Source organism: Zootermopsis nevadensis, unplaced genomic scaffold (genome assembly GCF_977971745.1).
Source record: "Zootermopsis nevadensis isolate Lab colony 2312 unplaced genomic scaffold, Znev_1.0 Znev_ptg000046l, whole genome shotgun sequence".
NCBI lineage: Eukaryota > Metazoa > Arthropoda > Insecta > Blattodea > Termopsidae > Zootermopsis > Zootermopsis nevadensis.
In genome coordinates this window covers 1043361-1331718 of record NW_028259178.1, presented here as the reverse complement: position 1 = coordinate 1331718, position 288358 = coordinate 1043361, and the positions used below count along the sequence as shown (strand labels likewise).

At 40.6% G+C, this 288358-nt stretch overlaps 3 protein-coding genes, 1 long non-coding RNA gene and 1 other non-coding gene across 24 annotated transcripts in view; 1 reads left to right on the top strand and 4 right to left on the bottom strand.

Moving 5' to 3' along the window:
• Positions 1 to 97369, bottom strand: part of LOC147871577 (uncharacterized) — a 106394-nt gene extending 9025 nt beyond the window's left edge. Inside the window, exons 1-3 of the long non-coding RNA XR_015538670.1 lie at positions 97309 to 97369; positions 96344 to 96872; positions 96068 to 96238 (exon numbers count right to left, since the gene is read on the bottom strand). This is a non-coding gene — a long non-coding RNA (uncharacterized LOC147871577). The remainder of the gene's footprint in view (positions 1 to 96067; positions 96239 to 96343; positions 96873 to 97308) is intronic.
• Positions 97370 to 100580: 3211 nt separating this feature from the next.
• Positions 100581 to 130636, bottom strand: LOC110840304 (putative polypeptide N-acetylgalactosaminyltransferase 10). 3 transcript variants are annotated; one of them, XM_022085246.2, is made up of 12 exons: positions 130509 to 130636; positions 120000 to 120206; positions 117572 to 117795; positions 115651 to 115817; positions 113948 to 114136; positions 111803 to 111980; positions 110573 to 110690; positions 108275 to 108385; positions 106923 to 107144; positions 104738 to 104851; positions 104136 to 104279; positions 100581 to 102205 (listed from the first exon to the last, which is right to left on the bottom strand). In XM_022085246.2, exons 2-12 carry the CDS (start codon positions 120189 to 120191, stop codon positions 102035 to 102037), a joined length of 1830 nt encoding a protein of 609 aa, XP_021940938.1. In that variant the 5' UTR covers positions 120192 to 120206; positions 130509 to 130636; the 3' UTR covers positions 100581 to 102034. The 3 variants fall into 3 exon arrangements, with proteins under 3 accessions (XP_021940938.1, XP_021940937.1, XP_021940936.1); XM_022085245.2 differs by lacking the exon at positions 130509 to 130636 and adding an exon at positions 125328 to 125891; XM_022085244.2 differs by lacking the exon at positions 130509 to 130636 and adding an exon at positions 125689 to 125891.
• LOC110840305 (IQ calmodulin-binding motif-containing protein 1) lies at positions 129568 to 132744 on the bottom strand. Of its 2 annotated transcripts, none has more exons than XM_087360757.1 (5): positions 132523 to 132744; positions 132322 to 132442; positions 131792 to 131925; positions 131541 to 131716; positions 129568 to 130673 (listed from the first exon to the last, which is right to left on the bottom strand). In XM_087360757.1, the coding sequence occupies exons 2-5, from the start codon at positions 132409 to 132411 to the stop codon at positions 130528 to 130530; spliced, it is 546 nt and encodes a 181-aa protein (XP_087216883.1). In that variant the 5' UTR covers positions 132412 to 132442; positions 132523 to 132744; the 3' UTR covers positions 129568 to 130527. The 2 variants fall into 2 exon arrangements, with proteins under 2 accessions (XP_087216883.1, XP_021940939.2); XM_022085247.2 differs by having other exon boundaries at positions 132322 to 132446; positions 132523 to 132742.
• Positions 132745 to 137400: 4656 nt separating this feature from the next.
• Positions 137401 to 281531, bottom strand: kmr (pleckstrin homology domain-containing family A member kramer). 17 transcript variants are annotated; one of them, XM_087360747.1, is made up of 25 exons: positions 281259 to 281531; positions 278737 to 278791; positions 231330 to 231395; positions 226292 to 226352; positions 211930 to 212149; positions 209866 to 210076; positions 207404 to 209228; positions 205658 to 205994; positions 196466 to 201577; positions 175903 to 176156; positions 174542 to 174709; positions 169787 to 169879; positions 168822 to 169046; positions 167953 to 168033; positions 167287 to 167436; positions 165969 to 166272; positions 164157 to 164366; positions 160563 to 160763; positions 157303 to 157493; positions 156085 to 156345; positions 153868 to 154248; positions 151361 to 151543; positions 149817 to 149922; positions 149210 to 149341; positions 137401 to 142760 (listed from the first exon to the last, which is right to left on the bottom strand). In XM_087360747.1, exons 4-25 carry the CDS (start codon positions 226304 to 226306, stop codon positions 142648 to 142650), a joined length of 10773 nt encoding a protein of 3590 aa, XP_087216873.1. In that variant the 5' UTR covers positions 226307 to 226352; positions 231330 to 231395; positions 278737 to 278791; positions 281259 to 281531; the 3' UTR covers positions 137401 to 142647. The 17 variants fall into 17 exon arrangements, with proteins under 17 accessions (XP_087216873.1, XP_087216863.1, XP_087216868.1 ...); XM_087360737.1 differs by lacking the exons at positions 278737 to 278791; positions 281259 to 281531 and adding exons at positions 146100 to 146167; positions 267450 to 267925; XM_087360742.1 differs by lacking the exons at positions 278737 to 278791; positions 281259 to 281531 and adding an exon at positions 267450 to 267928 and having other exon boundaries at positions 154084 to 154248.
• On the top strand, positions 274930 to 275001 carry TRNAT-UGU (transfer RNA threonine (anticodon UGU)). Its single transcript has one exon. It is a non-coding gene; the product is annotated as a tRNA-Thr (tRNA).
• Positions 281532 to 288358: the final 6827 nt, after the last annotated feature.

Here is a 288358-nt window from a genome sequence, read left to right as displayed (position 1 = left end):
ATCACGTAAATCATATACAGATATCGCGTATCTTCTGAAGCTGGACCTATGTATTTTGAGAACATTTATTCTTTATAACGATGACTGGGGTCACTGTAGTAATTACATGTAGTGTAATATAAAATTTAATAAATATTTTAATAAATTATTCTTCGTGTGACAAAATATATACTTCCACAATAAAATATTCAATAACATCATATTTAAGTGATAAGTGATTGGTGTACTTGCAATTACTGAAAGTATGTGTCCAATAAAATATCCTTGTAAAAAAATTAAATCAGGTATGAAAGTGAAGCCCAGAATATAATATACTTTTTAAAGTGACGGAATCGAATTTTTGAGTTTTTAATAATATACAATTAATCATAACGAGCTCAAGGTGCCCTCACATGCGCAAGTCATTCGACTGCACTGCGCAAAAACGTCTGCGCAGGTGCCCCACTAACCTAAACTAACCTAACCAAACCTAACCCAAACCAACCAAAACGGGGTAATCTGCATCAGTGCAAAATGGTTTCCTGCGCACGAATTTTGGAAAAACCGAATGGATGCTCAGAAATTATTGAAATTTTGTATGGACGTCATGCCACAGGTAAGTTAATGATATTCATACTCTATTATGTCTTATCGCTTTTTAGAAATTTGCACGAAGGCATCAAAGTCGTGAGGTGGAGGATGCGCAAAGTCGGCCACGACCACTTTTCAATAACGATATTAATCGCTCACACAATACTCATATAACACAATTAGTGCTAATATGCGTGTAATACGTCATAACACGTCTACAATTACATAATGTTTCCACAAGAAATATTTCTTCCAAAATTGATGTAGTGTAGATGTTGACGCAAATACGTAGCAGATTCATGCGTAACGATGAACCAATCTAACTCACCATAAATAAGTATCATGTAACGAAAGAATCGGAATAAACATACGTGAATGATAGTACGTCATTTATTAATATAAATGGCCTCACAAAAAAACTGAATATAAATCTCTGGTACATCAATTGCAATGTTTGGTGGACGCGGAATTCATGGCGCACGTCAAACGTGTGGTAACATATTGGTGTCCTATGTCAAATTTCTACAAAATATATCGAAAATATTGCCTCACATTTAGTCGAGGACACGAAGTACAAACACAAAGACGCAGTCTATCGGAAAAATACGGAACCAAAGATAAGACGTTCCACCTGTGACGACCTAAATGGAAAGAAATCAATACTTTCGAATGGCATCGAGGACCAATCAGAAGACAGTCAGTACTGATTCTGTCTTGGAACAGTCGGCTGGTCCCATTGGAATAGTCGCCATTAAACTACGGTTGGGATTATTTGATACCGGTCGGTCAGTATCAACGCAACTTTGTGTTTTAGGAATAGAGTTCTTCGGGACCATTAAGAAGATTAATTACCACCGTTCAATCAAGTATTAACGGGTGCTACCTACACTGAATCTCAGTGTAAGGATGTCTTCTCGGTGACGTGTGAGAATAGAAACAATTTAAACAACAATCCAACATAACACGCAAGAATGTGTGCGGTTCGCCACATTGAGACATACGACTTCAGTGAATGGACATTTCCATGCCATGTGTGCTCAGTAAAGACGTTTGTACGAATTAGTAACACGTAAATTATATACAGACATCGCGTAACTGCAGAAGCTGGACCTATGTAATTTGAGAACATTTATTCCCTATAACGATGACTGGGGTCACTGTAGTAATTACATGTAGTGTAATATAAAATTAAATAAATATTTTAATAAATTAATCTTCGTGTAACATATATACTTCCACAATGAAATATTCAATAACATCATATTTAAGTGATAAGTGATTGGTGTACTTGCAATTACTGAATGTATGTGTCCAATAAAATATCCTTGTAAAAAAATTAAATCAGGTATGAAAGTGAAGCCCAGAATATAATATACTTTTTAAAGTGACGGACTCGAATTTTTGAGAGTTTAATAATATACAATTAATCATAACGAGCTCAAGGTGCCCTCACATGCGCAAGTCATACGACTGCACTGCGCAACAACGTCTGCGCAGGTGCCCCACTAACCTAACCTAACCTAACCGAACCTAACCCAAACCAAACAAAACAGGGTAATAAGCATCAGTGCAAAATGGTTTCCTGTGCACGAATTTTGGAAAAAGCGAATGGATGCTCAGAAATTATTGAAATTTTGTATGGACGTCATGCCACAGGTAAGTTAATGATATTCATACTCTATTATGTCTTATCGCTTTTTAGAAATTCGCACGAAGGCATCAAAGTCGTGAGGTGGAGGATGCGCAGAGTCGGCCACGACCAATTATGAATAACGATATTAAGCGCTCACACAATCCCCATATAACACAATTAGTGCTTATATGCGTGTATTACATCATAACACGTCTAAAATTACATAATGTTTCCACAAGAAATATTTCTTCCAAAATTGATGCAGTGTAGGTGTTGACGCAAATACGTAGCAGATTCATGCGTAACGATGACCCAATCTAACTCACTATAAATAAGTATCATGTAACGAAAGAATCGGAATAAACATAGTGAATGATAGTACGTCATTTATTAATATAAATGGCCTCACAAAGAAACTGAATATAAATCTCTGTTACATCAATTGCAATGTTTGGTGGACGCGGAATTCGTGGCGCACGTCAAACTTGTGGTAACATATTGGTGTCCTATGTCAAACTTCTACAAAATATATCGAAAATATTGCCTCACATTTACTCGAGGACACGACACTCAAACAAAATGAGGCAGTCTATCGGAAAAATAAGGAACCAAAGATAAGACGTCCCACCTGTGACGACCTAAATGGAAAGAAATCAATACTTTCGAATGGCATCGAGGACCAATCAGAAGACAGACCGTACTGATTCTGTCTTGGAACAGTCGGCTGGTCCCATTGGAATAGTGGCCATTAAACTACGGTTGGCATTATATGATACCGGTCGGTCAGTATCAAAGCAACTTTGTGTTCTAGGAATAGAGTTCTTCGGGATCATTAACAAGATTAATTACCACCGTTCAATCAAGTATTAACGCGTGCTACCTACACTGAATCTCAGTGTAAGGATGTCTTCTCGGTGACGTGTGAGAATAGAAACAATTGAAAAAACAATCCAACATAACATGCAAGAATATATGCGTTTCGCCACATTGAGATATACGACTTCAGTGAAAGGACATTTCCATGCCATGTGTGCTCAGTAAAGACGTTTGTACGAGTTAGTAACACGTAAATTATATACAGACATCGCGTAACTGCAGAAGCTGGACCTATGTAATTTGAGAACATTTATTCTTTATAACGATGACTGGGGTCACTGTAGTAATTACATGTAGTGTAATATAATATTAAATAAATATTTTAATAAATTATTCTTCGTGTAACAACATATATACTTCCACAATGAAATATTCAATAACATCATATTTAAGTGATAAGTGATTGGTGTACTTGCAAATACTGAAATTATGTGTCCAATAAAATATCCTTGTAAAAAAATTAAATCAGGTATGAAATTGAAGCCCAGAATATAATATACTTTTTAAAGTGACGGAATCGAATTTTTGAGTTTTTAATAATATAAAATTAACCATAACGAGCTCAAGGTGCCCTCACATGCGCAAGTCATACGACTGCACTGCGCAACAACGTCTGCGCAGGTGCCCCACTAACCTAACCTAACCTAACCTAACCTAACCCAAACCAACCAAAACGGGGTAATCTGCATCAGTGCAAAATGGTTTCCTGCGCACGAATTTTGGAAAAAGCGAATGGATGCTCAGAAATTATTGAAATTTTGTATGGACGTCATGCCACAGGTAAGTTAATAATATTCATACTCTATTATGACTTATCGCTTTTTAGAAATTCGCACGAAAGCATCAAAGTCGTGAGGTGGAGGATGAGCAAAGTCGGCCACGACCACTTATCAATAACGATATTAAGCGCTCACACAATCCCCATATAACACAATTAGTGCTTATATGCAAGTAATATGTCATAAGACGTCTAAAATTACATAATATTTCCACAAGAAATATTTCTTCCAAAATTGATGCAGTGTAGATGTTGACGCAAATACGTAGCAGATTCATGCGTAACAATGACCCAATCTAACTCACTATAATTAAGTATCATGTAACGAAAGAATCGGAATAAACATAGTGAATGATAGTACGTCATTTATTTTTATAAATCGCCTCACAAAGAAACTGAATATAATTTTCTGGTACATCAATTGGAATGTTTGGTGGGCGCGGAATTCGTGGCGCACGTCAAACGTGTGGTAACATATTGGTGTCCTATGTCAAACTTCTACAAAATATATCGAAAATATTGCCTCACATTTACTCGAGGACACGACGTACAAACACAAGGACGCAGTCTATCGCAGAAAATACGGAACCAAAGATAAGACGTGCAATCTGTGACGACCTAAATGGAAAGAAATCGATATTTCGAATGGCATCGAGGACCAATCAGAAGCCAGTCACTACTGGTTCTGTCTTGGAACAGTCGGCTGGTCCCATTGGAATAGTCGCCATTAAACTACGGTTGGAATTATTCGACGTCCGTCGGTCAGTATCAACCTAAATTTGTGTTCTAGAAATAGAGTTCTTCGGGACCATTAAGAAGATTAATTACCACCGTTCAATCAAGTATTAACGGGTGCTACCTACACTGAATCTCAGTGTAAAGATGTCTTCTCGGTGACGTGTGAGAATAGAAACAATTGAAACAACAATCCAACATAACACGCAAGAATATGTGCGGTTCGTCACATTGAGACATACGACTTCAGTGAATGGACATTTCCATGCCATGTGTGCCCAGTAAAGACGTTTGTACGAGTTAGTATCACGTAAATCATATACAGATATCGCGTATCTTCTGAAGCTGGACCTATGTATTTTGAGAACATTTATTCTTTATAACGATGACTGGGGTCACTGTAGTAATTACATGTAGTGTAATATAAAATTAAAAAAATTTTAATAAATTATTCTTCGTGTGACAACATGTATACTTCCACAATGAAATATTCAATAACATCATATTTAAGTGATAAGTGATTGGTGTACATGTAATTACTGAAAGTATGTGTCCAATAAAATATCTTTGTAAAAAAATTAAATCAGGTATGAAAGTGAAGCCCAGAATATAATATACTTTTTAAAGTGACGGAATCGAATTTTTGAGTGTTTAATAATATACAATTAACCATAACGAGCTCAAGGTGCCCTCACATGCGCAAGTCATACGACTGCACTGCGCAACAACGTCTGCGCAGGTGCCCCACTAACCTAACCTAACCTAACCTAACCCAAACCAACCAAAACGGTGTAATCTGCATCAGTGCAAAATGGTTTCCTGCGCACGAATTTTGGAAAAAGCGAATGGATGCTCAGAAATTATTGAAATTTTGTATGGACGTCATGCCACAGGTAAGTTAATGATATTCATACTCTATTATGTCTTATCGCTTTTTAGAAATTCGCAGGAAGGCATCAAAGCCGTGAGGTGGAGGATGCGCAAAGTCGGCCACGACCACTTATCAATAACGATATTAAGCGCTCACACAATCCCCATATAACACAATTAGTGCTTATATGCGTGTAATACATCTTAACACGTCTAAAATTACATAATGTTTCCACAAGAAATAATTCTTCCAAAATTGATGCAGTGGAGATATTGACGCAAATACGTAGCAGATTCATGCTTAACGATGACCAAATCTAAGTCACTATAAATAAGTATCATGTAACGAAATAATCGGAATAAACATACGTGAATGATAGTACGTCATTTATTAATATAAATCGCCTCACAAAGAAACTGAATATAAATCTCTGGTACAATAATTGCAATGTTTGGTGGGTGCGGATGTCGTGACGCACGTCAAACTTGTGGTAACATATTGGTGTCCTATGTCAAACTTCTACAAAATATATCGAAAATATTGCCTCACATATACTTGAGGACACGACGTTCAAACACAATGACGCAGTCTATCGGAAAAATACGAAACCAAACATAAGACGAGCCATCTGTGACGAACTCAATGGAAAGAAATCAATACTTTCGAATTGCATCGAGGACCAATCAGAAGACAGTCAGTACTGATTCTGTCTTGGAACAGTCGGCAGGTCCCATTGGAATAGTCGCCATTAAACTACGGTTCGGATTATTTGATACCGGTCGGTCAGTATCAACGTAACTTTGTGTTTTAGGAATAGAGTCTTTAGGGACCATTAACAAGATTAATTACCACCGTTCAATCAAGTATTAACGGGTGCTACCTAAATTGAATCTCAGTGTAAGGATGTCTTCTCGGTGACGTGTGAAAATAGAAACAATTGAAACAACAATCCAACATAACACGCAAGAATATGTGCGGTTCGTCACATTGAGACATACGACTTCAGTGAATGGACATTTCCATGCCATGTGTGCTCAGTAAAGGCGTTTGTACGAGTTAGCATCACGTAAATCATATACAGATATCGCGTATCTTCTGAAGCTGGACCTATGTATTTTGAGAACATTTATTCTTTATAACGATGACTGGGGTCACTGTAGTAATTACATGTAGTGTAATATAAAATTTAATAAATATTTTAATAAATTATTCTTCGTGTGACAAAATATATACTTCCACAATAAAATATTCAATAACATCATATTTAAGTGATAAGTGATTGGTGTACTTGCAATTACTGAAAGTATGTGTCCAATAAAATATCCTTGTAAAAAAATTAAATCAGGTATGAAAGTGAAGCCCAGAATATAATATACTTTTTAAAGTGACGGAATCGAATTTTTGAGTTTTTAATAATATACAATTAATCATAACGAGCTCAAGGTGCCCTCACATGCGCAAGTCATTCGACTGCACTGCGCAAAAACGTCTGCGCAGGTGCCCCACTAACCTAAACTAACCTAACCAAACCTAACCCAAACCAACCAAAACGGGGTAATCTGCATCAGTGCAAAATGGTTTCCTGCGCACGAATTTTGGAAAAACCGAATGGATGCTCAGAAATTATTGAAATTTTGTATGGACGTCATGCCACAGGTAAGTTAATGATATTCATACTCTATTATGTCTTATCGCTTTTTAGAAATTTGCACGAAGGCATCAAAGTCGTGAGGTGGAGGATGCGCAAAGTCGGCCACGACCACTTTTCAATAACGATATTAATCGCTCACACAATACTCATATAACACAATTAGTGCTAATATGCGTGTAATACGTCATAACACGTCTACAATTACATAATGTTTCCACAAGAAATATTTCTTCCAAAATTGATGTAGTGTAGATGTTGACGCAAATACGTAGCAGATTCATGCGTAACGATGAACCAATCTAACTCACCATAAATAAGTATCATGTAACGAAAGAATCGGAATAAACATACGTGAATGATAGTACGTCATTTATTAATATAAATGGCCTCACAAAAAAACTGAATATAAATCTCTGGTACATCAATTGCAATGTTTGGTGGACGCGGAATTCATGGCGCACGTCAAACGTGTGGTAACATATTGGTGTCCTATGTCAAATTTCTACAAAATATATCGAAAATATTGCCTCACATTTAGTCGAGGACACGAAGTACAAACACAAAGACGCAGTCTATCGGAAAAATACGGAACCAAAGATAAGACGTTCCACCTGTGACGACCTAAATGGAAAGAAATCAATACTTTCGAATGGCATCGAGGACCAATCAGAAGACAGTCAGTACTGATTCTGTCTTGGAACAGTCGGCTGGTCCCATTGGAATAGTCGCCATTAAACTACGGTTGGGATTATTTGATACCGGTCGGTCAGTATCAACGCAACTTTGTGTTTTAGGAATAGAGTTCTTCGGGACCATTAAGAAGATTAATTACCACCGTTCAATCAAGTATTAACGGGTGCTACCTACACTGAATCTCAGTGTAAGGATGTCTTCTCGGTGACGTGTGAGAATAGAAACAATTTAAACAACAATCCAACATAACACGCAAGAATGTGTGCGGTTCGCCACATTGAGACATACGACTTCAGTGAATGGACATTTCCATGCCATGTGTGCTCAGTAAAGACGTTTGTACGAATTAGTAACACGTAAATTATATACAGACATCGCGTAACTGCAGAAGCTGGACCTATGTAATTTGAGAACATTTATTCCCTATAACGATGACTGGGGTCACTGTAGTAATTACATGTAGTGTAATATAAAATTAAATAAATATTTTAATAAATTAATCTTCGTGTAACATATATACTTCCACAATGAAATATTCAATAACATCATATTTAAGTGATAAGTGATTGGTGTACTTGCAATTACTGAATGTATGTGTCCAATAAAATATCCTTGTAAAAAAATTAAATCAGGTATGAAAGTGAAGCCCAGAATATAATATACTTTTTAAAGTGACGGACTCGAATTTTTGAGAGTTTAATAATATACAATTAATCATAACGAGCTCAAGGTGCCCTCACATGCGCAAGTCATACGACTGCACTGCGCAACAACGTCTGCGCAGGTGCCCCACTAACCTAACCTAACCTAACCGAACCTAACCCAAACCAACCAAAACGGGGTAATCTGCATCAGTGCAAAATGGTCTCCTGCGCACGAATTTTGGAAAAAGCGAATGAATGCTCAGAAATTATTGAAATTTTGTATGGACGTCATGCCACAGGTAAGTTAATGATATTCATACTCTATTATGTCTTATCGCTTTTTAGAAATTCGCACGAAGGCATCAAAGTCGTGAGGTGGAGGATGCGCAAAGTCGGCCACGACCACTTATCAATAACGATATTAAGCTCTCACACAATCCCCATATAACACAATTAGTGCTTATATTCGTGTAATACCTCATAACACGTCTAAAATTACATAATGTTTCCACAAGAAATATTTCTTCCAAAATTGATGCAGTGTAGATGTTGACGCAAATACGTAGCAGATTCATGCTTAACGATGACCCAATCTAACTCACTATAAATAAGTATCATGTAACGAAAGAATCGGAATAAACATACGTGAATGATAGTACGCCATTTATTTATATAAATCGCCTCACAAAGAAACAGAATATACATTTCTGGTACATCAATTGCAATGTTTGGTGGGCGCGTAATTCGTGGAGCACGTCAAACTTGTGGTAACATATTGGTGTCCTATGTCAAACTTCTACAAAATATATCGAAAATATTGCCTCACATTTACTCGAGGACACGACGTACAAACACAAGGACGCAGTCTATCGGAAAAATACGGAACCAAAGGTAAGACGTGCCATCTGTGACTACCTAAATGGTAAGAAATCAATACTTTCGAATTTCACGGAGGACCAATCAGATGACAGTCAGTACTGATTCTCTCTTGGAAAAGTCGGCTGGTCCCATTGGAATAGTCGCCATTAAACTACGGTTGGGATTATTTGATACCGGTCGGTCAGTATCAAAGTAACTTTGTGTTCTAGAAATAGAGTTCTTCGGGACCATTAATAAGATTAATTACCATCGTTCAATCAAGTATTAACGGGTGCTACCTACACTGAATCTCAGTGTAAGGATGTCTTCTCGGTGACGTGTGAGAATAGAAACAATTGAAACAACAATCCAACATAACACGCAAGAATGTGTGCGGTTCGCCACATTGAGACATACGACTTCAGTGAATGGACATTTCCATGCCATGTGTGCTCAGTAAAGACGTTTGTACGAGTTAGTAACACGTAAATCATATACAGACATCGCGTATCTGCGGAAGTCGGACCTATGTAATTTGAGAAAATTTATTCTTTATAACGATGACTGGGGTCACTGTAGTAATTACATGTAGTGTAATATAAAATTAAAAAAAATATTTTAATAAATTATTCTTCGTGTGACAACATATATACTTCCACAATGAAATATTCAATAACATCATATTTAAGTGATAAGTGATTGGTGTACTAGCAATCACTGAAAGTATGTGTCCAATAAAATACCTTTGTAAAAAAATTAAATCAGGTATGAAAGTGAAGCCCAGAATATAATATACTTTTTAAAGTGACGGAATCGAATTTTTGAGTGTTTAATAATATACAATTAACCATAACGAGCTCAAGGTGCCCTCACATGCTCAAGTCATACGACTGCACTGCGCAACAACGTCTGCGCAGGTTGCCCCACTAACCTAACCTAACCTAACCCAAACCAACCAAAACGGGGTAATCTGCATCAGTGCAAAATGGTTTCCTGCGCACGAATTTTGGAAAAACCGAATGGATGCTCAGAAATTATTGAAATTTTGTATGGACGTCATGCCACAGGTAAGTTAATGATATTCATACTCTATTATGTCTTATCGACTTTTAGAAATTCGCACGAAGGCATCAAAGTCGTGAGGTGGAGGATGCGCAAAGTCGGCCACGACCACTTATCAATAACGATATTAAGCGCTAACAAAATACCTATATAACACAATTAGTGCTTATATGCGTGTAATACATCATAAATCGTCTAAAATTACATTGTTTCCACAAGAAATATTTCTTCCAAAATTGATGCAGTGTAGATGTTGACGCAAATACGTAGCAGATTCATGCGTAACGATGACCCAATCTAACTCACTATAAATAAGTATCATGTAACGAAAGAATCGGAATAAACATAGTGAATGATAGTACGTCATTTATTAATATAAATTGCCTACAAAGAAACTGAATATAAATCTCTGGTACATGAATTGCAATGTTTGTTGGGCGCGGAATTCGTGGCGCACGTCAAACTTGTGGTAACATATTGGTGTCCTATGTCAAACTTCTACAAAATATATCGAAAATATTGCCTCACATTTACTCGAGGACACGACGTACAAACACAAAAGACGCAGTCTATCGCAGGAAATACGGAACCAAAGATAAGACGTGCCATCTGTGACGACCTAAATGGAAAGAAATCAATACTTTCGAATGGCATCGAGGCCCAATCAGAAGCCAGTCAGTACTGGTTCTGTCTTGGAACAGTTGGCTGGTTCCATTTGACTAGTCGCCATTAAACTACGGTTGGAATTATTCGATTTCCGTCGGTCAGTATCAACCTACATTTGTGTTCTAGAAATAGAGTTCTTCGGGACCATTAACAAGATTAATTACCACCGTTCAATCACGTATTAACGGGTGCTACCTATAATGAATCTCAATGTAAGGATGTCTTATCGGTGACGTGTTAGAATAGACACAAGTGAAACATCAATCCAACATAACATGCAAGAATATTTGCGGTTCGCCACATTGAGACATACGACTTCAGTGAATGGACATTTCCATGCCCTGTGTGCTCAGTAAAGACGTTTGTAGGAGTTAGTAACACGTAAATCATATACAGTTATCGCGTATCTGCAGAAGCTGGACTTATGTAATTTGAAAATATTTATTCCTTATAACGATGACTGGGGTCACTGTAGTAATTACATGTAGTGTAACATAAAATTAAATAAATATTTTAATAAATTATTCTTCGTGTGACAACATATATACTTCCACAATGAAATATTCAATAACATCATATTTAAGTGATAAGTGATTGGTGTACTTCCAATTACTGAAAGTATGTGTCCAATAAAATATCCTTGTAAAAATATTAAATCAGGTATGAAAGTGAAGCCCAGAATATAATATACTTTTTAAAGTGACGGAATCGAATTTTTGAGTGTTTAATAATATACAAATAACCATAACGAGCTCAAGGTGCCCTCACATGCGCAAGTCATACGACTGCACTGCGCAAAAACGTCTGCGCAAATGCCCCACTAACCTAACCTAACCCAAACCAACCAAAACGGGGTAATCTGCATCAGTGCAAAATGGTGTCCTGCGCACGAATTTTGGAAAAAGCGAATGGATGCTCAGAAATTATTGAAATTTTGTATGGACGTCATGCCACAGGTAAGTTAATGATATTCATACTCTATTATGTCTTATCGCTTTTTAGAAATTAGCACGAAGGCATCAAATTCGTGAGGTGGAGGATGCGCAAAGTCTGCCACGACTACTTATCAATAACGATATTAAGCGCTCACACAATCCCCATATAACACAATTAGTGCTTATATGCGTGTAATACGTCATAACACGTCTACAATTACATAATGTTTCCACAAGAAATATTTCTTCCAAAATTGATGCAGTGTAGATGTTGACGCAAATACGTAGCAGATTCATGCGTAACGATGACCCAATCTAACTCACTATAAATAAGTATCATGTAACGAAAGAATCGGAATAAACATAGTGAATGATAGTACGTCATTTATTAATATAAATTGCCTCACAAAGAAACTGAATATAAATCTCTGTTACATCAATTGCAATGTTTGGTGGACGCGGAATTCGTGACGCACGTCAAACTTGTGGTAACATATTGGTGTCCTATGTCAAACTTCTACAAAATATATCGAAAATATTGCCTCACATTTACTCGAGGACACGACACTCAAACAAAATGAGGCAGTCTATCGGAAAAATACGGAACCAAAGATAAGACGAGCCATCTGTGACGACCTAAATGGAAAGAAATCAATACTTTCGAATGGCATTGAGGACCAATCAGAAGACAGTCAGTACTGATTCCGTCTTGGAACAGTCGGCTGGTCCCATTGGAATAGTCGCCATTAAACTACGGTTCGGATTATTTGATACCGGTCGGTCAGTATCAACGTAACTTTGTGTTCTAGGAATAGAGTTCTTCGGGACCATTAACAAGATTAATTACCACCGTTCAATCAAGTATTAACGGGTGCTACCTACACTGAATCTCAGTGTAAGGATGTCTTCTCGGTGACGTGTGAGAATAGAAACAATTGAAACAACAATCCAACATAACACGCAAGAATGTGTGCGGTTCGCCACATTGAGACATACGACTTCAGTGAATGGACATTTCCATGCCATGTGTGCTCAGTAAAGACGTTTGTACGAGTTAGTAACACGTAAATCATATACAGACATCGCGTATCTGCAGAAGCTGGACCTATGTAATTTGAGAAAATTTATTCTTTATAACGATGACTGGGGTCACTGTAGTAATTACATGTAGTGTAATATAAAATTAAAAAAATATTTTAATAAATTATTCTTCGTGTGACAACATATATACTTCCACAATGAAATATTCAATAACATCATATTTAAGTGATAAGTGATTGGTGTACTAGCAATCACTGAAAGTATGTGTCCAATAAAATACCTTTGTAAAAAAATTAAATCAGGTATCAAAGTGAAGCCCAGAATATAATATACTTTTTAAAGTGACGGAATCGAATTTTTTAGTGTTTAATAATATACAATAAACCATAACGAGCTTAAGGTGCCCTCACATGCGCAAGTCATACGACTGCACTGCGCAACAACGTCTGCGCAGGTGCCCCACTAACCTAACCTAACCTAACCTAACCTAACCTAACCCAAACCAACCAAAACGGGGTAATCTGCATCAGTGCAAAATGGTCTCCTGCGCACGAATTTTGGAAAAAGCGAATGGATGCTCAGAAATTATTTAAATTTTGTATGGACGTCATGCCACAGGTAAGTTAATGATATTCATACTCCTTTATGTCTTATCGCTTTTTAGAAATTAGCACGAAGGCATCAAATTCGTGAGGTGGAGGATGCGCAAAGTCTGCCACGACTACTTATCAATAACGATATTAAGCGCTCACACAATCCCCATATAACACAATTAGTGCTTATATGCGTGTAATACGTCATAACACGTCTACAATTACATAATGTTTCCACAAGAAATATTTCTTCCAAAATTGATGCAGTGTAGATGTTGACGCAAATACGTAGCAGATTCATGCGTAACGATGACCCAATCTAACTCACTATAAATAAGTATCATGTAACGAAAGAATAGGAATAAACATAGTGAATGATAGTACGTCATTCATTAATATAAATTGCCTCACAAAGAAACTGAATATAAATCTCTGTTACATCAATTGCAATGTTTGGTGGACGCGGAATTCGTGACGCACGTCAAACTTGTGGTAACATATTGGTGTCCTATGTCAAACTTCTACAAAATATATCGAAAATATTGCCTCACATTTACTCGAGGACACGACACTCAAACAAAATGAGGCAGTCTATCGGAAAAATAAGGAACCAAAGATAAGACGAGCCATCTGTGACGACCTAAATGGAAAGAAATCAATACTTTCGAATGGCATTGAGGACCAATCAGAAGACAGTCAGTACTGATTCCGTCTTGGAACAGTCGGCTGGTCCCATTGGAATAGTCGCCATTAAACTACGGTTCGGATTATTTGATACCGGTCGGTCAGTATCAACGTAACTTTGTGTTCTAGGAATAGAGTTCTTCGGGACCATTAACAAGATTAATTACCACCGTTCAATCAAGTATTAACTGGTGCTACCTACACTGATTCTCAGTGTAAGGATGTCTTCTCGGTGAGGTGTGAGAATAGAAACAATTGAAAAAACAATCCAACATAACATGCAAGAATATATGCGTTTCGCCACATTGAGATATACGACTTCAGTGAAAGGACATTTCCATGCCATGTGCGCTCAGTAAAGACGTTTGTACGAGTTAGTAAAACGTAAATTATATACAGACATCGCATAACTGCAGAAGCTGGACCTATGTAATTTGAGAACATTTATTCTTTATAACGATGACTGGGGTCACTGTAGTAATTACATGTAGTGTAATATAAAATTAAATAAATATTTTAATAAATTATACTTCGTGTAACATCATATATACTTCCACAATGAAATATTCAATAACATCATATTTAAGTGATAAGTGATTGGTGTACTAGCAATCACTGAAAGTATGTGTCCAATAAAATATCTTTGTAAAAAAATTAAATCAGGTATGAAAGTGAAGCCCAGAATATAATATACTTTTTAAAGTGACGGAATCGAATTTTTGAGTGTTTAATAATATACAATTAACCATAACGAGCTCAAGGTGCCCCCACATGCTCAAGTCATACGACTGCACTGCGCAACAACGTCTGCGCAGGTGCCCCACTAACCTAACCTAACCTAACCCAAACCAACCAAAACGGGGTAATCTGCATCAGTGCAAAATGGTTTCCTGCGCACGAATTTTGGAAAAACCGAATGGATGCTCAGAAATTATTGAAATTTTGTATGGACGTCATGCCACAGGTAAGTTAATGATATTCATACTCTATTATGTCTTATCGCTTTTTAGAAATTCGCACGAAGGCATCAAAGTCGTGAAGTGGAGGATGCGCAAAGTCGGCCACGACCACTTATCAATAACGATATTAAGCGCTCACAAAATACCTATATAACACAATTAGTGCTTATATGCGTGTAATACATCATAACTCGTCTAAAATTACATTGTTTCCACAAGAAATATTTCTTTCAAAATTGATGCAGTGTAGATGTTGACGCAAATACGTAGCAGATTCATGCGTAACGATGACCCAATCTAACTCACTATAAATAAGTATCATGTAACGAAAGAATCGGTATAAACATGGTGAATGATAGTACGTCATTTATTAATATAAATTGCCTGACAAAGAAACTGAATATAAATCTCTGGTACATGAATTGCAATATTTGGTGGGCGCGGAATTCGTGGCGCACGTCAAACTTGTGGTAACATATTGGTGTCCTATGTCAAACTTCTACAAAATATATCGAAAATATTGCCTCACATTTACTCGAGGACACGACGTACAAACACAAAGACGCAGTCTATCGCAGAAAATACTGAACCAAAGATAAGACGTGCCATCTGTGACGACCTAAATGGAAAGAAATCAATACTTTCGAATTGCATCGAGGACCAATCAGAAGCCAGTCAGTACTGGTTCTGTCTTGGAACAGCTGGCTGGTTCCATTTGACTAGTCGCCATTAAACTACGGTTGGAATTATTCGATTTCCGTCGGTCAGTATCAACCTAAATTTGTGTTCTAGAAATAGAGTTCTTCGGGACCATTAACAAGATTAATTACCACCGTTCAATCACGTATTAACGGGTGCTACCTATAATGAATCTCATTGTAAGGATGTCTTATCGGTGACGTGTTAGAATAGAAACAAGTGAAACATCAATCCAACATAACATGCAAGAATATGTGCGGTTCGCCACATTGAGACATACGACTTCAGTGAATGGACATTTCCATGCCCTGTGTGCTCAGTAAAGACGTTTGTAGGAGTTAGTAACACGTAAATCATATACAGATATCGCGTATCTGCAGAAGCTGGACTTATGTAATTTGAGAACATATATTCTTTTTAACGATGACTGGGGTCACTGTAGTAATTACATGTAATGTAATATAAAATTAAAAAATATTTTAATAAATCATTCTTCGTGTGACAACATATATACTTCCACAATGAAATTTTCAATAACATCATATTTAAGTGATAAGTGATTGGTGTACTTGCAATTACTGAAAGTATGTGTCCAATAAAATATCTTTGTAAAAAAATTAAATCAGGTATGAAAGTGAAGCCCAGAATATATTATACTTTTTAAAGTGACTGAATCGAATTTTTGAATGTGTTTAATAATATACAATAAACCATAACGAGCTCAAGGTGCCCTCACATGCGCAAGTCATAAGACTGCACTGCGCAACAACGTCTGCGCAGGTGCCCCACTAACCTAACCTAACCTAAACCAACCAAAACGGGGTAATCTGCATCAGTGCAAAATGGTTTCCTGCGCACGAATTTTGGAAAAACCGAATGGATGCTCAGAAATTATTGAAATTTTGTATGGACGTCATGCCACAGGTAAGTTAATGATATTCATTCTCTCTTATGTCTTATCGCTTTTTAGAAATTCGCACGAAGGCATCAAAGTCGTGAGGTGGAGGATGCGCAAAGTCGGCCACGACCACTTATCAATATCGATATTAAGCGCTCACAAAATACCTATATAACACAATTAGTGCTTATATGCGTGTAATACATCATAAATCGTCTAAAATTACATTGTTTCCACAAGAAATATTTCTTCCAAAATTGATGCAGTGTAGATGTTGACGCAAATACGTAGCAGATTCATGCGTAACGATGACCCAATCTAACTCACTATAAATAAGTATCATGTAACGAAAGAATCGGAATAAACATAGTGAATGATAGTACGTCATTTATTAATATAAATTGCCTCACAAAGAAACTGAATATAAATCTCTGGTACAATAATTGCAATGTTTGGTGGGTGCGGATGTCGTGGCGCACGTCAAACTTGTGGTAACATATTGGTGTCCTATGTCAAACTTCTACAAAATATATCGAAAATATTGCATCACATTTACTCGAGGACACGACGGACAAACATAAGGACGCAGTCTATCGGAAAAATACGGAACCAAAGATAAGACGAGCCATCTGTGACGACCTAAATGGAAAGAAATCAATACTTTCGAATGGCATCGAGGACCAATCAGAAGCCAGTCAGTACTGATTCCGTCTTGGAACAGTCGGCTGGTCCCATTGGAAAAGTCGCCATTAAACTACGGTTCGGATTATTTGATACCGGTCGGTCAGTATCAACGTAACTTTGTGTTTTAGGAATAGAGTTCTTCGGGACCATTAACAAGATTAATTACCACCGTTCAATCAAGTATTAACGGGTGCTACCTACACTGAATCTCAGTGTAGGGATGTCTTCTCGGTGACGTGTGAGAATAGAAACAATTGAAACAACAATCAAACATAACACGCAAGTATATGTGCGGTTCGCCACATTGAGACATACGACTTCAGTGAATGGGCATTTCCATGCCATGTGTGCTCAGTAAAGACGTTTGTACGAGTTAGTAACACGTAAATCATATACATACATCGTCTATCTGCAGAAGCTGGACCTATGAATTTTGAGAACATTTATTCTTTATAACGATGACTGGGGTCACTGTAGTAATTACATGTAGTGTAATATAAAATTAAATAAATATTTTAATAAATTATTCTTCGTGTACCAACATATATACTTCCACAATGAAATATTCAATAACATCATATTTAAGTGATAAGTGATTGGTGTACTTGCAAATACTTAAAGTATGTGTCCAATAAAATATCCTTGTAAAAAAATTAAATCAGGTATGAAAGTGAAGCCCAGAATATATTATACTTTTTAAAGTGACGGAATCGAATTTTTGAGTTTTTAATAATATACAATTAATCATAACGAGCTCAAGGTGCCCTCACATGCGCAAGTCATACGACTGCACTGCGCAACAACGTCTGCGCAGGTGCACCACTAACCTAACCTAACCTAACCCAAACCAACCAAAACGGGGTAATCTGCATCAGTGCAAAATGGTTTCCTGCGCACGAATTTTGGAAAAACCGAATGGATGCTCAGAAATTATTGAAATTTTGTATGGACATCATGCCACAGGTACGTTAATGATATTCATACTCTCTTATGTCTTATCGCCTTTTAGAAATTCGCACGAAGGCATCAAAGTCGTGAGGTGGAGGATGCGCAAAGTCGGCCACGACCACTTATCAATAACGATATTAAGCGCTCACACAATCCCCATATAACACAATTAGTGCTTATATGCGTGTAATACATCATAACACGTCTAAAATTACATAATGTTTCCACAAGAAATATTTCTTCCAAAATTGATGCAATGTAGATGTTGACGCAAATACGTAGCAGATTCATGCGTAACGATGACCCAATCTAACTCACTATAAATAAGTATCATGTAACGAAAGAATCGGAATAAACATACGTGAATGATAGTACGTCATTTATTCATATAAATTGCCTCACAAAGAAACTGAATATAAATCTCTGGTACATCAATTGCAATGTTTGGTGGACGCGGAATTCATGGCGCACGTCAAACTTGTGGTAACATATTGGTGTCCTATGTCAAATGTCTACAAAATATATCGAAAATATTGCCTCACATTTACTCGAGGACACGAAGTACAAACACAAAGACGCAGTCTATCGGAAAAATACGGAACCAAAGATAAGACGTTCCACCTGTGACGACCTAAATGGAAAGAAATCAATACTTTCGAATGGCATCGAGGACCAATCAGAAGACAGACAGTACTGATTCTGTCTTGGAACAGTCGGCTGGTCCCATTGGAATAGTCGCCATTAAACTACGGTTGGCATTATTTGATACCGGTCGGTCAGTATCAACGCAACTTTGTGTTCTAGGAATAGAGTTCTTCGGGATCATTAACAAGATTAATTATCACCGTTCAATCAAGTATTAACGGGTGCTACCTACACTGATTCTCAGTGTAAGGATGTCTTCTCGGTGACGTGTGAGAATAGAAACAATTGAAAAAACAATCCAACATAACATGCAAGAATATATGCGTTTCGCCACATTGAGATATACGACTTCAGTGAAAGGACATTTCCATGCCATGTGTGCTCAGTAAAGACGTTTGTACGAGTTAGTAACACGTAAATTATATACAGATATCGCATAACTGCAGAAGCTGGACCTATGTAATTTGAGAACATTTATTCTTTATAACGATGACTGGGGTCACTGTAGTAATTACATGTAGTGTAATATAAAATTAAATAAATATTTTAATAAATTATACTTCGTGTAACATCATATATACTTCCACAATGAAATATTCAATAACATCATATTTAAGTGATAAGAGATTGGTGTACTTGCAATTACTGAAAGTATGTGTCCAATAAAATATCTTTGTACAAAAATTAAATCAGGTATGAAAGTGAAGCCCAGAATATAATATACATTTTAAAGTGACGGAATCGAATTTTTGAGTGTTTAATAATATACAATTAACCATAACGAGCTCAAGGTGACCTCACATGCGCAAGTCATACGACTGCACTGCGCAACAACGTCTGCGCAGGTGCCCCACTAACCTAACCTAACCTAACCCAAACCAACCAAAACGGGGTAATCTGCATCAGTGCAAAATGGTTTCCTGCGCACGAATTTTGGAAAAACCGAATGGATGCTCAGAAATTATTGAAATTTTGTATGGACATCATGCCACAGGTAAGTTAATGATATTCATACTCTATTATGTCTTATCGACATTTAGAAATTCGAACGAAGGCATCAAAGTCGTGAGGTGGAGGATGCGCAAGGTCGGCCACGACCAATTATCAATAACGATATTAAGCGCTCACAAAATACCTATATAACACAATTAGTGCTTATATGCGTGTAATAAATCATAAATCGTCTAAAACTACATTGTTTCCACAAGAAATATTTCTTCCAAAATTGATGCAGTGTAGATATTGACGCAAATACGTAGCAGATTCATGCGTAACGATGACCCAATCTAACTCACTATAAATAAGTATCATGTAACGAAAGAATCGTAATAAACATAGTGAATGATAGTACGTTATTTATTAATATAAATTGCCTCACAAAGAAACTGAATATAAATCTCTGGTACATGAATTGCAATGTTTGGTGGGCGCGGAATTCGTGGCGCACGTCAAACTTGTGGTAACATATTGGTGTCCTATGTCAAACTTCTACAAAATATATCGAAAATATTGCCTCACATTTACTCGAGGACACGACGTACAAACACAAAGACGCAGTCTATCGCAGGAAATACGGAACCAAAGATAAGACGTGCCATCTTTGACGACCTAAATGGAAAGAAATCAATACTTTCGAATGGCATCGAGGACCAATCAGAAGCCAGTCAGTACTGGTTCTGTCTTGGAACAGTTGGCTGGTTCCATTTGACTAGTCGCCATTAAACTACGGTTGGAATTATTCGATTTCCGTCGGTCAGTATCAACCTAAATTTGTGTTCTAGAAATAGATTTCTTCGGGACCATTAACAAGATTAATTACCACCGTTCAATCACGTATTAACGGGTGCTACCTATAATGAATCTCAATGTAAGGATGTCTTATCGGTGACGTGTTAGAATAGAAACAAGTGAAACATCAATCCAACATAACATGCAAGAATATGTGCGGTTCGCCACATTGAGACATACGACTTCAGTGAATGGACATTTCCATGCCCTGTGTGCTCAGTAAAGACGTTTGTAGGAGTTAGTAACACGTAAATCATATACAGATATCGCGTATCTTCAGAAACTGGACTTATGTAATTTGAAAATATTTATTCCTTATAACGATGACTGGGGTCACTGTAGTAATTACATGTAGTGTAACATAAAAATAATAAATATTTTAATAAATTATTCTTCGTGTGACAACATATATACTTCCACAATGAAATATTCAATAACATCATATTTAAGTGATAAGTGATTGGTGTACTTCCAATTACTGAAAGTATGTGTCCAATAAAATATCCTTGTAAAAATATTAAATCAGGTATGAAAGTGAAGCCCAGAATATAATATACTTTTTAAAGTGACGGAATCGAATTTTTGAGTGTTTAATAATATACAAATAACCATAACGAGCTCAAGGTGCCCTAACATGCTCAAGTCATACGACTGCACTGCGCAACAACGTCTGCGCAGGTGCCCCACTAACCTAACCTAACCTAACCAAACCTAACCCAAACCAACCAAAACGGGGTAATCTGCATCAGTGCAAAATGGTTTCCTACGCACGAATTTTGGAAAAAGCGAATGGATGCTCAGAAATTATTGAAATTTTGTATGGACGTCATGCCACAGGTAAGTTAATGGTATTCATACTCTATTATATCTTATCGCTTTTTAGAAATTTGCACGAAGGCATCAAAGTCGTGAGGTGGATGATGCGCAAAGTCGGCCACGACCACTTTTCAATAACGATATTAATCGCTCACACAATACCCATATAACACAATTAGTGCTTATATGCGTGTAATACGTTATAACACGTCTAAAATTACATAATGTTTCCACAAGAAATATTTCTTCCAAAATTGATGCAGTGTAGATGTTGACGAAAATACGTAGCAGATTCATGCGTAACGATGAACCAATCTAACTCACTATAAATAATTATCATGTAACGAAAGAATCGGAATAAACATACGTGAATGATAGTACGTCATTTATTAATATAAATGGCCACACAAAAAAACTGAATATAAATCTCTGGTACATCAATTGCAATGTTTGGTGGACGCGGAATTCAACATATTGGTGTCCTATGTCAAATGTCTACAAAACATATCGAAAATATTGCCTCCCATTTACTCGAGGACACGAAGTACAAACACAAACACGAAGTCTAACGGAAAAATACGGAACCAAAGATAAGACGTTCCACCTGTGACGACCTAAATGGAAAGAAATCAATACTTTCGAATGGCATCGAGGACCAATCAGAAGACAGTCAGTACTGATTCTGTCTTGGAACACTCGACTGGTCCCATTGGAATAGTCGCCATTAAACTACGGTTGGAATTATTTGATACCGGTCGGTCAGTATCAACGTAACTTTGTGTTCTAGGAATAGAGTTCTTCGGGACCATTAACAAGATTAATTACCACCGTTCAATCAAGTATTAACGGGTGCTACCTACACTGAATCTCAGTGTAAGGATGTCTTCTCGGTGACGTGTGAGAATAGAAACAATTTAAACAACAATCCAACATAACACGCAAGAATGTGTGCGGTTCGCCACATTGAGACATACGACTTCAGTGAATGGACATTTCCATGCCATGTGTGCTCAGTAAAGACGTTTGTACGAATTAGTAACACGTAAATTATATACAGACATCGCGTAACTGCAGAAGCTGGACCTATGTAATTTGAGAACATTTATTCTCTATAACGATGACTGGGGTCACTGTAGTAATTACATGTAGTGTAATATAAAATTAAATAAATATTTTAAAATATTAATCTTCGTGTAACATATATACTTCCACAATGAAATAATCAATAACATCATATTTAAGTGATAAGTGATTGGTGTACTTGCAATTACTAAATGTATGTGTCCAATAAAATATCCTTGTAAAAAAATTAAATCAGGTATGAAAGTCAAGCCCAGAATATAATATCCTTTTTAAAGTGACGGAATCGAATTTTTGAGTGTTTAATAATATACAATTAATCATAACGAGCTCAAGGTGCCCTCACATGCGCAAGTCATACGACTGCACTGCGCAACAACGTCTGCGCAGGTGCCCCAATAAACTAACCTAACCCAAACCAACCAAAACGGGGTAATCTGCATCAGTGCAAAATGGTCTCCTGCGCACGAATTTTGGAAAAAGCGAATGGATGCTCAGAAATTATTGAAATTTTGTATGGACGTCATGCCACAGTTAAGTTAATGATATTCATAATCTATTATGTCTTATCGCTTTTTAGAAATTAGCACGAAGGCATCAAATTCGTGAGGTGGAGGATGTGCAAAGTCTGCCACGACTACTTATCAATAACGATATTAAGCGCTCACACAATCCCCATATAACACAATTAGTGCTTATATCCATGTAATACATCATAACACGTCTAAAATTACATAATGTTTCCACAAGAAATATTTCTTCCAAAATTGATGCAGTGTTGATGTTGACGCAAATACGTAGCAGATCCATGCTAAACGATGACCCAATCTAACTCATTATAAATAAGTATCATGTAACGAAAGAATCGGAATAAACATAGTGAATGATAGTACGTCATTTATTAATATAAATTGCCTCACAAAGAAACTGAATATAAATCTCTGTTACATCAATTGCAATGTTTGGTGGACGCGGAATTCGTGGCGCACGTCAAACTTGTGGTAACATATTGGTGTCCTATGTCAAACTTCTACAAAATATATCGAAAATATTGCCTCACATTTACTCGAGGACACGACACCCAAACACAATGAGGCAGTCTATCGGAAAAATACGGAACCAAAGATAAGACGAGCCATCTGTGACGACCTAAATGGAAAGAAATCAATACTTTCGAATGGCATCGAGGACCAATCAGAAGACAGTCAGTACTGATTCCGTCTTGGAACAGTCGGCTGGTCCCATTGGAATAGTCGCCATTAAACTACGGTTCGGATTATTTGATACCGGTCGGTCAGTATCAACGTAACTTTGTGTTTTAGGAATAGAGTTCTTCGGGACCATTAACAAGATTAATTACCACCGTTCAATCAAGTATTAACGGGTGCTACCTACACTGAATCTCAGTGTAGGGATGTCTTCTCGGTGACGTGTGAGAATAGAAACAATTGAAACAACAATCAAACATAACACGCAAGTATATGTGCGGTTCGCCACATTGAGACATACGACTTCAGTGAATGGACATTTCCATGCGATGTGTGCTCAGTGAAGACGTTTGTACGAGTTAGTAACACGTAAATCATATACATACATCGTCTATCTGCAGAAGATGGACCTATGTAATTTGAGAACATTTATTCTTTATAACGATGACTGGGGTCAATGTAGTAATTACATGTAGTGTAATATAAAATTAAATAAATAATTTAAGAAATTATTCTTCGTGTAACAACATATATACTTCCACAATGAAATATTCAATAACATCATATTTAAGTGATAAGTGATTGGTGTACTTGCAATTAATGAAAGTATGTGTCCAATAAAATATCCTTGTAAAAAAATTAAATCAGGTATGAAAGTGAAGCCCAGAATATAATATACTTTTTAAAGTGACGGAATCGAATTTTTGAGTGTTTAATAATATACAATTAACCATAACGAGCTCAAGGTGCCCTCACATGCGCAAGTCATACGACTGCACTGCGCAACAACGTCTGCGCAGGTGCCCCACTAACCTAACCTAACCCAACCTAACCTAACCCAAACAAACCAAAACGGAGTAATCTGCATCAGTGCAAAATGGTTTCCTGCGCACGAATTTTGGAAAAAGCGAATGGATGCTCAGAAATTATTGAAATTTTGTATGGACGTCATGCCACAGGTAAGTTAATGATATTTATACTCTCTTATGTCTTATCGCCTTTTAGAAATTCGCACGAAGGCATCAAAGTCGTGAGGTGGAGGATGCGCAAAGTCGGCCACGACCACTTATCAATAACGATATTAAGAGCTCACACAATCCCCATATAACACAATTAGTGCTTATATGAGTGTAATACATCATAACACGTCTAAAATTACATAATGTTTCCACAAGAAATATTTCTTCCAAAATTGATGCAGTGTAGATGTTGACGCAAATACGTAGCAGATTCATGCGTAACGATGACCCAATCTAACTCACTATAAATAAGTATCATGTAACGAAAGAATCGGAATAAACATACGTGAATGATAGTACGTCATTTATTAATATAAATTGCCTCACAAAGAAACTGAATATAAATCTCTGGTACATCAATTGCAATGTTTGGTGGACGCGGAATTCATGGCGCACGTCAAACTTGTGGTAACATATTGGTGTCCTATGTCAAATGTCTACAAAATATATCGAAAATATTGCCTCACATTTAGTCGAGGACACGAAGTACAAACACAAAGACGCAGTCTATCGGAAAAATACGGAACCAAAGATAAGATGTTCCACCTGTGACGACCTAAATGGAAAGAAATCAATACTTTCGAATGGCATCGAGGACCAATCAGAAGACAGTCAGTACTGATTCTGTCTTGGAACAGTCGGCTGGTCCCATTGGAATAGTCGCCATTAAACTACGGTTGGGATTATTTGATACCGGTCGGTCAGTATCAACGCCCTTTTGTGTTTTAGGAATAGAGTTCTTCGGGACCATTAACAAGATTAATTACCACCGTTCAATCAAGTATTAACGGGTGCTACCTACACTGAATCTCAGTGTAAGGATGTCTTCTCGGTGACGTGTGAGAATAGAAACAATTGAAACAACAATCCAACATAACACGCAACAATGTGTGCGGTTCGCCACATTGAGACATACGACTTCAGTGAATGGACATTTCCATGCCATGTGTGCTCAGTAAAGACGTTTGTACGAGTTAGTAACACGTAAATTATATACAGACATTGCGTAACTGCAGAAGCTGGACCTATGTAATTTGAGAACATTTATTCTTTTTAACGATGACTGGGGTCACTGTAGTAATTACATGTAGTGTAATATAAAATTAAATAAATATTTTAATAAATTATTCTTCGTGTAACAACATATATACTTCCACAATAAAATATCCAATAACATCATATTTAAGTGATAAGTGATTGGTGTACTTGCAATTACTGAAAGTATGTGTCCAATAAAATATCCTTGTAAAAAAATTAAATCAGGTATGAAAGTGAAGCCCAGAATATATTATACTTTTTAAAGTGACTGAATCGAATTTTTGAATGTGTTTAATAATATACAATAAACCATAACGAGCTCAAGGTGCCCTCACATGCGCAAGTCATAAGACTGCACTGCGCAACAACGTCTGCGCAGGTGCCCCACTAACCTAACCTAACCTAAACCAACCAAAACGGGGTAATCTGCATCAGTGCAAAATGGTTTCCTGCGCACGAATTTTGGAAAAAGCGAATGGATGCTCAGAAATTATTGAAATTTTGTATGAACGTCATGCCACAGGTAAGTTATTGATATTCATTCTCTCTTATGTCTTATCGCTTTTTAGAAATTCGCACGAAGGCATCAAAGTCGTGAGGTGGAGGATGCGCAAAGTCGGCCACGACCACTTATCAATATCGATATTAAGCGCTCACAAAATACCTATATAACACAATTAGTGCTTATATGCGTGTAATACATCATAAATCGTCTAAAATTACATTGTTTCCACAAGAAATATTTCTTCCAAAATTGATGCAGTGTAGATGTTGACGCAAATACGTAGCAGATTCATGCGTAACGATGACACAATCTAACTCACTATAAATAAGTATCATGTAACGAAAGAATCGGAATAAACATAATGAATGATAGTACGTCATTTATTAATATAAATTGCCTCACAAAGAAACTGAATATAAATCTCTGGTACAACAATTGCAATGTTTGGTGGGCGCGGAATTCGTGGCGCACGTCAAACTTGTGGTAACATATTGGTGTCCTATGTCAAACGTCTACAAATTATATCGAAAATATTGCCTCACATTTACTCGAGAACACGACGTACAAACACAAAGACGCAGTCTATCGCAGAAAATACGGAACCAAAGATAAGACGTTCCACCTGTGACGACCTAAATGGAAAGAAATCAATACTTTCGAACGGCATCGAGGACCAATCAGAAGCCAGTCAGTACTGGTTCTGTCTTGGAACAGTTGGCTGGTTCCATTTGACTAGTCGCCATTAAACTACGGTTGGAATTATTCCATTTCCGTCGGTCAGTATCAACCTAAATTTGTGTTCTAGAAATAGAGTTCTTCGGGACCATTAACAAGATTAATTACCACCGTTCAATCACGTATTAACGGGTGCTACCTATAATGAATCTCAATGTAAGGATGTCTTATCGGTGACGTGTTAGAATAGAAACAAGTGAAACATCAATCCAACATAACATGCAAGAATATGTGCGGTTCTCCCACATTGAGACATACGACTTCAGTGAAAAGACATTTCCATGCCATGTGTGCTCAGTAAAGACGTTTGTACGAGTTAGTAACACGTAAATCATATACAGACATCGCGTAACTGCAGAAGCTGGAAATATGTAATCTGAAAATATTTATTCTTTATAACGATGACTGGGGTCACTGTAGCAATTACATGTAGTGTAATATAAAATTAAATAAATATTTTAATAAATTATTCTTCGTGTGACAACATATATACTTCCACAATGAAATATTCAATAACATCATATTTAAGTGATACGTGGTTGGTGTACTTCCAATTACTGAAAGTATGTGTCCAATAAAATATTCTTGTAAAAATATTAAATCAGGTATGAAAGTGAAGCCCAGAATATAATATACTTTTTAAAGTGACGGAATCGAATTTTTGAGTGTTTAATAATATACAATTAACCATAACGAGCTCAAGGTGCCCTCCCATGCGCAAGTCATATGACTGCACTGCGCAACAACGTCTGCGCAGGTGCCCCAAAAACCTAACCTAACCTAACCTAACCTAACCCAAACCAACCAAAACGGGGTAATCTGCATCAGTGCAAAATGGTTTCCTGCGCACCAATTTTGGAAAAAGCGAATGGATGTTCAGAAATTATTGAAATTTTGTATGGACGTCATGCCACAGGTAAGTTAATGATATTCATACTCTATTATGTCTTATCGCTTTTTAGAAATTCGCACCAAGGCATCAAAGTCGTGAGGTGGAGGATGCGCAAAGTCGGCGAAAAACCACTTATCAATAACGATATTAAGCGCTCACACAATCCCCATATAACACAATTAAAGCTTATATTCGTGTAATACATCATAACACGTCTAAAATTACATAATGTTTCCACAAGAAATATTTCTTCCAAAATTGATGCAGTGTAGATGTTGACGCAAATACGTAGCAGATTCATGCGTAACGATGACCCAATCTAACTCACTATAAATAAGTATCATGTAACGAAAGAATCGGAATAAACATAGTGAATGATAGTACGTCATTTATTAATATAAATTGCCTCACAAAGAAACTGAATATAAATCTCTGGTACAATAATTGCAATGTTTGGTGGGAGCGGATGTCGTGGCGCACGTCAAACTTGTGGTAACATATTGGTGTCCTATGTCAAACTTCTACAAAATATATCGAAAATATTGCCTCACATTTACTCGAGAACACGACGTACAAACACAAAGACGCAGTCTATCGCAGAAAATACGGAACCAAAGATAAGACGTGCCATCTGTGACGACCTAAATGGAAAGAAATCAATACTTTCGAATGGTATCGAGGACCAACCAGAAGCCAGTCAGTACTGGTTCTGTCTTGGAACAGTTGGCTGGTTCCATTTGACTAGTCGCCATTAAACTACGCTTGGAATTATTCGATTTCCGTCGGTCAGTATCAACCTAAATTTGTGTTCTAGAAATAGAGTTCTTCGGGACCATTAACAAGATTAATTACCACCGTTCAATCACGTATTAACGGGTGCTACCTATAATGAATCTCAATGTAAGGATGTCTTATCGGTGACGTGTTAGAATAGAAACAAGAGAAACATCAATCCAACATAACATGCAAGAATATGTGCGGTTCGCCACATTGAGACATACGACTTCAGTGAAAAGACAATTCCATGCCATGTGTGCTCAGTAAAGACGTTTGTACGAGTTAGTAACACGTAAATCATATACAGACATCGCGTAACTGCAGAAGATGGACCTATGTAATTTGAAAATATTTATTCTTTATAACGATGACTGGGGTCACTGGAGTAATTACATGTAGTGTAATATAAAATTAAATAAATATTTTAATAAATTATTCTTCGTGTGACAACATATATACTTCCACAATGAAATATTCAATAACATCATATTTAAGTGATAAGTGATTGGTGTACTTCCAATTACTGAAAGTATGTGTCCAATAAAATATTCTTGTAAAAATATTAAATCAGGTACGAAAGTGAAGCCCAGAATATAATATACTTTTTAAAGTGACGGAATCGACATTTGAGTGTTTAATAATATACAATTAACCATAACGAGCTCAAGGTGCCCTCACATGCGCAAGTCATATGACTGCACTGCGCAACAACGTCTGCGCAGGTGCACCAATAACCTAACCTAACCTAACCTAACCTAACCCAAACCAACCAAAACGGGGTAATCTGCATCAGTGCAAAATGGTCTCCTGCGCACGAATTTTGGAAAAAGCAAATGGATGCTCAGAAATTATTGAAATTTTGTATGGACGTCATGCCACAGGTAAGTTAATGATATTCATACTCTATTATGTCTTATCGCTTTTTAGAAATTCGCACCAAGGCATCAAAATCGTGAGGTGGAGGATGCGCAAAGTCGGCCACGACCACTTATCAATAACGATATTAAGCGCTCACACAATCCCCATATAACACAATTAGTGCTTATATTCGTGTAATACATCATAACACGTCTAAAATTACATAATGTTTCCACAAAAAATATTTCTTCCAAAATTGATGCAGTGTAGATGTTGACGCAAATACGTAGCAGATTCATGCTTAACGATGACCCAATCTAACTCACTATAAATAATTATCATGTAACGAAAGAATCGGAATAAACATACGTGAATGTTAGTACGTCATTTATTAATATAAATTGCCTCACAAAGAAACTGAATATAAATCTCTGGTACATCAATTGCAATGTTTGGTGGGCGCGGAATTCGTGGCGCACGTCAAACTTGTGGTAACATATTGGTGTCCTATGTCAAACTTCTACAAAATATATCGAAAATATTGCCTCGCATTTACTCGAGGACACGACGTACAAACACAAAGACGCAGTCTATCGCAGGAAATACGGAACCAAAGATAAGACGTGCCATCTGTGACGACCTAAATGGAAAGAAATCAATACTTTCGAATGGCATCGAGGACCAATCAGAAGCCAGTCAGTACTGGTTCTGTCTTGGAACAGTTGGCTGGTTCCATTTGACTAGTCGCCATTAAACTACGGTTGGAATTATTCGATTTCCGTCGGTCAGTATCAACCTACATTTGTGTTCTAGAAATAGAGTTCTTCGGGACCATTAACAAGATTAATTACCACCGTTCAATCACGTATTAACGGGTGCTACCTATAATGAATCTCAATGTAAGGATGTCTTATCGGTGACGTGTTAGAATAGAAACAAGTGAAACATCAATCCAACATAACATGCAAGAATATGTGCGGTTCGCCACATTGAGACATACGACTTCAGTGAATGGACATTTCCATGCCCTGTGTGCTCAGTAAAGACGTTTGTAGGAGTTAGTAACACGTAAATCATATACAGATATCGCGTATCTGCAGAAGCTGGACTTATGTAATTTGAAAATATTTATTCCTTATAACGATGACTGGGGTCACTGTAGTAATTACATGTAGTGTAACATAAAATTAAATAAATATTTTAATAAATTATTCTTCGTGTGACAACATATATACTTCCACAATGAAATATTCAATAACATCATATTTAAGTGATAAGTGATTGGTGTACTTCCAATTACTGAAAGTATGTGTCCAATAAAATATCCTTGTAAAAATATTAAATCAGATATGAAGTTGAAGCCCAGAATATAATATACTTTTTAAGGTGACGGAATCGAATTTTTGAGTGTTTAATAATATACAAATAACCATAACGAGCTCAAGGTGCCCTCACATGCGCAAGTCATACGACTGCACTGCGCAAAAACGTCTGCGCAAATGCCCCACTAACCTAACCTAACCCAAACCAACCAAAACGGGGTAATCTGCATCAGTGCAAAATGGTCTCCTGCGCACGAATTTTGGAAAAAGCGAATGGATGCTCAGATATTATTGAAATTTTGTATGGACGTCATGCCACAGGTAAGTTAATGATATTCATACTCTATTATGTCTTATCGCTTTTTAGAAATTAGCACGAAGGCATCAAATTCGTGAGGTGGAGGATGCGCAAAGTCTGCCACGACTACTTATCAATAACGATATTAAGCGCTCACACAATCCCCATATAACACAATTAGTGCTTATATGCGTGTAATACGTCATAACACGTCTACAATTACATAATGTTTCCACAAGAAATATTTCTTCCAAAATTGATGCAGTGTAGATGTTGACGCATATACGTAGCAGATCCATGCTTAACGATGACCCAATCTAACTCACTATAAATAAGTATCATGTAACGAAAGAATCGGAATAAACATAGTGAATGATAGTACGTCATTTATTAATATAAATTGCCTCACAAAGAAACTGAATATAAATCTCTGTTACATCAATTGCAATGTTTGGTGGACGCGGAATTCGTGGCGCACGTCAAACTTGTGGTAACATATTGGTGTCCTATGTCAAACTTCTACAAAATATATCGAAAATATTGCCTCACATTTACTCGAGGACACGACACTCAAACAAAATGAGGCAGTCTATCGGAAAAATAAGGAACCAAAGATAAGACGAGCCATCTGTGACGACCTAAATGGAAAGAAATCAATACTTTCGAATGGCATTGAGGACCAATCAGAAGACAGTCAGTACTGATTCCGTCTTGGAACAGTCGGCTGGTCCCATTGGAATAGTCGCCATTAAACTACGGTTCGGATTATTTGATACCGGTCGGTCAGTATCAACGTAACTTTGTGTTTTAGGAATAGAGTTCTTCGGGACCATTAACAAGATTAATTACCACCGTTCAATCAAGTATTAACGGGTGCTACCTACACTGAATCTCAGTGTAGGGATGTCTTCTCGGTGACGTGTGAGAATAGAAACAATTGAAACAACAATCAAACATAACACGCAAGTATATGTGCGGTTCGCCACATTGAGACATACGACTTCAGTGAATGGGCATTTCCATGCCATGTGTGCTCAGTAAAGACGTTTGTACGAGTTAGTAACACGTAAATCATATACATACATCGTCTATCTGCAGAAGCTGGACCTATGTAATTTTAGAACATTTATTCTTTATAACGATGACTGGGGACACTGTAGTAATTACATGTAGTGTAATATAAAATTAAATAAATATTTTAATAAATTATTCTTCGTGTAACAACATATATACTTCCAAATGAAATATTCAATAACATCATATTTAAGTGATAAGTGATTGGTGTACTTGCAATTACTGAAAGTATGTGTCCAATAAAATATCCTTGTAAAAAAATTAAATCAGGTATGAAAGTGAAGCCCAGAATATAATATACTTTTTAAAGTGACGGAATCGAATTTTTGAGTGTTTAATAATATACAATTAACCATAACGAGCTCAAGGTGCCCTCACATGCGCAAGTCATACGAGTGCACTGCGCAACAACGTCTGCGCAGGTGCCCTACTAACCTAACCTAACCTAACCCAAACCAACCAAAACGGGGTAATCTGCATCAGTGCAAAATGGTTTCCTGCGCACGAATTTTGGAAAAACCGAATGGAAGCTCAGAAATTATTGAAATTTTGTATGGACGTCATGCCACAGGTAAGTTAATGATATTCATACTCTCTTATGTCTTATCGCCTTTTAGAAATTCGCACGAAGGCATCAAAGCCGTGAGGTGGAGGATGCGCAAAGTCGGCCACGACCACTTATCAATAACGATATTAAGCGCTCACACAATCCCCATATAACACAATTAGTGCTTATATGCGTGTAATACATCATAACACGTCTAAAATTACATAATGTTTCCACAAGAAATATTTCTTCCAAAATTGATGCAGTGTAGATGTTGACGCAAATACGTAGCAGATTCATGCGTAACGATGAACCAATCTAACTCACTATAAATAAGTATCATGTAACGAAAGAATCGGAATAAACATACGTGAATGATAGTACGTCATTTATTAATATAAATTGCCTCACAAAGAAACTGAATATAAATCTCTGGTACATCAATTGCAATGTTTGGTGGACGCGGAATTCATGGCGCACGTCAAACTTGTGGTAACATATTGGTGTCCTATGTCAAATGTCTACAAAATATATCGAAAATATTGCATCACATTTACTCGAGAACACGAAGTACAAACACAAAGACGCAGTCTATCGCAGGAAATACGGAACCAAAGATAAGACGTGCCACCTGTGACGACCTAAATGGAAAGAAATCAATACTTTCGAATGGCATCGAGGACCAATCAGAAGACAGACAGTACTGATTCTGTCTTGGAACAGTCGGTTGGTCCCATTGGAATAGTCGCCATTAAACTACGGTTGGCATTATTTGATACCGGTCGGTCAGTATCAACGCAACTTTGTGTTTTAGGAATAGAGTTCTTCGGGATCATTAACAAGATTAATTACCACCGTTCAATCAAGTATTAACGCGTGCTACCTACACTGAATCTCAGTGTAAGGATGTCTTCTGGGTGACGTGTGAGAATATAAACAATTGAAAAAACAAAACAACATAACATGCAAGAATATATGCGTTTTGCCACATTGAGATATACGACTTCAGTGAAAGGACATTTCCATGCCATGTGTGCTCAGTAAAGACGTTTGTACGAATTAGTAACACGTAAATTATATACAGACATCGCGTAACTGGAGAAGCTGGACCTATGCAATTTGAGATCATTTATTCTTTATAACGATGACTGGGGTCACTGTAGTAATTACATGTAGTGTAACATAAAATTAAATAAATATTTTAATAAATTATTCTTCGTGTGACAACATATATACTTCCACAATGAAATATTCAATAACATCATATTTAAGTGATAAGTGATTGGTGTACTTCCTATTACTGAAAGTATGTGTCCAATAAAATATCTTTGTAAAAAAATTAAATCAGGTATGAAAGTGAAGCCCAGAATATAATATACTTTTTAAAGTGACGGAATCGAATTTTTGAGTTTTTAATAATATACAATTAACCATAACGAGCTCAAGGTGCCCTCACATGCGCAAGTCATACGACTGCACTGCGCAACAACGTCTGCGCAGGTGCCCCACTAACCTAACCTAACCTAACCCAAACCAACCAAAACGGGGTAATCTGCATCAGTGCAAAATGGTTTCCTGCGCACGAATTTTGGAAAAACCGAATGGATGCTCAGAAATTATTGAAATTTTGTATGGACGTCATGCCACAGGTAAGTTAATGATATTCATACTCTATTATGTCTTATCGACTTTTAGAAATTCGCACGAAGGCATCAAAGTCGTGAGGTGGAGGATGCGCAAAGTCGGCCACGACCACTTTTCAATAACGATATTAAGCGCTCACAAAATACCTATATAACACAATTAGTGCTTATATGCGTGTAATACATCATAAATCGTCTAAAATTACATAATGTTTCCACAAGAAATATTTCTTCCAAAATTGATGCAGTGTAGATGTTGACGCAAATACGTAGCAGATTCATGCGTAACGATGACACAATCTAACTCACTATAAATAAGTATCATGTAACGAAAGAATCGGAATAAACATAGTGAATGATAGTACGTCATTTATTAATATAAATTGCCTCACAAAGAAACTGAATATAAATCTCTGGTACATGAATTGCAATGTTTGGTGGGCGCGGAATTCGTGGCGCACGTCAAACTTGTGGTAACATATTGGTGTCCTATGTCAAACTTCTACAAAATATATCGAAAATATTGCCTCGCATTTACTCGAGGACACGACGTACAAACACAAAGACGCAGTCTATCGCAGGAAATACGGAACCAAAGATAAGACGTGCCATCTGTGACGACCTAAATGGAAAGAAATCAATACTTTCGAATGGCATCGAGGACCAATCAGAAGCCAGTCAGTACTGGTTCTGTCTTGGAACAGTTGGCTGGTTCCATTTGACTAGTCGCCATTAAACTACGGTTGGAATTATTCGATTTCCGTCGGTCAGTATCAACGCAACTTTGTGTTTTAGGAATAGAGTTCTTCGGGACCATTAAGAAGATTAATTACCACCGTTCAATCACGTATTAACGGGTGCTACCTATAATGAATCTCAATGTAAGGATGTCTTATCGGTGACGTGTTAGAATAGAAACAAGTGAAACATCAATCCAACATAACATGCAAGAATATGTGCGGTTCGCCACATTGAGACATACGACTTCAGTGAATGGACATTTCCATGCCCTGTGTGCTCAGTAAAGACGTTTGTAGGAGTTAGTAACACGTAAATCATATACAGATATCGCGTATCTGCAGAAGCTGGACTTATGTAATTTGAAAATATTTATTCCTTATAACGATGACTGGGGTCACTGTAGTAATTACATGTAGTGTAACATAAAATTAAATAAATATTTTAATAAATTATTCTTCGTGTGACAACATATATACTTCCACAATGAAATATTCAATAACATCATATTTAAGTGATAAGTGATTGGTGTACTTCCAATTACTGAAAGTATGTGTCCAATAAAATATCCTTGTAAAAATATTAAATCAGATATGAAGTTGAAGCCCAGAATATAATATACTTTTTAAGGTGACGGAATCGAATTTTTGAGTGTTTAATAATATACAAATAACCATAACGAGCTCAAGGTGACCTCACATGCGCAAGTCATACGACTGCACTGCGCAAAAACGTCTGCGCAAATGCCCCACTAACCTAACCTAACCCAAACCAACCAAAACGGGGTAATCTGCATCAGTGCAAAATGGTCTCCTGCGCACGAATTTTGGAAAAAGCGAATGGATGCTCAGATATTATTGAAATTTTGTATGGACGTCATGCCACAGGTAAGTTAATGATATTCATACTCTATTATGTCTTATCGCTTTTTAGAAATTAGCACGAAGGCATCAAATTCGTGAGGTGGAGGATGCGCAAAGTCTGCCACGACTACTTATCAATAACGATATTAAGCGCTCACACAATCCCCATATAACACAATTAGTGCTTATATGCGTGTAATACGTCATAACACGTCTACAATTACATAATGTTTCCACAAGAAATATTTCTTCCAAAATTGATGCAGTGTAGATGTTGACGCAAATACGTAGCAGATCCATGCTTAACGATGACCCAATCTAACTCACTATAAATAAGTATCATGTAACGAAAGAATCGGAATAAACATAGTGAATGATAGTACGTCATTTATTAATATAAATTGCCTCACAAAGAAACTGAATATAAATCTCTGTTACATCAATTGCAATGTTTGGTGGACGCGGAATTCGTGGCGCACGTCAAACTTGTGGTAACATATTGGTGTCCTATGTCAAACTTCTACAAAATATATCGAAAATATTGCCTCACATTTACTCGAGGACACGACACTCAAACAAAATGAGGCAGTCTATCGGAAAAATAAGGAACCAAAGATAAGACGAGCCATCTGTGACGACCTAAATGGAAAGAAATCAATACTTTCGAATGGCATTGAGGACCAATCAGAAGACAGTCAGTACTGATTCCGTCTTGGAACAGTCGGCTGGTCCCATTGGAATAGTCGCCATTAAACTACGGTTCGGATTATTTGATACCGGTCGGTCAGTATCAACGTAACTTTGTGTTTTAGGAATAGAGTTCTTCGGGACCATTAACAAGATTAATTACCACCGTTCAATCAAGTATTAACGGGTGCTACCTACACTGAATCTCAGTGTAGGGATGTCTTCTCGGTGACGTGTGAGAATAGAAACAATTGAAACAACAATCAAACATAACACGCAAGTATATGTGCGGTTCGCCACATTGAGACATACGACTTCAGTGAATGGGCATTTCCATGCCATGTGTGCTCAGTAAAGACGTTTGTACGAGTTAGTAACACGTAAATCATATACATACATCGTCTATCTGCAGAAGCTGGACCTATGTAATTTGAGAACATTTATTCTTTATAACGATGACTGGGGACACTGTAGTAATTACATGTAGTGTAATATAAAATTAAATAAATATTTTAATAAATTATTCTTCGTGTAACAACATATATACTTCCACAATGAAATATTCAATAACATCATATTTAAGTGATAAGTGATTGGTGTACTTCCTATTACTGAAAGTATGTGTCCAATAAAATATCTTTGTAAAAAAATTAAATCAGGTATGAAAGTGAAGCCCAGAATATAATATACTTTTTAAAGTGACGGAATCGAATTTTTGAGTTTTTAATAATATACAATTAACCATAACGAGCTCAAGGTGCCCTCACATGCGCAAGTCATACGACTGCACTGCGCAACAACGTCTGCGCAGGTGCCCCACTAACCTAACCTAACCTAACCCAAACCAACCAAAACGGGGTAATCTGCATCAGTGCAAAATGGTTTCCTGCGCACGAATTTTGGAAAAACCGAATGGATGCTCAGAAATTATTGAAATTTTGTATGGACGTCATGCCACAGGTAAGTTAATGATATTCATACTCTATTATGTCTTATCGACTTTTAGAAATTCGCACGAAGGCATCAAAGTCGTGAGGTGGAGGATGCGCAAAGTCGGCCACGACCACTTTTCAATAACGATATTAAGCGCTCACAAAATACCTATATAACACAATTAGTGCTTATATGCGTGTAATACATCATAAATCGTCTAAAATTACATAATGTTTCCACAAGAAATATTTCTTCCAAAATTGATGCAGTGTAGATGTTGACGCAAATACGTAGCAGATTCATGCGTAACGATGACACAATCTAACTCACTATAAATAAGTATCATGTAACGAAAGAATCGGAATAAACATAGTGAATGATAGTACGTCATTTATTAATATAAATTGCCTCACAAAGAAACTGAATATAAATCTCTGGTACATGAATTGCAATGTTTGGTGGGCGCGGAATTCGTGGCGCACGTCAAACTTGTGGTAACATATTGGTGTCCTATGTCAAACTTCTACAAAATATATCGAAAATATTGCCTAGCATTTACTCGAGGACACGACGTACAAACACAAAGACGCAGTCTATCGCAGGAAATACGGAACCAAAGATAAGACGTGCCATCTGTGACGACCTAAATGGAAAGAAATCAATACTTTCGAATGGCATCGAGGACCAATCAGAAGCCAGTCAGTACTGGTTCTGTCTTGGAACAGTTGGCTGGTTCCATTTGACTAGTCGCCATTAAACTACGGTTGGAATTATTCGATTTCCGTCGGTCAGTATCAACCTACATTTGTGTTCTAGAAATAGAGTTCTTCGGGACCATTAACAAGATTAATTACCACCGTTCAATCACGTATTAACGGGTGCTACCTATAATGAATCTCAATGTAAGGATGTCTTATCGGTGACGTGTTAGAATAGAAACAAGTGAAACATCAATCCAACATAACATGCAAGAATATGTGCGGTTCGCCACATTGAGACATACGACTTCAGTGAATGGACATTTCCATGCCCTGTGTGCTCAGTAAAGATGTTTGTAGGAGTTAGTAACACGTAAATCATATACAGATATCGCGTATCTGCAGAAGCTGGACTTATGTAATTTGAAAATATTTATTCCTTATAACGATGACTGGGGTCACTGTAGTAATTACATGTAGTGTAACATAAAATTAAATAAATATTTTAATAAATTATTCTTCGTGTGACAACATATATACTTCCACAATGAAATATTCAATAACATCATATTTAAGTGATAAGTGATTGGTGTACTTCCAATTACTGAAAGTATGTGTCCAATAAAATATCCTTGTAAAAATATTAAATCAGATATGAAGTTGAAGCCCAGAATATAATATACTTTTTAAGGTGACGGAATCGAATTTTTGAGTGTTTAATAATATACAAATAACCATAACGAGCTCAAGGTGCCCTCACATGCGCAAGTCATACGACTGCACTGCGCAAAAACGTCTGCGCAAATGCCCCACTAACCTAACCTAACCCAAACCAACCAAAACGGGGTAATCTGCATCAGTGCAAAATGGTCTCCTGCGCACGAATTTTGGAAAAAGCGAATGGATGCTCAGATATTATTGAAATTTTGTATGGACGTCATGCCACAGGTAAGTTAATGATATTCATACTCTATTATGTCTTATCGCTTTTTAGAAATTAGCACGAAGGCATCAAATTCGTGAGGTGGAGGATGCGCAAAGTCTGCCACGACTACTTATCAATAACGATATTAAGCGCTCACACAATCCCCATATAACACAATTAGTGCTTATATGCGTGTAATACGTCATAACACGTCTACAATTACATAATGTTTCCACAAGAAATATTTCTTCCAAAATTGATGCAGTGTAGATGTTGACGCAAATACGTAGCAGATCCATGCTTAACGATGACCCAATCTAACTCACTATAAATAAGTATCATGTAACGAAAGAATCGGAATAAACATAGTGAATGATAGTACGTCATTTATTAATATAAATTGCCTCACAAAGAAACTGAATATAAATCTCTGTTACATCAATTGCAATGTTTGGTGGACGCGGAATTCGTGGCGCACGTCAAACTTGTGGTAACATATTGGTGTCCTATGTCAAACTTCTACAAAATATATCGAAAATATTGCCTCACATTTACTCGAGGACACGACACTCAAACAAAATGAGGCAGTCTATCGGAAAAATAAGGAACCAAAGATAAGACGAGCCATCTGTGACGACCTAAATGGAAAGAAATCAATACTTTCGAATGGCATTGAGGACCAATCAGAAGACAGTCAGTACTGATTCCGTCTTGGAACAGTCGGCTGGTCCCATTGGAATAGTCGCCATTAAACTACGGTTCGGATTATTTGATACCGGTCGGTCAGTATCAACGTAACTTTGTGTTTTAGGAATAGAGTTCTTCGGGACCATTAACAAGATTAATTACCACCGTTCAATCAAGTATTAACGGGTGCTACCTACACTGAATCTCAGTGTAGGGATGTCTTCTCGGTGACGTGTGAGAATAGAAACAATTGAAACAACAATCAAACATAACACGCAAGTATATGTGCGGTTCGCCACATTGAGACATACGACTTCAGTGAATGGGCATTTCCATGCCATGTGTGCTCAGTAAAGACGTTTGTACGAGTTAGTAACACGTAAATCATATACATACATCGTCTATCTGCAGAAGCTGGACCTATGTAATTTTAGAACATTTATTCTTTATAACGATGACTGGGGACACTGTAGTAATTACATGTAGTGTAATATAAAATTAAATAAATATTTTAATAAATTATTCTTCGTGTAACAACATATATACTTCCACAATGAAATATTCAATAACATCATATTTAAGTGATAAGTGATTGGTGTACTTCCTATTACTGAAAGTATGTGTCCAATAAAATATCTTTGTAAAAAAATTAAATCAGGTATGAAAGTGAAGCCCAGAATATAATATACTTTTTAAAGTGACGGAATCGAATTTTTGAGTTTTTAATAATATACAATTAACCATAACGAGCTCAAGGTGCCCTCACATGCGCAAGTCATACGACTGCACTGCGCAACAACGTCTGCGCAGGTGCCCCACTAACCTAACCTAACCTAACCCAAACCAACCAAAACGGGGTAATCTGCATCAGTGCAAAATGGTTTCCTGCGCACGAATTTTGGAAAAACCGAATGGATGCTCAGAAATTATTGAAATTTTGTATGGACGTCATGCCACAGGTAAGTTAATGATATTCATACTCTATTATGTCTTATCGACTTTTAGAAATTCGCACGAAGGCATCAAAGTCGTGAGGTGGAGGATGCGCAAAGTCGGCCACGACCACTTTTCAATAACGATATTAAGCGCTCACAAAATACCTATATAACACAATTAGTGCTTATATGCGTGTAATACATCATAAATCGTCTAAAATTACATAATGTTTCCACAAGAAATATTTCTTCCAAAATTGATGCAGTGTAGATGTTGACGCAAATACGTAGCAGATTCATGCGTAACGATGACACAATCTAACTCACTATAAATAAGTATCATGTAACGAAAGAATCGGAATAAACATAGTGAATGATAGTACGTCATTTATTAATATAAATTGCCTCACAAAGAAACTGAATATAAATCTCTGGTACATGAATTGCAATGTTTGGTGGGCGCGGAATTCGTGGCGCACGTCAAACTTGTGGTAACATATTGGTGTCCTATGTCAAACTTCTACAAAATATATCGAAAATATTGCCTCGCATTTACTCGAGGACACGACGTACAAACACAAAGACGCAGTCTATCGCAGGAAATACGGAACCAAAGATAAGACGTGCCATCTGTGACGACCTAAATGGAAAGAAATCAATACTTTCGAATGGCATCGAGGACCAATCAGAAGCCAGTCAGTACTGGTTCTGTCTTGGAACAGTTGGCTGGTTCCATTTGACTAGTCGCCATTAAACTACGGTTGGAATTATTCGATTTCCGTCGGTCAGTATCAACCTACATTTGTGTTCTAGAAATAGAGTTCTTCGGGACCATTAACAAGATTAATTACCACCGTTCAATCACGTATTAACGGGTGCTACCTATAATGAATCTCAATGTAAGGATGTCTTATCGGTGACGTGTTAGAATAGAAACAAGTGAAACATCAATCCAACATAACATGCAAGAATATGTGCGGTTCGCCACATTGAGACATACGACTTCAGTGAATGGACATTTCCATGCCCTGTGTGCTCAGTAAAGATGTTTGTAGGAGTTAGTAACACGTAAATCATATACAGATATCGCGTATCTGCAGAAGCTGGACTTATGTAATTTGAAAATATTTATTCCTTATAACGATGACTGGGGTCACTGTAGTAATTACATGTAGTGTAACATAAAATTAAATAAATATTTTAATAAATTATTCTTCGTGTGACAACATATATACTTCCACAATGAAATATTCAATAACATCATATTTAAGTGATAAGTGATTGGTGTACTTCCAATTACTGAAAGTATGTGTCCAATAAAATATCCTTGTAAAAATATTAAATCAGATATGAAGTTGAAGCCCAGAATATAATATACTTTTTAAGGTGACGGAATCGAATTTTTGAGTGTTTAATAATATACAAATAACCATAACGAGCTCAAGGTGCCCTCACATGCGCAAGTCATACGACTGCACTGCGCAAAAACGTCTGCGCAAATGCCCCACTAACCTAACCTAACCCAAACCAACCAAAACGGGGTAATCTGCATCAGTGCAAAATGGTCTCCTGCGCACGAATTTTGGAAAAAGCGAATGGATGCTCAGATATTATTGAAATTTTGTATGGACGTCATGCCACAGGTAAGTTAATGATATTCATACTCTATTATGTCTTATCGCTTTTTAGAAATTAGCACGAAGGCATCAAATTCGTGAGGTGGAGGATGCGCAAAGTCTGCCACGACTACTTATCAATAACGATATTAAGCGCTCACACAATCCCCATATAACACAATTAGTGCTTATATGCGTGTAATACGTCATAACACGTCTACAATTACATAATGTTTCCACAAGAAATATTTCTTCCAAAATTGATGCAGTGTAGATGTTGACGCAAATACGTAGCAGATCCATGCTTAACGATGACCCAATCTAACTCACTATAAATAAGTATCATGTAACGAAAGAATCGGAATAAACATAGTGAATGATAGTACGTCATTTATTAATATAAATTGCCTCACAAAGAAACTGAATATAAATCTCTGTTACATCAATTGCAATGTTTGGTGGACGCGGAATTCGTGGCGCACGTCAAACTTGTGGTAACATATTGGTGTCCTATGTCAAACTTCTACAAAATATATCGAAAATATTGCCTCACATTTACTCGAGGACACGACACTCAAACAAAATGAGGCAGTCTATCGGAAAAATAAGGAACCAAAGATAAGACGAGCCATCTGTGACGACCTAAATGGAAAGAAATCAATACTTTCGAATGGCATTGAGGACCAATCAGAAGACAGTCAGTACTGATTCCGTCTTGGAACAGTCGGCTGGTCCCATTGGAATAGTCGCCATTAAACTACGGTTCGGATTATTTGATACCGGTCGGTCAGTATCAACGTAACTTTGTGTTTTAGGAATAGAGTTCTTCGGGACCATTAACAAGATTAATTACCACCGTTCAATCAAGTATTAACGGGTGCTACCTACACTGAATCTCAGTGTAGGGATGTCTTCTCGGTGACGTGTGAGAATAGAAACAATTGAAACAACAATCAAACATAACACGCAAGTATATGTGCGGTTCGCCACATTGAGACATACGACTTCAGTGAATGGGCATTTCCATGCCATGTGTGCTCAGTAAAGACGTTTGTACGAGTTAGTAACACGTAAATCATATACATACATCGTCTATCTGCAGAAGCTGGACCTATGTAATTTTAGAACATTTATTCTTTATAACGATGACTGGGGACACTGTAGTAATTACATGTAGTGTAATATAAAATTAAATAAATATTTTAATAAATTATTCTTCGTGTAACAACATATATACTTCCAAATGAAATATTCAATAACATCATATTTAAGTGATAAGTGATTGGTGTACTTGCAATTACTGAAAGTATGTGTCCAATAAAATATCCTTGTAAAAAAATTAAATCAGGTATGAAAGTGAAGCCCAGAATATAATATACTTTTTAAAGTGACGGAATCGAATTTTTGAGTGTTTAATAATATACAATTAACCATAACGAGCTCAAGGTGCCCTCACATGCGCAAGTCATACGAGTGCACTGCGCAACAACGTCTGCGCAGGTGCCCTACTAACCTAACCTAACCTAACCCAAACCAACCAAAACGGGGTAATCTGCATCAGTGCAAAATGGTTTCCTGCGCACGAATTTTGGAAAAACCGAATGGAAGCTCAGAAATTATTGAAATTTTGTATGGACGTCATGCCACAGGTAAGTTAATGATATTCATACTCTCTTATGTCTTATCGCCTTTTAGAAATTCGCACGAAGGCATCAAAGTCGTGAGGTGGAGGATGCGCAAAGTCGGCCACGACCACTTATCAATAACGATATTAAGCGCTCACACAATCCCCATATAACACAATTAGTGCTTATATGCGTGTAATACATCATAACACGTCTAAAATTACATAATGTTTCCACAAGAAATATTTCTTCCAAAATTGATGCAGTGTAGATGTTGACGCAAATACGTAGCAGATTCATGCGTAACGATGAACCAATCTAACTCACTATAAATAAGTATCATGTAACGAAAGAATCGGAATAAACATAGTGAATGATAGTACGTCATTTATTATATAAATTGCCTCACAAAGAAATTGAATATAAATCTCTGGTACATCAATTGCAATGTTTGGTGGACGCGGAATTCATGGCGCACGTCAAACTTGTGGTAACATATTGGTGTCCTATGTCAAATGTCTACAAAATATATCGAAAATATTGCATCACATTTACTCGAGAACACGAAGTACAAACACAAAGACGCAGTCTATCGGAAAAATACGGAACCAAAGATAAGACGTCCCACCTGTGACGACCTAAATGGAAAGAAATCAATACTTTCGAATGGCATCGAGGACCAATCAGAAGACAGACAGTACTGATTCTGTCTTGGAACAGTCGGTTGGTCCCATTGGAATAGTCGCCATTAAACTACGGTTGGCATTATTTGATACCGGTCGGTCAGTATCAACGCAACTTTGTGTTCTAGGAATAGAGTTCTTCGGGATCATTAACAAGATTAATTACCACCGTTCAATCAAGTATTAACGCGTGCTACCTACACTGAATCTCAGTGTAAGGATGTCTTCTGGGTGACGTGTGAGAATATAAACAATTGAAAAAACAAAACAACATAACATGCAAGAATATATGCGTTTTGCCACATTGAGATATACGACTTCAGTGAAAGGACATTTCCATGCCATGTGTGCTCAGTAAAGACGTTTGTAGGAGTTAGTAACACGTAAATCATATACAGATATCGCGTAACTGCAGAAGCTGGACTTATGTAATTTGAAAATATTTATTCCTTATAACGATGACTGGGGTCACTGTAGTAATTACATGTAGTGTAACATAAAATTAAATAAATATTTTAATAAATTATTCTTCGTGTGACAACATATATACTTCCACAATGAAATATTCAATAACATCATATTTAAGTGATAAGTGATTGGTGTACTTCCAATTACTGAAAGTATGTGTCCAATAAAATATCCTTGTAAAAATATTAAATCAGATATGAAGTTGAAGCCCAGAATATAATATACTTGTTAAGGTGACGGAATCGAATTTTTGAGTGTTTAATAATATACAAATAACCATAACGAGCTCAAGGTGCCCTCACATGCGCAAGTCATACGACTGCACTGCGCAAAAACGTCTGCGCAAATGCCCCACTAACCTAACCTAACCCAAACCAACCAAAACGGGGTAATCTGCATCAGTGCAAAATGGTCTCCTGCGCACGAATTTTGGAAAAAGCGAATGGATGCTCAGATATTATTGAAATTTTGTATGGACGTCATGCCACAGGTAAGTTAATGATATTCATACTCTATTATGTCTTATCGCTTTTTAGAAATTAGCACGAAGGCATCAAATTCGTGAGGTGGAGGATGCGCAAAGTCTGCCACGACTACTTATCAATAACGATATTAAGCGCTCACACAATCCCCATATAACACAATTAGTGCTTATATGCGTGTAATACGTCATAACACGTCTACAATTACATAATGTTTCCACAAGAAATATTTCTTCCAAAATTGATGCAGTGTAGATGTTGACGCAAATACGTAGCAGATCCATGCTTAACGATGACCCAATCTAACTCACTATAAATAAGTATCATGTAACGAAAGAATCGGAATAAACATAGTGAATGATAGTACGTCATTTATTAATATAAATTGCCTCACAAAGAAACTGAATATAAATCTCTGTTACATCAATTGCAATGTTTGGTGGACGCGGAATTCGTGGCGCACGTCAAACTTGTGGTAACATATTGGTGTCCTATGTCAAACTTCTACAAAATATATCGAAAATATTGCCTCACATTTACTCGAGGACACGACACTCAAACAAAATGAGGCAGTCTATCGGAAAAATACGGAACCAAAGATAAGACGAGCCATCTGTGACGACCTAAATGGAAAGAAATCAATACTTTCGAATGGCATTGAGGACCAATCAGAAGACAGTCAGTACTGATTCCGTCTTGGAACAGTCGGCTGGTCCCATTGGAATAGTCGCCATTAAACTACGGTTCGGATTATTTGATACCGGTCGGTCAGTATCAACGTAACTTTGTGTTTTAGGAATAGAGTTCTTCGGGACCATTAACAAGATTAATTACCACCGTTCAATCAAGTATTAACGGGTGCAACCTACACTGAATCTCAGTGTAGGGATGTCTTCTCGGTGACGTGTGAGAATAGAAACAATTGAAACAACAATCAAACATAACACGCAAGTATATGTGCGGTTCGCCACATTGAGACATACGACTTCAGTGAATGGGCATTTCCATGCCATGTGTGCTCAGTAAAGACGTTTGTACGAGTTAGAAACACGTAAATCATATACATACATCGTCTATCTGCAGAAGCTGGACCTATGTAATTTGAGAACATTTATTCTTTATAACGATGACTGGGGTCACTGTAGTAATTACATGTAGTGTAACATAAAATTAAATAAATATTTTAATAAATTCTTCTTCGTGTGACAACATATATACTTCCACAATGAAATATTCAATAACATCATATGTAAGTGATAAGTGATTGGTGTACTTCCTATTACTGAAAGTATGTGTCCAATAAAATATCTTTGTAAAAAAATTAAATCAGGTATGAAAGTGAAGCCCAGAATATAATATACTTTTTAAAGTGACGGAATCGAATTTTTGAGTGTTTAATAATATACAATTAACCATAACGAGCTCAAGGTGCCCCCACATGCTCAAGTCATACGACTGCACTGCGCAACAACGTCTGCGCAGGTGCCCCACTAACCTAACCTAACCTAACCCAAACCAACCAACACGGGGTAATCTGCATCAGTGCAAAATGGTTTCCTGCGCACGAATTTTGGAATAACCGAATGGATGCTCAGAAATTATTGAAATTTTGTATGGACGTCATGCCACAGGTAAGTTAATGATATTCATACTCTATTATGTCTTATCGCTTTTTAGAAATTCGCTCGAAGGCATCAAAGTCGTGAGGTGGAGGATGCGCAAAGTCGGCCATGACCACTTATCAATAACGATATTAAGCGCTCACAAAATACCTATATAACACAATTAGTGCTTATATGCGTGTAATACATCATAAATCGTCTAAAATTACATTGTTTCCACAAGAAATATTTCTTCCAAAATTGATGCAGTGTAGATGTTGACGCAAATACGTAGCAGATTCATGCGTAACGATGACCCAATCTAACTCACTATAAATAAGTATCATGTAACGAAAGAATCGGAATAAACATAGTGAATGATAGTACGTCATTTATTAATATAAATTGCCTCACAAAGAAACTGAATATAAATCTCTGGTACATCAATTACAATGTTTGGTGGGCGCGGAATTCGTGGCGCACGTCAAACTTGTGGTAACATATTGGTGTCCTATGTCAAACTTCTACAAAACATATCGAAAATATTGCCTCACATTTACTCGAGGACACGACGTACAAACACAAAAACGCAGTCTATCGCAGAAAATACGTAACCAAAGATAAGACGTGCCATCTGTGACGACCTAAATGGAAAGAAATCAATACTTTCGAATTGCATCGAGGACCAATCAGAAGACAGACAGTACTGATTCTGTCTTGGAACAGTCGGCTGGTCCCATTGGAATAGTCGCCATTAAACTACGGTTGGCATTATTTGATACCGGTCGGTCAGTATCAACGCAACTTTGTGTTCTAGGAATAGAGTTCTTCGGGATCATTAACAAGATTAATTATCACCGTTCAATCAAGTATTAACGGGTGCTACCTACACTGATTCTCAGTGTAGGTAGCACCCACAATGAAATATTCAATAACATCATATTTAAGTGATAAGTGATTGGTGTACTTGCAATTACTGAAAGTATGTGTCCAATAAAATATCTTTGTAAAAAAATTAAATCAGGTATGAAAGTGAAGCCCAGAATATAATATACTTTTTAAAGTGACGGAATCGAATTTTTGAGTGTTTAATAATATACAATTAACCATAACGAGCTCAAGGTGACCTCACATGCGCAAGTCATACGACTGCACTGCGCAACAACGTCTGCGCAGGTGCCCCACTAACCTAACCTAACCTAACCTAACCCAAACCAACCAAAACGGGGTAATCTGCATCAGTGCAAAATGGTTTCCTGCGCACGAATTTTGGAAAAAGCGAATGGTTGGTCAGAAATTATTGAAATTTTGTATGGACATCATGCCACAGGTAAGTTAATGATATTCATTCTCTCTTATGTCTTATCGCCTTTTAGAAATTCGCACGAAGGCATCAAAATCGTGAGGTGGAGGATGCGCAAAGTCGGCCACGACCACTTATCAATAAAGATAATAAGCGCTCACACAATCCCCATATAACACAATTAGTGCTTATATGCGTGTAATACATCATAACACGTCTAAAATTACATAATGTTTCCACAAGAAATATTTCTTCCAAAATTGATGCAGTGTAGATGTTGACGCAAATGCGTAGCAGATTCATGCGTAACGATGACCCAATCTAACTCACTATAAATAAGTATCATGTAACGAAAGAATCGTAATAAACATAGTGAATGATAGTACGTTATTTATTAATATAAATTGCCTCACAAAGAAACTGAATATAAATCTCTGGTACATGAATTGCAATGTTTGGTGGGCGCGGAATTCGTGGCGCACGTCAAACTTGTGGTAATATATTGGTGTCCTATGTCAAACTTCTACAAAATATATCGAAAATATTGCCTCACATTTACTCGAGGACACGACGTACAAACACAAAGACGCAGTCTATCGCAGGAAATACGGAACCAAAGATAAGACGTGCCATCTTTGACGACCTAAATGGAAAGAAATCAATACTTTCGAATGGCATCGAGGACCAATCAGAAGCCAGTCAGTACTGGTTCTGTCTTGGAACAGTTGGCTGGTTCCATTTGACTAGTCGCCATTAAACTACGGTTGGAATTATTCGATTTCCGTCGGTCAGTATCAACCTAAATTTGTGTTCTAGAAATAGATTTCTTCGGGACCATTAACAAGATTAATTACCACCGTTCAATCACGTATTAACGGGTGCTACCTATAATGAATCTCAATGTAAGGATGTCTTATCGGTGACGTGTTAGAATAGAAACAAGTGAAACATCAATCCAACATAACATGCAAGAATATGTGCGGTTCGCCACATTGAGACATACGACTTCAGTGAATGGACATTTCCATGCCCTGTGTGCTCAGTAAAGACGTTTGTAGGAGTTAGTAACACGTAAATCATATACAGATATCGCGTATCTTCAGAAGCTGGACTTATGTAATTTGAAAATATTTATTCCTTATAACGATGACTGGGGTCACTGTAGTAATTACATGTAGTGTAACATAAAAATAATAAATATTTTAATAAATTATTCTTCGTGTGACAACATATATACTTCCACAATGAAATATTCAATAACATCATATTTAAGTGATAAGTGATTGGTGTACTTCCAATTACTGAAAGTATGTGTCCAATAAAATATCCTTGTAAAAATATTAAATCAGGTATGAAAGTGAAGCCCAGAATATAATATACTTTTTAAAGTGACGGAATCGAATTTTTGAGTGTTTAATAATATACAAATAACCATAACGAGCTCAAGGTGCCCTAACATGCTCAAGTCATACGACTGCACTGCGCAACAACGTCTGCGCAGGTGCCCCACTAACCTAACCTAACCTAACCAAACCTAACCCAAATCAACCAAAACGGGGTAATCTGCATCAGTGCAAAATGGTTTCCTACGCACGAATTTTGGAAAAAGCGAATGGATGCTCAGAAATTATTGAAATTTTGTATGGACGTCATGCCACAGGTAAGTTAATGGTATTCATACTCTATTATATCTTATCGCTTTTTAGAAATTTGCACGAAGGCATCAAAGTCGTGAGGTGGATGATGCGCAAAGTCGGCCACGACCACTTTTCAATAACGATATTAATCGCTCACACAATACCCATATAACACAATTAGTGCTTATATGCGTGTAATACGTTATAACACGTCTAAAATTACATAATGTTTCCACAAGAAATATTTCTTCCAAAATTGATGCAGTGTAGATGTTGACGAAAATACGTAGCAGATTCATGCGTAACGATGAACCAATCTAACTCACTATAAATAATTATCATGTAACGAAAGAATCGGAATAAACATACGTGAATGATAGTACGTCATTTATTAATATAAATGGCCACACAAAAAAACTGAATATAAATCTCTGGTACATCAATTGCAATGTTTGGTGGACGCGGAATTCAACATATTGGTGTCCTATGTCAAATGTCTACAAAACATATCGAAAATATTGCCTCCCATTTACTCGAGGACACGAAGTACAAACACAAACACGAAGTCTATCGGAAAAATACGGAACCAAAGATAAGACGTTCCACCTGTGACGACCTAAATGGAAAGAAATCAATACTTTCGAATGGCATCGAGGACCAATCAGAAGACAGTCAGTACTGATTCTGTCTTGGAACACTCGACTGGTCCCATTGGAATAGTCGCCATTAAACTACGGTTGGAATTATTTGATACCGGTCGGTCAGTATCAACGTAACTTTGTGTTTTAGGAATAGAGTTCTTCGGGACCATTAACAAGATTAATTACCACCGTTCAATCAAGTATTAACGGGTGCTACCTACACTGAATCTCAGTGTAGGGATGTCTTCTCGGTGACGTGTGAGAATAGAAACAATTGAAACAACAATCAAACATAACACGCAAGTATATGTGCGGTTCGCCACATTGAGACATACGACTTCAGTGAATGGACATTTCCATGCCATGTGTGCTCAGTGAAGACGTTTGTACGAGTTAGTAACACGTAAATCATATACATACATCGTCTATCTGCAGAAGATGGACCTATGTAATTTGAGAACATTTATTCTTTATAACGATGACTGGGGTCAATGTAGTAATTACATGTAGTGTAATATAAAATTAAATAAATAATTTAAGAAATTATTCTTCGTGTAACAACATATATACTTCCACAATGAAATATTCAATAACATCATATTTAAGTGATAAGTGATTGGTGTACTTGCAATTAATGAAAGTATGTGTCCAATAAAATATCCTTGTAAAAAAATTAAATCAGGTATGAAAGTGAAGCCCAGAATATAATATACTTTTTAAAGTGACGGAATCGAATTTTTGAGTGTTTAATAATATACAATTAACCATAACGAGCTCAAGGTGCCCTCACATGCGCAAGTCATACGACTGCACTGCGCAACAACGTCTGCGCAGGTGCCCCACTAACCTAACCTAACCCAACCTAACCTAACCCAAACAAACCAAAACGGAGTAATCTGCATCAGTGCAAAATGGTTTCCTGCGCACGAATTTTGGAAAAAGCGAATGGATGCTCAGAAATTATTGAAATTTTGTATGGACGTCATGCCACAGGTAAGTTAATGATATTTATACTCTCTTATGTCTTATCGCCTTTTAGAAATTCGCACGAAGGCATCAAAGTCGTGAGGTGGAGGATGCGCAAAGTCGGCCACGACCACTTATCAATAACGATATTAAGAGCTCACACAATCCCCATATAACACAATTAGTGCTTATATGCGTGTAATACATCATAACACGTCTAAAATTACATAATGTTTCCACAAGAAATATTTCTTCCAAAATTGATGCAGTGTAGATGTTGACGCAAATACGTAGCAGATTCATGCGTAACGATGACCCAATCTAACTCACTATAAATAAGTATCATGTAACGAAAGAATCGGAATAAACATACGTGAATGATAGTACGTCATTTATTAATATAAATTGCCTCACAAAGAAACTGAATATAAATCTCTGGTACATCAATTGCAATGTTTGGTGGACGCGGAATTCATGGCGCACGTCAAACTTGTGGTAACATATTGGTGTCCTATGTCAAATGTCTACAAAATATATCGAAAATATTGCCTCACATTTAGTCGAGGACACGAAGTACAAACACAAAGACGCAGTCTATCGGAAAAATACGGAACCAAAGATAAGATGTTCCACCTGTGACGACCTAAATGGAAAGAAATCAATACTTTCGAATGGCATCGAGGACCAATCAGAAGACAGTCAGTACTGATTCTGTCTTGGAACAGTCGGCTGGTCCCATTGGAATAGTCGCCATTAAACTACGGTTGGGATTATTTGATACCGGTCGGTCAGTATCAACGCAATTTTGTGTTTTAGGAATAGAGTTCTTCGGGACCATTAACAAGATTAATTACCACCGTTCAATCAAGTATTAACGGGTGCTACCTACACTGAATCTCAGTGTAAGGATGTCTTCTCGGTGACGTGTGAGAATAGAAACAATTGAAACAACAATCAAACATAACACGCAACAATGTGTGCGGTTCGCCACATTGAGACATACGACTTCAGTGAAAGGACATTTCCATGCCATGTGTGCTCAGTAAAGACGTTTGTACGAGTTAGTAACACGTAAATTATATACAGACATTGCGTAACTGCAGAAGCTGGACCTATGTAATTTGAGAACATTTATTCTTTTTAACGATGACTGGGGTCACTGTAGTAATTACATGTAGTGTAATATAAAATTAAATAAATATTTTAATAAATTATTCTTCGTGTAACAACATATATACTTCCACAATAAAATATCCAATAACATCATATTTAAGTGATAAGTGATTGGTGTACTTGCAATTACTGAAAGTATGTGTCCAATAAAATATCCTTGTAAAAAAATTAAATCAGGTATGAAAGTGAAGCCCAGAATATATTATACTTTTTAAAGTGACTGAATCGAATTTTTGAATGTGTTTAATAATATACAATAAACCATAACGAGCTCAAGGTGCCCTCACATGCGCAAGTCATAAGACTGCACTGCGCAACAACGTCTGCGCAGGTGCCCCACTAACCTAACCTAACCTAAACCAACCAAAACGGGGTAATCTGCATCAGTGCAAAATGGTTTCCTGCGCACGAATTTTGGAAAAAGCGAATGGATGCTCAGAAATTATTGAAATTTTGTATGAACGTCATGCCACAGGTAAGTTATTGATATTCATTCTCTCTTATGTCTTATCGCTTTTTAGAAATTCGCACGAAGGCATCAAAGTCGTGAGGTGGAGGATGCGCAAAGTCGGCCACGACCACTTATCAATATCGATATTAAGCGCTCACAAAATACCTATATAACACAATTAGTGCTTATATGCGTGTAATACATCATAAATCGTCTAAAATTACATTGTTTCCACAAGAAATATTTCTTCCAAAATTGATGCAGTGTAGATGTTGACGCAAATACGTAGCAGATTCATGCGTAACGATGACCCAATCTAACTCACTATAAATAAGTATCATGTAACGAAAGAATCGGAATAAACATAGTGAATGATAGTACGTCATTTATTAATATAAATTGCCTCACAAAGAAACTGAATATAAATCTCTGGTACAACAATTGCAATGTTTGGTGGGCGCGGAATTCGTGGCGCACGTCAAACTTGTGGTAACATATTGGTGTCCTATGTCAAACGTCTACAAATTATATCGAAAATATTGCCTCACATTTACTCGAGAACACGACGTACAAACACAAAGACGCAGTCTATCGCAGAAAATACGGAACCAAAGATAAGACGTTCCACCTGTGACGACCTAAATGGAAAGAAATCAATACTTTCGAACGGCATCGAGGACCAATCAGAAGCCAGTCAGTACTGGTTCTGTCTTGGAACAGTTGGCTGGTTCCATTTGACTAGTCGCCATTAAACTACGGTTGGAATTATTCCATTTCCGTCGGTCAGTATCAACCTAAATTTGTGTTCTAGAAATAGAGTTCTTCGGGACCATTAACAAGATTAATTACCACCGTTCAATCACGTATTAACGGGTGCTACCTATAATGAATCTCAATGTAAGGATGTCTTATCGGTGACGTGTTAGAATAGAAACAAGTGAAACATCAATCCAACATAACATGCAAGAATATGTGCGGTTCTCCCACATTGAGACATACGACTTCAGTGAAAAGACATTTCCATGCCATGTGTGCTCAGTAAAGACGTTTGTACGAGTTAGTAACACGTAAATCATATACAGACATCGCGTAACTGCAGAAGCTGGAAATATGTAATCTGAAAATATTTATTCTTTATAACGATGACTGGGGTCACTGTAGCAATTACATGTAGTGTAATATAAAATTAAATAAATATTTTAATAAATTATTCTTCGTGTGACAACATATATACTTCCACAATGAAATATTCAATAACATCATATTTAAGTGATACGTGGTTGGTGTACTTCCAATTACTGAAAGTATGTGTCCAATAAAATATTCTTGTAAAAATATTAAATCAGGTATGAAAGTGAAGCCCAGAATATAATATACTTTTTAAAGTGACGGAATCGAATTTTTGAGTGTTTAATAATATACAATTAACCATAACGAGCTCAAGGTGCCCTCCCATGCGCAAGTCATATGACTGCACTGCGCAACAACGTCTGCGCAGGTGCCCCAAAAACCTAACCTAACCTAACCTAACCTAACCCAAACCAACCAAAACGGGGTAATCTGCATCAGTGCAAAATGGTTTCCTGCGCACCAATTTTGGAAAAAGCGAATGGATGTTCAGAAATTATTGAAATTTTGTATGGACGTCATGCCACAGGTAAGTTAATGATATTCATACTCTATTATGTCTTATCGCTTTTTAGAAATTCGCACCAAGGCATCAAAGTCGTGAGGTGGAGGATGCGCAAAGTCGGCGAAAAACCACTTATCAATAACGATATTAAGCGCTCACACAATCCCCATATAACACAATTAAAGCTTATATTCGTGTAATACATCATAACACGTCTAAAATTACATAATGTTTCCACAAGAAATATTTCTTCCAAAATTGATGCAGTGTAGATGTTGACGCAAATACGTAGCAGATTCATGCGTAACGATGACCCAATCTAACTCACTATAAATAAGTATCATGTAACGAAAGAATCGGAATAAACATAGTGAATGATAGTACGTCATTTATTAATATAAATTGCCTCACAAAGAAACTGAATATAAATCTCTGGTACAATAATTGCAATGTTTGGTGGGAGCGGATGTCGTGGCGCACGTCAAACTTGTGGTAACATATTGGTGTCCTATGTCAAACTTCTACAAAATATATCGAAAATATTGCCTCACATTTACTCGAGAACACGACGTACAAACACAAAGACGCAGTCTATCGCAGAAAATACGGAACCAAAGATAAGACGTGCCATCTGTGACGACCTAAATGGAAAGAAATCAATACTTTCGAATGGTATCGAGGACCAACCAGAAGCCAGTCAGTACTGGTTCTGTCTTGGAACAGTTGGCTGGTTCCATTTGACTAGTCGCCATTAAACTACGCTTGGAATTATTCGATTTCCGTCGGTCAGTATCAACCTAAATTTGTGTTCTAGAAATAGAGTTCTTCGGGACCATTAACAAGATTAATTACCACCGTTCAATCACGTATTAACGGGTGCTACCTATAATGAATCTCAATGTAAGGATGTCTTATCGGTGACGTGTTAGAATAGAAACAAGAGAAACATCAATCCAACATAACATGCAAGAATATGTGCGGTTCGCCACATTGAGACATACGACTTCAGTGAAAAGACAATTCCATGCCATGTGTGCTCAGTAAAGACGTTTGTACGAGTTAGTAACACGTAAATCATATACAGACATCGCGTAACTGCAGAAGATGGACCTATGTAATTTGAAAATATTTATTCTTTATAACGATGACTGGGGTCACTGGAGGAATTACATGTAGTGTAATATAAAATTAAATAAATATTTTAATAAATTATTCTTCGTGTGACAACATATATACTTCCACAATGAAATATTCAATAACATCATATTTAAGTGATAAGTGATTGGTGTACTTCCAATTACTGAAAGTATGTGTCCAATAAAATATTCTTGTAAAAATATTAAATCAGGTACGAAAGTGAAGCCCAGAATATAATATACTTTTTAAAGTGACGGAATCGACATTTGAGTGTTTAATAATATACAATTAACCATAACGAGCTCAAGGTGCCCTCACATGCGCAAGTCATATGACTGCACTGCGCAACAACGTCTGCGCAGGTGCACCAATAACCTAACCTAACCTAACCTAACCTAACCCAAACCAACCAAAACGGGGTAATCTGCATCAGTGCAAAATGGTCTCCTGCGCACGAATTTTGGAAAAAGCGAATGGATGCTCAGAAATTATTGAAATTTTGTATGGACGTCATGCCACAGGTAAGTTAATGATATTCATACTCTATTATGTCTTATCGCTTTTTAGAAATTCGCACCAAGGCATCAAAATCGTGAGGTGGAGGATGCGCAAAGTCGGCCACGACCACTTATCAATAACGATATTAAGCGCTCACACAATCCCCATATAACACAATTAGTGCTTATATTCGTGTAATACATCATAACACGTCTAAAATTACATAATGTTTCCACAAAAAATATTTCTTCCAAAATTGATGCAGTGTAGATGTTGACGCAAATACGTAGCAGATTCATGCTTAACGATGACCCAATCTAACTCACTATAAATAATTATCATGTAACGAAAGAATCGGAATAAACATACGTGAATGTTAGTACGTCATTTATTAATATAAATTGCCTCACAAAGAAACTGAATATAAATCTCTGGTACATCAATTGCAATGTTTGGTGGGCGCGGAATTCGTGGCGCACGTCAAACTTGTGGTAACATATTGGTGTCCTATGTCAAACTTCTACAAAATATATCGAAAATATTGCCTCGCATTTACTCGAGGACACGACGTACAAACACAAAGACGCAGTCTATCGCAGGAAATACGGAACCAAAGATAAGACGTGCCATCTGTGACGACCTAAATGGAAAGAAATCAATACTTTCGAATGGCATCGAGGACCAATCAGAAGCCAGTCAGTACTGGTTCTGTCTTGGAACAGTTGGCTGGTTCCATTTGACTAGTCGCCATTAAACTACGGTTGGAATTATTCGATTTCCGTCGGTCAGTATCAACCTACATTTGTGTTCTAGAAATAGAGTTCTTCGGGACCATTAACAAGATTAATTACCACCGTTCAATCACGTATTAACGGGTGCTACCTATAATGAATCTCAATGTAAGGATGTCTTATCGGTGACGTGTTAGAATAGAAACAAGTGAAACATCAATCCAACATAACATGCAAGAATATGTGCGGTTCGCCACATTGAGACATACGACTTCAGTGAATGGACATTTCCATGCCCTGTGTGCTCAGTAAAGACGTTTGTAGGAGTTAGTAACACGTAAATCATATACAGATATCGCGTATCTGCAGAAGCTGGACTTATGTAATTTGAAAATATTTATTCCTTATAACGATGACTGGGGTCACTGTAGTAATTACATGTAGTGTAACATAAAATTAAATAAATATTTTAATAAATTATTCTTCGTGTGACAACATATATACTTCCACAATGAAATATTCAATAACATCATATTTAAGTGATAAGTGATTGGTGTACTTCCAATTACTGAAAGTATGTGTCCAATAAAATATCCTTGTAAAAATATTAAATCAGATATGAAGTTGAAGCCCAGAATATAATATACTTTTTAAGGTGACGGAATCGAATTTTTGAGTGTTTAATAATATACAAATAACCATAACGAGCTCAAGGTGACCTCACATGCGCAAGTCATACGACTGCACTGCGCAAAAACGTCTGCGCAAATGCCCCACTAACCTAACCTAACCCAAACCAACCAAAACGGGGTAATCTGCATCAGTGCAAAATGGTCTCCTGCGCACGAATTTTGGAAAAAGCGAATGGATGCTCAGATATTATTGAAATTTTGTATGGACGTCATACCACAGGTAAGTTCATGATATTCATACTCTATTATGTCTTATCGCTTTTTAGAAATTAGCACGAAGGCATCAAATTCGTGAGGTGGAGGATGCGCAAAGTCTGCCACGACTACTTATCAATAACGATATTAAGCGCTCACACAATCCCCATATAACACAATTAGTGCTTATATGCGTGTAATACGTCTTAACACGTCTACAATTACATAATGTTTCCACAAGAAATATTTCTTCCAAAATTGATGCAGTGTAGATGTTGACGCATATACGTAGCAGATCCATGCTTAACGATGACCCAATCTAACTCACTATAAATAAGTATCATGTAACGAAAGAATCGGAATAAACATAGTGAATGATAGTACGTCATTTATTAATATAAATTGCCTCACAAAGAAACTGAATATAAATCTCTGTTACATCAATTGCAATGTTTGGTGGACGCGGAATTCGTGGCGCACGTCAAACTTGTGGTAACATATTGGTGTCCTATGTCAAACTTCTACAAAATATATCGAAAATATTGCCTCACATTTACTCGAGGACACGACACTCAAACAAAATGAGGCAGTCTATCGGAAAAATAAGGAACCAAAGATAAGACGAGCCATCTGTGACGACCTAAATGGAAAGAAATCAATACTTTCGAATGGCATTGAGGACCAATCAGAAGACAGTCAGTACTGATTCCGTCTTGGAACAGTCGGCTGGTCCCATTGGAATAGTCGCCATTAAACTACGGTTCGGATTATTTGATACCGGTCGGTCAGTATCAACGTAACTTTGTGTTTTAGGAATAGAGTTCTTCGGGACCATTAACAAGATTAATTACCACCGTTCAATCAAGTATTAACGGGTGCTACCTACACTGAATCTCAGTGTAGGGATGTCTTCTCGGTGACGTGTGAGAATAGAAACAATTGAAACAACAATCAAACATAACACGCAAGTATATGTGCGGTTCGCCACATTGAGACATACGACTTCAGTGAATGGGCATTTCCATGCCATGTGTGCTCAGTAAAGACGTTTGTACGAGTTAGTAACACGTAAATCATATACATACATCGTCTATCTGCAGAAGCTGGACCTATGTAATTTGAGAACATTTATTCTTTATAACGATGAATGGGGACACTGTAGTAATTACATGTAGTGTAATATAAAATTAAATAAATATTTTAATAAATTATTCTTCGTGTAACAACATATATACTTCCACAATGAAATATTCAATAACATCATATTTAAGTGATAAGTGATTGGTGTACTTCCTATTACTGAAAGTATGTGTCCAATAAAATATCTTTGTAAAAAAATTAAATCAGGTATGAAAGTGAAGCCCAGAATATAATATACTTTTTAAAGTGACGGAATCGAATTTTTGAGTTTTTAATAATATACAATTAACCATAACGAGCTCAAGGTGCCCTCACATGCGCAAGTCATACGACTGCACTGCGCAACAACGTCTGCGCAGGTGCCCCACTAACCTAACCTAACCTAACCCAAACCAACCAAAACGGGGTAATCTGCATCAGTGCAAAATGGTTTCCTACGCACGAATTTTGGAAAAACCGAATGGATGCTCAGAAATTATTGAAATTTTGTATGGACGTCATGCCACAGGTAAGTTAATGATATTCATACTCTATTATGTCTTATCGACTTTTAGAAATTCGCACGAAGGCATCAAAGTCGTGAGGTGGAGGATGCGCAAAGTCGGCCACGACCACTTTTCAATAACGATATTAAGCGCTCACAAAATACCTATATAACACAATTAGTGCTTATATGCGTGTAATACATCATAAATCGTCTAAAATTACATAATGTTTCCACAAGAAATATTTCTTCCAAAATTGATGCAGTGTAGATGTTGACGCAAATACGTAGCAGATTCATGCGTAACGATGACACAATCTAACTCACTATAAATAAGTATCATGTAACGAAAGAATCGGAATAAACATAGTGAATGATAGTACGTCATTTATTAATATAAATTGCCTCACAAAGAAACTGAATATAAATCTCTGGTACATGAATTGCAATGTTTGGTGGGCGCGGAATTCGTGGCGCACGTCAAACTTGTGGTAACATATTAGTGTCCTATGTCAAATTTCTAAAAAATATATCGAAAATATTGCCTCACATTTACTCGAGGACACGAAGTACAAACACAAAGACGCAGTCTATCGGAAAAATACGGAACCAAAGATAAGACGTTCCACCTGTGACGACCTAAATGGAAGGAAATCAATACTTTCGAATGGCATCGAGGACCAATCAAAAGTCAGCCAGTACTGATTCTGTCTCGGAACAGTCGGCTGGTCCCATTGGAATAGTCGCCATTAAACTACGGTTCGGATTATTTGATACCGGTCGGTCAGTATCAACGCAACTTTGTGTTTTAGGAATAGAGTTCTTCGGGACCATTAACAAGATTAATTACCACCGTTCAATCACGTATTAACGGGTGCTACCTATAATGAATCTCAATGTAAGGATGTCTTATCGGTGACGTGTTAGAATAGAAACAAGTGAAACATCAATCCAACATAACATGCAAGAATATGTGCGGTTCGCCACATTGAGACATACGACTTCAGTGAATGGACATTTCCATGCCCTGTGTGCTCAGTAAAGACGTTTGTAGGAGTTAGTAACACGTAAATCATATACAGATATCGCGTATCTGCAGAAGCTGGACTTATGTAATTTGAAAATATTTATTCCTTATAACGATGACTGGGGTCACTGTAGTAATTACATGTAGTGTAACATAAAATTAAATAAATATTTTAATAAATTATTCTTCGTGTGACAACATATATACTTCCACAATGAAATATTCAATAACATCATATTTAAGTGATAAGTGATTGGTGTACTTCCAATTACTGAAAGTATGTGTCCAATAAAATATCCTTGTAAAAATATTAAATCAGATATGAAGTTGAAGCCCAGAATATAATATACTTTTTAAGGTGACGGAATCGAATTTTTGAGTGTTTAATAATATACAAATAACCATAACGAGCTCAAGGTGCCCTCACATGCGCAAGTCATACGACTGCACTGCGCAAAAACGTCTGCGCAAATGCCCCACTAACCTAACCTAACCCAAACCAACCAAAACGGGGTAATCTGCATCAGTGCAAAATGGTCTCCTGCGCACGAATTTTGGAAAAAGCGAATGGATGCTCAGATATTATTGAAATTTTGTATGGACGTCATGCCACAGGTAAGTTAATGATATTCATACTCTATTATGTCTTATCGCTTTTTAGAAATTAGCACGAAGGCATCAAATTCGTGAGGTGGAGGATGCGCAAAGTCTGCCACGACTACTTATCAATAACGATATTAAGCGCTCACACAATCCCCATATAACACAATTAGTGCTTATATGCGTGTAATACGTCATAACACGTCTACAATTACATAATGTTTCCACAAGAAATATTTCTTCCAAAATTGATGCAGTGTAGATGTTGACGCAAATACGTAGCAGATCCATGCTTAACGATGACCCAATCTAACTCACTATAAATAAGTATCATGTAACGAAAGAATCGGAATAAACATAGTGAATGATAGTACGTCATTTATTAATATAAATTGCCTCACAAAGAAACTGAATATAAATCTCTGTTACATCAATTGCAATGTTTGGTGGACGCGGAATTCGTGGCGCACGTTAAACTTGTGGTAACATATTGGTGTCCTATGTCACACTTCTACAAAATATATCGAAAATATTGCCTCACATTTACTCGAGGACACGACACTCAAACAAAATGAGGCAGTCTATCGGAAAAATAAGGAACCAAAGATAAGACGAGCCATCTGTGACGACCTAAATGGAAAGAAATCAATACTTTCGAATGGCATTGAGGACCAATCAGAAGACAGTCAGTACTGATTCCGTCTTGGAACAGTCGGCTGGTCCCATTGGAATAGTCGCCATTAAACTACGGTTCGGATTATTTGATACCGGTCGGTCAGTATCAACGTAACTTTGTGTTTTAGGAATAGAGTTCTTCGGGACCATTAACAAGATTAATTACCACCGTTCAATCAAGTATTAACGGGTGCTACCTACACTGAATCTCAGTGTAGGGATGTCTTCTCGGTGACGTGTGAGAATAGAAACAATTGAAACAACAATCAAACATAACACGCAAGTATATGTGCGGTTCGCCACATTGAGACATACGACTTCAGTGAATGGGCATTTCCATGCCATGTGTGCTCAGTAAAGACGTTTGTACGAGTTAGTAACACGTAAATCATATACATACATCGTCTATCTGCAGAAGCTGGACCTATGTAATTTTAGAACATTTATTCTTTATAACGATGACTGGGGACACTGTAGTAATTACATGTAGTGTAATATAAAATTAAATAAATATTTTAATAAATTATTCTTCGTGTAACAACATATATACTTCCAAATGAAATATTCAATAACATCATATTTAAGTGATAAGTGATTGGTGTACTTGCAATTACTGAAAGTATGTGTCCAATAAAATATCCTTGTAAAAAAATTAAATCAGGTATGAAAGTGAAGCCCAGAATATAATATACTTTTTAAAGTGACGGAATCGAATTTTTGAGTGTTTAATAATATACAATTAACCATAACGAGCTCAAGGTGCCCTCACATGCGCAAGTCATACGAGTGCACTGCGCAACAACGTCTGCGCAGGTGCCCTACTAACCTAACCTAACCTAACCCAAACCAACCAAAACGGGGTAATCTGCATCAGTGCAAAATGGTTTCCTGCGCACGAATTTTGGAAAAACCGAATGGAAGCTCAGAAATTATTGAAATTTTGTATGGACGTCATGCCACAGGTAAGTTAATGATATTCATACTCTCTTATGTCTTATCGCCTTTTAGAAATTCGCACGAAGGCATCAAAGTCGTGAGGTGGAGGATGCGCAAAGTCGGCCACGACCACTTATCAATAACGATATTAAGCGCTCACACAATCCCCATATAACACAATTAGTGCTTATATGCGTGTAATACATCATAACACGTCTAAAATTACATAATGTTTCCACAAGAAATATTTCTTCCAAAATTGATGCAGTGTAGATGTTGACGCAAATACGTAGCAGATTCATGCGTAACGATGAACCAATCTAACTCACTATAAATAAGTATCATGTAACGAAAGAATCGGAATAAACATACGTGAATGATAGTACGTCATTTATTAATATAAATTGCCTCACAAAGAAACTGAATATAAATCTCTGGTACATCAATTGCAATGTTTGGTGGACGCGGAATTCATGGCGCACGTCAAACTTGTGGTAACATATTGGTGTCCTATGTCAAATGTCTACAAAATATATCGAAAATATTGCATCACATTTACTCGAGAACACGAAGTACAAACACAAAGACGCAGTCTATCGCAGGAAATACGGAACCAAAGATAAGACGTCCCACCTGTGACGACCTAAATGGAAAGAAATCAATACTTTCGAATGGCATCGAGGACCAATCAGAAGACAGACAGTACTGATTCTGTCTTGGAACAGTCGGTTGGTCCCATTGGAATAGTCGCCATTAAACTACGGTTGGCATTATTTGATACCGGTCGGTCAGTATCAACGCAACTTTGTGTTCTAGGAATAGAGTTCTTCGGGATCATTAACAAGATTAATTACCACCGTTCAATCAAGTATTAACGCGTGCTACCTACACTGAATCTCAGTGTAAGGATGTCTTCTGGGTGACGTGTGAGAATATAAACAATTGAAAAAACAAAACAACAAAACATGCAAGAATATATGCGTTTTGCCACATTGAGATATACGACTTCAGTGAAAGGACATTTCCATGCCATGTGTGCTCAGTAAAGACGTTTGTACGAATTAGTAACACGTAAATTATATACAGACATCGCGTAACTGGAGAAGCTGGACCTATGTAATTTGAGATCATTTATTCTTTATAACGATGACTGGGGTCACTGTAGTAATTACATGTAGTGTAACATAAAATTAAATAAATATTTTAATAAATTATTCTTCGTGTGACAACATATATACTTCCACAATGAAATATTCAGTAACATCATATTTAAGTGATAAGTGATTGGTGTACTTCCTATTACTGAAAGTATGTGTAAAATAAAATATCTTTGTAAAAAAATTAAATCAGGTATGAAAGTGAAGCCCAGAATATAATATACTTTTTAAAGTGACGGAATCGAATTTTTGAGTTTTTAATAATATACAATTAACCATAACGAGCTCAAGGTGCCCTCACATGCGCAAGTCATACGACTGCACTGCGCAACAACGTCTGCGCAGGTGCCCCACTAACCTAACCTAACCTAACCCAAACCAACCAAAACGGGGTAATCTGCATCAGTGCAAAATGGTTTCCTGCGCACGAATTTTGGAAAAACCGAATGGATGCTCAGAAATTATTGAAATTTTGTATGGACGTCATGCCACAGGTAAGTTAATGATATTCATACTCTATTATGTCTTATCGACTTTTAGAAATTCGCACGAAGGCATCAAATTCGTGAGGTGGAGGATGCGCAAAGTCGGCCACGACCACTTTTCAATAACGATATTAAGCGCTCACAAAATACCTATATAACACAATTAGTGCTTATATGCGTGTAATACATCATAAATCGTCTAAAATTACATAATGTTTCCACAAGAAATATTTCTTCCAAAATTGATGCAGTGTAGATGTTGACGCAAATACGTAGCAGATTCATGCGTAACGATGACACAATCTAACTCACTATAAATAAGTATCATGTAACGAAAGAATCGGAATAAACATAGTGAATGACAGTACGTCATTTATTAATATAAATTGCCTCACAAAGAAACTGAATATAAATCTCTGGTACATGAATTGCAATGTTTGGTGGGCGCGGAATTCGTGGCGCACGTCAAACTTGTGGTAACATATTGGTGTCCTATGTCAAACTTCTACAAAATATATCGAAAATATTGCCTCGCATTTACTCGAGGACACGACGTACAAACACAAAGACGCAGTCTATCGCAGGAAATACGGAACCAAATATAAGACGTGCCATCTGTGACGACCTAAATGGAAAGAAATCAATACTTTCGAATGGCATCGAGGACCAATCAGAAGCCAGTCAGTACTGGTTCTGTCTTGGAACAGTTGGCTGGTTCCATTTGACTAGTCGCCATTAAACTACGGTTGGAATTATTCGATTTCCGTCGGTCAGTATCAACCTACATTTATGTTCTAGAAATAGAGTTCTTCGGGACCATTAACAAGATTAATTACCACCGTTCAATCACGTATTAACGGGTGCTACCTATAATGAATCTCAATGTAAGGATGTCTTATCGGTGACGTGTTAGAATAGAAACAAGTGAAACATCAATCCAACATAACATGCAAGAATATGTGCGGTTCGCCACATTGAGACATACGACTTCAGTGAATGGACATTTCCATGCCCTGTGTGCTCAGTAAAGACGTTTGTAGGAGTTAGTAACACGTAAATCATATACAGATATCGCGTATCTGCAGAAGCTGGACCTATGTAATTTGAAAATATTTATTCCTTATAACGATGACTGGGGTCACTGTAGTAATTACATGTAGTGTAACATAAAATTAAATAAATATTTTAATAAATTATTCTTCGTGTGACAACATATATACTTCCACAATGAAATATTCAATAACATCATATTTAAGTGATAAGTGATTGGTGTACTTCCAATTACTGAAAGTATGTGTCCAATAAAATATCCTTGTAAAAATATTAAATCAGATATGAAGTTGAAGCCCAGAATATAATATACTTTTTAAGGTGACGGAATCGAATTTTTGAGTGTTTAATAATATACAAATAACCATAACGAGCTCAAGGTGACCTCACATGCGCAAGTCATAAGACTGCACTGCGCAAAAACGTCTGCGCAAATGCCCCACTAACCTAACCTAACCCAAACCAACCAAAACGGGGTAATCTGCATCAGTGCAAAATGGTCTCCTGCGCACGAATTTTGGAAAAAGCGAATGGATGCTCAGATATTATTGAAATTTTGTATGGACGTCATGCCACAGGTAAGTTAATGATATTCATACTCTATTATGTCTTATCGCTTTTTAGAAATTAGCACGAAGGCATCAAATTCGTGAGGTGGAGGATGCGCAAAGTCTGCCACGACTACTTATCAATAACGATATTAAGCGCTCACACAATCCCCATATAACACAATTAGTGCTTATATGCGTGTAATACGTCATAACACGTCTACAATTACATAATGTTTCCACAAGAAATATTTCTTCCAAAATTGATGCAGTGTAGATGTTGACGCAAATACGTAGCAGATCCATGCTTAACGATGACCCAATCTAACTCACTATAAATAAGTATCATGTAACGAAAGAATCGGAATAAACATAGTGAATGATAGTACGTCATTTATTAATATAAATTGCCTCACAAAGAAACTGAATATAAATCTCTGTTACATCAATTGCAATGTTTGGTGGACGCGGAATTCGTGGCGCACGTCAAACTTGTGGTAACATATTGGTGTCCTATGTCAAACGTCTACAAAATATATCGAAAATATTGCCTCACATTTACTCGAGGACACGACACTCAAACAAAATGAGGCATTCTATCGGAAAAATAAGGAACCAAAGATAAGACGAGCCATCTGTGACGACCTAAATGGAAAGAAATCAATACTTTCGAATGGCATTGAGGACCAATCAGAAGACAGTCAGTACTGATTCCGTCTTGGAACAGTCGGCTGGTCCCATTGGAATAGTCGCCATTAAACTACGGTTCGGATTATTTGATACCGGTCGGTCAGTATCAACGTAACTTTGTGTTTTAGGAATAGAGTTCTTCGGGACCATTAACAAGATTAATTACCACCGTTCAATCAAGTATTAACGGGTGCTACCTACACTGAATCTCAGTGTAGGGATGTCTTCTCGGTGACGTGTGAGAATAGAAACAATTGAAACAACAATCAAACATAACACGCAAGTATATGTGCGGTTCGCCACATTGAGACATACGACTTCAGTGAATGGGCATTTCCATGCCATGTGTGCTCAGTAAAGACGTTTGTACGAGTTAGTAACACGTAAATCATATACATACATCGTCTATCTGCAGAAGCTGGACCTATGTAATTTGAGAACATTTATTCTTTATAACGATGAATGGGGACACTGTAGTAATTACATGTAGTGTAATATAAAATTAAATAAATATTTTAATAAATTATTCTTCGTGTAACAACATATATACTTCCACAATGAAATATTCAATAACATCATATTTAAGTGATAAGTGCTTGGTGTACTTCCTATTACTGAAAGTATGTGTCCAATAAAATATCTTTGTAAAAAAATTAAATCAGGTATGAAAGTGAAGCCCAGAATATAATATACTTTTTAAAGTGACGGAATCGAATTTTTGAGTTTTTAATAATATACAATTAACCATAACGAGCTCAAGGTGCCCTCACATGCGCAAGTCATACGACTGCACTGCGCAACAACGTCTGCGCAGGTGCCCCACTAACCTAACCTAACCTAACCCAAACCAACCAAAACGGGGTAATCTGCATCAGTGCAAAATGGTTTCCTGCGCACGAATTTTGGAAAAACCGAATGGATGCTCAGAAATTATTGAAATTTTGTATGGACGTCATGCCACAGGTAAGTTAATGATATTCATACTCTATTATGTCTTATCGACTTTTAGAAATTCGCACGAAGGCATCAAAGTCGTGAGGTGGAGGATGCGCAAAGTCGGCCACGACCACTTTTCAATAACGATATTAAGCGCTCACAAAATACCTATATAACACAATTAGTGCTTATATGCGTGTAATACATCATAAATCGTCTAAAATTACATTGTTTCCACAAGAAATATTTCTTCCAAAATTGATGCAGTGTAGATGTTGACGCAAATACGTAGCAGATTCATGCGTAACGATGACCCAATCTAACTCACTATAAATAAGTATCATGTAACGAAAGAATCGGAATAAACATAGTGAATGATAGTACGTCATTTATTAATATAAATTGCCTCACAAAGAAACTGAATATAAATCTCTGGTACATCAATTACAATGTTTGGTGGGCGCGGAATTCGTGGCGCACGTCAAACTTGTGGTAACATATTGGTGTCCTATGTCAAACTTCTACAAAACATATCGAAAATATTGCCTCACATTTACTCGAGGACACGACGTACAAACACAAAAACGCAGTCTATCGCAGAAAATACGTAACCAAAGATAAGACGTGCCATCTGTGACGACCTAAATGGAAAGAAATCAATACTTTCGAATTGCATCGAGGACCAATCAGAAGACAGACAGTACTGATTCTGTCTTGGAACAGTCGGCTGGTCCCATTGGAATAGTCGCCATTAAACTACGGTTGGCATTATTTGATACCGGTCGGTCAGTATCAACGCAACTTTGTGTTCTAGGAATAGAGTTCTTCGGGATCATTAACAAGATTAATTATCACCGTTCAATCAAGTATTAACGGGTGCTACCTACACTGATTCTCAGTGTAGGTAGCACCCACAATGAAATATTCAATAACATCATATTTAAGTGATAAGTGATTGGTGTACTTGCAATTACTGAAAGCATGTGTCCAATAAAATATCTTTGTAAAAAAATTAAATCAGGTATGAAAGTGAAGCCCAGAATATAATATACTTTTTAAAGTGACGGAATCGAATTTTTGAGTGTTTAATAATATACAATTAACCATAACGAGCTCAAGGTGACCTCACATGCGCAAGTCATACGACTGCACTGCGCAACAACGTCTGCGCAGGTGCCCCACTAACCTAACCTAACCTAACCTAACCTAACCCAAACCAACCAAAACGGTGTAATCTGCATCAGTGCAAAATGGTTTCCTGCGCACGAATTTTGGAAAAAGCGAATGGTTGGTCAGAAATTATTGAAATTTTGTATGGACGTCATGCCACAGGTAAGTTAATGATATTCATTCTCTCTTATGTCTTATCGCCTTTTAGAAATTCGCACGAAGGCATCAAAATCGTGAGGTGGAGGATGCGCAAAGTCGGCCACGACCACTTATCAATAAAGATAATAAGCGCTCACACAATCCCCATATAACACAATTAGTGCTTATATGCGTGTAATACATCATAACACGTCTAAAATTACATAATGTTTCCACAAGAAATATTTCTTCCAAAATTGATGCAGTGTAGATGTTGACGCAAATGCGTAGCAGATTCATGCGTAACGATGACCCAATCTAACTCACTATAAATAAGTATCATGTAACGAAAGAATCGGAATAAACATACGTGAATGATATTACGTCATTTATTAATATAAATCGCCTCACAAAGAAACAGAATATAAATTTATGGTACATCAATTGCAATGTTTGGTGGGCGCGGAAATCGTGGCGCACGTCAGACTTGTGGTAACATATTGGTGTCCTATGTCAAACTTCTACAAAATATATCGAAAATATTGCATCACATTTACTCGAGGACACGACGTACAAACACAAGGACGCAGTCTATCGGAAAAATACGGAACCAAAGATTAGACGTGCCATCTGTGACGACCTAAATGGAAAGAAATCAATACTTTCGAATTGCATCGAGGACCAATCAGAAGACAGTCAGTACTGATTCTGTCTTGGAACAGTCGGCTGGTCCATTGGAATTGTCGCCATTAAACTACGGTTGGGATTATTTGATACCGGTCGGTCAGTATCAACGTAACTTTGTGTTCTAGGAATAGAGTTCTTCGGGACCATTAACAAGATTAATTACCATCGTTCAATCAAGTATTAACGGGTGCTACCTACACTGAATCTCAGTGTAAGGATGTCTTCTCGGTGACGTGTGAGAATAGAAACAATTGAAACAACAATCCAACATAACACGCAAGAATGTGTGCGGTTCGCCACATTGAGACATACGACTTCAGTGAATGGACATTTCCATGCCATGTGTGCTCAGTAAAGACGTTTGTACGAGTTAGTAACACGTAAATCATATACAGACATCATGTATCTTCTGAAGTTGGACCTATGTATTTTGAGAACATTTATTCTTTATAACGATGACTAGGGTCACTGTAGTAATTACATGTAGTGTAATATAAAATTAAATAAATAATTTAATAAATTATTCTTCGTGTAACAACATATATACTTCCACATTGAAATATTCAATAACATCATATTTAAGTGATAAGTGATTGGTGTACTTGCAAATACTGAAAGTATGTGTCCAATAAAATATCCTTGTAAAAAAATTAAATCAGGTATGAAAGTAAAGCCCAGAATATAATATACTTCTTAAAGTGACGGAATCGAATTTTTGAGTGTTTAATAATATACAATTAACCATAACGAGCTCAAGGTGCCCTCACATGCGCAAGTCATACGACTGCACTGCGCAACAACGTCTGCGCAGGTGCCCCACTAACCTAACCTAACCTAACCCAAACCAACCAAAACGGGGTAATCTGCATCAGTGCAAAATGGTTTTTTGCGCACGAATTTTGGAAAAACCGAATGGATGCTCAGAAATTATTGAAAATTTGTATGGACGTCATGCCACAGGTAAGTTAATGATATTCATACTCTCTTATGTCTTATCGCCTTTTAGAAATTCGCACGAAGGCATCAAATTCGTGAGGTGGAGGATGCGCAAAGTCTGCCACGACTACTTATCAATAACGATATTAAGCGCTCACACAATCCCCATATAACACAATTAGTGCTTATATGCGTGTAATACATCATAACACGTCTAAAATTACATAATGTTTCCACAAGAAATATTTCTTCCAAAATTGATGCAGTGTAGATGTTGACGCAAATACGTAGCAGATTCATGCGTAACGATGACCCAATCTAACTCACTATAAATAAGTATCATGTAACGAAAGAATCGGAATAAACATACGTGAATGATAGTACGTCATTTATTCATATAAATTGCCTCACAAAGAAACTGAATATAAATTTCTGGTACATCAATTGCAATGTTTGGTGGGCGCGGAATTCGTGGCGCACGTCAAACGTGTGGTAACATATTGATGTCCTATGTCAAACTTCTACAAAAAATATCGAAAATATTGCCTCACATTTACTCGAGGACACGACGTACAAACAAAGGACGCAGTCTATCGCAGAAAATACGGAACCAAATATAAGACGTGCCATCTGTGACGACCTAAATGGATAGAAATCAATACTTTCGAATGGCATCGAGGACCAATCAGAAGCCAGTCAGTACTGATCCTGTCTTGGAACAGTCGGCTGGTCCCATTGGAATTGTCGCCATTAAACTACGGTTGGGATTATTTGATACCGGTCGGTCAGTATCAACGTAACTTTGTGTTCTAGGAATAGAGTTCTTCGGGACCATTAACAAGATTAATTACCACCGTTCAATCAAGTATTAACGGGTGCTACCTACACTGAATCTCAGTGTAAGGATGTCTTCTCGGTGACGTGTGAGAATAGAAACAATTGAAACAACAATCCAACATAACACGCAAGAATATGTGCGGTTCGCCACATTGAGACATACGACTTCAGTGAATGGACATTTCCATGCCAAGTGTGCTCAGTAAAGACGTTTGTACGAGTTAGTAACACGGAAATCATATACAGACATCGCGTATCTGCAGAAGCTTGACCTATGTAATTTGAGAACATTTATTCTTTATAACGATGACTGGGGTCACTGTAGTAATTACATGTAGTGTAATATAAAATTAAAAAAATATTTTAATAAATTATTCTTCGTGTGACAACATGTATACTTCCACAATGAAATATTCAATAACATCATATTTAAGTGATAAGTGATTGGTGTACTTGCAAATACTGAAAGTATGTGTCCAATAAAATATCTTTGTAAAAAAATTAAATCAGGTATGAAAGTGAAGCCCAGAATATAATATACTTTTTAAAGTGACGGAATCGAATTTTTGAGTGTTTAATAATATACAATAAACCATAACGAGCTCAAGGTGCCCTCACCTGCGCAAGTCATACGACTGCACTGCGCAACAACGTCTGCGCAGGTGCCCCACTAACCTAACCTAACCTAACCCAAACCAACCAAAACGGTGTAATCTGCATCAGTGCAAAATGGTTTCCTGCGCACGAACTTTGGAAAAATTGAATAGATGCTCAGAAATTATTGAAATTTTGTATGGACGTCATGCCACAGGTAAGTTAATGATATTCATACTCTATTATGTCTTATCGCTTTTTAGAAATTCGCACGAAGGCATCAAATTCGTGAGGTGGAGGATGAGCAAAGTCGGCCACGACCACTTATCAATAACGATATTATGCGCTCACACAATCCCCATATAACACAATTAGTGCTTATATGCGTGTAATACATCTTAACACGTCTACAATTACATAATGTTTCCACAAGAAATATTTCTTCCAAAATTGATGCAGTGTAGATGTTGACGCACATACGTAGCAGATTCATGCGTAACGATGAACCAATCTAACTCACTATAAATAAGTATCATGTAACGAAAGAATCGGAATAAACATACGTGAATGATAGTACGTCATTTATTAATATAAATGGCCTCACAAAAAAACTGAATATAAATCTCTGGTACATCAATTGCAATGTTTGGTGGGCGCGGAATTCGTGGCGCACGTCAAACTTGTGGTAACATATTGGTTTCCTATGTCAAACTTCTACAAAATATATCGAAAATATTGCCTCACATATACACGAGGACACGAAGTTCAAACACAATGACGCAGTCAATCGGAAAAATACGGAACCAAACAAAAGACGAGCCATCTGTGACGAACTCAATGGAAAGAAATCAATACTTTCGAATGGCATCGAGGACCAATCAGAAGACAGTCAGTACTGATTCTGTTTTGGAACAGTCGGCTGGTCCCATTGGAATAGTCGCCATTAAACTACGGTTCGGATTATTTGATACCGGTCGGTCAGTATCAACGTAAATTTGTGTTTCAGGAATAGAGTTTTTCGGGACCATTAACAAGATTAATTACCACCGTTCAATCAAGTATTAACGGGTGCTACCTACACTGAATCTCAGTGTAAGTATGTCTTCTCGGTGGCGTGTGAGAATAGAAACAATTGAAACAACAATCCAACATAACACGCAAGAATATGTGCGGTTCGCCACATTGAGACATACGACTTCAGTGAATGGACATTTCCATGCCATGTGTGCTCAGTAAAGACGTTTGTACGAGTTAGTAACACGTAAATCATATACAGATATCGCGTAGCTGCAGAAGCTGGACCTATGTAATTTGAAAATATTTATTCTTTATAACGATGACTGGGGTCACTGTAGTAATTACATGTAGTGTAATATAAAATTAAAAAAATATTTTAATAAATTATTCTTCGTGTGACAACATGTATACTTCCACAATGAAATATTCGATAACATCATATTTAAGTGATAAGTGATTGGTGTACTTGTAATTACTGAAAGTATGTGTCCAATAAAATATCTTTGTAAAAAAATTAAATCAGGTATGAAAGTGAACCCAGAATATAATATACTTTTTAAAGTGACGGAATCGAATTTTTGAGTGTTTAATAATATACAATAAACCATAACGAGCTCAAGGTGCCCTCACCTGCGCAAGTCATACGACTGTACTGCGCAACAACGTCTGCGCAGGTGCCCCACTAACCTAACCTAACCTAACCTAACCCAAACCAACCAAAACGGGGTAATCTGCATCAGTGCAAAATGGTTTCCTGCGCACGAATTTTGGAAAAACCGAATGGATGCTCAGAAATTATTGAAATTTTGTATGGACGTCATGCCACAGGTAAGTTAATATTATTCATACTCTATTATGTCTTATCGCTTTTTAGAAATTCGCACGAAGGCATCAAAGTCGTGAGGTGGAGGATGAGCAAAGTCGGCCACGACCACTTATCAATAACGATATTAAGCGCTCACACAATCCCCATATAACACAATTAGTGCTTATATGCGTGTAATACATCTTAACACGTCTAAAATTACATAATGTTTCCACAAGAAATATTTCTTCCAAAATTGATGCTGTGTAGATGTTGACGCAAATACGTAGCAGATTCATGCGTAACGATGACCCAATCTAACTCACTATAAATAAGTATCATGTAACGAAAGAATCGGAATAAACATAGTAAATGATAGTACGTCATTTATTAATATAAATTGCCTCACAAAGAAACTGAATATAAATCTCTGGTACAACAATTGCAATGTTTGGTGGGCGCGGAATTCGTGGCGCACGTCAAACTTGTGGTAACATATTGGTGTCCTATGTCAAACGTCTACAAAATATATCGAAAATATTGCCTCACATTTACTCGAGGACACGACGTACAAACGCAAAGACGCAGTCTATCGCAGAAAATACGGAACCAAAGATAAGACGTGCCATCTGTGACGACCTAAATGGAAAGAAATCAATACTTTCGAATGGCATCGAGGACCAATCAGAAGCCAGTCAGTACTGGTTCTGTCTTGGAACAGTTGGCTGGTTCCATTTGACTAGTCGCCATTAAACTACAGTTGGAATTATTCGATTTCCGTCGGTCAGTATCAACCTAAATTTGTGTTCCAGAAATAGAGTTCTTCGGGACCATTAACAAGATCAATTACCACCGCTCAATCACGTATTAACGGGTGCTACCTATAATGAATCTCAATGTAAGGATGTCTTATCGGTGACGTGTTAGAATAGAAACAAGTGAAACATCAATCCAACATAACATGCAAGTATATGTGCGGTTCGCCACATTGAGGCATACGACATCAGTGAATGGACATTTCCATGCCATGTGTGCTCAGTAAACACGTTTGTAGAAGTTAGTAACACGTAAATCATATACAGACATCGCGTAACTGCAGAAGCTGGACCTATGTAATTTGAAAATATTTATTCTTTATAACGATGACTGGGGTCACTGTAGTAATTACATGTAGTGTAATATAAAATTAAATAAATATTTTAATAAATTATTCTTCGTGTGACAACATATATACTTCCACAATGTAATATTCAATAACATCATATTTAAGTGATAAGTGATTGGTGTACTTCCAATAACTGAAAGTATGTGTCCAATAAAATATCTTTGTAAAAAAATTAAATCAGGTATGAAAGTGAAGCCCAGAATATAGCATACTTTTTAAAGTGACGGAATCGAATTTTTTAGTGTTTAATAATATACAATTAACCATAACGAGCTCAAGGTGCCCTCACATGCGCAAGTCATACGACTGCACTGCGCAACAACGTCTAGGCAGTTGCCCCACTAACCTAACCTAACCTAACCCAAACCAACCTAAACGGGGTAATCTGCATCAATGCAAAATGGTTTCCTGCGCACGAATTTTGGAAAAAACGAATGGATGCTCAGAAATTATTGAAATTTTGTATGGACGTCATGCCGCAGGTAAGTAAATGATATTCATACTCTCTTATGTCTTATCGCCTTTTAGAAATTCGCACGAAGGCATCAAAGTAGTGAGGTGGAGGATGCGCAAAGTCAGCCACGACCACTTATCAATAACGATATTAAGCGCTCACACAATCCCCATATAACACAATTAGTGCTTATATGCGTGTAATACATCATAACACGTCTAAAATTACATAATGTTTCCACAAGAAATATATCTTCCAAAATGATGCAGTGTAGATGTTGACGCACATACGTAGCAGTCTCATGCGTAACGATGACCCAATCTAACTCACTATAAATAAGTATCATGTAACGAAAGAATCGGAATAAACATACGTGAATGATAGTACTTCATTTATTAATATAAATCGCCTCACAAAGAAACTGAATATAAATTTCTGGTACATTAATTGCAATGTTTGAGGGCGCGGAATTCGTGGCGCACGTCAAACTTGTGGTAACATATTGTTGTCCTATGTCAAACTTCTACAAAATATATCGAAAATATTGCCTCACATTTACTCGAGGACACGACGTACAAACAATGGACGCAGTCTATCGCAGAAAATACGGAACCAAATATAAGACGTGCCATCTGTGACGACCTAAATGGATAGAAATCAATACTTTCGAATGGCATCGAGGACCAATCAGAAGCCAGTCAGTACTGATCCTGTCTTGGAACAGTCGGCTGGTCCCATTGGAATAGTTGCCATTAAACTACGGTTGGGATTATTTGATACCGGTCGGTCAGTATCAACGTAACTTTGTGTTCTAGGAATAGAGTTCTTCGGGACCATTAACAAGATTAATTACCACCGTTCAATCAAGTATTAACGGGTGCTACCTACACTGAATCTCAGTGTAAGGATGTCTTCTCGGTGACGTGTGAGAATAGAAACAATTGAAACAACAATCCAACATAACACGCAAGAATATGTGCGGTTCGCCACATTGAGACATACGACTTCAGTGAATGGACATTTCCATGCCAAGTGTGCTCAGTAAAGACGTTTGTACGAGTTAGTAACACGGAAATCATATACAGACATCGCGTATCTGCAGAAGCTTGACCTATGTAATTTGAGAACATTTATTCTTTATAACGATGACTGGGGTCACTGTAGTAATTACATGTAGTGTAATATAAAATTAAAAAAATATTTTAATAAATTATTCTTCGTGTGACAACATGTATACTTCCACAATGAAATATTCAATAACATCATATTTAAGTGATAAGTGATTGGTGTACTTGCAAATACTGAAAGTATGTGTCCAATAAAATATCTTTGTAAAAAAATTAAATCAGGTATGAAAGTGAAGCCCAGAATATAATATACTTTTTAAAGTGACGGAATCGAATTTTTGAGTGTTTAATAATATACAATAAACCATAACGAGCTCAAGGGGCCCTCACCTGCGCAAGTCATACGACTGCACTGCGCAACAACGTCTGCGCAGGTGCCCCACTAACCTAACCTAACCTAACCCAAACCAACCAAAACGGTGTAATCTGCATCAGTGCAAAATGGTTTCCTGCGCACGAACTTTGGAAAAATTGAATAGATGCTCAGAAATTATTGAAATTTTGTATGGACGTCATGCCACAGGTAAGTTAATGATATTCATACTCTATTATGTCTTATCGCTTTTTAGAAATTCGCACGAAGGCATCAAATTCGTGAGGTGGAGGATGAGCAAAGTCGGCCACGACCACTTATCAATAACGATATTATGCGCTCACACAATCCCCATATAACACAATTAGTGCTTATATGCGTGTAATACATCTTAACACGTCTACAATTACATAATGTTTCCACAAGAAATATTTCTTCCAAAATTGATGCAGTGTAGATGTTGACGCACATACGTAGCAGATTCATGCGTAACGATGAACCAATCTAACTCACTATAAATAAGTATCATGTAACGAAAGAATCGGAATAAACATACGTGAATGATAGTACGTCATTTATTAATATAAATGGCCTCACAAAAAAACTGAATATAAATCTCTGGTACATCAATTGCAATGTTTGGTGGGCGCGGAATTCGTGGCGCACGTCAAACTTGTGGTAACATATTGGTTTCCTATGTCAAACTTCTACAAAATATATCGAAAATATTGCCTCACATATACTCGAGGACACGAAGTTCAAACACAATGACGCAGTCAATCGGAAAAATACGGAACCAAACAAAAGACGAGCCATCTGTGACGAACTCAATGGAAAGAAATCAATACTTTCGAATGGCATCGAGGACCAATCAGAAGACAGTCAGTACTGATTCTGTTTTGGAACAGTCGGCTGGTCCCATTGGAATAGTCGCCATTAAACTACGGTTCGGATTATTTGATACCGGTCGGTCAGTATCAACGTAAATTTGTGTTTTAGGAATAGAGTTTTTCGGGACCATTAACAAGATTAATTACCACCGTTCAATCAAGTATTAACGGGTGCTACCTACACTGAATCTCAGTGTAAGTATGTCTTCTCGGTGGCGTGTGAGAATAGAAACAATTGAAACAACAATCCAACATAACACGCAAGAATATGTGCGGTTCGCCACATTGAGACATACGACTTCAGTGAATGGACATTTCCATGCCATGTGTGCTCAGTAAAGACGTTTGTACGAGTTAGTAACACGTAAATCATATACAGATATCGCGTAGCTGCAGAAGCTGGACCTATGTAATTTGAAAATATTTATTCTTTATAACGATGACTGGGGTCACTGTAGTAATTACATGTAGTGTAATATAAAATTAAAAAAATATTTTAATAAATTATTCTTCGTGTGACAACATGTATACTTCCACAATGAAATATTCGATAACATCATATTTAAGTGATAAGTGATTGGTGTACTTGTAATTACTGAAAGTATGTGACCAATAAAATATCTTTGTAAAAAAATTAAATCAGGTATGAAAGTGAACCCAGAATATAATATACTTTTTAAAGTGACGGAATCGAATTTTTGAGTGTTTAATAATATACAATAAACCATAACGAGCTCAAGGTGCCCTCACCTGCGCAAGTCATACGACTGTACTGCGCAACAACGTCTGCGCAGGTGCCCCACTAACCTAACCTAACCTAACCTAACCCAAACCAACCAAAACGGGGTAATCTGCATCAGTGCAAAATGGTTTCCTGCGCACGAATTTTGGAAAAACCGAATGGATGCTCAGAAATTATTGAAATTTTGTATGGACGTCATGCCACAGGTAAGTTAATATTATTCATACTCTATTATGTCTTATCGCTTTTTAGAAATTCGCACGAAGGCATCAAAGTCGTGAGGTGGAGGATGAGCAAAGTCGGCCACGACCACTTATCAATAACGATATTAAGCGCTCACACAATCCCCATATAACACAATTAGTGCTTATATGCGTGTAATACATCTTAACACGTCTAAAATTACATAATGTTTCCACAAGAAATATTTCTTCCAAAATTGATGCTGTGTAGATGTTGACGCAAATACGTAGCAGATTCATGCGTAACGATGACCCAATCTAACTCACTATAAATAAGTATCATGTAACGAAAGAATCGGAATAAACATAGTGAATGATAGTACGTCATTTATTAATATAAATTGCCTCACAAAGAAACTGAATATAAATCTCTGGTACAACAATTGCAATGTTTGGTGGGCGCGGAATTCGTGGCGCACGTCAAACTTGTGGTAACATATTGGTGTCCTATGTCAAACGTCTACAAAATATATCGAAAATATTGCCTCACATTTACTCGAGGACACGACGTACAAACGCAAAGACGCAGTCTATCGCAGAAAATACGGAACCAAAGATAAGACGTGCCATCTGTGACGACCTAAATGGAAAGAAATCAATACTTTCGAATGGCATCGAGGACCAATCAGAAGCCAGTCAGTACTGGTTCTGTCTTGGAACAGTTGGCTGGTTCCATTTGACTAGTCGCCATTAAACTACAGTTGGAATTATTCGATTTCCGTCGGTCAGTATCAACCTAAATTTGTGTTCCAGAAATAGAGTTCTTCGGGACCATTAACAAGATCAATTACCACCGCTCAATCACGTATTAACGGGTGCTACCTATAATGAATATCAATGTAAGGATGTCTTATCGGTGACGTGTTAGAATAGAAACAAGTGAAACATCAATCCAACATAACATGCAAGTATATGTGCGGTTCGCCACATTGAGACATACGACATCAGTGAATGGACATTTCCATGCCATGTGTGCTCAGTAAACACGTTTGTAGAAGTTAGTAACACGTAAATCATATACAGACATCGCGTAACTGCAGAAGCTGGACCTACGTAATTTGAAAATATTTATTCTTTATAACGATGACTGGGGTCACTGTAGTAATTACATGTAGTGTAATATAAAATTAAATAAATATTTTAATAAATTATTCTTCGTGTGACAACATATATACTTCCACAATGAAATATTCAATAACATCATATTTAAGTGATAAGTGATTGGTGTACTTCCAATAACTGAAAGTATGTGTCCAATAAAATATCTTTGTAAAAAAATTAAATCAGGTATGAAAGTGAAGCCCAGAATATAGCATACTTTTTAAAGTGACGGAATCGAATTTTTTAGTGTTTAATAATATACAATTAACCATAACGAGCTCAAGGTGCCCTCACATGCGCAAGTCATACGACTGCACTGCGCAACAACGTCTAGGCAGTTGCCCCACTAACCTAACCTAACCTAACCCAAACCAACCTAAACGGGGTAATCTGCATCAATGCAAAATGGTTTCCTGCGCACGAATTTTGGAAAAAACGAATGGATGCTCAGAAATTATTGAAATTTTGTATGGACGTCATGCCGCAGGTAAGTAAATGATATTCATACTCTCTTATGTCTTATCGCCTTTTAGAAATTCGCACGAAGGCATCAAAGTCGTGAGGTGGAGGATGCGCAAAGTCAGCCACGACCACTTATCAATAACGATATTAAGCGCTCACACAATCCCCATATAACACAATTAGTGCTTATATGCGTGTAATACATCATAACACGTCTAAAATTACATAATGTTTCCACAAGAAATATATCTTCCAAAATGATGCAGTGTAGATGTTGACGCACATACGTAGCAGTCTCATGCGTAACGATGACCCAATCTAACTCACTATAAATAAGTATCATGTAACGAAAGAATCGGAATAAACATACGTGAATGATAGTACTTCATTTATTAATATAAATCGCCTCACAAAGAAACTGAATATAAATTTCTGGTACATTAATTGCAATGTTTGAGGGCGCGGAATTCATGGCGCACGTCAAACTTGTGGTAACATATTGTTGTCCTATGTCAAACTTCTACAAAATATATCGAAAATATTGCCTCACATTTACTCGAGGACACGACGTACAAACACAAGGACGCAATCTATCGGAAAAATACGGAACAAAAGATAAGACGTGCCATTTGTGACGACCAAAATGGAAAGAAATCAATATTTCGAATGGCATCGAGGACCAATCAGAAGACAGTCAGTACTGATTCTGTCTTGGAACAGTCGGCTGGTCCCATTGGAATAGTCGCCATTAAACTACGGTTGGGATTATTTGATACCGGTCGGTCAGTATCAACGTAGCTTTGTGTTCTAGGAATAGAGTTCTTCGGGACCATTAACAAGATTAATTACCACCGTTCAATCAAGTATTAACGGGTGCTACCTACACTGAATCTCAGTGTAAGGATGTCTTCTCGGTGACGTGTGAGAATAGAAACAATTGAAACAACAATCCAACATAACACGCAAGAATGTGTGCGGTTCGCCACATTGAGACATACGACTTCAGTGAATGGACATTTCCATGCCATGTGTGCTCAGTAAAGACATTTGTACGAGTTAGTAACACGTAAATCATATACAGACATCGCGTATCTGCAGAAGCTTGACCTATGTAATTTGAGAACATTTATTCTTTATAACGATGACTGGGGTCACTGTAGTAATTACATGTAGTGTAATATAAATTTAAAAAAATATTTTAATAAATTATTCTTCGTGTGACAACATATATACTTCCACAATGAAATATTCAATAACATCATATTTAAGTGATAAGTGATTGGTGTACTTGCAATTACTGAAAGTATGTGTCCAATAAAATATCTTTGTAAAAAAAAAAAATCAGGTATGAAAGTGAAGCCCAGAATATAATATACTTTTTAAAGTGACGGAATCGAATTTTTGAGTGTTTAATAATATACAATAAACCATAACGAGCTTAAGGTGCCCTCACATGCGCAAGTCATACGACTGCACTGCGCAACACCGTCTGCGCAGGTGCCCCACTAACCTAACCTAACCTAACCTAACCTAACCCAAACCAACCAAAACGGGGTAATCTGCATCAGTGCAAAATGGTTTCCTGCGCACGAATTTTGGAAAAACCGAATGGATGCTCAGAAATTATTGAAATTTTGTATGGACGTCATGCCACAGGTAAGTTAATGATATTCATACTCTCTTATGTCTTATCGCCTTTAAGAAATTCGCACGAAGGCATCAAAGTCGTGAGGTGGAGGATGCGCAAAGTCGGCCACGACCACTTATCAATAAAGATAATAAGCGCTCACACAATACCCATATAACACAATTAGTGCTTATATGCGTGTAATACATCATAGCACGTCTAAAATTACATAATGTTTCCACAAGAAATATTTCTTCCAAAATTGATGCAGTGTAGATGTTGACGCAAATACGTAGCAGATTCATGCTTAACGATGACCCAATCTAACTCACTATAAATAAGTATCATGTAACGAAAGAATCGGAATAAACATACGTGAATGATATTACGTCATTTATTAATATAAATCGCCTCACAAAGAAACAGAATATAAATTTCTGGTACATCAATTGCAATGTTTGGTGGGCGCGGAATTCGTGGCGCACGTCAAACTTGTGGTAACATATTGGTGTCCTATGTCAAATTTCTACAAAATATATCGAAAATGTTGCCTCACATTTACTCGAGGACACGACGTACAAACACAAAGACGCAGTCTATCGCAGAAAATACGGAACCAAAGATAAGACGTGCCGCCTCTGACGACCTAAATAGAAAGAAATCAATACTTTCGAATGGCATCGAGGACCAATCAGAAGCCAGTCAGTACTGGATCTGTCTTGGAACAGTTGGCTGGTTCCATTTGAATAGTCGCCATTAAACTACGGTTGGAGTTATTCGATTTCCGTCGGTCAGTATAAACCTAAATTTGTGTTCTAGAAATAGAGTTCTTCGGGACCATTAAGAAGATTAATTACCACCGTTCAATCAAGTATTAACGGGTGCTACCTACACTGAATCTCAGTGTAAGGATGTGTTCTCGGTGACGTGTGAGAATAGAAACAATTGAAACAACAATCCAACATAACACGCAAGAATATGTGCGGTTCGTCACATTGAGACATACGACTTCAGTGAATGGACATTTCCATGCCATGTGTGCTCAGTAAAGGCGTTTGTACGAGTTAGTATCACGTAAATCATATACAGATATCGCGTATCTTCTGAAGCTGGACCTATGTATTTTGAGAACATTTATTCTTTATAACGATGACTGGGGTCACTGTAGTAATTACATGTAGTGTAATATAAAATTAAAAAAATATTTTAATAAATTATTCTTCGTGTGACAACATGTATACTTCCACAATGAAATATTCAATAACATCATATTTAAGTGATAAGTGATTGGTGTACTTTTAATTACTGAAAGTGTGTGTCCAATAAAATATCTTTGTAAAAAAATTAAATCAGGTATGAAAGTGAAGCCCAGAATATAATATACTTTTTAAAGTGACGGAATCGAATTTTTGAGTGTTTAATAATATACAATAAACCATAACGAGCTCAAGGTGCCCTCACATGCGCAAGTCATACGACTGCACTGCGCAACAACGTCTGCGCAGGTGCCCCACTAACCTAACCTAACCTAACCTAACCTAACCTAACCCAAACCAACCAAAACGGTGTAATCTGCATCAGTGCAAAATGGTTTCCTGCGCACGAATTTTGGAAAAAGCGAATGGATGCTCAGAAATTATTGAAATTTTGTATGGACGTCATGCCACAGGTAAGTTAATGATATTCATACTCTATTATGTCTTATCGCTTTTTAGAAATTCGCACGAAGGCATCAAAGTCGTGAGGTGGAGGATGAGCAAAGTCGGCCACGACCACTTATCAATAACGATAATAAGCGCTCACACAATCCCCATATAACACAATTAGTGCTTATATGCGTGTAATACATCTTAACACGTCTAAGATTACATAATGTTTCCACAAGAAATATTTCTTCCAAAATTGATGCAGTGTAGATGTTGACGCAAATACGTAGCAGATTCATGCTTAACGATGACCCAATCTAACTCACTATAAATAAGAATCATGTAACGAAAGAATCGGAATAAACATACGTGAATGATAGTACGTCATTTATTAATATAAATCGCCTCACAAAGAAACTGAATATAAATCTCTGGTACATCAATTGCAATGTTTGGTGGGCGCGGAATTCGTGGCGCACGTCAAACTTGTGGTAACATATTGGTGTCCTATGTCAAACTTCTACAAAATATATCGAAAATATTGCCTCACATTTACTCGAGGACACGACGTTCACACACAATGACGCAGTCTATCGGAAAAATACGGAACCAAAGATAAGACGAGCCATCTGTGACGAACTCAAAGGAAAGAAATCAATACTTTCGAATGGCATCGAGGACCAATCAAAAGTCAGCCAGTACTGATTCTGTCTCGGAAAAGTCGGCTGGTCCCATTTGAATAGTCGCCATTAAACTACGGTTGGAATTATTTGATTTAGGTTGGTCAGTATTAACATAACTTTGTGTTCTAGAAATAGGGTTCTTCGGGACAATTAACAAGATTAATTACCACCGTTCAATCACGTAGTAACGGGTGCTACCTACACTGAATCTCAGTGTAAGGATGTCTTCTCGGTGACGTGTGAGAATAGAAACAATTGAAACAACAATCCAACATAACACGCAAGAATGTGTGCGGTTCGCCACATTGAGACATACGACTTCAGTGAAAGGACATTTCCATGCCATGTGTGCTCAGTAAAGACGTTTGTACGAATTAGAAACACGTAAATTATATACAGACATCGCGTAACTGCAGAAGCTGGACCTATGTAATTTGAGAACATTTATTCTCTATAACTATGACTGGGGTCACTGTAGTAATTACATGTAGTGTAATATAAAACTAAATAAATATTTTAATAAATTAATCTTCGTGTAACATATATACTTCCACAATGAAATATTCAATAACATCATATTTAAGTGATAAGTGATTGGTGTACTTGCAATTACTGAATGTATGTGTCCAATAAAATATCCTTGTAAAAAAATTAAATCAGGTATGAAAGTCAAGCCCAGAATATAATATCCTTTTTAAAGTGACGGAATCGAATTTTTGAGTGTTTAATAATATACAATTAATCATAACGAGCTCAAGGTGCCCTCACATGCGCAAGTCATACGACTGCACTGCGCAACAACGTCTGCGCAGGTGCCCCACTAACCTAACCTAACCCAAACCAACCAAAACGGGGTAATCTGCATCAGTGCAAAATGGTTTCCTGCGCACGAATTTTGGAAAAAGCGAATGGATGCTCAGAATTTATTGAAATTTTGTATGGACGTAATGCCACAGGTACGTTAATGATATTCATACTCTATTATGTCTTATCGCTTTTTAGAAATTAGCACGAAGGCATCAAATTCGTGAGGTGGAGGATGCGCAAAGTCTGCCACTACTACTTATCAATAATGATATTAAGCGCTCACACAATCCCCATATAACACAATTAGTGCTTATATTCATGTAATACATCATAACACGTCTAAAATTACATAATGTTTCCACAAGAAATATTTCTTCCAAAATTGATGCAGTGTAGATGTTGACGCAAATACGTAGCAGATCCATGCTTAACGATGACCCAATCTAACTCACTATAAATAAGTATCATGTAACGAAAGAATGGGAATAAACATAGTGAATGATAGTACGTCATTTATTAATATAAATTGCCTCACAAAGAAACTGAATATAAATCTCTGTTACATCAATTGCAATGTTTGGTGGACGCGGAATTCGTGGCGCACGTCAAACTTGTGGTAACATATTGGTGTCCTATGTCAAACTTCTACAAAATATATCGAAAATATTGCCTCACATTTACTCGAGAACACGACACTCAAACACAATGAGGCAGTCTATCGGAAAAATACGGAACCAAAGGTAAGACGAGCCATCTGTGACGACCTAAATGGAAATAAATCAATACTTTCGAATGGCATCGAGGACCAATCAGAAGACAGTCAGTACTGATTCCGTCTTGGAACAGTCGGCTGGTCCCATTGGAATAGTCGCCATTAAACTACGGTTCGGATTATTTGATACCGGTCGGTCAGTATCAACGTAACTTTGTGTTTTAGGAATAGAGTTCTTCGGGACCATTAACAAGATTAATTACCACAGTTCAATCAAGTATTAACGGGTGCTACCTACACTGAATCTCAGTGTAGGGATGTCTTCTCGGTGACGTGTGAGAATAGAAACAATTGAAACAACAATCAAACATAACACGCAAGTATATGTGCGGTTCGCCACATTGAGACATACGACTTCAGTGAATGGACATTTCCATGCCATGTGTGATCAGTAAAGACGTTTGTACGAGTTAGTAACACGTAAATCATATACAGACATCGCGTATCTTCTGAAGCTGGACCTATGTATTTTGAGAACATTTATTCTTTATAACGATGACTGGGGTCACTGTAGTAATTACATGTAGTGTAATATAAAATTAAATAAATATTTTAATAAATTATTCTTCGTGTACCAACATATATACTTCCACAATGAAATATTCAATAACATCATATTTAAGTGATAAGTGATTGATGAACTTGCAAATACTGAAAGTATGTGTCCAATAAAATATCCTTGTAAAAAAATTAAATCAGGTATGAAAGTGAAGCCCAGAATATAATATACTTTTTAAAGTGACGGAATTGAATTTTTGAGTTTTTAATAATATACAATTAATCATAACGAGCTCAAGGTGCCCTCACATGCGCAAGTTATACGACTGCACTGCGCAACAACGTCTGCGCAGGTGCCCCACTAACCTAACCTAACCTAACCAAACCTAACCCAAACCAACCAAAACGGGGTAATCTGCATCAGTGCAAAATGGTTTCCTACGCACGAATTTTGGAAAAAGCGAATGGATGCTCAGAAATTATTTAAATTTTGTATGGACGTCATGCCACAGGTAAGTTAATGATATTCATACTCTATTATGTCTTATCGCTTTTTAGAAATTTGCACGAAGGCATCAAAGTCGTGAGGTGGAGGATGCGCAAAGTCGGCCACGACCACTTTTCAATAACGATATTAATCGCTCACACAATACCCATATAACACAATTAGTGCTTATATGCGTGTAATACGTCAAAACACGTCTACAATTACATAATGTTTCCACAAGAAATATTTCTTCCAAAATTGATGCAGTGTAGATGTTGACGCAAATACGTAGCAGATTCATGCGTAACGATGAACCAATCTAACTCACTATAAATAAGTATCATGTAACGCAAGAATCGGAATAAACATACGTGAATGATACTACGTCATTTATTTATATAAATGGCCTCACAAAAAAACTGAATAAAAATCTCTGGTACATCAATTGCAATGTTTGGTGGACGCGGAATTCATGGCGCACGTCAAACGTGTGGTAACATATTGGTGTTCTATGTCAAATTTCTACAAAATATATCGAAAATATTGCCTCACATTTACTCGAGGACACGAAGTACAAACACAAAGACGCAGTCTATCGGAAAAATACGGAACCAAAGATAAGACGTTCCACCTGTGACGACCTAAATGGAAAGAAATCAATACTTTCGAATGGCATCGAAGACCAATCAGAAGACAGTCAGTACTGATTCTGTCTTGGAACAGTCGGCTGGTTCCATTGGAATAGTCGCCATTAAACTACGGTTGGGATTATTTGATACCGGTCGGTCAGTATCAACGCAACTTAGTGTTTTAGGAATAGAGTTCTTCGGGACCATTAACAAGATTAATTACCACCGTTCAATCAAGTATTAACGGGTGCTACCTACACTGAATCTCAGTGTAAGGATGTCGTCTCGGTGACGTGTGAGAATAGAAACAATTGAAACAACAATCCAACATAACACGCAAGAATGTGTGCGGTTCGCCACATTGAGACATACGACTTCAGCGAAAGGACATTTCCATGCCATGTGTGCTCAGTAAACACGTTTGTACGAGTTAGTAACACGTAAATTATATACAGACATTGCGTAACTGCAGAACCTGGACCTATGTAATTTGAGAACATTTATTCTTTATAACGATGACTGGGGTCACTGTAGTAATTACATGTAGTGTAATATAAAATTAAATAAATATTTTAAGAAATTATTCTTCGTGTAACAACATATATACTTCCACAATGAAATATTCAATAACATCATATTTAAGTGATAAGTGATTGGTGTACTTGCAATTACTGAAAGTATGTGTCCAATAAAATATCCTTGTAAAAAAATTAAATCAGGTATGAAAGTGAAGCCCAGAATATAATATACTTTTTAAAGTGACGGAATCGAATTTTTGAGTGTTTAATAATATACAATTAACCATAACGAGCTCAAGGTGCCCTCACATGCGCAAGTCATACGACTGCACTGCGCAACAACGTCTGCGCAGGTGATCCACTAACCTAACCTAACCTAACCTAACCCAAGCCAAACAAAACAGGGTAATCTGCATCAGTGCAAAATGGTGTCCTGTGCACGAATTTTGGAAAAAGCGAATGGATGCTCAGAAATTATTGAAACTTTGTATGGACGTCATGCCACAGGTAAGTTAATGATATTCATACTTTACTATGTCTTATCGCTATTTAGAAATTCGCACGAAGGCATCAAAGTCGTGAGGTGGAGGATGCGCAGAGTCGGCCACGACCAATTATGAATAACGATATTAAGCGCTCACACAATCCCCATATAACACAATTAGTGCTTATATGCGTGTAATACATCATAACACGTCTAAAATTACATAATGTTTCCACAAGAAATATTTCTTCCAAAATTGATGCAGTGTAGGTGTTGACGCAAATACGTAGCAGATTCATGCGTAACGATGACCCAATCTAACTCACTATAAATAAGTATCATGTAACGAAAGAATCGGAATAAACATACGTGAATGATAGTACGTCATTTATTAATATAAATGGCCTCACAAAGAAACTGAATATAAATTTCTGGTACATCAATTGCAATGTTTGTTGGACGCGGAATTTATGGCGCACGTCAAACTTGTGGTAACATATTGGTGTCCTATGTCAAATGTCTGCAAAATATATCGAAAATATTGCATCACATTTACTCGAGAACACGAAGTACAAACACAAAGACGCAGTCTATCGGAAAAATACGGAACCAAAGATAAGACGTTCCACCTGTGACGACCTAAATGGAAAGAAATCAATACTTTCGAATGGCATCGAGAACCAATCAGAAGACAGTCAGTACTGATTCTGTCTTGGAACAGTCGGCTGCTCTCATTGGAATAGTCGCCATTAATCTAAGGTTGGGATTATTTGATACCGGTAGGTCAGTATCAAAGCAACTTTGTGTTCTAGGAATAGAGTTCTTCGGGACCATTAACAAGATTAATTACCACCGTTCAATCAAGTATTAACGGGTGCTACCTACACTGAATCTCAGTGTAAGGATGTCTTCTCGGTGACGTGTGAGAATAGAAACAATTGAAAAAACAATCCAACATAACACGCAAGAATATGTGCGGTTCGCCACATTGAGACATACGACTTCAGCGAATGGACACTTCCATGCCATGTGTGCTCAGTAAAGACGTTTGTACGAGTTAGTAACACGTAAATTATATACAGACATTGCGTAACTGCAGAACCTGAACCTATGTAATTTGAGAACATTTATTCTTTATAACGATGACTGGGGTCACTGTAGTAATTACATGTAGTGTAATATAAAATTAAATAAATATTTTAATAAATTATTCTTCGTGTACCAACATACATACTTCCACAATGAAATATTCAATAACATCATATTTAAGTGATAAGTGATTGATGTACTTGCAAATACTGAAAGTATGTGTCCAATAAAATATCCTTGTAAAAAAATTAAATCAGGTATGAAAGTGAAGCCCAGAATATAATATACTTTTTAAAGTGACGGAATTGAATTTTTGAGTTTTTAATAACATACAATTAATCATAACGAGCTCAAGGTGCCCTCACATGCGCAAGTCATACGACTGCACTGCGCAACAACGTCTGCGCAGGTGCCCCACTAACCTAACCTAACCTAACCCAAACCAACCAAAACGGGGTAATCTGCATCAGTGCAAAATGGTTTCCTGCGCACGAATTTTGGAAAAACCGAATGGATGCTCGGAAATTATTGAAATTTTGTATGGACGTCATGCCACAGGTAAGTTAATGATATTCATACTCTCTTATGTCTTATCGCCTTTTAGAAATTCGCACGAAGGCATCAAATTCGTGAGGTGGAGGATGCGCAATTCGGCCACGACCACTTATCAATAACGATATTAAGCGCTCACACAATCCCCATATAACACAATTAGTGCTTATATGCGTGTAATACATCATAACCGTCTAAAATTACATAATGTTTCCACAAGAAATATTTCTTCCAAAATTGATGCAGTGTAGATGTTGACGCAAATACGTAGCAGATTCATGCGTAACGATGACCCAATCTAACTCACTATAAATAAGTATCATGTAACGAAAGAATCGGAATAAACATACGTGAATGATAGTACGTCATTTATTCATATAAATTGCCTCACAAAGAAACTGAATATAAATCTCTGGTACATCAATTGCAATGTTTGGTGGACGCGGAATTCATGGCGCACGTCAAACTTGTGGTAACATATTGGTGTCCTATGTCAAATGTCTACAAAATATATCGAAAATATTGCCTCACATTTACTCGAGGAAACGAAGTACAAACACAAAGACGCAGTCTATCGGAAAAATACGGAACCAAAGATAAGACGTTCCACCTGTGACGACCTAAATGGAAAGAAATCAATACTTTCGAATGGCATCGAGGACGAATCAGAAGACAGACAGTACTGATTCTGTCTTGGAACAGTCGGCTGGTCCCATTGGAATAGTCGCCATTAAACTACGGTTGGCATTATTTGATACTGGTCGGTCAGTATCAACGCAACTTTGTGTTCTAGGAATACAGTTCTTCGGGATCATTAACAAGATTAATTATCACCGTTCAATCAAGTATTAACGGGTGCTACCTACACTGATTCTCAGTGTAAGGATGTCTCCTCGGTGACGTGTGAGAATAGAAACAATTGAAAAAACAATCCAACATAACATGCAAGAATATATACGTTTCGCCACATTGAGATATACGACTTCAGTGAAAGGACATTTCCATGCCATGTGTGCTCAGTAAAGACGTTTGTACGAGTTAGTAACACGTAAATTATATACAGACATCGCATAACTGCAGAAGCTGGACCTATGTAATTTGAGAACATTTATTCTTTATAACGATGACTGGGGTCACTGTAGTAATTACATGTAGTGTAATATAAAATTAAATAAATATTTTAATAAATTATACATCGTGTAACATCATATATACTTCCACAATGAAATATTCAATAACATCATATTTAAGTGATAAGTGATTGGTGTACTTCCTATTACTGAAAGTATGTGTCCAATAAAATATCTTTGTAAAAAAATTAAATCAGGTATGAAAGTGAAGCCCAGAATATAAAATACTTTTTAAAGTGACGGAATCGAATTTTTGAGTGTTTAATAATATACAATTAACCATAACGAGCTCAAGGTGCCCTCACATGCGCAAGTCATACGACTGCACTGCGCAACAACGTCTGCGCAGGTGCCCCACTAACCTAACCTAACCTAACCCAAACCAACCAAAACGGGGTAATCTGCATCAGTGCAAAATGGTTTCCTGCGCACGAATTTTGGAAAAACCGAATGGATGCTCAGAAATTATTGAAATTTTGTATGGACGTCATGCCACAGGTAAGTTAATGATATTCATACTCTATTATGTCTTATCGCTTTTTAGAAATTCGCACGAAGGCATCAAAGTCGTGAGGTGGAGGATGCGCAAAGTCGGCCACGACCACTTATCAATAACGATATTAAGCGCTCACAAAATACCTATATAACACAATTAGTGCTTATATGCGTGTAATACATCATAAATCGTCTAAAATTACATTGTTTCCACAAGAAATATTTCTTCCAAAATTGATGCAGTGTAGATGTTGACGCAAATACGTAGCAGATTCATGCGTAACGATGACCCAATCTAACTCACTATAAATAAGTATCATGTAACGAAAGAATCGGAATAAACATAGTGAATGATAGTACGTCATTTATTAATATAAATTGCCTCACAAAGAAACTGAATATAAATCTCTGGTACATCAATTACAATGTTTGGTGGGCGCGGAATTCGTGGCGCACGTCAAACTTGTGGTAACATATTGGTGTCCTATGTCAAACTTCTGCAAAATATATCGAAAATATTGCCTCACATTTACTCGAGAACACGACGTACAAACACAAAGACGCAGTCTATCGCAGAAAATACGGAACCAAAGATAAGACGTGCCATCTGTGACGACCTAAATGGAAAGAAATCAATACTTTCGAATTGCATCGAGGACCAATCAGAAGACAGTCAGTACTGATTCTGTCTTGGAACAGTTGGCTGGTTCCATTTGACTAGTCGCCGTTAAACTGCGGTTGGGTTTATTTGATACCGGTCGGTCAGTATCAACCTAAATTTGTGTTCTAGGAATAGAGTTCTTCGGGACCATTAACAAGATTAATTACCACCGTTCAATCAAGTATTAACGGGTGCTACCTACACTGAATCTCAGTGTAAGGATGTGCTGCAAACAGACCTTCAAGTTTTGCTATTATTCTCGAGACATTGTTCAATGGCGCAACAAATATTCGAGCTGAGGAACGACTGGATTTTTAGAGCAACACACACCTGAACGCGGTCCTAAATTCGTCAGAATCTGTCGAGAATCGATGAACCAATTTACTGTAACCTGAATGTCAACCTATCCTAATCTTCGGAACTTATTAAAAAATAGACAGACAGACAGACAGAGAGATGCTTCAACTGAGTTAACAGTCCTATAATATTTCTTGATGATTTAGACAGGCGTAATACTTCGTTTCTCACTCTGTAAGATAATCCGAATTTGAAAACCCTTAGGGAAAGAGATTCAAGAAGATTATTTACAAGCGAGTGGGGCGAAGTAATACTGATAAAGAAAAAGTTGTGTAACCGGTATATTAAGCCTTCAACAGAAAATGCTAAATACCAATTAGTTCAATTCTGAAAGTTTACTTCAACGTACGTACCAAGTGCTTTAATTATGATGCCTTTTATATTTATGGATTTTCTATGATTCTCGGAATAAACAGCGATCATTTCCTTAAACAGCGTTAACCAGTTGATCTTCGTAATGGTGAAGAGTTGTGTTTTCTTCGCGGTACGGACTGGATTCTTAAATATTATTCAGACGAACTACGATTCTCGGAATAAACAGCGATCATTTCCTTAAACAGCGTTAACCAGTTGATCTTCGTAATGGTGAAGAGTTGTGTTTTCTTCGCGGTACGGACTGAATTCTTAAATATAATTCAGACGAACTATGATTCTCGGAATAAACAGCGATCATTTCCTTAAACAGCGTTAATCAGTTGATCTTCGTAATGGTGAAGAGTTGTGTTTTATTCGCGGTACGGACTGAATTCTTAAATATAATTCAGACGAACTATGATTCTCGGAATAAACAGCGATCATTTCCTTAAACAGCGTTAACCAGTTGATCTTCGTAATGGTGAAGAGTTGTGTTTTCTTCGCGGTACGGACTGAATTCTTAAATATAATTCAGACGAACTATGATTCTCGGAATAAACAGCGATCATTTCCTTAAACAGCGTTAACCAGTTGATCTTCGTAATGGTGAAGAGTTGTGTTTTCTTCGCGGTACGGACTGAATTCTTAAATATAATTCAGACGAACTATGATTCTCGGAGTAAACAGCGATCATTTCCTTAAACAGCGTTAACCAGTTGATCTTCGTAATGGTGAAGAGTTGTGTTTTCTTCGCGGTACGGACTGAATTCTTAAATATAATTCAGACGAACTATGATTCTCGGAGTAAACAGCGATCATTTCCTTAAACAGCGTTAACCAGTTGATCTTCGTAATGCTGAAGAGTGTTTTCTCTTCGCGGTACGGACTGGATTCTTTAATATTAATCAGACGACCTACGGCTTCATGGGGTTAATGATGCTTATTTTTTCATTTCAAAGAGCACACAAAAAGTTAATTTATGAACCCTCTTAGGAAGGGAATGAATTATTTCGGAAGATTTAGTAGCGGTGAGACTTAATATTAAACTGTGTTTTTGTATAAAGAGTATCTAGAGATGTGAATCAGACTGCAGTGACTCACGATAGACTCAAATTTCGGTTTCCTTGCACTTGTAAAGCTTCAGTTTCATTGATTAGGAAAATAGATCAGGTACTCAATTTGACGATATTTTATATTACTATACACAGAATAAACTGAAAGTCCACAAAACTGCAATTTTTATTAGCGAAGAGTAATTATAACTGTTATAAATCACGCCTTCATAGTTTTCTGACTCGAGATACTGTAAACTGGTGCAGCTTTAATTCAATATATATCTCTACTGTGTTGCTACAAGTGGACTTGAATATCAACGCACTTCCTCTTGGTCTACGCTCCTGTATCCCATCACCATCCTTCGGGATACAACGCAGAACGATACTTCGTTCTGATGACTGCCTCAATCAAGCAAAGGATGTTGAAAATGTTTCTCCATATTTTGGGAACCTCTGCTCTATACAGCACTACATTCTAGCAGCTCTGTCTAATTCCATCACCGCGTAAAGAACGCCTACTCAGTCGCGTCCATGGCAGACGGCTAATCCAAATCAATACAGACTCCGTACGCAATACTCGGTCCACCTAACACCAACAGCATTTCCTTACAAAATTTATCCAACAGAAATGAAGTAAGGACGACCAGTCAGTTTTTAAAATTTCTGTGTCTATACACGAAGAGAAAGGCTTTGACCAGTTAAACGACTGTCAGCTACACGATGACTGCCGTACATGTTTACAACAAGACAGACGCAAGAAACTGGTCTCATACCGCAAGTGTGCGTGTCCATTTGTCTGCATTTTCTCCTTTTCCAATCTTTCCCATCAACAATTCTCAAATGATCTGTAACTTTTCCTTTCTGTTTCAAACTCATAAAAGAACTCGATTCCTTACCGTACGTAGGGGGTTTCAAACATTCTTTGATTTTGGCGATATCGGTACCTTCGCGAAATCCCATCCACGCAGACCAGGCTTTACTCAGACACTACATTACCGTCGAGACATACTAATTTCTAATTTCCCACAGAACACTATCTACGAAAGTCATTATAATTTTGAATCGACCTTGAAATAATACATCACCGTACTCACCCGAGTCCATCGCTCGCTGGTGCCTCATCGTTTCAGACGTCTCGAGCCAGACGACGTCACAGAGCAGCGTCCAGGAGCGAGACGTGGAAAAATCTTCAGAGGGTTCACGACGGCGATGAAGAATGATGATATCATAATCACCGTGAATGTGAAGAGGGCTCCGCCAATCACCTCAAAGCAGACATAATGACAAGAATTTATAATTACGTCGCTTCTGTACGTACGCTCTGGAACTCGATCAGTGGGCATTATCTGACAATTTCTCATTGTACTCACCGGAGTCCTTAGTTCGCTGCTGCTGTAATATAATTTTCGGGTTGTCGTGTTAGCGACCTCACGATGTAAGCGGCCGTCATCCTCACCGCTCCGTAAACCTCAAGTCTTGAACGAGTGTCACGTGGTTGTTACCACTGACCTAGAAGGAGACGGAATGCGTGGGCAGTATCACAGAACAATCAAAACGTAAAATAGAATATCATCTCAGAATACTTAGTTCAGTGTTGCAACGTCATTTCAGTCATCTTGTCTTGTGTGACGTAGGCCAAGTCACGTTGTTTCGGGAACAGCACGCAATATAAGTTTTTCTCTCAACGTACTTTCAGAACTCTCTACTTCAGAGGACGGAATATTTCATGCAACTCACCTTGAATGACTTAAGTAGGCTCGCGTTGTACAGGACGTAGCACCCGAGGACACAAAACAGGACACATGTACTCTCGCATGTGCATTGTCACAGTCCTAGAGAAAAATATATAGACGATCTTATATCACTCCACTTTCTCCATGGAAAAGCGACGTAATTCACCTGTAAAGCCGCCAGACAGAAATGCCGATAAGTCAGGGTCGTTATCTATCCGACCAGGTTAAATCTGTATTCATTATGATAAGGTCAAATCCAGGAGTCAATTATAATCAATATTACAATTTTCATCGATTTGTGCTTACATTACACGTAGAGGTGGAAATCCACACAATAAGAATTTATTATTATTTTCGCTTCAGATTCCAGGATTACATTTTCAATGGTGCAAGGGTTAATAAAATCTAACTCAAAGACGTTTGTAATTTCAAGAGAAAATCGGTTAGTATTTTCATTATCACGAATTCGCCTGCATTCTTTAGAGCCTCGTACTACCACCACGAAAGCTTCAACAACTCTTTGACTGTCGAATAAATCGAGAATTAAACCAAACACAAGCTGAGACGTAATATCAAAATGGCCGACTGAAGCCCCAACTTACGTAAAGACTGCGTACATCCGCGCTGTACCGAAGGAGGAGACAGACAACCGGAAAAAACTCAACTTGTTCGGAGAAAACAAGTTTCGCGGAGCATGCTGGGAAAGGCAAAGATGATAAACTCATCCAACGCGTGTCGGCAGAGATGACTAAGGGGCAGATAAAATTATACGTCCAGTAATAAAACACTAGAAGCGAAAATACTACGAGCAGCGAAAACTCAATGATTTAATCGAATGAAACCAAATCGCGGGACGGAGGGTCAGCCTCAGGTCGTAAATGGTCGTAGAGAATAAAACAAGGCTCGAAAAACGTAAAATAAACGGCAGCGTCCTCTGTGCGGGAACATCGGGACCCACCACAACCGCCGTCCCGCACAGAGGGCGCAAGTTATTATTTTGCGGGGGGGGGTAGGTCGGGGGGTAGGTAGGTCGGGGGTAGGTAGTTCGGGGGTAGGTAGGTAGATCGGGGGAGGTAGGTAGATCGGGGGGAGGTAGGTAGATCGGGGGTAGGTAGGTAGGTCGGGGGTAGGTAGGTAGGTAGGTAGGTCGGGGGTAGTAGGTAGGTCGGGGGTAGGTAGGTCGGGGGTAGGTAGGTAGGTCGGGGGTAGGTAGGTAGGTCGGGGGTAGGTAGGTTGGTCGGTCGGGGGTAGGTAGGTAGGTCGGGGGGGTAGGTAGGTCGGGGGGGGTAGGTAGGTCGGGGTAGGTAGGTCGAGGGGGGTAGGTAGGTCGCGGGGGGGGTTGCATGCCAACCTCGGCGAATGCCTCACCCTGTCTCTGCCGGACTCGTCCTCGGTCCGTTCCGATTGCTGACTGCCTCGGTGTCCCTGCTCGTTTCGGTATCTGCCTTACGTGTTGCATCCCGCACCTTGGTTTAATGAAATACATTGGACAAGAGGCATCCCTTTAGCGAACAGTACGTTTCAAATGGACGTTGTTGACTTTGTTTATACATTACAGACTCTTCAATATACTCTGTATATAATTTACAATGCAAAATGTCTCATAATCTCTTGATTTTATAAAGTCTTCATAAACTAAAATACGTTATTCCACACAACTTCTAAGTTCATAAATTATTTGTTCTTAGACATACCTTCGGTTATTGTTCCGTCTTTGCGCTGGTTCGTATCCTTTGAGCCTTCTATCCCATAATACCTGTTTCACAGAATTTATGGTCTTAACAATAGTAATACAGACGTTGTGTAGTGATACAATCTAATTGACGTAACCTTCCAAATCTCTGCATTGAGAAATCAATAGTATTCACTACACGTTCTATTGCAACAGCAGACAGCCACACTGATTTGCAACGTGACCAGGTACCACTTAATACCAACAGAGTGCACCACCATACAACATGAAAACGACAGCGCATGGAACTAGGAGAACGGACGATATTCGGCGACTTTACTTATAGACTGTATGAAAACAATAAAATATATTATACGGTTAATAATACGAATATCAAATACATTACACCAAATGCCTATCGAAATATAATTAAGAGTTGATTAATGCATTTCTACTTTATATTCTAAAGGTACATGAACGTGCAAAACGATTTCAGATACTGTTTTCTTTTAAAATTAATATCCTCATGCAATAACCTGCATGTATTCGTCACAAAACTACATATTTGTTATGTTACTCTAAATTATAAAATAATTCTGAAAGCCTAAGCCAGGATTATCTGTCAATAACAAATATACATTTGATACACACTCATTCCCACACAAAGAAGACTGTGTCAACATCTCTTCAGAAGTGACGAGCGTGGAAAACGATTTCAATCACACACACACACACACACACCGATTACTAGCCGCCACTGCACGAGTCATTTTATCTGAACCAGTAGGCTTTATAAAGATATACATATTATGGACAGGCCTACTACATCTTTTATTCAAGATGTATCTTCTCTTAGGTTAAAAAATGAAACAGATTATATTTAGATCCAAAAGTAGACCTTAGCACAGAGTTTAATCAAAATGATCACTCATCCAGGTAATGTGTACTTAAAGCAGAATGTAATGTAGGATTGTAATACCGAATCTCTTCGAAATCTGTCATGTATTTTCGGCGCTCTTACATGAAAATGAACACATGAGGAGCTGGTAACACACTTCATCTTATTAACCCTTTGAACATATTTGTTTTGTGTGTTTCTCACGATTCTCACTGTAAACAGCGATTATTTCCTTAAACAGCGTCAACCACTTGAACTTTGTAAAGGTGAAGAGCTGTGTTTTCTTTGCGGTACGGACTGAATTCTTAAATATTATTTAAACTACACGTCGACACAAGTTTTCTTAGTTTTCCTCTGTCTTCAAGCAAATGTCGAGATGGTTTCCAAGTTGCCACTGCAAGCTTCTCATGCAGCCCTCCCAATTTAAATTAATCAAAATTTAAGCCATTACAGTGGCGGCCGGTAAATTACTTACTTAACTTTCCAAATTATAGCTTAAAAATTCATTAAGAAACAAATCAAAATTCCACCGTCTCTGTTACTACTTATCACACTAACGTCTTCATGAAGATTCTATCCTGACCAGTCAGACGAGTGGGCATTGCCTGGGAACCGACGTTTCGGAGGTCATACTGCCTCCATCATCAGGGGATAAAATAACCACTACATTTAAAAATCTCCTAAGATTATCAAAATAAATGCGATTTCCTTAAAATCACTCAACGTGAAGTACTGCTGTCTTTTTTATTTCGGGTGGGGGGTTGAACTATATCAAACGTTATTCAGACGAGTATCGGCTTATAAACGTTATAACCTCAAACAGGCGCTTGCCTTTTGAAAGAATGTTTAATAATGACAAATGCAACAAGGATTAGTAAAATCTCCATCTGCCGCCATCCGCTAACATACGTGATGACACAGATGTACCGTTAAGCAATATAATCATGTTCGATACAGCGCCACATGAGCCGGTATAAAAAAACAGGTCGATGGAACAATGAGTTGTAATGGCACTCCTGCTTCGTATTCAAAAAATTTCTTGTTCAAATCTCGCCCCAGACTATACTAACCTCGGGATGTCGGAATTTTTCTCAGTCACCTCAGTCCAAATGCTAGTCAGAGATCGGGTCCGGGGAACCTGTTTCTAGAAACGTACGCCTTAAACCTGTCCTACACATTTGCTTCGTTCCTTCAATTTTCTCAGGTTTTCAAACATAACAGGAAACCACGCGGTTGAACACTCGTACAAAAAGGATTTTTGATGGTGATTTGGAAATCAGACAGTCACTGAACACACTAGAAAGTAATATTTTGAAATTGTTTATTTCTTCCCTGATTTCATCATGAATCTAGCACCAAATGACACACAGGATCTTAAAAATTAATTGATTTCATATACTTATTGTATAAAACATTACTGATTATGGTTTCGGGTCACGTTCACATTCGTATTTCCTTTTGAGCCTGAAAAAGAATTTGATTTGTTCCTCTTGGTACGCACATTTTTTCCCAACAGATATAATCAGGTAAACATATCGTCACTTTCCTGGACAGTTTATGTCAGAGTTGGGCGGCCCCCATAAAAAGTGCCCGAACCGCCCGCCATCTGCTTAGTTGGGACAGCCCAAAACGTGGCTGATTTTTAGTTGGCTCAGCGCCGTCCCAAAATTAAAAACTTCAACAAAGTCATCTACAAAGCTTTTTTAAATTTTGCGTATATCTGTAGTACTTTAAAAGGCCTTAAGGAATCTGACGATGGTTTATCCAGTCCCGTTCGGTTACCGATACCGAGACGATCGCGCTCTCGGATACGGATTCAGATAGCTCACTTCAATAAAAAGGACTGTAAATACTGACGAAGAGAAACGCAGGAATTACTAGCAAATTTTCTGCATTGCTGCACCAACTACAAAATTCTGACGGGCTCCCACAAATAACTTTGTAGTTCACAGTAACAGGTTCTGATTGTCATTGTTTTTACAAAACTAGGAAATCGTTTCGGACCACAGCGATCTTTGATTAAAGAGGAAATTAAAACCTTTATAACTACTTCACGAAAAGATTTGTGATATTACTGAAACAATACGATGTTATCGGGTCAGAATATAATTTTCCGAACGACTACAACTGGCCCACTGATCGATCGTGAGACGAACATTTATGCATCGACTTATTTTGGATGCGACGGTACAACGAACAGTGCCAGTTCCCGCACATTTTAAATTAATCTCGACGCCTTTACCCGATCTCTCTTTTTTTATTCTCTCGTCGATGTGACAGTTTGCGCGTGATACGGCACGCCACTGAATGACTGAAATTTGAGCTGAAGCCCAGCAAGCAGCCCCGACACACGGACACATATTCACAAATTATACAAATATCACAAGCGACTTAATTCACTGCAAAATCAGCCGCATCTGCTGCTGCGTCACGATAAATCGCAAATAAAACATTGATACGACTCTCGGAGGGGTGGTGCGATATAAAATAATATTTTACTAGCGACATTATCCCTTTTGTATTAAATATCAATGAATATAATTCTTCATCATTAGAAAACGCCGCTGCAATACACGCGATAAATCATCAAACCTCTACGTGGAACCAACAGCTACGTTTTGAAGTCGAACGTTAACCTAACCTAACCTCACAATTCTACTAAAGTAGGGCAAGAATCTGTGCACTCAGAACTACTTTCTTCTACTACCTTGGCTTAGAAACATAGCACCACGTCGTCCACGCGCAAATCGTGCGCCGTTTAATTCGGTCCAATATTGTCCCAATTGGAAAGAGCTTTGAAGTCTACGTTCTCAAACCTCCACTTCTGGGTGAGGGATGACGTATCACAGCTTCCAACATAAAGCATCTGTCTTCCCGGGTCAGAATCGAGGCATCTTGGGTTACCTCCGTGGACGAGCCACTGCTGTTCCTAAAAAAGGAAAATGTCTTCACTAGTCGTAACTCACGAGCTGAACCCAGAACTCGGGCTCAGTTCAGTCTTAAATTTGGAGCTCTCTTTCCGCTCTCACGTCTTAATAATTTATTACGATAAACCACATTCTGGTCAACATTACTATTTTCATATTCATTTACGTCTTTACTGGCAATGTGACACGGTCAACTCACTGTGATCTGCCTTGGCCTTCATCCTGTTCAATGAACCACAAAAATGCACAAAGAAATGAACTCGTACCATCAGCCACGTTTCATCTCGACAGCCAGGTGTTGCCAAATCACTACAAGAAGCTCGGACTGTGGAAAGTCTGCGCATTTAAATGCTACGAATCAAGGGGTTAACTAAAATAGCCATCTCACACCATTGGCCGAACCACCGTGTCATAAGAAATCTGAGGGACAGTAAGGTTTGATGAGTCGGCAGGACGGACGCGATTTTCCAAGAGGCAGACGACGGCCGGATTACACGATTCTGTAAGCGGCTATACGTTTGAAATCCCTGTGGAAAAGCAAATGATGTTCCACTGAAGGAGGTCCATAATAGGTGATCAGGAAGAGAGGTTTGGGGGGGGGGGGGGGGGGGGGGAGAGAGAAGGCTTGGACCAAGTCAGTTAACTCTGCTTCATATTCCAGCCTCCTGATGAGACTAGGAACCTTATTGTGACACACAACATGCGACTCCACTCACTTATCACCCCGCCCTTAACAATTAAGAAACGACAAGCTGTGAAGGGCAGCACCAATGAAAGGCATTCAACGTACTGTCTTAATGTCAGAAATGTAACATTAATAAATTGGGATTGTTAACTAATTACATCTATGATAAACTATTTTGAAGTTATAACACTTGCAGGCAGGGAGACAGAATGTCTGTTGTGTATTTAATTACGGCAAACAAAGCGCGTCAGGGTAAAACAGAGACGGCTCACAGACTGCACTTTGAGACATCAGACTCCGGGTATCTTCAACGAAACTGAGAAATGCATGACAAGGCGTAAACCTGCGGCAATTCGTACCTCACGCGTGAAGCCGTCACTTATGCCACACGGCGTGGCATCAGAGCCGCAGCGGATGCGTACGTTACTTCTTGCACTGAACATCGCTCTACTTTCCACGTTCCTTCCCATCCACCAAGACCCGCATTCAACATTAATTCGCCATGAAACTCGAGATCCGCATATCTTGTCTGCTCGACCTATACGCTGCATATCAAGAACCTACCTCAACAAAAATCATTCCAAGACACTATGGAATAAAGATATCCTGTCAGTTCATTCCTCATTACATATAAAGTAAATAAAAATTTCAAATGGAATAATAAGCTGCATAATACATCTGAATGCAGGTTGAGATTCTGAAATTATGACCCCACCACCCCACCCCCCCAAAAAAAAATGAAAAATGAGACAGAGTTAATTTCAAAGCTGGCATGATGTCTCACTCAAGCGCACATAATTTAAGGTACAGTACCAGACCACTTTCCTGCGATGCCCGCAAACTGAAGCATTTTTGATTTTACGGATTTTGGATCATAACGCAGAGGAATTTTATAACAGACGAAACAAATAATAAAAACCATGTGTCAAGGAATGTTTTGTCTGCAATTCACAATTTGTCTCTCATGAGAAACAGAAAAACCTCTAAAATTTTCAGTGGTATCATCTTCGTCTAGAAACGCATAAAATCCCACAACTTACGCCATCCGCTGCCTTATATTAGCAGTAAGGGGACAACCAACAGTGGCACCACTCGCATATGGTGGTGAGTCAAAGAACCGCAAAGCACCCGTTTTAAACATCACAAGAGAAAAAAATCACTGGGAAAAATACAGATTTTATGTCCTTCTGGATTTGGGGACGCCACATACAGAGTCTGACACTCTAGTACCCTTGCAACTGACTCACCGGGTTGTAACGCCATAGTTGGTTACCCTGCATACCATGACAAGGAAACAAATTGACTGCTGCCTTATTCTGGACATCCGACACATCCCAACACATTGTGCGGCCCTTTGGACGGATATCTTTGTGCCACGTGAGAATCAAATTCTGCAAAAGAAGTACAGCAAAGATGGAAAAGCGTCAAATTTTTTATATGCCAACTGCATTCCTGTTCTGGTACCAAATTATTTCCAACTATTATCAAAATTCCTGTTCTGGTACCAAATTATTTCCAACTATTATCAAAATGTGTACAATTCAGTTCATCTGAAACAAAACATCCAACCAAAGCTTTGAAAGTAATATGGAAATAAACAAAATGGCCTAATTTGAGGCACTATTCTGGTATTTGCCTCAAGGGACAGATGATAACTTCAGTCGAGGGAGCTCATCACTGAGCCATGAACTGAATCCATGGTATTCCAAATATCAAAAAGGAGTGCTAATTTCTTGATGGTGGCAGTCTGTACGTCCCACCTCTCAAACTCATGATATCATCACACTGTGCATGAAAAACTCTCCTTACCCATTTAAAATGACATGTCCGCAAATACCGGTACACATACCTGCTCTCCCACGGATCTTCCGTTATCTTTAATACATTCCTTCAGTCCGAAACGTTCATCAGCCTTTTTGTTTTCTGTATCAACACATAATTCTGGTGCTGCTACACTACGAATCTGGAAATCAAAACACAGAAACAACTGTTCAAAAACATCCGATGCAAAATACGAGGTGCGATCGGAAAGTTTCCAGACTGCGCGTATTGAAACCCGTACACTTATCTCAGGTATTAAATTCATCCATCACCCTCAAAGTAGTTCCCCTGGGAGTGAACACAACGATCCCAGCGCCGCTGCCAAGCCTGGAAGCATCCCTGGAAATATTTCTTTGTCAGCCTGCCAAGCACCATCTGCGATTCTGCCTGAATCTCTTCTATCGTCTCAAATCTCCTTCCCTTTAGCTGAATTTTCATCTTTGGGAAGAGGAAGAAGTCACACGGAGCTTAGAAAGGAAGTTGGGGTCGGTTCTTGCAAGATCTTTGAGCTCCTGACAAACGAGAAGTCGATTCTGCTTCTGGTCCTCAGACAGGATGCGTCGCATGTGGAGTTCTTCCTTTAGAATCAGCTGACAGGTCCCATAGCCTATCCCAACAATGTCGCACAAGTCGTTGATGGTACGACGTCGATCTTCGTAACATTTTCGGGCGTTGTGCTCGAAGATGGTCTTCCAGAACGCTCGTCATCATCGACAGAGGTTCGGCCATTTTTAAAACGTGAATGCCACACAAAAGTTTGCGGACTCCCCAAATGCTTGCTTTAGCATTTCATAGGTTTCCGTAGCCGTTTTGGCGAGTCTTTGGCAAAATTTGATGCACACGCCATTCCGAAATCGCAGGAGGGTCGGTGTAACGCACTACCAAAACGCCCGTAACTAAGAAACAAATGCTAATTCGATGATGCCGGCTGGCACACTGATTCACTATGAATGTAGGCCGCACCCCCTAGCGGCAGAAGCTCGTACTACAACCGGTTCGCCCGCTATTGACACAGTCTGGAAACTTTCCGATCGCACCTCGTAATGTTGTCCCCAGGAATCAATATGGTATATTAAAATTGTATTTCCTACTACCTACCATTTCACAATTTACAAACATTTTCTTAGTAATTAATTTCCAACTGCAAAATTAAACCGTGAATATTAAAACAAAACAAGCACAGGAACTAGAAATACAGAACTGATCTTCTAAATGAAAGTCCGGGTCGACCTAATCCCATAACAATCCGACTTTCAAAGTTACAACTGTAAATTATCTGTAAACAAACTAGAAATTACATCTGAATAGGAAAGTAGTCTCCACCACCAACTTGCTACAAAAATTATATCAGCTGACTCAATGATTTTGGTCGCTGCCTCTAAAAGTGGATGCCCGCATTCGCCTACACACTATTCAGCTGCTTAACCACCAAGTTTTAAAGCTTCAGCAGGATCGGTTAGTAAAAAGTGCAATTCTACGAGTGTTAAGTGCTCGTCAGAAAATCTGCACAGTTATCATGAGTGTACCTTATCCACTATTATGGTTTGTGATTCACGGCTCGGTAATCACAAATATCTGAAATTCTACTTCCCCCCTCTTACACAACCAACAATTTTCACATCAGACACTCTGCTACCATAACCATACATTTTCAAAACCCAAACTTTGCAAATATTACCATATAAATCGCACTGCACATGGCCAGAAATTATTTGTACACATATTTTGTTAAAATGATTGGCCATAAAAAACTTAACAATAGCAAAAGTAGATCTATATTTTATCACTTATCAATTTCTTGTACAGTGTGAGATTTGACTTAACTCGGAGGTGCACCTCAGACCCCCATAACAAATTTCTCAGTCATTTTGGAGATGAAACATCGAGACAGAAACAGCCAGGCTGCATGCATTCATCTCGAGCTCTGTGTTTAAGAACTGGCATCTTTCAGGGTACAGCAGAACACAAACCAAACAAAAGACTACCCCAACACAGAATCCACATCGATGATACAGCATTTGTGCCACGTGCGACTGTTATTGTATTAAGAGAAGCCCTCAAACAAGACAGAACATGTTTGTACAGAATCACAGTAGATGGCCGTCATCTGGCGTAGTCGGCGCAACGACCCAGAAGACGGCCATCTCCAGACTTACTGCCATGAAAACCTCAAATCCTACACTGAAGCGCGGCAATTGAACGCTGTTACACACCTCTCCTTGAGCAAAGTCTGGTGGCTCTATGGGTGGATATTTCTTCGGTAAGTCAAAAGCCACATTTTCCATAAACCACCTGAAAGATTTGCAGCGAAGCTTCTCTCGAAGTTCCTTCTGTTTGCTGATGTCACCAGTATCAATGTTGCGATAATGTGGTCTTCTCTTATATAAGTATTCCTTATATTCGTCCATCCACACCTCTGCCACCCGACGGTAGTTCTAATGAACAATGAAAAATACAAATACATGAAGATCACATAATTTAAGCATGGAGGTGAAATGCGCAGGTCACGAACCAATCTCCTCTTAGACGAAGAGAAGAGGAGCTACGAAGAAAAGGCGTCATGGCACCGGCGGCTCTAATGCGGGTAACGCACAAATTAGAAACATGAATCACAATTCTGATATGATGACACTCTGTAGTCTGTATAATTTAACTTAAAAGAAGTAAGAGGATATACAACATCTAGCAGAGACAAGCATTTTAAATGAAGAGGACAAACGCTCAATAAAGTCTGCAGCAAAAGCGCAATGATGTAGTCACGTGCTCGCCGGTCAATCAGGGCCACAAGCCGCCACTCTCTGTCTGTGTGACGCATTTTGCTTGCCTGCCTTCATTCACGCATTTCAGTCCAGTAGAAAGCTCAGTCCAATCAATACATTCATTAAGATGTAAGAATTTTAAGTAACGCAGCATACTGGAGAGGAGATGACAATTTATAGAGAATACATGCAACTTCTGTGAAGACAAAGGAACTGAATGGTTTCCTAACCCCCTACAAAAGACATTCATCCACAAGACGGCATTTACAATGATTGCTAAAACCACTGAAGGAACCTCGACATTTTGCGTGGCTATCCCGAGAAGCCGAAGTTACACATTAAACCATAGCCACAAGAATTATTCAAGCCATCATACTGTCAATTCCTACTTTGGATAAAGTTGCTTCAGTAACATCTCATATTTTCAGGAAATGTTACGCAGTGCAAATTTCTGGAATTCTATCCGGAATGATACTAACGCCGTTGCACTTCGAAAGCTTCCGTGCCCACTGTATTGAAAATTAAGACATTAATATAAGACACAAGTCAGTGTCCTTCATTCCTACTTTCATTCACCATAAATCAATTCTGTTCTGGACACCGGCTCCAGAATTTCCAGAAACCAAATAAAGCAATCGACTGTTTGGGCACAGAAAAAATACTTCTTCCATCTGCCTAATTTGGGCACAAATAAAAGCTGAATCCAGAACATCTTCCTACTTTTCATTAGCAATTCTCACGCCTCAGTTTGTTACCAACCACGAGAAATGTCAAAGTCCATAAGTAATGGAGGGGGGACACCTCACCCTTCCAACAAAATCTCCTTTCTGAGGATTTGGAAATGGGGCAAACTTCCTGTAAATGTGTCCCACACGAGAGCACGGAGCGTCTACCATTTGTCCGCCACACATCCAAATCTGGAACAAACAGACCACGCAAATAATGAGCAACATTACAGACATATAGTACAAGACCACAAAACAAGACATTTCACTTAAAAATGACATATCAGTCACTACTCGCACACATCATAAAGCTCAAGACAGTGGCGACACAGCCACAGGGCCAGTTTGTGACAGCGAGCGGAAAAACCCTTCCCCTGCAAGGACCTGAAACTGTCCCCACCAACACATACGGAACCCAAGCTGTGTACAGGGAAGAAACGTACTTCCTGACCTCGCAAACAGCACACAATTGGTACTTTCTCTCTTTCCTAGGTACATCTGTAAAACAGCTGACCCCGCTTATCAAAACCACGCATCTTTTGTTCTGGACATTGGTATTAAGCACAGCGCGTCCCACTAATCAATCTCGCTCCCAATTCTTTAAGATACTGAGATAAATTACATGGATAAATACAGCTTTTGAAAAAGATTGAAGCCAATTACAATCATTTACAGTCTGTGAAAAACTTAAGGTTTTAAGAGGAGCAAAGCAGAGAACAATGCGACAGCCGTTACATTTTTTGAAGTGAGTAAAAGTTGCACTTGAGGCTGGAGAAAAAATTAATTACTAGTAGTCAGTGAGCAAAATGTAAAGTTTCCAGAGGTCGCACAAGAGCTTTCTTTATATGTAAATTACAGGCGGCAGGTTGGTTACACAGAATTAAGCAAAATTTACCAACTGAAAATCTGAAAGAATTTTTTAATCCAAGGGTTTCAATATTAGCCAACGTCAGTTTCAGGATTTTTTTTTAAAAAATTAAATTATTACTGTGTAAGACCTTCAAAATGTTACATCAACACGAACCTCATTTCCAGGCACGTCGTAGTTGCATAAATACGGTAATCACTGCTGTGAGCATATCAAAAGATATTTACCATACATGCAAATCAGTTCAATAATTCAGATGATGTTACACACCAAAATAAAACTGTTTTCCTTTGGACATCATGCAGATAAATTCTGTTTAAAATCTTACTTTCTTGCATCAAAACGACTGAATGCAACGACAGACTGGCTCGCCTCTTGTTTTGTACATGGGAAGCTGTGAGCAGACAGGCTATCCTGGCTGAGGTTTCCCTCCTGGATAATTTTGGGACAATATCTTAACGTATGCCACAACTGCTTCCTTCTGTATCCCTTCCAATTCACTATTCATTAATCAACATAATTAATGCTATGGAGTATGATCTGTTGACTGCACCATCAAATGAACTACGTTAAATAAAGGAACAAATATGGCAAAATTACCAACAACACTGATCAAAATAGCAAACATGAGTCATGCGATGTTTTCTTTTCAAAATAAAGTTTCACGGTCTTAACAGACAGACAGAAGAACTATTCCTTTACGTCTCTAAAGACGTAATTAAATTCCAGTGTCATCTAACAGAAAAATTACAGACACAAATAAATGTAGGATGATATGGGTGGCTGTTTGGCGGCAAATACGAGGCTCGTCCACAAAGTAAGTTTCCCTGGGGCCGTTTACAGAAACAAAACACAATTTCATGGAAATATTTAGTGCAACAGATACAGCAAGTGTCCAGCTATTTTTCAACATATTCGCCACCGGAATTGAGACATTTGTCGTACCGTGGGACCAACTTTTGAATACCTGTGTCGTAGAAGTCTGCCGCCTGGGATTGGAACCACTGTGTGACATCCATCTCCGCCTCTCTGTCATTCTCAAAACGCTGACGCTGACCGGACAGGAATTTCTTGAGGTGTAGGAAAAGATGGAAATCACTGGGAGCGAGGTCCGGGCTGTAGGGTGAATGATTAAACACCTCCCAGCTGAACTCCTGCAGGAGACTTGCTGTCCGTCGAGCCGTGTGCGGCCTAGCGTTATCACTGACCGCACTTCACAGTCGGCGGGAGCTGGAATAAGAACCTCCATCTTCAACAGCTGCAACGATGCTACTGTGAGAACGCGGGAAGTGCCGTTAGTGCATGCGCCATGCTACGTCATTGCTCTATCACGTACGCACAGTCGCTTCGCGCAATATAAGGTTTGCTAGCTGTGGGACGAGTGGGAAACTTACTTTGTGGACGCGCCTCGTATGTTAATAATTTACGCATCTTCCACACATGACAGCAACACAATCCAAAGAGAAATGCAGACAACATAAGTCAAGAGTACAGAAAGGAGAAAGCCACACCTTGAATGAAAGTTCGTATTGCTCCCCTCCCCATATCTCAAGCCCTTCGTCGTAACCTCCGAGTTCCCAGAAGAACTTCGCGCCGATCGCAAACAGTCCTCCGGCCATCACGGGACTCCTGTAAAAGAACGAAGAAATTTGTCGTACGTTAGCGCTTGAAATATAGAATAAAACAGAGTAAAACTTAACCTGCTTCTACGTACAAAACAAATTCTTCTGAACTGCAGATATAATGAGTTTCATTACAGTCGTCAGCGTTGGTCTTCTGGTAGTCCTGCAGAATTGTAAACAGACATCAGCATTTCGGAGAAACGAAACTGCCCCCCAATAGCAATTACGATGTAGGCAGCAGGTTCCTCAAATCCAGGTGGCAGTACAACCAAAGACCAACATTACACTGGTGAGAGAACCTCAAATCTTCATTAAGGTTACTTTTATTCTTTTAAAAATGTTTTACTACTGTAAAACTTAAAACTCCCCCAAAACACTTGTACGAGCCTTCTTGGGTTTTCTCAGGTCATGTTAATATCATTTAAATGATTATCAGTCATACTAATTCCATTCATATACATGAAACCTTTCTACAGGATTAAAAACAGAACTGATGACAATTTGTCATGACTATCAAACTTGAAATGATGATGTTTTCTGTCCTACAAGTAGTTTTGTCAAAGTGATGTTGCAGCCTGAGAAACTTCCAGTTCCTACATTTCTAATAACATAAGCACCGAAGCTCTTTTACTAAAAATGAGACTATTTAAACAGATCTCAGTGCGAGAATGGGGGAAAAATAAAAAGTATGGAATGAAACGAAAACAAAATGTAATGGAAATTTACTTCTGGAAAAGGATACAAGATGCAGCGTGTGCCGAATGTCAAAAGTAAAGGCTCAACAAAACTGTAGACTCAAATACAAAAAAGTATGGACTGTCCTACATTTCAGGTACTCGTGGCAGCGAGCATGAAGACGGCGGTCGTCTGGTATTAGTTTACCAACATTTCAGAGATGCGTCCAGCATCATTGCTCTGACCAGACTACACGGAGCAAAAACCCAGAAGACAGCCACGTTTATTGACGGTCTACTTCACTATATGAACAACGGCGTACACTTTTAAAATGTTAACACCAACAACATTTGCAAGCCTATCCAATACTGACATTGTACGGTGCTTGAAACTTTTCTTATGGTCACACTGAAATCAATGGAACATCATACACACAAAACTCACCTGAAGGGTTCTGTCGGGTGCTTCAAATCTTCAGGTAACAGAGGCAAACGCTTGTAGAAGAATTCCCAGTCAAACGCGCCTCGTGCGCCTTCATCTTGGGCGCGGTATTCAAACGTGTCATGAGCGATGACATCTATGAACGGGCACACGCACGTACGATAGTCCTCGGCGATCGGCTCTGAACAGATAAGATTCAAGTATCACGAGACTGTCACTGCAATGTGCGCATAAAAATGACTACTAATGTATCTGAACAGTTAAAGTGCTTGTGCACAAAACATCTGTCTCCGAAACTGAGCCATATAACATGCGCATGAAGGGGTACCAAGTTCCATGACAACTAGATCCATCTCATTGCAAAATAACCAGCTACATACTCTAAACAATAACATACCTAGAAACAGAAACGATCGTGGAGGGACAAACGTCGTCCCACAGGTACGTTAAAGGTAAAGCAATTAGGGCACAGTTTGTATGCCTGCAGTCTAACTCACTACAACGCCAATCTTTGTTCACGTAGGGGCAACAGGAAATTTAATTGTTTTATGCCTGTTTCCAGATTGTGTGTTAGAATCTGTACTTAACAACACTTGTAATAGAACCATCCTATATAATCCTATACCGAGTACATCTTTACTACGATATCATTTTCTGGTGAAAAATACATACCACTTCTTGTGTACACTGAACCAATTACTTTTGCTTATTACTTAGAAACTTGGTCACTTGATGCTCCCTTTTTAAAAATAACTAATGCCCCTGAACTGTTCCCCACTTTCAACCTCCCATTTCCTTTTCTCACTGAAATATCCCCTACACCAAGAGCATGTCAAACTCAAAGGCTAACACGGGCCGAATAAACAAGGTTTAAGTTTATGTGGGACGCAAAAAAAACAAAAACTTCAATTTTCGTAGAAACGTAGGTTTATTTCGAAAAATATAGTATAAAAAAAAAAGAAGAACAAGGATAACATTAATGTTTTCTTCCTGACACTTGGAATCTCTTCTCTGCTACTATCTTTCCTACTTCGGGGGAAATCTTGTTCGCAGCGATTATTTTCAAAACTGATCCAAGGTGAATGTCAGTAATTCTGGATCTGACAGGAGACTTATTTCCTTTCATAATTGTAAATAACTGCTCACACCGATAAGTACTTCCAAACATGGAAATAATTTCATATGCGAATTTTCGAGTATTTTCAAACCTGGCAGGTAAATATTTGTAAAATCCAGGCACGCCAATTTCACTGAATTTTGCCTTCAAATGAAGTTACGAAATTTTTATTAAAACGTTTCTTACATACAGTTATATTGGCTGGGCCGCAAAAATATTCGTTGTGGGCCGCGAGTTTGACATGCTTGCCCTACACAGTGGCAACTGATGGGCTTACCCTATGAACGGGAGGATTGTCGGCAGTATTTGCCGGCTTGCTCCAGTGCACTGTGCTTTGTAGGAGTGCGTCTGTGTTTTCAACGACACTTTACGCTCCACGTCACACAAACGCAACTGATTGTGACAGTGTACGATTCTGTCCAGTGCTTAGCATATCAGTGTAGAATCAGTAGGTCCACGGTTTGATTCCATTCTACACCAATAATTTTAAAATAAAAACTAATAATAATCTGTCACTACAATGACAACCAATGTGAAGATGAAAGTAGAGCCAGCCCTCAAAATTCTACGCACAACAAACATACCTCAGACCGTGCACACACTTCAGCGTCATATATTTTACGCATTCATCGTGTGATAAGCATGAAATGAATGTGTGTAGCGCTGGTCATGTTCGTCTGTCCACGTGATTCAACTCAAGAACAGTCAGATGAAGATGGATAAATTTTGTTAAAGAATTCTTATGTTTCCTCACCAAAACAGGCCTGTATCTACATTTCAATACTGCGTAACTCTATTATTAAAAGTGGCGCCATTAGCAACCATTTCAAAAACTCTGTGTGCAAGCGTTACACATGGCTTACGCGGCTGGTGTCTCCTGAAAAATCTAGTGATGCAGACAAAAAGGGCTTTTAAAGTAAACCGATGAACTACATGCAATCTTAAGCCATACAAACAACTTAAAAGTCATAAATTATACTTGAAACCCAACTACATTTTCTACAACATAAAACCGTGTTATGTAACCTCACCAAGTAAAGGCGGAAGCCAGTTGACACTGGCCTCGGTGTGAGAGTCTAGAAATATCAGTACTTGAGCTGTGGCTCTCGCTGCCCCGGCTAGACGAGCTCTGATCAGTCCTGACCTCTCTGGCAAGTGTATTACTTGCACCTTAGGTAGATGTTTTGCCACGTAATCATCCAGCGGTTTCTTGCAGTGCACTGTACATAACAAATAATTTTAGTTGGGACAGCAACCCTTAAAAATGTAACATCCAAATGTTTCCTGTTTGGTTTAATTGAAGATTCTCTGCGAACTGTGGAGGTCACATGATGTTAAACATTTCCAACTTTCATTGGGCTCTTGTGAATTCTGTAATGAACCTTCATGTTCCACAAAAAGCATTTTTCAAAATGTCATCTGCTTTATGCTTGAAGTCGACAGCTCTCTGAAGCCGATTCACTAATGAGGTCATGCGACAAAAGATGTGCACACGCATCCAAAATTTGTATGTCGTTGTTCACGTCACTCATTTTAGTAAAGGGCAACTTTCTTGTTTAGGCAGTGAATGGCGTACGTTGTGGGCCTCTGCATGGTTTTTAGATGATAATGACACCCCCTACATTTTAGAGGTTTCTCCATTTCTCATTAAAAATAAATTGTTAACTGTAGAGAAAGTATAACTCAACATGTAATCTTTATTAACTTTTATGTACTAAAGCCTCTGTATAAAGCTCCAAAATCCAGAAAATTTTAAAAGCATTATGTCCCACGCTTTTTCTGGATAAAGGGTTGATACTGTAACATGAATAATAAATACATTGCAAGTCTAAATAATGTTCCCGATTTGAAAGACATGCTACTCGCGTTTAACGAAATTCAGATGCACAAAATTGGTACAGATGGAAAGAGAAACTCTCCAAGGTTTGTTTCAGTACATCACAGGTGTTCAATGTGAGCCCCCTTGGTAACTCGGCACACATCCAGCCTCCCGGACACGTTGCAGCATATCATGATCAATTGCTGCAATGGCTGCTGTGATACGGGCTCGCAGATCAAGCAAGGTCCGTGGTAAGGGTGGCACGAATACTCTATCTTTGACGAACCCCCACAGAAAAAAAAAAAAAAACCGGGCGTCAGGTCCGGTGAACGTGGAAATCCAGGACACAAAAGGCTCCCCTGTCTTCGATGGCAGCCATTTTCTCTCATATCGCCCCTGGCGGCGAACAGTGTTACTACGCAGCCGCGAAGTATACCGACATAAACTTGGAGAGTTTCTCTTTCCATCGGTACCAATTTTATGCATCTGAATTTCATTAAACGTGAGTAACATGTGTTTCGAGGAGCCAATAGCCACACAAATTAAGAGCAGAAAATGGAGGTGGATTGGACATACCCTGCGGAAGGACCAAAACGCTGTCGTAAAGCAAGCACTCTCCTGGAATCCCCAGGGACGGAAGAAGAGGGGAAGGCCAAAAACAACCTGGGGGAGAACCACTGAAGAGGAGGCAAAGAAGGAAGGAAAGACCTGGAGGGAGCTGAAAGTTCTGACTCGTAATAGAACTCATTGGCGCTGCTTTGCCGAGGACCTATGCTCTGGCTAAGAGCGACAGGATATCAATAAATAATAACAACACGTGTTTCAAATCGGGAACATCATTTAGACTTGCCTTGTATATTGCTTTAGTTACTTTAAGGGTTCCTACAATTTCACATGAAGTCGATACAAGTTTACCTTTAGAACTGAAGTCATCGACCAATATGACTTCTTTCAGAAGATGCGACGGAGACCGACCGATGACGCTCACCACTGTTCTTAGCAAAGTACTCCAGTGTTCATTATGGAATGGTACAATCACGCTCACTGTTGGAAGATTTGGCAGATATTTCCTTTCCTTACATCTGCAAAAGAAAGAAGTGCGCAATCTCAAAATGCTGTGACATCTGTCAGGCTGACCAACAAATGCAGAGCACCGACACATTTTCCACGCCCACTGAACGATGAAATACAATAATTCCCAACAATAAAAGTGAATCTTCTGCATTGGCTTCACAGACTACTCACGCGAACGTACAGTCACAGAAATATGTGATCAACAAAATGTGGGATGAATTGAATAAAAATTTTCTTGGATATTATCCATCGCCTAGTAAATATAAAACGTAAAAAACGACGTTTCGGAGATGGGCCTCTATCTCCGTCTTCAGGTTCCTACACAGTTGGGCCCACTAGATAGAGCTAATCCCATCTCCGAAACGTCGTTTTACGTTTTATATTTACTAGACGATGGATAATATCCAAGAAAATTTTTATTCAATTGACTCTTCACCATCGTCAAGAAGTTTTAGATTTGAAAATGTGGAATGACACATTATACAGTGTTTACTTACTGGAGACCCTTCCCTTATTTGCCACACCTGCCAGGGGGCTCCGACCCTTCACTTCTCTCACCTTCTATCCTCTCTCCCATTATTAGACCTACTTTATCTTACTTTATACAAACAACAGACCTTACTCTCGCAGGTCCATAAACCTACACCATTCTGGCCATGTCCAATAACTGCAACTTAAACACACCAACACTTAAAACAAGTTCTACGACAGATCAAGGTGTTAACAGTGTAGACTATACCTAACTGGATCCTCCCAGCTGCAATCATTAAAAGCTTTTACCTTAGAATATTTTAATACTTTTCTTGTTCATTCACGTCAATTTTATTCTGTATCCGTGTACCACCAAAAGATAGCTATAAAGTAACCAAAATATGTAAAGGCTTTTTAAGTTATATATGACTGATAATTATCACCTTTTATACTTTAAGACCACTGCTGATATTCACACTAATTTTATCACCTCCATCAGCCTTACCCATAATTAACACATACCCACAGCAGAGCCACCCACTGGCAAAATTAGGTACTACCACTACTGTTGGCAGACACGTACCAGCTGACGCTGTTTTCCACAGTCTCACGTGGCATGATAATATTTTTGTTGTAATGGGAGACTCTGTGAACACCTACAAGTATTCATGAGTCCCGCACTTAACGTCAAAGCTACAAGGCATTAGCAATGGTCCCATATGCCAAGAGAGCATTCCATAACCTGCTCCATCTTTCCACCTTCGGCCAGAGAGTAACGCAAATTTTAGTTTGTACGAGGTGCTTGACGTCACTTGGGGCTGCTGTTGGGAGGGTCGCGACGCGCTTCTTTGTCCGAGACCTACAGCATTCAACGAACTAAACCTCCTACATTACAGTTTCACTTTAAGTAACTTCACGCAGCAGTCTTTCTGAAGATGATAACAGTTCCGCAGCCGGCGACGAAATTTCCTCCTTTCACGCGATCTGAATGTTTACTATCGCGTTCACAAGAACCCACCACTGATACCTACGCTGAGCCAATTAAGTCTTATGCAGACCATCCCACATTATCTACGATCCATTCTAATATTATCCTTCAATCTATGCTTAGGCCTTCCAAGTGGACCCCTCCCTTCAGGTTTACCAACCAACCTTTGTCATCACTCCCGTGTGTTCTACACGTCCCACCCGCCCATCTCATCCGCCTTGATCTGTCAGTCCGACAGTGTCTGGTTACCTGGTGACAAGTTCAAATTATGTACCTCTCCTCCAACAATTCTATTCCACTTACCCCTTGTGCCTGATGTCTGGCAAGGATCGGTTCAACGCTATCCTATCGCTGAGAAGGCCATTGAAACCGTTTACTTTGTACAACTGCTCTTTCTTATCATTGTCTTCAACAGACAGGAAGGCGGGCTTCCCTTGCTCACCAATACCCTTCTGCTTCGTTTCTGCTTCAATCAGCTTATAGTCGTGCCAGTCTATTTTTACACGATCAGCCACCACAGAAGCTTTCTGTAAAAAATTTAGTTGACATCACCACGCATTATACAATACAGTTAAAAAAACATATACCATCGTGCGCAAAGAATCAAACTGCAAGTGAAGGACTGAAGTCTATTTTAGTTTCATATAGAAACATTTTTGTACTTTTCAAGGTAGTGTAATTATCACAATTGTAGTTGACAGTGTCAAATATCTGACTGTGAGTACAATATTATTTATTATTATTTAGTGTTCTGTCTGACGACAGGTCCATATGAACAGGATCCTTCCATCCTTTTCTCGGACTGGGACCTGTTCATATACGTTCTTGGCAGATGATCCAGAAGTGGTTTGCCATTGCCTTCTTCTGTGTGTGAATGGAGTAATTGTTGGGATGCCACGGAGGAAAACTCCGTGTTGCCTAGACCACGGCCTTGCCCAACACAAGTTATAAATTCGGGCAAGGAAGGAAAAGGAAGTTTTAGATTATGGCGCGCCTCCAGCTGTGTAGGAGGGTGTTTCTGGCATCTCATGATGGAAATAGAGTGGTAATACTGCGGAAACTTCAAAAGGCAATTTCTCGCTGTTTCAACGTATAGCGCTTTACGACGTTACAAATGCCACTTCTCTCTGAAGCGTGATGTTAGAGACCTAAATTATTTTAAGTGGGATTTGAGGTTTTGACGGCAGTAAACTTCTACGAGACTGAGTGGTGGAACTACCCAGAAGATAGCGTCTGAATTCTTTCGTCTGTGTGTTGCTGGTACCGACCAAATCATTCTACATAAAAAGTTCATGAATTTTAATTTCTCTAATTTACATAATATCATAAGATAGTGTAATTGCATCATATTGTGAATATTATATCAATTATTTGTTTTAATCTGTTTGATCACAATATAATTTTTATTTAAAAAATTTCTTATAATTAAGATAATAAAATATCATTCATGTTCCATATCGATTGATCGATTTACATTTCGGAACATTTACACAACATGTTTCGGTTTTATAAAACCATCATCAGGTGTAAAATATATCTAAGAACTTAAAATTCAATTATGATTTCTGTAGTATTTTGGTGATGTTTCATTACGTTTGTTTTTCAATTCTTGGGCGAAGGTGTTGTTTTTCTTAAATGTTATTAGATGTACATATCGGCCAAAGATGTAGGGATGAGTGTCCCGATATGTCCAGAGGTACTAGTGTCTTCGCCCAAAAATGGAAAGACAAACGTAATGAAACATCACCAAAAAACTACAGAAATCATAATTGAATTTTAAGTTCTTAGATATATTTTACACCTGATGATGGTTTTATAAAACCGAAACATGTTGTGTAAATGTTCCGAAATGTAAATCGATCAATCGATATGGAACATGAATGATATTTTATTATCTTAATTATAAGAAATTTTAAATATTGTGATATGACGGATTAAAACAAATAATTGAAATTACATAATATCTTTCAAAAATTTCTAGCATGATACATGGCAGCAGAAATTTAAATTCCACACTTAGATACTTAGAATTGTTCTCTGTGCCATTGTGTACAATCTGTATTAGAACAAGTAGATTCCATCGTAAGATATTGCATTACATTTAATTTCTTGTAAAGGAAATTAAAGATGGATGCAATGATAAAGAACAAGACAATTTAATGGCAAATACAAAAGAATAAAGGTCATAAATATTTTACTGTGATACGAAACTGAAGAGCGATACAAAAAAATAAGAGAATTGGGTTAGCACAGTCTAAGACTGGTACTTCGAAACTGAGAGGATCGGGAAAGGACGAGAGTCAGGCAGGTGACCTGTGTGTAGAAACAAGGACGATCTTCTTGGGCCTAAATATATTATTAAAATTTTTTGAAAATTAGGAAGTGGGCGGAACAATTTCTGAGCAGAAAATGGAGGTGGAAAATTATGAAAGTGTAATTCCCAAACCCAAATGAAATCCAGAAGCAACTTCAGAGACTCGGCCCGAAGCCACAGGTGCAAATCTGTAATTTCGTACCAAAATTCGCAGCACACCAGAAACCTTGTGGCGGCACAGTGGTTGCAAAACACTCGACTATGATACAAATCACACGACGAGTCCACTCAGTGAGGACACGGCAAAATTAAACGAGTCCAATTCAGCTTAAGGTCACAGACACAAAATACATTTTTCACACACAACACAAATTTGACAGTGACAGAAATGTTCCTTCTGTTCCGAAGCCAACTTACATTTGCTGGTTCAGGTTCGTTAAGGTGGTGTTGAGGTGCGACTGGTACAGCTCCCCGTGCTTCTGCGAGTTCTTGGCCGAAACCTGTCATCTCAATGCTGCGGACATATCGAAAGATCACTACCGTGGTGGCCACAGTCAGACAGGCGATTATCAAGAATCTGCACACACTTTTCACGCTTCGGCGCATCATGCTAGATTCCACCTCCTGCAGAGATGAGAGAACACACAAATTTTATTTTGCATCTCGTTACTCAATACACATATAAAAAGTGTGGAACTGTGTCCCCATAATTAAAATCAACCTTCTTCATGCTGCACCCTAATATTACGTCTTGATAAGTACACAATGGCTAAAATACAAATAAACACTCGTAAGACTTGAGGTTCTCACAGCGGTGAGTATGAAGATATCCGTCTTCTGGGTTGTTGCGCTGTGTAGTCTGGTCGATGTTAACCAACGTTTCAGAGGTCATACTGCCTCCATCATCAGGGCGATGAATAGCCCTGATGACGGAGGCAGTATGACCTCTGAAACATTGGTTAACATCGACCAGACTACACAGCGCAACAACCCAGAAGACAGAAATCTTCATACTCTGATGACGGAGGCAGTATGACCTCTGAAACGTTGGTTAACATCGACCAGACTACACAGTGCAACAACCCAGAAGACAGAAATCTTCATACTCTGATGACGGAGGCAGTATGACCTCTGAAACGTTGGTTAACATCGACCAGACTACACAGTGCAACAACCCAGAAGACAGAAATCTTCATACTCTGATGACGGAGGCAGTATGACCTCTGAAACGTTGGTTAACATCGACCAGACTACACAGCGCAACAACCCAGAAGACAGAAATCTTCATACTCTGATGACGGAGGCAGTATGACCTCTGAAACGTTGGTTAACATCGACCAGACTACACAGCGCAATAACCCAGAAGACAGAAATCTTCATACTCTGATGACGGAGGCAGTATGACCCTGAAACGTTGGTAAACATCGACCAGACTACACAGCGCAACAACCCAGAAGACAGAAATCTTCATACTCTGATGACGGAGGCAGTATGACCTCTGAAACGTTGGCTAACATCGACCAGACTACACAGTGCAACAACCCAGAAGACAGAAATCTTCATACTCTGATGACGGAGGCAGTATGACCTCTGAAACGTTGGTTAACATCGACCAGACTACACAGCGCAACAACCCAGAAGACAGAAATCTTCATACTCTGATGACGGAGGCAGTATGACCTCTGAAACGTTGGTTAACATCGACCAGACTACACAGTGCAACAACCCAGAAGACAGAAATCTTCATACTCTGATGACGGAGGCAGTATGACCTCTGAAACGTTGGTTAACATCGACCAGACTACACAGCGCAACAACCCAGAAGACAGAAATCTTCATACTCTGATGACGGAGGCAGTATGACCTCTGAAACGTTGGTTAACATCGACCAGACTACACAGTGCAACAACCCAGAAGACAGAAATCTTCATACTCTGATGACGGAGGCAGTATGACCTCTGAAACGTTGGTTAACATCGACCAGACTACACAGCGCAACAACCCAGAAGACAGAAATCTTCATACTCTGATGACGGAGGCAGTATGACCTCTGAAACGTTGGTTAACATCGACCAGACTACACAGTGCAACAACCCAGAAGACAGAAATCTTCATACTCTGATGACGGAGGCAGTATGACCTCTGAAACGTTGGTTAACATCGACCAGACTACACAGTGCAACAACCCAGAAGACAGAAATCTTCATACTCTGATGACGGAGGCAGTATGACCTCTGAAACGTTGGTTAACATCGACCAGACTACACAGTGCAACAACCCAGAAGACAGAAATCTTCATACTCTGATGACGGAGGCAGTATGACCTCTGAAACGTTGGTTAACATCGACCAGACTACACAGCGCAATAACCCAGAAGACAGAAATCTTCATACTCTGATGACGGAGGCAGTATGACCCTGAAACGTTGGTAAACATCGACCAGACTACACAGCGCAACAACCCAGAAGACAGAAATCTTCATACTCTGATGACGGAGGCAGTATGACCTCTGAAACGTTGGTTAACATCGACCAGACTACACAGTGCAACAACCCAGAAGACAGAAATCTTCATACTCTGATGACGGAGGCAGTATGACCTCTGAAACGTTGGTTAACATCGACCAGACTACACAGCGCAACAACCCAGAAGACAGAAATCTTCATACTCTGATGACGGAGGCAGTATGACCTCTGAAACGTTGGTTAACATCGACCAGACTACACAGCGCAATAACCCAGAAGACAGAAATCTTCATACTCTGATGACGGAGGCAGTATGACCCTGAAACGTTGGTTAACATCGACCAGACTACACAGCGCAATAACCCAGAAGACAGAAATCTTCATACTCTGATGACGGAGGCAGTATGACCCTGAAACGTTGGTAAACATCGACCAGACTACACAGCGCAACAACCCAGAAGACAGAAATCTTCATACTCTGATGACGGAGGCAGTATGACCCTGAAACGTTGGTAAACATCGACCAGACTACACAGCGCAACAACCCAGAAGACAGAAATCTTCATACTCTGATGACGGAGGCAGTATGACCTCTGAAACGTTGGTTAACATCGACCAGACTACACAGTGCAACAACCCAGAAGACAGAAATCTTCATACTCTGATGACGGAGGCAGTATGACCTCTGAAACGTTGGTTAACATCGACCAGACTACACAGCGCAATAACCCAGAAGACAGAAATCTTCATACTCTGATGACGGAGGCAGTATGACCTCTGAAACGTTGGTTAACATCGACCAGACTACACAGCGCAATAACCCAGAAGACAGAAATCTTCATACTCTGATGACGGAGGCAGTGTGACCTCCGAAACGTTGGTTAACATCGACCAGACTACACAGCGCAACAACCCAGAAGACGGATATCTTCAAACACTCGTAACTTTGGTCTGGATTTACCTGGCTCAGGAGAGGGACTTGTGAGGACAGTAATGAACCTTTAGAGTCCACAAAAGATGGCGAATTTGCTATTCTGTTGACCTGCTGAGTGTACTGTTAGCTTCTCAAGAAATACCCTGATCCACGTACTTTTACAGCCCTTCCATGATGACTGCAATATACTTCGAGCAATTTGTCAGTCAAAACGATGAAATTTACAGATGAAGAAGCCATCACCAAGAATGGCACAATGAATTTTCACAACAATCACTTGTTGTTCAATCCAGTTCAGCATTATCAAGTGCAGACGATGTTCTGGTAGACCCCCATGTTTTGCCACAAATGCTAACAAAAACAGCTACTGACATTTCTTAGAAAATGACTGCCCAAGCTATTAGAAGACCTTCCATCAGCTTTAAGGCATGTACAATGGTGCTCCACCACATTTCAGTATTTCGGTTCTAGAAACCTTGGATAACACAGACCCTGCCAGATGGATAGGTCAAGGAAGACCTAATGAGTGGTCACTTCATTTTCATATCTCGACTCTAGTTTATGTGACTCCATAGCAAACTCTCTGACAGAAAATTGAATGTGGCTATCAGACAATCCACAGATTTTTAGACGTGTTTAGTAGTCCATAATAAGACACACTCACGACTGCATCAAAACTCACAGAGAACTTCCGAAGAAGCACCTGGAAAAAAAAAAACTGTCGTGACTTAGAAACGAGGCTTTTCCAGACCTTTGTTAACGTAACTTTTTCCATAGTTTTGGTGTGGCAAATACACACTCAAAGATTTGCCACAACTTTAAGTTACATCCTATAGTGTCACAGAAGCACATCAGGAGCAAAGTTTTATGAGTTGGTTTACGACGACTCGCAAACTGCAGGTAAGAGAATGGAAAACAGAATGAGAAGTAGATTATCACAGAACTAAGAACGTGTGACAGACCTACTGAAGGTAGGACATCGAAATGTAGGGACTCAGAAATAAATTAGAGCACAATAAAGTTTTAGATCTGCGTAGGTCTCATGTGGGACAGCAGAATGCGTGCGCATAATCAGAAGAGGTCTACAAGGTCAACGTTTATAAAAGCTGCTCAAAAGAAGAAATAGAACCGAAAAATATAGTGGAAATCCATGATTTGTAGCGCGTACTTGGGAAAAGATTGAGAGGTATTCTGATGAGTATGACAAAACTATTATGGACAGATGCCAATAATAAGATGAATTCACAGACAGATTAAGATATGCATGATTCTGGTTAATAATACAATGACATAATCAAGATATTATAATCTGAACTTCAGAATGGAATAAGGACAAATATTGAAACCTTGCTTACAAGGGGAGGGGCTGTGCATTAAAAAGATTATATTACAAGAACCAAATCATGCAGACCTGTATTATTCATACAGCATAAAATATAGAACAACAACCAAGATCACAACGCATGTCTATGAAACAATAATGTATCAGTTACGTAAGATTTGAGGTTTTCACAGCGATGAGTATGAAGATTTCTGTCGTCTGGGTTGTTGCACTGTGTAGTCTGGTCGATGTTGGTTAACGTGGACCAGACTACACAGCGCAAGAACCCAGAAGACAGAAATCTTCATATAGTCTAAATATCAAGCAGTAACAAGTCACGGCAGGCAAAACTTAAAGCATATTTAACAGACAGCATCTAATATAATCTGCTTACATAATTATAACCATTTTTGATAAGATGATGTTAAGATTCTTTACTTAATCTACATACCAAAGTAAATGTATTTTCTTAAGTTTCTTGTGTACAACCAATGCCTAAAAATGACATGGAGGTAGGATCCACAAAATGTCATATTTTAGCAGAACACAAATGTGAACTGTCAACTTCCTGACATGTTTAATGTTATCCGTAAGTTAAGGTCCCCATTTTGAACAGTGGGTAGATGGGCCTAGATCTGCTGTGGGCAATGATGAGGAAAATAATAGATGCAGAAATATTTTAGTGAAATAAAATACTGGAACTAGATCATTCCTCCACTTTTCAAAGTTCTGCCATTTAACATAACCACAAAATATGGTCATGACATACACTCGATTTCCATTCACAGTTACTACACATATAAGGTGCACCTAGATCCATTTCTCATTCAATTACTGGATATACAGTACACATGGCAAATGGGGTAAATACTGCTAGCCGTTCAAACATGCTACATGGCAAACGTAAAAATTATATGTGCCCATCACGCAAAGCTAACAAAATCAAGTACTATGAGGCAGCATGTACACGCAAGACAATTTCAATCACTAACAAAACCTCATTTTCCTGCTTCACAACCACTTACATTATTAGCAGGCTAATACAGATCCTCAGAATGGAAATGTGAAATTTCCATTACCACAAAGCAATGCGGATTTTACTTTTAAACGGGAAGCCACGTCGTACGTTTGACTTGTTTTCCAGCACTCCCATCATTGAAGAAATTAAATGTGAATTTCAAGTTCCGATCAGCTGAACATTCCAAAAAAGGAAGCAATGAAAAAAGAATTCACCAGTAACGCCACTTTTTCGTACGTAACACGCACTTTTCGTTTACACCATGTTTTGGCCATGAATGTACCACCCGTCAAGTTTTGTCTATGTGGCTTTCATTCCAAGGATGAATGTGCTATGTCAAACAGTATTCCTCTCGCTATTCTTCTCACCTGTGTGTTGACATAATCACTCAATTAGTACGCGATTATGTAGAACTTTGAAAATAATTTCTATACATTACACCGACATATCACGTAAAACGTCAGCAGCAATTGATTCTAATCGCTATCATTCACTTTTCATACACCGCACGCAAATCTAATCACAGCCCCCAAAAAGCAGCAAGTCACAGATTAAACAGTGCACACCATAAACCAGTAATTCAATGTTGGCAACGTAACTGGCACATGACGTCAGACGTTTATTATACTAAGTCAATCCAAAACTGTACATAAAACCGCGACGGCAGTTGGTATTACTTCAACCACTGCGAAGACTACAGTCGGCAATAATGCTAACCACCATCTAAATTACTGCGCAAAGTTCCCCCACCCATTCATAACATAGGATATTACAAATCTCAAGGCGTCTTTTTTTTCCTGTTGTGTAATCTGGAAGGCAGTTACATTTCGCACATGGTCGATGCCTCTAGGGCATAACCCTAATGATGGAGTCAGTGAGCACCTCCGAAACATGTCACTTTACCAGCCTACAGTATAATATCCCATAGACAGACACCTCCAAACTTGCCACCCCGAGGACCTGAAAATCTCACCATTATAAATTCAGTACCTGGTACTGCAGAGAAATTTATCCTGTTTTTAAAAATGAATACACGCAAACTAGTTTTACCCATATCACTGTATTTGAATCCATCAGGCAAATACACAATGAAAATCTAAGGACCCAGGGCCATACACATGATTACAGTTATATACAGACTATTAAGTCTTACCATGGGGAAAATACCTCAACAAAACAACATACCAGGTACCATGGAAATTAACAACAGGGATGATATTAGTTTTCACTACACCAAGTGCTAATGATTTCATGAGGAACAACTGCCTACAGAAATAAAAACTGAGCGTTTTCATTCTACACAACAAACTTTTCTGTTTGGGTGCATTATGTAACACCGACCAGGAATACACCAAAAACAACACACAAACAAAAGATGGCTTTCTGGGTTGTAGGATTGTGTAGCATGATAGAATTTTACCAACATTTCAGACGTCCTTGCATCCTCCATCATGAGGGTGGTGACCCAGAAGACTCACCACTGTGAAAACCTCAAATCCTGCTTAACACATAAATAGGTTTTGAATCAGAATTTCCTGCACAGTCTATCCACAGCTAAATAAAAAAAAACATCTGCATGATAAAGGGCAGGTACAATACTATCAAAAACCATAATAATCACTTTCAGAGGGGTGTATATATCCCACAATAAAAAAGATTATCTTATAAGCAGTTGCATACAAAACAATACAAACCACACATAATAATGTACAACAATTCCAAAACATATGGACACCTAAACAAATATTGCAGAGGCTCACAAACCCACCTTCAAAGTAGAAGACTACCAGTTCAATCGGTCAATAACGTGCGTTAACTGCAGCAAAGAACATAGAGTGGATATGCCCCAGACTGAAGTATGAGAATCAGCAAGAACATTATGACATACATGGTTACTGGTATACTTTATTGAAATATAATGCTTTTAATGTATGTGTTTTTTCAAAATAAACTGTGGGACCCAGCACATAATTTTCAAAATGACATTAATAATAATTGTTTATCTTCAAATTAAGTGTGCATGTGTGACTGATTACTGCAAGAAAGGGAAAAGCCATATAAGGACAAACACAAGATTACAAATGACTCAAACTGTGATGGCTGCATCACTTCTGGCTTACAACTTTCAAAATTTCAAGAGCTTGAACTTTGTTACAGTGTTCAATGTAAGACGATGACCGGCTAAGGAATCAAATGATTTGCATCACTTAAATCTTCCTCCAGCCATTACTACGTTAACAACAGCACATTATGAAAAATTGCTGAACTGGTCTATTGTCATAACGCATTTCCGGTGCTAAACATCCAAAGTCAGCCTTGATGGCAACCGAGAGCAACGTCTTCTCTTTCAGCTCCGTGACATACGGAAAGGGTGGTCTGATGTTTCATTCGTCTCAAATCATCACTTACATTTGACCACGACTGCATTTCTGAATAAACTTTCGGGAGCACGTTAAGTGCACACATCAGCTGCTTTGGTGCAATGTAATTTATTGAGTTGACCTGAATACGCCATGTTAGAGCGTGTAGCGCACTGCAGTGCTTAGAAAGTAGATGTGTGCAACTGTAATGATAAAGATATGTCGCTCAGCTACATGAATGAACAAATACCTTCAGAGTGACCATGACCAATTCCTTCTGTGCATTATTCATTATTATTGACCACATTCACATTTTTCAATAATTTTTGCAACACCTACAGTATAAACTGGGGTTCAAGTAACATACAAGTCCATAAACCAGAGTCCTCCTTGAGAAGCTAATAGTTTCTCAGCTGCTGAAAAATATATGGCCTTTAATGGAGCCATCCACTGCGACCTTGCTCAAGCAAAATAAATATAATCTGCACCCTTCTTTCAGATTCATTTCAATGTTATCATCCAACCTATGACTTGGCCTTAAAAATGGTCTCTTTGCATCAGCTATTCCCACTGAAACCTGATACGCATTTGTCTCTGCCGTGCATGCTACATGACCTGGCCATTGCATTCTCCTTCATTTTACCATCGTAATGACACACGGTAAAAGATACAAGTTATGAACCTCCTCAGTCTGCTATTTATTCTCTTCAGCGAACTGAAACACACTGAATCCAGGCTTTCTATATGAAACTACTTATGGCAACTTAAGACATCACGACAATCACCCCCGACAGGGAAATATGTTGAAACACAAATCCACATTGAAGGTACCATCACGGGCGCAGGAAGATCACCGAGATGTAAAGTGGCTCCATTTCCAGGACAGCCATCAGTGGAATTTACTATGCAACTATCGACATTCTTACCGAATTGAAATCACGTGAAGACGGAGCAGAGTTCTTGAGAAGCTGATAGTGTGCTCACCTAGCCAAGAAATTCCCTGCCTTTTATGAAACCCAAAGGTTCATAATCGTGCATCCTGAGCCAATGCACGCCCTCTGACACAATTTCCGTAAGATGAAAGTAAGGTTACAAATTTTCAAAGAAATCTGACAACTTACTAACCTACTTACCTCAATAAAATATGCGGTTCCTTCCTCCAAATACTTCACAAAATAAGGAATGAACATATTCATGGTCTTTGAAATCTGTTGGATATTTTATTGGGAAGTGTGCAGGTAAATTGTATATAGGCATCATTTTTTGTGGACAGACTGTGATCCAAGCGCCCACCCAGCTTCCTATCCAACGGGTAAAGCATGGCTGGGGTGTGACAATGACCACTCACCCCCAACTACTGCTGAATGTTAAAAGTGAGTAGAAGCTGTACCATCTCTCCCCCCAAGCGCCTCCATGGCTTATAGTGGGGCAGCTCTACTTCACTGCAGAGGGAAGACGAGAACGATACCTTTGCGTACACAGATGCAATGTTTTATAAGGATCTCATTCAATGCATAGAAAAATTATAAATAAAAAATCTGTAATCAATATATGAAATTATGGTATTTAGACAGATGGCTATTTGTTAAGACAAAGGTGTTGCGAAAAGCAATTATTCATATTTTACTTTTCTGGGGTCTCGGGTTCGATTCCCGGCGGTGCCTGAATTTATAACTTGTGTTGGGCAAGGCCGTGGTCTAGGCAACACGGAGTTTTCCTCCATGGCATCCCAACAATTACTCCATTCACACACAGAAGAAGGCAATGGCAAACCACTTCTGGATCATCTGCCAAGAACGTATATGAACAGGTCCCAGTCCGAGAAGAGAAAAGGGTGGAAGGATCCTGTTCATATGGACCTGTCGTCAGACAGAACACAAAAATGGCTACTTTAAGTGAACTTTATTTTGTAATTTTACAAAGAACTCCTCAAAATTATCACCTCTCTGGTCCACACTCATCCGCCTCCATCTTAAGGCAGCAAGTTACACCAAAATGGTGGCATACAGCCAGAGCAGGGGTGTACTGCCACAAATGCATGCCATAACTACACATCTAAAGTCACACTGGAACTAACCACACCCTAAATAAAACATAATTTGTAAAGTATAGATGAATTACTTGGCAATATATGAAACCCAAAAAGAAATATTTTCAATGACATCGCTCACAGCACTCTTCCAACTCAGCATCTGCATCCCTACACAGCCCTGCTCTTCGTACTGCTTGAACGGTACTGCTCTGGCACAAAATCTGAGTGTAGCCAACTAGACGCGGTCTTCCCTCCTGCAAGGTGCAACGACCAGAAGATCTCCATCCATACTAACTTAATGAGATCAGGGATTCTGATGACCTTTGAATCACCTACGTGTAAGTCCCACGTTTTGAACTCCTACTGACGAAGATTGTGATTACTCTTTGATGCGATAATTTAATGTGAATAAAGAGGACCACAGGCATCCCATGCCGTTTCTGGCAACACGTCATCCGCATCTTTGGAGGAATACTGATTGATACTTTGTCCCTGCGGGAAACAATTCTATCTACAATTCTAAACTTTGGACATCACATGAATATTTGATCTGCTCTCACTGCGTCCTCCCTAAAAGCAGAACAATTTTTGTACAAACTTGGCTACTTTCTTGGAAAAGATAAAGTGTTTACGAGTATTTCAAGATGCACGACAGATTTTACCGACTTCAAATAACAGTAAATCGTGTTCATCCAGCAAAAGAAATCTGTTGACCTGCTGTCAGTAGAGAAATTGTTTATCAGCCCTCATACATAACTAAATATATGTATTAAGTACTTCTTAACGTGCGACTCACGTCACAATAAGGAGCACAGCTATGACATCAGCTTACGCCACCAGACAGCGCTGGGAGATCGCAACTGCCGCTTGTGAGCAAGCCGTGCCGCAGTAGCAAACGGAAGAGACGGACAGTGGTACCAGCTGATATCCATATTTTCACTCTGTGACAGTGCTGGCAACTCTGTAATAAATCACGTAGAAGGAGAAGCTAGTTGTATCAGGTAAAATAAAATGGTTATTTTAAATTCTGTACCCTTTACAGAAATCAACATTGAAAAATCAAAGGTAATGAGGATGGCACTGAGAGTAGAACCATTGAACGTTGTAATTGGAAACCAACAGCTGGAGAATGTGGAGCATTTCAAGTACTTGGGAAGCATAGTCACGACGGACGCCCTATGCACCAAGGAAGTAAAAGCAAGGATAGCCATGGCCAAGGCAGCTTTCGTCAAGGAGAGGATACTTCTCACTAGCAAGTTGGGCTTGGAGATGAAGAAGAGACTAGTGAAGTGTTACGTATGGAGCAGAGACTTGGACACTCAGGAAGAAGGAACAGAAATACCTGGAGAGTTTGGAAATGTGGTGTTGGAGAAGAATAGAGAAGATCAGGTGGACGGATCGAGTGACCAACGAAGAAGTATTGAGGAGAGTCAACGAGCAAAGAAGCATTCTGCAGGCGATTACACGAAGGAAAGCTAACTGGCTGGGACATATTATGAGAAGGAATGGATTAATGAATGAGTGATATCACCGAAGGCCAGGTTGAAGGAAAGAGAGGACTAGGAAGAAGATTGATACAGCTAACCGACGACCTTAAACAAGGAAAGAAGATGACGTTCCAGGAATTAAAGCGAGAAGCCGAGAATAGGGACAACTGGAGAGCTCTTTTTGGGCAGAGCAATGGACCTGTCGTAAGACAGAACACTTAATAATAATAATAACCCTTTACAATGGTTGCATGTCTTCTGATCAGAATGTATAATTGCCGGCCTGTAATTTGTGAATGTGATGTGCGTTAGGCGTCTCTTCCCAACGCGTTGCTACTCACCACTCAACGTGCACAAGGCTTCGAGCTGCGCACATCTTGCTTCGTGACGTTGCTGCCGAATGCTTCCCTCATTGAAACGCCAGTAGAAACTTGTCAGCCTATTTTGCACTTGGAAATGCAAGTCAACCATTTGCTTCATTCCTGGAAACTTGACGTTGTCATGGGTGTCCTGCCACCTGGACAAAAAACAGGGGTTAAATTACTGTACCATGTGTGGATCACGTCTGTAAGATTCACATGATATGTCCCACCTGCTCACTTCCTGCTGTAGCTTCTGCAGCCTTTCCTCACTGATTTTGCTTACTGTGCGACTTGGCTTACAATTCTGCGCCTCGGCCCGAGTATGCAACCAGTGACGCACCCTCCTCTGTATGGCCACAGCTGCCTGAAGCAAGTCACAATAAAAAAAAAGAGGCATCTTTCAAGCCCAACACACATAATAAGATTCAGAATGACTGGCTACAATTCTCAGAAAATAATATACCCAATTGTAGCTAAGGTTATGTGGAAGCAATATAAGATAAAAGCATGAAATAATTGTTTTGCCTTCCCTAATTACATTACTAATTCTTCTTCACGTATTTTAAACATCCAACTTCTAGTTTTACACTCGCAGTTATCGCCTTAACATTACACAAACAGAACTATCTTTATTCTGAGCCAAGCAAGTGACAGTTATGAAACGACGTCCCTTCAAGACTGTGAGAAGTGGTGAGTATCATTAATGTGCTATAATGTAATCACATAATAACAAATAAAATCAACTTCAATAGCGTAGTACCTTTTCTCTTCTACGTTCACCTCGCACCTCTGCGAACTTCCGTCTGGTTCTGTAACCTCTCCAAGCCGTTTGTATTCGCCTTGCTGACATCTCGCGCAAACCGTCCAAGTAAAACGTCAACCTGTCTATAAACACAAATGCATTTAATAAAACTGAACTAATAATACCAGTGTAACTTTCTCAAACAGGAATCTTTCTCACCAGCTGGCAATACATCAAACACATCCAAGTGAACATCTGCGAATCTTCTACGGTTCATATTATTTTTTCTACGAATCCAAGTTTCAGCATCCATTTTAGAAAAATGCATAGAAAGAAGGTATGTCAGTGCTTAGATTAATTTAAATAATAACGTTCGGAACTTTTCTGATATGAAGCACACATTTACAGCTTCAATTTCTTCATAGTCTGTGAAAAACTGAGTCACAGATAATACCTACAGGGGTTTGTAATTGAATGTCATCAGATGGAAACTTATTTCCTGTGATCAATATCGGAAACGTGTTCTAGTAAATATTTCACTTTGTCACGCAGATAAACACTTGACCAAAAACTGACTGCACTCACTGTTAACCGAGTATGACTACCTCAGACCATAATTTGAAATAATCCCAACCCTTCTGAGTTCAATTCCCAGATATGCATCCAACAAAAGCTCGGTTCATACAGGACAAATTGTTTATTGGGATCATTCTCCCACCAGCAGCAAAGATAGCCCGAAGTCTGACCATGTCAAACCCTTGACGACAATCGTGTTAGCATTTTCACATCCAAAGTTATAGTTTGTAAGGTCGTGTTTATATACTCTATGCGTTCCACGTGCAGGAATGGTAAAACCTTGCAAGGGATATCTTGTGCAAGACTCAACCCTTCGTTAAGATTTTAGTTAGTTAAAGTAAGGTTGCCTACAATTAATTTAATGAAAAACATATTTTATGGGATGAGAGAATGTGGTGTGTTAGTCTACGGCCCAAAATTATTAATTGTGCCCCATCCCACTGGAACATCACAGTGCCACCCTTCCCGAGCAATTACTTTTGTGTGTAAGCATAATACATTTTGTGTACAAATTAATGTTATAAAACTGTCCAAACCTGCCAAAAATTGAAGATAAGTAGCGAGTTTTAAATGGTCCATTACCAGCAAAAGATTATGCAAAAACTTACAATTCCAATGGAAAAACGACATACGTCTCATTGCACCCAAAAGTATGAGCATAGCCCTCCTCAAGAAAGTTAGTTACTTCATTTGGTCAAGAACTTTTTATAGAACCCCCCCCAAATGTTCATTGCCACATCCATGAAAGCCACCAATGGTCCCTAATACAAGGCCCTGTGCAACATTTTCTAGAATGCTTGATTGTACAACAAGGAGTTGATAGCCCCTTGTCCAACTCCAAGCTGGAGGATGACTACTTATTCAAGATATCTGCAGCTGCACTCCATATCTAAAGGGTTTTCATCCATCTACATTCTGAGGACGTACCATGACGACAGGGGACCAACCAAACATAGTGGCTGCATTCAGAACACAGTTTTTTGCCTTCCCCATAAATGAATCGCTGCTTAGTCACAAGTCGGCACAATTACTCAGTGTTTCACATTTTAAAACAAGTTTTGTGATTGTAATTAAACTTTGTAACTGAAAACTGATGGTCCGATGGCTCTGCAGTAGAAGGCATGCAATATGCCGCTGCTGTACGTTCAGAAATTCTAACAGAAGCCATCGACTTTGTGTCACAGTTCAAAGCACTTATCTGGATGTAAAATGGCTCTCTGCTGCAAGTCTTGCGTTAATACGCGCACAACACAACCTTTTTCTTTTCTCTCCGTAAAGTGGGGTTCACTATTCAGCCTTTCTTCAGGTGGGCCTCTGCACGATCTGCCTCGCTTAACGCTGTGCATTCTCCCACCATCAGACATTCTTTCATGCACTACGGATTCCACAAGACTGATGTTAGTATAGACACGACGTCCAGAAGATGGGATCTTTCACGAGAGTAGAACACAACTCTCTTTTACCGCTTCTATAGCGTTCAGTAGATCAGGGTCCAGTTTATTCATACTGTCAGATACTACAAACATTTTCAGCCCAAACTTTACTGGCTTCATGGAATTGTATATTTTGAGAGACACCGTCCCCTTGAAAGAAACAGCAGCGGTGCTGGGTGAGCTACGCTGCGTGCACTTTGATGTGATGTCGTCGAGTACAGATTTTATCAGCTCTTCCCTTTTCATTCTGCCCTGTTCCTCAGCAAGCGCAAAATGTAGGTTCCAGAACAAGGACGGAGACTTGTCCCTTGGTTACACACAAAAGAAAAGAAAGGCATTTTGTTCACCCATGCCTCAGAGAAATAGTGAGTAATATCCGACATGGGATGCAGGCCCAGGTTTATCGAGACACCAAGCAGTGCCTTGAGGACACCAGTCTGTGATTCTAGATCCTTTTGTAGGGGGCATATTCTTTTACCATTCAGTGTGGTTTCCTACAGGATGAGGTCCGACAAATCCAGGTCAGACGAGTGTGGCAGTACGAGTAAGAACTGTCTCAACAAAATCTCATGGTACTTTAAGTTCAATATTCCGCACTGCAATTGCCGTGCTTGGTCCAGGGTCTGTCTAAATCAGCAACCTTACTTCTGTCACTCTTTCTGTGCTGTCCCTCGTACCACTCTAGCTCTCACGGGCACCAGCATCACTTATTTCGTAGTCATCATCACCAAAACAAATATCTGATACACTTCTTAACGCTAGCAATGTGCGGTATGGATATATCCTTTTTTCCACTCAGGAACAGTTTAGGAAAATGGGATTCATTCGCGCAAGGTTTCTGTTACCTCTTTTCTCTTCCTCGCGCGATAAGCTCAAACATTCCCCATTTTAATAAAGGTTAACTATTATTAATTTGGTGACAGTTTATGCACATGTTCATGTTATATATATCACTAATTACAAATATTACAATGTGGTATTAGGTTCTCATGGCCCACAAGATATCTCACAGGATATCTGACTTTTCCACCACGCTAGAGTTTCGCTAAATTGTTATTCAATCATATGATCACAATCACTTTTAACATACAAGTACATATTACATTAATTAACACGAGAATTCAACACGGCTGCCACTGAAGTAATGAACAAGGATTTTCAGATATCTGAGACACCTGCTACTGGCTTCACGCTAGTAACACACAACTCTAGGCAGCGAGTGTGTGTGTGTATTTCTAAGACAGCTGCACTGGTGGAAGCACAGGGGTATCCAGGCTTGGTGGCCTATGGGACAAAGCCTCTAGAGGAATGATTGTGGAGTGCCAGGCCCCAACAAAATGTTCTGAGGAATCACCTGGATGGCAAATTAAAAATTCTGCTTGGGAGTAGGTGTGGTGGTGGGGAGGGAAGGAGCATTACCTGAGACTGTTCCTAGAGACAGCCTGAAGCCCCCTGAGGGCAGCTCCCCCAGATGATACAGCAAAGGAAAGGCCTGGGGACAGGGGGCACAAAGGTGAAAGTAAGAACTGCAACAATATAAATAAGAATAAGAACAATAGGAATGTCAATAACAGTACAAAGAACAATTACTGTCCACAGATCACGAGAAAAACCGTGCTGGGGGAAGTCGTTTCTGGTGCGGTGCGGGGGCAATGTTTCTTATCAGCTGAACTAGAGGGCTGCTATTGGTGGGAAGTGCGACACGCCAGAGTTTTACGCTACTACACACAGACTGAAAACATCAACCAGTTAAGAGTAGCGTGTAGTGGGTACACCTCTAATGTGTTCTGATAATATTCTAGATTAAATCGCTGTGCCACTGTGAGGTAATCTTAAAGCTGTACCCATCAGAACACACGAAAGCCTGTCGTCTGTTGTTCGTTCAGTGGTTGTGGAACGAATGCTTGTAGGACGGGTCGTAACTCACAGCGAAATCTTGCGCATTTAACTAATTCCTAGCAGAGATTTTCTCCTGGTCTGCGGACTGTACCTCATGGTTTGCCCACTTCATGGGGAAACCACAGCAGACGAGAGAGAGAGGCCCCCCCCCCACACACACACACACGCAGGCAGGCAAACAGACAGTGATTGGCCTAACAGGTATTCATCATTTAATAACATTAAAATTAAGATGGAAAGTCAGAAAAACCTCTGTTTTTGCATTGATGAAATTTAGCCTCCTTTAGAAATGAAAACATAAAGTTGTCTGTATGCGTAACATCTGAGAAAAAGGGAAAATAACAGGAATTATATATAAAAACATAAGGAGCTTCACAGGTTGGACTCGTGCTTTGGTGCTAATGTACGCAGCATTCACTGGGTAAAACAACAAAATTTAGGTTGCTTATTTTCACGTGAAGAGTACACACGGACGATGAAAGCAAAATTGGTAAGATAATATGAAATTAATTGTGGAAAACCCGTTCATAACAACGGAGATTAAAGTCAGATTACTTATAACAGCCTCCAATTAATGGCTCTTCTGATGACAATGTTGAACATCTGGGCTCTATTGTAACAATTTCTGAATGTATAATGACTTCTCTGTACCAAGAAGTCAAGACAACTAGATTTACTAATTTTCAATACGACGAAAATACTCGCACAAGAATGTACGCGGCTCTTCAACTTCCGTACAGGAGACGTAATGTGTGGGTACGATGGAATCAGGGCTGAATTTCAAACTGGGACAAGAGCAAACAGAAAATTAAACAATGATACATCATTTGAAAATGACTCCATAAAAAAAAAACATTCTCACTCACTTTGCAGAAGATAATTGACATCACTACATTATCATCTCCCAAGTCCATTCCCACTCAACACGGGAACCTTTCAATGACAATGATCACTTCCTCTAGTTTTGTTTTTGGCTTGTTATTAAATTTTAAAACATTTAACACTAAAAAAGGAGGGAGTGTAATATAACGCCAACTCAGTACATTACTGCAATACAAATACTAAACATCACAAAATACTTATACATATCAATGTTCTCAGTGTGGAAGAATTCGTGTAGATCTTGCACATAAATAGAAACTATTCAATTCGGTAGTTCTGAAAGGTCCGTTCTAACAAAACTACAAAGAAAGCTAATTATTTCTTCATTTATTGAGCCTTGTGCATATAAAATGCAGCACAGTATCCACGTATTCCAACAAAGTTAGAGACTATACAATAAGAAACTTCACGTGTTACAGACCACACCTTGGTGTCTTTGTAGCGCACACACAGCCTTGTAAAAACTGTATATACCTTCACAGTAATAACAATAACTTACTCATCTTCACTCATGTTTCCCTGCAAAGCTCTGTTAATGGTTCATTCAATATAACAAAAATCACAAAAGTATCTATCAAATGTTGTACGAGTAATTCTCCTTTAGGCCACAAATGACCCTTCAATTACGAGAGCTTCAGAATTGGATAACGTAAGCTGAAATACGCGGAAATGAATCATAGCCTCACACATGTTGCTTCAAAAAAATCAATACATGGTGTGACATGAACACTTACTGCACAACACAGTTATGATTACAAAATACAATAATATTTATAAAACATAACAAATTGTCACAATTCCCAAGATTATCATAGAGCAAATACAATTCATTATATTTTTTTTTACATTTAATATATATATATATATTTATAACATTTTTATCATACACTCTCCCCTCACCCCCACTCTATCGCTATAATGGCGTTAAGTACAAAAATATATTTGATTTCAAACACTGGTGCTAGATTCAAAAGGACTTTGCTTCTTTTACATATTATCAGGTAGATACTAGTCTACTCTCCATATTATGCGCATGAGGAAACTGTACACACAGAAGAAGAAAAGTCTTTCATCAACCACCCTGTATAAGTGTGAATTCTGTTACCATGACAGCAGAACATTTGAAATCAAGGCCTATGTTTAGTCAAGGGTTTCACGATTTGTAGTCTACCAGTGCTGAGAAATATCGTTGCCACTGCTTACAGAATTTTACAATAAAGTACAAAGGCTATATCTATCATGCTAACATTTCATAATCACAATAATCAACGCACAAGGAATGCGCACTTAACAACTACGAAACGCCACATACTCTGCTGCGTACAGTCAGTCACGTGACTAAGAGTGCGCTAAAGGACTGGACGAACTGAGGAAGGGCCAATCAAAGCAAAGAACAAATCAACCAATTAACTTTAGGAAGAGTTTTTCACAATTTTAAATTTCTGAAAGATGCAAAACTCAAAGCTGAGTACAAAACCATTTATAAGATGGAATAGCAAATGGATAACAAGAAATGAACCACTTCTAACTCTGAAATGAGTTGGCCAAGTCTCTTTGAAAACACATTTAAAGGAGCATTAGAAATGTGAAGAAGTCATATTTAAATGTTCTTCCTGCTCGACAACTACCAACCGTATAGTAAACAACACTAAATTAAATTTATGTTGTAGCCGATTTCTTACCCCTAACTTGCAACGCCTTCGAATCTCCAGAATCGAGTTCTGTACACGTAAGCGTAAATGGCGACATTGCTTTTATGTATTCCTATACAAGCTCGTGTTCACTAACCACTAGACAGCGTCAAATTAATTTCTGTAAGTGACATTTTAATTACAGTTCAGATTGATCCATGAAAACACACGCATTCCACATTTTTGTTTGTTTATTTGGTATATAAATATTAAACTGAAGATGTTTATAGATTAAAATTTACAGAAATATTCTATAAAGTGCACATACCCTTGTATTGCAATCTGTTGTTGATAAATATGATAGAATTTGACAGGGATGGATCACCTATTAAAAGACTAACGCATTTCACCGAATAATTAACGCTGTTAGCGTTGTGAAATATTTAAGATCAAGCGAGGATATAACAACTCTTAAAAGAAATATATTTTCAGTAATCTTATATCACAGTTCCTAAGTACATTTAAGTAATATAAGTATAAATAAGAGAAATTAGTAGATTAGAACAGTTTATCTTCAATCTGGGGCACACAATCTCTAAAATGCAAATGGATGAAAAGTTTAGAAGTACTGTAGGACAATTTGAGCCTTAGTGAAATTATTAAAATGGATTAAAACTTCATTTCACATAGTATCATCATGGGGGTTATTAAATTAAAAAAATTGCTGTGCATTTGTCAGGTGCCACGAATCAGAAAACCACGGTTCTGGTGAGGGAACTACGGCAATGTTGTGAGGACAAAATAAATGACTGTACGAGAAACAGATTCTGTTAAGTCTGAGCTGGTACAGGATTGAGACCAGGGAGTGGGATAGTTTCATGCGCTGGAAATCTATAAAGAATGGAATTAAGACACAGTCACATACGGTGGAGAGACCAGAGTACGGGAAGCGTAGCTACGTGTTAACACAAGAAATTCAGAGTTCTACCTATGCAAGGGACGTTTGTAGTCAGAAAGGAAGAATATTTTCGGATGATAACAGGAGAATCTGAATACACAACGAATTTCCAAATATCCTACTTGGCTTATCACGCGAAGGTGCAGAATCTATTAGTTCCGATAGCTGATTTTAACTGTGAACATAAAGGGCTGAATCTTTAAATATCCCAAAATGTAGTATGAAGTATACAGTATGAGTCACGACTAGATGGTATAAAGATGCACCTTTCAAACCTGTTTAGTCACGTGCTCTTAACGTAACTTCGCAACTTATGAAACATGTGACAATTAGTCATTTCCCACTGTAACAAGAGTTCTAGTAGTTAAACGCGTGGTAAAATGGAGGTACTGACTTTCGGCTTCTTTCTGGAATGCCATATTTTATTCCAATTTTTATTTAGAACATTCCAGAGTACATGGTTTCTGGGATACGAACTTAAGAAATCAGTTTCTAGGTTAGTTGATTGTTCACAGTGGTTTCACATTCATCACGCTGACCACTGTTTCGTGGAAGTTTATCGAAAGGAATATATTACAGATAATCTCACAAAAAAAAAATGTGAATGACTAATGAACATGATTGTATGTCGGCATACAGAGATATATCGGCATGTTATGTCACATGGAAAGCTGCAACGTTGAAAGAATGAATGTTTGATTTTAGTTGGTAGCATCTCTAATATTTTAGCGTGACTAATTATGTTACAGCAGTACGTATGTGATTAAATATAGTGACTTAAATTCTTTTTTTTGTCCTCACCGTCTCTATAAACTGAGCGGATGACGCGCTACTGTCAAATTCTTCAACAAATAAGCAACACAATGTCCTCAGGTTTTGCATCCTCCAATCTAGTTATGAAAACTGTAACCTGTTTCACGTCGTCAAGCCGCGACTCATGACGGATGAAGGTAAAAGAGGAAAACAGAAGATTGTAAAAATGTGTCCTTCACGTCACCATGGAAAAGTTAAATAAAACGTAGTTTTATTCGTTAAGCCACGGAAATATTCCACGACCGTAATTCAGCTTCAGACAAATCATAGGACAGATGATGCGACTGCGGTAACACTGGCACCATTACTACTGCTCTTGCTAAGATACAACGATCAATAATATATTTATTTTACATTTCAGATGCCTGAGTTGATATAGTTCAAATTACAATCTATGTAGGAAGACAATCACATATATGATCTGAAAGGTATGACCACTATTCTACACTATACAGATTGAGCTTCTCAATACTTTCGTCCTCGCGTAATCACCGTCAACAGCGTTACGTGGACTTTATTGCAAACAAATGGTTCTACAGAACACTTTATTGGCCATAATATATTTATGAGAGTGGAAAAACTGATACACAAAACCAAAGCTACTTTGTTTGCTACTAAAACTACATTATCTGGTACTGATTAAAATGTATGGATAACCGATGTCTCTGATATAGTTTAATGCTACTCGTTGCGTAACTCGTGCTTGCAGATTTTCTCCCACAACAGGGTTACCAACCATATCAAGTTTCACATGTTAACGAAAATTCAGAAAACGTGGGTGCAGATGGAGGTATGATGTTACAACGGAACTTTGGGAAACAGGGTTTTGGGGTGTGAATTGGGTTCATCTGGCTCAGGATAGGGACCAGTAGTGAGCTCTTGTCAACATGATAATAAACATCTTAAGTCCACAAAAGGCAGGGAATTTCTTGAATAGCTTTTCATGAAACATTATGCTCCATGGAGTTAACCAGAAACATTTCTTGAAAATGTGTTCTATATAGCACTACGATTACCTTCATTACAGGTATTCTGTATGGAACATAAACAAAAGAATGCTATGTTTGTATATCTGCTTGACATCTTTCAAATTCTAAATCCTTCGTTGGATGTCGTAGACCTGCATGGCGAACCCTTACTCAGACATACCGAGAACATGGGTTCAGAATTATCTGCCGAATATGACCAAAACTTTACTAAAAGTAACCACACTTTTGTATTATATTTTCTTGCAGTGGTTTTAATTTATTCCCTTGAATACAGATCGCGCTGTAAAAAATTTGACAAATGTCATAAATGTGAATTAGGTAAATATTTAATGTCATACACGTAATTCAGCACGACAAACCACAATTTTAAAAATTAAAAAAAATTGTTTGAAATAATTTTATACTGTCCAATAATTATTCATTAAATAAAGAATGTCGGAAACAAAATTTATATGCGTTAAACAACGTGTATATACCATCAGCAACTTTTAAAAGAGACTTCGTTGTTTTCTTGTCCACAGTTAAGATATTTACACTACCATTAGGCATTATTAAGCAACATGAGATTACAAACTCTGGCAGCAATATGACGTAACCTAACCTGCGTGGAATCCTGGAACTCCAGACTTCCCCCACCACCTGATCCTCTTCTTGCGGATTCAGACCACAACCTAAGAATCAGCAGATATAAAGTATTCTTTTGTTTTTAATCACAGCGTAAAATTTAGTGCTACAAGATGGCAGTAATTTCAGGTATGTATACTCTATTATGGAGTACAGGTTGATCAGCAAACCTGAGTTCTGCAAGTGACACAGATACTGCACAATTTAACACAACAGTTTAGGTCTCACTTAACGACCACTACGCATTCTACCGTTAACAAAGCTAACCTGAGAAATATGACAAAACGATATCATAAACTCAGTATTACAGTCTGCACTGTTCAGAAATATTATTCTCGTTAAAAAATACGATTCTTTTAATTAGAGACGTGACAACCTTAACTTTTAAACAAATGGTAGTAGTAAGGAGACATACTCGTCGTTACAGTACTCTTTTAATTTAATATCGCGGTTTTCTGTCATGCACTTTTACAGGAACTTCCTTCCTGATGTGAGAGCGGCGAAGTATCAGACTTCGGGTGTTCTGGATGCTGGCTCCACTATGAGAAATAATTCTCACGCTGTTGAAACAAAGGCAGCGGCTGAATTGGAGAAAGATCGTCCTCATCGAAACTCGGCTCGGTGTTGAGCGGCAACGTTGCTAGTGCTTTTACTGCCAAAGAACAAGAATGTTTATCAGATGTTTCAGCTACTGAAACTTTTTGGAACTCACCAATTTATTTCAATACATTGTAATAATAATCTTTCTCTTTATAAGATAGTGTAATTGCGTCATATTGTGAATATTATAACAATTATTTATTTTAATCCGTCTGATCACAATATTTAAAATTTCTTATAATTAAGATAATAAAATATCATTGATGTTCCGTATCGATTGATCGATTTACATTTCGGAACATTTACACAACATGTTTCAATTTTTATAAAACCATCATCAGGTGTAAAATATATCTAAGAACTTAAAATTCAATTATGATTTCTGTAGTATTTTGGTGATGTTTCATTACGTTTGTTTTTCAATTCTTGGGCGAAGGTGTTGTTTTTCTTAAATGTTATTAGATGTACATATCGGCCAAAGATGTAGGGATGAGTGTCCCGATATGTCCAGAGGTACTAGTGTCTTCGCCCAAAAATGGAAAGACAAACGTAATGAAACATCACCAAAAAACTACAGAAATCATAATTGAATTTTAAGTTCTTAGATATATTTTACACCTGATGATGGTTTTATAAAAACTGAAACATGTTGTGTAAATGTTCCGAAATGTAAATCGATCAATCGATATGGAACATCAATGATATTTTATTATCTTAATTATAAGAAATTTTAAATATTGTGATAAGACGGATTAAAATAAATAATCTTTCTCTTTAGTATGAAAATGTTTTTTCTCTTTAAGATGCTGGATTCCAATGGTCTAGACAGCGTTTCTCAACCTATGGTACACGAGCCAATGTTGAATGGTATGCGAACAAAGTAAGAAAATCAAAAGATAATATTCACATAAAATAAGTTTTCCCTCAACACATTTGGTTAGTGGTATATTTCATGCGTTAAATTAGGATTAGTGGCGCGCCAGCGAAAAAGGTTGAGAACCCCTGGTCTAGAATATACCCGAAACATTAAGATTTATATCTTATATTTGCAGTTATAAGTCAATTTTCTCAATAAGTTTCTTCATTCTTGCTTTTGGTTTTCCCGAATATAAGCTTAAAATTAATTATGACTGTGAGAGAACATATATTTCATAGAATTCACGGTCTCATTCTCACACGAAGCCGACAGCTGGCTGTGATGTATACAGTCTGATATTTCTCTAAGCAAGTGTGATGGGGGGGGGGGGGGGGGGGGGGGACTTGTATTCTCCATTTTAATGCTGTACGCTGGGCAAAAGTGAAATAATTCACATTTATTTAAAATAAATTTCTTTCTACGAACACTTAGTATAAGCAGTGTTTATATCACTTCAGAGCATATTCAATTTCACATTGCAATAAAAAGTACGTTAATACATGCTATGACAAGCAGATTACAGGAATGGCAATGTGTATGAGAGATATTCTGTCTGCAACTTGGGCAAATTACTGGTTATTCTGATTGAGGTTTTATGTGGTTTTCTTCAGTCATACTAGGAAAATGCTAGGATACCTTGAAACAGACCAAAACTACCTCCTTCAAAATTCTTATCTAGTAACAATTCATGGTATTTCGACCTCATTTGATGCTGTACAATCTACACATTTGAAACATATAATAACATTATCTCAGGATAAATCAATAAATCCTTGCTACTAGAACACCTTGTCCATGTGTCTTGAATGGATATATTACCCCTAATGATATGAATCACAAGAACTCATCAGCCCAATACCAGAAGCTTCTGACGTCAGTTGTAACGAAATAACAGCGTCCGTACGCAGCCTCACGTGTACCTGTGCTAGCAGAGACAGACAACGACGCAGAAGCTGTGGAACTGGAAACTTGAATCTTAACCGGGCTATTGGATATTATGGCTAACTAAAGCTTTCCTCAGCATCTTGAATGGTAATTTCAAATATCTGAAGAATGCCATCTTTCCAAATCTTGGGATACATCTCATCTCTTTTAACATCACATAACCAGTGTAGTTGAACCATCATCATTAAATATCATTATGAGCCGAGAGTGCTCAGGTCTGTTTCGTGTCCATCTTTCACAACTGTATTTGCTGTAAAATGTACTTGCTTACTTCAACGTCCAAATGAAGTTCCTCATTCTTGAAGCAGACTGTATGGTGCATGTGAAATCTTTTGTTTCCAAATATTTTTCAGGGATGAAAATCCCAATATGTGTTCAGATGGTCAGAGTTTGATTTACAATTTGTAAAATTCTTTGTCCTCGAGTTCATTCCACACATCCTCAAAAAATGAGAATGAAGCGTGCGTCTGTATCAACAAATTTCGTGTGTGATAATTTTGTTTTCAACTAAGCAATGAAATTTTAGGTTCTCGCAGATGCGAAGATCTCAATGTGTGGACTAGCAGGAAAATCTACTGGCAGACATTCTGCGAGTAAAGAATGTGTTGGAAATGTCAATCATTTCCGTGCCATCTGCAGAAATTGGCGAGGCAAAGCAGTACTCGACTTGATACTCGAAACAGTTATTAAGGAATTGCAGGATTTGAGGTTTTCACGGCAGCGAGTCCGAAGATCGTCGTCTTCTCGGTCGTTGCGCCGTGTAGTCAACCAGACTACACGACGCAACAACCCAGAAAACAGCCATCTTCAATTAAGCATTTATTTGGAAGAAATCACTTACTGCCATATTCAAGAAAATCGTTACAGACAACTCAACACAAAAATAAAACTTCCTCTGTGAATAAAACATGGCAGTAAGCCTCCTTTTATATTCGTATTTGACACATCTTAAGGCCGCCATTCACGATTGCTCCAGATGGATGACATCCGAATGGATGACGTCCAAACGGATGTCGTCCAAAGAGGTACTACATTCACGGTACATTATACAAGTTTGGACTTCACTGGACGAAGGCTCGTGGCAGACTGGCATGAGAATGGACCACGTTTCCGCCACTCACGAACCGATTTGGAGTGGCTCGATCGCCGATTCCCCCATTCACGATATGATGGCGCGATGGAGTGATCGGATGGATTATGGCTCGACAGAATATCCAAACGAGCCCACCGCGCCACGCCAATGGACTTCAGTTTCCGCATTCACGGTACAATTTTGGAGCTACACCGCGCCATTTGGACGAATGGAGCGATCATGAATGGCGGCCTTTAGACCTCGGACAAGGAAATCCGAGTGCAACGAGAAATGTAACTGGGAAAACACTGGATCATATGCTCGTGGCAGGATGCATTCACAAGATCCACCCTGTAACTAGTCTCTGCTTAAACGAATAAAGGAAGGAAATAAGCTTATAAAGAGTAAATTATAAAAGAACTTGCTTACACAAAATACAAACAAATTAAAAGACCAACCTGCATCAGAGGCAAAACAGCTACGTACATACGCTCAAATCATTCCTGGGATGGAACTGAGGTTGAACCTAAATGATAACAAGACAAGCTACTCATTACAGAAGTTAATTGCTACAAAATAAAAACACAAGGTTAAAAAGTTAGCATGCTCAAAGAACGCTCATACTCAGACGACACTTAGAACACATCATGATTAGTCACACAGATGCGGTCATTAACTTGAAAATATAAAATTTTCACTGCAAAAAGAACCACTGAAAAAATGGTTAACCATAACAGAACTTTAATTCGCATGGCATTATCGGCGCATATTGCAAATCGTAAAGTCACGGTAAACTCTCGTAACAGATCAGAAATGTTAACTGTTGCTTATCTTTAAACACAGCATCTGTGTTGCATGAACTGGAGGACTGGCGCGTGCGTTCCTTCAAGGGTAAACTTTCTCAACACCGATAAAAATAAAATGTAATACATGTGTCCTGTCACCTGTGACTTTCCTGTTCAACAAAGTGAACAGGAACAGTTCCGGAAATATTATTTCGTGACATTTCAAGTAAATATTAAAGTTAATGAAAATGTAAAGTTGAAGTTATTCCTGAAGGAGCAAACGACACTGAACACTGTCACAGACGTGTTCATTTCACGTGACACGTATTGATAAAAATGGCCATAGTTCTGTATATGAGATTTGACGACGTTCATGAGATTTGCATAGTTCAGTCAACTAATTGAAGGTTCTGAGGTGCTCATTCCCACCGAGATCACTTTAAATTTAGCAAACATGAGAAGTTTCTTATCAGAAGTTCAGGTGTTCAAATAAAAGATTTGTTTGGAAGTATAAAGAATTTTCTTGGTGATATGTTTCTTTCTACATTAACATTTATGAACAAAAATTTTGTCAAACAAAAATCTGGTAAGCTGCTATACGCCTACTAATCAATCCTAAGGGGTTCTGACAGTTGTCTATTACTATCCATCGTCTGGTATTCTGAAGAGAACGGATTTTGGAAGCTGGATCTCCTTCGATCCTCAGGCGGAAGATGTGGGAAATATCCGCTTAATTAGGAGCAGCCTCGATCAAATAATAGGAACTGCATAATTAATATACAACGTCATCGCAACAAACAAAAATTTATGGTATTTTAATAATCATCAAACATGTTTCGATTCACAACTGACATAATGAGAGTTTGCTTGTTATTGAAGACTAATATTAAGTAACAAAGCATTTTCAAGTTAACGTTCCTCAATCAGACAAATATTTCCACACGTTTTGAAGCTCTTTAAATGTTGAATTAAAACCCAACATTAATCAAAAATGCAGTGAACATACATGCATGCTAATGCCTAGGTCCACTGACAGCAGTCCAGAGGCCAATAGAATTGGACGTGCTTGTGTTTCCCACCAATTACAGAGCACTCGAGCAAAACAGCAGATCTCTGGTACGCTTCTGGTAAATTTGTGTAATTTGTTGGAAACAATTTCTTTCAAATATGTTTTCAAGAAAACATGTTGTTGCATTAACCCTTCAGCGTGGGAGCATTTAAATCCAAAGTCTATATCGTGCTGTGGGAGGAGTTTCTGCTTGGGGATTTAATTTTGAGCTGAAAGTGCATCATTTTACTTATATGGGCACAACTTCCCTAATAATTGATGAATTTTAGTGAAACTTTGAACAAAATGTTCACACCACACTAGGCTTTATAGAAAAGTAAAAAATTTACCTTAAAAGTTGAGTTTTGTGTGGAATATCTTGAAACAGCCATCAACACAGAGACCAGCCTCACAATCAGGACACCAAAACACTGTCTTTCACGCACAGGTAAATCATCGATTACACTTGATTCATCATCTGAATCGAACATGCTACTTTCGGAATCAGTGAGAGGTTTGTCTACACTTCTAGCAATGTCTTGAGGAGACAAAAAACGCCTGCTACTCGAAGCCATATTCACGGCTGACTGACGGCAGATATGTACTATAGAATTCTGTTCATACCAAGGGGAGAACAGAGAATGCATTGACTAAGGTCGTTGACATCATATACCGTTAGAAAGCTTGGAATGTGTCCTACACAGCCGTCGTAACCTTAACTATATTACTCCATTTGTCTTCCCTAGAGAGAGCCACAAAGCAGAGGCTGAATGCAGTTGAGTTCAAAAATCGATCTATATTTCAAAGTTGAAAAACACTGGTAAAATCGATCTGTCAGAGTCATGTTATATATCAATCGATAGCCAGCTTTTTTCTCTACATGGCTACTGGATCCAGAATACATAAAATACAAGGTCAGTCGCTACAAAGAAGGAGAAGTCTTAGCGCGCATTATGCGAGCAGTGCTCGGCACTCCACGCCATGGGATGACTACGTCATGACGAGCGATGTTCGGCACTCCACGCTGAAGGGTTAAGGAACACTTTCCAGAGAAGTTCAAAAATCACAAAGCTAAGAGGCAAGAGTAGTCCCAACTTTGCGAAACAAAAAGCTGGCTTTGGTCTGGAACTCCATGGACCTGTTACTAATAACTGATCCACTTGCAACATTAATGCATCACACAGCCCAACTTTAACCCCTACGCAACATTCAGCAGTCAAATGTCCGTGCTTTACCTTTTACAGCAAATTTTTACTTTAGTCCACATCAAGAAATCATCTCTCTTCACTGCTATATCTGACTTTACTCTCTGCGCTATAAAAATGCGTTCTTCGTGGTCAGTACAGTGCTGCCGTCTAATGTTAAGAGTCTTCAGTTGAACACAGATGTCACAGAAGTGCCAGGCCGATGAAATGTTTTTGTTCCGAGTGAAATTTTGATATCTGGTAACATCTCAATTTTGAGCAGTTGAAAAGATTGTAAAAGGTGTTTTGTGAATAAAATACTGATCACTTAACTGGTCTGTTAGCGTAATTTCTGTGATTCTTATTCCTACGTACGCACGATAACCCGATCACGAGTTTAAATTTTTACCATAAAATTATATTCCATTAGCAAAAGCAGTAAACAAGTAACGCACAGCAAAAGGTTTAAAACTTTGAACAGGCAAACACAAAATCACCTAAAGTGGTCTAGACTGACAAATATAAGAGACGTCTCTTACTCTCACACTTACCAGCCACCATTTTGCTTTTCTCCATCACCTGTTTGGCCAGGATCTGATTCAGCTGAAGCAGATGTTCTCTCTGTTTCTTTTCTGCCGCAACTTTCTTCTTCAATGTTGATGTTTGTTCCTCCTCTTCTCTCTCTGTTGAAAGTACCAACGGTTAAAACTGGAATTCACGCGAGGAATATAACGCATTTGAACTGACGACATAGGGCATCATGTCTCGTCAAGATATTCTTTAGTTGGAAAATACATTTATGGTCATGGTCTATAAAATTTTGTCAGATCCTATTTCTTTTCCAAAAACTCCCCATACGAGGTGCGATCGGAAAGTTTCAAGACTGCGCGTATAAAAACCCGTACACTTATCTCAGGTATTAAATTCATCCATCACCCTCGAAGTAGTTCCCCTGGGAGTGAACACAACGATCACTTGTTATTGAGAACGTTTTGGTTAAAATAATTCATCAAATTTGCCAAAGTTACATTCATGAATACAAAAACATGCTCTGTTAAACAGTGAGCAGATGACTGCATCTTTTGCAGCTCATGGAATGAAGCACAGCATCACTCTACGGACAGTAATCTGTTACCCTACATTAAAAATAACGAGAACCTTTAGAATCAGAAGTTGTAATGGAAGTTGTTTCCGACAGCATCTTCCTAATGGCTTCCGCTTTCTTAAGCCGATGCATCTGCTCTTCCGCAGAAAGTTCAGGGGCCTGCAACAGACAGTCAACTGCTTGAGAAAGGAAAAATATGTAACAAGTAAGGAAATGTATGCACTGGTATTGTAGTATATGTCAAGTAACATCGCGACACGTACATTTTATTTATTTTATTTAGTGTTCTGTCTGGCGACAGGTCCATATGAACAGGATCCTTCCATCCTTTTCTCTTCTCGGACTGGGACCTGTTCATATACGTTCTTGGCAGATGATCCAGAAGTGGTTTGCCATTGCCTTCTTCTGTGTGTGAATGGAGTAATTGTTGGGATGCCACGGAGGAAAACTCCGTGTTGCCTAGACCACGGCCTTGCCCAACACAAGTTATAAATTCGGGCACCGCCGGGAATCGAACCCGAGACCCCAGGATTACAAGGCCAGCGTTCTAACCGCTAGACCACCTCATCTTATTATTATTTAGTGTTCTGTCTGACGACAGGTCCATATGAACAGGATCCTTCCATCCTTTTCTCTTCTCGGACTGGGACCTGTTCATATACGTTCTTGGCAGATGATCCAGAAGTGGTTTGCCATTGCCTTCTTCTGTGTGTGAATGGAGTAATTGTTGGGATGCCACGGAGGAAAACTCCGTGTTGCCTAGACCACGGCCTTGCCCAACACAAGTTATAAATTCGAACCCGAGACCCCAGGATTACAAGGCCAGCGTTCTAACCGCTAGACCACCGTGGCGGTCGACACGTACATATGGCATCCAAAATTAAAATACACAGACAATTCTCGTGTGTTTGCGAGTATTTTACTTTTGTCAGATCAAATACTGAAAGAACACTGTTCAACGTCAGGCAGTTGCGGTAAAAGAGAACAAAATAAAAATCAGTTTGCTTTTTACTTAATAAATGTTGCATCATCATGAGGAATGACATCACCGACATTGTCATGCGCGATAATTCCCCCGCCTGACAAGTTTAAGTATCATTCACTTTGGTAAGAGTTTGGAGTGGCACCCAACGACCAACGCCCAAGGATGTTCGAAGCATCTGCCTTCTCAGAATTAATTTCAGTACCGTGCAGATAAATGTATTAAGAAGGCAAAAGTAACAGGGGAGGACACGATGGGCAGGACATGTAGCATACACTAGGAATACGAGAAATTAATTGAATATGAACGAGAAACACCTTGGGAGATCTGGCTGGGAGGACAATATTAAAATGGATATTAAGAAAATGGAGTGTGGATTGGATTGGCATGACTTAAGATAAGGTCCAGAAGTGGGTGTCTGTGAACTTGTTAAGGAACTTCTGCGGCTCATAGAAGCAGCAACTTCCTACGACAAACTAAGTGCTGATAAACATTTTAATGTAAAAGTTACATCCTGGAGAGGGGTAGCAATTGGGGGGGGGGGGGGGGGAGAATTGCTTTAAAAGTTCAGAATCTGTGCAGATGTAACCCACAGACATTATTAAAGTAACTTACCTGCTCTGGAATGTATCGTTCAGGTATAACAATTTTGTTGGGAGTCCCCAAAATACTGTCGATTGTGTTTTCGTTGTACTTAAAGTCTTTGTGGCTCATTGTAGACCTGACAACATCGGGAGCATTCAGTCGAGGGCGCAACGCTCGCTCCATGTCAAGATCGTCCCGTGACCTTGCTGAACCCTGCGAAATTATTACAGATTAGTGACGTAGAACAAACAGAAATTAATATTATTTTAATAAACATAACTTCTGACTACGGAGCTTACTTGAGGGCTGGCAACCTTCTACGGAATTCAGGGAATTATAAATTTATGAGTACAAACATAATATAAATGTTGTTATATCATAATTATGTTCGAATATATTCTGAAATGTAAATTAGAGTAAGCTGAACCTGCACAGGACTGTACGTTACTTATTTTCATTTTGAAGTATTTCAGTTGCACAAGAGTGTAGAAGAGATGAAGGTACAAGCTTGAAACTCAGCGCTTCATGAACACAACACAAGACGAAGTGTTGCGACTGTGTAGAAAAAGAAAGATTTCAAGGACTTTAACTCATGGGTACCCAGACAAAAAAACACTAAATGAGAAAGGAAACTGACTGTAATTTTTAAAAACAACATAACATCCAATTAACAGAGTTTAAATTGAGCCTGGAAATACATTGTTTTAGCCGTACAACAAGAAAACTATGTGAATCTGCTCATCTGTGCATGATATTAATCAATATGAAGTCTTCTCAGAAATTGACATGTTGAGAACAGTCTCAATCCTCATCTGATGTCTGCAGAGACCAGGAAGTCCTACATACAGAGCGTCCCAACATTACGTATACTGGGACGACCCGTTCTTCAAGTGCCTCAGCACTGCGGGTCCCAACTTTTCGTTGGCTTGATCTATTAGACATTCGGTAGGACTCCTTGGACGAGGGATCGGCCCGTCGTACACAGGACAGCACAACACAGACATCCATGGCTTGAGTGGGATTTGAACCCACGGTCCCAGCGACCAAGCGGCACAAGGCCCACGCCTCAGACCGCGCGACCACTGCATACTCATAGCAAATTTGGTGGCTGCTTGTCACTGCTGTTAATTGTGCCATGAAACTAATGGTGGTCATTTTGAACTCCCACACTTGATTCGCTAATTCACTAAGTCCCAATGCTGATTCATGTAATGGTTCAGTTTATTAAAATGTCTATTTCATTCAATTAAAGTATGTACAGATCTTTTTGGGACACTCTGTATATACAATGCCTGGACCAGTTGCTGCTGGACTGGGTGGCCAATGGGGCTGGTAGGCAAATTCACAAGCCTAGCTCTGTTTGGCCTTGCTGGCGTTACCAATAAATCAGCTCAAACAAGATTATCAGACTGCGTGATGAATACACCATCGAGACCATCCACATTCTGACCAAGAAAAATAACACTCTGCTTACAACGGTTAAGGAGAAGCTGGGTCTGACGGTCGCTGGTATCTACCACATACCTGGCGAATGCAATAAACTTTGTGGGGCAGACCAGCAGAACTGTCGAGGCCAGACACCAAGAACATATGAGGCATATCTGCCTTTAGCAACCAGAGAAGTTGGCAGTGACAGAACACCGTATCGACTTTGACGGCATCTCCGAACTAGGGGCATGAATTATCTCAGGTGGGAAGCCATCGAGATCTGGCATGAGCACACAGCAGATTTTGGTCAGCGTCTCCCTCAACCATTGTTTCTCTTTTACTCTCATGTAAAGGATTTCTATTTTCTCACAGAAGACCATCTCTACCGAAGCTTAATGAAAGAAAATAATTACCAAAGCAAAAAAAGTAATGTTCATTTCTTAAGGGTGCAAAATTAGGGCACCACTGCTATTAAAATATTTGAGATACATAAAGTAAAAAAACTACAAAGAAGTTGCTGGTAAAACTGATTAAGCAGTTTATGAAGTAAAAGCTTATTTTTATTTTTAAGGGTTTTGATTAAAATTAAAAGGTTAATATCCATCGCTGAAGTTATGTTTCTGTCTTGGGGATGAATATTTTCCATAATTCTTGTGTTTTAAATGTTCTTTACTTACCGTAAGACACCAAGATAAAGCTGTACAGACTAGCTGGCAAAGGAACTGTTTTGCACAACATATGTCTTTACTGCATAAAAAATTAGAAGAGATTACGTCAGTTTCTGAAAAAATTAATAAGCATTTCTTGGACGTACCACCTTTTGATTTAATTAAGCCCTCACTCTGTCTTTCTGATACTTATGAAAAATATACACTTAGTTGCGTCTAAACTTCTTTTAGTAGTCTGTGAAGAGCTTCAACGGAATCCACGTAATTCTTGGACTTCAGAAACAGCTGTTGTCCGGGCTAAAGGTCAAAATGCTCACCTTTAACACAACCTTTGTTATTATACAACTTAAAGCAAAGTTAGAAACTATTAGATAAAAGCAATATTTTGACAAGCTGTAGGTACATGCAATATCAACGCAAAGTGACAATCCTTAAGAGTACCATGATTGGAGATGCGGAGGTTTCAATGTCAAGCAGAGGTTGACTACTCGACACAGTGTGATGTCTGCGCTTCTCTTTGGGAACAGCTCGTCTGCGTGGCTGGTGGTCCACATTGTGTCCTGACGCATCTCTCAGGGAAGACATCTCCATGACAATAGCACGAGCAGCCTCGCTCTTAAATACAGGTGATAACTGTGGTGAGACATCAGAACTCACTGGACTAGTGACGGCATAATGGTGAGACAGAGAGTCATCGTGGTTTCCCCCAAAGAGCTGCTCACGAGCCGTCAGCGGACGATTTGAATTCGAGCTCGGGCTCGCGGCTCTCTGGCTGCCCGTGCTCTCGGCACTACTGGTGCTGCCACCGCTGCAGCTTTCGAACTGTGCGACGCGTAGCGGGGAAGGGAAAAAGTAAAATAACACATTCAAAATAAAATGCATGCGAATAATATTTTGGAAATCGTGCAAGAAAAAATGAGAGTAAGAAAGTGTAGAACAAAATCATTCAAACCACAAAAAGGAATTTTTGAAAGGTGTCAATCAATACCTGTGTGGAAATTTAAGTTAGCTGCAAGTCAGTGTATAATCACTGGAACTTGTTAATACGGGGAGAATTTTTGGCCACAGCATGGCCTTTCCACCACGCAGAAACACTGCGTTGGTTACCAAATTTCCTAGTTTGTCGGCTGCAGCGATAATGAAAATGCAGCTCATCGTAGAGTTAAGTTTGCTACCTACACCACCGGAGATTTTAAAACGTTCCCCATTGGATCTGATATTTCACGCACCTTCTAAACTCTCGACTCACATGATATAGACGTTCTGTTGACATATGGGACACTTCAAGATGAATGGTTTCTCTTTCATTCATATGTGGACGAACTCAATAACTTTAATTTTGAAACATCCCCACTGAATAAATTAATTAGTTACAGAAATTAAGTGTGACTACAGATTGCAGGTGTTGAGGAGGATATTTGGGCCTAAGAGGGAAGACGATGGGGCATGGAGAAAACTGCATAATGACGAGCTTAAAAATCTGTACTCCTCCCCCAGTATTGTCAGGGTGATTAAGTCACAAAGAATGAGATGGGCATGGCATGTAGCGCGCATGGATGGGACAAGAGGTGTGCACCGGGTATTGGTTGGGAAGCCTGAGGGGAAGAGACCTCTGGGAAGACCTAGACGTAGATGGGAGGATAATCTCAGGCGGGATCTATGGGAGATAGGAGTTGAAGGAGACTGGATTTTGTTGGCCCAGGACAGGGTCCGTTGGAGGGCTTTGGTTAATTCAGTGATGAACCTTTGTGTTCGCTAAGCCATCTGGTTGGTTGGGTCCACTATTTGGGAAGCCTGAGAGGAAGAGACTTCTGGGGAGACCTAGACGTAGATGGGAGGATAATCTCAGGCGGGATCTATGGGAGATAGGAGTTGAAGGAGACTGGATTTTGTTGGCCCAGGACAGGGTCTGGTGGAGGGCTTTGGTTAGTTCGGTGATGAAACTTCGGGTTCCGTAAGCCATCTAGTTAGTTAGTTAATTAGTTAAGTGTGACTGCTGGATCATTTTGTAGTGGATTTTGTGGTTCTCTTTGATACTTGTTTCTTGTGCGAGGCATTACGACAAGGAAAGGAAAGTGGCAATAGATGCCGTCACTGCACATAACATAAGGGCCAGCCAAAGATGCATAAAAATCTCTCCATACTAAAATATAATACCATGACAATAGATTTATAACAATAACAAATTAACAAAATTTTTAATCCACTACCTTTATAATGGATGGGGTGTTAAAGAGAATAAACTATTTCTCCTTTTAAATCCTTTCAATGCCAAAATTTTTGTGAAAGAAAAACATGCCAAAATGTAGTAGGATTTGAGGTTTTAACGACAGTGAGTCCAAAGGTAGCTGTCTTCTGGTTCGTAGTGGTAGAAGTTTACCAACGTGCCAGAGTTCCTTGTTGTCTCCATCATCTCTCATCACCTTGATGATGAAGGCAGCAGAGACCTCTGAAACGTTGGTAAACTTCTACCAGTCTGCACATGGCAACGACCCACAAGACAGCCACCTTCATGCCAAAATTCTTTTATTCCGATATTACCATGGTAACAAAATCTTAATTGGTAATGTTATAGTGCCTTCAGATACATAATATAAATAAAATTGTGCACAAATAATAAAACGAGCAATTTGCTGCCACTGGACGAGAAGTACTCACCCGCACTCGATGACGGCTTATCATGAGGTTTCTGAGGACAGTGACGCTGTCGCTGCGAGGAGACGGTACACGAAGAGGTGGAAATGGAGGCACTACTTGCTGCTGTTGGTAACCCAATCTTTCTCGCTTGCCAAACCCCCTTGGCAGGGACATGGACCGCTGGAACTGTTTCAACATTGGATCTTCTTCCGGTGCCATCATTTCTTCTGGGAACCGCTTGTCCTGAGGATCCTCTTCCAATACACAACCCAGTTGCTGTTTCTGAAACAGCAAAATCACCTTAGCAACATATTGTACAATGTTACTAAGACAAGTGTAATCAATCCTTTTTTTTTTACTGATAATCAAGATTGATAATTAACAAGATCTCCAAAGACGAGACTAGCTCACTATTATTCCAAAATAAATTAACCTAACCTAACCTCAACTAAACCAGGCTGAAATAAACATTCTCAAACTTTCAATAATTACTCAATTTTCAACATTTTTAAGCCATAAAATTCCTCAAATTACAAAGTTTGTAAAAGTTTTAAAATTTCTAAACATTGAAAATTTTTTAAACTTCAACACTTGTAAAATTACAAAATCCATAATTAAAAATTTCAGTTTTAAAAATTCATATTTAAACCATCCAAAGCCAAAAGTAAACAAACCTAACCCAATCTTAACATTCAGGAATACTTGGCTGATTATCACTTACATAAATAGAAGTTACGATTAAAATAGTAGCCACGGTAAATATTCAAAGTACGTATAACAACAGTTACTGTAAACAAAAAATTCAGACTTCCACAGTTCCCACTCTGACCACCAGACAGCAGCACTTCAATATCCACCCATCAATCTGTTATCGAAGACATTAAAAAGCACAAAACCTGAGATTGTGCCAAATGGCACAACCTCCATACTAAATTTCATCGCAATCTGTCTAGCGGTTCTTGTGTAGAATCAACTGGACAGACACAAACAGCTCGTAATGCATTCACCTTTTATGAACACGCAGAGAACTCACAATAAAAAAAATATATCTGCTTTGCTGTTTTTATAAAAGTACTTCCAAAAAGTGCCTAATGTTAGCATCACTAGTACATTTTGCCACCTAACATCATTACCGAGAAGATTAAACACGCGAAGACGCAAACATAAAATTGGCTTCCACACCTAGTACAGTTCATGTAAAAAATAAAATCACACAGTATCAATTTCAGGCAATCTCACCTCTACTGGGTACTGGGGGATCCCGATGTCACCACCTTCTGCAACGGTGACTCGCTTACCGCCAGCTGTACCATTGGCAACAGGAATGCCTATATTGCCACTCCTGTCGCGATCTCGTTGTCTTCTTTCCGATTCTCGCTTCACAATGCGAACAGTTTTGATTTCCTGCTGCTTCTCGCGTGGTATAATACCTGAAAAGACGATGTCCCACTAACAGCTGAAAGGCATACGTAGCTAGTAGGTTAGAGAAACTCTTACTCAACGCATTTGTTGACAGTCTTCTTAGAGGGTATGTACGTTCACACGGGCACAGCACTAGGTGCACTCAGACTGTGCAACCTCGTAAATGAATATGACTACTCCACAAGTGTCGACATTTTCTCAACGCCGCCGTAATATCACTACTAGCTAATCCGCAAGTTAAAATCCAGCCTCCAGCCCCAGAGTACACACATTTAAGTACCCTATTTCAGTATAATAAATAAATATTTATACTGGTTATACTTTTCTCCTGTTTCTATCACCCTATATCCATGCGCTACCACAGGTTTAACGAAGAGATGAACATAATTAGGACAAAATACGTGAGGCTGATCAAACAGTTGAAGAGATTTATATTACACACAAGAAGAGACATGATTATAAATATACAGCGTGAAGTCGGTGGAGATGCTGGGAACAGTGTTTTGAGTTTAGCGCAAGCATTCAATTAGATAAATACAACTTTAGAGATGCCTTTCTACAATATAGAAAATCACATTGAAATGCATAAGGCACGATTCCACCAAATATACGAAAGGGAGATGAAAGACGTCAACATTTTTACATACAAGTAAGCTTTTAAATGTCCACAAGATAATGCATTTACGTGGGAGGAAATGAAATACTGCACCTGTCAAAATTCTGACGACTGCATGGATACCGGCTAAAGTAAACACGACGGATGTAAGTGAATTCTAAAGGGCAATCTTCGACTGACTGACACAAATTTTTCCATCACAAACAGCAAAAGCATTTTGAAAGTATCTTTCCATTTTTGTATTCTTCAGCATATTTCCTCCTCTCTGCATCATCAATTTTTTTTTTTTTTTTTTGAAAATGTCTCAGCCTAATTCGAACCGTGCTCCTGATTAACGTGACTTCATTTTGTGCAATGGAACACTTTATTAACGGGGAACGAGAATTAAAATCTTGCTTATTTTTGTCGAGACAAAGCGTAAAATATGTGACCCCGCTCCCTGCCACGAGTTTCATCACCTTTCTAGGAGAGCAACACTAGAAATTACTAAATCTGGACGTAAGTGAAAGAACTATAAAAGGCTTTGCTTACCGACGCTCTTAGCTTCAACTGTTTCGCTCCGTATGGGAAACAATTAGATACTGACTGACAATCACTTGAACAACTCTTGCTTCGTGATCTAGACGGAACAATTAAGACTATCTGACCTACAAAATCCATTAGCTCAGTGTCTTCTTCCACAGCTGTCTAAATTAATACCTCGGTGCTTAACTAGTTAATTTGCAACCTCTAATGATTCTGACCTCCACAGAAACTGCGTGTGCTCCACTACAAACACGCCATACTTCTGTAGAAACGCAGCAAAATATTTATAGGTGAAGGAATTCATTCCAGTGAAAGGAAGGAACAATATTGTGAAGACGCATCCTAATGCATCCACAGCTATTCATTCTGCCATAAAATCAGCATCATCACGGCGTAATATTCGTTATTCTCGTGAGATTTAAGGTTATCTTCGGAGTGAGTATGAAGACAAAAGGCTTCTAGGATAATGTGCCATGTAGGATCGAAGACGGTGACCATCCTGACAAAGGAGGCTTTGACGTAATAGTTGCCTCAGTAGGATTTGAGGTTTTTAGAGCACTGAGTACAAAGATGGCTGTCTTCTGGGTTGTAGGACCATACAGTATCATAGAGCGATGGTAAACTTCAAGCAGACTACATGGCGCTAAACCCAGACGACGTCCATCTTCGACTAGTTGCCTCATGCACATAAAGACTTGAGAGAAGTACGGAAAAGTGACACATTTAAATGAATGTTAAACAGCGGAAGTTCCAGGAGAGCCTTTAGCAGAAGACGTTTCTGGTGACCAATCGGTGTCATGCGTAGACAAGTGACAGTGAAGTGGGGGATGAAAGTGGAGCGTCAGATGCTGGAAATAACGACGCAACGGACAAAGCAGAATTCCGAGGTACACGTTTCTGTAAGCGACTCAGAAAACGAGACTGACGCGGATTAGTGGGGAAATCTACCAAATTTCATACAATTACTCACAATAATTTCTAAGATATTTTACGTTTATTTCTACGCACGTGAAAATACGTTCATGCATGAAAAAAGAAGGCAGGCACGGGGCATTAAATCCCCAATGGGATACATGGCAGTGAATGCGTTAATAATACACAACTGGAATGGTTACTTTGTGCACTGTTGAGGATAACCTAACTTCAATAGATTTCAACTCGGTAATCCACGATTAAATTAAAATTATAAGAAAAGAAGTTCTCATATTATACTGGGTGAGCACAAAAGAACATTATTACACTTTCAAAATGGCAGAAATAATAAATGTGGCACACTCAGAACTTCACACCTACACCAGTTGAGTTTCGTACACATTTCAGAGACTCGATATGTGCTCCATGAGCCACAGGGCAGATGTCAAAATGATAATTCAACTCGTCCCAAACTTCATGCTGGGTGCCCCCTAGTGATGGAAATTATGGCAGTTGTGGTTCACCGCCTCAATTCTGGCAAAGATCGCGAATCGACAATCGGCTGGGTGGTTCCTTGTGAAGTTGTGCGCGAAACGCATGTTGCACAGATGTTACAGACCCTTTCTTCGCTAACTACAGAACACCAACTCCTGTTGAGGGGTAGCCATTTTCAAAACTTAGTGGCATCCAGCAGTGTCTTGTAACAACAACAATCACCCACGTCATTTTAAACATAATTGAGAGTTTCTCAATCTACTGGTATGGGTGTGAAGTTCCGAGGATGCTGAATTTAAGTTCTGTATAACTTTGAAAATGCAAAGTTCATTTGTGCTCATGCTGTATACAGCTCAAATTATAACTCTGTTGCCATTTCTTCCCATCCGTAACAGTGTCAGGTGGACATAACAGATTCACGGTCACCTACGTAATTAAACGCATCAATACACGTGGATCGAGCCCGTACAGAACACAATTTTGAAATTCTACGCATATATTTAGGTTTGTTAACAAATGTTTAGCATACCATAAAACCTCTTCATGCGATCGTCCGCCTCGCTGATGTCCATCTGCGTGCAGTACGGCTGTCCAATCCCACCATTCATCAAGTCTGCCTCCAATGGCGGCGGGGGAGGTGGGGGTGGATAGTCTGGGGGCAGTTCTGGGAGCGGAGGGGGGACAAGATCTTCGCTGTCCGCAACAGAACCTCTGTAGATGTTCTGGTCAGCTGTATCGTGAACACAGAGGTACAGAAACCGCATAACACGCGTCATACTTGACACGGCGGAATTTTTGTACGATTATTCTCTTCTCAAAGCTTGTTTCTTATGGTTGATTCAGACCAATGACATGACATGGCACTTTAACATGCTGGCAGTGACATGACAATTTTACTGCTAGTAGACATCACCGTGCAAGAATCAGACAATGACAAGGCACAGCCTATTTGTGACTGGCAGCTTCTCCAGTGAATGCACGAGAGATAATTACTGTTTGTACGTCAAAAATTACAAATCTTCGAGGTTATTCATGACAAATTTAACGAAGATGGCAGATATAACTAATTAAGTTACTCTCAAAAATAAAATGCTACTAATAATGGGTCCTAATGGTTAGTAATGACATTCTGAAAAACATTTAAAATTGCACAAAATAATAAATAAAATGTGGTCTGAGTGGGACTCAGCAAAATGTCTATCTGCGCACAAGTACATAACGGTAACTCGCTGAATGTCACTGCTAAATTATTAACTTAAAACTATCTAAATGTAACATTAAAAACAAAACATTTATAAAATTAGGAAAATAGTTTTTTATGACTTGTATCAAGAAATTTCTTGTTCATTTTTTGATATTACAATTTAAACATGCATTTTGTTAGCGCAATATATTTTGCTTGTTTGTAAAAGTGCTTCGTATAAATAAATGTTCCTGCGCAAATTCAAGCAAATAACACAAATAATATTTTCTCTCTCCAACCAATTCCTGCTTGATAATATTTCTATTTGTTCATACAGAGAATACTGTCAAATACAAATAACCTTCTCATTGCAAGCTAAAACAGGAGTTGAATGTTTGTGTTATGGGAACAGACGTAAACCCCATAATACAATCTGCGAACTAACATTTTTCAACTACAGGTTAATGGTTGAATGGAATGTTAGTGCAGTGCATGACCAGCTGGACTTCGTGTAGCCCAAAATGCACGGCTGACAGAGGTTAGGTTCATTTACCGCAGCAAGTTCACATTTGTGTCGGTCACAGACACAGCTAAGAGCTCAGTGTCTGCCGTGCACATGCTTCGCGCAGAAAATCAGATTCCATGCACACATTTAACGACAGAACTCTGTCATTATGATACAAAAATAAAATATATTTATTTCAGTTCCTAAAACTTCCAAATGTTTCATTAACTTCCCGTAAAAGCACGCGACGTTTTCGGCTGTTGAAAACCGAGTTAACGCGAATAATTAATCGTACGAAAAAGGCGTTTCTTTAATTAAAGTAAATGAGCGTAACATAACATGATGTATGACTTTGGCTTTTGGGGGATGAGCCATGTTGAATGTTATCCAGCATCTCAGCAAACACTGCAGCTGCAATCTTCATGATGAATATGTGTTTGTTGGGAGGGCAAGTAAGTAGCCTGTGAGTGGGCAGCTCCCAAGGACTTCCTCAGCCGTATGAACTCCAGGCACATGAATATAATGTTTTCCAGAAAATTGGAAAGGGAGCGCCAAATACACTTTCTGGATGCCCTGGTCAACCAACGCCCAGAAAACTCATTGGGTACACTGTCTACAGAATAGCCAACACATCACACCATCCATCCAGGCTCACAAGACGTCCATCACTGCCATCTTGGCAGGCAGCAAGAACTATCTGTGTTGAGACCTGCCAGGCCTCCAAACTACAACATGCAGAGATTGTTCTCCGAGCCAATGGCTGCCCCCTGCAGGACGTCAACAGAACATACAAATCCAGACCAGCCAAGAAATGTACCAAGGGGGGAGAGGGGAAGAAAGAAAAAGAAACACCTTGTACCACTCATCAAATTAAAAAAAGTTACTAAAGACATACGACAGCCATGCCAAACACAAAGCACTCGACAAAATGGCACCAAGATTCAAATCCAACAAAGACAGACAGCTTCAGACTCAAAAATTCGGATATTCATAGGGTCCACCGTTCCCCTGCTCTTGTGGTACGGCAAACATTGGCCAAGACAGGCCGTCACATCTTCACCGGGATCTCGGAACATGTCAGACTCTCGAGACCGGAGCAGCAGCTCAACGCAGCACTGACTACACTAAACAGAAGCTACACCTACTGCACCAGCGTAATCAGGGAAGCAACTGAAATAACCAAAAATCCCTACAACTTCAACTATGACGTTGGTTACAGATTAAGCAAAGTGTGGCTTCGCCACCAACGCAAGCCACCACCTCTGACCCCAAACAGCGACTGAACAAACTCCATCTCTTATCCTCCCCGTGCGACTACTAAACAATTTTATGACATCTCCTTTCCATTTCACAGGGTCACCAAAAACTTCTTTTACGCCTCTTCTCCGCCATCTGGTTCTGGAAAGGCCCACTCTCCCAGATCCATCATATCCCACTCACTGTCTACTGCCTGTCCTATATAAGGCTTCCAAAAAATGCCCAACCAACACATATTCGCCATGAAGATGGCAGCTGCAATGTTCACCAAAACACTGCATAAGTTCAAAAATTCAATGTGGCCCATCCCTAAAAGCCAAAGTTAGAGAATGCAGTTCAGCCACAAAAACAGAAACTGAAGAAGAAAAAGTGACTCAATTTCAAAGGTACAGCGGAAAATAAAACCAAATTAAAATTTTTAGGAGACACAAATTATATCCAGTCAATTTTCCGCTGTTAATTTTACCACCAAAACACCAAACACATATTCTAAGTCATTGTAGTTTCTTGTACGTCACATTTGATGACGATGATGATGGTAATGCATGCACAATTCAGACTTCTGCCTCCTTGATGAAATAGCGGAATTCACTTTTGAAGTAGGAGCAACCACAAGACAGATTAATCAACTCATAATAATAATGAAATGTTGGAAAGAAATGTGGCGGCACAATCAGAAATTCTTGATTTTGTAACACAAGTATAAATATTTTCTTGGTATCGCGGTTTCGCCAGGGCCCCCCCCCCCCCCAAGACTCTTGATAATTACTATGAACAGGCACTTCCTCAGCGCAATCTGGCCATCGTCAGGTTCAAATGCGAGTTCCGACAAAATAAAACACCTGAACAGCGCGCGTTTGAAGAAGTGACTGCACATAATGATGATCAAGAATCGACGTTAAGACGCTGGGATGCTACGCCACCCCCTCGACTGCCTGGTTCAAATATTCAAATTTCCATTCTTCATACCACAGGCGTCAGAAAACAGGATATTTAACGGACGCTTCTCACAAACGGAAATAAAGGGACGTTTCACGTATTTTACATAAACTTTGTCTAAAAATTTATATTTCTTGTAATCAGTGGAATCGAAACTGGGAGCATGCCTCTCGATCCTTATTTTATGTATCTAACATATCCTCTGGTATCTGCTATTATTATGGGATCTGGATATTTACCTATTCTCATGGAATTTGCGTCAGTGTTGACATATAAAGGGGCTTGGGAAGAGCCGTCAGCAGCTGGTTGAATCTTGATGCCGGGTGGTGACGTCTGATGTTGTGGACTAGCTGGTGAATCTAGGCCGTGGTCTAGCGACACCAGTGAATCGAGATCCGTCTCCAGCCAAGTGCTGTGGTGACGCTTTCTGCCAGGTATAGGACCTGCACCTAAACATAATTAAATCACACACCAAATTCTCCAATAGACTGAAACAAGACTCACGGATTACAACAGCCACAATCTTACTGCATATACATTCTAACCAACTTTGTCTTCACAAAATATATAAAAAACACTAAATAATTACAAAATTTAAAATAAATGCCACAAAATTTCTAAGGCAAGTGCAATACATCTACTCTGCAAATGAATAAATAATGTTTCGCAAGTATAAAAGTACATCTACGAGGGTCGCTCATTAAGTAATGCCCCACATTTTTTTCCTCAGAACATATTTATTCAAGATGGCTCAAATTTAGTGACAATATAAATCAATGTTTCCTTTACACATACTATTTTTTCACATAGTCCCCATCAACTTGTACGGTTTTACGCCAGCGTGGAACAAGTGCATGCATGCCTTGCCGGTACCAGCTCTTGTCCTGTGCACGTAGCCATGTCCTCACTGCTTGAATCACGCTCTCGTCATCTTCAAATCTTGTTCCGCGGATAGCATCTTTAAGTGGCCCAAAGAGATGGAAGTCGGAGGGTGCCAGATCTGGACTGTAGGGTGGATGGGGTAGCACCGACCAACCCAATTTGGTGATTTCTTCCCGGGTTCTCAGACTTGTGTGAGGGCGTGCATTGTCGTGCAGGAGCAAAATTTCTGCTGGATGCTTGTGAGGCCGAACTCGTCGAAAACGCTTCTTGAGGGTTTTCAGGGTCCTGATGTACGCGTCTGAATTGATGGTCGCACCTCTTGGCATCACATCCACAAGAATGACCCCATCACTGTCCCAAAAGACAGTCATCATGACTTTTCCGGCGGAGGGAGTTGTCTTGAATTTCTTCTTTCTCGGTGATTGAGGATGATGCCACTCCATTGACTGCCTTTTTGTCTCTGGCTCAAAGTGGTGTATCCAGGTTTCGTCACCTGTAATGATCCGGGACAGAAAGACCTCTCCCTCAGCATCAAAACGCTCCAACAATTCAGAAGAAATCGTTTTCCTTTGAATCCTGTGGTCTGCTGTGAGACTTCGTGGAACCCATCTTGCGCACACCTTCGAATATGCGAGAGCCTGGATAATTGCAATCACACTTCCATTGCTGACTGAAAGCTGATGGTCCAATTGTCGAGTTGTGATGCGCCGATCCTCACGAATAATGGCATCCGCGCGGTTCAACATGTCTGGAGTGGTGGCTGTGGCAGGACGCCCAGAGCTCGGTTTCTTCACTTCCTGAAGCTTTAACTCTCTTAGCCCAGCGACCAACGGTGCTCCTATCGACTGCACAGCTTCCATACACAGCACACAAACGTTTATGAATGTTCACCACCGTTTCTTTTTCAGCAACAAGGAATTCAATTACAGCTCGTTGCTTGTAACGAGAGTCGTTCACAGACGCCATTTTAACAGTTCACTACAGCTCCGCTATCGGCTGGAATCATTTGAAACTCCGTACACGAACGCGGGAAACATCAAATCTCAAGCATGTAAAAGTGCACTTTTCTATCTTCATTATTGGCTGAGAAAAAAAATGTGGGGCATTACTTAATGAGCGACCCTCGTACATGTCAATACTGCGTAAGGATACTAGGTGACAGCGCATACCTGCAACTCCTGTGGGGCCAGGGCGAATCTGCTGAACCAAGCTGTGGGACTTCTCAGTGAGGTGTTGCACCTGGATGCTCAGCTCCTGGCGCTGTCGCTGGAGATCCCCTACGAGCTGCTGCACTCGACGCAATTCTGCCTCGAGAGCCGCCGTCGCGCCCACCGAAGCCGAGTCGGGAACCAGACTCGCGGCGGATCTCTGCTGGGGCTGCTGAGAGCCCCGTCGTGAAGCCTGTAGTTTCTGGCGCAGAACTACCAGCTCCTGCTCCAACCTCGCATTCTCCGCAACCGTCTCTTCCAGTTTCTACAGTCAATTAATACGTGAACTTTGAACTCTGCGACTTCACGACTGAACGCACGACTTACCAGAATAGAACGTCAATTATCTTTCCAAGAAACGAAACATGAGAAGGTGTTTCTAATCTAGGGTTGAACTGCACTGTTGCAGATCCATCGCTGCTTTCAACTAATATATATATATATATATATATATATATATAAATTACAATAAAATTTCACCAAATGTAATGACCTAATGTTTAGCATCACTGCTGCAAATCTGGGACGTCTTGGGTTTAAAGAATTCAGCCTGGAGACCAGTCATCGCATCTTAAAAACTTTCACAGTTCAAGCCATAAACTTTAACACCAACGCATAAGCAGCCATCCTGAGAATCGGCTTGAATTGAAACATCAAATCAGTGCAAATTACACAAGCCAAGTACCTTTTAATACGGTTCATTTGATACACAAACAGACGCGTTTCGGTCCTCACAGGACCGTCATCGTGTTGATGCTTTACATTTGCTTCAAAATATAAACCCACGTCATAGTCACCATAAGATTCTGATTAAAACAACCTTGTTCATCAACACCTTATAAAGCCAATATTTACGAACAACTTAAAACAAAAATATTATGGTTAAAATACATAGAAAAACACAGCCCTTTAAAAACCATGAATGCCAACAGTTAAAACCATTTTGGGGGGGGGAGAGCGAGGACTGGGAAGAAGACTGATACGGCTAGAAAATATTGCACTGAATTACATTGAAGCAGCTGTAGACATGGTCCGCTGTACTCTCCTGTGTTAGAAGGGTTCAAATGCCAGGTCGTAATCCCATGCAGTAAATCAGACCCAATCATAACAGAGAATGACTCAAGGGAAAATATTAGTTTTGTATCCCTTAAAGTTCAGTGATTCGTAGGGTAGGTATTACATTTATTCAAACATTTTGTTTTTTTGTGATACGCTAAGCTAAAAAACTGGTGAGCAACTACAAATTTCTTCCGCAAACGGCGAACTTCAGTTACTTCACCTTGGAGTTGTGAGCTAGGAGTAATCTGATGCGGCTGAGCTCCTTCTCAAGGAGGCGCTGCTGCTTGCGGTATCTCTCGATCTCGGCGGGGTTGGTCCGACTCCCTTGCAGTTTGTGCCTCAAACCACCCAGCGCCTTCTCCAACAGTTCCTGAGCAACAACCAGCGAGTGACAGTCTGGCAATGAAATCTTAAAAAAAAAAAATAACACTTCCATTTTTACAAAAAGCTTCACTTATTTCTCTGGCTACCCACGTAGGCGCTCAGGAGGAGAGTCAGTACCGATCTTACTCATTCTCAACCTCGGTACTAGACAGGTAAGTGTCAAAATGTAGTCCAGGCCGCGCTTTACTCCCGGGGAAAGGGCCCCAAGTACAGGAAGCTAGGTTCGCCCCACAGCCAGTCTAGGGGCTAAAACAAAATCCTCTGCCCCCGTCGGGGATCGAACCCCGACAGCCTAATATACACAATACGTGACTATCTGTTCTAACTACAGACGAGAAAGTACGGCAACATTATTGTAAGGAGATCGCGGGGAGCGATGGAAGGACGTAACAACACAAACAATACGACTACACCAGATATTTTGAGTGTACTCGAAAAACAAAGCTCTGCTTGGTGAGTAGAATGTGATAATGCCAAGACCAGAGAGCATGAAGCTGCTTACCTTGTCCTGTTGTAGACTCTGTAGCGTGCCAGATTCCTCTTGCAGGAGGCGATCAAGTCGATACAGCTCCTGAACTTTGGCCTGGGGAACAGAAGTGCAGATATTCTAAAATCCCAGAACTTGCCTGGAGGGACTTGGGAAAACCACGAAAACCTCAGAGTGCACGGCCGGTCTAAAGGCCAGGATTCATTGCTGGGACCTCCGAAACGCAAAGCGGGAGTGCTAATCGGCAAGTCCGTTCGCTTCCCGAGATGTCAAGATAAGAAACAGTCGATAATTCGCTTACGAATGATTCCAAGCGTTGACGTTCCGATCAATTTTTTTCGACATTTCTGGAATTCTACACGAGGAAGAAACAATATCATACAGAATCGATGCTTATGACAGAACATGCAAACTGATCCAAATTTTACGGATTTGGGCCAACAAAAAACTATTATTCCACCGCAGTAAAACAACGCAGGGTCCTACTTAACAGCTGAAAAAGGCAAAATTGCAGTGGACAAGAGCCAAAGTCACAAAACTGGATTATTTCATTATAAACCAGTTTCTTAATCTTTCCTTAAGTACGAAGATGGCCATCTCCTGAGGTCCTTGCCGAGCACCCTGATGAAGGCAGCAAGGCCCTCTGAAACACTGGTAAATGTCTACCAGACTACGTGGTGCTACAACCCAGGAGACAGCCTCCTCCGTACTCACCACCGCGAGAATCTCAAATCCTACCCATCAAAGTACGTTCATTTGTTATTAAATTTCTATTAACTTTTAATAAATGTGAGTGTTTCACTTAAACTGCCTACACGAGGAGTTAATGAATGCCCCATCGCTCGTAACGCGTTTCTTTCATATTTGGCATTTCCCGAACTTGCCTGCAGCTGTCCACGATCAGGGCTCACTCTGTCCCAGTCTCGTCTCTCCTCGGCCAACAATCTCTGCTCCTGCACTCTCTGGTTGAACACCAGCCTTTCCCGAACGCTGTGAACATCACCGGGGCCTGCCGCTCCAGGGTGCAGTGGCACGCCAGAACCACGGTACAGAGACCCCAGCTTTACCATGTTGTCCACCAGGTTCACGAGCGGCTTGCCTTTCTCATACTGAAAGTTTATTGAACACGCCGACCAATAAAAAAATTACCTATTTTAAGAATAGAAGTTGAAGGAAAAGCTTGGTGAAAAAGTGTAACTGCGGCAAGTTTCTTTGTCTTACATAAAATATATTTTTAATCTCACCTGAGGATGGAACCTGCACATCCCTCATTTCATGTGTTACTGAATGGCACAGTTGATTGGTAAGCTCGTCTGCTTTGTACTCGGGAGGTTAGTTTAGGTTCAAATTCTGTCCCAGAGACCGTCTATCCTCACCGAGATTTTCTGCTGTATTACTCAGTCGCTGTAGGAAAATGCTACTTCCTTTTATGTCTTTTTCAATTCATTACTCACTTTCACCCTCTCATTGACTTGAAAGCGTCGTTAAATAAACTATATAAAAAAAATGAAGATCCGTCTGTCGACAATCCTGTCCTTCCATTTCGGAACATATTTTATATATTATTACTGTTCATAACTGTTTGTAACAACTTTTGTGCGCACTCACCATTAACAGAGCATCTGGTATAAAAATTGCTATTCGACGATAAAGTTTATTTGATTTCCTTTCATAACCTAACGCAAAAACTGAAATACAAATGTCAGCTACATAGGAAGCACCTAACTACAGAATGGTTCACAATAAAGTAGTCATATTTATATGTAATAAAGTTTGCGTCTGTAATTAACTTTTTAAAAAACATTTACGAGTCATCGATTAAAACTTTCCGCTCCACCGACGCTGTTACCTGTTTCTCTAGGTCAAGGAGGTGTCTCTTAAGCTCGTCCAGTTTCTGCAAGTGTTCCAGTCTCTTGGGTATTTCCAGTTCTGCGAGACGAGCCTGAAATAGTTTTACACAGAGAATATTTCAGATCCTTTCTAACGTCACGGTACAATCTAGTGCTGGGATTAAACAGTTTCCAGCTTCAGCGTGAAGGGTGTTTCAGCCTCTAATATAACACCCAATCTACTCTAAAATAAACAATGAGCATGTCTCTGATATACAATCAATATTAACCCACTGGAGTCTAGCGTCGTAGATCTGTAGCATATGGCCAGAGGTCGCTTCTCCGTCCGCTACTCGCTTCGTCCACAGAGCCATTTAAAGGATGTGCCAATCTTTTAAAACTATTGTGAAATTTGCAAGACACACACAACAATAAAATCCCTTTTTAACCCTTTCACTGAAGAATTTGAGTTATTAATCGCAGATTTCTCTCATAAATAATCATCTTTTTTTTTTGTAACAACTGCAGACATATCTGACAACAGCATTCGTCATACCAAAAAAAGTCTGCCCCCAGTTTTATCGCAAGTTTGCGGAACTCGTGAACAAATTAAACAGTGAGAGGATTACGTTAAACAAATGATGAATATCCTGTTCTGGTGCTGAATCTATTTGATTCACTTAAGGGTTAGGAAAGATGTGTTAGTGCTGGAATGAATTACGCTGGACGTCATCGCAGGAACGTGTCTTGGAACCTATGATATACGAAGCATTCAATTGAGGATGAAACCTCACGACACCAAGAGAAAGTCAATCTTTGAGCAGCTCGTGCGTAGGCAGGTATCACATGGGGCCACGTTTCAAGCCTTTTCGTTGTAATGAAGTCTGTAATTCTGTCATCCTCTTACAGTATTAAGTTACAAAGTTTTGTGCAGTAAGCCGAGATTGATACAGTAGACGCTGGTATGTACGGGACTCAAGTTTCATTTCCAACTGAACACAATGTATAAATCAAAAGTATGCCTGTTCTGTAACCAATATCACATTAATTTAAGTAATGATTTATTACTGGGCCAATTCATGACACTGTATCAACTGCATAGGTTACGTAGTATCAAAATTTCTTTGTAATTGTGCAATGTAAAAAGCTTCTATTTTCCTTTAAGAATCTCAAGAAAATATAAGAACTTGCAGCAATGAATGAATTTTTTGATTCGGTATACGCTTTCATGGCGCTCACAAGATGCGAGCTGACCATTAATATAAAATATTCAGTTAAACATCTGCAGATACATAGAGACTCTTGGGTTTATTAAGAAATCTGAGCAAAGCCGTCGCTCGGCAACCATTTCGCCCAACGAAGACTTGGCATTTTCAATTTCTGGGTCGTACTGAAAGATGTCTCATCACCAGTTACAGTTTTCATAAAGGATCAGTTTCTTGCAACATTACTGCTTAAAGATCTAAACAAATTTCCTTCTGGTTAAACGGTTGAATCATGCGATACGATCCAAGGGGTGCGAATTTGTGATTTTTCCCAGTTGATGCAAAAAATCACTGGCTCAATTATTTGTCAGTAGAAACCAGACTCCTCCCTCTTGCCATTTATCTGTAGCTTTTATTCAATTTTACTAAAATTCTGTTAAATCTGCAACGTTAGAACGAAGCGCGTACGATCCCTTTACTTTATAGTTTAATGATTGTATGATTTTGCGTGTCACTGAACACGAGCCTTAATGCAAGTACGTTAAATGAACTTAATAAATTATACAAACATTTCTGACTCTGGTACTAGGTCACTCCCACCACCGCAATAACTGACGAGTACCTACACATGTAACGGTAATCAATGCGTGGCGGAGACGGCTTCTTCCAAGACTTTCGGTCTTTCTTGTCAGTGGAGTGAAGAATGGTATAATACAACATGCCTGATACAGTCTACATGTGTTTTATAAAAAATACAGTCTACACGTATTTCATAAAAATACAGTCTACATGTATTTCATAAAAAATACAGTCTATATGTATTTTATAAAAAATACAGTCTACGTGTATTTCATAAAAATTACAGTCTACATGTATTTCATAAAAATTAGTCTACATGTATTTTATAAAAATAGTCTATATGTATTTTATAAAAATACAGTCTACATGTATTTTATAAAAATACAGTCTACATGTGTTTTATAAAAAATACAGTCTACACGTATTTCATAAAAATACAGTCTACATGTATTTCATAAAAAATACAGTCTATATGTATTTTATAAAAAATACAGTCTACGTGTATTTCATAAAAATTACAGTCTACATGTATTTCATAAAAATTAGTCTACATGTATTTTATAAAAATAGTCTATATGTATTTTATAAAAATACAGTCTACATGTATTTTATAAAAATACAGTCTACATGTGTTTTATAAAAATACAGTCTACATGTATTTTATAAAAATAGTCTACATGTATTTTATAAAAATAGTCTACATGTATTTTATAAAAATAGTCTACATGTATTTTATAAAAAAACACAGTCTACATGTATTTTATAAAAAAATAGTCTATATGTATTTTATAAAAATAGTCTACATGTATTTTATAAAAAATACAGTCTACATGTATTTTATAAAAATAGTCTACATGCATTTTATAAAAATACAGTCTACATGTATTTTATAAAAATACAGTCTACATGTATTTTATAAAAAATACAGTCTACATGTATTTTATAAAAAAATACAGTCTATATGTATTTTATAAAAAATACAGTCTACGTGTATTTTATAAAAAATACAGTCTACGTGTATTTTATAAAAATAGTCTACATGTATTTTATAAAAATACAGTCTACATGTATTTTATAAAAATAGTCTACATGTATTTTATAAAAATACAGTCTACATGTATTTTATAAAAACAGTCTACATGTATTTTATAAAAAAAATACAGTCTACATGTGTTTTATAAAAACAGTCTACATGTATTTTATATAAAAAATTCAGCAATTACACATACAGAAACTAACCATTACAGTTATATACAAATGCTGATAACACAGAAAGTAATTATCCGTATGCATCGGAGCATAATTACCAAACGCTTGTCACTAAAACCAAACCAACTTTCCAGCCAGTGCTAAGAGACGACTGAAAGCTTGAACCAGGAGTGAAGGTTTCACACACACGTTGGCCAGAGTGGCCTGCAATGGACGAATAACCAATGTGACTGATGGAGGGGAAACAAAACTATCCACAGGAAAAAGTACACTAAATGTTCCCATCTGAAATCATTCCATTATCCACACGAATCCGGCTGTTACTAATTCATTTGCATAAAGCCTCCTCAAGTTATTGGCTAAGCGAGCAATTACTTGCTCTCTCAAACACCCGAAAATAATTCCGTACTTGCACAAAGGCCTCACTGCATTCATCACCAGGAAAGCCTTAAAACGTTTATAATTTATTTACAAGTTTCAAAATAAAATAAGTAAGACATGAAGTTCTCATAAGAGCAGTGTCGTAGAAGTTTATCAGCGTTTCAGAGGTGCGCGGTGCCTCCGTCATCATGATTCATCACCCTGATGATGGAGGCAGCAAGCGTCTCTGAAACAATGGTAAATTTCTAATCCTAAATAATATCCTCAGTACATACAGTGTCATGAAGTGGTCGATAAATATCTTACATTTTTACATTAAGGAACACGTAAATATCAAAACATCTTCTACAAGACAAATCCACAAACAATAAAATGCTACTTCATCACAATCAAACTACGTGTCGTGATATGCAACAGAACATACGGAGAACGCAGATTCTGTTCATGAACATTGGGTCTGCTTTCCCACTTTTTACATAAATATTAATATGCACAAACTCACACAGAAGCTACTGGTCTGTTTAAAGAACCTGGAAATGTAATTAAAGTTGTATGAGACAGGAACAATTACTACAAGAACGCAATAAGCAGGAAGACAAGTTCATCGCCAGAGCACAAAGGACATTTTCTCAGCAGCAATAGAGGAAAAGAGGAGTTGTCCTCTTGAACCAGAAGGCTGCTACACACCCTGAAAGTCTACTAAGGTATTTTGCAATTTTGAAAATTTTTCTCCCCGATATTTTCAACATAATAATTTTATATACAAAGGGCATGAAAACTGGCATTTAAACCTAGTCAGCTAAGAAATCTAAAATTAAGTATATGAGAAACAAGGTCATGATGCCTCCATCTGCTCATAAATGTCCCAAACTGCTGTAAACGAAGGAAATGCTTGAAGAAGTTTTAGTTTCAGGTGAGACAAAACCAGCCAGTCAAGACTATAAAAGCTTTCAAAGGGATGCGCCATGATTAGTATTTAAAGAGATCTAAGAAGACTTTTTTTCTGTTAAATACACATTAATTCCAAAATGCTTCAGAAAAATATTACACAATGTAGCTCAAATACACATTTCATCAAAATATATCCAACAGAATATTTAATTTCTACTCCTGACGATGGCGACAGCTTGTAAATCAAAAATTTTGGTAAACACTAACCAGACTAGACGGTATCGTAAACCGAAATATGACGATCCACACTTTCGTCACAATAAAAAAAAATTACACTTCACATCCGCCATAAAAGATCAAGACGTAAAAAGTGTAACTAATTCTCCTTTGCAATGATGAAACATTTGTTTGATACACGTGGATTACGTACAAGTTGTTACTACCATCGCAGGTCACAAGCACAATGTACTAGCAGCCACCACCTGAACCACCCCTGTCAACAAGACAAACCTGGGCCTCAATTTCAACGTGACACGTCTCCATGGCTTTACACACTCCTGCACTCTGGCGTCTCAGCTGGATCAGCAACAGAACGAGCTCCTCATGGGTTCTGCCCAAGAGCTCCCCTGCCGAGACATTCATACCCCACGGTCCGCTGCCACCACCACCGCCCCGGTTCTGTTTTTAATATTACATTACAGTTTCCTCTTGATGGGTAGTGACAGACACACATGAGCTATGCACGATAAATTACTTGTTCCTAAACAAGACAAAACACTCACAAAACAAAACGATATTCCATTGTCCCATTACATTCTCATAGATTCGAGAATCATCTCATGGCTGCCAATGTGAAAGGATATTTCAGCCCATATTTATCAACGTCTAGAATGAGACTGTCACCAAACAGGTGGTTGGCGACGGTTGGTAGTTCTGAGCGACTAAACTACGGTCCGCAGATGACGAGAAAAACCGTGCTGTGGGAAGTCGTTTCTGGTGCGGTGCGGGGGGAATGTTTACCGCCTGGTGGACTAGAGGGCTGCTATTGGTGGGAAGTGTGATAAGTCAGAGTTTTACTCTACTACACAGACTGAAAACATCAAGCAGTTAAGAGTAGCCTGTAGTGAGTGTACCTCTAATGTGTTCTGTTGGTGTTGCGATAATATTCTAGATTAAATCGCTGTGCCACTGTGAGGTAATCTTAAAGCTGTGCCCATTAGAACACATGAAAGCCTGTCGCCTGTTGTTCGTTCAGTGGTTGTGGAACGAATGCTTTTAGGATCGGTCGTCACTCGTCGCGAAATCTTGCGCATGCGCGTATATCGAATTCCTAGCAGGGATTTTCTCCTGATCTGCGGACGGATACAACTGGAGGTTCTTTGAACGTCTTCCTTACTCGCTACTAATCTCTCTTTTAAATGTGAAAGACGTTCCTTCGATGTGTACCAATATTTTGCTCTGCACACCATGAAATGATCATGATGAAGAAATTACACGCTGGTCGTAGTTCAGCCGGTTAAATGACTAACCCGACCGAGTGGTCTTCTGGAAACGGACACTGCTAATACTAAAGCCAGCATTCGAACGTGATTTTGAGGAAATCCTTCACAACTATTTCATTAAAATAAATTTTAATACTATTATAAACCCCTTCCTTGGTCATCCAAGTTGTTGGTTTACAAGAGATTTCCCCACAAAAGTTCCGCGCCCTTTGTGATGTTCTCAATACATCACACGCACCAAATAAAACAATTCTTCTCTATTTAGAGATTGTTTCTTCATTAAACTGAAAATCAAATCCAAACTTTGTCAAACTCGCGTCGAAGTGACTTCAATGCCAAGTTTCGTGAACTTAATTCTATCTCACTCACCCTCTTCCCCTGTCTCTCGATGGGGTCGGACGGCTCCACGTTTCCTCCGTCCTGTGGGCTGCTGGGTAAAGCGGGGTGGTTCACACCACCCGACGGAGGACTCGCCTTCTTGGCCTGACCGTTCGGTGCGCCGTCCTCCTGCACCCTCTCCTCTGTTGTCAGGGTGATGATGGGAGGCGATATATCTTTAATCTGCTGCTGTAGTGCCCTGGGCGGCAGTGAATCCCGCCCAATCACAGAACCAGACCCCGAGGCTAAAACACGCAGATTTTTTATTTATTTAGTGTTCTGTGTGACGACAGGTCCATATGAACAGGATCCTTCCATCCTTTTCTCGGACTGGGACCTGTTCATATACGTTCTTGGCAGATGATCCAGAAGTGGTTTGCCATTGCCTTCTTCTGTGTGTGAATGGAGTAATTGTTGGGATGCCACGGAGGAAAACTCCGTGTTGCCTAGACCACGGCCTTGCCCAACACAAGTTATAAATTCGAACCCGAGACCCCAGGATTAGGATTACAAGTAACCCGAGTAAAGGCTGTCAGTATAAAGACGGACAATCGAACCTAAAACCTCTCGACCTCATCGTGCAACTGGGATCGAGCTCTGAAAATTCTTGAACTCTGTTATCTTGATGTTACAACCATAACCTCGTCGACGGATGACCTTGGATTCAGGCACCTGCCTCCGTCACCTTCAGTTCAACCTCCACTTTCTCGTAAGTATCAAATGTCAGCCTACATCCGCGCTCATTTGGGACTAAAACAGTTTTTTTTAATGTTTACTTTTTCCATAAAGTTTCAAACCGGTTTATTTCGACTGTTGTTAATCCGTCTAATGAACTCACATTCAATACATCTCATACCCCCGATTATTTTACGAACTGAAAAAATTTTAAAGCGAAATTTACCCTCGGCTAAAAAGTTGCCAATGTTTGTAACGCACGTTTAATATAATTGTTAAAAAAAATTATAAATTCTGTGCCAAGGTTCAGTTCCGTCGACTTTAACGGGCCACACAACGTAACTCTGAAGCCATTATTACAAACCTCACCGAACAACAACGATCAACGTGACAGAACGAATGAATAATGACGGGACTAGTTTGAAAATACTTCAGTTGTATTACAAAGACGTAAAGTTTTCGTTTGGGCAATGAACATTGCCGTCGTAATTTTGTGGTAACAATGGAAATACTGTTTTTCCTAAGTTTGTAGCGCAAAACACACAAGGAAATAGCTCTCATAGCATTTAGTATCCTTTTTTAATTGTTGCCTGATACAAAAAACACCTGTGGCGCCATCTGTTGATCCATATTTGACATTTTCCTTGCCAACGTCTTGCTTTGAGCCAGCGATCCATTGTCAGGATTCAGCAAATAAAAACGTGGCACAATTGTTGGTACTTCAATCCACAACACTAAGATGGATAAACAGTGAACATTTTGCGATAGTGTCTTAACTTCCGTCGGGTAAATTTTAATTTGACAGATGAACTGTACGTAAGGTTAATTGGTTATTGTGACAGCAGAGGCGCTGTTAAATGAGTTCGTACGCCATTGGAGAGTATTCTTACTGGCGAAATCCTCGAAATTGGGCCACTGCTATAATTGATTCCCACGATCTAAGTACAAAACAGCACTTCTAAGTTCCGAAGAACGTATCATTAATCACGTACGATCATTATCAGGGGGGAGAATAGTCTGCTTCGAAGTCGTGGGATAACAGTCAAATATTGATTTACGTATAAGAGCCACAGAGCTTGGTTAGTGGTTCTCGGCTTTGTATGCTAGTGACGCCTGTGGACGCTCGTAAAAACTCGACAATACAGGAAGAATGGGAAAATACAAAACTGGGCCTCAGGTATCCCTCTTGTGCTGTACAAACAAACAAGACAATGGAGAATGTTGTAATTCTTTACGATGACTCAATTCGTAGCCTCGAAACTTTCATGTTCTTAATTAAGAGACTTCTTTCGAACAAAAGTTACACACATAGTTCGCGAAAAAAACAAAACACGTGACCAATGCACTACTGTTATTTTTAGAGGTTAGTTTTATACTGAGTCAGATCAGACACAGTAACTTCATAACCGCTGAACTGATTTCGGTCAAGATTTATCTGCCCCGCCAGTTTTATGTTATTCGTGACAGATCAGACGTACCAGAATCTCTACGCAGCGTCGCGTAATTTTAAGGTGGGAAAAGTATTTCATGTCGTAATGTTGGCACACCTTTGGCAACATGGTTCCTGTGCGCAGTGGAGGGGATAACTAGCCCAGTGTTGTGGGAACTGACTGATCGTCCAATGACCGTGTGACAACCGGATTACTGATTACCATTTACGTGTCTTAAAGCGTTTTGATGGCAAGGGTTGGGATCCCACGTAATTGTTACCACCGTTCACTGCGGGGAAAAGAAGTCTGCTACGTGTCTGTTTATCGTCTTCGTTCCACTCCTTAAAACGTGGCCTGCTTTGATCTGTGACTGATACGTGAGCTGGAAACACCGCGTTCCTTTCGAAGGTGCGGAAAGTCGCGAGGAGATGTGAGTAGCATTTAAAGAGGGCGCTTCGTATTTAAACCGAGTTATTTATTACCAACCAATTTACATTTCTCTGTCATTACGCGTCAGCAAACTGCACTGGATTCGACTGACGGGCTATGTTCCGGTAACTTTTTCCTTCGCGATTATAATCTGTGATTTTAATATCTACGTCACAAACGTATCGCTTATTTAGTTCTACAATACAAACCAACCAACCAAAATGCCAACAAAAGGCGGGAGTTCTGCGCAGGCGCAAAAGACATCGTCCCTTGCTGGGTTAATCCATTCCTGCGTACAGAATAATAACCAAAATGGCGTACAAGAAGTCGCGTTATGCTAATTAAAATGCGTGTAAGCGAACAGAAAGGCCTTTGCTTAACCGTAACCTTATTTTATGCAACTCCGCAACACAAAAGGTCACCATGAACACGTCACAAAACCGGTCTGCAACGATTTGGAACACTAGAATCAAATTAAATGACGATAAAGATAGAAATACGGACAGGAAATGATCCGTCAGGCGTCTACTGCAGTCTAGCGCATCTCAGATATTTTCGCCCTGAAGATGACCGCTGGTCCAGCAGCCGAAACACTTAGAACTTTTAGGGATTCATAAATTCAGACACACGCAGACGCCGGCTAGATGTTGTTTGCAGAGGAATAAACTTTACTGACGGGTTCCGTCGTGCGTTTTATGGCCTATGACGTCACACGCGTATTGACCGACGCTGGAAGTGTTAAAAAGAGTGTTTGGTTTTAATTACGGGTTGCATAACTCCGTGCGAGCAGTCTCAAGGCGAAATGACACACGGCAAAGACTGTCCAAAATGTATCCACTGTCGAGGAGGTTTCCTGTGGCTGTGAATAAAACGAAACCAGTTGATGCGATGCCCGCGCAGACGTAACATACCGAGAGGCCACTATTTTTTCGGCGCCAATGTATTTGTAATATCAGTTGGGAATAGTAACGCGACAACCAGTCTCCTGAAGACGGCAACAGAGACATTGGCATTGGCAACGTCCAGCAAGATAGAAGTAAGCCACAAGCCGAGAGAAATTTGAAACGAGTTCCAAGACTTCGGCCAATGGAATCCGCAAATACGGCGAGGTGGGTAACCTCAAGGCAAACTTTCGCGTTACGCGTTCAGTCCCGGAGGAGCGTCCAACTCAGCCTGAGCGGTCAGAACGAAACTCAAAGCGTTGAAGGAGTTCAACAGGAGACAACTCTCGCGCGAAAATAAAGCATCCGGTTCTGTACTGGGCTTCAGAAAAATAGTTTTTGAGCGTAAAATATGCAACGACTGGCTATCGACCTCTGGTTAGTGTCTGTCAGCGCCGGGTCGTGTTCACATTAGTGTCTCGGTGGGATTTCAGAAACTAGTGTCCTCTCTCTACGATCGCCAAACAGCCAATGACCAGTCGGGGACAGCCTCAAGTCTTAGGGTCTACTCCCCCCGGGCAAGATTCCAACGACAATTAATTTCAAATAGTCATGAATCTGTCCGTCAGTTTGCGATAAGCCGGAACTAACACACAATCGAGAATGTTCAATGTGTCCGGTCCAAACGCACGACCTCGTTCGGACAACGGCCCTGGCGTGCCTTTCATCGTGAATGTGTGGCCGTGAGCCAGGACATTTTAAAATCGCTCACGTTGCAGCAGAACCGAGAAGCTTGAAAAATACGGGGGCGGAGGGTAACTTCCCGAAGCCGAGGCTCGTCTAAATAATTATATTTATGAATTCAGTCCGTACCGCGAAGAAAACACAACGCCTCACCATTACAAAGATCAACTGGTTAACGCTGTTTAAGGAAATAATATAATTTATTCTGATAATTAATTAACCATTTGGAGCAGAGACTCGTTCAAATAATATTTAATAATTCAGTCCGTACCGCGAAGAAAACACAACGCCTCACCATTACAAAGATCAACTGGTTAACGCTGTTTAAGGAAATAATATAATTTATTCTGATAATTAATTAACCATTTGGAGCAGAGACTCGTTCAAATAATATTTAATAATTCAGTCCGTACCGCGAAGAAAACACAACGCCTCACCATTACAAAGATCAAGTGGTTAACGCTGTTTAAGGAAATAATCGCTGTTTGCACTGAGATACGCAAATATTGCAAAATAAAGAGTTAATGAATGACGAAGCGCGCGGTACACATAATTACCAGAGAGCTGTAAATGGTTGAAGGCGGAAGGTACGAGAGCGAACACAAAGCAAGGCCATAAATAAGGAACGGTCGGACTCGGAGTCCTTCATTTACTGATAACAAATCTCAAGCTCTTTAATCCGAACTACAAGAGCCGAGGGTTACAGGACATAAGAGGCGATCGATCAACATTTCTTGTTTCATTTAACGACGTCGCACGAGAGGATGAAAGTGAATAATAAATTGTGAAAGGATGTGGAAGGCGTGCCTGGAGGGACTGAGGAAACCCATGAAAAACATGACAGCCGGTCTCTGGGCTTGAACCCGGGACCTCCCGACCACGACGTTCGGCCCCAAAACATAAATTTACGGTTGCAAAAGCCAAGATTTCAGGAAAAGTTGAGACGGCCACAAAATCACTTTCCATTCTAATCCCTACCTCCGGATGCAGACGAATTCTCGCCCGGAGTTTAGCCTCTAATAAAATAAACGTTTTACGTCAGAGGACCTGAAGCTCATCAAATCTTATCGGAGGTTGACCTACGATTAAACGATAAAAAGTCTCCGAAACGTCGGCATTTCTGTTATCTACTTCTTGTTCGTGCAATCTTGCTTTTGAAACACGAGAACAAATTTGCTGAGACCCTGTGCCCAAGCCCCACATGTAAGTTCGCTAAATTAGCACTGACCTATTCTGATGTCTGGGGTATAAAGAAATGTTTGTTAAACCCGCAACAAACCTTCCTCCGAGTATATAAAAAGGAAATATTACCAAAAATGTATTACTTTTGCCCAAGACTGTACGTAAAATAAAACGTACTATTAAGCTCGAGAATAAAGATCACAGAATACGTAATTTTACTGACGCACTCGGCCCAGAGTCATCGATGAGACGGGTCTCATCCTTCATCAGACGCCCGCTGTGTTTACACAGGACCTATGCAGCTCCTTACTGATCCGCGACGCTTGTGACTACATCGATTCTCGTTCAATACGCGTTACAGTGGACAGACAAAAATAAAAATTAATTAAATAAACTGCAGAGGGAAATATCACGGGCTGTCCAACGCACTGCTGCTAACCACGAGGCGTTGCGACAGAGCGCGAGATGAATATGAAAGGATCGGAAAGGAACAAGCACTGGAGCCAGCTGAATCCGGTCCACACCCTCACACATTCCATTTAATAATCCAATATTCCACAATGTACTCCGAGGAGACGCTGATTCGTGGCTTGCCCACACAAATACTGTCCAGCCCTGGACGTACCAAGACTCTTGGAATCAGCCAGAGCAGATTTTCTCCCCCACCTGACATAGGAAGCGAAACGAAGTCCCGAAACACTGTGGGAGCGACGATACAAAACACGGCAAAGCACCAAACTGGAGAACCCCGTCGCTTCGCGGGCACAGTCCCGACCGCAAGAAGCCAGCGTTATGAGCCTCCGAAACCCTGGCTAGTTTTGTGGTCGGCAAACCACACCCCACCCCCGCGCTATTCCTCTGATGTAATGACACTTGACCGCGGGGTTCCGATGCGAAACCGGCCGCAACGTTTATCGATGTCAGCCGCGGTTTGCCGGAGGACACCAACCGGGTTACTCCGGAGGCTTCGCAGAACGGGGTTACGCCTTTTATGAAGCGAGCAGAACAGGATATTTTCCACGTTTCTGCCTGACGAAACGTCGACATGGGAGTTGACCACAGACGAAGTTATTACGAGAATTACATCTCGTCTCTGACAGCGCCGCGGAACACGACGATAAAAATACTTTTAATATCACTAATTGGGACATCAGACAAGAGAACAAACGCCAATTCAAATCCAAACACAAAGAATGGGACTCGCCTTTAATCTTCATTCGGAATTTGCCTCTAACTCAGTCTTTGTATCCGAGGCTTTCAAACGAATGAAAATAAAAACTGTAGGATGAACACGTAAACAAATATCATACTCCAAAGAGTACGTATAGCATTCAGGTGAAATTTTAGGTTCTCAGGGACGCAAATATAAAAATTATTGTGTTCTGGGATGCTGATCCACGCAGCCTCACATACTGGACCAAAATTAAATTCGCCAGACGATCTTCAAAGCATCATAATTACAATAATAAAAATAATTCAATAAATTAGGCCTATCACAGACGATACTATTATCATCATTATCCCATCTATTCACCATTTTACAGGGAATCAACTTCGAAGTACCCGAGACAAACCTTGCCCCTGAGGTACATAGCACAGCAGCTATTTCCGAAATACATTTTGTTTTTAATAAATGTTACATGTATTAAATAGTTTTATTGTGAGGGATGACTAAATATTTTACGACAGCGTCTTTCGAATGACGTATGAAAATACTAAAATGGCGGTTTTCTGAAGTTCCCTGATGTCGTGTTCGCCCGGGATTTTGGCCAAATATTTTCTGAGCGACGTGGAGACATTTCCATTTGCTCCTGTAATTATCGGGATTACTTTTGATTTCACTTTCCACATTCGCTGGCTTTCAATATTAAAATCAACACCTGAATTGAATTACATTTGGTCACGCTTAGGCGTATTTTAAATAACATTTTTCCATCAGTTTCCTTTCTGCGAGTTTTCTGTTTTCTATTTCGCGCTGCGCGTGGAACTGGGCGCTCGGATGTTCTCGAAGCGCCACTTATTTATTAATATTATTATTGCCATTTAAACTACATCCTGGGCAACAAAACTGGAACAATTACAACCTTACCTAACCAAATTATTCATGCGGAATCCCTTGGTTCGGCAACCTGGAACGCACATTTGTCGGCCGGCCAACCAAGGGCTGACTGGGTGGTCTAACGACGCACTCCAATGGCGGACATCAGCACTGAATCCTCTGCTTCACAATTTTTAATATCATTGATTCTCCTGTCCGGTCGTCTCCACTCCTTGCCGTATTTAAAACAGCGTTTAAATCTGTTAAGACCATCAACCTAACCTAAACTAACCTAACTTAACCAAACCTAACCAAACTTAACCAAACCTAACCTAACTTAACCAAACCTAACCAAACATAACTTAACCAAACCAAACTTAACCAAACCAAACCTAACTTAACCAAACGTAACCTAACCAAACCTAACCTAACCAAACCAAACTTAACCAAACCTAACTTAACCTAACCAAACCTAACTTAACCAAACCAAACGTAACCTAACCAAACCTAACCAAACCTAACTTAACCTAACCAAACCTAACCTAACCAAACCAAACCTAACCTAACCTAACGTACGCCGTCGAGACCCATCCATGGCGTCTCAACGACTTCCTGTACCATGAAATCAACCGGGTGTCTAAACAGCCGACCTATTTGGAGCAGCATCGCATCACGTGCGTTGTAGTTTGTCGGCCGAGTACTGACGTCACTTCATACAGCATCCTTGCTTTATCACAGGAACCTCGCAAAACAGCTGAGATAGTTTATGCATGCTCTGACGGCGAAATACAAACGTCGTCTTGTCGAGTTGGAACCCAGAAAAAAGGGAGATCTATTCTGACCTGACGGCCGACCGCCCCCCCACCCCCCGGGGGACCAGCGCAAAGTTATTTGTCTAGCGAGAGTTGGCGCCAATGGGGGGACGTCCGTAACCAAGGAAACGACATGACAACACACAGCGACGGCGCCTGTCAATAGTCCCAGAAGGCCCTCCACCGGAGAAGACCTTTCTTCGCTCTGGACAACGGAAAGCTGATCTCAAGGACAGGCTTCGGGGCGAATGACGACGCACGGCAGTCTCAACTTTCCGGGTAGAAAAATACCAAACGAGAATACAAGCAGAAGACGTCATCAGACCTCCCACTAACCAACAAACAAACGAAGTCCCTGACCTACTCATAGCGAGGTCTTCAAAAAGCCAACACAAGTTGTCTCGTACAAGTTTACCGACGTTTCAGGGCGATCGCCCTGAGGATGGAGGCAGCAAGGACCTCTGAAACGTTGGTAAACTTCCATCAGACTACGCGGCGCTACGACCCAGAAGACGGCCATCTTCGGACACGCCGACGTTAAAACATCAAATTCTACACATTTCTGAAGATGGTTATTACCCTGATGATGGAGGCAGCAAAGACCTCTCAAATGTCACTTACGGATGACCGAAATGTCCGGTACGAGATGGGCGGGGCACGTGGAACGTGTGAGTTAGCTTATTTGCAAAGCCTTTCGGGAAGAGACCCCTTGTTAAACGAATGCGCAGACGCGAGGATAATATTAAAATGGACCTGAAGGAACCAGCTATTTTGTAGCCTGGCTGTGCGGAAGGTCTTGAGAGCCTGGGCGACTATCAGCTTCCGAAGAAGAATAACTGCACACCGTCGTCACTCCACGCCCTCCCTTCGCCCTGTGGCGCCACACATAAAATGGCGGGCGCCCGACTGACTTCTAATTTCGTCCACACGTCGCTAATTGAACTCTGGCCTACGTGACCCCTGCCTCTGGACTCGATACTCGTCTTATATAGGTGTTTCGTTAACGACAGTCTATCAACTGATGGGTTGTTTATTCAGCGACGGATGAGTTTATACGAGAAGGGGGGCGGATAAAAAGTGAAACTGTGACGCGTGAGTTTTGGTTTTTCGTTTTGTGATCTTCGGGTTAGGTTAGATTATGTTGGGCTAGGTTAGGTTAGGTTAGGTTAGGTGAGGTTAGGTGAGGTTAGGTTAGGTTAGGTTAGATTATGTTGGGCTAGGTTAGGTTAGGTTAGGTTAGGTTGGTTTAGGTTAGGTTAGGTTAGGTTAGATTATGTTGGGCTAGGTTAGGTTAGGTTAGGTTAGGTTAGGTGAGGTTATGTTATAAGTGTTTCGTAGTTCACAAGCCCACTTAAAAAAACCGCAGGCAGAGATTTCACTTTCTCACGGCGGTGAGTCCGAAGATGATCGCGTAGTTTGGTAGAACTTCACCGACGTTTCGGCGGTCCTTACTGCCTTCATCATCAGGACGATAAGTACCTGACTATGTAAGCAGCAGACGAGCGCCAACGAGTATGTAGGCAGCATCGACCAGGTGAGCTGTCAACAAGAGTACGGACAGATCACCGAAACGTCCGACTTCTGAGGGCAGGCAGCCATTCAGTTAGTCACGACATCCCTCGTCACAAGGGTCGCTTCCATCAGAACACAAATAAAACTCGATGCGACGGAGGAAAATCGTGAGACACCCAACGTCACACGACTTAAAAACCTCATCACCATAGCAACAACGTCCTTGATCATCTACGGAAAACAGTCTTCTGGCAGAAGTTTGCCGACGTTTCACAGGTACTTGCTGCTTCCATCATCAGGACGATCGCCCTTATTCGTCTGCAAAGTGCATGGTCGGTTCTAAACGAAGTCGCACCTTCCACGATGACATCGTTAAGTACGTACGAAAGTCGTGGCTGATCTTACGATACCATCGCAACGTCCTCTTCGAAGAACAGAATATTCCCGTCGGCCACGCGACATCCACTGGAGTCGGAACCAATTCACTGATGCCATTAAAACATCGATCATACAGTTCCGCTGCTTAATGGAGCGCGTTTATTACAGAGCTCGACGTGAGTGCCACCTGGCGAGCGAAACGAAGTCCTTAAAAGGACTTGAAGAACGTCAATCCACAGTTCCTTCGACTGTCGTAATGGCGTGCGTCTGTCTAATCCAATTAACGCGAAGTAAAAATAGGTCACTCTTACGAACTCTTTCTTGAGTTAACGAAACTCTTTATTAAGTTCCTGGCTCCTTCTCGCCTACTCTCTTCGCGTGTCGCTCGTATGGAAAATCGCGAATTGTTACAAAAGCCCAACAATGGAACGAAAGTGCTCACACACATTCAAAAAGTGTTAACAATGGCTGTCAACAATGACAGAACTGCTCGACACAAAACAAGATCTACTTTCAAGCCTCGCTGTTTGTGAATATCGCACACAGAATCTAAACATTACACGCAAACGACAGAAGAAACTCGAAAGGAAAGATGACCTCATCAGAAATCGAATTATAAATAGACTGTTCATCACGGCCAGCTGGAAACAGTTCCACTGCGAATCAAAGCGGCCGGGCGGCCGGCGATTTGAGCATGGACGAGCCGGACTGCGCGTCGGATTAATTACACTCCGAAGCTAAGTGGTAATTAATAACATGTCCCACAGATTCAATAATCATTTACTTCCAATCGATGTGTTTCGAGCAATTTTCAATGCAAACAGCGATTAATTCCTTAAACAGCGTTAACCACTTGATCTTTGTAATGGTGAAGTCTTGTGTTTTCTTCGCGGTACGGACCGGATTCTTAAATATTATTTGAACGAGTCTCTGCTCCAAATGTTTAATTAATTATCAGAATAAATAACTATTATTTCCTTAAACAGCGTTAACCAGTTGATCTTTGTAATGGTGAGGCGTTGTGTTTTCTTCGCGGTACGGACTGAATTCTTAAAAGTGGTTGAACGAACTTCGGGCTTCAAGCTGTTAATTATCGTGCAGGGGCGTTTGAAACAGAACAAGGAAATGCATTGTGTTGTAATAAGGACAAAAATTTGTACATCCTCAGTAATTTTTCCAACAGAGTTCAGAAAGTGTTGTGAATGATTTGTTTTCGCTGAGCACGCCATTACATTCGCCTGCTTTGTGTAAATGACGTCGTGGCCAAGCGTTCTTAGGACGCCGTTCAGTCCGTGGCAAGAGTCCTGATACTGATCTCCGGTTCGAACTCTGGCACACCCAAAGTCACTACACGACGAATCATAACAAATTAACGCGACAACAGCAGAACTCGCTCCCGAAACGTCGTGTCTATGAAATATACACATCAGACAAACACGATATTAGTGCATCGGATCAACAGTTCTCAGAGAATCCTGGGGTCTCGGGTTCGAATTTATAACTTGTGGTGGTCTAGGCAACACGGAGTTTTCCTCCGTGGCATCCCAACAATTACTCCATTCACACACAGAAGAAGGCAATGGCAAACCACTTCTGGATCATCTGCCAAGAACGTATATGAACAGGTCCCAGTCCGAGAAGAGAAAAGGATGGAAGGATCCTGTTCATATGGACCTGTCGTCAGACAGAACACTAAATAAAATAAATAATAATACCATTTTGTTACCGGCAGGTAAAGAATCTTGTAACTAATTAACTACACGATTCGAAGCGAACCATCAAAGCCATCATCGCCCTGGGATGGTTCGGTCATGTTACAGTCCTCAACGTGTTCCTATCACTCACTTTAATATTATCTTCGCATCCTACAACTCTGGCCCATCTTAACCTCGTTCATTGGTCCAGCAAACGTCACCTGACCGTTTTGGGCCGTCACAAAATTTTCAAATCTAATCATTCGCAGTGAGACGACGCCTTTTTCCGGTCTGTACACGCATTTATCGCACGTGCGCGATGCAAATTTCACGCTATTCAGAAAATCAAACATCATTAACGTCACTTCTCTGCAACAGAAATCAAGCGCTTATTATTTTCAAAGCCGGAAACCGACGTAATGTAAGGTTACATCCGCCGTCAGTCAAAATTCCAAGCATTGCACGTGGTGTTTCTCCGCCAATCATTAATCAAAATGCGTCAATGTGTCTGCCTGATTCAAAAAAATAAAAAATAAAATGGATTCATGTCAATGACTGGACTTTCGCGAGAGGAGTGAACAGGTTCATTTGAATCATTTGAAATTCACATACTTCAAAGCGGCTTCTGTTTATTATAGCACGCGAATTACTTATATAAAAAGTATGTTATCACTTCAAAGAGCTTTTTTCAAAGACCTGGCAGGTTTAATAAGATGTCCATGAGTCCTGAGCTCCTACCACGGATCTGATTCGTCTTGGAATGGACCCGGAGGAACACAGCGGTCTAGGGGTACGGAGAGGGAATCGACTTCTCGGATGACGTCGACCCAGGCTTCATCCGTGGTTGTCCTCACGTCACTCCACACAATCTCGACTTTTTCAATACCAGGCGTTCGCGATAACCTTTGTTGAACCTCGATCGACAGCGGTCCTCCTGATGGCAGTAAGACCATCAGCGAGAGAGGCAAGACAAACGGATGCTGTGACGTGGGTTCGATCCTCGGTGCCTGTGGCCGTCGTTCAGGCGCTAATCGAACGACGAACGGTCTTTGAACTCGTGGAAAAAAAACATCCTTACACTTCGATCCTTTGAAGGAGGCTACGACATGGCGTGGCCTGCGTAGTAAAAGAGTATTGATCCAGTCGAATCGAAAATTCCAATAAATATTTTAATACGGGTCACGCGACGTTTCGAACAGCCCGTATATTAATTAATAAGGACCACATCCCGTGTACAACATTTCCGCAAGAAGAGTCTATGTCGAGAAACACCGACAGCGAAATTACTCTGCACGTACATTACATACTTTTAACACAAGGTTCTGATTCTGACAGAAAATAAGGTTGCAACTGGAACACAGTCATCTTCAAGACTATTAATCCTCGTGTTGACAAGGGCCCTCCTCCGTTCCTTGTTCTGAGCCAGCTGAATCCACTCCACGCCTTCACACGTTCCTCCTCTGCGTCCATTTTTAATACGACCCGCAAATGACTCGTCGCCCAGGCACCAAATTCTGACAGTGCCTTAAATTTCGTTCATAAAAATTACCGGAACAGAGCAGAGACTTTTTACAATCGATTCTGCTCTCACGTCGTGGGCCCTTCGTAACCTGGGGACGGTCTCAGTCAAACAGCTGTGACCTCGTGACCCACAGACCCGCGAGGAAGCAGGACGTAGCTTCTGATTCCAATTATACATTCGCTAAAAATATCAACACGCGAAACAAGTGAACAGAGGAAGCGGATAGTCGCAGACTGAAAATGCCAAGATGGCTGTCTTCTGGGTTGCAAGGCCGCGCAGTCTGACAGGAATCCACAAGAAATTGTAATCGGACTGCCCGAAGAGCCGACGTTTTGAGACCACGGGCAACCACGTGGTCACTCTGAGAATTTCAATACCGTACACAAAACTCCAGTTTCAAATTCGATACGTCTAAAAAGATGATAAGACAAAGTCGATGAAATTACGAACATGAAAAATCCGAGTAGAATCGAAGGCCTCGAATATCTGAGGTTCGGAACGGACACTCGGTCCAGCGTCGGCCCAGTCCACGCGGGTCACTGCAACTTTCTTGGGGGTGGGCTCGAACCTCGAAGAATCGGCAACTGTCAGCGTCCGGCCCTGACACACTTCTAGTGGATTTGCCCATGGTCTAAATTGAAAAAAAAATTCGACGTTCCGGGAGCTGGATTGTTCTTCAACCTTCTTCAGGTCCGAGTCTGAGGCCAGGGGCCCCATCTGACAGGCCTCCTCCTGTCACCCCCCACCCCATTTTACCTGAATACAGAAGTACATCCACCTCCCGAAACGTCGAAAATTTACAACTTTATAATTTACACCATCGATAAACTTCAAAAGAATAATTCAACTTTTCCTCATATAACGTTCGCTTACACATATTAAACCGAGAAAAATACCCAACGTATCTTTTTTGGAATATAAAACGTGAATTCGAGAATCAAAATGTGTTTTGTCCCCGGCGGTCACTCGACACCCCCCTCTGGCACGAAACATGAGGGGAAAAATGCATCATGGCGACAGAGCGTCACGTCCCTTTTCCTTAAAATGCCTTGGTCCATCGTAAGTAATGGGAAAACGAACGCCGTCCGGAATAAAGAAGACTTTTTTTTGGGGGGGGGGGCGGGGGGGGGGTAAAACAAATAGACACGGAGACCTATTTAACGACGCTTTTTCAGTAGCTCAGACTACACAGCGTCGAGTCTCAGCGATATCTTGATAAGACGTCAGACTGTCAAAGTTAATCGACTCGAAGATCCCAAGTATTAATTTAATATCGAAGCAGCAGAGATAAATGGACCTCACAAAGCGGGCTCACCAACGTCTGCACGCAGGCAACTACGAGAATTATTATCCCAGGAGCTCAAACAAAACTCTCAAAGACACTGCAAGTGATTACAATTAACCAAAGTCCATTAAAGCTCACGAAGGACCAGCCATTCTCAACCTTATTCTGGCCCCCGCGTTCTTACAGTAACACAAAAATCTTTCAAGACAATAACACCAAATAGTTAACTCCGGCTGAGCAGAGCCCTCGCCGAATGTTCATCACCGTGTTCACAACAGGTTGCCTGATCCAGACGAACGAAATCCCCGCCATATTCAAGGTTGGTTTTAAGACTGCCTTCGCGTTTGCATCTAAGCAGTCAAAATCATCTCTGGCCTCCATTAATTATCCGTGCTTTTGTTAGTACGAGACCATACAATCGTACGGAGGCATCTACCGCCATCTGTTTTTGCCTCTGAGTGACTAAACGCTGTGTAATGCATGAAGCGAGCAAAAGACTTCGCCGCCAAGCGGCAAGAGACGGTCAACAACGAAACAAACGAACGTCGATTTCAGGACGCGAATTTAAGCGAACAAAACACAATTCACAGTTTCTCTTCGCATTTCATTCGTCGGTTCTTATTATACGCGGATATTACTCTAGAATAAAGACGCTTACACGGGTTACGTAAGAGAATTCGGCCTCAAAGTTCCCACAACTACGGCCCCCATCAACAGCCAATACTCTGGATCACTGTGGATCACTGCACCTTCCTGCTTTACCGAGTGCACCTCACAGGCATTCTTTACGCGGGCAGGCAGACAGCTTGTTGCGTGCAGTGCTCTTTTGGAACATCGCTCTTTGCAGGAAGCTGCTAATTCACTTTGCATTACGTCACGTCTGCATTCATTATCAAGGTTTTTCCAATAAAAGTGTTTGTTAACATGTCATCAAAATGGCGAAAGAATCGGTTTAAAAGTAATATCCGAAAAATCTTCAGTAAAAATGAAATAAATAATAGTAATTCAAAAAACTACGTAATACATTTCCTGTTTCATGCAATAAAAACTGTAACTTAAGTAGGGTTCAAAGCTCATGTAAGCCAGAGCCCAGCGCGCCAACACAGGATATCACTTTTTAAGCCATTAACATTAAATTAACAGCACAAAATTTGTGTGACTAGAAATGTGTGCTACAATAATTGGGTTTCGTGTGCCATGTTCTCGTTTTACACACAAGCGTGTTTATACGATACATCTGATAAGCCAATGTCTAAATAAACACCCGTCTCCAGTTTTCGTACTCTTACTGGCCCATCCTTCCCACCGACAACACAGCGAGTACAGTTCCCGGGACGAAACTGTGCGTTCCCCTACGTCACTAGCTTGCCGCACAAGGAAAACACACGCCACATAGCGTGGGAAATAAAAATGTGTCAGTGAGCCACCGAGCCACGTCACAAAACTCCTGATCTCCCGACGGGCGTAGAACGAACAGATTTCTCCCACCTACTTCCAAGCTGAATTCAGTGTACAGTGCACATCGAACACAGAGTGGATTCACAGCACGGTGCAAAATACACAAACAAGATTCACACGCAGGTGCGAATCGGGAGTTTCTGCGAGACACAAACACACTGCAAAATACCGCCAACAGAACATCCTTTGTTGCTGATGGACAGTATCAAGCCTCAAGACGTTTCGGAAGCACACACACACACACACACGGACAGACATGGCCTGCTCTCTAAGGGTTGCCGAATGTCAAAGTACCAAACTATACCGTGAACTGTTTTCTGATTTAAGCCAGGAGGAGATCAGATGAATTAGGAAACGAGATGGTACGGGGACTTCTTTGCGCACGGCTCATTGTTGACAGAACAACATCTGCTTCACGTAGAACAGAGCGTCGGTATATTTGTTGTTGCTTTTCAAAGTTCAAAGGCGGGAAAAATTGGGGAGAGCGGGCAGACAACAAATAGTCGTACATTTAAAATAATTTACGTGTTTCTAAGTAAGAATCCACCCATCGTTAAAGCTATCGATTTAGTAACTTCCGATTTAAGAATATTAGGTACAACCAAGAACCAATTAATTTTTTATCACTGATTCTTTGCTATTGTTTTACGTACAGTATTTAACAAATTCATCTTCGATTTACGAATTTTTACTTTACGAATACTTTTCGTCGTAGAAAGTACGTTTTCCAATTCAGATGGTAATTCTAGAAAATCGATCAAATTTAAATAGTGAACGGCAATGCTACAGAGACACAGGAAGGAAATTAATAATGGAACACAATGCACGCTTTACCAGGTTCTACAAATGATTCGAGCTAAACAAAGGCAGAAACTGAATCTAACTTTGGTTCTGTTTTGTGTCTGATATGAATCTATTCCTCCACATTAAAATATAACTGAAGGAATCAACAATGTCCAACGCCACGCGGGTATAATCCATTATAAATAACAAGCACACAGCAAGTTATAAATTTCGATGTTCAGTACTCACGTGTCCAGCAGCAAATAAGCCCCACTTTACCACCCATAACACCTTCGACCACCGACCGCGTTCAATTCGCGACTGACAATCGCTCGTCCGTCCACAGCCAGCTCACCTCAACAACCCCCTCCCTCCCACCCACTAACTTCCGCGCAGGCGCGAATCAGTCGCTGCCCGACTGTCAATTATTGACGGTATTTATAATCATTACCCGCCAGGTGGGGACAGTTGCGTTTCAAACCAGAATTGTCAGCTGATTCACAACTGAACAGTGTTTTCTGAACGAACCGGCTGATATAATGGGAACATTCTCTGCGGTACTTGGGAGATATTTCACAGAGCACATCTGTTCCAATTCTCACCTGGGCGTTCACTTGAAATTAGAATCCTGTATTATGACGAAGATTTCTTATTCTGGGTAGTGATTCCGTGTAGACTCGTACGTAGTTACCAACATACTGTCTCCATCTTCAGGCTGTAGCCAACTTTAGAAGACAGTCCTGAAGACGGAAGCAGTATGTTTCGCCGAAACGTTGGTATCTACGTACTAGTGTACACGACGTCACAAACCCAGCACAAAGACGATGTCTCCTCCGAGACTCGTTTTAATATTATTTGCACGAGTAAGTCTGTCGGATCCTTGAAACTTTCAATTTCATAAGCAACCTGAGTACTCGCGTCTGAGCTCAACATTTCGAAAGGTTAGATCAAACGATTCGCTGGTGATCTCCAAGATCCAAACGCACGCAGACCGTCTACCCGATCTGATCGCTGGCCGATACATCCCAGTATACGTGTGCAGTCTCCTTTCTGATCCCCGTTTGTTGTCTGAATGTCTTTGGGTCGGCATTGGCTTAAGGGCTCTCACCTAGATGTCAGCACGGGGCCGTGGTTTTAGGATTTTATCTGCAACGAGTCCTCATGATGGAGGCGGCAACGACCTCTGACCGAAAGTCATCATATTATTAAAAACTTTACAAAATGATACGTATATTCGCTTGGCTTCGATCGATACCGAGCACCGAAGATCCTCAAGCAGGGCTACACGACGTTTCGGAACTCGATTATCTTGTCTTCAAGAGGTGTTCTTTATATCAGCCAGAAAGGGTTGGATCGCGACTGACAACCGAAGATGGTGGCAGAGTGAACCGGTGTCCTTGCGCGTTCCAACTCACTTTACATGGTCGCCATGTTAGTATTTTTGTTCTTGGTGTACCTGGTTGCTAGCTAGCTCAAGAAATTCGTAATTTAAGTGTAATTAACGACGTTATATCAACTGTTTAGGTTGATTAAAAATACAGAACTGTAAAAAGCGGTTGTGTCGTGTTTTACAACGTAAATTCCAAGAATTCACATGTGAGAGGATTAAACATCGATAAACACAACGATATCTCGCATCGAGTCTCGAATTCAGCGACTTATCTCGAGTCCAAGCGATTCTGTGTGTTCGCAGACCCTAGACGTGGGGTCAGGCGGCGATTTAAGGGTGAACAATCGATGACTCACAATTCAGATTACAGAAGTCACCCCCATATTTACGACTCCCCCTTTTCGCAACCAAAGCCGGGGGATGTGAGGGTTGAAACCTCAAACCTCACGACTCGTGAACGATCCTCATAACAGGGCAAGAATATCAAAACGCTCATTCGACGAACTGCGTCGCGTATGAAGGCGTCTTTTCGTGATTAAATTTGCTGTCACTCCGGAATGACATCTGGGTTTTGACGTTTTGATGCTAAGCTTTCGGTTGAACTTGTCGTTTCCATCTTCAAGGCTCGGCTTTATAATATGTTCGTGATCATCGACATGAAACACGTAGGCCTCGCATGTCGACCGGACTCTTACGTATTCGTATTACATTAAAAACAGATCTGGCACTCCACCTTTCAAATCCCTATCCGCTCACCACTCATTAACTTCTATTCAGTCAACTGAGTGTAAGAATTTAACGCTTAAAAACTCTGTAGCCGTAGTAGATAAATCCTCGATACTTCGTAATCCGAAGGTCGTGTTCTGTCTCCATGTGATTTCTTGAAGTTTGATTTGTGTTTTTTCAACAGAATGGATAATTTCGCCGAGTTAACTTTTCCTCTGCGGAATAGGACGGCCCGAACATAGTAAAAAATATTCCTTTTGTTTTGTTTGTTTAAATCTTGTCAGTGTAATCACAATAAAATCCCTATTAAATATTAAAATATTACTATAATTAACATTTAAAATATATTAAATGATGTTCTCTATCGAAATGTTCGAACATTTCGATAGAGAACATCATTTTAATATATTTTAAATATTTAAATGTTAATTATAGTAATATTTTAATATTTAATAGGAATTTTATTGTGATTACACTGACAAGATTTAAAACAAATATATATTTATCACAATATGACGCAACTCTATCATCTCAAAAAATATTCCAAAAAAATGTTTGATCCCTCTGACTCGGACGTAATCTGTGCTATAAATGAACCAAGCCCGTAGAAACGTCTGCCCGTCGCTGTAACTCACTAATTGGGTTAAATGACAAGTGACTCACGTTCAGAGTGACGGGCGTCATTTTGAAACTAGAAAGTCAAAAATTACTATTATTTATAACGTTTTGAAATGTTTCTCGTACTGATTCGTATACTAAATCGTAATTCTTAAATCTCTGATTTTGAATAAAAATTATAAATACAGTCATCTCTGTAATTACGTAAGTTTCATTAACGCGAATTTGCTCCAACGAGATCGATGAATCGGTAAACGCTGTTTAATTTGCGAATTTGCTTTTATGCAATTTCATTCCCGGCGCTTTAAACTTTCAAAGGACTAATTTAATCTCTGCGGAGGTCCCGGGGTCATTTTTACTACGCGATTTTCTATAGGTCGGCGTCTTACATGAATGCAACTATCGCATAACAGCAGAGATGACTGTACACATCAATCACATGAAAGAATCGCGGGGACCAACGAATTGCCGATTGTAAGTGTATAAAATATTTTGTTTTTAAATTCCCTTTATTTTATTTACGTTATTTCAGAGCTTTAAATGCAATGCCATTATATTACTCGTCAATATTTGGGTGCTGGGAACGCGTGTTATTGACTTCGCACTGATTTAAATGATAAAAAGAGTTTCAATTTACGCCGATTCCGTTTACGCCGGCGTAAATCGAGGGCTACCTGTACTGCGAATATGATCAATATCTTCAAATTCAAATACGTAATATCCACTGAGGGGTTTTAAGGGCGGATGAAACTGTCTTCACATTCCCGATAAGAGTGACGTCCCTGTCACAGGACCTACAGACGTCAACTTTCGTAACGCGGTGTCACCAAATGGTCCCTGAGCAGGAACCAACACCAACATCGCTGAAATATCTACCGACAGTGCAAAGGCCTACCCCTTGTCATGTAACTTCGACACAAAATCAATCAATCAATCAATCTGAAGTGTAAATGGAAGGAGAGAAAGACTTTGACACCATCAGGACGTGTGTACTCACCGGCCGTCTCGTCTGCATGCGACACTGTCAGGTCCAGCAGGCTCCACGGCTTCTGCTGTAGCTGACGCCTCACCCCCGCCCTGTCCGCCCCCACCACCGCCCCCCGCGGTTGCCTTGCCCCGCCTAACATCTGCTGCTGAAGGAGCGGGGCACTGGACATCAGGTCCCACTGACGAAGCTTTTCCCTGTCGATTTCAAAGGACGGCGACGGCTTAGGGGGGAGGCCGCCGTCCTCTAAAAAACGCTTTCTGAACGTTTCCTGGTCCTCGTCCCAGACGTATCCTTCCAGATACGTCTGTCCTCGCCTGGTCCTCTCCAGACTCTCGGAGTACCGAGACAATCGCTCGTAGTGGACGCCGTCGTCCTGGCTCTGGCTCTGCTGTGGGCGTCGTTGCGGCCTCCGCCGGCCCTCCCTGTAATCCTCGTATTCTTTCTGCCTCGACGGATTAAGCCAACTGTGGCTGCCTCGCGCCATGCTCTCGTTCACGTACGTCACATCCCGGGTGACCTTCTGCCTTGCGCAGGCTTCGGCGGACAGCGGATCTGAACGTCGGCAGCTCTGCTCCATCGTCGAAGTCGTCGCCGCACTAGAGTTGCTGAGCCTGCTGGTACTCCTTGCTCCACGCCCCCCGTCCAGGTTGTCCAGCGACCGGGTTTGCCTCAGGCTGACCCTTCTTAGACTCTCCCTCCAGAGGACATCCTCCTCCCACAAGTCATTGCCTTCACATGGACTCAAACACGCCTCATCCTGTACTGGCGGAGGACGCCTCTCTCTCGCGTCTGCCTCGGGGTGTTCAGTGTCTTGTGTCGGGACGCTCACCCCCGCGTCGGACCTGCTCTGGTGGGTTTGTGATACAGCGTGAGGTACACTGCTGAGTGACACTGTCAATTCCGAAGACTGGAGCATCCTGTTAACTTGAGGACTTCTCAAATTAGAACGCGGTTCGATATCACCTTCGAGGATAACCGGGCCTTCGAGAAGACCTTCCAGAGACCTGCTTCTTCTCTGCGGTTGATGTGATAAATTCCTGACCGACTCGCCCCCTGCCAAAGGCGACGACTTGTCTCGCAATCCGTGTGGGTACAAGTTCACGGTGTTGGCGGTCCCATATACATCCGGGATCTTGGAGCGGTCCCCGTGTACCGACGTCAAGCCACGGCCTCCCGTCGCTTTGCGGCGCTGGAGAGTGTCGGCCTCGTACAAGTTTCTCTCGTCCACGTGACCTCGCTTGTTTGCAGCCCCCAGAAAATGAACGGTTGTCGACCTGAGTTCTTCTGCCAGGAGTCGATTCGCGTCTTCATTTGACGGAACGTGATGGTGAGGAGACGCTGGCACCGGTAAGCCTGGTGACTGGTGTATGGCGTTCACTTTGCGCCCGATATCATTTCTTTTGACGAACTGCGAGGTCTCTATTAAGTCGCCGCGCTGGTTGTTCAGAGGCTGTGCGCGCGACGTGGAGGTCGAACGGGCTGCCGTGCTTACGGGGGTGAACACGAAGTGTTGCGCGTGTCCGCGCGAGCTGTTGACACTTCGCTCGGACGCGGAGCTGGCAAATCCGTCGTCTTCCCCTTTCAGAAGGTCCGAGTAGTAGTACGGGGCGTGCTGGGCATCGACGCCAAGGGCCTCGACTCTAGAAACGGCCCGGTCACCCGGTCTGACGGTACCATCAGAGAGATTCGTTGTCGCGGGTACGTCAAAGACGAAATCATCGGAATGACCCGGGGGAGGCAGATTCTCGTACTCAACTTCCATCTTAGGCGACGACGTTTCGGAATGGCGAAAAATCGATCGATCACTGTCCCTCTTCGCTGCAATGTTCATCATACCCGGGGGCTGAACGGAGTCCCCAACAGCTTCGTCTCTGTCTGGTGCGCAGTGATTACTTCTGCTTTCGCCATTTTCCGTCGTATTCTCACACGATGGAAGAATTCTTTCCGGTATCTCATATAAATGTGTGTTCAACGCCTGAGTTTCGTTTCGAAACGTCCTATGGTAATCGTAATTAGCATCCTTCGAGTACGTGTCTACATTGAGACCGTCTCTCGCCTGCAGCTCCTCGATGTATTGGTCCAGGTCTAAGCTCAAGCCGTCATCCAATTCCATAGCCAGACCGCTCCTACTCCCCACCGACTCCAGATCACTCCCGTTTGTCCGGCATTCCAATGTCGGGGTTGGCAGAACGAATTCTGGGACACTCAGTCCCCCGATGACGTCATCAGACAGCGGACGCCTCTTAAGCAAACGGTCTACCGAGTTTAAACCTTGTTCTTTTCTGAGGGAGAGTGATTTGCTGGCACAGCCACGAACGCCTGATTCTAGACCGTACATCGGCTGAGGAAAGAGGGCAGATACTGGATGACCCTCGTGGCTGACCGACGTCTCGTTCATCCAAACCTTACCTTCGTCCTTCTCGGTTGATTCGGATTCGCTGTCGGCTTTTGAAAGAATCGGGGACTGATTCTTTACGCCGCAGTCATGGGGTTCTAAAGACACGTCGAAGTCATCCAAGGGCAGCGGGCTTGTGGGAATGGGAGGAGGCGACACGAGGTCACTGTCAGACGAGTCGTGCTGTTCCGCTGTCGACGTGGGCACGCTGCCCAGGACAATCAGCGCCCTGTCGCTGCTAGCCCCGAGGTAGTACGACGCGGGGCGGAACGTATCCGACAAACTAAATCGGGGATGGCGAGGAGTGTCGAGGGAATCCAAGTCTTTCGAGGCTTCGTCGTCAGCGTCAGAGCTGTCACGGTCCGACTTCTGCTGCTGGACTGAGGTCGAAGACGAATTCAGTATATCCGGAAGGCTAGTGCGTTGAGGAGTTGGCGGCAGGGCGTCGACGGCGTCCTCCTCTCCCGACTTCGACTTTTCCGAAGAATCCTGTACATTAGAAGCGTCAGGCTTGTCCTTATCACCACACTCGCGTTGAAGGGCGTCTGACATGTCAAATCCGTCCCGGACTTTCAACGCCTCTCTCAAGGGACTGACTTCCATGTAAACGGGCTCGTACTGCGTCGACGCTTTGTACAGGAACTCGTAATGAGAGGCGACCCCGCCGTTCTCCTTGGTGTTAGAATCAATTTCGTAGTACCGGGGGCTCTCGGGAGTGGCGTACGTCGGTGTTGAATCGATGGAGGCGACTCTGTTAAGACCGAGCTTCGACATGGAATGTCTGGGGTCGGAAGCCAACAACGAACGGACAACGCCGTCAGTCATTTCCACGTAGGAGCTCTCTTCACACCCGCCGCCCCCAAATATGTTCTCCAGAATTACCGTTTGTGACGCCGAGGGGCTCCGGGCGTTGCCGAAGGCGTCAGGTGGCGCCAACACCGCTTTCTTCGAAGGCGTCATTGGCATGTAATGTTCTTCTGCGTTCGCCAAGTCGTCGTCGGTTCCTTTTCGCGTGTCTCTGCTCGCCTCGCCAGTTTCTCCTGGTGATTTACAGTGCTGGGAACCCGCGGGCGTACCACAGGCAGAATCGGAGTCGTCGTAAGTCAGAAGAGACTCCGCCATGCTCAGACGAAGATAGCCAGGAGTTACTATAACTTCCAGGTCGTCGCTTGCCGTGGGATCTGTCTCAGTGTGACCCGTCTTCGAGTCCTTCCTCTTCCTGTGCCTTCCGAGGTCTCGACAGGAGCTGAAGAACCTCTCCCTTCGTCCGAGAGCAGCAGCGACTTCTTCGTCCTTGTCCTCCTCGCCGTAGTCGCTGCAGACAGCGCCTAGTCCGCACTCAGCGCGCTGAGGTTCCACAAAGGTTTCGGTCGTTTGCCTGACATCTTCAAGGTCACTCGACGTATCATACAGTAAAGTTTCTGTGTCGCTGAAGACGCATCGCTTTCCCGGTCCGCCCTCGTTGCTGCGTTCGTCCTCGGCGGCTTGGCGTTCTTTCATCAGCTGTGACTTCCTTTCGAAGTCCGCCAACAGATCTCGGACAGACTTCGCCTGCTTCTCGTGTTGACTCGCGCTTTTCTGTGATCTGTGGTACAAGTCGATAGGATTTTCCTTGCTGGAATATCCACCGTCACCGAACGCGAATGTGCATAGGTCAGATTTCCGTCGTCGACGTCGAGATTCTTCTGCTGGTGTGTCCAGCTGCTCCGTGCTCTTGAGGCTCGAGACGTGGGCCTCGTTGGGATGGTACATGGGAGCAGACATCTTGAGAGGTTCCTGCATCTGCAGGGACTCCCTAATTAACGATGACTCATCGCGTTCGTTACCAATTTCGAAAGCTTTAATGCGACTCTGAACAATGTTCTTGGGTGGCGAGTCGACAGACTGAGTGAAGTCTTTGCCTCCCTCTCCCCCCCTCTTGCCACCTCCGGGGCGCTGGTGCGAGAACTTCGTCAGCTGTGGTTCGTTTTGTGTCAGACTCCATTCTTCCTTGGTTTTGCCAGGATCTCTGGCCTGCGAGGGACCGCAGTTCAGTTCATGAACTGGATAAATCAGCTCAGAACTGTCCCTTAGATTTATATTTGAGTTCTGGAACTTGAGTAACTCCGTGAACCCAGGCATTGAGCGGCCAGCCTGCAGAGTGTCGTACCCAGAGTCGGAGTGCTTTCCATTCGAACACCTGTCGTCCTGCAGACTAGTACTGCTCGTATTTCTCGGAGAAGTTTCCTGCGAAAGACGCCTGTCCACGTGGCACCAAGACTCAACTTCAAGGGGCGGTCCCTGACGGGCATTCTTAACCTCATTCGCGCCAACAGACACTTCAGTGGGCCTAATTTCTGGACTCCTCCTCGGCTGTTCCGTCGAGTAAGCCCCTTTATGATTTTTTGATCTTAGTGGGGCAGAACGTCCCTGAAGACACCCTTCCCTATACGCTGCATCGGGGGGTATCTCCTCTTGGCTGTCTCTGCGGTTCCTAGACTCCGGTGCGGCCATTTTGTTATTACATGACTCAAAATGGCGATGGCGGTGGTGAGATTTTGTACTGACTGGGGCGGTTTCATTCTCTGTGACGGGTGGGGGTCGTATTTCTGTGCACGCGTGCGGAGGAACGGAGGAGTGGTGGTGGTGGCGACGACTCAGTTTTCTCTCGGCACTACCATGTCGTGACCTTCCTGCCTGCGAGGGGCGTCGAACTCGCTTTCTCGCCTTGCGAACGTCACCTGGCACTGAATCAATCCCAGAAGAGAATAAAATGTTTTTACTCTCCTCTTATGAACAAGAAGAGTATAATTCTTTGAGATTTTGACTTTTACTCTAATTAATAGCAAATAAAGTACGAAAGAAAAAAAAACTAACCTTAAAATATACGATTTGTGCTGGAATTATTATTTAAAATAATGGCACTCACAAAAAAAAAATGTTCAAAACTGAAATTTGAATCTCAAATAACGAAGAATTTTTAATCCTAGGTTAGTAAGAAGTTCTTGAATCATGCAGTTATTCAGAGTCTGGTTCAGAGCAGAATTATCAGCAAATGTTTAAATTTTATCGTAAGGAAAAAAAAATCCATTTTCCATGCCACTGTTAAATAGCGAGAGTTTGGAGGGTAAAATTGAGTGTTAGTACAAAACGAACAAACCCAAGCAGGCAGGAAGTTGCCACAGGTCGAAGTCTGGATTTTACGTCAGTCTGGATATTCTTACAGAATTCCCACAATTTTACCTTGAATACTGCGGGGGTTAAAAGCAGGCATTTCTTGTTTGTTTTTCTACCAAACAATGCCACATGCAGATGAAGTGAACTCGGAAAACAATTAATCAACACAGACTGAAAAGCCACACACCTAGGAAGAGTGTAAGTTCGTACCATACTTTTTAATTCACATATTCTACGTAAAAACACATTCTGCTGCCCTCGCGTCGGCACCCACGCTGAAACAACTGATAAACTATTTTACATCGACTTAATTTCACTTAAATCTGGTTTACAAGTAACAAAGTTCACACACAAGATCTTCGGAGCTTGTCGGACTGCCACGGCTGTGAAATCCTTCCACGCCATTTCAAGTGTCAAATTGCCTTAGGAACAGAAAAGGTCCAGACCGTTAAGAAACAACTTTTCAACCTGAAATCCTAACGTCTCTTAACCTCAACGCTTTTACTCCGATGCTCCAACACCATCTTCTTCAGATGGTAAGATGGTAAAGTTGCGTCATATTGTGATATAATAAATATATATTAAATCTTGTCCGTCTAATCACAATAAATTCTTATTAAATATTAAAATATTACAATAATTAACATTAAAAAAAATATTTAAAATATATCAAATGATGTTCTTTATCGAAATATTCGATTTACATTAGACCATAATTTTCTCACGACATGTTTCAGTTCCTAAAAGAACAACATCGAGCATGTTATTGGAATGGAATAGAGTCTTGAAAAGAACATCATTTGATATCTGATAAAAATCTGATAAAAATGTACGCTAAAATAATATATAGAAATTGTATTTATGTTATTATTGATTTGAAGCTTTATATAATTATATACACCTGAAGATGGTTCTTTTAGGAGCTGAAACATGTCGTGAAACATGAAAAATGATGGTCTAATGTAAATCGAATATTTCGATAAAGAACATCATTTGATATATTTTAAATGTTAATTATTGTAATATTTTAATATTTAATAAGAATTTATTGTGATTAGACGGACAAGATTTAAAAAATATATAACCATCTTCTTTGTTCTACCTGTAAATCCCGCTTCCTATTCCTGTACCAAACCGAAAAGAAAAACCAAGGGTGGCGAGTCCTTCGCAGGCGCAAGGCGTCGTCCCTTGTGAGGTACGAGACGCATTGCTGGAAATGGTAAACAGTGCCTCAAGAACATGAAACAGGGGTGTGCTTACGCTAACGGGGTTTCGCCTCGGCTGTTCGAAACGAGGGGGGTTTCTATCCACGCGCAGAGCACTGCAGAATGTGAATGCTTCCAGCCAGCAATTAAACATATTTTATTTATTAAGTATAAAATGTCTGAAAAGAAAAAAAATATGAATATCTATTTGGCACATTTATCATCCAGTCAAAGTTTGTCCCATTCGTTCCTGAAGATCGCTTAAACCGCGATGTGAATTTGTTCGCTGAAAATGCAAAAGAATGAACCGGAAATCTAGCATAAAAGCTTCACATCTGTCGTCAAATACGTCAAATGAACGGAACGCTGAAATACCGACGACCACCCACAGAGTTAAATGACGTCAGACGCAGAAGACCACAGACAACATTTCCTCTCTCAACTTGACACAGCTTCCAGACAAACGGAGAGGTTTGCTAATCTGCCGATCCTTCAGGAACTTTCTTATTAAAGTCTATTCAAAAGAAAGTCATTTTGCCAACAAGTGTCACTTCAAAACTGATAAACTGCACAACGGAACTCGTTCAAGGAGAATTTTTACAAAATTAATTGTAACTACGCTACCAAAACAGATTTGGACACGTAAGAGTTCGAACTTCAACGCTAGATAAGATGAGAGAATGAACTGGAAGAGACTAGTTAGGAAGCGACCACGACATAATTCAAGGGGCCATCCAGGAATTTGCTACTTGAGCCAAGAAAACTCGCTGGAAGCATCAGTCAGCTGCCTGGTTCATGCCGGTTACCAAGTTACGAAAGAAGTCAATGTCAGGAGCGGAGTTCTTCGTCTCCTCATCCTCAGCATGAGTTTGTAGACTGCGCGACAATTCCATTTGGAATACGTGCAGTTTAAATATGAATAAAAATACTTACAACTAAGAATGGAAGAATGAAGAATCATTAACGTACATGACGTCTGACATTTGTAAAGTTTGAAACCTCATTTACAGTGCAAATTAAGGTGATGTTAGACCAAAACGTTCTTTTCAGAAAGAAAGAATCTTTAGATTTTTGCACCGACTGAAAAATGGAAACATCTTCAAGAATAAGCCGAGAACAGTAAGAGATAATATTAGAAGAAATCTGGCTGAACAACCGCAAATTCATCCAATCTTTTGCATTTGGCCGAGTATCAGACTCATCCCATAACGAAAGAATTTAACGCACATCTTCTTCGACCTAGTATGTGACAGTACGCAAACGCACGTCGGTCTGAAAACAGTCGCCAGATCGGCCGTGGAGTAAGCGAGTGCAGGTATGATTTCAGGTTCTCACAGCGGTGAGTATGACGACAGTCGTGTTCGAGGTTGTTGGACTACACGGCGCTACAACGCAGATGACAGCCATCCTCAGACGCGTACAAGTTTGAAACGCCACAACGCGTAAAGACCTTGAAAATCTGGGAGCCATTCGGATGCGGCAAATTATGCGAGAAACGGAACAGCGACTGATGAAGTTATTAAGGAACGATGTCGGACAAGCGTGAGACAAATTTTGCATAAAGAAACTGGAACGTATTTTGCTCCAAATATTACAATTACTGACAAACTGTCCTGATACATACGGCCGGTCCGATTCAAATGCCACGACCGACGGTTGACAAACTGCAGTGCTCTGATGGGGTTTGACTGTTCTCGGAAAATCACATTCCAAAACGTGAACAGACAAGCTTTCGACGCTGCCAAACACGCACCATTACTCGATCTTAACGTCCTTTCTTTACTCATCGATCACGGCGAATGAAACTGAAGTTCGCGTGAGAGACGACCCAAGTCTGATCAGAGCTTGTTACATGGCTGCTGCAATTAGCAGCTATGGGTTTTGCAACGGCAACAGATACTTGCCGACGGTGAGCAAAGGGTATCTTTCAGTAACTCTTCAGAATTAATCTTAAAGAAAAAAATTTCTTTTCAAGCAACGAGCCACGGCGGCAAAGTTAGTATGACGATCGGATGCGGACTGGTCATCGGGACTTTCCTGCCAGTACAGGCAGGAACTTCTCCCCACGTCGTGTACAGATGGGCCGTGAAGCCGACCGCAGCCTCCTGTCTGAAGCGCACTGTGATTAAAGTGGCCAGATCACAAAGCCGACTGCGCACATCCCGTTAACGCCGGGCTCCAAAATAAGTAAACCTTTACCTCCGTGTTCCTACACATCAACATTCCAGGTAGCGCGAGAACAGACAGCGGTGAAAATCCTTTTGTCGTGTATCAACTTGATTTACCTGTCCTTTTCCTGGATTTAAAAAAAAAAAAAAAAAAAACAATCCCAACCTGGTAACTGTTACGGCCTTCGGAACCAGAAAGAAGTGTCACCAACTTGTCCATTTCCTCAAAGTCTTAAGTGTTTTAGTGGTCCATGCAATCTTAAAATTCCAAGCTTACCTTCATCATCAGATGAGTAGCTGTTGTAGCGGCTGACGGACGTAGAAGACCGGCGGCCATCTTGACTCCTGCTCCTGAGTGCAGATCGACCTGGCACCGTGCCGGTATCGTCCGGCTGTGATCTTCGCTTGGAGCCGACACGGCCATCTTGGCCACTCGTGAGGTCCCTGCTCCGAGCCTCTCGACTCGCGAGTTCTTGAAGTACTTGCTGTTTGTAATACTTAGACAATTCATTTTGTGCCGTCCCCCGAGCTGATGAACCCGAAGGTTTCCGAGTCAACGGAGACTGCAGCATCCGCTGTTTCCATTCCAGGAGACGCTTCATGGATTCCTCCCGCTAGAAATGAAGAATAAGAAGTTTTTACATCTTCTTCAGTCTCTGGTTGGTGCCAGTAAGGGGGCAAGAAATGCGAGATTTGTCTGCGTTCTGAGGTGTCGAGCAAATATTCTCGAAGCGCTGATACGGGAACTGAAAAACCCTGTGACAGACATTGAACAAAATCAATAAATCACTTACCGTTCTCTCAAAGACCGACTGTTCATTTACACATTTCCCTTCACATTGCTGTTTAAAATTTAAAATTCTGTTTCATATATTTTAAGTTTCTTGCGGCCAGTTTTGGAAATACAGAAATTGACTTTCTTTCCTGAAAGACGCTTGTTTACATTCTTAGCTCTGGCTTCACATTCCGGAACTACAAAAATAAAAAAAGTCAAAATAACTACCCCAGAATGTGAACTTACAGCCCCCTTTAAGGTTTTCAAAATTCCTTTACAATTACTTATGACTTCTATAAGTGAGTTTTTTTTTTAAAAAAAGGCAGAAACATGATTACATAAAAATCATCTCAAGAAGATTGACTCCTCTAACAGATCCTTCAAAAAATGTGGAAAAATTTAAGATATCTAGAAATAACATAAATACATAAAAACTGCTTTTATAAATAAATTAATTCATAATAGCGCGTTCTCCGTCCGCTACCGGTAGGTGCAAAGATCAAAATGCAGAGAACCGCAAATCCTCCTGTCGTACTGCGCAGACGTGGCACTTCATTTCTCACACGAAGGGGATTTGAGAACAGGGTGGCTGAGGAAAATATTTGGCCCTCAGAGGATGAAGTGACATGAGACAAGGAGTTTCACAATTTGTAACCGAAGAATGCCCCTCCAAAACCCACCCCTTGGCATCCTACTCATGGAGGGAGGCAACGTCTTTGGATGGCAAAAGGGGCTCTGGTCCGCCAAAGCCAACGTGCCAAGGCACCGTGGTGGTGACAGCAGTGTCGCTAACAATCCATTTGGGGCACCAGGCAGCAAAGGCCTTCCAAAACTTAATGTGCAGCGAGAACAACCCAAATTTTGGAAACCATCAGCGGTTCAACCGGTTCCGAAGATCTTCAACTCGAGTGGCAGGCATGTCTGTTCAATGTAGGGTGAGGAATCCCATCCCCTATTTGCAAGAGAAAATATTTCAGGTAATGTATCAAAGCGCACAATACGAACACCCCACAAATTTTTTTGTCCAAATACAATATTTGCCTAAAATGTGAAACAGCCTTTCGTGCAGGGAACGCCAATTCTTAAAACCGGAAATCTTACTCCAATAAAAAAGGAGATTACGCTGTAGTTCGATGATACGATGAAACTGTCCGGAGGAATCTGATTCTGCAAAGGAGCTGATTCTAACAACCAGAGAACGCATTAAGACAATCAACATGGTAATTAATATTCTTCTTTGTAAGTTACCTGTTGTAATTTTTTCTCTCCCTCACAAGCATCTAAGGTACATTTCCGCTGCTGCTCTTCGCACTGGGAATCGATCTCGTCATCCTGGTATCGCTGTCGAGGTAACCTTGCGCTGGCCGATCTCGTAAACTGGCCGTCTGAACAAGGGTCTCTGTACTCGCTCCATCTCCTCTGCTGATAGTGTTGTCTCGAGGGTGACTGCGCTGTTGCCGCGTCGCTCGGCTTTAATTCCGTCCTCTTCGGATGCCGCAGAACTACACCGGCGCTCTCACTGTTTACACTCCCCCCCGAGCTAACGCCCCTCACTTGAGCACCACCTTTCATCCCTCCATCCACATTTATCAAGCCCGACGGAGTACTTATCCGTATCGAAGGAGTCGTCGCCCTCGAAGAGGAAGACTGATTTCTTACGTGCATCACTGGAGAAATCTGATGGACGTAGGAGGCCGACTGACGCATTTTTTGAGCATAATGTTCCTCAGACCAGTAATAGTTATCGCTGACAGAAGGGTCGTGAGCAGGCACCATCTCTAGGCTTGACTTCGGCCGTGGTAATTGAGCTACCCTACGAGCATGCTCTTCCTGACAGATTCTGCCGTCACCACAACCGTGTTGCAAATAGTCTCTACTTCTAAAGGCTTCTTGTCCGTGATATTGTGATTGGCATGCGTAATGCTGATTACTCCTCTTGGCATCATAGTCCAGGAAGTCGGCGCTGTGAGGCCGAGGTGGGTACTGGCTTGGCCGCGCGTCTCTGCGTCTCACTGTCCGAACACTTTGGTCCTGGTGTTGAGGAGGAAGAGGCGGCTGTTGCTGCGTGGTTGCGGGGTACGTGTCTGGCGCGCGCGCGTCCGGATGCTGCGAAGACACGGCTGAAGCGTACCTGTGAGCTACGTAGTTCTGCTGTTGATGGCCAGAATGTCCGTACTGACCTCCGCCCTGTGGCGGATGGTAATTGTCTCCACGCGCTCGTTCCGAATTTTCCTGCTTGTGATGCACTGATATTACAGATCCTGCTCCCTTAATATACGCTACCTGACTTGACGACTTCCTGTACACTTCTCCGTAACTACCTTCGCTACCACTATGCCTCATGGCGTCTGTGGCGTTGTATACGTCTTCATAATCCCCACCTTTCAAACCAACTGCTATAGTTGGCCCAGTGGGTCCAGGCGTTGTTGAATTTGAGCGACCGTAAGTGTCGGGAGTCCTTCTTTCCACGTTGGTCATCAGTTGAGCGTGACTTCCTGAGCTCTGCTGTGGCAACCTCTGCAGTTGCTCCTGCTGAGGGGACCTCTGCGAGGAATGTACCGGAGTCTGTCCATCCACTTGATGGTAATGGTAGCGAACATCCATAAAACCATATTCATTTCTCATTGGTTGCTGAGGCTGAGCAATCCTAGCTAGAAATCCCTTGTTCCCGTCCGGTGTCTTCTTCCCAGCCGATTCTTCGGCCCATCTGTCAGAAGACGGTTCGGGTGATGAGGCACCGTAGTCCTCGTGCTCGGCGAGGCGCCTCGGTTTCGGAGGTGCATTAGCGTACAGCGGTTGATGAAAACCGGCACCATTCTTCTGAACGCCCCAACCATTTGAGAATACTGAGTCGTGGCTAGTGTTCAGTTGGTGTGCAGCATCCTCCTTCTTTGCCGCCTGCTCATCACCGAGTTTACTGGCCGAGGAAGCAGGAACTGTGGAAGGCGTACCTGTAGTGACGGACTGCGGCTGTTGGTAACCATGGAAACCCGAGTCGCTGTCGTCAGCACTTTGATTTAGCAAGGATGATATGGAAGACACACTAGGATGACCGGACCGATGATCATTCCAACTGTGAACGAGGATAAACAAAAGGGGATTAAAGTCTAATACAGACACTGTCGTGTTACGCAGTAAAACAATATAAAAGGGGTCTTGTATTAATTAATTAATTATAGTACAAAATCAACATGAGCATTCAACGTAAGCATTCCCTCTCCTCCTCATGTCCTACGCAGAGAAATTAAAATTTTCTGGTCATTAACATCAACGCTTCATTCATTAACCTTTCTTCTTACATGAACTAACATTCTGACTTGGTCTTCACCATCATTTACAAATCACATCTTTTGTTAACATATCGACGGATAACCTGAGGGTCTACTTTTTTATTACACTGTCAAAGCTCTGTCAAATATACATAAAAAAAAACTTTCTCATAAGTTTTATACATTAAAAAATTGATGTGCCCATATTTTTAATTTGAATTTTGATATTTTCACAGTTTCCTGCTTCGTCACTTCAGTATCTGGGTTTGGATTTGGTTAAAATCTGTCACTTGTTCCTGGGTGCTCGCAATATTGCGCGATGCACCATATTGAGACGTCAGAAACCAAGTTATCAACCCGTTCTCTACGACGTAAAAGGCATATTGAGAATCATCCCCGCCATGTTGCTGTTATTATGTCTGAGGCCGGCCGTCACTGTACCTACTGCCCTCCTGCAGGATGGACGCGAGGCTGAGGGCGTTCATCCACTGCACCATCAGCTCTCGAGTATCAGCCGCAAAGTGGTAAGTGCGCATGTTCGTGTGCTCTGCCTTGAAGGCGAACTTGCGGTACACACGGTCCTCGGGCGAGCAGGGCGAGATCTTGTACGACGGCAGCAAGATCGACCCCAGAAGTTTCTCCTCTTCTGGACCTGGGGAAACCAACGCACTAGGTTATGGTTTCGAGTGAACAGCTGATGCGAGAGGCGTGAAAATATAGCCCATGATCTCTGCAGGTTAGGTTAGGTTATTTTGGGTTAGGTTGGGTTATTTTAGGTTAGGTTAGATTATTTTAGGTTAGGTTAGGTTATGTTAGGTGAGGTTAGGTTAGGTGAGGTTAGGTTAGGTGAGGTTAGGTTAGGTGAGGTTAGGTTTGGTTTGGTTAGGTTAGGTTTGGTGAGGTTAGGTTTGGTTACGTGAGGTTAGGTTAGGTTTGGTTAGGTTAGGTTATGTTATTTTAGCTTTGGTTAGGTTGGGTTATTTTAGGTTAGGTTATTTTAGGTGAGGTTATGTTAGGTTATGTTATTTTAGCTTAGGTTAGGTTGGGTTATTTTAGGTTAGGTTAGGTTATTTTAGGTTAGGTTATTTTAGGTTGGGTTAGCTTAGGTTAAAAATGCGGTCCAGCATTTATGTGTGGTTTAGTGCCTAAGCCATTTTAAGTGGGTAACTTGTCATTTGCCAAATGCTGAACTCAGTAAATATCAAAAAGGAGTTTATTAAAATGCAAATAAGCTTTTTAATAATGTCTCCCACTATAACAATTCTGAATCATGCTATAAAGAAGCTACTACTAAACAGAAAAATTTACCTCAACCAAAAATTCTCAGATATTATAAATACATGAAAGGAAAAGTGGGTATACTTTCTTGCGTAATTATTTTTGTGGTAACACTATAAATTACTGTCATAACTATGTAATTCATAACTGCATTGGAAACAAGTATTTTCGCTATGACATGTTCTACATCGTTGGCTTGGGCGTATGGAATGTACATATATTCTGTTCTATCCTTATTCTACGTCACTTTAGGTTGGTCCCAAAGGTACATGTACGGAAATAAACGCAATTCGTAAGAATTCCGGCACGTTCCGTTGTGGCATCAACACGTAACGTTACCCAGTCACATAATACAGGCAAATTCAGATTTGTGGCGGCTAGAACCTCAGCCAAATAACTAACGAGGTCTAACCAGCGTTTCCGACTGCAGGAACCAAGCAGACCGCGGGTCAACACATGACCCCACGCTTTGAAAGGGGATCTTCAATTAGTATAAGATTCCAGCAGTGCCTTCAGAGACCTTACTGCAGCCGATCTGGAGGATATTTCTGCCTAGGGCGACCTAAACTATGAAATTCCAACTCTTTATTCTGTTTTTACTGATTCTCACTGTAAACACGTATTTAGTTAACCAGCGTTAAATAGTTGATCTCTTTAATGGTGAATGGTTGTGTTTTCTTCGCGGTACGGACTAAATTCCTAAATATAATCTAGACGAGCTTCGGGTTTAAATGTTTAATTAATTATCAGAAATATATATTATTTCCTTAAACAGCGTTAACCACTTGATCCTTGTAATGGTGAGGCGTTGTGTTTTCTTCGCGGTACGACCTGAATTCTTTAATATTATTTGAACGAGTCTCTGCTCCAAATGGTTAATTAATTATCAGAATAAATTATATTATTTCCTTAAACAGCGTTAACCACTTGATCCTTGTAATGGTGAGGCGTTGTGTTTTCTTCGCGGTACGGACTGAATTCTTAAATATTATTTGAACGAGTCTCTGCTCCAAATGGTTAATTAATTATCAGAATAAATTATATTATTTCCTTAAACAGCGTTAACGAGTTGATCTTTGTAATGGTGAGGCGTTGTGTTTTCTTCGCGGTACGGACTGGATTCTATATAGAAGAAGCTTCAGCTTCAAAGGAATAGACGTTTTGGGAATCTTCCAGCTACAGCCACGGTGGAACGCGAACCGATTCGGTCGATACGGGTAATATTACCTTTGTAATAGAAGAGGCAGTACTCCGACAGGACGAACCAGCGTTTCTTCCAGAGCATCAGCCCCTCGCTGCCCTGCTTGTGCAGCCAGCCCTGGAGGGCGACGCGGGCGGCTGAGGGGCGCTTTACCACGGGCGACCGGAGTTGCTGCTGGCCGCCACCAGCGCCGCCTCCCTTGCGGCGGCCCGGGGGCGGCGGCGGCTGCTGCTGCTGCTGCTGCTGCTGGGGGCACAAATATCACCTCGTATAAAGCATTTCAGCGTTTAGTAACTAAAGGCAAAGTGGAGGGAACGATTAATTCTTTGCCTCCTCTTCAGAAATACATTAACCTGCTATAAAAACAAAGTGAGACAACTGTCTTTTAAATTTAACTAGCCCTCGAATGCACAAACATTCCCTCTGGTAAAAGGATGAGTCAAATGAAACCCTCAAATATTTTTTTTCATAGTTTCTGAATTATACCCTGGCATTCGCTTTACAACTGAGGAAAAGCACGGAAAACCTCAGTCAGGGTAGCCGACTTGGCCGTCTTTTGGGGACAGCCTCGGTTGGCCTTGGGTGACCTCCGTCAGCCTCCCGAGTTGCCGGACTCAGGGGTTCCCCACACCAACTAACTTATGAAAAGTAACTGGAAAGAAAATTTTATGAGAACTGATGATGGCTGTTTCGGTCGTGGCCAGAAGGGACTGTGGTGTACCACAAAGGAACTCCGTTGGGGTAGCTAGTCCGAATCCCAGATTCGAACCGCGTTCAGTCAAGTTAATTTTTGTGGACATGGATAGTGATTAGATTTGCAGTGCGCCCTGTGCCAAACCTCCGTCGCCAATCGATGACGAAATTCAAACATCGGAACTACTCAGTGCACCTACGTAAATGGCGAAATGAAGAGGCTCCCTCTATTTGCCGGACTAATTAAATAAGCTCTTTATCTCCCGCGAGTAGAACACAGTAGCCCTAACGCGACTCGTCGCAAGTGTTGGAACAGGGCTGGCGTGTTTCGACGGGATCCGTCATTCAGAGGTACGGCTGACAGCCTGCCCTGTGCCTTGTGGTTGATACGGAAAGCATTAAAGGAGCTCAGTCAGTAGAGTGACTGACTATGGTTAGACTTTTCCTCTAGCCTCTGCGTCCAGACCTTGTTCTCGAGTCCGTCCAGCCTCCAGTCCAATGGGTACCGAGGTCCTGGCCACTCACCCCATCTAGTGCCGAGGTTAAGAATTAGTAGGAGCTATACTCATCTCCCCCCAAGCGCCTACATGGAGTACAGTGGAACAGCTTCTTGTGGTTACGGAAACTTTTCTGCATCCTGGACGGAGGACAGAGGGTCGACCAATCAATTCGGTCTTTTAGAAGTCCGTCGAGGAGAAGGATAGACAGAATGGCGGTGGGGGGGGGGGGGGGGGTCATTCTGTGCATGAGCACTCTCCGCCTTTTCGTATTCCAAAAAAACACGCTGAAACTCTCCAGTGGCTTCTGCACTGCCTTGAAGGTTGCGACTGCACTCTCATCGGACTTCTCCGGGCGTGGGGACAGTTTTAATGTAGACAAACGCAGAGCGTACTCCACCTGTTTTGCATACTGCAGATTCTTAGGCGCAAGCCTCAAAATTCGCGCACACAAAGGCGCGTCACGCTCCTGCAGTCTGAAGAGGAAACTTCAACGTGTGTGGTCCTTCATCTTCTTAGGAGACATCAAAATTTGGTGGTAAAATCTTCAAGCCGAGTTTCGCGATGGGTGTGGAAGGAAACTACAGTTCTCGTTAAGTTTCCGTCTCAACATCTACCTGGAGGAACTGAGTAAGACCAAGAATCTAACCCCATACAACCGGGACATTCACAAACAGCGACTAAGTCGTTCAGTTACGTTTTGATACACACGAAGAGTGGCCTGGATATTTTGTTGCACATTTCATGAACACGACTCGCGAACACCTAAATAGGTTCATGGTTCTGGACCACATGATTTTCCTCTTGTGCTCCAAACATTTTAATGATGAAAGTGCTCAAAATGTTCATCTTGCTTTATTTGGCACAAATTTCTGGGACCTTAAAACCGAATTCGGCTCACAGAAACCTCAAGAAAGCGAACCGAAAATCAATTTAAGCGATTCACGTAAGGACTTGGCGAGCCACGGAACCGGGCGGTTACAAGCGGCGGGAATTGATTGGAATTCTGGTTGGAGGAACGCACGAGCAAGGCCCGACCACCAAAGCCACAGAGCGATCCCCAAATTCCTTCAGCCCAGCGTTTCGGCAAACATTGCAGTCGCCTTCTTCAGGTCGAACGTGTGGAGGCTGAGCGTTCTTGGAAGCCTTGCCTTTGACGGAACTTATCAAAAGGACCCCAGCCTCCACACGTTCGCCCTGAAGACGGCGACTGCAATGCCAGCCGAAACGTCAGACAACTATCAAAACTCGACGCGGCCTTGACCCAAAGAACGACGTTAATCAAAGTATTGAGGTTATGTGAAGTCAAAGTTCAAAAGCAAAGTGTAGTCGGGGGGGGGGGGGGGGGGGGGGGCACGCGCTGCCCATCCTTTCAAAATAATTTCACTGCACATCGAGTCTTTTTCTGTGTTTAATTTTAATTTGAAGCAAACTCGAAAAGCCTAATTCAGTCTTACGAATTTCAAATGTGAAGGCTGACGTGACGGAATGAGAGCCACCACCATCGGGGAAATGTCTTCGTCCAAACTGAGCAAATGCACTCTCATTTCTCAGAGTACGTTTTATTTCATTCTCTTCCAGACGACCAAAAAGAAGGCATGTCTTCTTTTCACTGAGCTCAAATGTCCATAAAATCAGTTTCATTCCGAAATATCTTTCACGGATGAACAAATCCTCAAACCCCGTTTCCTGTCTTCTTGTGAAACAAATTCTTCTCACCTCTTCATGCAAGTTATACACACATTTTAAAACCTTTCAACAATTTTAACTCCTGTACAAAGTGGCATTTCTCTTTGCTCGGTGCAAACTGTCGAATTCCAAAGCACTGGATTTTAATTTCACGGAATTAACTGCTCGAATGACAAGAGACAAGCGCGGAAAAGGTGTTTTCGACCTCTATATAAAAATCTTAAGACCACATCAGCAACGTTACATTTTTAGGCCAGATGACTTTTCCCCATTCCATGTCTCTGTAATCCAGCGTGAAATTTCAACAAGTTTGCAAAGCAAAGCCAAAAACGGAATCATTTTACGCAAATATCCGTAATTTTTACGCTTGGGACGACTTTTGATTTCAAGAAACGTCTGTATAACAAAATATCGTACGACATATCAAATTCTTCGCCTAACTTTTGTCAACCGACAGAGCGGCTTCAATCTGATTAACAGATCACTTCTTATCGGGACGCTTACAACATTTTTTAGCGCAGAGAATTGTAAAATTCTGCGCTATTTTCTTCAGATTTTTTTGGCGTTTGAAATTCTTTTCGAAACTATAAACACGACATTTCACAGGCAACATTTTTTTTGTGGGTCCAAGGTTTTAGGCGTAGTTTTCATCAGCTTTTTTTTATTTCTAAACAAGAAATGTTTATCGCTATCAGCCAGTCGTCCATGTTTTGTTTTTTTATCCGTAATGACTATTTTATTTTATTTGTAGTGTTCTGTCTGACGACAGGTCCATATGAACGGGATCCTTCCATCCTTTTCTCGGACTGGGACCTGTTCATATACGTTCTTGGCAGATGATCCAGAAGTGGTTTGCCATTGCCTTCTTCTGTGTGTGAATGGAGTAATTGTTGGGATGCCACGGAGGAAAACTCCGTGTTGCCTAGACCACGGCCTTGCCCAACACAAGTTAAAAATTCGAACCCGAGACCCCAGGATTACAAGGCCAGCGTTCTAACCGCTAGACCACCTCATCTTATTATTATTTAGTGTTCTGTCTGACGACAGGTCCATATGAACAGGATCCTTCCATCCTTTTCTCTTCTCGGACTGGGACCTGTTCATATACGTTCTTGGCAGATGATCCAGAAGTGGTTTGCCATTGCCTTCTTCTGTGTGTGAATGGAGTAATTGTTGGGATGCCACGGAGGAAAACTCCGTGTTGCCTAGACCACGGCCTTGCCCAACACAAGTTATAAATACGGGCACCGCCGGGAATCGAACCCGAGACCCCAGGATTACAAGGCCAGCGTCCTAACCGCTAGACCACCTCATCTTATTATTATTTAGTGTTCTGTCTGACGACAGGTCCATATGAACGGGATCCTTCCATCCTTTTCTCTTCTCGGACTGGGACCTGTTCATATACGTTCTTGGCAGATGATCCAGAAGTGGTTTGCCATTGCCTTCTTCTGTGTGTGAATGGAGTAATTGTTGGGATGCCACGGAGGAAAACTCCGTGTTGCCTAGACCACGGCCTTGCCCAACACAAGTTATAAATTCGGGCACCGCCGGGAATCGAACCCGAGACCCCCAGGATTACAAGGCCAGCGTTCTGACCGCTAGACCACCGTGGCGAACCCCGTAATGACTACTTGAACCTTGAACAACGCATCATATATAATTACTGATGCAAACTCATATTTAATGACGATTCGTGATACTTTCTTTTAAAAGACAAAACACAACAGCGACGTCACTGAACCAGACTTTGAGCGAACTGGGAAACTCAGTGTTGCCGAATGAGCGAGATACGTTTATTCCAAATTATAATTCCTTTACTGTGAGTTGACATTTGGGGGAAATTAAATCGTAATCCAACCCCCAACATCAACAAATGATACGTTGTCATAGCAACGCAAGGGAAAATCGTGTACATTACAGATTATTTTGTTCGTGCCAGAGAATGAACAGAGTTCAGTTTTCACAGATAATGCACTCACATATGCCGTTTTTCCAGGCATATTTGCATCACACGCGACGTAAATCAGCCCCACGGCGTTTGATTAATTAAATCTGAGAACCCTGGCACCAGGTGAAGGTGCTTTGCCCCTGGGACCCGGTGGACAGCAGACTGGGTCTTACGCATGATTGAACTTCAGAGACTGGACGGATTTAGATGAAATTTGGTAAGGACGTTATGCGAAAGGGCACGAACACACGATCGTAATTTTGCATCGTGGTGGGTCTACGGGTGAGGCGTTCGGAGGGGTGGGCGAAGTACAGTTTGTGAGACTTGGGTCAAAAGACCTTTGCTGGGGAGAGTAATAAGTTTTTTAAGGTGGTGTGGGATGAGATATATGAGGTGAGGTTAGGTTATTTTACGTAAGTGTGGTAAGGATGGGGTGTGGTCAGAAAAAGTTGAGGGCAAAGTTCAAAATACTGACGTTTTGGGCGCGAAGCCATTCAGGGGGCACTCGCCACATTAATTAATTTCAAATGCGGGCGCGTAAAAATATGTGTATTCTGGGACAGATCACAATTTCAAGCCTTGTTTTTTTTTCATACGTTGGTAGCACGTATTTGCGACAGTCTTTTTTTTTACTGCTGAGAAGCGGTTACAAGTTATAAAATATACGATTTCAAACACTTTTTTTAAAATTTTAAATGTAGGTAAGTCCTGTGAAAACGTGACAAAGATTAACTAAACTATTATGTTCAAGGTGCGTTAAAATCAAGGGTCATTGGATCGATCAGAGGGGCACGGGGACCGCGCGTGAGGATGAATTTACTGTCCAACTATAAACATCATCCGCATTGAATTTTCCCACGTCTGCCCAATTTATAACGTTTTATCCATCCTTAATCATCATCGTTAAACTACACAGCGAAATAATCTATAAACTGCGTCGTAGCTCTGAGTACAAAAAAAAAAATGCAACACGCTGCAGAATATCGCCTTTCCACAAACAATCGATCATTGAGAGACATACGACAGCGCCTCTACACCTTCGACTCGCAAACAATCTGGCACACACTCGACCTCTCGAAAGACAGCGGCGCAGCGTTCTGCGGCGCAGATGCGCGGGAAAGGATGCGCAGATGCCCACATTGAAATGTCCTCTGGGAGCCAGCGCACACGGATACTGTCCATTTCATTGTTCTCCGTGTATAAAAGTGAGATGAGATTTTCCACAATTTGTACGAGAATTCCTCAGAGGCAAACAAACATCACACTTTCTATGGTATCGGAAATAAATATCTTAAATATGAATGAGATTTTCAGTGCATTCACTCAGCGAAAATCATACCAGGAGAAATTAGGGGGGCGGGGGGGGGGGATTTATTGCTGGGAGGAACGGAGTAAAACAATGAGACGCTAACACGTCGCTCTGAAAATCGATTCGTATAACGCCATAAACACAAAGCCTACACAATTAACAGGTACCAATTACATTAAATTACACTGAGCTTAAAATATTCGGACACTACACATTTTATAGGACGCAAGAGTGGCATAAGAATGTCTCGAAGGGACTTTCATGAACGGAGTTCTCGGACAATCGCATACGCCACATACGGCGTCCAGAACATGCGATGCCAAAATGCAGGCTGAATTAATGGCTTTGAAAATTGGTTTTTCGTCTAAACAAAATAATGCATAGGCGAAGAGGTTATCTGGACCTTACAAAAATTGCGAATAATATCGAGATATTAAATCGATTAGAGTCATGTGCGCGGGACAAGAGTCTCGAAGAAGAGATCACAAAATTTCAGGTTGGAAACATCTTCACAGAATGAAATTTGGCGTAAGACACGAACTTGTAGCACTTATGGTTCTTGTAATTTATAAGAACAGTAATAGATTTTTCTTTAAATTATATAAAATACTGACGGAGCTTTTGATAAGACAAAGCTTTAAGAAGATTTAAGCTTAGAGTGGCACTGCACATAAGAACACTTTCATTCTAATTCTTACGCGCATACAAAAGATGAAGTTCTCAGGTTACTTTACACTGAAGAAATTTCTGGCTAGAAACAAATCTTGGGCCCTTTAATTAAGGCAAGAGGTCGGACAGACAGACACACGTTTTGAGTTATGGCGTCCCGTACCTTCGTCCGCTCCAATCAGATCCAACTAAGGTTGTCAACTTTTTCCTAAGCCAAATCCCTTGAGTTTTTACAAATTTCGATAACTTTTCTGGTTTCGAATCCAGAACGATTTCTTCCCCAGTTGGAAAACATTTGGATCAGATTCATTAGCAAGTTTTAATCATTTAAAATTATTGTAGTCATTTTAAAATATAAAGAAAGCAATTTAAAGTTTTCTTTTGCGTTTGAGCTGAGGAAACCAATTCTTTAATCGCACAGCGCGTTCGAACTCTGCAGAAATTTCAATGATAAAAATATAATAAAATGTTTTAAGTAACACGACACAGCTTTTTGATTTAATGTTAAAATATGACGATTTATAAAAAAAGTATATCATCTAAATATTTATCCTAAAAATAGGCCGGTGACCTCCAGTAACGCGAACATCAAATTTTGAACATGTATATCCGCCTGACCAACTTTAGAAAGATCTTCTCAGCTGTGAAATTAAATTACATTTACAGATTCGTAGCATTTCACCTCCACATTCAACAAATTAATCTACCAAAGCGTGGCATCCCATATCGAGAAACCCCGTCGAGATTTACCGGGACACAGAGTCTGTAGAACGAAAGTTCTCAGAAGTCAAACCAAGCGGGCAATATAAATAGTTAATCAATAGATAAATCAATTATAAAACAGATATCTTTATGTGGGTACGCGTTTATAAGTCTCAGCGCCATTTGACTATCTCATTCTAGGTCTTGCAGGTGGACATTTTCTAACCCCACCCCCTCACCCCCCTACCAACTAAAGTCCTGTCCCGTGATGTATCAAATTTCGTTTTTTTGGATTATTAATGAGTTCGTCGCTGCCCTGGCGTCTGTACCCGTGGATCGGATAAATTACAGACCACCCCTCATCCATCCTTTGCAGAGCGGAGGCTGACGACAGACAGCAGAGTCCTCTGTCGCTGGACCAGTCCAGCCTCTCCCCGCGTTGTACAGAGCCCGAAGGCTCATTATCACAGCGCTCTATTATGAACGAAATGTAATCCTGTCGTCATCATTTTTAATAGTTTCCGCCAATAAGAACCCAGCTCCTCCAATCGGGTATTGCAATCAAAATTGTGTGCGCATTTCTCGTCTCTCCTATGCATGCTGTATATCCAGCCCATATTCAATCAACAGTAGTACAACACAAATTACGAAGCTCATTATTTTAAAGCCTTATCGAGCATCGTGGGAAAAAATTAAATTTAAAAACTTAATTTTTTTTTTCTAAATTGGATGATAAAAAGTGATATTCTAATGTAAATCGAACATTTCGATAGAGAATATCATTTAATATATTTTTAAATACTTAAATGTTAATTATGGTAATATTTTAACATTTAATAGGAATTTTATTGTGATTAGACTGGCAAGATTTAAACAAATAAACAAATTCTGAATTGGAGTTTAATTTTACGAACTTTAAGTTTGGAGGTCGGATAATTGGGAACTTTTTGGGATGTCTTACGGTGGTTTCAAGGCGTGTTTTATAAATGACGTCACTACATTAACATGATTGTCGGCCGTGAATAAGGCTAATCGAATATTAGCACCGATTCTTTTGTTAATTACGCATTAAAGCCGTTCTCGCAAATGTGTGTTGTGATTGTCTCCGAGAGAGCGATCGATCAGAAGTAGGAAACTGGCACACGAGATGGTGCTGACTGCATGAGACACGAGCGAACTGTCTTATCCAAAGCCAACGCACGAAACCTCCGTAAGCCAATCCGGAAACAGTCGCAAACAAATGAACATCGCAGACCGTGACTACAGGCTACGAGTCACCACAGGTTCTCCGTGATTTTCCTCAGTTGTAAGGCAAATGCCAGGGTATAATTCCCCCCGCAATCATTCCAACGCCAAAATCCTTTCGTACGCAGGGACGATGTCTTGCGCCTGCGCAGGACTCCGCCCTTAGCTCTGTGGTGACGCGCACCCAGAAGGTCCCGCGATTTCTTTGGGTTCTGCAGGAAGTGCAAGGACCTCGAAATTCCGCTGAATGTAAACGCCGCCCTCCCAAGATCAATATCGCAGTTCGAAATTCCGACTGAATGCAACGAGACCCTTCTCGACTTTCCCTCCGCCCAACTTTCTCTGTGACCCGTCACAACCGAAACCAAGAGCGAACACTGCCCGGGAAGCGAACCAAGGAACCGGTGGCTTAGAGTTACGCCAAGACCGACGCTCTCTTGTTCGGGAGATTCTCAGGCGAAAGCTCATCAGCGCCTTTCCCCCACATTTAACCTTCTTCTTCTTCTTCTTTAGTTTCGGCCCAAAGTAAACAAAAAGTGAAACCGTAGGATGGGCATGGAACAGACAAGGAACACGGAACATGGAACATAGACAAGGAACACACGGAACATAGACAAGGAACACACGGAACACAGACAAGGAACACGGAACATGGAACATAGACAAGGAACACACGGAACATAGACAAGGAACACACGGAACACAGACAAGGAACACGGAACATGGAACATAGACAAGGAACACACGGAACATAGACAAGGAACACACGGAACACAGACAAGGAACACGGAACATGGAACACAGACAAGGAACACACGGAACATAGACAAGGAACACACGGAACACAGACAAGGAACACGGAACATGGAACACAGACAAGGAACACACGGAACATAGACAAGGAACACACGGAACACAGACAAGGAACACGGAACATGGAACATAGACAAGGAACACACGGAACATAGACAAGGAACACACGGAACACAGACAAGGAACACGGAACATGGAACACAGACAAGGAACACACGGAACATAGACAAGGAACACACGGAACACAGACAAGGAACACGGAACATGGAACATAGACAAGGAACACACGGAACATAGACAAGGAACACACGGAACACAGACAAGGAACACGGAACATGGAACACAGACAAGGAACACACGGAACATAGACAAGGAACACACGGAACACAGACAAGGAACACACGGAACATGGAACACAGACAAGGAACACGGAACACAGACAAGGAACACACGGAACACAGACAAGGAACACGGAACATGGAACATAGACAAGGAACACACGGAACATAGACAAGGAACACACGGAACACAGACAAGGAACACGGAACATGGAACACAGACAAGGAACACACGGAACATAGACAAGGAACACACGGAACACAGACAAGGAACACACGGAACATGGAACACAGACAAGGAACACGGAACACAGACAAGGAACACACGGAACACAGACAAGGAACACGGAACATGGAACACAGACAAGGAACACGGAACATGGAACAGACAAGGAACACGGAACACAGACAAGGAACACGGAACATGGAACACAGACAAGGAACACGGAACATAGACAAGGAACACACGGAACACAGACAAGGAACACGGAACATGGAACACAGACAAGGAACACGGAACATGGAACAGACAAGGAACACGGAACACAGACAAGGAACACACGGAACATGGAACACAGACAAGGAACACGGAACATAGACAAGGAACACACGGAACACAGACAAGGAACACGGAACATGGAACACAGACAAGGAACACGGAACATGGAACAGACAAGGAACACGGAACACAGACAAGGAACACGGAACATGGAACACAGACAAGGAACACGGAACACAGACAAGGAACACACGGAACACAGACAAGGAACACGGAACATGGAACACAGACAAGGAACACGGAACATGGAACAGACAAGGAACACGGAACACAGACAAGGAACACGGAACATGGAACACAGACAAGGAACACGGAACATAGACAAGGAACACACGGAACAGACAAGGAACACGCGGAACAGACTAGGAACACGCGGAACAGACAAGGAACACGGAACACAGACAAGGAACACACGGAACATGGAACAGACAAGGAACACATGGAACAGACAAGGAACATGGAACAAGGAACACGGAACATGGAACAGGGCAGACGGGGAAGAACAGAGCACCTTTTCCATATCATTTGTAAATCCAAACAAAATTACTTGGATGCGAAACGGAGCCTTAAGAATCATCTAACACCCCCGTCCAACGCGAGCCGGCATTAACAAGACTCGGTGTATCTGCGCCGAGTCGCTCTGCCTCGGGGTCGATCACACGGGCTTTACCACCCCGAAGTCTCCGTCAGGAACGAAGCCAGTAAGTTTGTTTGTTTGTTTGTTTGTCAGTTATATTCCGAGGACCGCGACGAGAGAGCAATGCCACCTCCCGCCCGTGACCTCGCATGACCTGTCCTCCGCCCAGTTGCCTCGTTTCGTATTGATTCTCGGCAGAAGCTTCAGTTCGCAAACTTGGTCCCGGTAGTGGAACCGGGCAGAGGCGTCGCGACGCATCTCTAAAACGATCTACGAGTCACAATACGCGACAGACGCGTTGGCAACACTGACGTGCGACTTCTGTTGGTACTGCAGCCTATCCGACTACCCCGCCTTGCAGTTGTGACGAACTCTCTTTTGGTGTTCCCCTATGAATTAACCCCTGCATCACATGTTTGGGGCTTTCTTATTTTATTAAATATAATGGTGAATTTTTTAATATATTACGGGCAATACATATCTAGTTGACAAGGAAATAAAAAATTTCATGTTCTTTAAATTTTTATCAATTTTATTAACAATTTCGTCGCATTAAAATATTTATCACTTGCTTTCCCGTTATTTCCATTAGATTTAGAGGAGAAATTCGCGATAAATTCTTCTTGGTGTCTTGCGAAACCTACTGATCACGAAGTCCAACAAATAATCTACAATTCCATCAAATTAGTTGCGAGAAAATCATTATACCAAAAGAAAAATACTTTTCTGTCATGCGCGGTTGCCTATTTCTCCCTTGCCATTCAAGTCTCAGTGCACCACTGAGTTAAAAAAAATTACACTAGATGGCAGAACACTCGATTGAGCGTACATATACGAGGTCATCCCACTTAAGGCGTTAATCTCGATACTCTATAGACGCAAATGGTAGCCTCACGCTCTGGCCGCCTTACCCTCTTGCAAAATCTCAGTACGCGCTGGACAGAATACTAGGTCGGACCCTCAAACGTCTCTTACGGCTGTGTCAAGCGAAGAGCCGAGAATCGAACTCAAGATCGTCTATCCCGGCTACCCTGGCTTATTACAGTTGTGAAGATGGAGTTAAGGATCCGGCCCTTGGAGAAAGATGCCGTGTCACTTCCCACATGTAATTTCCTGTTTCAATAAAACTGAAACGATCCACTGCCCTCAAATTCCCTCGACAACTGCACCGCTGACGTAGTCAGGACAATTCCTGGCAGCACTGACGTCACTACTCCTAAATCATCATAAATCCAGATCAAGGGGCCGGGCGACAACGCCGTTGCTCAGGAAGTCAACAGCGCCACACCGGAGTGCCGGGTTCAGACCCACGTCAGCCCAGTAGTGTTAATAATTCGCCTTTCCCTGTCAACATCTTCACCGTCTCTTCCATATCAAATGGGCAGTGTCACTCAACTCATCGCAAACGCACGGTACAAATGTGGCGTTTGTGCCCCACGTCTTCAGTTCTGGAGCGAATTCGCATGGAGCGGCCTCCAGCTTTGGATTCCACAGCGTCAGGCCGTCTCTGTCTTGCTCCAGTCTGAGCGGGAGACGAGCGGAACGCAAATGCAAAAGCGGTATAAGTGCCGTATCGAAATCCAGATTAATGCAAAGATTGTGGACAGACGCCAGAGAGTAAGGGGAACCTAACCTAACCTAAACTAACCTAAACTACCCTAAACTAACCTAACCTAACCCAACCTCACCTAACCTAAATAAACCTAACGTAACCTAACCAAACCTAACCTAACCTAACCTAACCTTACCTAACCTAACCTAACCTCACCTAAACTAACCTCACGTAACCTAACCTAACCAAACCTAACCTAGCCTAAACTAACCTAACCTAATCTAACATAACCTAATCTAATCTAACCTAACCTAACCCAACCTCACCTAACCAAACCTAAACTAACCTAACCCAACCCAACCTAACCTAACCTAACAACCTAACCCAACCCAACCTAACCTAACCTAACACAACCTAACCTAACCTAAATAAACCTAACGTAACGTAACCTAACCAAACCTAACCTAGCCTAAACTAACCTAATCTAACCTAACCTAATCTAACCTAACCTAACCCAACCTCACCTAACCTAAATAAACCTAACGTAACGTAACCTAACCAAACCAAACCTAACCTAACCTAACCTAAACTAACCTAACCTCACCTAAACTAACCTCACGTAACCTAACCTAACCAAACCTAACCTAGCCTAAACTAACCTAATCTAACATAACCTAATCTAACCTAACCTAACCCAACCTCACCTAACCAAACCTAAACTAACCTAACCCAACCTAAGCTAACCTAACCTAACCTAAACTAACCCGAGGCTTTGGATCTACTATAAATACGTAACATTCGAGTGGTCTGGCCAAGTAGAACGAGTGTGCAAGATGGGAAATACATAAAGTAAACCCTCCTTAGAGGTAGATTTCTCTAACGCGTAAAAATAAATATAATTATTTGCCCAAAGCGTAAATAATCGATTCGGTCTGCGAAACACGTCGTAGTGCCATGAAAGACTGCTTACCTTTTGCGTGTGTATTTGTGCCATTCAGAGTGCGTGAGAGTAAAATTGATATTCAGCTCATCTGTCACCCCCTCAAACTGCGCGTAATCCGCGTTGTCTCAGTCTCACTGACGCTGTTACCATGACAACTTGCTTCTTATTGTTTACGACATTGCCTCTCGGGCGGCATTATGGAGTCGGAACGTAAATTTAAAGCTGATAACCAAGGAAAGAAAAGTTCCAAGGCCGCGAAACTGGATGGTAAAAATATTAAAAATTGATCTCTGCATCAGTTGGGCTGACTTTCCGATGATATTTTTATTTTAAAGCAGAATTTTACGTGGATATTTCACTTTAATGCTATATTTTCCGATGATACTTAATCATATTACGCAGTTCGTTCATAAATAAATACCGCTGGATTATGAACACGTTAAGCCATTTGCATGTCTTGTCCGTAACTTTTGTCCCTAAGGAAAAATGCCACGGGTTTCTTTCGCGTAAAAACGTCGGTGGAGTTCAAAGATTTCCTTTATACATATTTATTTCCGTTGTTATTCCCGAAATTCCCGTCTTACTACGACATCGCCCCGCACCACGTACTATTTTCGCCCAAGGCGCGAAGGCTTGACCAAGGCAACAATTCCCGTCCCAGTCATAAGGCTCCGTTCACCATTTCCAGCAATGCGCTTTTCGCGCGCGGGAATGGATCAACCTAGCAAGGGACGATGCCTTGCGCCTGCGCAGGACTCTCACTTATTCGTAACAGAAAAGGGATAACTTACCTTCTTGGTTTCCATAGTAACAACAGAGCAGGTTAGAGGGCGTGTCACCGGTGGATCCAACCTGAAAACAAAATATTACTTTTTGTAGTATGAACGGGAATTACATGATTGGTGGTTGAACAAATTAGTAAACTTTAACTTCGAGATTGAAATAATTTCCACTGCATGTTCAATTAACAGTCGCCCCAGGTTACAGTAAAACCGGAAGACATGGCGATAGTAGTGACATCTATACAACTTCCGGAAGGCTTAATTACGAGGCGCGTCCACAAAGTAAGTTTCCCACTCGTCCCACAGCTAGCAAACCTTATATTGCGCGAAGCGACTGTGCGTACGTGATAGAGCAATGACGTAGCATGGCGCATGCACTAACGGCACCTCCCGCGTTCTCACAGTAGCATCGTTGCAGCCGTTGAAGATGGAGGTTCTTATTCCAGCTCCCGCCGACTGTAAGGTGCGGTCAGTGATGACGCTAGGCCGCACACGGCTCGACGGACAGCAAGTCTCCTGCAGGAGTTCAGCTGGGAGGTGTTTAATCATTCACCCTACAGCCCGGACCTCGCTCCCAGTGATTTCCATCTTTTCCTACACCTCAAGAAATTCCTGTCCGGTCAGCGTCAGCGTTTTGAGAATGACAGAGAGGCGGAGATGGTTGTCACACAGTGGTTCCAATCCCAGGCGGCAGACTTCTACGACACAGGTATTCAAAAGTTGGTCCCACGGTATGACAAATGTCTCAATTCCGGTGGCGAATATGTTGAAAAATAGCTGGACACTTGCTGTATCTGTTGCAATAAATATTTCCATGAAATTGTGTTTTGTTTCTGTAAACGGCCCCGGGGAAACTTACTTTGTGGACGCGCCTCGTAATTTGAACTTCTGTCTATTTCTTATTCCTTCAGTTATTATTCTTCGCCCGCATCCTGTCTTTCTTTTGTCCTTGCCCCGTTCTTCCCCATCTTCATGTAAAAACAAAACACGAACGCACAGCACTCCCTTGCCAACTGCGGATTTGAAGTGTCAGTGGTACCAACCGCGAGCGACATTTACCGTAGTTCCGTGTGTCAAGGCGAGAATCTGTGGCTTCCGAGAGATCTGCGCTCGCTGACAGCGCATCTGTGACGACATCCGAAACCAGTTAATTCAGTTGTTTAATGATGTACTCTTACACTGTTCTCCTGAGTCTGTCGTTTTTAATATTCGATGTATTTGTGCCCTGTTATTGTCTTATTTCTTTATATGGCCTTGCCTTTCAGTATCCATTCCTGCTGGTGTCAACAGTCAAAGATAATCTATTATTATCATCACAACTCGCATTTTATAGCACACGTTAAGGTACTTCGTCCAGAAGACAGGTGCTGCTACCAGAACAACCAGGTCATACATGTAACTACAGCCAAAAGAACTTACAAATCAACGACTAACTTCCTGCTTTCGTGTTTAACAATTTACCAAAAACCACGCTTTCTGTACGTACGTCGTACGACATTAGTTCCCATTCCACTTGAAGTAAAATATCTCTTCAGAAGCGTATAGACGCTCACGCAGTCAAAGAAAGCCTGTAATTTGTGGAATCCGAAAGTCCACTGCCTTGTTTACTAAACGGGTTCATGAAATTTAATCTTATCGTTATACCACTTCAGACTACCATAACCTAAAAATCACAACACGGCGGAAGTTGTGAGGCGGGAGCGACACTAGCGACACTTTATGTGCGGTACTAGGATAAACTATAGCAACAGATCCTACGAAATATGAAACGCTTTTGAATGACGTTTTCCCCTGCATTGTAACACAACAACACGGCGGCCACATAACGCCTATACCTAAGTTTCCGATCCATGGTATAAAGAACTAACTAACCAACTAACCAAGCAGATGGCTTACCGAACCCGAAGGTTCATCACCGAACTAACCAAAGCCCTCCACCGGACCCTGTCTCCTTCAACTCCTATCTCCCATAGATTCCGCCTGAGATTATCCTCCCATCTACGTCTAGGTCTCCCCAGAGGTCTCTTCCCCTCAGGCTTCCCAAACAGTGGACCCAACCAAGCAGATGGCTTACGGAACCCGAAGGTTCATCACCGAACTAACCAAAGCCCTCCACCGGACCCTGTCTCCTTCAACTCCTATCTCCCATAGATTCCGCCTGAGATTATCCTCCCATCTACGTCTAGGTCTCCCCAGAGGTCTCTTCCCCTCAGGCTTCCCAAACAGTGGACCCAACCAAGCAGATGGCTTACGGAACCCGAAGGTTCATCACCGAACTAACCAAAGCCCTCCACCGGACCCTGTCTCCTTCAACTCCTATCTCCCATAGATTCCGCCTGAGATTATCCTCCCATCTACGTCTAGGTCTCCCCAGAGGTCTCTTCCCCTCAGGCTTCCCAAATAGTGGACCCAACCAACCAGATGGCTTACCGAACCCGAAGGTTCATCACCGAATTAACCAAAGCCCTCCACCGGTCCCTGTCCTGGGCCAACAAAATCCAGTCTCCTTCAACTCCTATCTCCCATAGATCCCGCCTGAGATTATCCTCCCATCTACGTCTAGGTCTCCCCAGCGGTCTCTTCCCCTCAGGCTTCCCAGGTGCACACCTATTGTCCCATCCATGCGTGCTACATGCCCAGCCAGTCTCATTCTTCTCGACTTAATCACCCTGACAATATTAGGGGGAGGAGCACAGATTTTTAAAGACAACATAAAAATATGAGTACAATAAATTTAGCTTTTAATAAACTGTTTAAAGACATGGGAATTACGCAAATCTTCCATTTTGTTTCCGACAAATTTAACGTATTCAAAGACAAATAAAAATTCTACCCTAACAAAGCGACAACAGCACTGACCACACTCACGATACGCAAAACTGCAAGCAATCTAAGAGGATGACTGCGCCTGGACTCAGGCCACGGGTCCAACAGCTAATCTGTAACGCGTTAGTTGTGTAAAGATTAAATTCGAATGGCTCGCCTCACCCCAGGAATGTTCTATGTTAATCCTTCGTCGGCCTGTCGATGCTTGGAAAGTCTAGAACTTTCTTGCGAGTTGAAGACCCTCGTGTGAGCTGCGGTGACGGTCAGCAAAGGGCAAACCGTTCAACGTTCACCACGAGCCATGACCAAGAACCCACACATCGTCCACTGATAAAGTTCAACGTTAACTGCAAATTCCCGGCTTTCTGCTGAAGATTCATAAGTGAACGCGTCAAATGGACCGATAATCGCTCTTTTGTGTGTGTGTGAATGAGACGATGACGTCGTGGCATCTGTTTGGATCACAATTTCAGTTTTCTAGTCTCGTCACACACACAGACGTGTTAATTCAGAGATTAAGAGATGGTAATTACGGCCCCCAGCATAAATGTAACACACATACACTACTTTTCGTACTCCGTTTTACGACAGAGGACAATCCGAAACAAAATTACAGCCTAAGTCATCTAAATGAGAGACAGGATTTGCAGTCAAGACGTCTCTAGCCGGAACCACGACGTTCCAAAAACATCTGTAATCGCTACTATCACAAACTTACGTACCATGACCAGCAATGCCACAAACACGTAAACATGGCGAATGTAGTCTCCCGTCAGGCCAAACTCTGGCTTCGCCCCAATCCACATCACATTGTCTTGCCTTGGTTTTGGACTTAAATTCACGTGTAACACTCGTTCACATGGCGTCGGCGAACTATCGACATTTCTACATCGATAAAATGTTATCTCGATATTAAAAATAAGCCAGGAGGAGTTCAAAGAATACGAAACATACTTGGCGCCGGCTGGCCGGGCATTTGCGCCCAAGAGGCAAACGACCATGCGCGTCACACCGCCAGCACCCGACCTCGAACGCGCGTCCGTCCCACCCGGACGATCGACTGCTACTGACAGCGAAACTGACGAGAAATGTGGGGCAAACGCGTCGGAGTGGGGGGAGGGGGTGGCGCCACCGGCGGCATGACGTCACTCAGCGCGCCTTTCTGCTATTAAGCTGTAAGATTCTTCCTGCAGGTGAAAAAAGAACGTGAGTTCGTAAAATTGTTTGCAAAATTTAGACTGAAACAAAATTTAAATCGTCCCCTCCCTCATTACACCCTTAATTTTCGTTAGTCGGTGATGATATTTCAGGGCACGAACTGCGCATGTCAGTCGCGAGGTTCGAGCAAATCTAAAAGAAATTTCATTAAAACGTAACTTTATATCAACATAATCACCCCTGCGGTCCACAGTCCCGCCAAGCTTCAGATCGTTTCGTGGGCCCATCACGACAGTAGACGGGACCACGTGTTAGGCGTAGGAAGTGGTGGGTGTCCCCTGAGACTTCCTTCAGTCTCGGGGAGAGATGGGAGTCACCGAGGAAGGAAATTCTTGGAGTCGCTTGAGGCCTCAGCCAAAGGCCTTCACGGTCGTGTAAGGTGGCATTCGCCTTACAACTGAGGAAGAACACGGAAAACCTCAGTCAGGGTAGCCGACTTGGCCGTCTTTTGGGGACAGCCTCGGCTGGCCTGATAACCATCAGTGCCCCTCGGTTGGCCTTGGGTGACCTCCGACAGCCTCCCGAGTTGCCGGACTCAGGGGTTCCCCACACCAGCTAACCTCGAGTCAAATCTCTCAGTCAGTGCTCAGATGTGGTTACCAAGGCAACGCGAAGACACTTGGATTGCAGAACTTGCAGCTTCCGGACGTGGCTTCGGGCAACTGACCTCCAGATCATGGGACAGATGAGCTGCTTATAGAGCAGCACACCGTTCCTGATGGACAGGCCACTCTCCTATTAACCCTTTGAAGCCGAAGCTCGTCTTCATAATATTTACGAATTCAGTCCGTACCGCGAAGAAAACACTTCACTTAACCATTAGAAGTCGAATCAGGCGGTACCACATAAGATTTAACAAAAGAACATCCCGGTCAAAGCCTTAAGGAGCGGACTTGGCCTGGTTGAAGTGCGCCGACCAGGTAAGCCCCAGACCCTTTGTACCGGCTGCTCGAGGAACTGGTGAGACGGAAGGTAATAAGTGCTTGTGGCTGACGTCACTTACCTGTCATGCAGCTGGTGGTCATCTTGAACATCCCGGCTGCTCGGGGCAGCGCCCCCTCCTGGGTTACTGCAACCAGAACAATTAAATCACTGTTAAGTTTGTGACACTTGACAACAAACAGTCAAAGTCGGTTATGACGAGATCCAAGGGGACTCTAGAACATAGAAACCAGAAACATTTATTCGTAAAAATAGTTCACAGAAACTTAAACTGCAGACTCGAAATTTACATTTGTCAAACCTTCCCACAGGCAAACGTTGGCAAACATTTCACGACGAATCTGAACAAATTTACTACACAAATTTCAGGGAGAATTTTTCGTATAAAAAAAATCTGCCAAAGCCATTGCTAAATTCTTCAAGGCAGATGACGAGATTGGCCAATCGGCCAGATTTACGCAATTTCCTTCCACAAAATTTGGTGATCATTTCAATACATCTTTGAAAAGTGTCACGTCTGGACATCACTGGTCAGAAGATACGATCATTCTTTACTTAATAGCGGTCCAATTCTACACTGAATAGTTAAGCATTGTGATTCATTCAGCCAATCAGCTCATTTGTTCGTTCCAGTAGAGATCACTTGCATTTGCGTCACTGAAAAAAAGAATATTAATGCCAACTTTAGAATGACTGTAAGTGTTAAAGAACCAAATGTTTCAAAACAGTCATTTTCAAATACAGTACAACACCGCTATAACGCGGGTGACAGCGGTAAACCCGCGTTATAGAGAAACCGCGTTATTACGGGAGTGCATCGGAAAAGTCTATACAAGTACTGGACGTACTGTACTGATAGACTATCGTTATTTAAGAGTATGAATACTTATTTGATTATTCGTATGATAATTATACATTTCGAATACTTTTTACGCTACACACCAACTCACAAATCTTACTCATTTTGTTTCTTAAAATAGTCTGATATCGGTACATGTTAATAAATGAATCTCCAGGAACGCTCCTTAAATGTTTAATCTGTGAACTGCCATTTTCCACGTGTGTGTTTTCTTATGTGTGCAGAGAAGAATGAAGGAGGTCTTAGTATTAAACAGTTATTGCGTCGACGTAAAGGAAATACATGTTGGACTGAACATGACATTAAAATATCACTGGCTCAAACATCCGTGACATAACCACATTATATTGAGAACAAATGTCAACCACAATAAGACATTTGGAAACATCTTCAAGGAAACAGAACAGAAGATACGGACAATAGACAGCGGAATCAGGGCAGTGTTTAAATGGTCTAGGCAACGCGGAGTTTTCCTCCGTGGCATCCCAACAATTACTCCATTCACACACAGAAGAAGGCAATGGCAAACCACTTCTGGATCATCTGCCAAGAACGTATATGAACAGGTCCCAGTCCGAGAAAAGGATGGAAGGATCCCGTTCATATGGACCTGTCGTCAGACAGAACACTAAATAATAATAAGATGAGGTGGTCTAGCGGTTAGAACGCTGGCCTTGTAATCCTGGGGTCTCGGGTTCGATTGCCGGCGGTGCCCGAATTTATAACTTGTGTTGGGCAAGGCCGTGGTCTAGGCAACACGGAGTTTTCCTCCGTGGCATCCCAACAATTACTCCATTCACACACAGAAGAAGGCAATGGCAAACCACTTCTGGATCATCTGCCAAGAACGTATATGAACAGGTCCCAGTCCGAGAAAAGGATGGAAGGATCCTGTTCATATGGACCTGTCGTCAGACAGAACACTAAATAAATAATTAAAATTAAACCCCCAGATATAATTTCTCTTCAAATTTGTACCCCCAAAGTTGTTGGTGTATAATTCAAGTTATACATAGTATATAATCTACATCTAAAATCAATTAAATAAATTACTTTACTGATTATTCAGTGTTTATCATAAAATAATTTTTTTTTTTAAAATCTCACGTACCCCCTAAGATGTCTTCGCGTACCCCATGTTGAAAACCACTGTGCTAGAGGACCACTGGACGAATTTAGATGAAATTTCATGCGGACGTTATGGCGTTCTGCACGATCTCAAACCATACTTTCGAATATCCCACAAAATTACGGAAGAGGAAATTCGTGAGGTGAACATTGAGATGTTGCAATCTGGTGGCCAAAGTGGGAACTATCGAACAATGCGGTTGTAATGCCTGTAAATGCCCGCTGCAAAGAACGCCCAAGGATGGTCCACTGCTGTCGTAATCCGAAACAACTGCAAATATAATTGATGATTCCAGAAACTAAGGAGTTTGTTGTTAACTAGAGGATGTGAACACATACTTAAGAAGGGACTCGTTAGTTAATAACATAGTTTGTAAATTGGTTAGTTGGACAGCTGTCCGTCAGTCCGGCACTAACCTAATAACTAAGTAACTAATTACATGATGTACTCTGCTTACAGAACGTTCAGCTAGTCAGTAAGTGTCTCAAGATCCCCTCGCCGACACCTTTCCTGAGCTATACGAATCCACCAAACCACACTTATCTCCAAGATCCGTTTTAATATCATCACCTCTCCTTCAGAATTTTTCATGCGTGCTCATGCGTCCTGGTTTAATTAGCCTAACAACATGAGAACAATATAAATTATCGAGTTTTTACCCAGCCTCCCCCCGCCACTTCGTATATTTTTAGATAATTAACTAGAATTTTTTTAAAGAAACTTTTAAAACTGCTTAGTTAAAAGTATTTCCGAAATTGTGTGTTCTTAATCTCCTCGCGAATACAAATTTTACGTTTGTTGTGTGCTTCAAAAACACTTAAAATTTTCCCATGTCTTCAAAACGACTTATAATTAGATACTTCCATAAAATTAATTCGACTTTAGTCTGGTGGCGAGATACGTACACGTCTAGTTTTCTCTGCACCAGCTAGCATATGATACAGCGTCGTTAAATTCGTTTTTTTCTCAAAGTAAATCAGTCAGAAGCTGACAGTGTCCCACCCAATTTCAGTCCCTTTTCGGTTTGATTTCATGGATATTCTTCACGGCGACAAGGCATCTCCTTACTTCAGACCATCATTAAAAGCAAATTTATGAGACAACTCTTTGCCTGTACGGACTTTACGTGCCATAAAACTTTTTTTTAAAAAATGAAGTACTTTCATCGCAATTAAATCATACGTCAGCCTTCTCAAGTCCACAAACAGGCGATGAGCAGGCTAGAAACATCGTCTACGTACGGCGTTGAACTTGACAGAAAGAAATATGGCCAGTGTTCTTCATGCAGTTGGCAACAGTGACGTTCCTCGACAGTTATGAATGTGTGCGATATTGGCATTCATTTGACTTCGATTCCACAACCAGCGAAATTTAGTCAACTTCCTTTCATCTTGAACATTACGAGGTGCGATCGGAAAGTTTCAAGACTGCGCGTATAAAAACCCGTACACTTATCTCAGGTATTAAATTCATCCATCACCCTCGAAGTAGTTCCCCTGGGAGTGAACACAACGATCCCAGCGCCGCTGCCAAGCCTGGAAGCATCCCTGGAAATCTTTCTTTGTCAGCCTGTCAAGCACCATCTGCGATTCTGCCTGAATCTCTTCTATCGTCTCAAATCTCCTTCCCTTTAGCTGAACTTTCATCTTTGGGAAGAGGAAGAAGTCACACGGAGCTTAGAAAGGAAGTTGGGGTCGGTTCTTGCAAGATCTTTGAGCTCCTGACAAACGAGAAGTCAAGTCGATTCTGCTTCTGGTCCTCAGACAGGATGCGTCGCATGTGGAGTTCTTCCTTTAGAATCAGCTGACAGGTCCCATAGCCTATCCCAACAATGTCGCACAAGTCGTTGACGGTACGACGTCGATCTTCGTGAATGGCCTGCCGAATCTTCGTAACATTTTCGGGCGTTGTGCTCGAAGATGGTCGTCCAGAACGCTCGTCATCATCGACAGAGGTTCGGCCATTTTTAAAACGTGAATGCCACACAAAAGTTTGTGCACGACCCATTGCGGACTCCCCAAATGCTTGCTTTAGCATTTCATAGGTTTCCGTAGCCGTTTTGGCGAGTCTTTGGCAAAATTTGATGCACACGCCATTCCGAAATCGCAGGAGGGTCGGTGTAACGCCCGTAACTAAGAAACAAATGCTAATTCGATGATGCCGGCTGGCACACTGATTCACTATGAATGTAGGCCGCACCCCCTAAAGGCAGAAGCTCGTACTACATCCGGTTCGCCCTCTATTGACACAGTCTTGAAACTTTCCGATCGCACCTCGTATTTTACTCAGTCCGGGGCCGAGGGCCTCTTTGCCTGTCGCTCCATGCATTTTCGCCAAGCCGTGATCCAGAGATCAAATCTCACCCTGAGTCTTGCAACAACCAATCAGCGGTCGGTATGTCAGTCACGCCCTCTTATCGATCGAGCATCAAGTGCACATGAGAGTCATCTTGTGTCTGTTTCTGAAATGACGTTAACTCATAGATGAGTCATCTTGTGTCTGTTTCTGAAATGACGTCAACTCATAGATGAGAGTCATCTTGTGTCTGTTTCTGAAATGACGTCAACTCATAGATGAGAGTCATCTTGTGTCTGTTTCTGAAATGACGTCAACTCATAGATGAGAGTCATCTTGTGTCTGTTTCTGAAATGACGTCAACTCATAGAGCTTTCGTACAGTAAATAGTACAGACGTCACTTAAAATGTTAAAAGTACTTTTATATTCTTTACAAGAACCAAGAGGTTTAATAAACAAGCAATTTCATTATTTTATTACGAGGATTAAACACGCAAAGGTCGCGCGTTTCCACGACTAGGAGTCACATTTCGCCTTCGTGATTACTGAGCAATCCAAATGTTTTTAGTACATCAATTCGTATAATTGCCTTGGCTTATCTAATCTTGTGCTTTAAACGCTGTCAACATCTGTCGCGGCCACACCTCGGAACACTTTCGTGCCAGAAGGACGTAAGAAACAACAAACCATGAAACCGGATTATAGTTAAATAATATTTGCCTTTTATGGTCGTAATTATCTTGCAGTGTTCGGGATCAAACCCTGGATGAAACAACAGACGTCCTCAAACAAAATTACAGCTTCGTCGCCCACAGGAACTCCTGCTTCATAAAACTTCCATCAGAGGGTGAATGAGATCACGTCATCCGGCCCCTCTGACTAAGCCGGCAAAGCAGAGAACACGAACGCGGCCGGCTCCCACAAAGCGAGGCATTTCACGCACTTAGACAAGCTAATACAAATGAGATTTATAAGAATATTCATAAATAAATTTGGCTTGCTACTAAGTTGACACATTTTTGTTGGCTGAAGTATTTACGTAAAATTTGACAAAACGTGGTGGCGTACTGTCGCCCATGAGTAGCTCCATCGATTTAAGTGTTCCACTGGCAGGTGAAACCGGTTCAGAACTTTACGCTGCTAATCCACCAAGATCTTATGTAGAATCATCTGATCACTTTCGTACACATGAAATTTCCTGACCGTAACTTTCTTTGTGCATTTCCAATTTCCTCCTGCTTATACCACACAAACATGATAATTAAAACACAAATTCACGCCGTCTAATTTCTGTTGTTAAACGGAGTTGTTGTTGTTGTTGTTTTTGATTTTTTTTTTCTGTCAAAAGAACTTTCGTCGCCACTGTACTGCGGCACAGAACAGAAACATTTTTAAATTCCATGGGACTGATATGACACGAAGCTTCTAATGTCTTCGGTTCAAATGCTAAAATTATAAAAAATAAAATCGAAAATTAAATTTCCAAGGGGGGGCGGAGTCTAAGAATCCACCCACGTGGCGTTTCGGAAAACTGAAAGTTAAATACAGGATTACGTAGTCGTCGCATGTGAATCTGGGATACATTTCCACAGTCTGCCAGTCACTTAAGAGTAATTTAACTCGGCCACGGCTGAAAGAAGCAAGGGGCGCAGTACGTCTCACGCAGGCAGGATCCTGTTCAAATAATTTAATGGGGGAATAGATCTAGGATTTCGCCCACTCTATAGCTAAACCCCAAAATTCGTACACAGATTTTAAATACAACGAAGTATGAATTTTCGAGACTTTAGTACTGGGGACAAAACAAGATGGGGCTGCTGTCGAATGCCGACGAAGTGTGTTCTTCGGTTGTCATGGAATGGACTGAGACGACTAAGGATTGTGGATCAGTTGACGGGACTCGGGTTCTTGTCCCTGACGAAAGATTCTATTGCCTTAGTGGCCTTATTCACCTCCTGCTACCTGAAGATGGCCACACAGCCAGCCTTCGAAACACCAAGTATGTATTTCCTATACAGACAATGGACACCGTCCAAAGAAAGTTCTCACACTGCACATTCGTGATCAACCGAGCACTGAGGATGTACAAGCCCTTCCTCGCCCGATTCCAAACCACAGACCCTGAGACAGCTCCGAAGGCTAAACCCAGGTGGGAAAAAAAAAACTGGGATGCAGACTTACCCGCTGGAGGCTGGGATTCAAGGTCACACAACCACAAATTAACAAGAACACAAAAGTGGCCAGCCCTTCGATACGCAAGCAAGAAACACGCACCGTCGGCGAATGCAAGGACACGCGAACTGGCTAGAGAGCAGCTGCTGACAATCAGTACCGCTGAGATACGCTATCTCCTTGGTCTCTGGTCCCGACGACGTGCGCTTCAGCGAAACTTCGCATTTGCTCTGGACACGTACAGCGGAACACACTCCTGACGTAGTTATACGCGGTGTTCCGCGGTTTCCAAAGGGGTCAACGCGGGCCTTCAACAGATAACACTGAGGTTATCAAATCAAGACGCGTCTGATGGGTGGTACACGTAGCACGCACACGAATCTTTCGTCTGAAACATCTGAAGGAAGAGATTACTTGAAAGATATTTGAGGAGACAATATTTAAAAATATGTTGATTGGTCCATGCTCTATCGCTAAATGAATGCGAATATACGACAAACGTACAATCAAATTTTCGATAATTTGTGATTATCTTTGATAGTTTTGGGCTCCAAACGTCAAGAGACGCCGATGGCTTAAAATCAACTACAGCCACGGAGGACTCCGTCTGATACGACTAGCAGACCGAGGAACATTCCAGTCCAATTCACACGAAAATGAAGGCGGAAACAAATATCCGTGTCGATCCCGAATAAATCCACAAAGCACTGGTACCAATTCACTCCTAAGCCCGTTGCTGACCTAAACACGACGAAAACGAGAAACTTCGAGTTCACTTTTCACTTCCTTCCACACAAAATAAAATGATGGCGCACGATAATTTTTTTAATCTGTATCGCATAATTTATATTATTATTCACAAATAGGCCAGCGACATGAAATGTTATCCGGCGAAAATTTTCCGGTGATAATACTAAAATGATAATTCTATAAAAAAAATACTACGTCCTGGAACGCAGTTGTAGATTAATCTGAAATCAGCCTCACGACTGAACGCAGGTAACATCAGAGAGAAAAAATATCCCTGGTAACCTACGCACGCAGTCATGGAAATTGGAGAAGGTGCATCTGCATGTGAGCAGGTGAGATCATTTTAATACTGAAGAGAACCAGATGTTACTGGTATTTACCTTCCAGACACACTTTCGTCGTCCTAAAACACAATTCTGAGATAATTTCATCGTCTTTCTGAGTTCATAAAAACAGCGGAACCTCGAAATACCGCGACTGTGAGGTCACGTGCCCCCAACACGATTACGTCGTTGGAATTTCTATGAAACGTTTCTGTTACATTATAAGACTAGGCGCTGTAGTGCGCGGGTACGAAGGGCAAAGCCCATAGTCCGCCATGAAGAGGCATGACCTTGGGGTTATTCGTTGATACCTGCGAAGTATTTGGTACCAAAATTGAGCAAAATGCTAGAGAATATTAATGAAGTGATAACAAGGTCAGAACGACAGATTGACAGCAAATAATCTGGTTGATAAATCGAGTAATACGTTCTGAAAATAGAAACGGACTCATCAGTTCCAACAAACTATATCACGTGACTATTTTCGTTTATTTATTTAGTGTTCTGTCTGACGACAGGTCCATATGAACAGGATCCTTCCATCCTTTTCTCGGACTGGGACCTGTTCATATACGTTCTTGGCAGATGATCCAGAAGTGGTTTGCCATTGCCTTCTTCTGTGTGTGAATGGAGTAATTGTTGGGATGCCACGGAGGAAAACTCCGTGTTGCCTAGACCACGGCCTTGCCCAACACAAGTTATAAATTCGGGCACCGCCGGGAATCGAACCGTGTGACGCACTAGAAGTGTCCAGATCAACAAAGTAATCGAGGCTGGTCCGTAACGGATGCATAATTAAGCTACGCGGAGCGTCGTTTCGGCTTACCCAAAGGTCAAAGTTGAAACGCTAGAACTCGCGATATTTATTCTGGCCCACATTCCGTAAATTGTCCGCGCTCCTTTAGGTCAGAGTTCAAAGCTAACAGATGATGCGTCCGGTTTCGCGGGTGCCATGGCAACTACACCTTACGAGCTCCGAGAGCTTCTGTCAACACGTGGTCCGAGGGCCGCAGGCGCGGCCCTCGGACAATGAACCGCATTTTATCACCTCCCATTCAACTACTTCTGCTATTTCATCCCAGCGTGAGGCTCGGTCTTTATGTAAAAAAAGGTTCATGTCGTTCTTGTAGCATCTTTCGACGCCTGGCAGGCCTCCAAGGGCCGTCGTAAGACCTTCAGCAACACAGGTCAATAATACAGCTTAGAGAACCTTTGGCACATTCCTCGACAGTAAACCAAATGCCTGTGACGTAAGCAGCTTGAGAAGTCACGTGGCACACTACTAGCAGAACGAAAAACATCAGGCGTGTTCTGGTTTGACACAAAAGTCACGGGCAATTCTTTGCATCACTACAATAATAATAAAATAATAAAAAAGTATTAACAAAATAAATAAATGATTGAAGATACGAGGAACAGTTGAGCGGCGGAAATTAGCAAACGCGCGTGAGAAATATCTTTGCGCGAAAGACCAATGTTCTCCACTCGCAAACAGCGAGTTTACGCATGCGCGGAACGTCACCTGTCAACCGGGCTGCCTACATCACGGGCACTTGCGTACAAATTTGTCTTCCGTCGACACACAACTGCATCTGCAACTTTTTAGACAACAGACGGACGGACAAGAGGTTCTGAACTCGATGACAGCAAAAACACAGTCGTAATGAATTGAATCTGCTCTTAATTCACTCTTGAATGTAAATTTCCACGCGTACTACAGTATTCGTAGGTGCCTCGGAATGTGCGATGAGTCAGAGGGGCGTGGAGATAAAGCTCCATCCAATCAGCGACATCCAGCGACAAAACAGTTGAAATTACGGCCACGCCAATTTCGAGCGGTAAAATCAACTTCAATATTCCATTAGTTTCGCCGTTTTGTGAGCCAACAGGTTCTGTTTGGGGTCTGATTTTAAATAGAGCAAGCCGCCATCTTGGATTCCCTCCGCGATTCCCTACATTCCGAGTAGAGTCCACGCTTGGCTGACAGACGAGTCAACCGACCGACACGAAGGCAGACAACTGACTGTCTTGACAGCTTCGCCGTCGCCTCACACCGCCGGTAGCGACCCGGTCGTATTCCGACGTACAGAAGAAACTATTTTTTAACAGCGGCCAGTTAGAGACACGCGTTTGACGTAACTTCATCTTATATGGGATTAACGGGGATGCGGGAACGCGGCCGTGGATAATGAAAGTAAATAAACAAGAAAGTCATGAACTCGTACTATAACCATATTAATTTATGAAAGATCTGCGTAATATGATGAAGTACCATCGTAAAATTCTACTTTAAAATAAAAATATCATCGGAATATCATCACAGGGAGGGGGGTTCCTGTATTTACCTTGCGTTGTCACTGTTCCAATCTACCTGCTTGTTTCATGTCAAAAGCGAAAGGCGGGGTTCGAATCCCGTCCTCTGAGATAAAGGAGGAGGATCCGGAAAGATGTGAAAAGCACAGATGACCGTCTTGCGGAATGATCGCCCTGATGACGGAGGCAGAAAACACCTCCGAAACCTCGGGAAAATTTCTACTGTCACACTAAGCGGCGCACACCTTCATACTCGCCGCCGTGAGAATCTGAAATCTCGCCACGCCCACTGACAGCCAACGACGCACGTCCGCTGATTTACGTAGTTCTCTCGCGACCCTCTAGAGGGCGTGAAGCCAGGTACACTCCAGCGTTCAGGTACGGACGAGTTCGCCGTGTAGACGGACATTTTAAAAAAAATTATGACTGTGATAGAAACGCTACGAATATTCCAGACGGCATTTTAACACCGGAAGACACGGAAAGGTTCCTGATCGCAACGCCATAAAGAACTGGGTGGAGAAGTTTCGAACCACAGCGCCTGCGCGAAAGAAGGATGTATGTCACACGACTGACATTGAATATGTACGAGGTGCGATCGGAAAGTTTCCAGACTGCGCCTATAAAAACCCGTACACTTATCTCAGGTATTAAATTCATCCATCACCCTCGAAGTAGTTCCCCTGGGAGTGAACACAACGATCCCAACGCCGCTGCCAAGCCTGGAAGCATCCCTGGAAATCTTTCTTTGTCAGCCTGTCAAGCACCATCTGCGATTCTGCCTGAATCTCTTCTATCGTCTCAAATCTCCTTCCCTTTAGCTGAATTTTCATCTTTGGGAAGAGGAAGAAGTCACACGGAGCTTAGAAAGGAAGTTGGAGTCGGTTCTTGCAAGATCTTTGAGCTCCTGACAAACGAGAAGTCGATTCTGCTTCTGGTCCTCAGACAGGATGCGTCGCATGTGGAGTTCTTCCTTTAGAATCAGCTGACAGGTCCCATAGCCTATCCCAACAATGTCGCACAAGTCGTTGATGGTACGACGTCGATCTTCGTAAAATTTTCGGGCGTTGTGCTCGAAGATGGTCGTCCAGAACGCTCGTCATCATCGACAGAGGTTCGGCCATTTTTAAAACGTGAATGCCACACAAAAGTTTGCGGACTCCCCAAATGCTTGCTTTAGCATTTCATAGGTTTCCGTAGCCGTTTTGGCGAGTCTTTGGCAAAATTTGATGCACACGCCATTCCGAAATCGCAGGAGGGTCGGTGTAATGCACTACCAAAACGCCCGTAACTAAGAAACAAATGCTAATTCGATGATGCCGGCTGGCACACTGATTCACTATGAATGTAGGCCGCACCCCCTAGCGGCAGAAGCTCGTACTACATCCGGTTCGCCCTCTATTGACACAGTCTTGAAACTTTCCGATCGCACCTCGTACAGATTGTGTCAGAAATGCCAGGGCCTTGATCTCGCTTCAAGAACAGTCAGCATCTCCTTTCCCCATTAAATGAACATCCGGATGTATTCCTCGCTTGACAATGACAGTCGAAGAGTCTGGTTGCAAGAATAAACAAAACACTGATGTGGGCGGGGAGGCTGGACCTTGCGAACTGCATCTGACGTGGCTTCACACACTCGAAAGTAACAGTGCGAGGGGAGAGGAAAAGGCCGTTCGGTATCTCTCGTCACTGCGTGCCTCCAAAAATGACGGAGAGACAGCGAATTCAACCCGTCAGTCGATGAACGCATTAAGGACAGTGTTCCCAACATCGAGAAATTTCCCGCTACGGGGATATTTCTTGGCAAACCTTCTTCACCCATCCGCCGGCTTGCGACTTATTTAAAGATGCTACTTGGAAAGCAAAATGTTTGAAACACGTCCGGTAGACTCAAATAACCTAAAACAGAGAATCTCTGTCATTACGACCGGCCATGTTTTCTGCGGGTAATGGAAACTTACGAATCGATAAATCTCGAAGGACATCTGGCGGGTGTCGATTTTAAGAAGGTCCTTTGTTACCGTGTTCCTCGATTATGGCAAACACTCGCCTCTGAATATATTTTTGAGTAAACTGTGGTCGACCAGCCTGCATCGTTTTGCGAAGAACTGTAAACCGCTTCAATGTTAATCTAAACCACGACGTCTCTGAGCAAAACTTTTCGTCATACGCAAAATATGCGTAGGTAACAACGCACGCTGCTTTGCCGTCAGGATCGCGGCGATCCATTTTGCAGCTCAAATAATTCAAATCTTTCGTCTCTACATTTTCCCCCCTGTAAATGAAGTCATTAAGGCTTTGGCCGGGACGTTCTTTTGTTAAATCTTATGTGGTACCGCCTGATTCGACTTCTAATGGTTAAGTGAAGTGTTTTCTTCGCGGTACGGACTGAATTCGTAAATAATATTCAGACGAGCTTCGGCTTCGAAGGGTTAACCAGCTGATTTTCGTAATGGTGAGGTGTAGTGTTTTCTTCGCGGTACGGACTGAATTCGTAAATAATATTCACACGATCTTCGTCTTCAAAGGGTCTCTTTCGCACCGGACAAAACACTCGCCACTTCGGTGCAAACGTTTTAATTTTATTAAATATGCTGAAAATAAATATCTTTTCGTCCAAACCCTCAACATTTATCAAAGGGTAAAATAATATTTCGGCAAAGTCCAAGAGTGGGGTTGGGTTCAAAGGTCACTCGCCCAGTGAAACTCTGACGTCACTAGTCAACATCCAGCTCGCTAGATTTTTCAATCTTGCTCGAATTATTTACATGCGTGGTCCTACTCGTATTGATCACACAAACCTTGTTATCGCAGAATCAGCTTTGCAAAGCGGCGAGGAAACGCTGATAAGTGACGATCAGACAAGAAGACAAATGAATTCGATATCCGAAGTCACCGCTAGTAATAACAATGACAATTGATAACGTACATAAATAAACCTTCAGAGACGATGAAAACGGACAAAATAGTTTTAAATTCAATTAGCCTCCGAACGGGTACAGACAGCCCTCGATTTACGCCGGCGTAAACGGAATCGGCGTAAATTGAAACTCTTTTATAACGTAAATCAATGCGAAGTCGATGATACGCGTTCCCAGCGCCCAAACATTGACGAGTAATATAATGGAATTGCATTTAAAGCTCTGAAATAAAGTCAATAAAATAAAGGGAATTTAAAAAATATATTTTGTTCACTTACAATCGGCAATTCGTTGGTCCCCGCGATTCTTTCATGTGATTGATGTGTACAGTCATCTCTGCTCTTATGCGATAGTTGCGTTCATGTAAGACGCCGACCTATCGAAAATCGCGTAGTAAAAATGACCCCGGGACCTCCGCAGAGATTAAATTAGTCCTTTGATAGTTTAAAGCCCCAGGAATGAAATTGCTTAAGAGCAAACTCGCAAATTAAAAAGCTTTTACCGATTCATCGATCTCATTGGAGCAAATTCGCGTTGACGAAACTTACGTAATTGCAGAGATGACTTTATTTATAACTTTTATTCAAAATCAGAGATTTAAGAATTACGATTTAGTATAAGAATCAGTACGAGATACATTGTAAAACGTTATAAATAATAGTAATTTTTGACTTTCTGGTTTCAAAATCGGCGCAAATCGAGGGCTACCTGTATTTCTTTATGTTAGGAGAATACGTAACTAGCGACTTGATTTAAAAGTTCTTCCCCACGTTACTAAATGCTGACGAACACGTTTCCTTACACCTGGGAAGTTCGAACATTGGTCTGAACAGAAGCCGACTCGACGCTGTCTTCCCTAATTCACAGGACACACACACGCGGCGCTGTAGCTTCAAGACCAGTCACTGGACTCGCGTGTGGGCGTGGTCTTCCTCTCGGACTCCATTCGAGTCAAGCGAATCATTCCGAATAATTTTCTTATCACAGAATGCTACAGAATCATACAATTAATTATAAAATCAAAAAAGTGTAAAAATAATTTTTGTCCATAGAAAAGGTATAAGCCCCTTTTGTCCTGTAAGCCAACCGGAGTCTTCAACTGCAGTAGATTGATCTACCGTCTCATAAATGTAGAACAGCGAAGCAGTCTCGCTACGCGCCACGTAGGCGCTCAGAAGGAGAGGTGCGATACGTCCTACTCATTCTTGAACACGGCACTAGATGGAGGTGAGTGGTCAGCGTCACGCCCCGTCCGCGCTCTATCCCCGGGTAAAGGACCTCGCGGAGGCTGGGTGGGCCCCAGAACCAGGTCTGGACGCAGAGGCTAGAGGAAAAATCCTCTGCCCCCGTCGGGGATCGAAATTAATTCTGTATAATTTACTTAATATTCACGCGTTTACATAGCTGACGAAAAAACAAAGATTCTGAACTGCATTGTATCAAGCATTTCTATGATGAACCCTAAAACTATGTCAGGGAGGTCTTGAATGTTCATTGCCATCGTTGAGTGCTTCTAGATATGGGTAATACCACCATCAGATAGCAGGAAACAGACGACGATCAGAGCCCACACATCCTTGGTCACGTGACGTATCTCCTTGTCTCTTCATCCCACTGAGAGCTTCGGTAAACGGACGGACGGACAATCAGAATTCCATGAGCGTTGTGATGTGGTCTTGACCACGTAATCTGGGCTTCCGGTCACGTTGCTGTCATCAGATGCCGTCAAGGCCTTTCATCAAACTCACTTCCTATTCCTACAACCATCGTCATGAATTTGTGTGACGTCACAACACTGAGATCCTGCTGCGAGCATAGGAATTACCACTTGCGAACAGCGGACAATGGGTGGTTCTCCATCTTCAGTGTATGGGTGTGGGACCAACAACCAATGAAATTAAAGGCAAAGACCTCCCGATGTAAAAACGTGGACGTGAGATTTATAAATTGGATTGGCAGACGTCCCTCTAGGGCAGATTAACTGAAACAGTTCCGCTCTTCAGCCCTGAGGATGGAGACAGAACATTCCTCCGAAGTTTTGCCTGTTTGCGAAATGACAGCTGACACACAAGACTAAAATTTGCGAGTGTCATTTTTCTCGAGAACGACTAAGCTCATTAGAATCATTTATTAAGGCTTTGACCGGGATGTTCTTTTGTTAAATCTTATGTGGTACCGCCTGATTCGACTTCTAATGGTTAAGTGAAGTGTTTTCTTCGCGGTACGGTCTGGATTCGTAAATATTATGAAGACGAGCTTCGGCTTCAAAGGGTTAACCAGCTGATTTTCGTAATGGTGAGGTGAAGTGTTTTCTTCGCGGTACGGTCTGGATTCGTAAATATTATGAAGACGAGCTTCGGCTTCAAAGGGTTAACCAGCTGATTTTCGTAATGGTGAGGTGAAGTGTTTTCTTCGCGGTACGGTCTGGATTCGTAAATATTATGAAGACGAGCTTCGGCTTCAAAGGGTTAACAGCACTAACGTAAGAAAGTGTGTCGAGCATCATCTCTGCTTTGTACTCAACTCACCAGCAGCCGGCGGGTACCCAGTCCTCTCGCTCAGAAACTCACCTGTAACAAAACACAGACGACTGTCAGCTAAAACCGTACAATATTAGCAGTACGCGTCACCTGGCTTTCGGAGCTTTGGCAGTAGATGTCTCTGTCTTCGCTGTCCCGTATTCCTTTGTTCCTAAAAGAACACGAAACTTAAGTCACGAGGAACAAAAATCCATCTGAATTATTCATGACAGCGAAGTACTCGGGCTTACGATTCTACAAGAGTCTGAAATATTAATTACGACATATATATGTATTAAGAGATGTCTTCAAGGACAGGAAATGGATAGAAATGATGGGTAATGGACGATTAATGATTGTATATCCAGGAGCCAGCAGTGTTACCAACTTTATATACAATTTTTAAAGCCACTACAGCAAACTATATCTTCTACGATTACTAACGACGAAGTTGGCATTTACTGCTGAGTAATCTAAATGTATGTGATATGGACCTATTCTCTATACAAAACGATTAAACACAGGCAGAGATGGGTGGGACACAGCACGAGAACATTTCTGCACCGGGGAAAACTGGAACGACAGACAACAAACAGCTCAGACAATGGACAATGTCTCCAAAACACAACAGAACTGGCATGAATATTACTACACTTTAAATTTCATCTTCTGATTGTTGAGTGTACTGACGACGACGAGAAACGATTTACTGAAAATAAGATTTAAAAAAAAATAATAACGCACGACAACTTCGATGGTTACCTCATTATTCGACCTCAAAATACGAACTGTAAACTGTAAATTCCTCGAATTGCAACTGCGCATCGCGCCATACTGGTTCCGGTTAAATTCTCCAAAACATACGAGCGACAAAATGCCAACATAAACAGTTGCAACCTTTTTTACGAGTATAAAAAAGCTTACATTATAACTTACATTGGCTCTAGATTCCACTAAAAGAGCATTTATCACCGCAAATCACAATTCATCGTTGAAACATCACTCATTTCTCCGTTCTACTGCTGAACGGCGACAGGATTCAACACCAGACAGAGGCGTTATTACCAGTAACAGGTGGTATCACTGATCGTCGAAAAGGTTCCGGATATGACGTCATGTTGACGCCATTTCAAACAAATACAACGCCCCCTGTCGTGGCATCGGGAAAACAACCACGGCAAATTAACCTAATTGTTGTGTACGGATAACAAAACATTCAATTAGTCCGTTTCACCCGGTTGTCAAGGTGATGGCGAAGCGGAAATATATGGAAACCAGGCGCAGATATACGTTCAATGGACGACGACATTACAATACTTTGCAGTCCTTCTTCATGACATTGAAATGAACGTTAGAATTAACGGAAACATGTCCCGTTCCACTTCAAGACGTTTCTATTCATTGGCGAACGTTTCCTTATACACGAGCGTAACATTTTAAGGTAGAAAGATAATTTTACAGTTCCACGCTAATTAGACGCCTTGTTCCCGGCTAAACGTGGCCTACGAATTACAGTGATCTCGGACATCTAACGGTTCTCGCCTATACAAAAACGACTGCCAACACAGAATAATAAATACGCCAGTGGTTTTACAAGAGTCTGAAAAGTGTTCTCTCGTGACGAGCGTTCGCTTCTAAAGATACACTCAATCAATGAAAAAATTATCTAAAAATAACGAGGTGATAAGTTTGGGATAATGCACACTATTGACTAAGTCAGGGGTTCCCAAACTTTTATACCTTGCGGCCCCCTTAAAACATTTCATAAATTTCACGCCCCGCCCCCTTTCCAGAATACGTGCGAGCAAACAGATTTGACATAAAATTAATCTATGCAGCTCTGTCAGACGAACTAAACTGCCTCAACCAAGCAAAGGATATTCAAAATGTTTCTCCACATTTCGTTAAAAAAAAAGTTTTTCATACAAACACCCCCCCCTCCCCCCAGGGAGGGGACCACACTTTGAAAACTTCTGGACTAAGTATCGCCCACTGTGGCGCCCAAGATGGCAAGCGGGGAGACATGAAACGCATGAGAGAAAATTTGCTCGAGAAACTTCTTCGTTGTTTAACAGACGAGGAGATAAGCTGAAGATTGTGTCCAAAGGCTCAGCTGGTCTGGTGGTAGCCAGCAACGCCGCAGATGACGTCACGCGGGCCTTTACCCACATCTACCGGGCTGGTCAAGGAGGGACATTGCCCCCCTGTTGCGAGGATGGAGAGTGAGCCATTACACCGACTGCCGCGCCTTCAGATATGTGGCTCTCGGCGGAACCAACGGAGCTAGAAACAGCCGATAGTCGCATTTTTACAAGAAATGTTGGGTCCTTCTTTCCAGTGCCAATTCCTGTTTATGGTGTGCAGAGCCAAGACCGGCCAATCCTTTCCTTATATCCCTTCAGAAATGCCTCTCATAGTCTAGAGCAGTGGTATTCAACTTGGGGTACCTGTACCCCCGGGGATACGCGAAGACATGTTTGGGGGTACGTGAAATTTAAAAAAAATACTGAATAATCAGGACCAGATTTAGGGTTAGACACAGGAGAACCGGACGTAAGGACATTCGATTTGGAAGATTATATACTACGTATAACTTGAATTATACACCAACAACTTTGGGGGTACAAAGTTGAAGAGAAATTATATCTGGGGGGTACGCGAACAAAAAAAGGTTGAATACCACTGCTCTAGAGAAGTCTGTAACTCATTGAGCTGAGCAAATTTCAGCAGAGGCCTTCGAATGTCCCTGCCTCGTGACCTTGGCACATTACTGAGACATGCAGTAGCCAGGACCAAGCTGTGCGTTTCGCCTACGTCACTATCTTCCGCAATTATGTAATGATTTCAGCGCGACAGTTGCTGCTTCCCACGTGCTCATAACCCCCTCCCCCGCGTCTATCACCCCTACCTTCGACTTATAATAGACGCGGAACACGTGAGTGACATGTTCGTCCACAGTCAAAGAAAAGCCAACGATTATGGCTCTCGGTTATGACATATTTCACGTCACTTGAAACTTCAATTACGTCGTCTATCAGCGTGTTAATTTTAACTGGGGTCTCGGGTTCGATTCCCGGCGGTGCCCGAATTTATAACTTGTGTTGGGCAAGGCCGTGGTCTAGGCAACACGGAGTTTTCCTCCGTGGCATCCCAACAATTACTCCATTCACACACAGAAGAAGGCAATGGCAAACCACTTCTGGATCATCTGCCAAGAACGTATATGAACAGGTCCCAGTCCGAGAAAAGGATGGAAGGATCCTGTTCATATGGACCCGTCGTCAGACAGAACACTAAATAAAATAATAATAATAATAATAACTCAACCGTTAGTATCAGCAGTTATCGCAGTAACGTTACTTTGAATCTGTGGTTGTCGCCGACAAGCACTGACGTGGACTGCGTATGTTAATGACAACGTATGGTATTTTTCGTTGCAGTGGTTGAGAACTCTGATTAGATTCCTTTCCCTATTTCTGTTCTATATATTTCTTAATCTTCCACGGTGGTCTAGCGGTTAGAACGCTGGCCTTGTAATCCTGGGGTCTCGGGTTAGATTCCCGGCGGTGCCCGAATTTATAACTTGTGTTGGGCAAGGCCGTGGTCTAGGCAACACGGAGTTTTCCTCCGTGGCATCCCAACAATTACTCCATTCACACACAGAAGAAGGCAATGGCAAACCACTTCTGGATCATCTGCCAAGAACGTATATGAACAGGTCCCAGTCCGAGAAAAGGATGGAAGGATCCTGTTCATATGGACCTGTCGTCAGACAGAACACTAAATAATAATAAATAACTGACTATTTAAAGATTAAATACTCGCAATTATGTGACGTCACGCTTGTTAATATCGCTATTGGAGCTCATTTTTGTATGAAATCTGTTCATGAACCAGGGCCAGTCCGTTTCCGAAACTTCTACAAACACAGCTTTGAAATTAACGAAGTGCTGAGGTGGTATCTCATCCTAAACATCTGTGGTCTTCTTGGAATGGTCGTCGCTCCACACTCCTAGTCGTGCGTGCTTACCTTCGGTTTCCCAATCACGCGAGGCAGACAAAGGCCTCCACTTTGCCAACGAGCTAGGCCACGCCTTAGTCATGTCGCCTTAGACACGAAACACATGTCACGTGAGATCGGTGTAATTACCGACATTTCCTTCGACTCTACAATTAATCATCATCGAGAGATCGAAAAGCTCGGATTCCTAACTGAAAGTTCTTCCCCACGTCCCGCGTGTTGCATCCGAGTTTAATAAAAACGTTGCTCACTTTTCGCCCCGACTATTCTGCCAACGTAAATGAACTTCCTGTTCGATAAATCGACATATATTTCAAAGATCGATTTAACTATCGACTGATACTGAAGTTATCAATCGATAATAACGTTTCGTCGAGTTTATTTGGTATTGAGACTGTTGGAGGAGAAAATATAAAAGTTAATTTCGAGCCCAACGTAATCGAGATTTTTCCGAGCGACAGTGTAATATTAATTAACTCCTAGGAACAAAAATGACAGCTCTAAAATTCCATGTGTGCTTCTAAAAGGGGAATCAAACGGTTGTGTGTGTGTGGGGGGGGGGGGGGCATTCTGGCATTAACAGTTGACGGAACTCAAATCAACTTATCATGTCATTTATTCGTGTTATGAAACTTTAATAAATATCACCACATTCACTGTTGTGGTCCTACGGATACATCAGATTCTAGTTCAGCTGTTCGAGGAACCTTCCGTTGAGGGTGACGAATGGCCGTCACACAAACTTCAAACGGCCTCCGAGTTCCATTACCTGATCCGTTCGGTCCACTACACGATTGTGGTAACCGAATTGTAGGAAACATCTTTGTCAGAATGTTTACAAAACGGAGTTAACTACAGACTTCCGTGTTTAAGAGGACAATTCAGTACACAAGACGAAAGAACGGAGTAGTGTAATATTTGCGGCCCTTGAACCGCTCGCCTAGTTTCCTCAAAGGTTTAAGAAAGAAACAGCCCACTTGGAAGACCTAAGAGAGGAAGGATTAAAGGACAAAGATTAATCTGGCAGGTTCATGTGGACGTCAGGCAATGTGTCGTCTAGCTCAGCGACTATCAGCTTTTCAACAACAACGGACAATTGCGTACACTCCCTGTTTTTGTGCATAGTTCTTGAAATATTATCTGGTTTGCGGGCCGTAAGTTCATTAAACTAGTTTTAATTTCAGTGACCAGAACTTTCTTTGGTACTTCAGGCATGAGACATCACCCAAACAATGTCTGGAGTAATTTTCTTTCTGGTTGATTTACGAATCTATTGCAACTGCGCACCTTCGAAGCCTAGCATTAAACAGGGAACGGCATACATTTACGGCTACGAAGGTCCCCAGGCAATGCCCGTTCGTCCTTCTGGTAGAGGTAGGAACACTGAATGTAAGGCGTTTGGAAGTGAGGGGCTAAAGACATGAGAATCGAAGCAAGGACAAAAGTTGAGGACGGTCTTACAGAATTCCACACACAATTTTGAATTTTGATATTGGCCGTGGAAGGGCGGCGTTTGGTAAAAAGTTTTACGTCGATATGGTGGGAGGGGGGTACTTTAGAGCGGAACCAGTCTAAATATTATTTAAGAATTCAGTCCGTACCGCGAAGAAAACACAAGACTTCACCATTACAAAGATCAACTGGTTAACGCTGTTTAAGGAAATAATATAATTTATTCTGATAATTAATTAACCATTTAGAGCAGAGACTCGTTCAAATAATATTTAAGAATTCAGTCCGTACCGCGAAGAAAACACAACGCCTCACCATTACAAAGATCAACTGGTTAACGTTGTTTAAGGAAATAATATAATTTATTCTGATAATTAATTAACCATTTGGAGCAGAGACTCGTTGAAATAATATTTAAGAATCCAGTCCGTACCGCGAAGAAAACACAAGACTTCACCATTACAAAATCAACTCGTTAACGCTGTTTAAGGAAATAATATAATTTATTCTGATAATTAATTAACCATTTGGAGCAGAGACTCGTTGAAATAATATTTAAGAATCCAGTCCGTACCGCGAAGAAAACACAAGACTTCACCATTACAAAATCAACTCGTTAACGCTGTTTAAGGAAATAATATAATTTATTCTGATAATTAATTAACCATTTGGAGTAGAGACTCGTTCAAATAATATTTAAGAATCCAGTCCGTACCGCGAAGAAAACACAAGACTTCACCATTACAAAGATCAACTGGTTAACGCTGTTTAAGGAAATAATATAATTTATTCTGATAATTAATTAACCATTTGGAGCAGAGACTCGTTCAAATAATATTTAAGAATTCAGTCCGTACCGCGGAGAAAACACAACGCCTCACCATTACAAAGATCAAGTGGTTAACGCTGTTTAAGGAAATAATATAATTTATTCTGATAATTAATTAACCATTTGGAGTAGAGACTCGTTCAAATAATATTTAAGAATCCAGTCCGTACCGCGAAGAAAACACAAGACTTCACCATTACAAAGATCAACTGGTTAACGCTGTTTAAGGAAATAATATAATTTATTCTGATAATTAATTAACCATTTGGAGCAGAGACTCGTTCAAATAATATTTAAGAATTCAGTCCGTACCGCGGAGAAAACACAACGCCTCACCATTACAAAGATCAACTGGATAACGCTGTTTAAGGAAGTAATAGATTTTTATTCTGATAATTAATTAACCATTTGGAGCAGAGACTCGTTGAAATAATATTTAAGAATCCAGTCCGTACCGCGAAGAAAACACAACGCCTCACCATTACAAAGATCAAGTGGTTAACGCTGTTTAAGGAAATAATCGTTGTTTACACCGAGAACCATACGAAACCTATAAATTCAAAATGCAGCGTTTTGGTTCTTGCTGTAGGTGGTATATATCGTTACCAATCGGCTTTAAAGCGTTAATTAACGCATGGACCACTTCTAAATTACCTAGAATGCTCGTCTCTTATTTTTAACCACCATAAAAATAGTTTTAACTCTAAAATTATTCATTTCTCATCAGGCAGGGCGTAACACGAGAAAGGGTTAAAGGTTCCCTCGAAGTATCCATGGCCACAAAACTTCAGGAAACACGGAAGGCGATATTTACACAAATTCCTGTTTAACTTGCACGGCATTCAGTAAACAGACCGTCACTGATAAAAAACACCGGCGACGAAGGCTTGTTACGACAGACAGACAGACAAAACCTACATACTCTACCTAGCACGTATCACATTACAAAAGCTGTCGGGCCTTTGAAGTTCTGCAACGAGAAACATTTTGAAACCCAAGAACAAATGAACTGCAAATAGCAGAGAGAGAAATCGTCCTGCAGAAGTATTTGTTAACAACAATCGAACTCCGTTACTCAAAACAAGACAGACATACGAAGAGGAAATTGTGGGGAAAAGGTTATTAATGTCACGATGAAGAACTTCATCGCGGACAATCGTGAAACCACGGAGGATGTGAGGCGCTGGGCATGTGCAAATTACAAACAATACGTCAGCATTTCTTTGTGGACTGGAAGCGAGAACGTTTTGTAACATTAACTCGTGTTTCCATGCTTTCGTGTTGGTGTAACCATCTTCAGGGCGTGAATAAAACGCACGAGTCTTATCAACGAATTGTAAGACTCAGCTCTCGTCAGTACTTTGTCTCGCGTATTTTAATCTTCACATTTTTTTTTAGATAAGAGACACGATTATAAGAACGTATTTCTTGGTATGATGTACATTGTTTGCTCTCGTCCCACCCAATAAATTAAAATTATATCAGCACAGACGAGGAAGTTACGTCTCATTAAATTCCACTGCTCCCTTGTTCGATTGTAGCTCGCTCATCGCCACCTCTGATACTGTTTAAGTATCTTCTATCTGGTAAGCAACGTTGCAGAAAAATATTTACCTACGGATTACGAACTTCCCATCCACAGGTTTCGCTTAAACACACGCGAGCAGTGTTGTGTCTGTACCAGATATAACGAGAAACTTTCATACTTTCTGAAGTTGGCCATCGTTGATTTTACCCAGAAGGAAGGCGTCTTCAGAACCGAGCAGTTTTAATACGGTTAAACCTCGTTTGTTACCTGTTAGGAGCACGGGCCTTCTCTGCGACATCACTGCTTCTTTCGACAGACAAAGGTCGCTGCTGTTCACGGTTTACGGGACAATTAAGCTGCCAATCGTCTCGTGTTGCCATTGCATTGTTGAAGTTTCCTGTCCGCAAACAATGTCGAAGTACATTGTTGACAGCGTTTCAGATGCACTCCACTTTTCCGCCACGGGGATTTGGTAACACATTCAGCGTTTACTGAACAATACACGTCATCACCACATTCCTCGCGATAAACGATACATCGCAAGTCTGTATATTACTTCGTTAGAGGACTCTTTTTGAAGAAAAGTCGTTCCTGTATTTTGAGTAACCTTAATATTACGGGCCAATCCTGTAAACACGTCACATCTACCATTATCTGCGTGTACAAGACAGTTGTTTACTGCAAACGTAAACTTGGCTGTGTTGACAAATTCCAAGTAGCCATATTTTTAACTACACTTATGTTTCCATGGTGACACCAGAATACTCCGATTGTATGAGCTAGTATTTAACACACTACACGCAAAACTCAACAAATACATCACTCCATTTTCGAATGCCTACAATTTAAAAGAGTATTCATTAACGTGTGTAAACGATGAACATAAAACATGCGCGCGCACACCGTACTCGACCGCTCAGATACTGTCCCCGTGACATCACCGCCAGCCACTGCCAGGCAACTGGCCTCGACGGCTGGTACCAGCAAGTCCGTCCCAACTCTCGCGTTGTACTACCTGTTCAGCTGACATCGACCGTAGCAGAACCAAAATTGGCATTCCTTTGCAAAATACAATCCGCAGCCACCATACGAGGAATGTCACAGCCAAGTGGTTAGCATTCCTGCTTCTCAATCTGAGATAAACGTCTGCCTTTAAATATTCCGTGCCTTATCAAGGATAACAGCTTCGTATATGGAAGGTCCCTGGTTCAAACCTCGGGCCACAGACTGGATATCGTGGCTGAGGTTAAATACGTTTTGTCTCAGTGAACCGAAGCAAATTAGGAGGCTGTTGCCTGCATAGACGACAATTCCCTTCCCTATCCTCTCCAGTACATGACTTAATCGTCTTATTATTAAGAGTTTCGTTAGATAAATTAAAAATAAATAAATGCACGCCAAATTTATAACACACAGCCCACAGTGGTTCTTTAATTATCGGCACAAAGCTGGAAGTTGAACAAAATTAAATTCAGATTTCATGAACACTCGTAATGTTTGTTTCCCATTCTAGAAAACAAAGTCTCATCTAAATAAAAAAAAGCATATTTTTCGAACATCTACAGGAAAATAACATTTCAGAATTTTATATCAAATTTTTAAAACGTCACCTCGGAATAAAATGTTTGTACGTCAGCCATGTTATTATTATCAAGCGTGTGAAAACATTAAATTATTTTCAAAACTGTATCAAAATTCAGAAGGGCACTTTGTTGATATATAAGTACTCGAGAAGAAATATAAAACTTAGAAATTCTTAGTTCCAGACAAGTTATAACTTAACCACAACCTTTCAACATTTAAAATCATAACGTCAACAACATTTCGAGCTGTCCTCATTTTATTTATTTATTTTATTTAGTGTTCTGTCTGACGACAGGCCCATATGAACAGGATCCTTCCATCCTTTTCTCGGACTGGGACCTGTTCATATACGTTCTTGGCAGATGATCCAGAAGTGGTTTGCCATTGCCTTCTTCTGTGTGTGAATGGAGTAATTGTTGGGATACCACGGAGGAAAACTCCGTGTTGCCTAGACCACGGCCTTGCCCAACACAGGTTATAAATTCGGGCACCGCCGGGAATCGAACCCGAGATAAAAACTTATCTTTTAACTAATCAGCACACGAAATAGCCTGTCTTCACACCGACATCCGGGATTATCTATCAGCACTGCCTCCATTTAAATTAGAACAGAAAATAAACGCACAAAAGAATCTCCAAGTTTCCAAGTCACATTACCACCCGTCAGTCCATCCTGGAGACAATTTCCCTTTACAGGGCTCGTGACCGCACGTTACAATCAGAGAGTCTAGCTTTCTACAGTCTTTGTCTGACGAGAGGTCGGGGTCTGTCATTTGTCTTGTGGTGTTTTCGTTATATTTACATCTCTGCGCACGTACACAGAACAAAAGAAACACATTTCCATATGTACAATAAACACGTCAGTCCATGCTTTTAACACCAGATTACGCCACACTCGTTTTAGCCGATGCCAGAACAACAGATCGGTCATCACTGGCTTCTCCGCCGACAAGTTTAATCCTCTCATATTTAGCGTCAGACTCCACCTGTTTTTACGAACATTTGCATTCTGACAATTTTCTGTGACAATACGGAATTCTATAAACCGAATAGCAGACCGTCTTGCGAAAGGGCGTCATATATTTGTAGAGCATAGTACAACAGATGTCACGTGACTACAAAACTCGCCTCTGCCGCAGTACCACAACATGCCGCCAGGGGCACGCGCATACCAAGCGAAGTCCGCATACAGAACACCTCTCACATCCCGGAGGGAAGTTCGTGAGTACCACACGGCCCAGTGTGATATTTCAGACACATTATTTAGTCAAGGTGAGAGTTTTCGAAAGGGGAAAATAAAATCTACTTAAATAGAGGGATTGAGAAAAATTCAATTGATGAAGCATTATTCTCAATATTTTTGAGACAAATATTCATCGCCTTCAGTTCACACAACTGTGTTATCTGTGGCGCATTCAGAAGACAGAGCTCGTCACAAACGCCTAATAACTACGAAGGCAGGTGAGAAGTGTGCGCAATGAATTGGAAAGGATGTGGAAGGAAGCGGTCGTGGCCTGATTTAAGGCACTATCACAGCTTATGCCTGGAAGGACTGAGGGACACCCCACTTAGAGTATCCGGTCTCCGGGCCGAGAATTGAACCCGGGATCACTCGACGACGTTCTCTTCGTATTTTTTGACAAAAAGTTACGATGTTTCGTCTTGATGCGTGCTACATGTGTTACTCCATCCTGCTCCTTAATTGCTTTGCCCAGAAATATCTGAGCTCTGACCTATCGAGTTGAATTATGGGACCGTTAGTGAACTTGAAAATACGTAAAAATGTTCTGGTGCTGGAGGTACTTTGTAAAACCACGAAAAGCTTCGCCCCGATCTGTGGGTCGATATTCGAACCCGGAATATCCGAATGCTCTTCTGCTAGTGAATTCTCCTTCTGATCAATATCTTGCGAGGAATTAAGTCAACGTAAGACTAATTTTTAAGTTTCAATTTCTGGGCTTTGAAGGAATTTCCCTTCAAGCCAAAATAATGTATGGACAAAATTAAGTAAATACGCTGATTAGCGAAACGTTTCACACTGAAACTGCGCTCACAGACTCACAAGGCGTCACGTGAGACACGTATTCAAGTACAAAGTCATGATAATCCCTTTTAAGCAGAGGGGGGGGAGAGAGGGAGGGAGGGAGGGAGAGGGCAGAAAGTGGGGGGAGTAGCGATAGGCACTACTGTTATAAATTGGGTGGGGAGACAGAAGCTCATCTAAATAACATTTAAGAATCCAGTCCGTACCGCGAAGAAAACACAACGCCTCACCATTACAAAGATCAACTGGTTAACGCTGTTTAAGGAAATAATATAATTTATTCTGATAATTAATTAACCATTTGGAGCAGAGACTCGTTCAAATAATATTTAAGAATTCGGTCCGTACCGCGAAGAAAACACAACGCCTCACCATTACAAAGATCAACTGGTTAACGCTGTTTAAGGAAATAATATAATTTATTCTGATAATTAATTAACCATTTGGAGCAGAGGCTCGTTCAAATAATATTTAAGAATCCAGTCCGTACCGCGAAGAAAACACTACACTTCACCATTACAAAGATAAACTGGTTAACGCTGTTTACGGAAAAAAGATTTCTGTTTTGATAATTAATAAAACATTTGAAGCAGAAGCTCGTCTAAATTATATTTAAGAATCCGGTCCGTACCGCGAAGAAAACACTTCACCTCACCATTACAAGGATCAAGTGGTTAACGCTGTTTAAGGAAATAATCGCTGTTTACAGCAAGAGTCACACGAAACAAAACAAGAAAAGCACAGTCACTGATTGATAAAGCAAATGGTACATATAATTACCACGAAGTATGGATGGGAGTCTGCAGAACTTGGTGAACACAACTGCGCGGACATTATCGCCCACGTTTCTCAAGTAAACAGAACAGTGAGAAAATTAAGTCTAACAAACTGCTCATTACAGTGCTCTCCGGACACGAGTTCTTTCTTAACTCTTACGCCCGGAACTTCTCGTGTAGTTATGTCTGGAACATTCGTGTTCTATTCAACGGTCGAAACACCGAAGTGTTTATACACGAAATCTCAGTACTACCTCAGATCATCGGCAAAATTTCCTCTTGGTTTCACGGCCTGAGCCAAGTCTTTTGGATAAGATTGAAATTGAAGTCAAAAACTCTGTAAAATGCTTCGACTTAAAATATCTCTATTTTTTTTCAATTATGTGCCACGCTGAAAGAAAGTGTTAATACGTCAGCATTTTTCGAAGAAACTATGAGGTATCTTTAATTTAAAAACAGACTCACGCTTTTAAAAGTCTGCTTTCTCAGGTAACGACTTAAATTTGCCATTAACGACGTCTTCCTTCTTGTACTCGTAATCCGCACGAGTTCATTACGTGTAAAAAAGTTTTTGAGTAATTAAAAAAGTAAATCTGTCCCGCTGTACGCCACGTAGGCGCTTGGGGGGGAGAGCTGGTATAGCTCCTACTCATTCTTAACTTCGCCACTAGATGGGGTTGGTGAGTGGTCAGCGTCACCCCCTCTGGCCGTGCTTTACGTTCTGGAAAGGATCTCGGTACCCATTGGATAGTGGACTGGGTGGGTCCCAGAGCCAGTTTTGAACGCAGAGGCTAGATGAAAAATCCTCTGCCCTCGTCGGGGATCGAACCCCGTTCGTGCAGTCAGTAGTCAGTAGTGAATGAACTACCAGGTTCATTTGGGTAATTTATGCCTTCATGCGTACGTCCACTTCTGACTCAGTCTTACTGACATCTGTAACACACGATTTTCATCTGAGTTTCGCCGTCAAAATCTCAAATCTCACATATCTGCAGCTGAGGGCCACTTGCATCCGTGCACAGCTTCATTAAAAAAAAAACAGGGTTGTGACGTCATAAACCAGTTTTCGTAATTTCCACAACCCGTGAATCACGTGTTTCATCAGAATCGCCTCTGGTAGTCAGACGAAGTCCACAATCTTTTCCACTCTCGACGATACGCGAGGGACGAACGAACAAGTTCATCTTAGGATAATTTGCCCAAAAAAAGGCGTACACATAAGCGCACCCACTGAGAAGACAGACAATTTCATACTTTTTTTTGAGAGAAAGACAGACAGAGTTGCTGTTATTAGACGTAAATAAATATTTATGGTCTTGTACTTCCTTTAAACCCATCCATAAAATGTTTTCGTGGTGGTCTGGTTGATTTCCCCAGCTGGAAAAAAAATTACGTAGTGCCTTTGGTCTTTGCAGGCTACAAATTCACGAGTAAAGAGAATTACGATTTTATTCAAGTCTGCCTGAACTGAAGTATTTGTCTAGCAATTCAATTCACTTCAGGTTCTCTGGTAATTTTTCATGTGGTTCTGGGACCGTACGAAATTGTACAGACTGGAAAATATTATGGTTAAAAATTAAATTACATCGCAGGACAGTCCATTCGGGTCACACGAAGCTTCTAAAGGTTCCTGGTCATTGAGATGCAAACGATTTCCGCGTCGAGGTTTAAAGAACTGAAACACGCCCTTAAAATGCTGAGACCCTCTGACATAGATTAAGTAGGGTAAATGTAGGCGTCTATCCAAACACAGAGGAACATCATCTTCTTCATCTCGTCTCTAAATAGCTGAGGTAAGAAATAAATCCCCCTCCCCTCGAAATTTAAACCCCGCTGAGTCGAACCCAGAGTCGGTCTGTGATCACACACTACACAGACCGATCATATAATTTTTCTAAAGCTTTAGTCTTAATAAAACAACTCGGATAAGATTCATTTTGTACAGTCTATACACAAACGTTTGAAGTTTATTGGTGTTGTAAAAATTATATAATATTAAAACATTTTGTTGTGTAAAATATTATATTAGCGCTCTTAATCGTAAACACGATTTTACATTAAAAAAATATATAATGTAAAATCGTATTTACGATTAAGAGCGCTAATATAATATTTTACACAACAAAATGTTTTAATATTATATAATTTTTTACAACACCAATAAACTTCAAACGTTTGTGTATAGACTGTACAAAAAATAAATATATTTAATCAAACACAAACATGACGCATATAAGATACAAGCCCGGATAAGATTCATTTTGTGAAGTTCATTCTCAGCGCTTCGTCTGTAAACTTAACTTACTTAAAATATGTAAATATGTAAATATCTTCTCACGATGCCCAGCCGTACGCCAATTGTGTGAGTGTCCCCCCGAATAAACACAGCGAGACACATAAGAAAACTCTGTCTGGCCAAACCCCTGGACGGTAGGCGACACGCACAAAAACAAAGGAGCGCGAAACCACCTGCCCGTCACGCGCAGGCGCCATCAAACAAGTCACGACGTGAAATCACGATTCCCCCCCCACCCCCACCCCCACCTAAGTGCTCAGTGGCGGATCTTGGCGTGGCCCGTTGACCTAAACTTCGTCTAAGATTCGGAATTGCGTGCCAGCGATGTGGAATTCCACCGATGATAAACATTCCTTATCGATCTTCCGTTCCCGAAACGTAGTCACTGGCCTCACCAGTTGAAAAGCGTCTTCGAATACGACACAAACAATTATCATCCCTAAACCCCCAAGCACTCGTGTTGACAGCACCATCTGGCGTTGGCCTTCGCAACTACATTTGCGCCAAAATACAAACAAAAGAGGTGTTTCGGGCGGGGTCTGTTGTATTTCCTACGTTAAATACGCATTAGTTGAACGTATGCGAACGTTAACACATGAATGCGTTATATTAACTATTACGTTAATTACATAAAAAAATCCCGTGCATTATTTTATTAAAATAAGTTGTTCATTTAGTAACCGTGAAAGCTTTTAAGCTCACTTCTGATTAATGAGACACGTTACACTTCTTGTCTGCAATGTATTTATCGTAGTCGCGAACCTTATTTGTTGTAAATGTCCCACTTATCGTCGTAGAGCCATGAGAACTTTCTTGGACAAATTCGTCCTCGAGCTTTATAAAACGTTGCAACTGTCTCGGACTTCCGAACAGACGAAATTCGCAACGATTCAGCAAAAATAACCTTAGTTCGCTGTAACCTTGTGTGTCAGCGCCCCCCAGAACGAATAAAGTTTACGACAGTCATCACATGTTCATGATTTATATAAATCAGCATAATTGTCCACAACATTTTCGCCTCGCAAAGATGAACAGCCAATCAGAACAAAGGGCCACACAGTTGTCGAAAGGGAAACCCCAACATTTGACGACTTCATTTGCAATTGCCAGAGAACGAGTCCTCCGTCTGTGAATTACAACGGAATGTTTTCTTCCCCTCCCCCCCCCAAAAAAAAAGAGATTTCTCGTAGATCCAGTATCGATCTTTTCTCCACGTTCAGTACGTGAGTGGAGTCACCTATAGTTGAAAGCACGAACCATGGCGGGTGCGTTCAGAGTTGGTATGAGAAGCTGCACCGTTGCCACATTTACTCAATGACTGACAAACACAGTTGATTCGTCGATATTATTAAAAAGAACTGCTTTCAAGTGACGGAATATCATTTACGTACATCAACCACAACTCCACGGATTTTGATGGATGCCAGAATCAGAAATGTCTCTGTTATGGTACAAGGCGTTTAATTTTTTTTTAATTAAATGTCAGTTTGCAAGCCATTTCAGCATCTCTACAAGTTTCTTAGAAACAAAGACTCTCGGGTTACAAGCCGAATAAACCATTTCTTCCGACGTTTCGAGAGCCATCTCTGCTGCCATCCTCAGGGCTGCTGCGTAACAAATCTGATCCTTTGTAGCGCGATCACCGAAGGGCTTGTAACCCCTGAGTCTTTCATCAAATTCTTTGAAAGAACTTCATCAGATTAATCCCAAGAGATGCGTGTCTTGTAGTTAAAACCCATCGCAGTTTTTTCAACACTGAAACTACATTGAAGCATCCTTCTCAGTTCGCGATATTTTTTAAAAATTATTCCCTTCTTTTTAAAGGACAGGAGAACCGTGGTTTTCCTCTGAAAACCCGCCGGCTCTGACACGCCAATTTCAAGCAGTTTTATAAACCAGGAATCCGTGTTTTTAAACTAAAATTCACGCGATGTTCTGACGTCCAATGTCACAGGCGATTGTGACGAACTGAGGCCAGCTGTGACACGTGTTTCTCGCGTCTCATCCTGTCTTCGTCATCAAACCCCAGGGCCCAGGTCAGTTCCAGCGCTCAGACTGCCTAATCCGTGGGCACATCATGCTACACAATCGGTATTAACCGTAATGTTGTATAACTTCAAAAATATCTGAAAATATTCTAATTCTGTAGCATAATAACTAAATTCATGCCCATGATATTAGTCTTAGTCAAGACCCGCGGGTTCAAACCCGGCCGAGGTCGATGGATTTTAAGGGGTAATAAAATTCCGTAGAGGGGAAGTAAAGCCGGCGGTCCCATGTCGTAGACTTACGGCTTGTAAAAAGAATCTTACGAGCATGAACGAGATGTTTCGTAAGTAAAATTCAGCGGCCATTTCTTACCCAAGTTTCTCCTGATTCTCTACTAGATGGCTCTGGCAGTCAAAATCATAACTTAATAAATTGCGTTCTAAGTTCGGACGATCCTGTTAAGTGTTATAATAGTGGATGACGTATTTACGTCAAAATAAGTATCCAGGCGTCATTGGACGTTGAGCTGACGCCAGTATGAACCCGCTCACAGTCTGCACTAGACGCGGTGAACACATCGCGGATGAGATGGGAATTACACGTAGCACGCATGGGAAATGAAAACTTCACGCAACATTCTAATCGGACAGACCTTTTACATGTTCTGGGTATCGGATAATAATAAAACGGATCAGAAATAAATAAGTAAAATTCGGTTCCAACACAAAAACGAAATGAAAATCTATACCCATTTTCAGGGGGGGGGGGGGGGGAAAAGTTCAGAAAGGCTCCACCGTTTCCAAAAACTTCGAAACTCGGAACTTAGTTTTCCCCACCAGCTCAATCTTCTGTAAATTCCGTCTCTGTGTGACTCCAGGAATTAAGCTACGGGGCGAAGACCTTCGGTATGAGTGATCGTGTGAACAATCGGCCACCGGTCTGTCAGTTCACAGCCAAAGAGAGACTTTAGACTACGTCGACTTCTGAACAAAAAAACTAAGTCGTAGAATCACTGCGGGGTACTCGATGGGACACGCGGACGGAGGATTCGACCGACCGACGAGTCTCCACACAAGACAAAGCATCAGGAAATGGAGCCACAGCGAATCAGTTCCACCGTTGGCTTTATACCAACGCATTCCTTGCGAGTTTTAAGCTGTTAATGAAAGATTATGTCCGTTCTTTTAACTCCAACTGTACAAAACATCTTTAGGCGGCGTGTCATGGGCCCGGGTTCATTACTCTTTGGGATCAGTGAAGTGGGAATGTCAGCTAGAAACGGTCATCGATACAGTCAGTGGAAGGACCCGGTTTAAAGTTTGCCACGGCTGAAAACTTTCCACAAAAAAATATTATCAAAAGTTTCACAATACCAAATTTAATGAAAATCCTGCTTAAGACCGGGACCGGCATGTTTGTTGTAGTATTATGGATCCAATACACAATTCTGATCCAAATGAAAAAAAAACTGGGGGTCAACTGTGACCGAATTGCTTGACGGATTTTGATGAAATTTGGTATGGAAGTCAGGGCTATTCAATTTTTTTTTTAAATTTCCTACAATAAATAATAACAACATGGTGGCCGCACCAACTTCTGAGGTGGGAGCAACACCACTGAAATGAAACATGGTGATATCTTTTAAAAAATTAAACTTGAAGGAAAGGCGTGTTTTATAAACTCTAAAATAACAATATGGTATAGTCGATATTTACGACATTTCGATTTGATTCCTAAGGAAACAAAGCCAGGAGTTTACAGATATTATTTTGGACTTCTGAAACGTCGGCGATGTAAAGTATAAAACAGATGATACGCGGTTCCAAACTTAAATTCAACGTTTTTGGAAATATCAACGGCGAGAGTTTTTTGTTTCGTAACGATTGAGAAATCGTTACGAACGTTGTCAGGGCCAGAGATAAATTAGTTCCGGGCTAGAAGTTTGAGGTCCATCTGCTGCTAATACCTGAGATAAGTGTACGGGTTTTTATACGCGCAGTCTTGAAACTTTCCGATCGCACCTCGTATGTTCACAACGTAAATCCCCCCCCCCCCCACCAAACTGAGTGCCAGACCCTACTACAGAGCGCTGAGGGTGGTCTAACATCTGTGGGCACTTGACTTCAACACTTGAAGATTCACAAACACGTAACATCACGTTTCGAAAAGTCCCACGTGGGAGGACATAGCTGTCGTCAGCATTACGTCACAGTGGACCACAACAAAGCGATTGCTTGATCTCACGAGGGCGTCGGGATGCTGGGATCAAGTTAGTTGAGGAATCGGCCGACACTTTATGGAACCAAATATCCATCAGCGAACCGAAACAATCCCGTCCATATCCTGCGACAGATAAACCCCGTCCCACATCGACACACCCGTTAAGATTCATTTTAATAATATCCTCTCATCCGTAATTAAACTGTATCGTCCCTTCACGGTTTTAAATCAAAATTCCTCACTGTTCCCATGCGTGCTACATGCCCGTTTCTTCCGTCTTCATTCCGTCATCCTGTTTGTTGAACAGTACAGATAATGAGGCAAATTATCTGTCGTCACGTGACACCCCCCTCCTCGCAGATGCAAATATCCCCCCTCCCCCTTTAACATCAGACCTCGGTCTCTCGTACCATCTTCCTGCAGGATGCAAGAGCCAGGTGTCACACCCAACTGCCTTGTTCAGTGATTCTGATTGCCAGAAGGGTATAAGGCACATCGCGAACGCAGTCCTCGGCTTACGAGGGCGAGCACAACTCCATCGTCAGCGTAAATTTTTAATTGTTCCTGTCAATCAGAGGAAGGCCAACTTGGTCTCTGTGTCCCCTGCAAAGGACGCTGGGTGTTGGCTGTCGTTACTCTGGAGCTCGAAACAAAGCCAGCAACTCTCGGTGGTGGAACTCACCAATGGCTTAAGAGAAGAGAAAAACGCCTTCGAGAGCGAAATGGGGGGAAACAGTCGCGGTTCAGTGGTTACGACGTCCACTCCGCTTGATTAGAAATCCGATGTCTTGATCTAGATCCAGATGTTGCAGATTCAGTCGCCGCCAATCGGTTGAAGTGCGTACAAGAGCGGTTTATGGCATTGCCTTAATTAGGGCAAATTACTGAACGTCTACAATTCGTTGGACGACCACAAACAGAATCAGACAGAACTCCCGATAAACTTCTGCCGATTTCCAGTTTTCCACTAATTATTCGATCGGAATTAAATATTTTATTTGATGTAGATGGGAAATATTCTTTTGAACCCAGAAGTGTGGGTCGGTTGTCATAAAAGTTTAATTTTTATACCTTAACATCCGAGTGCATGCATTTCTGTGGGTGAATTAAAGTTTAAAACTGGACTCGTTGAGAAACTTTTCAACAGATTCGGCGAAACGCTTTTAATGACACTACTAACGTGACTGGTTCCTGATTATTTTCGCGTCAGTCGTCGACATTTCAGGGACGACTCATTACAAGAACGAGTATAGACGCGCGTAGCATTAATGAGATGTTTTTCGTTGTCCTGAGGCCATCGGTTTGAAAGCTGTGTGTTCAAAGCGTTAGTTAGAAATTGCAACAGTTGGTAGCTCTTCCTGTCCCCCACAGTCATCACAAAACTATGGGCGGAATGTGACCGCCCGCTGGGAGGAGAGAATTCTTGCATCATTGCACGCACTGTGGACCGGATGTCAATTGATCATTGCAACAAGAGTTTTAGCCTGCGTTGTTATGTACCCGCTTCGAATTTCGATGGGAACTGTGTTCCTGCCTCGTGTTCTAGGCGTTTTCAAAAACCATCACCGTCCGTCCGTCCGCAAAACTTTTCTGTAACCATTTTAATTACAACAGATTCAGATGACCTTGAAATTGCATTACAAACTCGTAATAAACAGCCCACGATATGTGTTGGTTGACGGTATTTGATTTTGGATTATACTGTCTGTTATAATAACATTCCAACACCAATGAATTTGTTAAAGTCACTAAAAGTATCTTAGAAAGCATTAGAAAAATGTGTTTAAGAACTATTAACTTTAAAAATAAATGTTACGAAAAGTTTAATTTGTCTGGATCATCACAGGATCTTGAAGACCGGACCTGCAACAGCGTTTGAAACGTCCACACGTCGTGCCATGCGGGCTGGAGTCGTGCAGGGCGGACTCGTCTCCCCTGAGCTCTTAAGTCTGTACGTCGACTAACCCACACCGTCCCGGCACGTCGAGTTAGCGCAGTACGCGGACGCCACGTCCCGTAGCCCAACGCTTCTCTTCAGGTATCTGGAGACCTACCTCGGTAGACTGGAGCTCAGGGCTTGGAGGATTGCTATCAACGTCTCGGCGAGTAGACGAACTGAATCTGTTGCCTTCCTCTGACGAAAGAATGGGGGAGTCTTACCTGTTTCGAACAGCCGGACGGATGGCGTCGAACCTGAACCTGGAGACGGCGTTGTCAGGAACCCGCCCCGGGCGGCCCGACGTGCAGCCAAGGCAAGTCGCCCACCGTCGCGTGCAGACGATCACACTAGCACGCTTCGTGGTGCCGCCGCTTGAGGGCGCCAGGAGCGGATCACTTCGACGGGGCCGTCTCTTTCCAGAGGCCACCGGGTTCGCCGTCGGGGGCATTTCCGCTTAAGTTATAGGACACTGGACGCTTCAAGGCCACTCTTAGACGCGACACAGTGCCTTTGTAACCCGACGGTGAGTCAGTCTGTCTGTAACTTCGCGAGGCGCGTGTTTACTCAAGCCATGTCACACACCACGCCTCAGCCCCTTTCTCGTTCTCTTCGAGACGACGAAATTCACACAGAACTACGTTAATCAAATCGAAATCCCTTCATTGGAACTCAATAAAAAGTGAACACAGCCAAGACGAACAAATTATACCCTGGGTTTGACGTGGTATAACACATTGAGACCGATAAGTCCCTTCCAATTCATCCTAGGTAACCAATTTTGCATTCCCGAGGTCCCAAGATCGATTCTAAGATATAAAAAAAGGCATTTCTGTACGAGGCTTTCCTCAGTGCTTCCAGAAAAATACTGGAGAAAACACGGAGCTGAATCTTTGTTGAAAAGCTGACTGTTGTCGCAGATTTTTCAAGACATTTTTCCACTGGTCATATCGTAAGTCAGACGAATTTATTCCATTTATTCAACATAGATTTTAATATTATCCTCCCATTTACGCCAATCAATTTCTACCTCTCAGTTCATCCGGTCAAAGATTTATGCCTATGTAAAGCCTCTTTAGAGCATCGTATCCCTTCGTCCTACGCAGTTGGATCAGGACGACATCACACGAAATTCGAATTTCCGCAATGTTTGACGTTCGTGATATCGAATAGATCCGGTTTCGTGGACGAAATTCTTTCGAGAGAGAAAAAATGTTCGTCACGATTCAGTCGTGTGTTGACGCTGACAGCAGCTGGAAAGGCGAGTGTGAGGAATTTCTGTACACTGCACTAAGGACAAGACCCAAATTCGTACTAAATTAACTCATTCGCCAGTCTCAGACTATAAAAGATTATCCCAGTGAGTCAGGGTTTGCCTATCTCGTGTCGGTGACGGACCACGAGACACGACATTAAGGCTTTGACCGGGACGTTCTTTTGTTAAATCTTATGTGGTACCGCCTGATTCGACTTCTAATGGTTAAGTGAAGTGTTTTCTTCGCGGTACGGTCTGGATTCGTAAATATTATGAAGACGAGCTTCGGCTTCGAAGGGTTAACCAGCTGATTTTCGTAATGGTGAGGTGTAGTGTTTTCTTCGCGGTACGGTCTGGATTCGTAAATAATATTCAGACGATCTTCGGCTTCAAAGGGTTGATCTAACACAAAATTCAAAAATTTAAAGAATTATTTACCATTACCATGTGTTTTAAGTCAAGAAATTGTTCTTGTACCATTTCAGAAAAAAAAACTGCCTGCCTGAACACGCAGTCTTGATATCACGACGCGAATTAAGCAATGCGATTGGGAGGTTTGGTCACGTGACTGACCGTCGGCTGTTACCGGTAGACAACACACCCAAAGTAATTAAACTATATTAAATATATTACAGTAAGGAAGATGTCTTTGTGTTGGTTCTTTTGAAGAGGTAAGTGGCTATTACAGCTGTTAACCGTCATTGGTATTCATAAATTAAGTAATATTCCTTCTGGGGAGTAACTCTTTCCGTATTTTGAATGATCGGGGGGGGGGGGGGGTACAGATTCGTCTTGGAATGGCGAAGCCTCTAAGATAATCGTATTATTTTAAATCATTCCTACCAATATGTGCTGTCTGCTGTGGTGTTAACACAGTGTTCTAATGTTCATTTTCTGTGTTTAGTGTTTTTGATTCTGATAAATTAATTTCCACTGATACTTTAATATTTTCAGAACATTTAGTACAGAAAATCGCCACCACGTGGACCACGTGTGAAAGAATTGAAGGTCTTGTTTGTCTCGCGTCTGGAACACCACGGAATCAAAATTCCTCAGCTCTGTATTCAGTTTAAAGACCGGAAATCATCAAGTATTTTGCGATCATCTGAGACTCTTCAATAAATTATTAAAAATAAAATCAGCTAGTTTTAAACTGCTATAACCTACACGCATAATTAAAAGAACACTAACTCGTTCACTGATAGATTTCATTAAAATGTCGTAATATTACGTAATTCTACTAGCATAAATATGATTATGAGGGGAAAACAACGTAACAAAGACACAAACAGACGCACTAACAAAAGAATCCTCCTTTACCTGGGTAATGTATGATCACACTTTTATAATTAATACCAAACATTCAGGAATGCAGAATGGTAATACAAAAACAATTGCTATTTCTAATGGTACCTCAGCTCGTTAAGAAATTCCCCCGACTTTTACGACACCCGAAATTTTATCAATACCCTTAGCCAGCTAAATCCAATGCACACGATATATTTTGGTCCCTTCACTGAGGGATTTCCGACTGAAGTCTTGAGATCTGGTCAGTTAAGAAGTACACAAATTATAACTAAATTAAAATATATTAATAACACATCCAAAAAGACTTTTTTTTAAAAAAAATTCTTTGGCACAAAGGCCGACTACGAAAACTATTTCATATTTTATTATTAAATTAAATCGATTTCCCCCTGCACATCTTGGCGTCTCGACGCTTCACTCCGCACATCCAAACACTGACAAACACCAACCAACAGCAACCAGAGAGCCGAGAACACTACTGGCACTCTGTCGCTCTGACATGTGTTTCTGCCAGATGGAGGCGGTGAGGGAGAACCCAAGGACAAACATGGAGACCCACTGCCATGTGCATTAACGCCAGCCACATGTATCGTTTGTGGCACGCAACCACAATGCAAGAGTGAGCTAACGCGCGTGCAGTTCAGGTGAGCGACAGTCCTTGTCAGAACGTAGTAAAACATTTGCGAAGGCAGGAGTGACTTCGTCCGGACACAGAGGGACGATACGGATCGGCGTTTTAGAAAATTAATCGGCCCGAAAGAAGCCCGATCCATTTACCATCTGCCCTGAGTATTATTCATTTAGTGTTCTGTCTGACGACAGGTCCATATGAACAGGATCCTTCCATCCTTTTCTCGGACTGGGACCTGTTCATATACGTTCTTGGCAGATGATCCAGAAGTGGTTTGCCATTGCCTTCTTCTGTGTGTGAATGGAGTAATTGTTGGGATGCCACGGAGGAAAACTCCGTGTTGCCTAGACCACGGCCTTGCCCAACACAAGTTATAAATTCGGGCACCGCCGGGAATCGAACCCGGGACCCCAGGATTACAAGGCCAGCGTTCTAACCGCTAGACCACCGTGGCTATCGTATTATAATTATAATTACATGCATAAATGCCAGTAATCCTCGCTTCAATTTTTTAACGACGCTTTGGAAATATCTGGGGTAATTTTGGCTTTAGGGAACGGAACAAGGATGTCAAATTCGTAAGGGGTTATCTGGAATCACTTCTACGCAATCCACATTAATAATCTCATTACGTTACTTATGATTCCCGTTTACACGGATATGGGGGTGGGGGGATAGCTGCGAATATACTGAATAGCAGTCGCGGACAGCCGATAATGGGTGGTCCCCTAAATCTGCTTGGAGTAGGAGGGGGGCAAACATCCCCCAGATGTAAAAAAAACAGCGTATTAAAAAATGTTGAAAATTCGTGTGAGGAAAAATCAGTGGATAGTCGATGAATCAATTTGTTCGCCGAGAATCGATACTAAAACACGAAGGCTGTGTCTCGTACCAATAAGTCTTATGGCTTTTGGTTTCGTGGCTAGCCGAAAGATGTCACTGCTGAGTCGGGGGAAAAACAACAGACGGTCTGCACGTCACGTGTTCCATATGACGCTCATTCCATCAACGGAACCCAGGGTTTGTTCTAAGCAAACAAAAGCTTCGATCATAATTCATCTGCGTATACACTGACAAGAGTTTGAAGAACAATGGAAATTGACATCTGCATCCACGCTGCAAGGGTTAGGACACGTTTCTTAAGGCCACATCATAAATCGTACGCGGTAGGACACAGTTCCAATAAACGAGATTCAGGATATCGAGTCACGGAGACACCCTCGTCCAACGCCGAGAACACGTTCCCCGAATCCGCGTTGGACGGAACTTAATATTATATGGGATTGATGGGGATGCGGGCACGCGGCCCCGAAAATGTTAAACTAAATAAAGAAACAAGTCATGAATATGCTCTAACGATATTCATCTATGAAGGAACTGAGAAACACGACGAAGATCAGGAAAATTCAAGATAGGCGGAGGATTTGCGATTGAATGGGACATTGGCATTTGCTGATGATGTTAATTTATTGAGGGACGATATGAATACAATAAAGAGGAACGCAGAAGTTTTACTAGAGGCTGGTAGACAAGTGGGGCTGGAAGTGAATTCAGAAAAAAACTAAGTACATGTTAGTATCTCGTCATCAGAAGACAGGCGGGAAAAATTATCTTAGGGTGGCTAATAAGTCCTTTGAAAGGGTTACAAAGTTCAAATATTTGGGAACAACAACAACAAATCAAAATGATATTCATAAGGAAGATTGATGAAGGATAAATTTCGGAAATGCTTGCAACTTCTCAGTTCAAAAAATTTTGTCTTCCCGTCTGATTTCTAAGAACCTGAAAATTAAAGTTGTTTTCTATGGGTGCGAAACATGGTCTCCCACTCTGAGGGAGGAACACAGATTGCAGGTGTTTGAGAATCGGGTGTTGAGGAGGATATTTGGGCCTAGGAGAGAAGACGATGGGGCGTGGAGAAAACTGCATAATGACGAGCTTAAAAATCTGTACTCCTCCCCCAGTATTGTCAGGGTGATTAAGTCGAGAAGAATGAGATGGGCTGGGCATGTAGCGCGCATGGATGGGACAAGAGGTGTGTACCGGGTATTGGTTGGGAAGCCTGAGGGGAAGAGACCACTGGGGAGACCTAGATGTAGATGGGAGGATAATCTCAGGCGGGATCTATGGGAGATAGGAGTTGAAGGAGACTGGATTTTGTTGGCCCAGGACAGGGTCCGGTGGAGGGCTTTGGTTAGTTCGGTGATGAACCTTTGGGTTCCGTAAGCCATCTTGTTAGTTAGATTCATGGCCTTACAACTTTTCTTTCGTTGGTTATCAGTTTTAAATTTACGTTCCGACTCCATAATGCCGCCCGAGAGGCAATGCTATAAACAATTAGAGGGGGTGACAGATGAGCTGTATATCAATTTCCACTCTTACGCACTCTAAATGACAAAAACCAAGCTTGTTGCACAAATGCACACGCCTTCAGCGTTTTAGAAGGCGGTGGAATTTTTCGGATGCTGCAGCACCAGAGGGTCAATGGATCCTGTCCCTTCAGTGAGCTAAATCCAGACCAGAGACACAAATACTATCTCGTATTATTAACGCGAGAACTTCGATTTGTTGCGAAAAATACGGAGAACGCACGAAATTGGAGGACACCAACTCTAATTAACCGAAACTTCGTAAAGTTTCCAAGCGAAGTGCAATCAGCTGCTAAAAGCAAGAGCCATCGTGACCTTGAAGCGAGAAAAATACGGGCCGTGACGTAAGCAAACTTAACTCCTTCGATCAGACTCTTGACAGCTCGTCTAGTCGAGTAATTCTCCGCTTTTATGAGGTCCAATGGTTCGTCATTGTATATTTACAAGAGGAATCCAAAAGTTTCAACCCGGAGCCAAGTGAATCCAATAAACACCCTCAAGCTCTACTTCCGGTAGATGCATATTAATGTTATCCTTTAATCTACGCCCAGTGAATCTTACCTTCAGCTCTCCAGTAAAAATTCCGTACGAAACAGTGATCTTCCCCATGCGTGCTAAACGCACAGCTCATCTAATTCTTCCTGATTTCATCATCAGTGAAGATCACTTACGTACATAATTTCGACTTCATGGTGAACTTTATTACTCTGATCAAACCAAGAACGACGTAAGGACACAGGAAATTCGTGCAAATAGGTTGCGGACTTTAATCATTAAACACCCCAGACGAGCTGAGCGATCATCAGCTTCTATAAAATGGTTTGCATTACGAACAAAACACGCAAGTCATCTTGCGAGTCCCTTCTACTAACTGTTAAGAATACATCGGTTCAGACCGTTGTCATCAACGATTTCCCTATCCTCGCTTGCTGTGAAAAACTTTGTCAACGTTTCTTGTGATGGCGTTGGCCACAGCTGACGGTCACCGCGCCCAAAACTCCAAGCAACTGGTCCAAGGATCGGAGCTTGGAAAATGTTTTCTACCAGGGTAGTACACGCTAACCCCCCAAGTGGCTGGACAGTCGTCACAAAAGTCACGACGAACAACAAAGATTTGGGGTGGGGGGGTGGGGGTTGAAAATTTTATTTAAGGCTACGAAGGGCCCCAGGCAGTGCCCGGTCGTCCTCCTGGGCCAAAAATGGAGAATGCTATTGCAAACCAGAGATCGAAAGTTTCGACCTCTGGAGATAATTCCTGGCACAGTTTGTTTGAAGAAATACTTCTCTGACAAAACGCGAAGATTTTCAGTGGAAATAAATCAAATCACCGCCGCCAATTCAGTTCAATCCATCAGTTGACGTCTTTCACAAAGGATGAACACGTAAATTATAGAGAAAATCAAAACACGACAAAATAGAAACATAAGAACAATTATTTTTATTTAAAAGTCGACTAATATCCGAAGCTCCTACAGCCTGCACGGGCGACATTAAAACATCTGGCGGTATGACCTTGAAATTGCGACAGAACTTCGTGGGTACGCGAAGACAATATCCAAAACAGATGAGCCACTAATTTTTCTTTAAAAAACATTTCGAAGTATATCAAAACGATGCTTTCTTCTTAAACAGAGTAAGAAATTTAATGCAACTAAAATATTGTCATATTTATAGTTTAAAGTTTACACTACTCAGTAATTGTTAAGTGACTTCCAGATAACAGTTGCACGTTCAAGCTCAAAACGAACTCGTGCTTTGTCTCAGACTCCACAACCTTTGTCACAAAACTCGGTCCATCACCACCCATCAGTTCCCTTCATACACACAAAAAGATAAAACAAAATCTCATCTGCTATCGGAAAAACACAAGACTAGAACCAAATTTGCATTTCGGGCAGTCGCCATGTTGCATTTCGCGCAGTCGCCATGTTGATATGACGAACTAAATTTCGCTATCTGAACATCAATCGGCAGCCATTTTGTAACTATCGGGAGTCAGCTGAAAGTTGTTGGGGGCGAACCAATGACATTAGCACCTGCGTAATTTAATAAACAAATTACAGATTTTTTAGAAATGAATAAGAACGCAAAGCCAGGTAAGGCACAACCCTGAGTGCACAATATGACGCCACCACAAGCAAGCCTCCTTAGCTCAGTGGCAGAGCACTGGTCTTGTAAACCAGGGGTCGTGAGTTCAAACCTCACAGGGGGCACTCTTTTTTTTTTTTAATTTCAAGAATTTAAAGTGTTCACAACTGGCCCTGAGAAAATCACCTCGCCAACAAAAAATAAAGTAGTACTCATTATAATTCCAGATACGTACTAGGTTTACCACACGGCAGATGGAGGCAGAAAGACTACGTATCTCTTCGTATATTTATTACATTTTAATAAGGAGAGATGCCAATTTGATTTCCATGACAAATTTCAAGTCGAGATTTCAGAAATATCGCTGCTGTAGTGATGACGTCATGAAGCTGTATGGGAGAATGGAGGTGAAACTCCATGCATTCCTGGCTTCGGAAACAGTCGGCTTTAAGCACCTGCAAGCCCACCAGATGTGACGCTGGATTGGACGTGGCGTCTCTAGTGCAGACGTACCCACGGTCGTCCAGTCTGCAGACAGCCTTTTTACCAACTGAGCCACCTCGGCACAGCGAAATTCAACTTTTAAGACTTCATTATTTGCTAGTATATTTCGTATGATTGTCACTGTAAACTCCGATTACATCCTTAAACAGCGTTAACCAATTAATCTTCGTAACGGTGAAGTGATGTGTTTTCTTCGCGGTACGGACTGGATTCCTAAATATTATTTGAAGGAGTCTCTGCTCCAAATGGTTAATTAATTATCATAATAAATTATATTATTTCCTTAAACAGCGTTAATCAGTTGATCTTTGTAATGGTGAGGCGTTGTGTTTACTTCGCGGTGCGGACTGGATTCTTAAATATTATTTGAAGGAGTCTCTGCTCCAAATGGTTAATTAATTATCAGAATAAATTATATTATTTCCTTAAACAGCGTTAATCAGTTGATCTTTGTAATGGTGAGGCGTTGTGTTTTCTTCGCGGTACGGACTGGATTCTTAAATATTATTTGAACGAGTCTCTGCTCCAAATGGTTAATTAATTATCAGAATAAATTATATTATTTCCTTAAACAGCGTTAACCAGTTGATCTTTGTAATGGTGAGGCGTTGTTTTCTCTTCGCGGTACGGACCGAATTCTTAAACGATATTCAGGCGAGCTGCGGCTTCAAAGGGAAGGATCACAACAGTTTGCAAATTAGGACAGCTGCTAATGAGGTTCAGACTGAAACTCCAGGGGTCTCGCTGATGTTGAGCGTCGCCTGGCTGAGGAGGTTATTTCTTGTTGACAGAGAAATGGACTTTAGCAAGTAGCTGATCTGGGACAGACCGCCCTTCGGAATACTGCACAACTTCGATTCTAGCAAGTCCCATAAATCTTGAGGGGGGAAAAGTTTGGACAGTTTTCTCGGTATTCTCATTCAGTCCAGAGCAGAGTAAACCACGCCTTAGACAGCTTAAGGCAATATTTTCCCCTGCGCCATAAGACGAAGTCTTTTTCAGAAAGTCTATACTTGCTGGCATCTAGCAGTTTCTTGTTCGATTTGAACGCTGTATCACCCGACAACGTTTATAAGCCGGCCTTTTGCGAGACCCAGAGGTCCAATCCTCTGCCACATGAATCTAGAGCACATCCTCATTTTAATATTATCCCCTGCGTACTACAACACCGCAGCGACAAAAGATGACCGGGTCTGAAGTTGGTACAGTGGACGCCCTTCAGTTTCAACAAAATTCCGAATTTGAGGACACAACATCGAAATTATGGGTGGAATTTCCACAAATTAACTGAAGAAAATAAAAAATCTCCCAGCTCCTATAAAAACCAAGAGACGGGCGTGTTACTGTTCTGAAAGGAGGTTGGGAACCGAATTATGATGGCAGTATTGCTTTGGTGTCAAATTTTCGTAACAATACTGAGGAAAACCGAGTCCCTGACCCATTCCTACATACAGGACCTGCCGCTCAAGGTCACGGCACGTGCACGAACCACGAACCTCGACGTGTTCATGGAAGCCCTAATTAAGGATCGCTCAAATCAGCTGTGCCAATGACGTATTTGAAACGTTTCCAAAACATTTCTCGAAACCGTGGAGTTTTGTAATCGGTCGTGGCCGATCTCGACTCCGACTTGCCATGCACGGCGGCAGTGTCGGTCACTCAGGTGTGAAGGTTTTTCATTAATTCGTCGGCCAGAGCCAATGAGGTTTTGTCATCGGCGGAATTACGGGTGACGCCACACGAGAGTTCAAGGGCTTTCGCTGGGTTTACTAGGGTTAACTGATAAGTTGAACCCTAAAACAGTAGAAGACCACTTTTAAGTTTTCGTAAAATCAACACGACGGTGTCCGACACCGGACGTGTTCCTGGTGTGGACAATTCCTGTGTCCGGAAATCAGCATCTGCCCATCCGGCGTGAGCAGGGGCCTAGCGACCAGGATCACGTGGGAGGAATGCTTTTCGTACGCAGGAATGGCGTATTGCGCAGGACCCAGCATTAGTTTAATTTGTTGGTAGGCTGGTCGCTCAGCTGTTATTTTAACATACGCTAAGGTGAGATTCGGCATTACCCGCTGTACCAAACGTGGACTGACAAAAGAGTCTTCACGTGGTACACGTAATTAATAATTTCATGGTGTAGGTGACAGACCCCCCCCCCCCCCCCCCGGGGGGGACAAAACCTATGGCTTAAAATCTGACCACGAGTCTCAACATCTGTCGTAGAAAACTGACCAACGTTTCGGAGGTATTCATTTTCTACATTATCATATCGTCCAAAAGACGTAGGCAATAAGGCATTCTGAAACTCACACCTTGGCATTCGCCGCCTTAAGAAACCTCAAAACTCGATTTAGACTTCATTTTCGACGAGAAGTCAAATTCTGGGTTCGACATCAAGACCAGATGTTTACGTCAAATATCTGGTGGAAGGTACCATTTCGGAAATGCGTCGGAGTGACATTAAAACAAGTGAAGAGTATTAATTCAAAGGCATATAAATCGGATTAAACTGGCTTACAATATGGAAGAATCGTTTCGTGGCGGACGTGATGAAGCTGTGTGTTCAATAACAAATACAAATTCACAACTGTCATCCGATGATGTACGGGCAACTCAAGGCGGAGTCGTTAAACAAACAAACATGGCAGTCACGCGCATCCTTTTCACATGGACCACATCTCATTCCTTCAGAGTCGGCACTGATACTACATTCTGAGCTCCCTGTTTCGCTGTCCTCAGTCAGAGGGACTCGACACGAGGAGCAGGTCAAGGGTCTGTTTCCGGGGGGCTTCGGCGAGGGAGAGAGCGCCACCAGAAGATCGTGAGAACCTTCTCAGGCCCAGCCCTTTTCCTTAACAACCCGCGAACAAAGACGCACGTTCGAATCTAAGAAAAATAATGTATATTTACAGACACCCAATCAAATGTTCGTCCCCACAGCGACCTTCAGAAAAGAGAACTCTTCCGGCGAGATGTTGCGAAACACACTGTAGGTCCCCGCCCCCTGGGAGCTCGCAACCATAAATTATAAATCACGCCTGCAAAATACTTAGCGCCCTCACACATTACGGTACAGAACTTTGCCGATTACCTCGAAATTAACTTCCCGTGTTCGCCGTCCGAAACAAATGAAGTGTCCCCCTGCGGTTCTTCCTAGATGTCACGTGATGTGAGAAAATTCTATCATATACGCGCCACGTGTACTCGCGTGAGAAAACCTCTCTTAAATATACGGTAGATAATCAGATGTGCGGGCATGTAGAACGCATTAGACAAATGAGAAAGAATTATAAGAAACCACACAACTGGTAGGTCACACCACTTATTTTCACATTCCATTTTGGTACAGAACTCACCAGTTGGGGTCCTTACAACGTCCCTCGTCCAAGATTCCGGTCCACGTCCTCCGACCTGAAAAAACACACGAAAAAATAAACCTTCAGTTGACGAGTGAAACCAATCTGTCCCACTCTCTTTCCGGGAGACGCTAACCAGAGTTTCCAGGCGACCACCAGATTTCAGTTTTACTTTGTTTCTGGTCACTAAGGAAGAGAGAAAAGTATAGATCCTATTCATTCTCAGTCTCGGCATTACATGGGTTGACAGTCGCCAGTGCCAAGCCCCAGGGAAAGGACCCCTCCCCCCTGGGTGGGCCCCAGAGTCGGTCTGGACGCAGAGACTAGAAGATAAACCCTCTGCCCCTGTCATGCGGTTCAAATCTCAGTTTTCCATCTTCTCATCCCACACGGCATGATCTCTGTTTTGGACCACTGTATTATTCAGGGAAAATTTTAATAATTTGAAGCAGAATTAACGCAGACTTCACGAACACTCGCTCTGTATGTAAGCGCACTGTTGCGTGCAAGGTCCATAATGGCCTCGTGTTTCTGTTGTAAACTTGACTGCATTTCGGATTCATAAGGGTCTCTCCTCTGAGCAACTCATCAATTTTGCAAAGCCCTCAACAAACTGCACGCTTGAAAGTCACAGAAGAACTTTAACCCCCACGGCGTCGCCATCTTTGCTACACTGCAAGCTCCGAGCTGTCGCCACTCGCCTGGGGTAAACGGAGCTGCGACTTTGCTCTGACCTTAAACCGTGCGATTTGGTGACCGCTCCTACTAAAGTGGCTTTGGGTGACATCTAACGTTCATCTTGTAAACCTGAGTCTAGCAGACTACACAACACCGTCATCTTCAGTGTGGAGATTTGACTGTACTAATTGTACTCTGATCTGAGGAATTCTCACTCTGTGACTATTCTGCTAATAATTTATACATTTTAAACGCGATTACTACAGTCTTTTTCAGTGTAAATGCGGTCGAACCGCAGCGAAACCTGTTTATGCTAGGCAACTCTGGTTCACTCAGTCCTGGTAGTGTGGCCAACTTAGACAACACAGCGTCAAAGCAATGAATTCTCATTCTATATAAATGTTTATGTATTTAATCAACAATGAGAAAGAAATCATAATCACTGTCTCAGAGCCAAGGCCATATAAAATAAACTGAACATGGCGATCATCCAATATTTCAGCCAACAATGGCTAAATGCAATACAAATGTCTTGCTTTGTTCCTTTTGTGATTTCTGTCAAATTAACTCATTGTTAGCGGTTGGTAGACATGATTTGCTTAACGTTCGGTCGAAACAAAATGATCGCGCATTGCGTTTATATTCATGACGCTAACAAACCGCACATTATTATCAATTTACTGAAACTAATGCCCTTGTCACATTCAGACACCCTGGAGACGTTAATGAACCTCTACACAAGAGCTTTACAAGAAACTAATGAGTCTTATATTCATAATATAATAGTGATTAATATTAACAATAAATTCGTAACTAACATTTATATTATTGGAAATAATATAAAGATATTCATTGCGCATAACTTAAGTTATCACAGATAAAAACATGAAATAATGGAAGGAAAAACTTGGAATAAGAGCGTAAAATCGTATAATAAATACAGTTTTGAAGTATGGGTCCTCGGAAGGCGTACATAAAATGACGCAATTCAATGGTGACGTAATCCACCGCAGATACCAATCTCGAATACGTAAGATTACACACGTACCCTGTGACGTTTCTTAATCCTTGCTACGTTTGTTATAATGTGATCAACTATGCGAAAAACAGATCTGGTCAGGCCATTTTGTATTCTCGATTACGTATCAACGAAATTCAACAAATCTCCGTCGAAGTGGTTGGCACCCCTGCTTCGTAATCTGCACGTCCCGAGTTAAAATCTCGGGAAGAATTCCGGCTAATCTGAGATTCTGTGGTTTTCCTCTGTCCTTCCAGACAAATCCCAGTGTTGTGATTCGTCCCACGTCCTTTACAATACGTTATTCACGAATCGTTCTACCATTTTATGCTAAAAAGGCTGAGCTACTGGCAGCGTCGTTAAATGAACAACAGACAAGACAAACAACGCTTCACGCCAGAGTCCCTTTCGGAATAAACACTGCTTTGAGTCCCAGCCCGACTGCTTTATGCAGTATTTTCCCCAGTCCCTCCAACATACGGTAGTGCCTTCGTAAAAACCACGACTGGTTCATCCCACATCGCTCCCTAAACACACTTCATAATCACCCTGATTCATTTTACTCCACATAACTTCTGCAGTTGAAGCAACGTCGTTACATACAACACGAATACGTCATGGCGTGACGTGTCTGCGTAAACAACAGCAGAAGTACGATCACATTTGTTTTCATTTGCTACTAAATGTCGTGAGGTTATGTTTATCTCTGCACTTATTCTTTTGAACGTCACAATCCCAATGTCATTTACCAACAATTCATAAATAAGCCAATCTCCGAACGACACAGGAAATAACATCAAAACAATAAAATGAAATCATACGCCACCTGTTAGCTGCAAGTTGTTCTGCCATTTTAACAGCACGATGCATTCACAAGAACAACCTTGCCTAAGAAACTGGCTCTTTCATCTAATAAACTGCTTGAAGGTTAACTTCAACGTGTATTAACACTAATCTCAGAAACTGAACATTGCAGAGATAACACAGAACACATATTTGCAAACACCTCGATCACACAAAACACACACACACACGAACAGCCAAACATTAACAAGACAACTGAAGAAAGCGAACAGAAAGATTTTCACCTGACCGAGCATCACCACTGGCGCGCTGTTCCGTCTAGCAAACACACCCACACGGTCACGACCAAACACACGACGGGGCCCTGTACTAAAACGCGACGATGCTAAGTTTCTTTTCAACAACAAGTGTAATTTATATTTTCTACATCCAAATAAATTCATATATTATAATATCTTTGGATAATCCAATCAGACTTTCAACAGATTTCATGTTACGAACGGGGAAATTTAACACAAAGAGCCATACGGTAGTTACAAGCGTAAGTACCACGTAATGCAGACGTGTTGGGGAGTGACGGAATCTCTTCGCGCGTTCTTAACCTCAACAGTGGACGGAAGTTCCGGCTGTTTTAACTCCGGTTTATCTCGTGGGCGGCGGACCACAAGGACAATATGGATGTTGTGAAGGAGAAAATTTCTGAGCCCTGTAATCGAACCTCGGTCGTTCAGCTCGTGGTCTGAAATATCGTACGACTGCTTATTGAAAATTAAAATCAAAATAAACGTTGATATGAAGTAACGCTTCTTACCAATCGTAGCCTAATTGATTTTTTTTAAATAACTGTCTGAAAAAATTTGTGTGGAAGTCTTGTTTTCATAAATTGTGATACATCTCCTGTTTCCCTGTCTAAATTAGTTGCAATTAGTAAGAAAGTTGATTCTATGCAGTCGATAATTTTTACTTTACGATATATTAAATGAATTTAATATGATATAATTAAAAGGCAACAACACGAATAATAAATAATAAACCTTACTTTCTTCGGGCAATGTCCCGAAACGCGCGATAGTTGTAATTGTCTCCACCAGACTGCGTCTCGGCAGACCTTGGATTTTGCGATTTGCTCCAGAAATGTTTCATAATTCTCTGGATTCCCTCGGGTTTCTGTCATTGACAGGAGGAAAGATTATCACGTCATTAATTCGTGTTAATTAGCAGTTTAAAACCGTTAATTGCTGTATAATGAATAGTAATTGGAGCCAATGAGTTATAAAACTCTGCTTATCGAATACTGGTCTCGACGATTTCGTACAGCGAACTCTGTGGACGACGACTCTCAACCAAATCACGTACATTTCAAAACGAGATTTCAGGTTTTCACTGCGGCGTGTATGAAGTTCGCTGTCTCCTGGGATGCTGCACCGTCTGAAACGTCGGTCAATATCTTTCCGACTATACATCGCCCTGATGATGGAGGCAGCGAGGACATCCGAAACATCGGTAAACTTACACGGCGCGCAACAAGCCAGAAGACAGCCATCTTGTGAATCGCGGTTTCATAATAATACGTCAGGCAACGTTGGAAGTATTATTTGGTACGTAAATTCCACACCCAAACATCTGGCGCTGTTGTTCCTCGTCAGATATCCACCGCCACCTCCGTGCGCGCCCCCGAGGGGCTGAAGATGTAATACAGTCAGCTGTTCGCCTAATGCCAAAGACAAGGTTTGTAAATATTTAATAGAAGGTGAGGATTCTTAATAAATGTAAATAAAATACGGCGTTAATAGGAATAAATTTAATACTGGATAATAAATTAACGTTTATAATAACGAATAAAAATTTTCTTGGATATTATCCATCGTCTAGTAAATATAAAACGTAAAAAACGACGTTTCGGAGATGGGACTCTATCTCCGTCTTCAGGTTCCTACACAGTTATCTCCGGATAGGGATTAGCTATATCTAGTGGGCCCAACTGTGTAGGAACCTGAAGACGGAGATAGAGCCCCATCTCCGAAACGTCGTTTTTTTACGTTTTATATTTACTAGACGATGGATAATATCCAAGAAAATTTTTATTCAATTGACTCTTCACCATCGTCAAGAAGTTTTAGATTTGGTTTAAAATAACAATTACGAGCAATATTTTTTACGTCCAATTCCAAAGTCAGTTTCGAACTGCATCAATTGAAAATCTCCTATGCCGATAAATGATCATCTGTGCCGAAGGAAATGTTTTCATAAACGAAGTTTTCGAATTCTGCAGCAAAAATTTCGTGTTCCCAGAATTGAATTTTCGTGTTGAACCACCAAGACTTTCACGTTCTTGTGAAATGTCTATTTTCGCTATTAAACCACATTCTTGACTAAAAATTAGTCATCATGAGATACCAAAACCACTTTCACATTTCGATACAAAACTTTTTAATTATTTTTTTATTAAAATCTTTAAAAACTGCAATTACGTGTTGATGCATAATTTACGGACAGTCCTTGAATTCTTGCCGATGGAATCATCAATTAGTTCCATTAATGAAGATTTCTTGTGCATGTCTGTATTACGTTGTATCAAACAGCACATTAAAACAAAATCAAAACATGAAAGGTCTCAAAATCACTAATTTAAATAGTACTTGGGGCTACTGAAATAGGAGAAATTCGTTATCAGCCGAGCCAGGAAAATGGATGGATCATTGATCCAGTTGAATGAGACAGAAATTGGACAAAAGCTCCATTATTCTTGAAGCGATGTCTAAGTGAATAATCAGAGGTCCAGTCTTTTGGCCTAACTGGCGTTTATAAAATGTCACAGAACTTCCAGGCACAATGTCCCTTTCTCAACCTGAATTCTGAGTAAAAGAGTCCTTGAAAGTCAAAGGGAAATGAAACAAATTTGGATTGGAGACATCTGGGACCATCACAGACTCCAAAGATGGCTGTCTTCTGGGCTGTAGTACCGATAAAATCTCAAATCCTACTAAAGACTCCAAGTTCAATCCCCTAGCGATGGAACATAATATGAGATATGATATGTTTGATCATTATATTTGAGGAAAACAGAAATAAACTCTTTTCTACCTCAATTTTTTGGTCCTGAATCAATGTTTTCAGAACATTTTTTGTTAGAATTGTCTACACGCGTGAATTGTTCAGTAAAACCTCATTCATCCTGTGGCATATTAATATTTTCTTTCATTTTATAAATCAAATATTCCACTTTCTTAACAAATGTTATTCTTGGTTATAGAATATTTCTCCCACGTCTTCTGTGACGTCTTGTCGTGGTAAGCCACTAAACCTGGTACAGCATCTTCATAGAACAGGGATAAATCACCAATTACCATGCAATTAAGGCTAAATTACTCCAAGATTGTGCTCCAGACACAGCCTCGTCGTTACAGGCCAATCGAAATAACTTGAAAAATTCCGCGTACTTTAAATTTCACCCAAAAAATGATATTAATTGTTTGCTGTGTAAACTTTGTGCCTGATTTTTATGATACACTCAGAAAATGACCAGCAAAAGTGACCACTGGCCAAATGTGCAGCGGAATCCTTCTTGAAAACCTAACCTCCAAGTCATTATTTAAAATCACACGAATGATCTTCTCACCAATGCAAAATTTCCCTCAAGGCAATAATTTAATGGTGAAGCCACGTAAAATACGATGATGATCTGAGATTTGGTGCCGTGCAGAATTTTTTTAAAAGCATGCTGTTTTAATCTTCGGGGTTGGGCACAGAATTTTTTTTTAAAAAAAAAAAACTTTTGGCATCTACCAACAAGTTTAGATGGTGCCAAAACCCAGGAGATCGAGATTATCATCCTCTTTGCCATGAGAACCTCAAATGTCGCATATAAAACTGATCTCTGTTATTATTCTTAAAAAAATAACAACAAAGTTTAAGTGGTTTATTCATCTGTGCCGAGGAAAGTCCTTCTTGAGACTCTGACAGTCACTCAGATATTCAGGAAAAACAAGGAATATTACAAAACCCCAAAAGAATTCATACCAGCCCCTATCCTGATCCCTAAATCATTCTGACCATCAAAGTCTAGGGCACTGAGTAAAATCTTGTAACATGACGTTTTATGGTACGGCGATCGGTCACTCAAATCGAAGGACGGTCCCATTTCATCTCTCCGCTCTGATTCAACATATTCTGAGCCACCGCCCACATCTGGAGGCGTCCGTACATCCTGAGGACACGCCACGCCTTAATGTGAACTGATCCATTTACGTATCACGTCAAAACGTTGTTAGTTAGTTTTCAGAACTTCAGCCAAAGAGAGTCTACGTTGTTACAAGCTTGATCAGTCTACATTCATGTTTTGTCAAAGAACACTCAAAACTGATGTGCTGAATGGAATAATTTTTGAAAAGTATCTTAAAGTAATAGGGTGAGAGGTTGTCAAATGGATTCGTCTAGGTCAGGATTGGGACTGATGGCAGATTCATTTGAATACAACAACGAACCAGCGGATCTTATGGAAGGCTTCTCAAGCAGAACTCTGCTCCATGGGGTTAGTCGATTACGAAATATGAATGCTACAGCCATCTGTTGTCAGAAAGCGAAACCTCACGTTGTTTGATTTAACAACAGGTGTAGTGGCACTCTGAGGCTTCCTAACAGACTATTACATGTTTGAGCTTACGACATATGATCACTATTTATTATTTATTTATTTATTTATTTAGTGTTCTGTCTGACGACAGGTCCATATGAACAGGATCCTTCCACCCTTTTCTCTTCTCGGACTGGGACCTGTTCATATACGTTCTTGGCAGATGATCCAGAAGTGGTTTGCCATTGCCTTCTTCTGTGTGTGAATGGAGTAATTGTTGGGATGCCACGGAGGAAAACTCCGTGTTGCCTAGACCACGGCCTTGCTCAACACAAGTTATAAATTCGAACCCGAGACCCCAGGATTACAAGGCCAGCGTTCTAACTGGTGTGATGGTAAGTTCTACGGTCTAGATATTCTCGTACGTGTTCAAACCCAATGTCTGCTCTATGTTTCGCTAAATCGTTGGTTGTTCTCGAGTACATTGCAATGCTCCAGGCCCAAAACTGTTTACTGACAAAGTATGAGTTGCAAACTATGAATTATCTAGCGGCGTAACTGCATACGAATAATGAAACACCCTCCAGTGCTGAGGACCTGTGCCCCACAGTTTTCAATCCAGAAAGACAAACCCCAATTTGGTCCAAAATTAAAATGGAGACGACATAATCTTCACTGTCATCAGAAACTCAACTCTCATACGCAAAATACGTCTCTCAAATACAAGATTAATGCACAGAACTGTGTGTGGTAGTTGGAGAGCGAGATCTGAGAACTCTTGGGGTCTCTGGATGAATACTCGTGAGGGTAAACAGAGTTACGAACACGACAGATCTAATGATCTTGTTAAGTACGCCATTTGTGCAATAGGATATTTGATCAATGGCCACGAGTTAAAAATTAATTTTTCTCGGGTTACCAGCTGTGTAAGGCAGTTTAATGAAGATAATACCAACGTTTCGAGAACCATCTTCGTCCTCGTAGGGTAGCCCGAGAAGAATTCATTATACTTATATATTAAATCTTGTCTGTCTAATCACAATAAATTCTTATTAAATATTAAAATATTACAATAATTAACATTTAAAAAATTTAAAATATTAAATGATGTTCTTTATCGAAATATTCGATTTACATTAGACCATCATTTTTCATGTTTCACGACATGTTTCAGTTCCTAAAAGAACCATCTTCAGGTGTATATAATTATATAAAGCTTCAAAACGATAAATAATTCAAATACAATTTTCATACATTATGCCGGCGTATTATTAATATTTAATAAGAATTTATTGTGATTAGACGGACAGGATTTAAATAATATATATTTATTATATCACAATATGACGCAACTTTACCATCTTCATTATACTTATTCGCCATGAAAGCTATACATCGTACAGGGACTAGTGCTTACCAGAGGCTTTGAGGCGGCTAATACTTTGAGACTAAGTTATCTGTGAACAGCTGAGGACCGTCGTCTTCTGGGTTGTTGCCCCGTGTAGTCTGGTAAAAGTTTAACAACGTTTCAGAGGTCTTAGCTCATCAAGGCGATGGAGGCAGTATGACCTCTGAAACGTTGGTTAACATCGACCAGACTACACAGCGCAACAACCCAGAAGACAGAACTCTTCATACTCTGATGACGGAGGCAGTATGACCTCTGAAACGTCGGTAAACTTCAACCAGACTACACGGAGCAACAACCCAGAAGACAGAAATCTTCATACTCTGATGACGGAGGCAGTATGACCTCTGAAACGTCGGTAAACTTCAACCAGACTACACGGAGCAACAACCCAGAAGACAGAAATCTTCATACTCTGATGACGGAGGCAGTATGACCTCTGAAACGTCGGTAAACTTCAACCAGACTACACGGGGCAACAACCCAGAAGACAGAACTCTTCATACTCTGATGACGGAGGCAGTATGACCTCTGAAACGTCGGTAAACTTCAACCAGACTACACAGCGCAACAACCCAGAAGACAGAAATCTTCATACTCTGATGACGGAGGCAGTATGACCTCTGAAACGTCGGTAAACTTCAACCAGACTACACGGAGCAACAACCCAGAAGACAGAAATCTTCATACTCTGATGACGGAGGCAGTATGACCTCTGAAACGTCGGTAAACTTCAACCAGACTACACGGGGCAACAACCCAGAAGACAGAACTCTTCATACTCTGATGACGGAGGCAGTATGACCTCTGAAACGTCGGTAAACTTCAACCAGACTACACGGGGCAACAACCCAGAAGGCAGAAATCTTCATACTCTGATGACGGAGGCAGTATGACCTCCGAAACGTTGGTTAACATCGACCAGACTACACAGCGCAACAACCCAGAAGACAGAAATCTTCATACTCTGATGACGGAGGCAGTATGACCTCCGAAACGTTGGTAAACTTCAACCAGACTACACGGGGCAACAACCCAGAAGGCAGAAATCTTCATACTCTGATGACGGAGGCAGTATGACCTCCGAAACGTTGGTTAACATCGACCAGACTACACGGAGCAACAACCCAGAAGACAGAAA

Coding starts and splice junctions, on each gene's coding strand:
- kmr (XM_087360732.1), bottom strand. CDS start 267,676: ATGCCCCCGACGGCGAACCCGGTGGCCTCTGGAAAGAGACGGCCCCGT. Junction 169,880..174,541: donor ACGTTGAAATTGAGGCCCAG/GTTTGTCTTGTT, acceptor AAACTATTTCAG/GCTCGTCTCGCAGAACTGGA. Junction 151,544..153,867: donor CCTCCGCATCTCCAATCATG/GTACTCTTAAGG, acceptor ATAATTTCGCAG/GGTTCAGCAAGGTCACGGGA.
- LOC110840304 (XM_022085246.2), bottom strand. CDS start 120,191: ATGATGCGCCGAAGCGTGAAAAGTGTGTGCAGATTCTTGATAATCGCC. Junction 115,818..117,571: donor CCAGACATCAGGCACAAGGG/GTAAGTGGAATA, acceptor TTTCTTTTGCAG/ATGTAAGGAAAGGAAATATC. Junction 104,280..104,737: donor GAAGATCCGTGGGAGAGCAG/GTATGTGTACCG, acceptor CTTCTTTTGCAG/AATTTGATTCTCACGTGGCA.
- LOC110840305 (XM_022085247.2), bottom strand. CDS start 132,631: ATGCATTTTTCTAAAATGGATGCTGAAACTTGGATTCGTAGAAAAAAT. Junction 132,447..132,522: donor GTTTGATGTATTGCCAGCTG/GTGAGAAAGATT, acceptor TTGTGTTTATAG/ACAGGTTGACGTTTTACTTG. Junction 131,717..131,791: donor CTACAGCAGGAAGTGAGCAG/GTGGGACATATC, acceptor TTTTTTGTCCAG/GTGGCAGGACACCCATGACA.